The following is a 288,358-nucleotide window of genomic DNA, read 5'->3' on the forward strand; positions in this document are numbered from 1 at the left end:
ATGTGATCTCAGTGTTTTCATTGATTGTAAAGGAAAAAAGGCATGAAAGGGGACTTTTTTAGGCACAGAACGTTTATTAAGAGTTGTCACTGAGATAGCACTTAAACACTGGCATTGTTATTCAGAGTCTGCTTCTAAATAGTGTACATGGTTCACGGGCAAGGTTGCTTAGTGAGATAAATGATCATCTCTGACACCTGTTTGTATTGCAGATTATGTTAATCATTAGCAGCAAGATCAACTCATTGGTAAATGGTGCACCCTTAAATTGGTGAACAATAAAACTGGTAATCTCGGATGGCAAAACCTGTGCTATATAAAGACAGCAGGCCTTTAGTCATAAATAATAAGTAAGGCTTTCATAGATGTCTACTCCTTTTTAACATATTGATGATTCGTTCCATAGAAGTTGGGAGGAGTGTCAGACGCAACTTCATAAAAAACCAGTGCGCTCACACTCACTCCCTTTTACTTTGAGAATAATGTACCTCTGGTAGGGAGAATCGCAATAGACTCTTTTGACTCTGGCTCTAAACAACAGGAAAAGCTTTTGTATAAATTAGCATGAGGTTGAAGTAAAGTGAGAATTACTTTGGTGCTCATAACTACATAACACACAGCTCAGACATCATACACTTCACCCAAGCATTAAGGGTGGCAACAGTGTGAAATCTGACTCCACTATAAACATATGTGAAATATGCTAGAGCGACTAAGGAGTGAACCACCATTGTTGGAAATGACTATCTTTTGTGTGGTGTTCTCCAATATTTTGTGCTTTTTGTAGCTGAACCTCTTTTTGTTTTCCATAGGACTCTCATTCAGGACATAGCATCTTCCTCCTGCTAGCTAGTTTTAAAGTGCTTGTGCTCTCCCTTTTAAACATAATAAAATTGGTATATACCTACGGGCACACATAATTTACTTGTAAGTCACTAGTATATGGTACAGAACACACCAAAGGCATGTAAATGAAATGCTATTAGTGGAATGCAGCTCTCATTGTACCACCCACTGACGTAGTACAGTGAAGCATGTCTACAGGCCTGCTATTGCAGCCTGGGTGTCGGTTTTAAATTGACATTTCAACCTGGAAAAATAAACGTTTTGCCAGGGCTATCCCTTCACTTTAATACATATGTCACCTCTATAGTAGGTCCAAAATGACCATTGGGCGGGGTGCACGTCATTTAAAAAGTAGAACAAGTAAATTTAAAGTTTTTACTGTCCTGGCAGTGAAAACTCTCAAAGTTTCACTGTAGCAGTACTGGCTCTGCCACAGGGAAACACTGGCTTACACTATAACTACATATAATGCTAATTTCGGTTTGGGACAGTAAATGGAACAAAAGTTCCTTTAAATCAGCTGAACTTGAACATATAACTTATAATCAGATAATGGGTTCACCTGATTTTCATCCATCGGAGTATATCAGTTGAACAAAAACGATTTTAGAAACCAACTAATGCATAGAATAAAACCACACTATTGTCTGAATAAAGGTTTAATGAAGACCATAAACTAAGCTCAAAAAGTTATTGGCAAGGTATAGAACGCATGGCATATATAAATATATAGCGAACAGACAGGAAAACAATTGACTGCAGTGCTCCATTCTAAGATACAAAACAAAGAAGTGAAAGTATTGTGGTTATACACAAACATACAATTTCAAATATGTGTTCCAGAGTGCACATAAAGTTGGACTACATAAATGTAAGTTGTTTGTGCCAGCATCAAAAAGTATCCCAGAACTCCAGTTCTTTACACACTACCGAAAATCTATAAAGATATGAACACACCACACGGCAGAACAATCAGATAGGTGACTATGTAAACTATTTCATTATAGATGTTGTTCCACTTATACCCAGCCATGTCCGGGACAGCAGCCACATTATAAATCTCATAGAGGAAATGGACTTTGTAACCCTTAAAATCATGCGGATGACTCTCGAAATAGTCATTATATAGCAGCATATCCCAGAAAAAAAGCATAGAAATCTTGCAGAGAGTACTTGACATTAGACCTTTTCCAAATCAAGTCCTCACTACTTTCATTATATAACTGTTTAAGATTGCTGAAATCTGTGTTCACATACTGATATACTCAGATAAATGGAATCTAAGGGATCCATTGTTCTCATTATATGTTATACTTGTAGGTTCTGCTTTTATAAGAGTAGGTCTTTTCACATGTACTCACATATATTAATAGGAGTCACACATCGCGATTAAGTATTTATTTGTACTTCACTATACATAGTAAATCATCCACTTTTTTCTTACCTCAGAGAATGTTGGTTAAAAAGATCATGACATAAATCGAAGAGTATATTTATTTTTTTATTTGAAAATTTTTATATAAAGTGAACGTGACCCTCGTGGGTATCAGAGCACTTTACAAGCGAATGAAGGCACAAACATATATATCAGTCAAACATGATGTGTATAGATACATGACAAGAAAAAGTATACTCAAAAAGTTAAAATTATGAAATCTATTCTAGAAATATGTTCGTAAATATAAGTTTGACATCTTTTTTGAAAGATGTAGTTGAAGGGATCATTCTTATTTCAGGGAGGAGAGTTCCAAATATGAAGGGCAATACCAGAAAGGGCTCTAATGTAGGTTTGCTTCCTTGAGAATCTCTGCGGTTTTAGCAGTAAGGTGCTGGAGCTTCTAGAGGGTCTTGAACCACCTGAAAGGTCAAGCTTGGTTGAATCGGCCATTGTTTTTTAGGATAGGTGTGACCTGTCCAGATTTTAGGCAGTCAGGATTTTGCCCTGTAAAAGTGATGCATTCGCATTCTTAGTCCAGAGTCGAAGTATGGACATTATAATCTTGTTGGAGAGGATGGAGGAGAAAGTTGATCAATGAAGTGGTTTCAGGTTTGTTAGAATTTTGAGAATTATGTTTTGATCAATTTTCTTTGAAAGAGCTCCAGGAAGCATTGTTTTTGAGGATGTAATCCGGAAGGTATGTGGGCCCACCCATCAGTGTGGGGGATTCTAGTGTGTAGTGAGGGAGAACAATGCTCCTGAATTTCCTGCAGCTCATTTTTCAAGGAAGGAAGCAGCAAAATCTTCTCAGTTGGGTAGTGGACTGGATCAAACCCGTGAGCGGTTGGGTAGGCCATTTGACCAACTCAAATAATAAAGGTATTCAATGAGCTTTCACACCTACCAACAGGCATGTAATGACTCTAAACAGTTTCCCTTGAAAAATTATACAAATGTAAAAAGAAAGATGTTAGAACAGAGTTGCATGCCCGAATGCTCACTGAATATTTTTTTTAAATGTATTATTCCATTAGGGCTGCAAGTGCACAATGTACCAGGCATCATCAGAGAAGATAAGAAGTAGCTGAACTCGAAAAATTACTCATAGAGACAAACTCACTCTCTGCTGAACCATACAAGAAACCGGAAATGGTGCAAAAATGTATTAGGAATTATAGTAAAGAGAAAGCATTCTCATATCTTTTACACAATTTCTACATTCAGATTCAGACCCACTTGGAACAGCATAAATCAGTCCACTTCAGTGGAGTGGTGTGGCTCACTGGTTAGAGGCGGCAGACCTGGAAGCAGAGGTCGGCCTCGGACCAGGGTTCGATTCCCAATGTGGCAGGGTCTTGGGCCAGGGTCTTGGGCCTGGGTCAGCGGACTCGATAATTCTCGCCTCGGTGCCTACTCCAATCATGGGTCCCACTCAGCAACTCTGGGCAATAGCTTTCTTAATCTCTACTAACGGCCCCATCGGTGCTGGGGATGCTTGTCTTCACCTTGGAGATGCCCAGGAGGGACCATCTCACAGGGAAAGCCAGGATGGGTTCCCCAGCGCTCTACAGTGCCGGTACACCCCTTTGCTGGGGCAGCTGTGCGCTTTACAAGTATTTAACTTCTCAGAGTCTTCTGGTGGATCGGACTACTCTGGCCCACCAGAGGGTACCAGCTCATGAACTGACACGTTATGCCAATATGTTTTAGTCAGCAAGGCAAGGGGATGGCATGACCATGACTCCTCTGGATTTCGGTGTGGGTTTGCCCAGCCAAACATTTTAGTCGCTCCATTTTAACAGACTGCCTGGTCCTAGAACCTGCGTCCAGCATTCCATGGATTATATACCTTAAGGCTGGCTTTATTAGGCTGGGGCATCCTAATATGTTTAATCAACAATAGAAAATCTAATTATGGAGAACTACCTCTGGACCGAAAAAGCCTTTGCACAATGGAGGGCTAATTAGAGAGTTTTGTGGCCAAGGGCAAATCATCTGCAAGAGCATATTTATCATTGCAGGCCACACTATCAATCAGACTGTACCTCATGTTTAATATGCCTAATTTTCACCGGTTTCCTTTGACACACTTTCGCTTGAACTTAATACACCATCATTTAGCAATACCTCATGGTAGTACCTGCAGTCCTACCTGCAACCCTTGTAGTTGTAACAATCACTTAGCCCAGGATACAATGCACGTCATCATGTTTGCACTTTTTTATAAAAACCTACGAAGATCGTTTATCCTGCCACTGTTAACAGACAAGAATTTTGCACAACTCTGCCCCACACTTTGGGGCATATTTACTAGGACGGCGATAAATAAACGCAAAGCTCACTTAGCGCTTCTTTATTTATTGCCGTCCATCGCAGGGATTTATCGCCCGGGTAACGCGTTATTAACAACGTGTTACTCCAGGGCAATATTATTCCAGAAAAATGGGCCAACATCGCTGGAAAACCAGCGATGTTGCACCCAAAACGGAGTTAGCCTTGGTGGTGCGACCCTGTGGTCGTGCGACCCTGTGGTCATAACACCATAATCCACCTCCCATGTTAGCTATGTCTTAATCAGGAATTTAGCAGATGTTAAATTCCTGTGTTAAGGCATATTTAACAGGATTTAAAATATCGCTACCCCTCGTTGATGATATCACGAAGCTGGGGTAGCGATATTAGCGATATTTTGTACCACTGGTACTTATCCAAGTACATGACTGCACCCAAAAGTTAAATCCAATAGAGACTTTGAACTCCCCAAAAAAATGAGGTGGCTCTAGACATAGAATCATTATATACCAACATACCCCAGAAAAAAAGCATGGTAATCCTGCAGAGAGTACTTGATACTAGAACATGTCCTTCTACTTTCATTAACCAACTCCTTGAGTTTGCCCTAACAAACAAAAGAAAAAGACTTACTTTAAAAAGGGGAGTGCAACAGGCCTTTCAAAGGCACTTTGACGGGTGCAATTTTTGAAATATTTTGCTTGATAGTCCAATATTCGCATACAAAAGGGAAAAGAACCTCAACAATTATTTAGTGCACTTAGCAGGAAAAAGAGTTGATAAAACACACACTAGAAGATAATTGGGACGTGCCAGCTGTAGTTGAACCCCTGACTTGTTCTGATTGTATTGTATGTAAATTCACTGTAAAATCTAAAACTTTCAAAAATGAAATGAAGTAGCATTTATAAAGTGCATGGTGACCCGGAGGCATCCCAGCACTAGGGTTAACCGCAATAAACTGTTGCACATGACACGGTACAACAGGAACTGAAGATCTTTTTCAACTGTAACTCATCGAATGCGTTCTACTACATTTGATGCCTCTGTGTGTTAAATTATATGGGACAAATGACCCAGCAGGTACAGAAGCATATATTGCAACACAGCAGTAGAATTAAATGCAAAGTTGCCAATGCCCCCTCGTGTTACATTTTGTAGAGCTCAACCATGGTGCTGACAATATTAGATGGCAAGTAATTAACCCAGCCTCGCTTTCATAGTGAGGAGAGGACTTGTTGCAATGTCTGGAATGCCAATGGTTAGACCAAAGCAACTCTAACTCAAAAGGACTGAACTCCATGGAGGAACTGAATTTCATTTTGTGAACAGTGGCTGCTCACGGAGGGAGTGATTCAGGGTGGTGGGCGGGGCAGGGGAGTGGCAGGGGAGGGGCAGGGTGGCGGGTAGTGGAATAGGACATACGACTGACAGGAGTAAAGTAAGTTATTAAATAAATAAAACTATTTACCTTGTGCTCGCTGCATCGCAGAGTTTGTTATACAGCGAGCTCAAGGGAAATAGTTTTATTTATTTAATTACTTACTTTACTCCTGTCCGTCGTATGTCAGAGTCCACTACCCCTCCACCCTGACCCTTTCTCGCCCCTCCGTACCGCCCGCAGCACTCCCTCTGCGAGCAACCACTGTTTGTGAATAATGGACTATGCACTCCCCTCGTGGTGATACTGTTCCCAGTAGTTGAGGAGCATTTGAGAGACTGATCCTTTGCACGCATCATCCTCTGAGAACCGAGCATAAGATAATAGTTACTATTTTTACATGGAAACTGAATGGATGCTTATAAAAATACTGTAATGATAGCAGTTCAATTTGCTTATTTACATTAGAAGGATATTGCAGTATTCAGTTTGTTTATATTTGTATTATGCATATCCTGACGGTAGATTTTCATTTTGCAGCCCTAATTTCTTTATTATATTTAAACCTCCATTCCTTGCAAGGCTCAGTATATCTTTGCATTCAGAATACATTTTACCTGATCAACAATATACTGTGAACGGCATGGCCACTTGAATGGCAAGCCTTGTGTTTTGGTGGCCATCTTTACTAACCTTGGCTCATCCTCAGCCACACACTAGAGGGTTAGGATGTGCTGATATTAACAGTACACTGCTTTCCCTCCCTCACTGTTCTGAACTTTGCTGGGTGGCGAGAGCCTGGACTATCACTGGCTCACAAAACAAGTGCTATTTCCCATAAAATAGCTTTTCTCAGGGAAGCCTCTGCTCATATCGAGCAATCCACTCATTGGGTGCAAAAACAGCCCTGTAACAAAAAGACCCCCAGAGGCCCAAAACCGACCCCCACCCTTGCGGCCCACCGGGGGATTGCCCGGTGCCGCAACGGCCAGTCCGGGCCTGATCACAGCCTATCGCGGGAAAATAACCCTATGACAACGTTGAATTCACAATGCGACGGTAGCATGCAATAGCTTGCCGAAACAGTGGCCAATGTACGTCATACAACCACCTCGACAGCAATAAAAACACAAACCCCAACACGAAAAAACCTGCGATGTGCCAAAGCGCGATAAGAAAACAGAGACAACCAGCGCGAGGGCAGCAATACTGGTAAACTACCACCAGCACCTCGGCTCATACTCATGTGCAATGCGAGAAAAATCAGAAGAACAGCATACATGAAATGCCACAGGACAAAATCCTTCAACACTATAGTATCACGGATGCACCCTGGCCAACTGCAGAGGACAACATGTACATCACAACATCCAACCACCATGGAAGAACAGAACCGACAGACACACCGCATGAAAGAGACCAGTGGCAGACAAATCAAAGCCGCAGGAGCGACACACCCGCCGTGCAGCATAGGCACATAAACAGAAGTGCACCTCAACATTGACAACATCCCGGTACATATAGCAACCCCTCCACATTTGAGCACAGGACACAACTTTTTCCGCAATAGAGCACAACCTGGCAAATCACATCTGAAACCGCATGGAAATGTTACATGACAATGTACAAGTACAACCTGTAAACGCAAATATGTTTTAATCATACATGCAGTGCAGGAGGGCGTGGCTTAGACGCCGATGGGGATGGAGGCGTGAGCCTGCAGCTCCGCTCTCGATCCCGCAATTTCTCCTGATAAATCTTGCCTATGTGCCGATCACGGTGCAGGCACACTGCTAGGAACACCGGTGGTAGCTAAGAAGCACACTTTTGAAGAAGCGGAGAGCCAAACGGCGTGAGGAGAGCCAATTTCAGAGTTGGAGGTGTTGCAGTCTGAATACAAGATGGCGGCAGCCCCGAATCGGGGAGAATGAATGGAGAGGTGATGAGTGCTACGAGAGGAGAAAAGATGAGGAAAGAAGCTGGAAGGGCAAACGGAGTGGGGCCACACCACGGAGAAGCCGACAGAAGGGGCTGGAGACGGGTGGAACGAAGGCCTTGATCTCTGAGTGCAGTCCAAGACGGCTGCTGCTGAGGAGGGCCCAACCGCAGATTGCTGAAGAGTGGTTGTGAGGAGGAGCACCGTCCTCGGGAGTGCACGGGTGTGGGATCACCTGGAGCCGCCACTCCGTACTCATAGGCGGTCGGTAGCGCCACACCGAGGCCCCGATAAAACCTCGCACCCCTGTGAATTGCAGCGGATCACAGAAGCGAATATTAAGCTGATTGCAGATGAGACGCTGAGAGAGCCACCCCGATATACGCCGTAACATGGGCCGACGCCTGATAACGGGACTGGTGACCTGAGGCGGCTCTTTGGCGTGGTGTGATCGGACCGAGTGAGGCCGCAGATAGATCGGTCGAAGAAGAGAGGCGGCTCCCTGGAACCACACGGGGCAGATAGAGTGAAAGAAAATGAGCTACTGCTTCAGGAACTCAAGCTGGCGGTGGTGACAGCCGAGCATAAGTTAAATGATATACTCGATCGCTTGGCGACACTGGAAAAGAGGGGCAGAAGATTCCGAAAGCCGTAAACGGAGGAACAACGTACGGGTAGTAGGCATGCCCGAAAAATCTGAAGGGGGTGATGCAGTCACTTATATGGAGAACTGGTTCAAAATGGTTGTGGCCCCAGAGGGCCTATCCCCCTTCTTTTCTTTGGAACGGGCGCATAGGATTCCAGCCCGACCGCCTTTACCGGGCCGCCCGCCTCGGCCAGTGGTGTTCAAGGTATTGCATTTCAAGGACAGTGATCTGTTGATACAGAGAGCCCGTTCGACGGGTCCTTTCCAGGTGGACAACAGTTCGGTGATGATCTTTCCGGACTATACACAGGAAGTCCAAACGCGTAGGGCCTCTTATTTGGCTGTGAAAAAAGAACTGAGGGAAGAGGGTATACAATATTCCTTACTCTTCCCAGCTAAGTTGCGAGTGATTATGGACGGGTCGACGCATTTCTTTCAAACCCCCGAAGAAACATGGACCTGTCTTGAATCGTACAGGGCTGGAACGGACCGCAGAGGTAGAGAAGACAGAGAGAGGCAGAAACCTGTCCAGGTGCGCAAATCACAACGCATCCGCAGCGAAACAAACTCAAGAGAACGATGCAGGATGATCAAATGGCAGCGGACAAAAAGGGGGCTCTGGCGGTGACAGCAGTGATAAAGGGCTCACAACAAGAAGGGCAGTCGGTGGGCTCAGAGTCTGAAGATGGAGGAGGAAAATCTGGGGGAGACCTCTTGGACGTGGACAGCGCTGGAGGGCCATCGGTCACCCCCCAAACGGCAGATGGGATTTTTAATGAGTGACAATGTCGGGGATGGACCATGTTAACTAGCTCTGATGGGATTGTGGACCCTGGTGATCTGCAGAAAAGCAGGTACTGTGGCGGACCATAATATGGGATCTTGGGCTCTGGGTGAAGGCCTGGCCTGGCCCCGGTTGGCCCTGAACCACCCTCCTATTGCCCTTAAGGCCATCTGTAGTGGCGACTACAGAATAGAAGACTGTGTGTTGTGTTAAAAGTTTGGATGGGAGCTGATGATGTGTTATTAGGTCCTGTTCTGGGGAGGGGTGTTGTGGGAGTTTTCAGGGGAGTTTTGAATGTGGGGTTGTGCTGCAATGATGTGGGCAGTCGAGAGATACTATTGGGGCGGATGAGAGACGGCTACAATGGGGACGTTACCTAATTTGAAATGTCTTACATGGAACATTCGTGGACTTTGAACCATGACAAGGCGTTATAAGGTGCATGCATATTTGGTGAGGCGTGGCATTCAGATAGCGCTGCTGAAAGAGACTCATCTAACCAAGCAGGAATGTACTGCACTGCAGAGGAGGTGCATGGCCAGGTGTTTGGCACGACCTACTCGGCGTTTGCCAGGGGAGCGTTGGTGTGGGTGAGAGCGGGAGTCTCTTTTCAGGCCACGAACCATCTGGTAGACCCTGAAGGTAGATTTGTAACGGTGGAGTGGAGGCTATACGGCTGTGACGTGGTTTTATGTAGTGTGTATGCTCCCAATATGGATCAGGCTCACTTTTTCAATGGACTAACAGGGTTGTTGGCTCACTTTTTAGCAGGTCCTATAATACTGGGAGGAGATTTCAATTCCATTACAGATGTGTTGCTGGATAGATCACACCCACCACTGGCAAACTCCCCAGTGCGTAGACTAGCTACACATAGGAAGGACTGGCAAGAGAAGTGGGGCCTTATTGACGTATGGTGAGAGCAACATCCTGACTTAAGGGACTATCCTTTTTCTCAGCAATGCATGCTTTACATGTGCGAATAGATTCTATAATATGTAGCGGACCATTAGCTGCCATGATAACACACACAGAATATTTGGCTAGAACCATTTCAGATCATAATCCTTTGCTGATATCTGTTCAGTGGCAGCGAGTGAGATCAGCCGTTCCCACATGGAGGTTGCGGCCTGATACATTGGAGGACCAGGTGTTCAGCGATACAGTCCGTCAGGGTATTGAGCATTATTTTGGCGAAAATGAAGGTACGGCCACTACTAGATCAGTGGAATGGGATGCCATGAAGGTGGAAGTGAGGGGCCTCTTCATTGGTAGGTTTTCAAATGAGAGAACGACAGTCCTGGCTGATCTGGGGAAAGCGGAAAGTGCATTGAGGGCCCTAGAACAGCAAAGGCCTGAGCAACCGGACTTACAGGCCCGGCTGCAGGAAGCAAGGGAATTGGTTGCCACAGAAACGGAACGATTGCGGTGCTATGATTATAAGTTGTATACCACCAAGGTGCATGCAGAAGGGGACAAGGTGGGAACGCTGCTGGCGAAACTTGCAAATCCAGAACCTAGAGGGAGCCCAATCATGAGCCTACGGGTGGAGACGGGAGATGTGGTCTATTCGCAGGCCGCAGTCTTGTCGTGCTTCTTGAATTATTACTCGACTTTGTATGAAGGTCAATTGGAAACCGAAGCCTCTGACATTGAGAACTATCTGGCGGGTGTTCAACTCCCGGTGCTAGAGGAGGACACCGCGAAGGAATTAGGCGGTGACATCACGGTGTCGGAGATTAGGGTGGCCATCAAGCAGATGGCTAGGAACAAGACGCCGGGGTTGATGGCCTACCGATCGAATTCTATGCAAAATATATCAATGTTTTGGCACCCAGGTTGTTAGGGGTATACTCTGAAGCCTTGGAGCTGGGGCGTCTGCCTAAATCAATGAGGGAGGCGCTGGTGGTCCCGTTGCTGAAGCCTGGTAGGGAGCCTACCGACGTCACATCATATAGGCCGCTGTCCATGCTGACGGTGGACTACAAAATTTTAAGTCACATTTTGGCCACTAGACTGTTGCCGCACATGACCACACTAATTCACACAGACCAAGCCGGGTTCATTCCCACTAGGAATACCTCGATAAATATCCGTTGTCTAATCCGAATATTGGAGAGCCACCTGGAACCAGACCAAAAGCCAGCAGTGTTGTCTGTTGATATCGAGAAAGCTTTCGATAGCCTAGAATGGGTGTACCTTGATAAAGAACTGGAGAAGTTTGGCTTAGGTGAAAGATTCGGGTGCTGGACGAAGGTTCTCTACTCTTTCGCGACGGCTAGGGTAAGACTGGGTCCTGTGATATCCTCTGACTAGCCAGTGCGTAGGGGGACGAGGCAGGGATGCTCGCTATCTCCTCTGTTATTTGCGTTAGCGATGGAACCACTAGCGGCCCAGGGGCGTTTAGGGGCGATGTACAATGGGATCGGCAATGGTGGGGAGTTTCATCATATTTCATTGTATGCAGACGATTTGCTGCCGTACCTGGAAGATACAGGAATGGCGCTGGAGGGTGCAGTTGCAATGCTGTTGAGTTTTGGAAGACTATTGGGCCTTAAGGTAAATTGGAATAAGACATGTGTTTTTCCGCTGCGGACGAATATGCCCCATCCACCTCTAACAGTAGATGTCGTCTGGGAAGGAACTTGCTTTACTTATTTAGGGGTCCGCATATATCACAAGGCTATAGATATGCTAGAAGGAAATATAGGATGCTGTATTAGGGCTCTGAAGGGGTTCACGACCTTTTGGGCGTCCCTCCCTCTCTCGGTGCAGGGCCGGGTGGCACTGCTAAAGATGGTGGCTTTGCCCAGGTTGCTACACTACTTTCGCACATTGCCGGTGTGGGTCCCCAGCGGGTTTTTAGAGAATTGAGAACGATGATTACTGATTTCCTTTGGGGCCATTGGAGGCGTAGGGTGGCACTGAATAAATTTATGAGACCCAAGCTTGAGGGGGGGATGGCTGTCCCCGATTTTGAGTTATATTACCTGGCGGCACAGCTACAGATACTAACCCAAAATATTGCTAAAGAGTTTAGAGGTCCGGACCAAGATAGAGGGAAAGGCATTCAGAGACATTTCCAATCATATATAATCATGCAACAGAAGTTAGAGTTGAGGGGCTAGACCATGGAGGAGAGGACTCTGCGGTTGTGTTGGCATAGGAGCTTAAAGAGAGCGAAGGCAGTGCGCCCGTATGCACCGGAGATTCCTCTGGGGATGCTGACAGCGCTACCACATGGAGGAGACTGGTCTCCTTTACTGGAATGGGAGGATTTGGGCCTTCAGGTGGTGGGAGACCTGTATATTGATGGGGTGTTGGTGCCCTTTAGAGCACTTCAAGATCAGTTTGGCCTTCCGGATGAGAGTTTCCTATTACACACGGCGGTAATAGCGGCGATGCAGAAGCACTGGAGAGGGGGGTTAGTAGAACCCAGCACAACCATAGCCTGTGAATATGTAATAATGGCTGTGGGTACGATTAAGGCATTTACCTGCCTCCACTCTAGATTGTTGCACGAGGGGCTGGAACCGCTTACAGCGCTGAAAAAATAATGGGAAGAGAGCATAGGGAAACCCATACCGGACACGATCTGGGGACATATTTTGAAGAGAACGTGAAAGGGATGCAGAAATGCCCGCTTTCAGCAAGTGCATTTCTTTTTAATACACAGGGTCTATTTGACCCCGGGGAAGATAAGGAGGTACTTCCGGGTACAGGATGCAGCGTGCCCGAGATGCTTGGCGCCTGAGGTAGAGTTGGACCATTTACTATGGGGATGCCCGAAACTAGGGACGTACTGGATGGAGGTAGGGGACCTTCTTAACGCAGTCACCGATCGACAAGTGGATTATGACATGGCGACATGTCTGCTGCTCTGGTTCCCTCACACGGCCAAGACAAAAATCACAAGTAAATTCATTGACCTAGGACTTATACTGGCCCAGAGGGAGATCACCTGGCACTGGAAATCAAAGGAAGGCCCATCGGTCAGGAGATGGATGAATGAATTGCAGAAATGGGCAAGGTGTGAGGGTGTGGTTAAGCTGTGCAAACCGCTCATACAGCAAATGTGAAGGGCTTAGAGATGGCGAGGGCCTGGGAGGCAATAGTGCAGGCTCTGAAGGACTATTTGACAGAGGATGAAGGATAAGGGATGGTCTGGGAAGGGGGTTCCATGGGATATGAAGGTGTGTATGTATGGATCCCTCAGGTAGCGAAGTCTTGATTGAGAATTATGATTATTGCTCACATCAGCAGCAGTTGGGGGGGAGGGATAAGGGGAAGGTTAGTAGGGATCCGATACAGATAGAGGAGGGATACCAGCAGAAGCTATACTTGGTTATAGGTGAAGGAAAGAACGCCCTTGGAACGTAGCTCCGGCTAATGCATAGATTGGTTCACTGTGGAAGATTAGGAGAACTAGTACAGGGGAGTTCCGAAGTGCGACTGAATGGAGCGGGTTGTGCTGACGATGACATCATTCACCATTCGTGTAAAGCTGTATTCGGATGAGTGCATTGGGGAGGGGGTTAGGAGTTATTGAAAAGCAGATATTAAATTATGTTGTTGACCGGATACCTCTGTGAGGTGGCTTCCTTGACATCATTAACGGATTGGACACGTACGCCGCCCGGCCTCCGGGATGTGGGCTGAATGGCTGTGTGCAATTTTATTATTGAACTGTGCCTTATGGTGATCAGGGACGGGGAGGTCGACCTATTTCAATGTTTGTTTATGAATATGCTATAAAAATATATTTTAAAAAAAAATCACACATGCAGTGCAGTTGGACATCTTCTACTGTTGCATGATTGCCATGGCCGGTCACAATGTGACGTGCTCATGAAAAGTAAGTGTCAATGATGGCATTCCTACGGGCCATTCCTGCCGCTGCTGCAGTGGGATGTGCACCACCTGCCCCATCACTACCATCATCGGCCAGTACATCTGGAACTGGGATCCAGGGGGCCCTGGTGAGAACACAGATATTGTGCAACACACAACATGCAACGATCATCTTGCACATGATGTGAGGCTGTACAGGAGCTTCCCACCTGTGCCGTCCAGGCACTGGAAACGTGATTTCAACAAGCCAAATGTGCGTTCAACTATGCCCCTATATCGTATGTGGGCCGCATTGTACTGCCTCTGGGCGGGTCTTTTCGGGTCTTGGAGGGGTGTCATCATCCAAGGGCAGAGTGCATATCCTTGATCACCTGTGACAATGCAGGGAGTAAAAAGTCAATACTTGGTTCGGCAGGATATGATAGCATGCCCACTAATCTGGTGACGCCTGTGCTGGCTGTGTGTGGGGTGAGTGTAAGCCAGCCCTCAGGGAGTAGCTGGTGCTGGCAACTACACCAACAGTCATCAGGCACTCAGAAACGCAATGTTGGTACTGCAGTTGGGGATGACTCGAGTTGCACAGGGCTAGTGGCCCTGGACGCACAGCGGCCGACACGGGCCCACTGCCACGGGACGCTGACCCGCGGGAGACTGGGGTAGGGTCATTAGGGCAGAGCAGTGCCTCAAATGTGTTATGACTGTATTCCGCATCTCCACACGTTCAGCTGTTGTTTGGCTGTGGTGCCATAAAATGTCTGTTTTGGGTGCAGGGGTAAACCAGGATGACCATGGAGTGGTGTGGTCGTGTCTGGTAGGTGGTCATGTAGTCTGACATGTAGAATGTGGTTAGGTCATGTGTGCATCCCCACAGTTGTGCTTTGTGTGTTAGAGGCTTTGGGATGTGTGGTGTGTTGGTTAGGTACTTACCAACATGCAGTCCCGTCCCATATGTGCCATCCTGGAAGTGCTGGTTGATGATGGACTGTCGGAAGATGAAGGAACCATGCACACTGCCTGGGTAGTTGGCGACGACATTGGTGATTTGTCTGCTGTGGTCCACTATTGCCTGAACATTGATGGATGCGGGTGCTTTCCGTTGCGATAGTGGTGTGCAGTATCTGCCGGGGGCACACGTGGGACATGTGTGGAGTCAATTGCCCCCAAAACGGCTGGGAATTCCGGCTTTGCTTGGTCTCCAGCCGTTCCTGCCTAGTGTTGGGGAAGTGAAGGTACTCGGGTATAAAGCTGAGGATGGCATCCAGGACAGGTGTGATGAACTTTGATAGGGCTGGCTGTGAGACCTATCCGACTCTGGCAGTTGTTGGTTGGAAGGTACTAGAGGCCAACAGGTACAGCACAGCCAGCATATTTGTCTGCGGAGGGATGTTGGTTCTCCACTGTGTTGGGACCGTCAGCCTGTGGGCGATGTGGGTCATGATGCGGATGATGGTTCTCCTCTTGAGCCTGTAGTGGGCAATGAATTCCTCAGGTATTAGGTCTGTGAGAGTGGTGCGTTTTCGGTAGGTCCGCTGTCTTACTCTGAGCTGCCTCTGTGATGGTCCGGGTGGAGCGGGTCCAGGTCCTGGGGGTGGTCCAGGGGAGTGGTGGCGGTGGTTGTTGTGGCCCTGTTGGGGCTCCGAGCTGCATGCTGAGTAGCTCCATGGCATTGTTTGTTCTTCAGGTGTGGCTGTGTATGGGGCTCCGTTGTCTACTGCAGGTAGTCATCCATCTTTACACCTGCTTCAGGCAGGTGTTAAATATCTGCGGCTACTGCAGCTTATTGACTGTTTTTGGTTCGCATCGTGGATATGTCAGTTCATTGTGAAAGTGGTGTTGTTTTTGTGTGTTTGGCACGGGAACGCCTACTCTGCATCTCAATAGGGCTAGTTGCTGGTGTCTGCTGTGGTGTTAGGTTTTTGGACAGTTATTACGGGAAAACTGACGATGTCTGCTGTTTACACCAGCTTGTGAATGGTGAGTTACATTTATCATGACTTTGGCTGCGATAATGTCCAGGAAATTCAGCGATAGCTCCTTTTGAATATGCCCCATTGTTTTTACGAGCTACTCGGGTGGTAAGTGCCCTTGGAGGTCAGCTTTCTAAGCCTTCTCGCTGTCATATGGTCTCAAGATTGACCAAATGTTTTTCAGGCATTCACACCCTTCAGGTTAAATGCAATCATTGTCCAATTCACCATTTGGTGTTATTGGTCACTTACACGTTAGGTGAGTGCCCAATTATATCCTACCTTACATATTGTATGCCACTCTCAGCACTGTATCTGTACTTTTACTTATCATGCCAGTAAATGCCTTGAGTGTACAATGATCCTGTGGCTCTTCCGTTGCTTGAATAACCTTTGACTTTTTAAAGACTTCCACTCCATCAAGCAGATTGGATCTCTTTTTATCTTTCCTCAGGGTGTTTCTTCTATTTAATTGTGTGAAAGAGAACCCCATCTTTCAAACAAACTGGTTTGAAACATCACAACACCCTAGCACATAAAGTGATGTTGGAATGGACAACTTGCTTTTATATAGCACAGCGTTGCGTGTGCTCTGGAAGACATATTTGAAAGTATTTTAACTAATAAGCACAATACATTCACTTCTGTGTGTTTCTTTGCACTGGACCCTGTGCACATTTGTTTTCCAGTCTGTTCGCTGTATATTTATATAGGTCATGTTTTCTACGTCTTGTCAATAACATTTGCATGTGAAGTTCAACTTAGGGTACATATGAAATCCATATTGAAGCAATACTGTGGTTTCAGTAGCGGCTCATAGTGGGAGTGCTGTGGAGCGGTGAGGCGGGGCTGGGAGAGGCAGGGTAGGGCTTAGTAAACCATGGAATACCGCAGAACAGAGGTAAGTACATAAATAAATAAAATGAATTACATTGCGCACGCTGCAATGCCAAATGGCGATGCAGCGTGCGCAATGTAATTTGTTTTGTTTATTTATTTATGTACTTACCTCCGTTCGGCCGTATTCCATGGTTTACTACCCTCCACACTGCCCTGCCCCCGTCCCACCCCACTGCCCCGCAGCACTCCCACTACGAGCCGCTACTGTATGGTTTTCTTCTCTGCATTAGTTGGTTGACAACATCTATTTTGGCTTGCTGATGTATTCAGATAAATCCAGGTGAACCATTGTTCTGATGCTATAAATTTGGTTTGGAAGCAATTCAGAAATGGATTCAATGACTCCTTTTAATAGTATTTTAAAATCCAACTTAATGGTAAAGTTGGATTTTATATTACTATTCCTTCTATCCCCAGCTTTTTTGAGTCCAAGTCCTGACTTAGGTCGTAGTTCACATTCCATTATTTTAGTGTATGGTTTGGTCTCCCTATGGAGACCACTGTATATTGTGCTTACTTACCTATTTGCAATTGAATTATTGTATGTATTTGTGTGTATATCTCTAGGTAGGAGATATACCAATGTGTTAGTGAGTGTTGTGTAATAAATAGACAAATTCTTATATATACACTGTGTGGTTATTTTTTGTTTAACATACACTACATGATTAGATCTTATAAAACAAGCTGCTAAACACTCTGGATAAGCCTGAAGGCTGCTCTCCACTGCTACCATTTAGAGAGCTTTCAAAGGTTGTCTAAAACCAGTAAAGTCACCATAAGGGTTGTCTGGATTAGTGAATATTGCTTCACTTAAATAAGTATGAACCATATTCTAAGCCAGCCTCCCACATTACTAAACCAGCCTCCGACAGGGACAATGGGACAAACAATTTCAGATCATTCTGAAGATGGTGCAGTTCCATTGGGCAAAAGATTCAGGCTGCTCCCATTATGTTATTTTGCACAGCAGCAAATCTGATAAAGTAGGATTTCGCTCAGAAGTGTCAAGCTTCATGGAGCCCACTTTAGATTCATCCTGCAGTCTTTCCCCACTGAAAGAATGCAAACTCCAAATAAGTGACACCCCAAAGATCAAAATATACATAGAGCAGAGTAATCGTCAGTGAGGGATCTTTTTTGGGGCATGAATTCATAGTTCTTATACTCCAAAAGTAAATGGCTTTACAGAGACCTCATGTGGCAGCTATCTGAGGACGTGGAGCCTTTTTCGGCCATACCCTGCTGCTTGCCATGCTGAGGATTTTTTACTTCCATACCAGAGACTACGTAAGAAGTTATACCTTTTCACATAGCTGAACCTGGTTCCTGTATTCGATCAGTGCCCCATCACTGTTGACCTTACCTTTTGACTTTGACCTGGTATAACACAAACAGATAACCACAGTTGCCACTTAACGCCTTTTAGCTATATGATGAACCGTAAACTTTATAAATTCATAACGCTGGTTCTACTCCTTGCATTTTTGTCAGTTGGTGTCATTTTATTTATTGAAATGTATTTGATCTTTTAAAATTTGTTTAGGATTTTTCTTGTTTTATATTTTACTTTGTTACTGTTTGAGAGCTGCGTAAATACTTTACACATTTCCTCTAACTTAAGCCTGACTGCTTTGTGCCATGTTACCCGAGGTTAACCACAGGTTTATTTAGTGACTTTGGTGGTGCACTCTGGCTCGTAGTGAAATTTTGTTTTGTGTGAATTCTCACCCCTCAATTAAAACTCCAATTTCCTACAACCATGCTTTATAAGATCCTTCTACAGGCCTCATTCTCAGCACACCTTCCATTTAGAGAACAATGGAACTTGTTCCAAGGCCTAAGAAAGGGAGAATGATGAGATGGAGTGGATAGCCAATGAAGAGCTTTATCTGAAACATCACATAGATCACTAGGCAGGGAAGTACATTAGAGAGTGATAGATGATTGGGCATTTATATCTAGCAGAGCTACATGAATATTAGTCTCAGGAGAATATGCTGTTCTGTAGGGGTGTTAGGCAAAACAATCTATTGATGGGAAGAATGCAGAACAATGTCATACATTCACCCCAGTACAGAGGCTGGGCCTAAATCCATCGTTTTTTTTGCTCCCCATGCCATTCCAGTTTGAACCCAGCCATATGCAAATCAGTCTTGACACTGTTCCCAATGGGAACATCACAGCCAGAACTGCCAGGCCAGGTACTCCCTAAACTGGAAATAAGCCCTCATCAGCTAGGATAGCTTTGTCTCTAATATTCTGGAGGGGTATGGCATGATGGGAGATTTTAGACATATTTGAAGGATTAACCTGGGATCAAGCTCTAAAGTGTTGAAATCGTAGGTGCTATGAAAGCAATTACTACCTCATACCTGCTGCTATTTACTTTGTCATTTTGGATCTTCGCTATAATGCACTCAAATATCAAACAAACGTAGACTGGATTTTGATGTGGAACTTCTCGGGAGCTTCAAAAGCCACTTCAGCGGTATACTGGAAGAAAAAAGATATCTCAAGCTGATCTTGGCGATTATATCGGCTTTGGAGCACATTAACAATCCCAAGACTATGAAACTCCCTTCAGAACACCTGTAAGATCTTTGAAACCATATGGAGACACCTCCTAGAATTATTATCACAAGGGCTTCCGATGGTGCCATGCCCTGACCAATTTAGAGCCTTTAACTATTCACTTTCTCGCAAGCAGAACAAATTTACTATATTGATGAACAGTGGATAGGTTTCCTTCATCCAACTGTCATTACTGTAGTTTTCATATGACTAGCATTGAGTTGATGACAAAAAGTAAAGTATGAATGGACTGGCGGATTAAATTTGAAATGCTAAAGTAATCCGCATTACTTATATTGATGAATCAATTGCTACGAATAACTACGCATGTAATAAGACAAATATTGTGGATGATTTATATAACTTTAAAAAAATGACTTGTTTATTAAATTGAAAAAAGTTTCCAATAGATATATATTTCCCTCTTGCAGTAAATGGTGTGTGAGACAGAAACTTTTGTTTTGGGTCCTTAACGTAGAGGCCTTAACAACTTTGGGCCTCATTTATGATGTTCTGGCGTAGGGTAGTGCCCCAAAGGAACTTTGAGCCATAATATCAAGAAAGGGCGATGCAATATTGTTGCTTTTATCGGCAGGAAACTGCCGCTAAAGCTGCGATAATGGGCTTGATAATATGCCCCTGTGAATTCCAATTGAAGTCCAGGTTAACACCAGAACCTGGGCTTCAATGGAAATTCACATAGGCATATTATCAAGCTCATTATCGGCCCTTTATCGGCAGTTTCCTGCCGATAAAAGCGGCGATAATGTATCGCCCTTTCTTGATAATACGGCCCTTTGCGCGCTGCCATTCGTCAAAACAAAAGGTTAGGAATGTGCCATAAAAAAAAGGGGATGATGGACGGAGCGTTTGAGCAAATCAAACACTCACCCCCAGTCAACTGATCTGGGTTTAATCCATTACCATTCTTTAGCTCACTCAGCCACCCCCAGTTCAGACTTGACCATATGCAAATCAGTCTGACCCTATGCCTCATGGGAACAGTCCAGCCCGAACTGCCAAGCCACGTCTTCCCTGAACCGGAAACAAGCATCCTGGGACCGGTTTCGGATTCATAATCCTCATTAGCCAGGCTATCTTGAATCCAGTGGCCAAGTGAGCAAGGGACTCACGTCTGAGCATACCCTGCCAACTTAGGGCGAACAAAGCGATACAAAAGGGGATGATGGCTTGGCAGTTCGGGCTGGACTGTTCACATGAGGCACAGGGTCAAGGCTGATTTGCATATGGCCATGTCTGAACTGGGGTGGTGTGGAGTGCAAAACAATGATGGATTTATGCCCGGATCTCTGTACTGGGGTGAATGTATGACATTGTTCTGCATTCTGTCCATCAACTGTTGTTTTTGCATTTTTCACCCCGAGTGGGAAGAGTATGCTCAGACGTGAGTCCCATGCTCTCCACACCACTGGAGTCAAGCTATCCTGGCTGAAGATAGCTGATAGCCAGAAACCGGTCCTAGGATGCTTGATTCTGGTCCAGGAAAGACATGACTTGGCAGTTCGGGCTGGACTGTTCCCATGAGGCACAGGGTCAATGCTGATTTGCATATGGCCATGTCTGAACTGGGGTGGTGTGGAGTGCAAAAAAACAATTGATTTAGGCCCAGATCTCTGTACTGGGGTGAATGTATGACATTGTTCTGCATTCTGTTCATCAACTGTTGTTTTTGCAGATCTCTAAGATACAGCACATTCCTGTCCTTTTCTCCTGTGCTGGTGCAAGACGGTCTGCCATGCGCCAACGTAGGCACCCTTGCGCCAGGGACCAAGTGTGCCTGCGATGTGGGGCTGATTGATTTTGTGCAGGAAAGAACACCTTCTGGGGTTGGGTTCTCACTCATTCAAAGGTTTATGATGCCTCGTAAATCTGGGAATGCTTCTGGTTCCATGGGTTTTGCGCGAGAACACCCACAGCAACACCCATGGAACGCCCCTTTCACGCATTTGTCTGTGTGGAAGGGGCACATATTTATAAGGCCATGAAGAGCCACGTAAAGTGGCTTTACCTGGCCTTGTAAATATGCATTGTCCCTTTGCGCCACTGGAACAACATCAAAAAAGTGACGTTCCAGCAGCACAAAAGTGCAGTAGGGCCCAAATGAGGGACTTTGTGTCTACATTATCAAACAGCAAAAGGCTGTTAGATATCTACAGGCCGAAAAGAGTGGTTAATTTGTAAAACAATAAGTGCTGGGACTCTCGTCAGGAGGCAGCTTGCACCATCCTATTTCTCCTGTTAGTGCCGCCTAAAACAGAACTAACTACTAACCATAAAAGTGGGGAGATGATGTGGTGTAATGACCAGAGCTGCCGGCTTTGCAGAGGGGGAACCATGTTCGAGTTTCGGCATCGGCTCAACATTCTGTGATCATGGGGATATCACATAGTCTCCACACGCCTACCATAAATCAATGTGTCTTTAATTGGTGCTCATGAAAAGCGACAGTGTTGATGATTAAGTGCCGGTGCTGAGTACCGGAAACCACCGGCTCAAATTAAGCTTCTCAGCAGTTAACTCCCAAGCAGCACTGATTTATGTGCACTACCAAATATCTACACAGACAAAAAGTTCCCACACAGAACTTATGGGTGGTGTTATCAAGGCAATCATTACATTTAATTTTACTTTATATTTAGAATGTATTTATCTACTCCACAATGCCACCTTCTGTGATGCAGTTTCAGTGAAAGGTGAAACACGTCACTTCCTGCATTGTCAAAGCTGTCAAACTTTGTCATGTCACTTTCTGTGATATCATTAGTGTGAGAATAAAAAAACGGTGTCATGTTATTTCCGCTACCCCTAGTACTTTCGAAAAATGACCTGCAAGAAAACACAATGGCTAACAGTAAGCTGTGACAGCTTGTTTCCTTGCAGCTGAATGTCCAACTTGAAATGTCTATAAATGTGAAAATGAAACAGAGCAACAAAAAGGTAAGCAGTTGCAGGTCACAGTCTCCTGCAGAATAATGAAAGTTACAGCTGCATGCAGACCTTTTTTTGGCCCGTAATGTCTGTTTGTATACTGCACTAATTATCTGAGGGGGTATCCAGGTGCTTGAGCAGGTGCATGGATCTGCTTTTGCAGTTCACAAAACAAAAACATTACTCACCGTCAGACATTACACCCATATTTATATTCAGTTTCTTTGGAAGTGAATGAGAGATAGCTTTTTCCAGACTTGATTGGGCATGGAGGTCCAAATCTACAGTGTGTAGCTGAGAAAGACAGTTGTCTTCTGTTTCATATGCTTACTGATCCCAAGCTTTTCGATCATACTGATGTGGATTTTAGGAAGCCCAACAAGGATTCTGACTTTATTTGGCTGATAGATGCTTAAGCTTACCATATTAAATATGATGCAGCATGCTTTCAACTTTAAGAAACGTGGTTTATGATAACCAATGGAGTGATTCTGTTCAACTTTGGTTAGCTGAGTCTGAGCTTGGAGGACACTCTTGAAGGGAATGGGGATGGCGCATGGGATGCTAATTAGTAGTGTGATGCTTCTGTAAAAATAAGAAAGATGATTGAACTTCAGTTCAAATTTTTTTATTTGGGAGAAACGTGTTTATTTGGCAGTTCACAGAGAGTTGGAAAAAGTTAGGGGCAGATTTACGTCAACTGGCGCATCCCCATGGATGCGCCAGTTAATGTGCGCCACAGTGTGCCACAGCTCCGCCACCCATGGTGCGCCGCATTTACAATGCGGCGCACCATGGTGCAAGCAGGGAAGATGCGTGACGCATCTTTCGGCGTATGGTCGGCGCATTGTTGGAGTCATGTCGCAAGTGCGACATGACTCATGCAATGCACAGGGGCCACCCCTACATTGCATGGTGCATCACCCTTACGCCTGATTCAAGCAGGCGTAAGGAATTGACGTAGAAAGTGACTCAGTGAAATCTTGTAGATTTCACTGAGTCACTTTCCAGGGGCGTTCCTGCGACGGAACGCCCCCCCCTGCACCGGAACGCCTACATGAAACTTGACGCAGGTTTCATGTGGCATAGGGCCTTGCACCGTGACGCATCTCCATAGATGCGTCACGTTGTAAATGCCTCGTAGGGATGCGCCACGTTTACGCCGCCTTGCGTGACGCAACAGCAGCGTAAACGTGGCGCAAGGGCCTCATAAATTTGTCTTCTTTGTAATATGAGTTATGAAACTGATGTTGATATTGATGTGTGATCATAGCGGTTTGGCGCTGTCGACTATTTATGTGATTTAGCAATCAAGATTCTTAACAAAGTCACAATCCTGTTTTTGCTTGTTGTCACTTGTGAAGAAGATATACTCCATATTCAGAGTATTGCCTTGAAGTAGACAATATTATTCAAGGCTAGAATGGAAGTGATATAGACATTCAAATATTTAATGCTCTCAACGAGCCCTTCAAAAAGAGTTGGGTATTTGTCCACATACTGTATAATCTTGATGTGTTGTCATCCATGACAATTCCGAGTGCTCCATATAGAGAGTGAAGAGGACTGGCGGCAGGATAGATCTATGGTCAATGCTGCGGAAGATTTGTTCAACAGAGAGGATGAGAAGCCCTGTAGGATGATATTGTTGAATGCCATACATAAGGAAATTGTGCTGCAGAGAGCTTGGTGGTTATTGAACAATCAATACTTTAGACAAAGAAACAGTAAAGTTAAAACAACGCACATTAGCACTACACTGAGATTTCAAAGCTGGCCCCAACCGTGTTCCAAAGATATTCAAGCGGTCAAAATGACCCCTCACTTGGTAAACAGTTAAAATATCGACTACAAAATATCGAATGGACATTATATCGAGTTTTAAATATAGAATGGACAAAATATCGACTGACAGAATATAGACATCAAAAATATCGTTTTTAAGGTAAGTAATGTAATATCGAATGTTAAAAATATAGACAGCTAAAATATCGAAGCATATAATATAGGTTAATAAAATTATCGAATTTTTAATAATATCGAATATTTTATAGTGTTTTTTATTTTATTATATGTGTGAAAAGTGTGTATTTATGTTGTAATTTATTTTAATTAATTAAATTTGTTTTTTTAATTTTTGCGTAATTTAATTCTGTAGCGGGTTGTGGGTTTATAGGGAAATAGGGTGGGAAGTAATTTAATTATAATTAATTAAATATGTAAATGTATTTATTGGTATTCATTTTTAATTAATTGTTAATTAATTTATATGTGGTAATTAATTACATTTTATTTGGTAATTGATTTTAATTAATTGATTAATTGTTAATTATGTTAATTTTACTCATTTATTTTCTGTAGCGGGTTGTGGGTGCATAAGGGAATAGGGTGGGAAGTAATTTAATTAAAATTAATTTAATATGTAAATGTATTTATTGATATTCATTTTTAATTAATTGTTAAATAATTTATATTTGGTAATTAATTAAATTTGAATTGCCAATTAATTTTATTTAATTGATTAATTGCTAATCATGTTAATTTTAATAATTTATTTTCTGTAGTGGGTTGTGGGTTTATAGGGGAATAGGGTGGGAAGTAATTTATTTAAAATTAATTAAATACATCAATTTGTTTAATTGTATTTAATTTGAAATAATTGTTAATTCATTTTTAAATGTTAAAATATTAATAGTTAATTTGTAATTAATTTGTATTAATAGGTAAATAATTGTAATAATTAATTTTAATTTGTAATTTTAATTGATTAATTATTATATTATATTAAATTGGTAATTAATTTTAATTAATTTTTAAAGATAATAATTTATATTTATTGAAATAATATATGAAGTATTTAATTTCCCTACTATTGCACTCTCTGGAGTGGGAATAGTAATTTTTACCACTATGCTATCCAACGTTTTCCCTACTGTTGCACTCATTGGAGTGGGAATAGTAATTTCTACCCCTACGCTATCCAACGCTTTCCCTACTGTTGCACTCACTGGAGTAGAAATAGTAATTTTTACCCCTACTCTATCCAACGCTTTCCCTACTGTTGCACTATTTGGAGTGGGAATAGTAATTTTTACCCCTACGCTATCCAACGCTTTCCCTACTGTTGCACTCACTGGAGTGGGAATAGTAATTTTTATCCCCACGCTATCCAACGCTTTCCCTACTGTTGCACCCACTGGAGTGGGAATAGTAATTTTTACCCCTACGCTATCCAACGCTTTCCCTACTGTTGCACTCTTTGGAGTGGGAATAGTAATTTCAACCCCTACGCTATCCAACGCTTTCCCTACTGTTGCATTATTTGGAGTGGGAATAGTAATTTTTACCCCAACGCTATCCAATGCTTTCCCTACTGTTGCACTCTTTGGAGTTGGAATAGTAATTTTTACCCCTACGCTATCCAACGCTTTCCCTACTGTTGCACCCACTGGAGTGGGAATAGTAATTTTTACCCCTACCCTATCCAACGCTTTCCCTACTGTTGCACCCACTGGAGTGGGAATAGTAATTTTTACCCCTATGCTATCCAACGCTTTCTCTACTGTTGCTCCCACTGGAGTGGGAATAGTAATTTTTACCCCTACGCTATCCAACGCTTTCCCTACTGTTGTACCCAGTGGAGTGGGAATAGTAATTTTAACCCCTACGCTATACAACGCTTTCCCTACTGTTGCACTCTCTGGAGTGGGAATAGTATTTTTTACACTACTGCTATCGTACGGTAATAATATTGGATAATATTTAATTATATTATGTTACTATATATATATATATATGTTTTAACAAATATGATTGTAAATTTTTTTTTTACAACTTTCATTAATTATTTCATTATTATAAGTTTTTTAAAGTATTTTTAAGTATATTTTAGTAATTAATTTTTAATATTAATTTAATTTAACACTGCTTTTAATAAAGTTGATATTTTTATAAACTATATTTTTGTAATCGATATTTTGTACTCAATATTTTTGTACTTACCTGTTTGTAGATACAAACTCGATATTCTGCCTGTCTATATTTTGTCATCGATATTTTTGCAAGTTGATATTTTGTCCCTCGATATTATGTCAGTGATCCCCTCACTCAAAATGATTGTGACCCTCATTCCCCAATAGATGTCATGCTTCATTATTATCCTACTTCTCACCCATGTTGTGATGTTGTTACAACACAGGTGAGATCCTTGACAGATCGGAGCTTTTATAGTGAGTCAAGTAATACGTCCTGTGCTCAAACGCATGACGGATTGTAACAAAAGCACTGACGGCCTGAAATATGGGCAGTTCATTCTTAAACTTTGGAATGGAAGGAGGATTTTGTTTTCAGTTCTGGAGACCTTAGAAGGGCCAGTACCAACTATGCATATAAGCCTGCCCCCAAAGAATTGAGCCGCCCTGAAGATGAAACAAGGTCTCATTACTGGCTTAGCCATGATTGGTACCATAGTGGAATGGGACAACACACAAATGTCGAAATACTATAGAATCATGCATCCAGGTTTTGTTCAGCTCTTATTTGGAATTAGACCTCTAAGAAATCTAAGGGCCTGACTACGATCTTGGCAGGAGGGTTACTCTGTCACAACAGTGATGGATACCCATCCACTGAAATAAAAAAAACATTATATACTATGGGATTTATATTTGGGCAGATGGGATATCCCTCACCGTTGTGGAGTAACCCATCCACCAACATCTTAGTACATGGATATAGACTGAAAGCAAAAGCAGTACCAAAACAAGAAAGTCAACAAATATGTCTCTGCTGTCTTAAATTCCTTATTTATACCACACAGTGGAAAGATAGTTTGGTATTCTTCCTTTAAATAGTGGATGTAATTAATACAACAGTATAGTCTTATCTTTATAGCTGCTGGAAATGTGAAAGCTAGCTTGAGTCTAATCCTCTGGAATGGAATCCGTGATATATCAAACACACAGTTCTCTGATACTGGCACTCAATCAACCCTTTCTTATCAGTGTACGGAGTTATCAATATCAAGACAAATTGAATAAAGTTGTGTTGAATCGTAGGCAGAACGGAGGAGCAGTAGTATTAACATGGTAGAGAGGTTTTGCAGTTATGAGGTTGAAGTACGTTCAGAAGCTCTGCTCTTTAAACTGCAGACAGTCAAAATGGCCTATCTGATTTCTGTGTGTCACAGGTTAGACCGGATTAATTAAAGTGATACTGAACGTATGGCTGGGAGGGCTGCATGTAGCCCTCCTGACCTTTACATGTGGCCTCCTAAGCAGTAGCAGCACTGGGCTGTTTACTTGACTCAGCACTAACATTAAAAATAAGTATTATATATATATATATATATATATATATATATATATATATATATATATATATATATATATATATATATATATATATATATATATATATTTACAGCGAGCACTTATTTAAAGGTTAATTGCAGTTGAACAAAAGGAAGTAACTAGGCCCTTAACTTTCGGAACACCTTCATTTTTAAAGACCACAAACGTGTAAAAATACCATAGTCTTTTCTGGGTTAGGTAGAGCACAGGGATGCCCCCTTGGGAGTCAGTCATTGTGCTACACCAAGTCCCATTTACATAACATAACATAACATAACATAACATAACATAACATAACATGGGAGAGGAAAGGGTGGGGACAGAATCTGTATGTGTTAATTCTGTTCACACTGCAACTGGCCTGCAAAGGCTCAATACCACCAAAATGAAGGAGAGTAGCTAGAACTCCTCAGCCAATCCCAGGACGGGATGGCTTTGAATTTTTGGAAGGAAGGGACAAGGCAGTTGTTGCAGAGAGAGGTAAGGCTGAGGTGCTGAGAGTAGGCCTTTCACTAGACCACTTGACAATGATGTGTCACCTGACATTTTAATATGCACACGTTTCTTAAGTTGTCTTCTCTTTCTCACAATGACTTTTGACATAAATTTGCTTACAAGACAGTGCAGGGTTAGTTTCTCTGAATCGACTTTGCTTACAATACCTCTTCACAAGAACACTATCATGACACCTTGAACATTTTGTACACGGCCCGACAGACATTGTTCAAATGTTATTTGTTATTTCGTTCATGCGGTGACTTTGCTTTAACAGAGACAATAACCAATGTCAGCTTGGCTGGGGTATCAACAAGAAAGCATGGATGCCATTGTTACAAATACTCACGCATTTAAGTTCTCAGGAGAGGAGCACTCGGCTGTCACTTGCGAGGTCATCACTGTGTTGTCATTTCAGCTTAAGTGGTTCCTGTTGTTCACTCTGTGAGGCGGGATGTCCAACCTGTGACAAAGATGGAGACCTACATACCTTGCCTTTAGGTAATGGGGAGTTAGATCATCATATAAGGGATTCTTGCCAGAGCACACTAGGTTAGGGAACACATAGTAGGAGTACACCATACTCAGTACTTACATGGCAGCATATATACACTGTTTTAGCACGGTGGTGGAATTGTTTGTTCTCTTCAGTGTCCTCATACTTCTAATCACTTTTATCTGGTTCTGTCTATAAATCATTGTAAAGCATATATTTTATACATAAAATCACAATGGTTCAATAAATATTCAGAGGGAGTCTTGGGTAGACTTAAGTAACAAGTCTGTGGACTGTTTATGTAAACACTAAAGATTCCACCCCTCTGATATGAATGAGATACTCATGACCAGGTGAGTTGGATGGGTTGGTCATTCTTCTAAGAACATAAACAGTGACTGTATTGCCATTAATCTCTGTAGGCCCCACATGGTTAGTCACCTATTAATCATCCGTGAGCAACCACTTACACAAAATTCTAGTATTTCTGCGCCTTTGGTAACCAATAGGTTTCAGGCCCTTTCTAATTTGGATGCCCAGAATTGACAACCACCTTCATTGATATACCAACCACATCACACAGAAAATACCTTAGGCACAGCACCAGTAGCGCATATTGACATGCCTGTTGATCGGCAACCTATAAATAGACAATCATCTTCATTGGCAGATGAACCACATCACGTAGAAAATCTTTTAGGCATTGCACCTGCAGCTCACATTGATATACCCGTTGTCCAGCAACCTATAAACAAGGTCAAACCTGACACCGATTTGAGTGTCTTAAGTGGGAACGTAGTAGGTCTACAGTCAAGGCTTGGTGATCAGGATTGGCTGCGTTTAATATCGGACCAAGATGTAGTTCTGTTCCAAGGGATCTGGTCCACTTACGAATTACATGTTGAGGGGTTTCATTGTTTCAGCATTGTAGCCCCCACCCCCAAATTTGGCCGACCGTCGGGGGCCTATTCATTGGGATTAATGTCCTGCTGGAGGGAGTTTTAAGGTTTTATCAACCAACAGCCGCAACTTCCAAATCTTGATTTACAAAAGGAGAGTTTCTTTTTATTTGATACATTTAAGTAATAATGATTTTCATTCCATTCCCAATAGGAATTTTATTGAGCTTTTTTATTCTATTTCTAATTTAGACTGCCGGCAAGGCTTAGATGGGATCACCAGGATTCTCATAGGTTGTGATTTTAATGCAAAACTTATAGATATGCCACAGGGTGTAGGTATACACAACCCAAGCTCCGCTTCCCGCAGGGGCGTAGATCTGGCTACGCTCCTGAGTTTGTATAATCTTGTTAATGTTATGGATGTGGGTGTATCACAAACTATTAACCACCAAGCACCAACATTCAAAAGGAAGGGGTTGTTCTACAACCATAGATTTTATTTTCATTTCCCCTCCTCTTGTGGATTGCCTAATGGCTGCAGAAGTTATTGTCACGAGCCATAGGGACCACAATCCACTTAAAATAGTTTTGAGATTGGCGCCCTGGCCCGTGTTCTCTATTGAATGGGGGGACATGAATGTAATACCCTCAACTGATAAATTAAGATTAGCATGGAAGGGTGTTGAAAGCGGCAAATTGTTTCAGTCACTTGGGAAGGATAATATGCACCTTATTAATTCATGCCTATCATCTGACGAACCGCATCCAGGGGCATACTAGGATTTTACAAAACTCTGTTTGGCAACTAAAACAATCTTGTTGAAACCCATTACTTTGGCAAAACATGACCCGAGAAGGTTCGACCATGAGTGCTCTGAGGCTAGTAGGAATCTGCGTAGGGCTTTATCATCCAACCCAAGGTGCACTGCAGACGGCGGAGGTATAACACATCGATTGCCAATCGGAAAGAAGCACTCCTAAATGATCACTGGGAAGCCTTATCTAAGGCTGCCACTATAAAAAAGGGCAACATATTTTGGTCTGCTGTGAGGGATTTGCGATTTATGGGTCAGCCATTAACCCCTGTCAGCTTCACCATTTCGAGTGAGTAGTGGGAAAGCCACTTCTCAAAAATCTATGCTACTCCCCCACAGGAGTCAGACCAGTATGAACCTGGCTCAGTGTCTAGCATACAAATAACTTTGTCTGAGGTGGAAGAAGCAATCCATCATAGCCTTGGGAATAAAGTCCTGGACCCGGATGGTTTACCTATAAATTTAATCAAATAGTACCGGAAGTGTTTTCCCATTAATTTTAGATTTCTGGGCACCACTCCTTTTGAATGTTTTCAATAATTTAATGCATGCTCCGATACCAAGCACCTGGGCCATGAGTATTATCGTTTCAATTTTTAAAAAGAGGGACCCGTCTCAACCTATCATTTACAGGCCTATCTCTCTGATCGTTAACACTTTAAAAATATTGGGCAGAGTTTTATATAATAAGATTTTAGAGTGGTCAGAGGAAAGTGGCATCTTACAGCCTTGTCAGCTGGTCAGCTGAATTTCCGTCGCAAGTTTGACACCAATGAACAGTGCTTAAATCTTAATTTGAACTCCAAAAACAACACAACTGCCAGTACTGAATTGACTTATTTCTTATTTAACAAGGGCCGTTTCCTTATCTTGAGCGGGACGCTTTGCTGAAATGCCGCTACATGGAAGATACATTCTTTAATTCAGTGCCCATCTCCTGGCTGAGCCTTCATAGCTATTGACATACGGATGGAGGATGCCATCCAGGGATGCTGCTTTATGAGGCACTATTTTAAGGAGTTTCACGAGTGAAGATATCTCTCCTGATGCAGGGTTCTTTGACTTGACGGCCATTAATGGAGAAAGCATCTTTTACTGGATATCTGATTGGAACTAGAGAGACCGCAGCTCAATAGTTCTTTCCCGATAAGCTGTACTTACCTGAATTCGTGCAGCGGCCCTCGATTTACATGAGGAGATATCCTTTCACATGTGTTCCATCTTTATTATGATAGGCACTCCAAGCGAATTAAAAAGCTTGTGAGTGTTTAGATAACAACACCCACACCAGTCCCGAGAGACACCCTCCATAGGAGTTCCAAGAAATCTTGTTGATCCTGAGGAGAACCCCGCAATTAGGGAGTTCGAAACGCGTCGATCCTTTGCGGTCAATTGTCAACAATATAAAAAGATTAGAAAGACTGGATTAGGACATAAAATAATTCTAACTGTTCAGATTGTTTGAACGTAAAAAATGTAAATTTCATCAAACTTTTTTAACCTTTTGCAAAATAAGCACTTTTGTTGACATTGACCTATACCTCAGAGGTCTTGTTTTGTTTATGTGTGTGAATGCTACTCGAGTGTCTGTAGGCTACTCGAGTGTCTGTAGTGAGAAAGGTTTGGTATGGATGTGTTGTTTAGGAATTAAGAGATTGTTTTTGTAAATTTTTAATAAATCAGTATATTTTGTATATTTGTAAATGCACAAGAAATGTTTTCCAAAAAATGAAAAAGCGTACTGACTGAAAAAAATGACTATATTAAACTAGCGACAAAATTGATAATAGACTGCCATGTTTCATTCATAGCAGGTCCTTGTTAAATAAGAAATAAGTCAATTCATTACTGGCAGTTGTGTTGTTTTTGGAGTTCAAATAGGCTTAGCCTTGCTGTTGAGGAGCCAAGACCCTGTTTTGTTCCTACGATAAACCTTAATTTGGTCATTGGAAAATACACCATTGCACGGTCCTCCCCAATCTATTTGGCCTTTATGGATTTGTCCTCCCCAGTTGACCTTGTCAATAGGTCAAAGCTTTGGTCTATCCTCCTGGCCTGTGGACTAGTGAGCCTTTGGTACATTTTTAGCATATCTCCATAAAGATCTTCAGGCCCAGGTAAGGATTGGTTGTGGTGGTGAGTTCTCTGGAGCCATTAGGGTAGGAAGGGGGGTCAGACAGGGATGTGTTCCGGGCCCCTTCCTTTTTATTATCTACATTAATGGATGGAACAAATTGTTAAAATCCACGACCCAGGACGTTTCTAAAATGAACCCCTTCCATGCTGGTGACGAACCCCAGCCGTCATGCACTACGGTGCTCGTGTGCTGATGACGGCTGGGGTTCGTCATGGCCCGCCCGTGTTCTGCCGGCGGCCGCACACGGGATAAATCGCGGCCGCACGGAAGGGGTTAATGGGAAAACACTTCCGGTACTATTACATGCAGATGATGTGGTCCTCATAGGCCACACGTCGAATGCTCTGCGCATCTTAGCACAGACCTTTGTTAACTACATGGGTAGCCTAGACCTATGCGTCAATTTTAAAAAAAATCTTTTATAATGTATCTGGCCCTGGGAAGCATCAGCTCAGCTCTATTACCACGGGCAGTCAAAAACTGACAAGTACTAGTACCTTCCTCTATCAGGGGGTGGTCTTTTCTGCGGCCGTCTTTTGGACTGAGCATATCCTTCACTCCAGGAGCAAGTTCTAAAAAGGCCATCAATTCCATCCTTAGCCTTCCTCGCCCAAAGAACATAGGTGCTATTTTAGCTATCCTAAAAAAATTTAAATCACAATGTGTCCCAGTAGCCTCGTTTGGAGCTGAGATTTGAGGCAATGTCAACAGCTCCTGCATTCAGCAAGAAGAGAATATGTTTTTCAGGAATCTGTTGGGTGTCCCAATCTCCATCCCACAATACATTTGCAATAGGGAACTTAATTTAAATTATATTGATGATTTAATAAGCGCCCGTCCTGCTCTTTTTTGGTTATCAGTCTGACAGAATCAGGCTGCTTCTTTAACTAGAGAGATTATTAGTGACAGTGTTAAATGTGAGAAAGGAATGGATGTTCCTTGGCTGTCTGGAGTGTACCAAAGTTTATGTAGTGTTGATAAAGGTTGTATTTTTTTAAGCCCCAGGACAGCTGAAATATTGCATAAAAATTAGCTGAAAAGTGCACTTTATTTATTATATAATACAGAAAGGATTGGTATGGAATCTAAGAAATATCTTGCCTCAAGCTATCTGACTAAAGAACATCATAGGCACTCCCTATCTATCTATCTCACTTTACCTATGAGCCACTGGGTAAGGAGCCTTTTATTTTGCCTAAGAGCAGGTACTGTTAAATTTGTGTTATGTTTTCCTCTCGGCTACCACTCCCATCTTGACCATGTACCCTGCCCATGTGATGTGTGAGCGGACAATCAATTTTACATTTTTTGTTTCTTTGTAAATACTATTTAAAATATACCAAGTGGCTTTTAACTCCTTTTTAAAAAAAAGCAGAGGCCTATTAGCTTGGATAATGCTTATTTGTGGTTAATAACTCTGGCCGATGAAGATTTGGTCTTCCGTACTAGCAAGTTTTTGAAAATTGCCACCCGAGCACGTAAGATGATGTCTAACCCCTGAGCTGTTACATTTATGTATGATTATTTTGTTAAATTGATGTATGAACTGGTATTTTATATAATTATAAACTGTTTATTATTATTAATTTTGTGGTTAAATAATTTGTTATGCTGCTGTGCTTTCATGGATACTAAGTTATCCAAAAAAAGTATTTTGAACTTGAACTACAGGAATCACAATGGTTCAATAAATATTGAAAATGCCCCTTTGTGTTTTTCTTGTATATCTCTCAGAGCACACGAGTGAAGGAGTGAAAAGGTGTAGGATCTATTACCACAATTCCTGGGAGGGATAAGGATTGCCATGTTCTGAAGTTCCTCAAACTATTTGTTAACCGTCAAGGTTAGGGAGACTTATGGTGGCACTGTGAGCTAGGTGGTCTCTAGGACAACATAACCTAAGGGAGTACATAGAATCAATCTGGCACCAATCCCAACGTTTATGTTGCCCAACCAATGTGCAGTTCCTACTAGAAAAGTGGAAACTGTATGACCAACTAGGATTTGTTTCTACAGGGTAATGGCACTGGCCCTACTACACCCTTTGGGTGCCAGAAGGGAGATGGATCTGCTGAGGTGGCAGGCTGTGGAGAATTCCCCTGGATATTCAGTGGACTGGTCCTACACGAGTGCGCTGTCTCAAGAAGAAGGGGGCCCTGACTTTCAATGACCCAGGTGCTTTACATTTTGTCAAAGGAGATCAAGGAACCTGAAGGGTACAGGCAGGGAGTGTGTTGTGCCTTTGGACCCTGGATTTACGGCTGAGGAAGGTCCCGGGCACTTGGAAAAGTGTCTGGTGCCCTGACAGGGGACAGGTCCTGCACAAGAAAAGAGATCAGTAGGTATTAGACTCCCTAGGAATTGCCTGAAGAAACTACTCCTGGTGGCTGGAGCATAGCACCAGGAGCAAAAAGCAGACACACCCTCCCCTGAGTAGACCTTAGACTGCTCTGCCTCACTACCCTGACAGAGTTATGTGCCACCAAGAAGTTCTTAGTTCCCAGTAGACAAAAGGTTGTGCATTTATTTTTTATGGAGACTCACATCTTTCACAACTGATAACCATGTTTGTTACATTTGCTCATATATGTGTGACATGTATATAGAGGTTTTGTGCATGTTGGTGTATGTTTACGTGTGAAATCTGTGTGCATATCTGACTGTATGGAGGAGTCCATTTGGGCTGTGAATGTGTAGCAAGTTAAAATGGTGCAGGGCTTTCTGAGAGGTTTCCTAGGTTTTGGGTAAGCTGGGAGTACACATTCTGAAGTCCCTGAGCCCTTCATCTAGTAGAGCTTTTCCTGTTGATTGGATCACTAGGCTATTTGTGGTATCGGGTTCCCAAGGTCTACATGCTCCACTGAAATACCCACTTACACCCAAAGAACTGTTGGCACGGAAACTGAAAAGTACAAAAGATACGTTTATTAAGACCCCATGGGGTGGTGGTACATTCCTACAGCACCCTTCGGCAATGCAAGAAGTATCACACCGAACATTGGTGTGAATCCTTCTTTTATACATTTTTACAGGTAATAAAAGGTAGGCGGTACACGGTTAAAGAGCTTTATGTACATATATGGTCATTTTTGGAGCACAGCCAACTCGTGGGAGGGGTTACAACTCCACTGGTCAGTTTTGGCGGAACATTCCTGAGGGGTGACTGGTCAGTTGGGACTGCGCATGTACAGGCTTGACCGTTACTAAAAATAGCCTGTTGCTGGGCAAACTCGGATGGTCAGTGGCACGGACAAAGGACTAAAGGTCATGCTGACCACGAGGCAGCTCATTCCCTAAAATGGCCGCCGTAACATACAAAATGGAGTTTTCTAATATGGTCAAGTTAAGGGGAATAACGTGTAGCAAAGCTAAGCGTTAACCCGGCCATTGTCAAATTACGACAGACGACCCTTTTAGCGTTTAGCTGAAGCTACCTCATAGTGGACATAATCTGGATATTCATCTTCAATATCAATTAGCATTATTTGAGCAACTTCTTTATGAAGCATCATTTCATTTTGGGCAAGAGCTCGTCTGGATGGAATGCAAGCTGATAAACACACAGAACATAAGGCAGGGCCGCATTGTATACATAAACATACAAAGAACAGTATCCCAACAATGATGCATAAAATTGTCAACAGTTTCCAACCCCAAGTGGTAATCATCGACCAGAACCACCCCGAAAGGGTCCAAGTACCATTGTCCGGGTGTATTTCAGCAGCTATTTTGTGGAGCTTTGAGATGGCATCGTAAACAGAAGGCGAATTATCAGGCACGTAAACGCAGCAGCTACTTCCGATGATTCTACATGCCCCCTCACGGTCAGCTAGAACCACATCTAGAACCATATGATTCTGGAGCGTAACAATTCTAGAAATCTGGAGTTCTTCCGTTATGTTCCCCAATGCAATAGCAGTGTCATTGGCTACAGCCTCGACAACACGAGTCAGTCGCCGTATTTTTCGACTGTTCAAGGCAGCCCCCACAAAGGAAAACAGTCCCAAATTAAAGTCTACATATTGTTGTAAGGCAGTATCGGTCTGGTCTATGTCATCCAGAACCACAGTTCGTTTAACTCGATTTAACACAAAATCGTGATAAAGCACGTAGTCATTGTGATACATTGGTGGGGCAATGAATACAGGGGGCAATACAAAGGATACATAGCATGTGCCTAACCATCCTAAAGGGAGCTGATGATAACCTTTAGTTCCGCAAATAAAGTAGGTATTACGGGATGCCACAAACGAGATGCCATTCGGACTGTCAAATGTAAGTGTGGTGTTACATTCACTTTTCCCAACCGGGATTGTACCTTTATTACGTATGCACAAATCAGCCTTAGTGTTTATAACATTTATAACATGTGAGCTAGACATATTAATATTCCTTTGATTACTGTAAATTCGGGGTGCAGACATATTATCGGGGCGATACTCTTCCCATTCAAATCGTGTACCCTCAGCTCGTGGATAACCATCTTTATCATGGTGGCATATTTTATTCAGACGGAAAAGCACCCCCCCTTTCATTGGCCATCGTAAAGTGAATAGGAGAGTATACCAAGCATTACAGGACCCATTATGGGAAAATGGGAGTGGGATGAGAGGGGTGCCCCCTTTCTTCTGATGACCGGGCAACATCCCACACACCCAGCAATTAGAAGTGTTTGTCATGTTATGAGTATGATGCAAAATCTGAATAAAGCTATTGTTCAGGTAAGTCTGTCGGTGCCGTTCTTCATGGTAGGGCAAGGTAAAGTGAAAATGTTCAGATGGAGCCGGGGTAGTCGGCAGCAAATGTTCTCGTACAGGCACCACAAGTTCTACTACCCAGGCTATTACCGCTATCACCACGATTGTCAGTACGAACAAAATGGCACCAAGAATTCTTTTATCTCGCGATGCAGAATACGCCATAGTTCAAGAGTTCACAATGTCTCAAATGTTCAACTACAAAAATTAAAAACAATGGTGCTGAGCTCCGAGGTAGCCGTTGTTTTCTTCTCCGGGGTCAAGACGGGTGTCGCTACTCTTGGCAGAACTGATCCCCCCCCTTGAGATTCCCGGCTTCCGTTTCACAAACCCCAGAGCGGTAACCAACCAGTCTCGCACAAAAATCTTCTTCCTCTCTTGGCCGCAGATCGTAGCGCTGTCGTCCAGAAACAGTGTGGTCCGGGAAGGCTCCCTCAGATTCGGTCGATGTCACAGCTGGGCTCTTTTCTTTATCCAACATTTCTTTGTAGTCGGACAGCACAGTAGGATTCACCAGATCCGGAGAGACACGGCGGCAGTGAGTTGAGTGCACCCACCGCTTTCTGTTGGTCACTCGCACAGCTGTTCGAGTTGCCAGGAGGACTTGCTCGGGGCCACGCCACCTCGGTTCCAAGCTATTCGCCCTCTCAAACGACTTCACCATCACAAAATCGCCAGGACGAAGATTGTGAGCCTCTCCAGTAGAATTGTCAGGGAGCGCTTCTCGAACCTGTTGATGAATAGAAAGCAAATCATTTGTTAATCGTGCCAAATAATCGTTCATCATTATGCAAGGCACATCATGTATCAATCACGGCTTAGGCACTCCCCATATATTCATAGGCCTTCTGAACACCACTTCATATGGTGTGAGGCCTGTTCGAGAGTGGGGCACTGATCTAAGAGAGAGCAATGCTAGCGGCAAGGCATCCGGCCACTTCAATGACGTGGACGCCACAATCTTAGCTAGTTTCAACTTCAACGTAGCATTGTACCGCTCGACAAGACCTGCTGACTGAGGGTGGAACACAGCATGAAACTTCTGCTGGATCCCCAACCCCTTCAGTACATACTCCACAATTTTCCCAACAAAATGAGTCCCATTATCACTCCACAAAAATTTGCAAACTCCAAATCGAGGAAAGTATTCCTTGAGCAACACCTTAGCTGTTGTCAAAGCTGTATTATCTTTCGTGGGGAAGGCCTCAACCCATTTGCTAAAAGCACACACCACCACTAAGACATACTTAAGGTTATTGCAACGCTCAAGCTGGATATAATCCATTTGAAGTACCTCGAATGGTGCAGAAGGTGGAACGAACCCTCCTTTCGGAGTATGAGTCCCTTTTGCAGGATTGTGCTGTAAACATATCAAGCAGGTCTGCACTACTCTCTTGGCAGTATTGGCAATCTCAGGATGCTCCCAAACTCGTGTTGACAATCGAGTAATTGCAAGAGCTCCTACATGCGCTAATCCGTGCGTCATCTGGACCATCGCCTGCAAGTAAGCTGCAGGCAATTTCCATCTCTCCATGTCCTTGCTCCTCCAACAGCCCTCATCATCTAGTACCCCATCTGCTGCCCATGCTGCAAGTTCTGATTCAGTCGCTGATTTTTGGCCAGCACTCAGTTTGCAGGCTCTTGTCAAGGCTATCAGCTCTGCTGCTTGAGCCGATTTCTGTGGTATTCTAGCTGTTTCTACCACTGTCTTAAGTGTCGTGATCGCATATGCTGCAGAGGTCGTGCCATCTGGCAACCTCAAACACGATCCATCAACCCACAGTTCCCCATCCACATCTGGAAGTGGCATATCCTGTAAGTCGACACGACCCTGTGTCTGTTCCTCGGTCAGGAAAACACAATCGTGATGTTTTTCTTCCTGACCCTCCTCAACCGGATTTATAATGTGCGAAAATCCCATGATCCACTGTCTACAAAAGGACGTTATTCCTATAAAGGCACGTACATCTCTCTGAGTGCGGGGGACTGGTGTGTCTAAAATCGCCTGAATTCGATCTGATGTTAATGCACGCCACTCCTTAGACAAAAGTTGACCGAGGTAGGTCACCTTGGGTCTACAGTATTGAAGCTTTTTCTTAGAAACTTTGTGGTTATTCTCAGCCAAGAAGGAAAGCAAGGCAAGCGTACTCTCCTCACATTGTACATAGGTGTCTGCAGCTAACAGGAGGTCGTCAACATACTGTATAAGGGCTACTCCAGATTGCAATTCAAAAGAATCAAGCTGTCGTTTTAAAGCCTGGCTGTAGATGCTAGGACTCTCAGTGTAACCTTGAGGAACACAACAAAATCTTTACGATTTATTATTTAACGTAAAGCCAAATAGATAGCTGCTATCAGGATGGATGGGGATGGAAAAGAACACGTTTTTAAGATCAATGACACTAAATGTCGTCGCCGTTGGGGGAACCAATGTGAGCAATGTCGTGATGTCGGACACCACCGGATATTGGGGAATGACAATCTTGTTAATTTCTCTCAAATCAATAATAAATCGATAGACCTTGTCGTCAGTGTCTTTCTTAAGAATCGGAAGAATAGGGCTGTTACAAACATTGTAAGGAACCTCCTCCTCTACTCCTGCAATAATCAAATCTTGAACAATGTGTATCAGGGCAATTTCAACTTCCCTGGAAATCTTATACTGTGGTACACGTGGCAATAGTACTCCCTCCTTTACAGTAATTCGAATAGGTGGAACAAGCATCTGTCCCACATCCGTATCTGAGGTCGCCCATAACGTGTACGGGAGAGAGGCTAGTGCTTCACTTTCTTGTATAGTGCAAAATCTATCTGAATCTGGATAATTGTCGGTCAAAATAACTCGCACTCCCTCCGGAGCGCAACGTATCGTTGCTCGAAAATATTTGAGCAAATCGATGCCCAGGATGTTATCTGGGGTATGGGGTGACAACAAAAATTGACCAAAACTGAAAAATTTATCAAGACAAAGTGCCAGAGGTTTTGATAATGGGCTAGGAGAGGGTGTGCCATCAAACCCTATACATGTTATCATTTCGCCAGACAGGGGAGCCCTCGGAACCAAGTTTTTAGACAAAGCGCTACGAGTAGCTCCTGTGTCGACTAAAAACTGATCAGTAGAACCCAAAATGCCCGCTGATACATATGGACCTCTCTGATCTACTGGCACTTCAACTGATTCCGTACCCCATCCTACGCAGTCCTATGCATGCACATAATCCTGATGCTCCACATTCTCACCCTCCGATATCTGATATTGGTTCCGTCTATCAAAGGTATTACGTTCATCCTGGCCACGGCCCCTCTCTTCGACTCTACCACGATCACCTCCGCCACCTCTCGCCCCCGAATAACTGTTCCTTGACCTTCCACCTCCTCGGCCACGCTGACTACGTTGCTCACGAAGTACCGGACAATCTTCAGCCCAATGCCCAAACTCCTTACAATAGGCACATTGGTCCTCCGCTATATCCGTACACCCATACGACGCATTACTCCCACCTCTTCTACCTCTATCATTCCCTCTAGATTGCGTTCCACGAACCTGTGCCAACATCACCTTCGTTTTCAATTCCTTCGCTTTTTTATCAACACTTTCTTTAGCCTCCAATTCCTGCCGCTCATAATACTGAGCCATAGTTAACAAAGACGCAGGGGTCGCCGTGGCCCAGGAACTTTCACTCGTCTTTAAACATTTTGCAATCTCCGGTAGGAGATTAGCCACATACTTATCTACAAACAAATGCCTACCCGTATCATCGGTTAACGATTGACCACTGTAATCATGAAACTCTTCTTCGAAGCGTGTAAAGAAATCTGATACCGTTTCATCTAACTTTTGTTTGCACGAAGCTAGCATAGTCCAATCAATCTTTTTAGAAGGAACAAGCGTTTTTAGTTTAGTTAAGATAGCCGCTGGGAGGTCTAGAATCAAATCACATGGTTTACATGCAGGTTCCCTGTCTAAATAAGCCTGATTTATTTCTTTCCACGTACCCCCAAGCATTGTTTCATCATTATTCTTACGAATCAATCTCCACATATCAGGCGGAAGAATTAACCCAAAAAAGAGATCTATATCAACAAGAGTCATAACACAGGAGGAAATCGCCCCCTCCATCCCTTCATAGAATGCGGCTGGATTTTTACGAAGATCGGGTAAGGAGTTTTTTAACGCCATAACATCTGCTCTATTCCAAGGCGTATACACCCAATTATATATAAAATACCCCTTCGCATCCTTCGATGTTTTATCCTCATCTGTACCTTCCCCTTTCGGTGGAACATACAAAGGTGCAGCTTCACGCATAGGCATAACATGCACTTTAGAATTCTTATCTGAACCCCGGAGAGAACACTGTTTGGACTGCTCCGTCGATCCCGGCACGGACTCCGTAGCCTTTTTCCCTTCTTCCCGCAATCTGGACGCCTCATCCCGTAGCTGGAGCAGTTGTTTGAAAAGGTCATCAACATCTGAAAGGACAAATAAACCTTTATCCAAATTCTCACAATAAACCGACACAGCTTTAGGCTCTAGAGTGTCTGAATATTTACGAAATCGAGTAACAACTTCAGTTGCAAGAGTATTCATATAACACAGCAATTCTCGGTCTGTCCATTTACCCCTTTCAGTTACAACTTCTGTCACAGTAACTTGATGCAAATTCAACTTCCTAGCAAGACTACACAACTCGGCTCCTCTCTGAGCAGATAACCTGACACTCGACTTATCCGTTTTATCTTGGTCTTCATCACCAGAATCTTCGGTCGGGGCCGTAGGAGGAACGTAAGGAGGCGGCGATCGATCTAACAACAAAAAATCATCAATTTCATTATTAAGGACAGGATAAAGTGGTCGTCGAATAAGAAATTGACCGGTTGTTTGCAAATTACGTTCCCGTTCCTCCCTCTCTTTCTTTTCCTGTGCCTCCTTTTCCTCAAGCTGTAAAGCCTTATCTCGAGCAGCCTTGCGCTGCTCTTTGTCCGCCTATCTCACATAAACTCACTGTTTCCCTTCTTAATTTGTTTCAGAAAATATATTTAACCATAATATTTTTAACCAGCTGCGTTGCCAATCAATGGAGATGTGAAAGACTTTCATCCTAAATTATTGTCTTCCCTGACTGCTACTTCATCCATGAATTCTGCCTGGTTGAAGTGCTTCTAGACTGCCCCGCAATGAGAGACACCTTACAGCTGTGGAAGAGGATGCTGGTGTGCACCTTACAGAGGGGAGTCTGTCTGCCAGATAAGCTGATATGCCCAGCTGCTTGTACAGACTTGTGTCAAACTATGTTAAGGTTGCACCATTCTATAATATATGGCCACACGGCTGTTATTCAAGAGATTAACCCAAAATCATTGTCACCTGCACTCTTAGGGCCCAGGGAAAGAGTAATCACCCATCTTTTGATGACCCTGTTTATCTCGACCCCATCTGCCCTCAAGGAAACTTTGATTCAGAAAAGGGGGTGGTGATGAACTGAGTGTCTGAATTAAGCAGACCACTCTTACCCAGTCCAAAGATCAGGGCTTGATCCATCACCGTTTTTTAGCTCACTGCACCATCCCAGCTCAGAACTTGGCTATATGCAAATTAGTCTGACCCTGGCCCAGTGCATCATGGGAACAGGGCAGACCAAACTACCAAGCCAATTCTTATACTGGGAAGGAAACAAGCTACCGGGGACCGGTTTCTGGCATTTCAACCGTCTTCGGCCCGGCTTGCTTGAATCCTGATGGTGCAATGAGCTAGGGACTCACATCTGAGTATACCCTCCCACGCTTATGGTGGACAAAAATGATTCAGAAAAGGGGGTGGTGATGAACAGAGTGTCTGAATTAAGCAGACCACTCTTACCCAGTCCAAAGATCAGGGCTTGATCCATCACCGTTTTTTAGCTCACTGCACCATCCCAGCTCAGAATTTGGCTATATGCAAATTAGTCTGACCCTGGCCCAGTGCATCATGGGAACAGGGCAGACCAAACTACCAAGCCAATTCTTATACTGGGAAGGAAACAAGCTACCGGGGACCGGTTTCTGGCATTTCAGCCGTCTTCGGCCCGGCTTGCTTGAATCCTGATGGTGCAATGAGCTAGGGACTCACATCTGAGTATACCCTTCCACGCTTATGGTGGACAAAAATGATTCAGAAAAGGGGGTGGTGATGAACAGAGTGTCTGAATTAAGCAGACCACTCTTACCCAGTCCAAAGATCAGGGCTTAATCCATCACCGTTTTTTAGCTCACTGCACCATCCCAGCTCAGAACTTGGCTATATGCAAATTAGTCTGACCCTGGCCCAGTGCATCATGGGAACAGGGCAGACCAAACGACCAAGCCAATTCTTATACTGGGAAGGAAACAAGCTACCGGGGACCGGTTTCTGGCATTTCAGCCGTCTTCGGCCCGGCTTGCTTGAATCCTGATGGTGCAATGAGCTAGGGACTCACATCTGAGTATACCCTTCCACGCTTATGGTGGACAAAAATGATTCAGAAAAGGGGGTGGTGATGAACAGAGTGTCTGAATTAAGCAGACCACTCTTACCCAGTCCAAAGATCAGGGCTTGATCCATCACCGTTTTTTAGCTCACTGCACCATCCCAGCTCAGAACTTGGCTATATGCAAATTAGTCTGACCCTGGCCCAGTGCATCATGAGAACAGGGCAGACCAAACTAGCAAGCCAATTCTTATACTGGGAAGGAAACAAGCTACCGGGGACCGGTTTCTGGCATTTCAGCCGTCTTCGGCCCGGCTTGCTTGAATCCTGATGGTGCAATGAGCTAGGGACTCACATCTGAGTATACCCTTCCACGCTTATGGTGGACAAAAATGATTCAGAAAAGGGGGTGGTGATGAACAGAGTGTCTGAATTAAGTAGACCACTCTTACCCAGTCCAAAGATCAGGGCTTGATCCATCACCGTTTTTAGCTCACTGCACCATCCCAGCTCAGAACTTGGCTATATGCAAATTAGTCTGACCCTGGCCCAGTGCATCATGGGAACAGGGCAGACCAAACTACCAAGACAATTCTTATACTGAGAAGGAAACAAGCTACCGGGGACCGGTTTCTGGCATTTCAGCCGTCTTCGGCCCGGCTTGCTTGAATCCTGATGGTGCAATGAGCTAGGGACTCACATCTGAGTATACCCTTCCACGTTTATGGTGGACAAAAATGATTCAGAAAAGGGGGTGGTGATGAACAGAGTGTCTGAATTAAGCAGACCACTCTTACCCAGTCCAAAGATCAGGGCTTGATCCATCACCGTTTTTTAGCTCACTGCACCATCCCAGCTCAGAACTTGGCTATATGCAAATGAGTCTGACCTTGGCCCAGTGCATCATTGGAACAGGGCAGACCAAACTACCAAGCCAATTCTTATACTGGGAAGGAAACAAGCTACCGGGGACCGGTTTCTGGCATTTCAGCCGTCTTCGGCCCGGCTTGCTTGAATCCTGATGGTGCAATGAGCTAGGGACTCACATCTGAGTATACCCTTCCACGCTTATGGTGGACAAAAATGATTCAGAAAAGGGGGTGGTGATGAACAGAGTGTCTGAATTAAGCAGACCACTCTTACCCAGTCCAAAGATCAGGGCTTGATCCATCACCGTTTTTTAGCTCACTGCACCATCCCAGCTCAGAACTTGGCTATATGCAAATTAGTCTGACCCTGGCCCAGTGCATCATGGGAACAGGGCAGACCAAACTACCAAGCCAATTCTTATACTGGGAAGGAAACAAGCTACCGGGGACCGGTTTCTGGCATTTCAGCAGTCTTAGGCCCGGCTTGCTTGAATCTTGATGGTGCAATGAGCTAGGGACTCACATCTGAGTATACCCTTCCACGCTTATGGTGGACAAAAATGATTCAGAAAAGGGGGTGGTGATGAACAGAGTGTCTGAATAAAGCAGACCACTCTTACCCAGTCCAAAGATCAGGGCTTGATCCATCACCGTTTTTTAGCTCACTGCACCATCCCAGCTCAGAACTCGGCTATATGCAAATTAGTCTTACCCTGGCCCAGTGCATCATGGGAACAGGGCAGACCAAACTACCAAGCCAATTATTATACTGGGAAGGAAACAAGCTACCGGGGACCGGTTTCTGGCATTTCAGCCGTCTTCGGCCCGGCTTGCACCACCCCTTGTTGTAATATTTTTCTCCACCCTAAGCGTGGAAGGGTATACTCAGACATGAGTCCCTTGCTCATGGCACCATCAGGATTCAAGCAAACCGGGCCGAAGACGGCTGTAATGCCAGAAACCGGTTCCCCGGGAGCTTGTTTCCTTCCCCGTGTAAGAATTGGCTTTTGTAGTTTGGTTTGCCCTGTTCCCATCATGCACTGGGACAGGAACAGACTAATTTGCATACAGCCAGGTTCTGAAACTGGGATGGTGCAGTGAGCTAAAAAAAGGTGTTGGATCTAGCCCTGATCTCTTGACTGGGTGAGAGTTTTCTGCTTAATTCAGAGACTCTGTCCCTCACCACCCCTTGTTGTAATATTTTTGTCCACCCTAAGCGTGGAAGGGTATACTCAGACATGAGTCCCTTGCTCATTGCACCATCAGGATTCAAGCAAACCGGGCCGAAGACGGCTGTAATGCCAGAAACCGGTTCCCCGGGAGCTTGTTTCCTTCCCCGTGTAAGAATTGGCTTTTGTAGTTTGGTTTGCCCTGTTCCCATCATGCACTGGGACAGGAACAGACTAATTTGCATACAGCCAGGTTCTGAAACTGGGATGGTGCAGTGAGCTAAAAAACGGTGTTGGATCTAGCCCTGATCTCTTGACTGGGTGAGAGTTTTCTGCTTAATTCAGAGACTCTGTCCCTCACCACCCCTTGTTGTAATATTTTTGTCCACCCTAAGCGTGGAAGGGTATACTCAGACATGAGTCCCTTGCTCATTGCACCATCAGGATTCAAGCAAACCGGGCCGAAGACGGCTGTAATGCCAGAAACCGGTCCCCGGGAGCTTGTTTCCTTCCCAGTGTAAGAATTGGCTTTTGTAGTTTGGTTTGCCCTGTTCCCATCATGCACTGGGACAGGAACAGACTAATTTGCATACAGCCAGGTTCTGAAACTGGGATGGTGCAGTGAGCTAAAAAACGGTGTTGGATCTAGCCCTGATCTCTTGACTGGGTGAGAGTTTTCTGCTTAATTCAGAGACTCTGTCCCTCACCACCCCTTGTTGTAATATTTTTGTCCACCCTAAGCGTGGAAGGGTATACTCAGACATGAGTCCCTTGCTCATTGCACCATCAGGATTCAAGCAAACCGGGCCGAAGACGGCTGTAATGCCAGAAACCGGTCCCCGGGAGCTTGTTTCCTTCCCAGTGTAAGAATTGGCTTTTGTAGTTTGGTTTGCCCTGTTCCCATCATGCACTGGGACAGGAACAGACTAATTTGCATACAGCCAGGTTCTGAAACTGGGATGGTGCAGTGAGCTAAAAAAGAGTGTTGGATCTAGCCCTAATCTCTTGACTGGGTGAGAGTTTTCTGCTTCATTCAGAGACTCTGCCCCTCACCACCCCTTGTTGTAATACTCAAGGAAACTTTGTGCATGCCTTCCAGTTGCCTTGAGGAGATTCAAGGCTTGTCTCAGCAGGAGTTCGAGCAGTAGCTGGAGCAGGCCATAAACATTGACAAATTCGATATCTGGTATGCTGTTAGGTAGAGATTCACATTAAAATCCCAATGTGTTGACTTTAGCTGTATCTTCTAGAAAAGGCAGCCAGAGTGTGTCCTTCCTGACCAGTGATCACCACTAACACCAGAAAGTTCAAAACATGACGAGAGGTATTCAGGATACAAGTCTATTTAAATATCTTGTGTGAAATAATGGAGATTCGGGTATACTAGCACAAGAGTCAAACATAGTCTCCTAAAAACTGTCCTATAGGCAAGTTGACTTGGAAGGACTTTGCCCAAAACACTCCTATCAAACACTACCCCTGATCACCTTAAATGTGGCCAATATTTTTCCAAGGATTTTGCGGTGCACATTGTACTTTTTTCTGGGTCAGGAAAGGGTCTGTGGCAGGTACAGTACAGGTGGAAAATGGAGACCTGGTCTTGTTCAGTGGTGGGAGGGGGATACGAGGCCCTCTCTGAATTTTGATGAAGGTGAAGCAGGTGGCAGGAACATGAAGGGAGACCTTTCCTAGAGGAAAGGCTGGAGAGCGTCCAATGAAGGGAAAACAGTCTTTTGCCCCATCCTGGGGGCAGATGGGGCAATATCCCCGATCTTCCTCCGGGGCGCATAAAGCCCACTAAACACGGGCAGCAGGTAGCAAAGGGACAGCAGGCAGTGCACTGGCAGGGACAGCAGGCGATCCAGGGGCGGGGACAGCAGGTGATGCAGGCACGGGGACAACAGGCGATGCAGGGGCAGCAGGCAGGACAGGGACAGCCTGCAGGGCAGGGACAGCAGGCAGAGGAGGAACAGCATGTAGCACAGGGATAGCACGCAGCGCAGGGATAGCATGCAGCACAGGGACAGCAGGCAGTACAGAGACAACAGGCAGCACAGGGACAGTTGGCAATGCAGAAACAGGCACAGCAGGTAGCACAGGGACAGGATCAGCAGGCAGAACAGGGGTGGGGACAGCAGGCAGCGCTGGGAGGGGACAGCAATCAGCGCAGGGGCAGAAGGCAGCACAAGGGCAGGGACAGTAGGCAGCGCAGGGGCAAGGACAGCAGGCAGCGCAGGGACAGCAGACAGTGCAGGGACAGCAGGCAGCACTGGAGCAGCAGGCAGTGCAGCACAGGGGTAGAGACAGCAGGCAGTTTAGGGACAGGGACAGCAGGCAGCACAGGAAGAGGGACAGCAGGCAGCACACAGGCAGGGACAGCAGGCAGCACAGGGGCAGGGACAGCAGGCAGCGCTGGGACAGCAGACAGCGCAGTGACAGCAGGCAGCACAGGGACAGCAGCAGTGCAGCACAGGGATAGGGACAACCGGTAGCGCAGGAACAGCAGTCAGTGCAAGGACAGCAGGCATCGCAGGGATAGGAACATCAGGTGTCGCAGGGACACCAGGCAGCTCATGGACACCAGGCAACACAGGGACAGCAGCAGAAGGCAGTGCAGGGACACAGTACAGGTAGAAAATGGAGACATGGTCTTTTCCGGTAGTGGGAGGGGGGTACAAGGCACTCTGCATTCTCAAGAATGTGATGCAGGCGTCAGGAACAGGAGGGGAGATCTCTCCTGGAGGGAAGGGTGGAGAGCGTCAAATTAAGGGGTAACAGTCTTTTGCCCCCTCCTGGGGGCAGATGGGGCAATATCCCCGATCTTCCCCCCGGGGGCATAAAGCCCACTAAACACCAGGGAGTAATAATTTTAGAGAGTTTGCCTGAAATCACACATTTTCCTCAATTTCTGTAATGGAAAATTCGAAATCTGTAGGAATCCACAACATTTCTACAATCCAGCATTGCCACACTTGTGCTAATACAAAACGCTGTGCCACTTGTGTGGGTGGGCCTAGTGCCAGCGACAGGAATGGGTCAAATAGAGGTCAATGGAAGCCACACTCAAGGGCTCCCATTGACCTTGGTTTGAATAATTTCTGTCATGGGCACTAGGCTTTGCCACACAAGTGGAGCAGCGTTTTTATCAGCACAAGTATTGTAATTGGGACAGCCCCGCGCCGCACGGCCACCAGCTGCTGCGTGTGCCCCTCAGCCTTGTCCCTGCCGCGCTGCCTGCCTCGCCGCCGGCTGACTCCGTTGCCGTTTGTTTTGTTTTTGTTTTGTCCGACATTTGTGCTTGTCCAACTGTATTATTGCCCGTGTTAGCGTTTTTTCTTTGTTTTGTTTCCCATTAGTGCCTGTTTGTTTATTTCTCAGCTTGCGTCCTTCCTGTTTGCCCGCCTACCTCGCCGCCCTCCGTCTTCCCTCCCCGCTCCCCGCTTCCCGCCACCACCGCAGACCCCGCCCCTTTTTTCCTTCTGTTCCCTCCCCGCTCCCGCCTCCCAGCTGCTCCGCCCACCCGCGCACTTCGCCTTTATATGGCGACCGTGCGAACGCGCAGCGGTCACGCGCAGCGGGCGCGCCGATTGTGCGCCGAAGGCGCGCCAAAGGTAAGCCCGTCTGCGCCCGTCCGCGACCGGATCGCGACCAGCGCCAGGACCCCTGGCCCCCGAAGACCCCGACCGACCCGCCTGACGTACTCCGCCGCCACCCTCATCGCTCTCAACTCCGGCCGACTCCCAGAATGCCATCAAGCCACACCACGACGCACCCACGGACCTTTCAGCTGCCACGCCTGCAAATTCACCTGCATCCGGACCTGCCTCGCACCAGCACCCGCCAAGTCGAACACCAGAAGCACCCACCTCAAGTGTATCCTGCTCAACACCCGCTCCGTCCACAGACACGCCATCGAACTCTGGAACCTCCTAGACGCCACAGCCCCTGACGTTGCCTTCCTCACGGAGACCTGGATGAACGCCTCTTCAGCTCCCGACATCGCCATCGCTATCCCAGAGGGCTACAAGATCGTCCGGAGGGACCGCAACGCCAACCAGATGGGAGGAGGCATCGCCATCATCCACAAGAACACCATCCGTCTCACGACCAGCACCGACAACACCCTGACCACCGCCGAACACCTGCATTTCCAGATCCACACCACCCCGAACACCACCCTCAGAGGCACCCTGATCTACCGACCCCCTGGACCACGCACACAATTCAGCGAGGACATCGCCGACTTCGTCAGCCCGCATGCCCTCCCCTCCGCTGACTACATCCTCCTGGGGGACCTCAACTTCCACCTGGAGAACAACAACGACCGCAACACCACCACCCTGCTGGACAACCTCGCCAACCTGGGACTCAAGCAACTGGTGTCCACCCCCACCCACCTCGCCGGACACACACTCGACGCAGTCTTCTCTTCCAGCACAGACATCGACTTCAGCCACGCCACAGAGCTTCAATGGACGGACCACAGCTGCGTCCACTTCACCTTCAAGAGAACGACGTCCCACCACCACCAGCAACAGGCCGCCCGCAGAAGCTGGAACAAGATCACAGCAGACCAGCTCGCCACCTCCCTGAGCCAGCACCCTCCTGCCAGCTCAGCGAACCCCAGCCAGGCCGCCGACAACCTCACGAAGTGGATCAGCATCTGCGCGGACGAGCTCGCCCCGCTGAGGACCCCGCCCAGCAGACCCGGAAGCAAGAAAGCCCTGTGGTTCACCGACGAACTCAAGAGCTCCAAGAAGAACTGTCGAGCCCTCGAGAAAGTCTGGAGAAGGGAACCCACACCGGACAACAGGACCTCCTTCAAGCTTGCCACCCGGAAGCACCACCAGCTGATCCGCGCCGCCAAGAAAACAGCATTCAAGGAACGGTTGGACAACAACGCACACAACTGCAAGGAACTCTTCAACATCGTGAAAGAGCTTTCCAACCCCAGTGCAGGAAACAACAACATCACCCCATCGCAAGACCTCTGCAACTCCCTCGCTTCATACTTCCACAACAAGATCGCGGACATACACAACAGCTTCAACAACCAACCAACGCACACCATGACCGAACAACCACCCCCCACCAGCACCCTCCATGCCTGGACCCCGATCAGCACCGAAGACACCATCCGCACGATGAACTCCATTCACTCCGGATCACCGACCGACCCCTGCCCTCACCACGTCTTCAACAAGGCCAACGCTGTCATCGCACCCCACCTGCGAGACATCATCAACACATCATTCGACACCGCCACCTTCCCTGAGAGCTGGAAACACGCCGAACTCAGCGCCCTGCTCAAGAAACCAACAGCGGACCCCACCGAACTCAAGAACTACCGCCCCATCTCGCTCCTCCCGTTTCCAGCCAAAGTCATCGAGAAGACCGTCAACAAGCAGATGGCCGCCTTCCTCGAGACAAACGGATCCCTCGACCCCTCACAGTCCGGCTTCCGAGCCAACCACAGCACCGAGACCGCCCTCATCGCCGCCACCGATGACATCCGAGCCCTGATGGACAATGGAGAAACAGCGGCCCTCATCCTCCTAGATCTCTCCGCGGCATTCGACACGGTCTGCCACCGCACCCTAGTACAGCGCCTCAGCAACATCGGAATCCAGGACAAAGCGCTGGAATGGATCATCTCCTTCCTCGACGGAAGAACACAGAGAGTCCGCCTACCACCGTACAAGTCAGAGGCCTCCGAAGTCATCTGCGGCGTCCCTCAAGGATCATCTCTGAGCCCCACCCTCTTCAACGTCTACATGAGCCCCCTCGCGGCCATCGTACGCAAACACAACCTCAGCATAATCTCCTACGCCGACGACACCCAGCTGATCCTCTCCCTGACCAACGACCCCGCCTTCGCCAGAGCCAACCTGCACGAAGGGATGAAAGAGGTAGCCGAGTGGATGACGACCAGCCGCCTGAAACTGAACTCTGACAAGACGGAGGTCCTCATCCTGGGCTCTTCCCCTTCCGCCTGGGACGACTCCTGGTGGCCTCCCGCCCTGGGCACCGCACCCAAACCGACAGACCATGCACGCAACCTGGGCTTCATCCTGGACTCCTCCCTCTCCATGACCAGGCAAGTCAACAACGTCTCCTCGGCGTGCTTCAACATCCTACGCATGCTACGGAAGATCTTCCGGTGGATCCCCACCGAGACCAGGAAGACCGTCACCCAGGCCCTCGTCACCAGCCGACTGGACTACGGCAACGCCCTCTACGCCGGTACCACCACCAAGCTCCAGAAGAGACTCCAGCGGATCCAGAACGCCTCAGCCAGACTCATCCTCGACATCCCACGAACCAGCCACATCACCGGACATCTGAGAGACCTTCACTGGCTCCCCGTCAACAAAAGAATCACCTTCCGCCTCCTCACCCACACACACAAAGCCCTACACGACCAAGGCCCGAGCTACCTCAACAGCCGGATCAACTTCTACGCTCCCAAACGCCACCTCCGATCAGCCAACCACGCCCTCGCCGCCGTCCCCCGCATCCGAAGAGCGACTACAGGAGGAAGGTCCTTCTCCTACCTGGCCGCCAAGACCTGGAACTCCCTCCCGACCGACCTGCGCCTGACCCAAGACCACCTCTCCTTCAGGAAGAAGCTGAAGACCTGGCTGTTCGAGCAGTAGCGGCACCCCCCCTCCCCCCCCCCCCCCAGCGCCTTGAGACCCTACGGGTATGTAGCGCGCTCTATAAGTGTCACTGATTGATTGATTGATTGAATGCTGGGTGGTAGGATGTTGTGGATTGCTGTGGGTTCCAGAAGTTTCAATTACTGAAATGTAAAAACAATGCATGATTTGAGGCAAAGTTTGACATTTGCAGGGTATTCTGGGTAAAAACAACTTCATTTGATCCACACGAGTCACCCTATCCTGGATTCCCTTGTGTGTCTAGTTTCTAAAGATTTGCAGGTTTGCTAGGTTTCACTCAGAGCCGATTGCGCTAGGCCCCAAAAATCCACAGCTACCCTCTTCACAAAAAACAGGCATGTTTTGAGTGGAAAAATGTAATGTATTCTTATTGCGTTTTAGGCCATTTCCTGTACAATAGGTGTACCACACAAGTGAGGTACCATTTTTATCAGAAGATGTAGGGAAATGTTGGGTGAAATGAAGTTTGTGGATCCATGCAGATTCCAGAACTTTTCATCACAAAAATTAGCAAATGTGTTTTCTTCAGTAAAGGTGTGAGGTTTGCAAAGGATTCTTGGTAAAACAACCTGGTGAGAATCATGTAAGTCACCCCATCCTGAATTCCCCTAGGTGTCTAGTTTTCGCAAATGTACAGGTATGCTAGATTTCCCTTGGTGCCAGCTGAGCTACGGCCTAAAATCCACAGCTACCTACTTTGCAAAAAATGTGTCAATTTTTAGTGGAAAAATCTGATGTATTCATGTTTCGTTTTGGGCCATTTCCCTTCATGGGCACTAGGCCTACCCACACAAGTAAGGTACCATTTTTAGCGGAAGACTTTGGTGAATGCTGGGTGGAAGGAAGTTTCTGGCTCTTCAGATTCCAGACATTTCCATCACAGCAAAGTGACTGTTTGTTTTTTCAAAGTTTCATTGGATTCTGCGTAAAACAACCTGTGTAAGCCACACAAGTCACCCCATCCTGGATTCACCTAGGTATCTTGTTTTTAAAAATGCACAGGCTTGCTAGATTTCTTACGTGCCAGCTGCACTAGGGCCCAAAAACAAAAGCTACCCACTTTGGGAAAAAGGGTCAGTTTTGGGTGGAAAAATGTGATGTATCCATGTTGCCTTTTGGGCCATTTCCTTTTGCTGGCACTAGGCCTGTCTGCACAAGGGGAGTACCATTTATATCAGAAGACATGTTGAGGCACAGAAAATAGGATATTTTTTATTACCAATTGGATTTTGCTGCATTTGTGCCTTCCAAATGTAAGTCAGTGAGTAAGAAACAAAAAAAATGAAAAATACCCTCTAAATCAAATGCTTCTACTGGTACCTACAAATTCAGAGATGTACAAATAACCACTGCTCTTAAGTTCCAAATCTTGTGCCCATTTAAAAAATACATAGCTTACCTTGATTTCTATTTTTCTCTCTGCATATTTTACCATAACTGGTATATACTCAGCATGCAATGCAAAACCGTTGTACCGAGCAATTCAGTTGTTTGCTCTGGGTACCTCAGGTTCTTGGAGAACCCACAGACCCTATATATCCCCACAATCAAATGAGTCTAGAGAACGTAATGGTACATTGCTTTTGTACACCGCCCATCATGATAAAAAGTTACAGGTGAGGACACTGAAGGGTGGAAAAATCTAAATGTGTACATATCTAAAATTCACAAGTCACAGATATCAATGCTGTTGTTCAAGTACATAGAGTTTACATGATCGGACCGCTATTGCATTCTGTAGCTCAAGACAACACTAGTGATGACATCATAGAAAGCTTTATATTTTAGATGAAGGATTGTCTTCAAGAAAGTCATGAAACAATAGCAATAACAATAAGTGCCCTCTGGCAGCACTAGACAGAAATGATCAACTAACTTCCCAATTTCTAGCAGCAATAAACTTGTGTTAATTGTTGGTAGAATTGCTCAGAACTCACAAACCTTGAGAATTAACACAAGTACAGTTTTTCAACAAAAATGCAGGTATATTGTTCTAAAAATGCACTTTGGCTATAGGCTGAAAAGAGTTCACTGATATTAGGCTATTAAGCAGAACTCAAGAAGTCAGCAGGAGTCTGTGAATGGAAAAAGCAAGGGGGAGAGTTAACAAGAGGAAATAACCAGAGGGAAAGAGACCCTGTAAAGGAGTAAAGGGGTTCAAGTACCTTTTATTCTGTATAGTACTGAACAAACATTCAGGTAGGAAATCTAGGAGTGTCTAGTCCACATCACCTCCTTGAGTTAAGTAAGCCGTGGACTGCTTCGCTTCGTAACATTAGGACTTTTGTTAAAGAGGGGTCATATATTTCTATTTGGGATCATATATCTGTGGCCCCAGGACAACTGGGTAAGCAACTCCAATTGTCATAATGGCCAGGATTCCCTTGACTGCCGTGCGACTCAAAAAACTAAGTATACACGCACACACCCACCGACCCACACACACACTGACCCACATACAGGGCCTAATTTATGAGGCCTTGCGTCAGTTTTGCGCTTCCATTGCCTCACTTTTTGTGACGCATCAGCGGCGTAAAACATGCCTCCTGTTATGCACTATTTACAAAGTGACGCATCTAAGCAGATGTGTCACTTTGTAAACCCCTGCGCTACATTATACCTACGTCAGGTATAATGTATGCAGGGGGGGCGTTCCCTCACAAAAAGCCTCGTAGAAGTGATGCAGTGAAATCTATGAGATTTCACTGCGTCACTTCTAGGACGCCGTTGTGTCAAAATCTTGCGCCTGCCTCACAGCAGGTGTAAGACTGACAAAGGCCCTTTGAAAGGACGCATTGCTGGAATGGGTCACTTTTGTGACACAGCCCAGCAATGCGTCACTTTTGCACTTACAGATACGTCAGAAATACTAACGTATCTGTAACTCCTTGCAACATGATGAGTCATACATTAAATATGACACAACAGGTATGTCGCAAGGAGTGCACACTGAGAAGTGACGCATCACTGCTTTCATGCAGTGAAGCGTCATTTCTCATAAAATGAGGCCCACAGACTTTGCAATTTAATAAGTAGAGTAAATGCATTTTTTATTAAATAGATCTATTTATACTATAGCTTAGTGTCAGCCCCAGAATCGTCCTTAAACAATTCGTTTTGATTGTTTGACCTCACTATCCACTGAAATGCAGTACTTTGTAGGTGCTGCAAACTTCAGCCATCTCACAGTGGTGTCAGGTGAGGTATGTGGCCTTCACGTTTCATTTTTCCTCCCGACGAACATTTCGCCGACTGAAATGTACCGCATAAATAAACAAGGTGGTGGATGCAGGTATCGAAAAGCCTGTTGGCAGGCTGGGATGAGGGAGTGAGGGCACGCGCGGGGGGAGGGGGGGGATACTACCCGTAATTACATAATAACAGAGGCCAATCACTGTAGGGTTAACATCAGTGCCTGTGCTAAGTGTGGGTTGGTGCTTGCCCAGTGATGAAATGTCCCTAAATCATCTGATTCATGTGGTTCCAGAGACAACAGACAGTAATTGTCCCATCAAATGCCACTGAATTCCAAAGGATTCATAGGCCTAGGTCACTGACTTGACAGGAAGCCATAATCAATATCTAATTATGGCAGCAGTGTAGTCTGCATAATTTACCATTGGTAAACCACTACTCCTCTATTCGCTCATAAATCGTGTATATCAGCCTAAAACTTGTCAATTAATGTCAGATAAACTCATGCACTTAGGCAAAAAGTATTTTAATCAATGACAAATTTAGAAAACTACAGGAAGGAAAAAAATGTTAGGTGTCAAGAAGCATATCAGAATATAATGATTTTCACAATATGATATAACTGCAAAAACCACAGTATTGAATTTGTTTGCATGCAGCATGAATCATATTGAGATTGTGATGCATTGTTATCAGTCTAAGCCAATCAGTGTCCGTTTTACGGCGGCAAAGCTTAGTTGTGCGGAACTCGTACACCCAAAATCAATTGGTAGCGTATTGGCAATGCTTTCCTTCTTGTACTATTCTCACATCGATCACTGAGCTGCCAATGTGCATTGGGCTTCTGAATTTGCCCTGCTTCGACAATGGCCTCTGACCAAACCATCTGTAACTCGTTTCTTCCTGCAACAGGGAAAAGTTCTGTTTCCTGTAATACTCCACGGTGGTTGGTGCTCGAGCGCCCTGGGCACATTCTTCAGTGATCCGCATCCTTCGAGCAGGATGGTGCCCTGGATTAACCCCAGACATTTTAATTTCTTTTCCTCGACCAAAATATGAATTGAAACCCTGCCTGCTAAGCGCATAGTGTTACTTCAAAAGCTGGTGTTTTGATTGGCAGCTTACCATCTAACACCATGGAATGTAAATGTCGGTGCTGAGTTGAATTTTCCCCAAAGCCATAAAGCAGACTCCTTTTTGCTAATTACTCAGGTTGTACAAGAGGTGTCCTTAATTACTCTCTGCCCTCTAAAATCACACCACCTTCCATCAGGCTTTCCTCTAGAATCGTTCTCTAACCGCCTTTTCATTGTTTGATCAATAAAAGTGGCTCCCAAGAACGTATCATTTCAGTGTTTGATTGTTTTGGAAACAGAATTAATATTTTTGTGGGGATCGGTTGCTGTTTGTTAGATACACACATTCAAGTTTGTAACCACTCCATACATGACAACATTTCCAACCCGGGTGGTGGGAGATTTATGAAAAACACTAGAGGAAATGTATTTTCCCCATTCACTCATATTGAAGTAGAAGCAACTTTAGGCGGGAGACATTAAATAAAGCTATTTTTGTCTTCACAGATCGTGAGTCTCCCACCTCAGTGCGGTCTATTGGCATGTAAGCTACTCATATCCAATTCCAGTATCCTGTGTGTGTTACTCGATTTTGTCTTCTCATAAAGGCCCTGCCCAAAGTATACAGTATCCTGAGGTTACCCCTTCCCTTTTTTAGGTCTCAGCCTGCGAAAGACTGCGCACATGCGCAGTCGAGCTGGTGAGACTTAATGAGATAGAGGATTGTTCACTAGCGAGGTTAAGCCCCGCCCCTCCTCTCCATTGGCTGGCGTCCTAAACGGTGGCCAGCCATTGGATAAGAGGTCCTGTGGACATTCTTCTTTCTCTCTAAGCCGCCGTCCTTTTCAGACTGGGTTACTTGACTTCCTGCTGGCGTAAAAAGTTTCTTATCTTCTTTATGGGGCCATCTGTTTCGCCCTATAAAGAAGATGAGAAAGCTTTTACGCCACCAGAAAGTCAGGCCAAGCCAGTCTGAAAAGGATGGCTCTAAAAGCGGAAAGTTGATGTCATCCCGAGGTCTTGTTCCGAGCGCTTGTTCACTTTTACTTCAAGTTTCGATGTGAAAATCTCGCGGGCGTCCTTTGGTGTGGAAAGGCTGCAGTTTCCACCCCACCGTCCCAAACTGGCTCTGAAATTACAAACCCATTAAATGCCCTCCGCTGGCATTAATATACACAAATGCCTGGCGCTAATATCATAATCTGTTTTGTTTTATCAATTGCCTTTTCTGGCGCGGGCGAGGCAGAATAAACAGGGAAGACACTTAAGGCTTCCGAACCGAAACGAGGAAACAAAAGGTTGGTTTGTTTTCAGGTATACTCAAGGCTAAACACATCTCACCGCAATCCGATTATAATAAATGCAATAGTCTCCTTTGTAACAGTTTCACGTCGATATCAGAATAAACAAAAGTAGCACACATAAAAGCGCGAAAATTAAAAAAGCATGAAGTATTGGATTTATGGAATCCATGGGTGGGGTCCTGGATGGATGAATGGAAGGAAGAATGTAAAACGGGTCGGTGTGTCTTGAGGTGAAATGATACGATGAATGAAGTTTGGTGACGCAAGAGTAGACTGTTGAGGCCAAAGTCCGAGTTGTTTTTGAATGTCGACCGAACAATGCAGAAGCATTATTGTAGTAAAATAAACAGGCCAATTGCGTATTTTTATTTGTTCACAAAATAAATAGGTTCCCCATGTCGTCAGCTTCCTGCAGCATAGCTGGGTGGCAGCAATTCACCTATCGTTAGAGGGGGTCTCGATAACCACGTGCAGGGCAGGAGAAAGGAACCAACAGGGCAGGAGAGGCGGCTTAAGCCCAGAGCAGGACACCTTGGTTCAAGTCCCGGCGTCGGCTCAACAACCTGTTATTCTCGGCAAATCACGTAATCTTTCCAAGCCTATATTAAAATAAAAACATTTAGGGCCATGTAATCTGGCGTTCCTGAAGCACATTCTAAAGCCCTTGGGCCAAATTGGCGCTATATAAAAATTTTAAAGATCAAAACAACTATATATCTATAGAGTGAGGGAGAAATGAGCGAAAGGGCAACTATGCATCTATAATTCATGAGTGTACCACTACTATAAACAAAATGATTATTGTAACAGTAACTGTCCTGTACGGGTAAATGATGGGCAGAGACAAACAGATAGTCATATAAAGGTAAAAATATACAGATACAGTCGCACCTCGACAGATACACCAGTAGACGGGCAATAATGGGCAGAGATGGGCTGACGGCGAACCAGATAAACGCACTGAAACATGGACAGAGGGGCTACAGACTGATTTAAAGACAGAGACATTGATTGAACAATAGATAGGGGGCGATACAGATAGATTCCATTGTTATGGCAGTGCACAAACTAAATATCCCTGAGCAGTGGTCCACTAAAATGAAAAAGAAACCAAGACCTGTATTGCTGTGTCAAAAATTTCCTCCTTCGTGCTGGAGGCTTGTGATCCTAGCCCAAGGGTACAGCCGCCTCTGCCCTCTTCACTGCCCCCTAAGAGAAGAGGGGGGTTTATCCCTTCCAGTCACGCCCATCAGGGTGGCTGCCACAGCCCTCAGTGCAACGATCAAGACTTTGGCTGTTATGGGGCCTCAAACAATATTGCGCTTCTAGGGGCTTATTGAGACTAATGAAAAAAAATGATACAAGGTGGAGAGAGGTTTCACTTGCGCGGGCTGGGCGCCCGCATGCGCATCCCCTGTGCTGTGCCCATTATTTATGGAACTCATCTGTGCCGGCAGCGCACTGTCCCCAAACCAATTCGAGGCGCGGCTTCTGTTAAGTAATTGTTTCTCATTAGTCGCGATAATGTTTTGATGATGTTAGTTTATAGCGCCGTCTCCCGAGGATTAATAACAAGGGGAGTGCAGAGGTGAGAAGAACGTGACCGCCGGTGAGCGTTCCCATGGCCCAGGCAGGCACCCCCACCCCCAGCCCCCACCCGACTGCAGGCTGCGGGGTGTGCAGGGCACAACTTCCAAATATGACGTGGCCCGCTCGGCCTTTTATCATCCCAGGGCCATTAACTCAAACACTCTTTCATTTGGGAATAGAAAGACCTGTTTTCACAACGCTAGAAAGGTTAAAAAAAAGAAACCTTCCTTTTCCGCCAAAATGTGTATATAACTAATAATGTTTGGGAAACTGTTCGACTCCTACCTCTCAGCTTGCACAGGCACCGATGCCCCATATATGGGTTTGCGCACCTACTTATCCGATCCACGCATCTAAACGCATTTCCCAGTCCCTGGACAATTGTAACACGTTATATATAGAGAACTGCTCGGCGAGTTACACGCTCACTGCTAACAGCTGCTGCGATGCATCCACAACCTGTTCGACCCCAAAGGAACAACTCGGCCTAAAATGCTTTAGTGGTTGGTTAACTGGATTCAATCAAATTTGGAAATAGTGGTTCTTGTTACGTATAGTGCTTAGAAGTACACGTTATAGCAGGTTATTTGCACCATTCAGCAACATTCGGGACTTTCAAGAGGAGATTATGTAAAAAAAGTTTGGAGAGCATTTTCACTCTTTGGTTATTCTTGGGTCGGGGTTTGTTTGCAGAGAAACTAAAAACCGAGAACGGCGAGAACAGTTAAGTGGCAATAATGCCCCGGGTCTTAATGGGACAGGGGCAAATGGGTCACTCGGTTTGGTAGTGAAAGACAGACATACATAAGAGTGGTGAAGTGGGTTCCTCACACCTCCGGACACAATGCCACTGCACCCGCTACGTTATTGAGAGCTATGCCGCAGACGTGAACATGTTTGGATTGAAGGGGCAAGGTTGCTCCCATGAACAGGCCTCCTGCTGAGCGTGAACGGACACCGGACTGAACACAAAAGGCCTTCATTGTCCAGGCTGCTGGAGAGGTGAGGGCACACCTCGAAGCGCGCCAGCTGCTTGTTTCCCTTCTCTTCAAAAGCGGCCTGAGATTTCCGAAGCCAGGCTGACAGACACCTTCATGCTGAGGCACCAGGGAGCGCCTGATCAGATTCACGTGAGATCATCAAATAGCGGGGTCACCTCACACCTGGGAAAGAGGCTGCTTCAGACCCTTTCTCGATCTACCTGCCTTACATCCAACTGCTCTCTGCACCGATAGGACCGGAGCAGAGCTGCGGCGAGTGTCCTGGAGATCACTGAGCCGCACGGGCACTCCGATCCCAGAGCTGGGCTAGTCTTCTCAGTAGATCCCGGCACCTCCTTCCTGGGTCAGGCTTGACACCAACTGGAAACCAGAGAGATTGAGAAACGGAGGCTGGGATCTGCTCAGCTGCACTGGTGATACGGAAACAGCGGCTACTTCCTTGGCTTCAAGGCACCTCCAGGTCCAGGAGCAAGCCTAGTTCCCTTCATTCTCCAGGGGGTCCTGCGTGTGCGTCCAGTTCTCTTCTCATTTCTGCACCCTGAAGTAGAGAGATGAGGACGGGTTGCCTCAAAAGTGACACTCGGCCATGAGTGGGCATTTGATCAGTCTCTGCCACCCTCCCCTTCAATCAAAGGGTCTTCACCATCGTTTTGGGGCTTGGAAGGTGAATTGAAAAAGTATGCCATGGCTTTAGAACCACATCTGCTTCATTATGTGTATGCACCAAAAAAATAAAATATCTTGTTTTCAGTATCTGCTGTTGACCCAGAGCACATCATTTTTGCGCCCATCTTCTTGCAACTTACAAAATATCACACACATTTGCCACCACTGTACACTATAGTATAAATCCTACAAGCAGATGTGCTGCTTACGTCAGAGCCTCAGCTGTGCAGCGTCCCGGAGAGCCCCTGTATGTGTGTGGCTCTGTGTGTGTGTGTGGCTCTGTGTGTGTGTGTGTGGCTCTGTGTGTGTGGCTCTGTGTGTGTGTGTGTGGGGGGCTCTGTGTGTGTTGCTCTGTGTGTTGCTCTGTGTGTGTGTGTGTGTGTGTGTGTGTGGCTCTGTGTGTGTTTGGCTCTGTGTGTGTGTGTGTGGCTCTGTGTGTGTGTGTGTGTGTCTCTGTGTGTGTGCGTGGGTGCGAATGCAATAGGTATCGCATTTACGAGAGATTAAGCTATTGGCATTGTAAATGCCAATTCCACTTATGTATCTGTTTTCAAAACTAACATATAAATAAAAATGTTGACATTTACAATGCCAATAGCTCTAACTTTTGCAAAGGTGAGACCGTTGCATTGTAAATGCTTGCTTTTTTTTATACCAATGCAAAGGTGAGAGCCAGAGAGAAAGGTGCGTTCTTCCATTTTTAAAACAACAATATCAATTTTACGTTTTTGGAGGGTTGTATTTACTCGTACTCATCTTGGCGTTAGTAACCATTTTATCATTATCCAACTAACTCCATTAAATAACAGCAACTGGAGCATGTAGGCTCATATTGGAAACATTAAAATACAATACCCAAAAAGCAAAGAACTTTAGGACCAGATGTACGACGGTTTTTTGCATGCGCAAATGGGTTTTAGAACCATTTGCCCCCGCAAAAAACCTGTGGCCTATGTACAAAACCAATTTTGCGAATCACTAATTAAATAGCAACTCGCAAAATAGGGTTAGCTATTTGCTATTAGGAAGGGGCGTTCCAAGGGCCTCCCTTCCTAATAGCGAGTCTAACACCTATGTAAGAATGTTTTGCTACCGCAATTACAGTCGCAAAACACTTGCAGCTTACAACCTTATTCAAGTGGGTGGTAAACCATTCGCAATAAGCATTGGCATAGCCAGTAGTTCTCGCTTTTGGGACCTTATAAGTGTTTAGCCATGCAATAGTTGGTGTTGTTGCACCAAGGATACTCTGCTGCACAACTAAATACTTATAGGGTCCAAAAAGCGAGAACTATTGGCTGTGCCAATGCTTGTTTGTTTTTTGTAGCTGTTTTGTTTAAGTTGCCAGGTCTACAATAGCTGGATATGGTTTTTGTTAACAGTTCTTTGCATCAAATGAACTTGTCTTCATTGCTCTGAATGTTGTTTCCATTCTGGTTGTAGGAAGCAGTCATTCCCGGGGGTGTGGGGGCTGCCCATGCGCCAAACTTTGCAGATGAGAAAAAACCTGGTGCAGGCGCAATTTACAAGTGTGGTGTGAGTGAGCCCCAGGCAGAATGACTCACTCACACAGGAGAAGAGCCTGCCTGCTGCACTGACGGCTGGTGGTGTTTGTGCCTGGTGAAAGCTTGCACTGACGGCTTGTTGTGTGTGTGCCTGGTGGAAGTGTGCACTGATGGCTGGCGGTGTGTGTGTGCCTGGTGAAAGCGTACACTGACAACTGGGGCTGTGTGCCTGGTGGAAACGTGCACCGACGGCTGGTGGTGTGTGTGCATGGTGGAAGTGTGCACTGATGGCTGGTGGTGTGTGTGCCTGGTGAAAGCGTGCACTGACGGCTGGTGGTGTGTGCCTGGTGAAAGTGTGCACTGACGGCTGGTGGTGTGTGTGCCTGGTGGAAGCGTGCACTGACGGCTGGTGATGTGTGTGCCTGGTGGGGGAAGTGTGCACTGATGGCTGGTGGTGTGTGTGCCTGGTGGAAAAGCGTGCACTTATGGCTGGTGGTTTGTGTGCCTGTGGAATCGTGCACTGATGGCTGGTGGTGTGTGTGCCTGGTGAAAGCGTGCACTGATGACTGATGGTGTGTGTGCCTAGTGGAAGCAGGAGTATTCACAGTAATAGAAGACACAAATGAAACTGACGAAGAGGTAGGGGGGTAGTGCGAGCAGAGGAGCATTTACAGTGATAGAAGACACAAATTGAACTGACGAAGATGGAGGGAGAGAAGGGAAGGGCGAGTGCGAGCAGAGGATCCTGATTACAGCAATAAAAACACAGATGGCAGCTGTGCACGTGCACGCGCTCTTGAACGCAAGCTGGAGGCCAGCAAAAGCCTCTGGTGGCACTTTTAAATGCCACTTACTAAATGTCTAGAAGAGACAGCATGCGCTGTCTCAGGTGAGACCTAAAAAGGAAGGGATCCCCAGGGGACCCTTTCCCCTTTGTGAATGGGTGCGCAAACATTTTTTCAGAGCAGTCAGTGGCCCCAGCGACCACTACCTGCCCTTAAAAATTGAAACAGAAGCGTTTCATTTTTATAAAAAATGCATCCCATTTTCCTTTACGGAAAATGGGCTGCATTTAAAAAAAATGCTTGATTTAAAAGCAGTCCCAGACATGGAGGTCTGCTGACCCCAGCAGGCCACCATCCCTGGGAATGCCAGCCATTCCCAATGGGGTCGCAAATTGAGACAACCTCATTAACATGCATGAGGAATGCAATATGCGACCCCATTGGGAATCGCAAGCAGTGTCTCAGACACTGTTGTGCATTCCAATTAGAGAGTCGCGAATTGCGAGTTGCAAATGCGACACAATTTACGGCTCTCTAAATGGCGGGTCGTACATCTAGCCCTTAGTCTCAGAAAACAGGATAGGCTAAAGATGCATCTCATAACCTGTGAAGTTGGCAAATCATTAACTGAAATGAAATTAAGAAACATGCCCTCAGGTGTGTTGACTGAGACAGTCACAGTACATCAGTATGTCTGTGAAGTGCTTCAGACTGGCCCATTGTTTGCAAGGTGCTGGATGGACTAATGCCAAGATTTGTGTGCACAGTGAGGCATCTTTGTGTAGAATCACTGACAGAATTTCGACTTCAAAAATATCGACCTACAAGAATATCGAGTCAACAATATCGAGGGCAAAAATATCGACATCCTATCTACAACATGGTAAGTACAAAAATATCGAGAAAAAAAATATCAATGTTAAATATATCTGTTTTTTTTTAATATATAAATGTAAAATTAAGTCTATAAGACTAATAAATAAAAGAAACATATTTAAAAGTATCTAATAATATTTAAAAGTAATAAATAATACATATATTAAGAATACATTAATTAAATATATACAGTAAATATGTAATATATATACACTGAACAATAAGTATTAATAATTATTTAACGAATTTATAAATTAATGAAATATATTCTAATTTACTAACACATTTACAAACATAAAAAAGTAACATAAATAAAATGTAAGTAATATAAAAAATAAAATAAATATTTGATATATTAACAATTAATTAAATAAAACGTTGCATAGCGTAAGGGTAAACATTTCTATTCCTACTCCAGAGAGTACAACAGTAGGGAAAACTGACCCTGAACTCAAAAAACACCCCTTTACCCAAGAACTGAAACTGACCCTGAACCCTAAAAATACCCCTTTACCCAAAAACTGAAAACTGACCCTGAACCCAAAAAATACCCCTTTACCCAAGAACTGAAAACTGACCCTGAACCCAAAAAATACCCCCTTACCTAAAAACTGAAAACTGACCCTGAACCCTAAAAATACCCATTTACCCAAGAACTGAAAACTGACCCTGAACCCAAAAAATACCCCTTTACCCACGAACTGAAAACTGACACTGAACCAAAAAATACCCCCTTACCCAAAAACTGAAAACTGACCCTGAACCCTAAAAATACCCCTTTACCCAAGAACTGAAAACTGACCCTGAACCCAAAAAATACCCCTTTACCCACGAACTGAAAACTGACACTGAACCAAAAAAGACCCCCTTAACCATAAACTGAAAACTGACCCTGAACCCTAAAAATACCCCTTTACCCATAAACTGAAAACTGACCCTGAACCCTAAAAATACCCCTTTACCCATAAACTGAAAACTAACCCTGAAACCAAAAAATACCCCTTTACCCAAGAACTGAAAACTGACCCTGAACCAAAAAATACCCCCTTACCCAAAAACTGAAACCTGACCCTAAACACTAAAAATACTCCTTTATCCAAAATTAATTATTATTATTTAATTAGCAATTAATTAATAATAAACAATGACAAATAAAGTAAATATATTATCACATTAGCTGTAATTATTATAATGTAATAATTAATATTATTTTTTCCCAATTAATTAATTAACAGTAATAAAAAATTATATATCAATAAATAACTCTAATTAATGTAACTTATTAATATTATTTAATTACCAATTAATTAATAATGTAAAATATGTACAAAATAATAATAATTAATTAACTAATTAATATTAATTATTTTCCAATAAATTAAATATAAATTTATAAAAACATATATTAATTAATTAATTATTATTAATATACTCCCCACCCCATTCCCCTATAAACCCACATCCCGCTACAGAAAATATATATCAATTAATCAATTAATTTTTTTCGCAATTAATCAATATTAATTATGCAATTAATTATAATTAATTAATTAATCCTACTAATTATTAATTAACTTACCATAATTAAATTACTTCCCACCCTATTCCCCTATAAACCCACAACCCGCTACAGAACATATATATCAATTAATAAATTAATTAAAATTATTTTCCTATTATTTTCACATAATTACCAATTAATTATAATTTATTAATAAATCCTACTAATTAATAAACAATTTACCATAATTAAATTACTTCCCACCCTATTCCCCTATAAACCCACAACCCGCTCCGGTACAAAAACATAAAAGTTACTTATAAAATTATTTATTATTAAATAAAATTTATACACATATAATAGTAATTATTTTAAATAGTTAAATTAAACATATAACACATACATAATAAAAAACTATACAATAATACAAATATCGATATTAGTGTCATCGAAATTAGTAACATCGATATATATGCTATCGATATTACTTACTTCGATATTACTTACATCGATATTAAGTATTTCGATATTACTTACCTTGGGTCGATATTCTGTCCTACGATATTCTTGCCTTCGATATTATGCACCTTCGATATTTCAGACTCGATATTATGGTAGGTCGATATTTACAACTCGATATTTTGACTGTGTACCCTTTGTGTAAAGCAAGGAAGGGCGCACATAAGGGATAGAATGCCCGATGTCTGCCTCAGACTTTGTAGTGTGTTTGCAGTAAAACTGTTGTTACTAACAGCAGCGGTATATGTGAGGCTCTACCATCAGAATCCCAGTAGTTCCCCCAGCTCTCGGAGAGATGAGGAACCATTACGTTTGTCAGAATTAGCGCTGCACCATTCTATGGCTAAAAGTAGTAAGATTATGTTGATGCTATATATTTCTACCCCCAAAAGTCAGATTTCGCATTAAGGTTATCATAAGGTCAACAGAACAAGAAAGCATCTCATCATCCCAAGGTGGTCCTCTCAAGTTTTTGAAAAGAACTGGCACACATGAGAAAACTCAGGTTCAGGGCTGAACCACCTCCTGAAGTCTCTCCAAGTTTAGGAAGAATTATTAAACAGTGCTGTAGCCAAATATAACCGGTGATATTTGGAAGACCATTTAAAAGTATGCACACTTTAGTCACATAAAGGAAGAAGAGGGAGATTCAAAGGGTTTAAGAGAGATGCAAGGAGCATTCCATATGTAGAACAGGTAAGAACAAGAGAACAGTATCAGCACTGTTTACAATTGAACTGAGCCTAACCCAAAAAAACTTGTGCACAATGAGGCACAAGGTGAACGACGTAAGTGACAAGTGGCACAGCGGGCCAGGACAGACAATAACAATATTTCGAAGATACTTTTCGGTTCACTAGTAGTTATTAACAGAAATTAAATTACAATGGATAGACACTTTTGTTAACCGTAGATTTGCATCAAGAGGTGCGCTGGGAGGTCAACGGCGTTTCGACCTATAGTAAATTACGGTCATCTTGAGGACCCGGTTACTATTTGTTCATGCTGTACAGAGAAGGAAGTGACAAAGGTAAGAGTGAGGTAAGGATCAGGTAAGTATAAGGTGAGTAGCTAGAGGAAGATAGTAATGGGAGAGAGTGGGTACCTGATCTGGATGTAGAATCAGGAAAGGAAACAATGGATCCTGGAGGGGAATATAAATGCCAGGGGCCATGGTGCAGCTCTGGCTGGAGCACACCAGAGGGCTAATCTGTGGAGAAAGGGCAAATATTGTGGTTAGAGGGCGAAGAAGATGGGCCAAGGAGAAGCGAGGGCCAATCAAAGAAGAACCAATCAATCAATCAATCACAAAATTTATAGAGCGCACCACTCACCCGCGAGGGTCTCAAGGCGCTGGGTGGGGGGGCGCTACTGCTCGAAGGGCCAGGTCTTGAGGTGCTATCTGAAGGAGAGATGGTCCTGGGTCAGTCGTAGGTGGGTGGGGAGGGTGTTCCACGTCTTGGCTGCTAGGTAGGTGAAGGATCTTCCTCCAGTGGTGGTTCTGCGGATACGTGAAACAGCAGCGAGGGTGAGGCTGGCGGAGCGGAGCTGGTGGGTAGGTGTGTAGAACGTGAGGCGGTTGTTGAGGTATGCAGGACCCATGTTGTGGAGAGCTTTGTGTGCGTGGGTGAGGAGTCTGAACGTTATCCTCTTGCTGACGGGGAGCCAGTGCAGTTTCTCAGGTGGGCGGAGATGTGGCTGTGTCGGGGGATGGCCAGGACGAGTCGTGCGGATGCGTTCTGTATGCGCTGGAGTCTTTTCTGAAGTTTGGCAGTGGTCCCTGCATAGAGAGCGTTCCCATAGTCCAGTCGGCTGGTGATGAGGGCCTGAGTGACCGTCTTCCTGGTTCCAGTGGGGATCCAATTAAAGATCTTTCGGAGCATGCGGAGGGTGTTGAAGCAGGAAGTGGTGACGGCGTTGACTTGCCTGGTCATCGTGAGGGAGGAGTCGAGGATGAAACCCAGGTTGCCTCCGTGGGCTTAGGGGGGTGCCCAGAGCCGGGGGCCACCAGGAGTCGTCCCAGGCGGAGATGGATTGGCCGAGGATGAGGACTTCCGTCTTGTCTGAGTTCAGTTTCAGCCGGCTGAGCTCCATCCATTCTGCAACGTCTTACATACCTTCCTGGAAGCTGGCCTTGGCGTTGGCGGGGTCGTTGGTGAGGGACAGGATCAGTTGGGTATCATCGGTGTAGGAGATGATGTTGAGGTTGTGCTTGCGTGCAATGGCTGCAAGGGGGCTCATGTAGACATTGAAGAGGGTGGGGCTGAGCGAGGAGCCTTGGGGTACGCCGCAGATGATCTTGGTGGCTGCTGCGCGGAAGGGGGGAGACGGACTCTTTGGGTTCTGTCAGAAAGGAAGGAGGTGATCCATTCCATGGCCTTTCCTTGGATTCCGGCGTGGTGGAGGCGGGTTGTCAGGTTGCGGTGGCAGACCGTTTGGAAAGCAGCCGATAGGTCGAGGAGGATGAGGGCGGCAGTTTCCTCGTTGTCCAGCAGGGTCCTGATGTCGTAGGTGGCTGCGATGAGGGCGGTCTAGGTGCTGTGGTTTGCTCGGAATCCGGATTGCGATGGGTCGAGGGAGCCGTTCGTCTCGAGGAAGGCGGTCAGCTGCTTTTTGACGGTTTTCTCGATGACTTTTGCGGGGAAGCGGAGGAGCGAGATGGGGCGGAAGTTCTTGAGGTCAGTGGGATCTGCGGTGGGTTTCTTCAGGAGGGCGTTGATCTCCTAAGTGCTTCCAGCTCTCCGGGAAGGTGGCGTATGAGAAGGAGTTGTTAATGATGTCCCGGAGTTGCGTTGCGATGATGGAGTCCGCTTTGTTGAAGATGTGTGGGCAGGGGTCGGCTGGGGAGCCTGAGTGGATGGTGGTCATAGTGTGGGTGGTGTCTTCTGTGCTGACGGGGGTCCAGGTGCGGAGGGTGGTGGTGGGGTCACTGGTTCAGTGGTAGGGTCTGTGGTACGAGCACCGAAGCTGTCGTGTATATCGGCGATCTTGCAGTGGAAGAACGTGGCGAGGGAGTTGCAGGGGTCTCATGATGGCGTGATGGCGTTGTTGCTGGCGTTGTGGTTGGAGAGCTCTTTCACGATGCTGCAGAGTTCCTTGCTGTTGTGGGCGTTGTTGTCCAGTCATTCTTTGAAGGATGACCTTTTGGTGGTGTGGATCAGCTGGTGGTGTTCGCGGATGGCGTTCTTGAGGGATGTCATGTTTTCCGCTGATTGGTCGTGGCGCCAGGCTTTCTCAAGGGCACGGAAGGATTTCTTGGAGTCTTTGAGATCTTTGGTGAACCAAGAGGCTTTTTTGCTGTCAGGGTTGTTTGGGGGGTTCTTCAGTGGTGCAAGGGCATCGGCGCAGTCAGTTATCCACTGTGAGAGGTTGCGGGCTGCTTCGTTGGGGTCCGTAGTGTTGGTGGGTGGGTTTTTGCTCAGGGAGGTGGTGAGCTGGTCGATGGTGATCTTGCTCCAGCATCTTCGGGGGGCTTGTTAGGGGTGGTGGTGGGTCGTTGTTTTCCTGAAGGTGAAATGGACGCAGCTGTGATCGGTCCAGTGAAGTTTGGTGGCGTGGTTCAAGGAGACGTGGTTGCTGGAGGAGAAGACGGGGTCGAGCGTGTGGCCGGCTCGGTGGGTGGGGGTGTTGACCAGTTGCTTGAGTCCGAGGTTGGCGAGGTTGTCTAGCAGGGAGGTGGTGTTGTTGTCCTTGTTGTTCTCCAGGTGAAAGTTGAGGTCCCCTGGGAGGATGTAGTCGGTGGAGGCGAGAGCGAGCGGGCTGATGAAGTCTGCGATGGCTTCGCTGAAGTGGGAGCATGGTCCCGGGGGTCTGTAGATGAGGGCACCTCTGAGGGTGGTCTTGGGGTCGGTGTGTATCTTGAAGTGAAGGTGCTTGACTGTGGTGATGGCGTCGTTGTTGTTGGTCGTGATGAGGATGGTGTTTCTGTGGACAATGGCGATGCCCTCTCCGGCTTGGTTGACGCGGTCCCTCCGGATAATCTTGTAGCCGTCCGGGATGGCTACGGCAATGTCGGGGGCTGAGGAGGCGTTCATCCAGGTTTCTTTGAGGAAGGCGACGTCCGGCGCTGTGGTGTCAAGGAGGTCCCAGAGTTCGGCGGCGTGTTTGTGGAAGGAGCGGGTGTTGAGCAGGATGCATTCGAGGTGGTTGTGGTTGGCGCCGGTACTGGCGGGCGCGGTGCCGGACCGAGGGCAGGTGAAATTGCAGGCGCTGCAGGTGAATGCTCTGTGGGTGCGTTTGGCGTTGACTCAGTAGCAGGCAGGCTGTCGGCCGGTGTTGAGTGCGTAGAGGGTGGTGGCGTCGTATCTCCGTCGGGTGGGCTGGCTCCGGCGGGGTACAGGGGTTCTGGCGCTGGGCGTGGTCCAGGCGTGGACGGGTGTAGACAGGCAGCAGCGGGGACCAGGGCACACGGGGGCCGTGCGTTGAGTGGAGCGACCAGGCCTGCAAACAAGCATTTGCAATGCAACAGGTCTCGCATTAGTTAGAGTTAGAGAATTTGGCATTGTTGATATTTAGCTGGATATGTTTGCTGGTTTGTGCTCTGTGTGTGTTAGGGAATGGCAGGTTTGTATGTATCTGTGGAGTAAGTGTGTGTATTATAGCGTTCCCATTCCATGTTTACATTGCAAGTGAGGCTAACAGTAGACATATACACAGAGACAGACATACAGAGAGATACATGCACCGATACACACATAGAGACAAACACACAAACGCACACAGAGAGACAGACACACACATAGAAACATACACACAGAGACGCACAGACAGTCATGCACACATAGAGACTGACACACATATAGAGACGCACACGCAGACAGAGACAAATATAGAAACAAAGATGCACACACAGAGAAGAGACATACTTACAGAGACAAATGCACATATAGAGACACACACACAGAGATAGAGACGCACACACAGAAAAATACACGCAGATAGAGACACGCACACCGAGACAGAGATGTGCACCGAGAGACAGAAACACGCACATAGAGATGCATACACAAACCCAGATACATAAATGCGCACACAGTAAAAAACACATGCAGAGATATGCACACAAGACAGAGACATGCACACAGACACAGAAACGCACACACAGAGACAGAGGCTATAAATAAAGAGAGACGCACACAGAGAGACAGATAGGCACACATAGAGACTGAGACACAAACACACAGACTGAGACGCACAGCGATACACAGATGCACAGACAGATAGTTTGGTAGCTAAATGGGCTACGGCATCCGCTACAGGGGCTTGTGCTTAAACTTTCATTTACAGTTGTTTTTAACTGTATCCCCACCCCTTACTGACCTTGCTCCCACAGGTGCCGACTGCAAATTAAAACCAGCTGCTGGAGGGCCACAGAGACTGCCAGCTGCAGATGGCTTGCCTTTCTCCAGCTCACGGGCGGCGTGTGCCCTGCCTGTGACAGCTCTCTGCCACCACTCCCTAAACACTGCAAAACAGAAGCGGAAAGGACTCCCGTAGGAAGAAATGCACACGTGTGTCCATCACTGCTTACCCCTCTGTCTTCAGCATCAAAGGTGAAGTCACGTTAGCTGGTTTTAGAGCACTTGTGGTGGTTTCAGGCTACTTCAAAATAGTTGCCTTCCTCCCATATTGTCCATCTTTGTGGGAGATGCAATGCACAGAATTGATAGTTCCCATTTGAATAATGAGCGGCTGATGACTCCACGCGAACAAGACTACTGGAATTAGGGACCGATTTTTTAAATAAAAACTGACATAAGAGGCTGATGGTAGTGGTTTCTGCCTGTTCTTGCTTGTCTTTTGGATATGGTGCTGTAGCAAGTGGAGGCACTGTCCTAAAAATGCTATAAATCTCTGGTGCATTTGCTGGTTAGGAACTGTGCTGCAGTGGCACAGTCCAGCCTCCTTCAATCTACCAAGTGTTGGCTCTATAACTGAAAAGTACGCTGAGAAACAGACTACGGTTTGGCTTCAGCTCTAAAATCTAGTGACGTGCATGTGAGGCCTAGGCTGCGTTTGCATGCTGTTGTTGATGTGGATCCTGTGAAGTGTGACGGTGTATGGAATGTCGGGGTCTGGGTTGTGGGTGAAGTATGGCAGCTGATTACAGTCGAAGGAAGGATAGAGCCATAACAGGCACAAGGAGACATTGGCTATATTGGGTCAACATGAAATAAAGAACTTGCCTTCTATCTGAATGGCTCCAGACTTTTGTGTAAAGACCCTGCTCTCCAGCTACTGGAAAAAACCTGTGAGAAAAAGAGCAGCAGCACTACTACTATGCTCCTGCCTGGTCCTACCTGCCACTCCCCTTTTTAGTGCACCTCTCCTTCAACCTTCTCCCCCAGTTAACTTTCCTTATGCTCCCCTCATTCATCCCTCTCCCCCTCTTCTCTACCCCCTCATCCCCTCGCTTTTTACCCCGATTTCTCCACAAACCCATTCCATCTCTCTCCTTTCCCCCAGCAATGCTGTGCTCCCCCTTTCCCCCCTTGGTAACCCTTTCCATTCACCCTCCCTCGGGCCCAGCAGAACCATTTCCTTTCTTCAACTTCCCCTTCTCCCAACCCCCCTCACTCTGCCAGATGCCCGTTCCCTCACAGCCACCTCTCCTAGCTGACAGGACCTCTCCTACCACCTCTCCTCCTCTCCTCCCAAACCTCCTACATTCCTATGACTCCACACAGTCCTCCCCTCTCCTTCTACCCTACCGCCTTGATCCGCACTCATCTCCCCCTAAATATGTCCTTAATTCCTTTCCTTCTTGCAACGCCATCAAAGACAACTTTCCCTTCACCCCTGATACACCAACTCCCACTCTCAACCTCCACCATTCCCCACCTATGAACCCTATATGCCAACTGTCCTCCTTTCCCCCACCTCTCCCTGCCTTCCACCACCAACTTCACCCCTCCTGTTGCCATCGAGACACCCAATCTTCTGTGCTCTGCCCTACTCTCTCTTGAAAATAAGCTAGGCTCTCTTATCACCTCCATCTCCCAGCTTGTAGCTACCATTTCACTTTTAAGCTCCAAGATTTCCACTTTTCCATTCACCTCAACTTCTTTGGAAAACTCTCACCATCCCACGAGATGCACCTTGCCCCCTCACCCCATCATAGCCAAGCATAACCTGTTGTCTGCAAACATTGTTAACTCACACAAGCCCTTGAACGCCACCCTTCTTCAAATTGCATCTCCTAGTAACCCTACTACTATTTTCACTATTCCGACCATCTCCTCTGTCAGAACCAGGCATCCATCCAAACCCTCCCGAGCACCCCGGTATAAGTACAATATCCCTATCACCCTTTATAGCCCAAGTACCCCCGTCACCAAAACAGTCTTGTCTGCTCCACAACTGCAGATCTGCAATAAAACACAAACTTGAAATCTCCAATACCATCACCCTTCACAAGATTGATATGCTCTTCCTCACAGAGACCTGGTTCGATACCTCTCACTCTATGTTTGATCTCCTATTACCCACAGGCTATTCTATATTAAGGAAGGACAGAACTGACAAAGTTGTGGGAGGTGTTGCAGTCATCTTTAGAAACTCCCTTCAACTTAAGGCTTTTCCTATCAACTCCTTCCGCACTTTTGAATGCCTACCTCTTGATCTTCAATTACACCACCGCCCACCCCTCAGATTCCATGTCATCTACTGCCTGCCTTCATTCATGGATGAACTCACTGATTTCATCAGCAACCAATACTCGCAAAGTAACAATCAGACCTTCATGGGCGACTTCAATCTCCACTTGGGCTCACCGTAAGACTCTTCTGCAAATTTGCTGGCCACCTTCCTCTCTGCAAATGATCTTATCCAACACTGCACAGAATCAACACACTCTAAGGGCTCAATCCTGGACCTTGTTACTTCTAAAGCAGGCATGCTTTCTATAGCTACCCCTATTCATGTAGACTGGTCTGACCACCTCCTCATTCCATTCTCTCTTCACCTATCACACTCTATAACTCTTGGCCAACCTAAGAGGGCTACCTCCTGGTTTTGTGACACTAAAAATATTGACATTGGTTCCCTCTGTGAATCAGCTTTGCTATCACTTCCAAGGCTAGACCCGAACCTAGATGTTAACAAACTCACCTCCCAATGCCTCACAGTCCTTGTAGTCAAAATCAATAACGTCGCTCCTCTCCAAAGCAAAAAGAATAGGCCCACTCCCTCAGCACCTTGGTTCAACAAATCCCTCTATGAAGAAAGGAAGCACCTAAGATTCCTGGAGAAACAATGGAGGCAAGCATCCTCCACCAATAATTTGGCCATGCTTTGTTCAGCAAGATCCAAGTACCACAAGCACTGCAGTACTGAAACAACCCTGCTGCAAGTGATTGATGACGCGCTGTGGATACTCGATTCGGGGGGGTCTTGTCTTCTAATTCTCCTTGACCTTTCTGCAGCCTTTGACACTGTCAATCACAACACTCTCCTCAACACTCTTCAACAGAGAATGGGCATGGAGGGCACTGTGCTTAAATGGTTTGCTTCCTTCCTCTCTGATAAATCCCAAATGATCAAAATAGCGAACAGTCTTTCATCTCCTTTGGCGGTAGGTCAAGGTGTTCCTCAAGCCTCTCTACTTGCACCCACACTGTTCAATCTCTATTTAGAACCAATGGGAAATCTCCTAAGTAAATTCGGGATCCACTATCATCTCTATGCAGACGACACTCAAATCTACCTCAAGGTTGCCTCCACTCACGATCTCTCCATCCTTAGCACTACTCTCAACTCCATTCAAAACTGGATGTCAACTCATCAACTTATTCTGAATCCCTCCAAAACTGAATTCCTCCTCCTCTCCTCCTCACTTTCTCCTCCCCCGGTTCAATCATGGATCGACCAGATGAATCTACTGAACAATACACCCATCATTGTCGACAGCGCAAAATCCCTTGGTGTCATACTCAACACAAAACTCAATCTACTCTCCCACATTAATTCAATTGCAAAGTCTGCTCGATACCAACTGCGCCTTCTTTGGGGGATTCGTCACTTCTTCCCAGAGCATGACCTTAAAACCCTGGTCCAATCGCTGGTTCTCTCCAGACTGGACTACTGCAATTCTCTTCTCACTGGCCTCCCCAAATCCCACCTGTCCCCCTTAAATCTGTTCTCCATTCAGCAGCTACTTTCATGTATGGGGCCAAAAGAAGCGACCACATCACACCCATGTTATCCACCCTCTGCTGGCTTCCCATCGAGGCAAGAGCTATCTACAAGACTGCCTGCATCACCCACAAAGCCTTGTACTCCATCTCTCCTTGCTACCTGGCGAATAAACTTAAAATCTCTGGAGGTTCTAGACCATCACGTAATGCGGAAAATTGGGCTCCTCAATGGGAGGGGAACCATTGTTGTTGTGAGTCTGCGATAGTGGAATGGGAGGCAACAACAACACAGAAATAGCCAGGTGTCAACGAGGAGCTTGATTCATGACGCCAATTGTGTGCGTGAATACGTGCGGGGTGGGACCAAGATTTAAAGGGAGGACGAGACCTCCTGAGAGGAGCAGTGGTTGTCAAAAAACATACACTTAAGAAGGATATGGGAAAAAAAACATTTGGTTAGAGAGGGTTCAAGCTATAAATAATTATGCAGTATTGAGACTGTCATTGCTAATGATGTTCACAGTTAGGCATGAAAAATTACATTTGACATGCAACAATTGTGGAATGAAGGAACATTACTTGGTATACACTGTGACGTGACAAGACATATGCGAAAATACGGTGCACAATTTGGTTTTAGATAAATTACATTGTTCATTTGGATTATATTTTCCATATGGATCACACAATTGTGGAACTATAGAGAAGTAGTTTGTGTAAATGATTGACTATTTGCCAATCAGAGTAGAGAACACTGAAGGGGTTGAAATGAAGAGGGGAGTGATTCACAGATATATAACATAAAGCGGTCTGGTGTAGCATGTGATAAGTACATGATGTATACAGTTGAATACAGGGGGTGATAGTGGAAAGAAACCAGGGGTCATTAAAGATGAACAGTGTTGTGCCACTCATCTAGGGTGTTTAGCCCTTGATTCACAGAATTACAATGTGTGATCCGTGTATATTCACATTTGCTAAGGAGTTGTTGCAGATTGTCGCCTAGTATGGGTAGTGTGGGTTGGTCAATAACTTGCCAGACCATGTCAGTCTCACTGTGGTGTTTTTCCAAGTAGTGTGAGACAAGGGGGGCATTCTCAACTTTGCAGCGGATGCGGCTCTTATGTTGGATCATGCATTGTTTAACCATGTGTGTGGTTTGCCCAATGTATATAAGGTTGTAAGGGCATCATGTTGCATAGATGACGTTAGTTGAGTGGTAATTTGTGAAGTTCTTCAGTTCGTATGAGCAGCCATTTCCTTTAAGTTTTTGGTGTTGATCTTAAGGGGGCATGCCACACAGTTCTGACATTTGTAGTGTCCCACAATTAGTGGAAGGCCCCATGATGATGTAATGGATTATGCAACATTGGATTTTTTTGGCCATGTGATAGCATGTACTAGATGATTGGCCAGATTGCTTCCGCTTTTGTAGGAGAATAGTGGAGGTTGTTGAAATGCCTGGTTGGGGCATAGAATATGCCAATTTTTCTTGATGACTTTGCTCACCTTGTTTCTAGAGGGGCAAAAAGTGTAGACAAAAGAGATGCATTTGTTTAGGTGGAAGCAAAATGTCTCTGTGGCAGTACCATGTGCATTTGCGGGCCCTGGACAGGGGTAGCCATGTTGGATCAGTTTAGTGGTAAGGATGGCAGCTTCTCGCAATTTTGCAATTCTATATGTACACAACCTTGAGAAACCCCATATTCTGACACCAAAAACCCTTTTTTTTAAGACATATCTTTCTGGCGAAGAAACATTGATGATATTCTTCTGCGGTGGCAGGGCAACAAAGAAACCTTAGAATCTTTTACAGAATGGCTGAACTGTTCCCAGGCATACCTGAAGTTTACCTCAGAGCCCAAAACCAATGATCTCCCCTTCCTTGACCTCACCCTTCATGTAGAACATGGTAAAATAGGAATAACATTATTCGGGAAACCCACTGAACGGAATACCCTTCTGTTCTACTCAAGCAATCATCCCCACAGTCTCTGTGATGGCCTTCCATATGGACAATATGCAGCAGGAAAACATGCTCCTGTTGTGCAAACATGAAATACATTTGTCCACCCATTCCTGGTATTTTGTGTGTGTTATTCTATGTTATATTGTGCTGTGCTATGTTATAACATGCTATGGTGTGCTAACTATGTTATATGGTGCTATGATGCGCTATGCTATGTTATAAAGCATCCAGGTCTTGATTTCTATTGGCAGCAAAGATAATGCATAGTGCTTTCTAGAGCTAAGCGTGCAATACTGCTCCTGCAGCTTACTTAAAGCAATGTGAGAAGACAAAAGTGGGTGCCATATCAGAGCCTCTGTTGGTGATATATATAGGTATGAGTTAGGGAACGTTTTTAAGCAATGGCTCTTTGATGACAATTATATAGGGAAGCTTACCTCTTGCTTCATCTATACTTCATGACAATTCTACTTAAAATACCTTATGATGTTGTTCCTATAGAAATACATTTTTATATCTTGATCAAGTAAAACGGCTCATATGTACAAAGTTTCAAGGTTGGGCCTTGTCCGCACTATATAAAACTTCTAATAAATGAAATAAATAACAAAATTAATCAATTACAGCATAAATGGTCATGGAGGTGAGGTGGCAGGATAGGACATTTTGGAGCCTGGCATGTTGGAAGGGATTTCGGAAACTAGGACTGGAGGCAACTTTGGTACACCAGTGCAATGTGGGCTGTTCACTAGCTCAGTGCCCTTTTAATTTGTACTCTTTGCATGATATATGGTGCCTTTTGAATGGAAAACTATTCATAACTAAGTAGGTTGTGGCCAGGCGCACAACGCCCATAGGGCTGGCTCAAAGGGCTTCAGCCCCTACCCCGTTGTGTGTGTCAGCCCGAGATGAGACAGCTACCAAGGCACACACAGACAGTTTTTGTACTTTACAGGTCTTTAAAAGACAGCCAGAGCTGCCGGGATATTTCCCAAAAATAGAAGAAGGACTACACCTTTACTTAAACTCAGTGCACAGAATGACAGTGCTCCTTAGCAGAGAATTACAGAAGATGCATTAAGAACAGACATGAAATCAAATTTTTAAAGCCAGTTACATGCCTGTTAATGAAATTGCCTTTTTTTATATACCAGCTGCTAACTATCCCTGCTTAGCAAATCATAATAAGATACCTCCACCCGTTTTCAGCCAACCCTCTATAAAAACCGGGACATGAGCTTAATTTCCTGAAATCTGCCCGGACAGCTGGGGGAAAACCGGGACAGTGTACTCTGGGCAAATCCAGGACGCCTGGTCACCCTATGCCAGTGCCCTTTCGGACCCTCAAGCAAAGGCCAATGCAGCCTTATCGTTTGATTTGATTTCGTGCTGGTGTATGCTCTTCCCGTGGTTTTCTCTGGGAAGTGCAAGCCAATACATTGGGACCTGATTTAGGGGCCGATCAGGATGGAGGATTTTCCGCCTCCTCCGGGCCGGCGGAAGCCACCTCCGGCCCGGAGGAGGCGGAAAATCCTCTGCGGAGTCACCAAAGACCCACCGCCAAATTAGGATGGCTGGTGGGTCTGGAATTCCGTCCGCCGCTTTTCCGCCGCGGTCGGCTTCCGACCGCGGCGGAAAAGCCATAACATGGCAGGCGGTGTCTATGAGACACCGTCCGCCATATCATGATGTTTGTGTAAAACTGCTTTTCCACGGCGGCTTTTCCGCCATGGAAAAGCATACTGACATTCACTTTGGGGGCCCGTTGCGGGCCCCCTGGGTGAATGGGGGGTGGGGGGTGCACATGGGGGGTACCTATGGTACCCCCCTGCATTTGCGTGCACAAAGCGGCAGGCACCGTGCGGTCCCTGCCGCTTTGTGCATGTAAATGTAACACATGCTATTTTAACATTGCGGCGGGTGCAGCTTGAAGCTGCACCCGCCGCAATGTTAAATATTGAGGATGTGACCGCCACCCTGGCGGTCACATCCTAATCAGGACGGAGGGAACGCCGCAGCCCCTGCGGACGTTCCCTCCTCCTCAAGGGTGGCGGACGGACGCAAGTCCGTCCGCCATCCTGATCGGCCCCTTAATGTGTGTTTTTTCGCCTTCACTCAGGGTGTTGAGATGCCTCTGTGCATGTGAACGTCTGGGCTTAATTTCTTCTCCTCCCCATCCCGCTCCTGCCCCGCCTCATCTATGCGCCCCCAACCCTGTGCACCCGGAGGGGTGCTGGATTTCTCACCCCAAGTGCCAGCTTTGTAGCCTTTTCTGTTTTCTTTCCCACGCATTGCACTGTGCTGCCCTGTTTACCCTTGCGCCGCTCTACACAGAAGCGCGCCCTTTCACAGACTGCATGCTGCTTCGAGGCAGAGCCCAGGAGCAGTCACGAGGCCTATGTACCATAGAACATCTTAAACACGGCTCTCTTTAGTCAGAAGGAACATTGTAAAAGTTAATCAGATTTCTTTCGGCAGTAAATACTTTTTCCCTCGTATTCCAATCACAATATTGTTGAGCTTGATTTCCAGGAATGGTTCCATTTTTAGATATCGTTCACAGATCGTTTAGTATCAACTGTGTTTTTATGTGAAATGCCCTAAAAAATGTTACAAAACGGTGCACCGCAATATTATTTATCTGGCACAGTTGAGTGCAAATGCAGCTCGGAATAACAGAAGTCTTAAGTAGGGGATGCTTTTTAAATGCGATCACTCAGCCTTCTGTCCTTCAAGTGTAGGAACAGCGAGCAGCATTAAGAACGAATCATTAAGGGAGCACTGGAATTTACAGCACCTAAACACGGCAGACTGGTGAAATGAAGCTCTAAAATGTAAGTTATTATATACAAACTGGAAAATGGGCAGTTACCAAACTAATTGGTATATTATTAAAACAATCGAATTTCCTTTTTTTCCATGATATAAAATTTATATAATCCAATGCCTAAAAGTCCATGGAGATATTGGTTTTCACACAGTCTAGGCTGTCCGGGATTCCTTGTTTCTGCTTGAAGCATGGACCCTGCTTGCCTCCTTTGCCCTGTTTAGTCGCATGCCCTGTTTAGCTTTGCCTTCAGTAGAACAGTGGAAGGCAGTTCTGTGAATCTGACAATCTTTTTGTGAAAGGATGCATGTTTTCTGACCTCCTACCTCTCCAGCCTCCTAAAATGTCCACGTGTCTCTAATTTGCTGGCCTTTCTTACACATAGTTCTCCCTTGGAAAGTTCAAATCTATTGGCCTGTCACCAAGTCCCCATTAGCCGCCTCTAGGATTCCATGGATCAAGCCAGAGATCCTGACTAATAACTCCTTGCACAGGTCAGGCTCAGGCGCTGGTGAAAGTTTGTTTACACCAGCAAAATCTTTTGTAATTTCTGGAATTTCATGTTAGGCTTGTTACAAGAAACGGCTGACATGATGCATTGTGCTACATTGCATACTTGAAATTTCGTTCAGGTAAAAAATGCAGCGCTGGAGCAAAGGAACAATGCAAAGAAACAGAATGTGAGCAGCATTGTTCATGCCAGGAGTGATTTTGAGCAATACTTATTTAGCGTAAAATGTGTCCTGGCATCCAAAATGGATGCCAGGATGCATTTTGCACAAAAAAGTAACACAAAATGTCTGACTGGCCTTTTGTGTAGTCACACGTAATTTTGCATAATTTTGTAGAAATTTAGGGGAATTTCCACAAAAGGAAGTTAGGGAAATGTTGCCCAGGCACAGTCAAGCTGGGGAACTACCATGAAGTAAGCAACTACCTCACACTGAAGTGCCGTGATTTGGCTGCTTACCCTTTATGTACTCTTTCATTGTGTTAATGAACACTGGCCAGTCCGAACAATTGTAGGACTTGGCCCTTTTTGGCGAAAGTCCCTAAACTTTTTGCTTTCCCCCTAGACCTTTTTTTCTGACATGGTGTTGCCAACTTAGATGCTTTGGACACTTTTCCAATGCTAAAAAGTGTCAAAGTGCAAGTGCTCCCTGTGTAAAGTGTAATGGTAATTGGATTTCCATGATTGGTATGTTGGCCTTACTAGTAAAGTCCCAAGTAAAGTGCATTATGTGTGCCTGATAATGCACATGCTACCAGTCGGGGCGCAAGAGCCGAACCCCTGGTCATGGGTCCCAGGGCCTGATAAAGGCCCTAGAGAGGGAAGAGATGCGAAGTAGAACTATTAGGTCCCAGAGTAGTGGGGGGTGGCACATGGGCTAGCGCCCTGTCACAATGGAGAGGGAGGGAGTGTGAGCAGCCTCCCTAGAGGTTCACCACCCCACCCCAGAGACTGGAGGGTTCCTTACTGGAGCACCTAGTGGGAAGCCTAGTGCTTACTTGCCAGCGGTGCGAGGAAGAACACCTAGCGTCAGGAGAGCATGGGGCGTCTGTCATCAGAGCTCCAGCGTTCCTGAAGTTTGTGGGTGCCATTCCTAATTGGCAGGCATAGAAATCTAAATGGAAGGTTAAGGGAGGAAGGTGTCCCCCCGTGGGAAAACCCGTGGGACCGTGTCTAGCCAGTAGAGCTGGGTCCCCTAGGAGTTACCAGGGTACATCCACATCTAACCTGGAGGACAGGATAACTGGGAACAGTGTCCTGACCGATACCACTCTAGGTGGGGGTTCCACAAGGGACCACCACCCCTAGAGATGCCCCAACTGTCTGGAAGTACCCATGGAGCTGCATAATTGGCCCATGGAGTAGTGACCAAGAGAATCCCCTGGAGTCAGGAAGGCATAGAACCGGAGGATGTCCCTGTGGTAGTGGGCCTGCATCCGTGTTCTATCGCCCTAAGCAGGGAAGTCCATTAAGGTAATTGATTGGTCTACCCTGGCGTTTGGCTGGGAGGGGTTGTGTGGGACTTGGCCCTTTTTGGCTAAAGTCCCTAAACTTTTTCCTTTCCCCTAGACCATTTTTCTGACATGGTGATGCCAACATAGATGCTTTGGGCACTTTACCACTGCTAAACAGTGTCAAAGTGCAAGTGCTCCCTATGTAAAGTGTAATGGTAATTGGTGGTCCATGATTGGTATATTTACCTTACTAGTAAAGTCCCAAGTAAAGTGTACTATGTCTGCCAGGGCTGCTACTGCAATAGATACTAGTGGGCCTGCAGCACTATTTCTGCCACCCACACAAGTAGCCTTAAAAAGGGAACTCTGGCCTGCCATTGCAGTGTCTGCGCCCAGTTTGTTAAACTGCCATATTGTTCTGACAAGTGCACCCACTTGCCAGACCTTACCCTTCCCTTCCTATGCACATCAGAAAACCCTATTGCAGATCCAGGGTACACCCTGGGCAGGGTGCAATGCATGTGGACAGTAGGACATGTACTAAGGTGTGTGCTATTTCCTGACAGTGAAATAATCGCCATTTCGTTTTTTACTGTGGAAAGGCCATCTTGCCCATAGGATATAAAGGGAAGGCTGTATAATATGTTTTCCAGCTTATCTTCCCAAAGGCTTAGGATAGAAAGGTAAAGTTTAGTATGCCTGAACTCACAATGTAATAACACATCTTTTTATGAAGGTGGTGTTTGCTTTGTGTGTTTATAAGCCACTCTTTTAGAAGTGGCTGGGTTTTTGTGCTCTAACATTTCTGTGTGTCTCTGCCTGGCTGTGGATTGACTGGATTTGAAAGCACTAGGATCTGGGGAATGTCTTGACCAGTGGGAGGAGGTGAGACAGCTACAGGCTGACCTGCATCCGAAGTGTAGGGGGAGGAGAAGCCCCTATAGGTGAAGAGGCCTTAGTTGCTGCTATAAAACAATTGTCCCATCACCTGCTGAGGGATTGAGAATCCAGACCCCCACTAATCAAAGGAAGAAGGTGTCACTGGCAGGAAGGCACCCAGAACTGGTTTGAACAGGGATCAGTGGTGTCTGAAGAAATAGTCTTCAAAGCCATTGAGGGGTATAACTATGAGAGCTGAAGCTCCTGAACTTTGGAGAATGGCTTGATCAAGTGTGAACAAGACTGGAGCTACTTCGTGGTCAAGAGGACCTTTGCCAAGGTAGAAACAACTGAATAGACTGAAGGAGAGGACTGACCCTTGCTGTGTGTTCTGGGGCTGGCCTGCAGTTTACTGTTTTAACCAAGGAAAAGCTAAAGGGACTTTGCTGTGTGCTGTGTCCCCCTGCTTGAAAGGACTTTGCTGTGTGCTTTGTCCTCAAGTAATTTATCCCCAAAGGCCCAAGGTGAGCTGGCTCCTTGTTGCGGACACACAGGAACACAAAAGTTTTCAGCAGAGTCTCAGCGGTGCTATGTGCACATGCTTGTTGTAGCCTGAGACCCTCGTAAGGTGTGCCCTGTGATCGTGGGTACCTGGAGTCAAAGCAAGGATCAGCGATGCAGCATGCGTGTGCTTTGTGCAGCTTGAGCCCCTTTATGAGGATTGTCCAGTTATCGTGTGCACCGGAATCCAAGTGAGTCTCATTGACGCTGTGTGCGTGTGCGTTGTGCACGTGAGACCTTCGTGAGAATTTGCCTTATTATTGTGCATCCACAATCCAAGTGAGTCTCATCAACGCTGTGTGCATGTGCATTGTGCACCGTGAGACCTTTGTGAGGATTTGCATTGTTATTGTGTGCACTGGAATCCAAGTGAGTCTCATTAACGCTGTGTGCGTGTGCGTTGTGCACGTGAGACCTTCGTGAGAATTTGCCTTATTATTGTGCATCCACAATCCAAGTGAGTCTCATCGACGCTGTGTGCATGTGCGTTGTGCACCGGGAGTCCTTTGTGAGGATTTGCCTTGTTATTGTGCACCCAGAGTTAAAGTGAGTCTCAGTGACGCTGTGCGTGTCATCTGTGTGCAGCCTGAGACCTTCGTGTGGAGTGCCCGGTGATCGCTCACCCGAAGCTCAAGTAAGCCTCAGTGACGCTGTGTGTGTGCCCTGTGGCAGCTTGAGATCTTCGTAGCGGTAGCGGCCCAGACTGGCAGCCCCAGAGGAGCTGAGCCACTGGCCCGAGCCTGCCGTTGCCATGTCCCAAAGATTGCATCGGCAGCCCAAACCGCTGGACGAGAAGAGGAGAGTGCGTTTGCGCCCCCCAGGTAACGTGTATCGACTCCTGGGGCTGGGCGCTGGCTCAGAGGGAGACGCTCTCTGCCTCTCTCTCACTTCATCAGTGCAAGCCTCTGCGTCGGCTCGTATCGTGGCCCGTATTGACAAGGGAGTGGCAGTACCGGGGCCGGAGCGCGGACTTGCACTTTTTGTGTTATACAATACCTGTGTTGGGGGCAACTGTTGCCAGAGGCTACCAGTGAGTAAGTACGAGTGGTGGGGACACGGCCTTTGGCACAGTGATCGGTGCCAGAGTGTAGTACAGATTACTCCATTTCTGCATAACGGAGTACCTGATTGTTGTATTTCACATTGCATCATTTCTGCATAACGAAGTACCTGATTAGTGTTTTATGCATTGCATCTTTCCCGCATAACGAACTGATTAGTGTATGACACATGGCATTGTTTCTGCATAACGAACTTCCTGATTTTCGTACGACGCATTGCATTGTTTCTGCGGTACACAGACAAAATATTGAGTTTTAAATTTCGATATACAATTATATCGAAGTTTAAATATCGATGGGACAAAATATCGAAGGTAAGTAATATCGACAGTCTTAATATCGATATTAGTATGATATCAGTAATATCGAAGTTTTAAATATCGATGTCTATTATATTGTATTTATTATGTTTTATTATTTATTTTTAATGTAATTTAATTAAACATTGTCTTTTACTACTGTAGCGGGTTGTGGGTTTATAGGGGAATAGGGTGGGAAGTAATTTAATTATGTTAAATTAATTATTAATTACTAGGAATTATTTATTAATTAATTGAGAATTAATTTTTAATTAATTTTAATGAATTGATTAATTGATAAATATGTTCTGTAGCGGGTTATGGGTTTATAGGGGAATAGGGTGGGAATTAATTTAATAATAATTAATTAATTAATATATGTTTGTAAATATTTTACTTAATAATTAATTGGTAATTAATTTATATTAATTAGTTAATTAATTAATATAATTTTGTACATATTTTTAATTATTAATTAGTTGGTAATTAATTATTATTAATTAGTTAATTACATTAATTAGAGTAATTTTTTTATATATAATTTTTTGTTATTCTTAATTAATTAATTGGGAAAAAATAATATTAATTATTAAATTAAATTAATTACAGCTAATGTGCTAATATATTTACTTTATTGTTATTGTTAATTAATAATTAATTGGTAATTAAATAATATTATTTAGTTTTGGGTGAAGGAGTATTTTTAGGGTTCAGGGTCAGTTTTCAGTTTTTGGGTAAAGGGGTATTTTTAGGGTTCAGGGTCAGTTTTCAGTTCTTGGGTAAAGGGGTATTTTTAGGGTTCAGGGTCAGTTTTCAGTTTTTGGGTAAAGGGGTATTTTTAGGGTTCAGGGTCAGTTTTCAGTTCTTGGGTAAAGGGGTATTTTTAGGGTTCAGGGTCAGTTTTCAGTTTTTGGGTAAAGGGGTATTTTTAGGGTTCAGGGTCAGTTTTCAGTTTTTGGCTAAAGGGGTATTTTTAGGGTTCAGGGTCAGTTTTGGGTTTTTGGGGTACAGGGATATTTTTAGGGTTCAGGGTTAGTTTTGGGGTTTTGGGGTACAGGGATATTTTTAGGGTTCAGGGTCAGTTTTGGGTTTTTGGGGTACACGTGTACAGGGTAAAAATAAAAATAATTTACATTAAATCAATTAAAAAAAAGAAAATTACATTAAATTATTAAGTGTTTTATTTATTTTAAATGTATATGTATTAGTTTTAATTTTGTTTTAATATTTTTATTTAATATTTGTAAAATTATATGTATTTTAAAATTATTTTTACATTATTATTAATACTATTAAAAAAACGATATTTTTAATTTCGATATTTTTGTACTACGATATTATTTTTTCGATATTTTTGTACTTACCTTTATGAAGATATGACTCCGATATTTTTGATGTCGATATTTTTGTGCCGATATTTTTGTATTTCGATATTCGATATTCTCTCTGTCGATATTATGTCAGACATTCGTTTCTGCATTCGTTTCTGCATAACGAACTTCCTGAAAAGCGTATTACGCAGTGCATTATTCTTGCATAACGAACTAACTGATTAGTGTATTACGAATTGCCTTACATCTGTATGACAACGTACCTGGTGGTTGTACTACTCATTGCATTATTTTTACATTGCAAAGTATACCGGATTGTTGTGCTACACAGTGCATAATTTTTTTTATCACAATGTGCCTGATTGTTACATATGCATTGCATTATTTTTACATTGCAAAAGTGCTTGATTCTAGCATTACGATCTGCATAACATGGTGTTAGGATTACAGTAGAATGTTTAGAAGTGCTCATTAATATCGCCAGAATTTACAAGGGCTGGCTGGCCTAATAACCGGCCATGAGAAATATTACAAAAACGCATATGTTGGATTTATATTGTGTGGTCTTATCGTATATCTTTTTATATAAAGTTTATACTTGTTTTTATAAAAATTGTGTGGAGTCTATTTGTGTTGTCATCATTGGGTTGATGTGAGCGTGGTTGCAAATACTTTACACATTTGCCTTGAAGATAAGACTGGCTGCTCGTACCAAGCAACCAAGAAGGGGAACGGGGCTATCTCAGAAGGTGACCTTCCTTTCCCTGACATTGAAACGTGGGTCCCTATTTGGCCTAAGGTGCCTATCTCAGCCAACCAGGGATCCCAGGTGATGCATCATGTGGGTACCTTCAACTAGTCTTTTCTCAGATGTGCTCACAGGGGGCATCATTAGGATGGCGGGCGGACTTAATCCACCCGCCATCCTCACGGTAAAAGGGACCACCCGCCATAAGGGTGGGGGTCCCGTGGGGGCAATTAGGATGCGCCTGCCACAGTGGCGGGCGCAAACAAGTATTTTTAGCATTGCGGCGGGCGGTGCTTAAAGCACCATCCGCCGCAATGCTATAAATACATGTTGTGCTTTCCAAAGCACAACGTGACAGGCACCGCCCGGTGCCTGCCATGTTGTTCTTTGAAAGGCCATAGGTACCCCCCATGTGCACCCCCACTGCCCCGGAGTCCATGGGGGCCCGCAACAGGCCCCCAAGCAGACTCTACATGCCTTTCCATGGCAGCAATGCCACCACGGAAAGGCATTCACAAATGCACATACAACATGTCAACCGGGCGGAAAAGCAGCGGGCGGTCTTTCCGTCCGCTGCGGACCCCCCAGCCATTATAATATGGTGGCGGTCTTTTCTACTGGGATGGCGGGTGGATTGCCCCCACTGGGCCGGCGGAGACTACCGCCGGCCTGGCGGGGGCAATCCGCCCGCCATCCTAATGGGGCCCAAAGTGTGGAACTCCATGGTGCCTGTTTTCTGCACCTCTCAATCCATATTTAAAAGTTAACTTAAACACGCTGGTGTCTTTTCCCAAAGGTAATCTTAAGAATGCATATAATGAATCGGGTGTGGATCACTCTTATGCCTTGGGTAAGAGGAAGATTGCCTAGAATGTCCACAATATGTTAGAAATGGTCTGCTATTTTGTCAGGAAGAGCTAGACCATTGCTGGGGAAAACTCCTAGATGTCTAACATTAGCCACCTTTAAAATACCAAGCACAGCCAGTCAATAATGTCCACAGTGTCAGGTTTGCCACAAGGTCAGGAAGAGCACATCATTATCCAATGCTCACACCTATTGCTTCAGCACCCCTGCAAACTTACAAATACACAGTCCTGAATTCCCATTCACATGCTCAAATGTTCATGCATTCTTAAATGCATACAACAGGCATAGGAAATAGCACCCTAGGCCACTTTCTGAAATATTGAACAACCCCCTGGAACATGAGGTTTCCTAGCCTCTGTGAGTATCAGTGATCGATGCCCCAACTTCGTATATTGGGCACAGCTAAGACAAACGTTTGGAGGTGCCAAAAGACGCTTGTATGGCATGTTTGCATATTGATCAACAGATATCTATCACCGTGAAATATGACTTCCTATTATCAGCGACTAATACTAGGTTATATATTGATTGCAACATGGCATACAATTGAACCCATTCTGGGGGTATTTTATTGCCTTGCATAGATTCTATGATGTTCTATTACAGGTAGTGTAACAGTGATGGCCATTATAGCTTGACTCTGTACTTCAAATAGATGATGTTATTTTCCTTCAGCATTCATATTTTCAATGAAAAGTTATTTTCAGGCAGAAACACTGCATGATAGAAGCATTTATTATTCTGAGACACAGATATATTTCCTGCTGTACATCTATTGTTTTGTATTAGCACATATTTTAAAGAATAAATGTCTGTTGCTATAAAATATTGCTCCTGAGTCTTGTTGCAAATCATGAAATGCTGGAATATATCTTTGCTTCTCATTCACAACAGGCTCTAAAACCTTTCTAGGTAATATATTTTAAACTTGTGCTGTAGAATGCACGATTATGCCCCATTTTTGTAAAATGTGTTGTGCTAGATCTCCCAAGCCCTTCTAGAGAGGATTGAGTGCACTTATTATGCTTGCTAGGTGTAATTTGGGACTGGTCTTAAACAATTTGTTTGGGCTCCTTTTAGTACCCAGTCATTCCCTGTCCCAAACACCACCTTAACCGCAATCTGGGATCTACCTCAATTCCACATTAGCTCAACCTCAGGTAAACTCAACCTCTGCCTCACTTCACGGCCACCTCAGTTAAAAATCATTTCAACACAACTTAACCCTCAGTTCAATCTCACCCTAACCTCAACTTCACCCCAAGCTATAACTGTATCTTATCTTCATCTTATGCGCTCCTAAGTTTTTTGAGTTCAAAATGATTTTATTGAAATATTTTGCAAACAGAAGAAATAGACAAATACAATACAAAAATAATAATGCGCACCTAAGTTTTAACCTCATCCACCTACCTGAGTCCTGTTCATGTTTACAGACTGTGTATAATATAAATATTCAACAGAAGTCTACTGGCAAAATGTTCTTCACATGGTACCTTGGAGAATACTTTGTTTTGGTTCATGACGGTTTTGGTTGGTACACTTTGAGGATACAATCATGTTTCTAAACAGCAACCTCAGGGGTTTAGTCATTTCCCACACTCTCTACATCAAGATCAGAAATTTGTGTAAGCACTTCCCACAGTAGTAATCAGGCCCGTGGCATATTGAAAGGAGGTTTTCTGCATGTAGTATGAAAACAATGGTAAAAACGGGTGGTGTCCTGGCCGTTCAAATACAATGAGTCATTGAATTTTTAGACCTGTCATTGGCCTCAAGTGTAGTTATTCAGGCATATCAGTGCTCCAACAAGTTTCTTGGGGATTGCTGTAACCCTCCAAATGAGGTCCCAAGTACAAGACACAGATCTCCAGATGTGGCCTCCATAATGAGACAGGAGCTTTTTAGAACGGGTCACAATGCACCAATGAGGGTGCCCAAAACACACCAGATGTGACCTCTGGAAATGAAGACAATACCGAGAAGGTAGTATCTAGCACACTACACATTGCTTAAAAATGGTATTCAGCACTAAAGACAGAGTCGGAAATGACCTTGGGATGGGGACAAAACATGTGAGAGGCGAAGTCAAGATTGGGAAGAAATAAGCCAGAAGAGTCTGACTGTGCACATTATGCCAGAAGAGATTTCTAGAAATGGACAACAGACTCTGGATTCACTGGCCAACATCGGCACAATAAAGTAGAGATTGCATCCTGGGTTGTCCATTAAATAGAAACCCCCATTTATTTTGAAACACATAGGCTTCTTTTTGATGTTTAAAATGAGAACTGTGATATATTTTAATACATATTTTTGATCATGTTTATTGCATGTGCCGAAATATTTGTTTATTCACTGTTCAATGTGTTGTTTTGTTTGCTTGTATGTCACATAGGCTACACCTTGTACTCTTTGAAGTTAAAAATTGTTGTATGTTGGTTCCTACGTCTATGACAGATATTCAAAAAACTAATAATGAACTGGTGAAAAAAGATTGATGACATAAATGGTGACCACGCTAATTGAGTTCCATTGTCACGAACATAAAAGAATGTTTGCGTTAAGCAACGTCATATTGGTTCTCGTTTTGTAATTAATATTTAACCCCTCCCATGCTCGTGACGGAACCGTTCCGTCACGAGCCTCGGGTGGGCTGTGCTGGTGACGGAACGGTACCGCGCCTGCGCTAATGTTCTGAAGTGCGGGCGGGGCAGTGACGGAACCGTTCCGTCACAAGCACAGCTCACCCGCGTGCCGTGATGGAGCGGTTCCGTCACGAGCACGGGACCGCTGCGGGCCCCCCCAACCCCCTTAGCACTGCGGCGGAATAGCCGCCGCAGTGAAGGTGTTATAGTGGTCTAGCTGACATAAAATTGGCCCAATCCTGCTTTGTTTTGTAATTCAGTACATGTTCAGCACCTGTAAAGCACATGTACACTAGATGTACCCCCCGTATAGAAACATAAAGCGCATGTAGTGTTTAGGAACATACTCCCTTTCACCCCCTTCACCTCTGTCGTGTAAGATCATGCACTGGCTCCACTCCAGAACCTTTGAAATGTACTCAAAAGTACTGAACAGCACATCTTTGAGTTTGAGAACAGGCAGCAGCTGAATACGTTTCCCTCTTGCAGACAACAAATATACAGAAACTGGCATAAACAATTCAAGCTTATTACAACAGTCAGTATCCAGTCATCATTTGTCATGTGCATTCTCCAACATAGCACTCCGGTCCATAGTGCACAAGCATACAAATGGAAATTAATCAGATGTCTTCACCATGGGGAAGAAAGGCCATTTGAAATGGCCTTGAATTCTAAAGCAGGAGTGCACAATGGCAGGTGTTCCTCATTATTTAACCATGCATGCAAAAGCAACTCAAATGTAGAGATTGTCCAAACTTAAGTAGAGGGTAACATTAGGGAATGTTATCACATGTACTTAGGTGAAATAGATTTTCTGCATTCTTGAATCAAATAGAAAGTGGTTGAGATATTAGAATAGCAAACAGAAGACTTTATGAAATATTAAGCGATGGGCAAAATGCCAGATGGCCAGATAAATGTTATATAGCACACACATTGAACATGTACAGGTAAATCCAATAGATCAGGGTTTACTATGGCAGTGAAACCTAACACATGCTAGCAGACATGATATTTCTATATCATACATATTGAAGCCAGACCTTTGGGGTTGGTGTCTATTTGCTACTGGTTGTTGTGTTCCTGGTGTGGTATTGGAATTGATGCTAACAGTGGTGGGGGTACTACTGCTGCTGTTATTGGTTGTGGTGTGATATTTGTGATGTTAATGGTGGTGGTGATGCCATTGTAGTGGCTAAATTAGTGGTATTGATAATGGTGTGGAATTGGTGGTAATGATGTTGGCTGGTGGTAATGTTTGTTGATTTGGCATTGGTGGTTTTGGTGAAAGTGTATTGGCAGCAAAACTAGTGGGTTTGGTGGTGGTTGTATCGATGGAATGGATGGTGTTTGAGTGTGGTGCTGGTGGTAGTAGTATCGATAGTAGTGGTGGGTATATGGATGAATGACATTACAACGCATGCTTTTACCACGCATGCCTTTACAACGCGGTTTTTACAACGAAAACCTTTACAACGCATAGCGCTTTGGGGTGCTGGATAGTGAATAGTTTAATTTACTATTCCAACTCCAGTCCCCGTGGACACTAGGGAAGGTGTTGGATAGTAAATTAAACGTATTCCCTATCCTAGTGCGCCCCCCAGCGCAATGCGTTGTAATGGTTTGCGTTGTAAAAGGTGCGTGGTAAAGGCTCTGTGTGGTAAAAGTTGTGTTGTAAAGGATGTTTCCCGGGTATATTGGTATAAGTGGTATTGACTGTGCAGGTATTGTTAGACAGGTATTGAGAATAGTGGTGATAATGGTGAGGGTGGCAATGGTGGTGATGAGATAGTGCTGTTGTTGATGCTGCAAGCCAATAACTGAAAAGGGTTGATCAAAATAAGCCAGTGTTTAATGGTTTAAAGAGGAGGGTCTAAAGCCTTCTCTCTCCCCCTCTCTCTCTCTCTAATATATGTATATTACATTTGCCACCATCAAAACAAAAAGGAAAAAGTATTCGTAAGTGACTGCAAGGTTGGAATGGTACACGGAGGTATTGAATTATTTGTCACATGCTGCCAAAATTGGGGATAATGGAACATTTACACATATTATAGCAAATGGCAGTCCGATTGTCATTTCTAAGGTAGATTTTCACGTCCAGCCACATTTTTGGGTGGACAATTTCCAGGTTCTGTATGCTGATGCCAAAAATGTGACTCAAACTAAATCAAACCTGTAACAGCCACCTTTATAAAGCCACTGAGCCCATTAGTAATCACGCTCGATGAAACCTATTAAGCTATTTATAAGACTGTTTGTGGCCAGGCACCAGGAATGTTTCCAGGTGATTTGTTTGTTTCTGAATACCATATTTTGGGTCCTTACATTAAAAAATGAACTAATAGTATTTTGGAGGTCTCCAAAATACCTGAATCATTGTGCTGTGTCAAAATCGTGCCAATATACAAAAAAAGACACCTGTGATGTTCCCATCAACAAAAGGCCAATCAGCCTAATTGACAGTCTCCAAAAAATCTTCTGTCGCCAGCTATTAGTAAACTTGTTACCATGGATAGAAGATAATAGAATGTTATCTGACAGACAGGCTGGCTTCAGAAAAAAGACAAGCACAACAGATCCAGGTTGTTAGGTTTGGTACCATATACTGGAAGGCAGTTTTGATAGAGATGGGTCATCTCTACATTGCATTTGTTGACCTTGGGAAAACTTTTGACCGGATTCCCCGCTCCAAATTATGGAGAATGTTGGCCCATATAGGAGTCTCATAGAACATTTTTTCCACCCTAATAAGACTTCAAAATAACAATTATGCCCATGTGGGGCAAGACTGCAAGGGCAAACTGACAGGCCAAATAGCAGTCACAAAAGGAGTAAGGCAGGGGTGCACCCTTACCCCATTCCATTTTTGTCTGTATATCAATATGTGGTTCCCCATTTGAATATATTCTAGGCAGTGATGCCCCATGAATTGGATCATTGAAAGTTCCAGCATTGCTCGGTGCAGCTGACAGGCTTCTAATATCTAAAACTTCCGTGAGCCTTCAGGCCCTAATAATTGTTTTATGGATTTCTGTAAACAGCGTGGACTGCAATTGAATGGGGCCAAAACAAAGTATATGTCGCTTAACCCTTACAAGGTCCACATAAAGGCTGAGGATGAAAAGCTAGAGCAGGTCACTGATTTTGAATACCTGGGTGTAGGATTGACCAGTGATATGAAGTGGTGATCCCAGATTGATAAGAGAGCTTTAAAATTTGACATCAGTCATATGTTTTTGGGAGAATCTATAAAGGAACAGACATTCATACTATTTTCCCAGCCATGGAAATGTATAGGATCACATCTATGGTGCGAAGCTATTCGGCATGAGAAAGTTACCAAGCTAGTCACAACAGAAAATACATTCCTCTGGTCTTGTGTGAACTAGCACAAGAGCATCCCTCTTCTGCCAATGTACGATGTATATTGATTTTGGCCACCACCCTATTGAACAAATGGAAAAATTAAGACCTGTTTTATATTAGCAGAGGTTCCCTCTCACAGAGGAACTTGGCCCCCACAGGTTCGCACTGGTGGAAATTTTAAGCTGGAAAAACCATGCTATTGCCCCATCGCTAGTACATGATAAAAATACATTTTACAGTCTGAGACTAGCAGTTTTATGGGACAGAACAGCTGAGGTGAGACTGATTACAAAATCCGCTTACAACTTTTATTTGGAAGACAAGCCACACAAATGCAATAATGGGACCATCACAGGCAGATTTTCAGATTATAAGAGCATACCTTTCTTTGAGCCATTTTTAGACAACATCTCCTGCCACAGATCTAAGCAACTGTATGTAAAATGTCGGTACGAAATTTTGCCACACAAAAAAGAAATCCTAAAATGGGCTAAAGGTCATTTTGGCAATGGCCTCTGTCCAGCATGTAAAAAAAAAATGGAGGGGCAGTTGTTACTCTTTTGTTATGTGTATACTGACCCCAGAACAAGAGGATTCAACCTATATGTCACTCACTAGGAGTCATACAGAATCTAGAAGCCTTATCAATTTATTTTTTTTTTTCTTTTTTTTTTTTTCAAAACCTTTATTGCACTTTGCATATTACACAGCGGATCGCCTACAACCCTACGGGCCGGCCGCTATTTCGTGTAAGTTAGACATGATTTAAGTTTGCAATGTATCAAAGAAATCAACAGTGTTATTAAGTGTCCAGTAGAGCATACTCCACATTAAAAGTGCATTTGAGACAGCATTGTTGACGTTAGAAGTGGTTTTGATGGCATTTTGTCTTTTTTGAAAAACAACAAACTCCAAACCTAAAACAGTAGGAATGATAGTACGATCAGACATAGGTCAACGCATTTCCTCTCGGGAGAGGCTCATTCCCTCCCCTTGCTCCAGTGTGCTAGTGTCCCTGTCCACTCCCTACTCCTATCCACCCACATCCCCAATTCAGCAGGTCGAAAGAGGGGACGTATGTAATAGCCCCGGTCGCTCTCCTGCCCAACCACCTCCACCAGGCTCACCCCTCCTCTCCTTCTTCGTCAGAATCTTCCTGCTCTTCCTCCTCTAAGGGATCACAAATGTCCCCCCTGTACCCATTCCATTGCAGCCACACTTTGTTCCATTTCCTCGGGCATGCTCGGCTGGAGTACACCGCCCTCTCGGTCACCATCACCGTATCCATGTGTAGACACCATTGGGACTTGGACGGGAGGTCTGCCACCCCCCATCGCTGCGCTATGTCTCGCTTTGCCATCATTAACCCCACCGTGACCCAGAGTTGTTCATACCTAGACAGGTCAGTGGGTTCCCAAATGTTAAGTATGCACCTCCGCGGGTCGGGCAGTAGGGACTGATTCAGTGTTTGGGAGATCGTACGGAGTATTTGCTTCCAATATTCCTGTATCTTGGGACAGTCCCATATAGTGTGGAAAAACGTGCCCTCCTCCCCACACCCACGGAGGCAATATGGATGGGGCGCCCTATGTATGCGGTGTAGCATGGACCTTGTGTAATAAACCCTGTGTAGGATCTTGAACTGCACTAGGCGCATACGCGCTGAGATGCCCACCTCTTTGGGGGATCCAAGAGCTGCATTCCATTCATGTTCATCCATGTCTCCTACGTCCTCCTCCCATTTCCCTTTAAGTTGGAGTGTTGGATCCGGGGAGTTATTAAGCAATTTACGGTACGTGAGTGACGTCGCCCTTTCCAGCATGTAGTCAGTGAGGAGGCGATCTTCCAGAGGCGAGGATTCGGGCAAAGGTGTGTCGGGGGGCAGGGCCGCGAGCAATGCATGTTGTATTTGAATGTACCTATAAAGCTCCCTGTTACCCAAACCATATAATTCTTTTAAGCGGTCGAAGGGTATCACAGCATTCCTCTCCCATAAGTCACCCACCGTGGAAATACCTATCGTGTCCCAGTGCTCAAAGCCCTTAGTGTTCCTCATATTACCTAGTGCCCGCGAATCCCACAGCGGAGTCATCCTGGTGGTCTTCCCCTTCCAACCCAGCGCCGCTGTCGCCGTGTGCCATAATTTAACAGTTAATTTAGTGGGGCCCACTAAGGCCCGCACCCTACGGTGGTCATACAACGGACCCAGCAAGGTATCTGTGCCCAGTTGAGCCCTATCCGACTGGAAGGCTGGTTCGGTTTGTGGGGCGTGAATCCATTGGTTTATTGGCTTCAGGTGTGCAGCCCAGTAGTACAGTTTAAGATTTGGCAGTGCAATACCCCCATCGTACCAATCCCTATGCAGCTTTGATTGCGCCACGCGCGCAGGGAGGTTACCCCATAGAAGGTTCGAAACTAGAGCAGCTACTTTCTGGAAGAATCGCGGTGTCACGGGATAGGGTGTATTTTCGAGGACATACAAGAAACGTGGCAGTGCCATCATCTTGTAGAGCGCTGCCCTGCCCAAGAGTGTCAGCGGCAGGTCAGACCAAAATTTGACATCTCGTTTCAGCCTGTCCAGGTGGGGTTTCAAGTTTTTATCTACAAATTCAACCGGATCTCTGGTGATGTGGATACCTAGGTATTTAAAGGAAGAACCCACCTGTTTCGGTGGGCACGTGTCGGCCAGAATCGGGGCTGGGCCCCGCAAGACGTACAGCTCAGATTTGGTCCAATTCAACGCATAGCCAGAAACGCTGCCATACGTATCACAGATATTTAGCAACGCCGGCACCCCATCCACAGGTTCTGTCAGATAAAGCAGCATATCATCTGCGTATAATGACAGACGGTCTTCCCATCCCCCCCTCCATCTTATGCCCTTGAGGAGCGGTGAAGTCCTCAGAAGGGTCGCAAGAGGCTCCAAAGAGATTGCGAACAGTAGGGGCGACAGAGGGCACCCCTGTCGTGTGCCCCTCCCCAACGGAAATGTACGTGATATATGGCCGTTAGCCACCACCTGCGCCACCGGGTCGGTGTAGAGTAGCCTGACCCATGCAATAAAGCGAGGTCCGAATCCCAGATGGCTCAATGTCTCAAACAGGTATTCCCACTCCACCAGATCAAAAGCCATTTTGGCGTCAAGGGCCAAAATCACTGCTGGCGTGTCGATAGTGTCCGCCCTGGCCAATACCCCGTGTAGCCGCCGCAGATTCAATGATGTATTTCTATGTGGCATAAATCCGGACTGGTCCGGATGTATAATTGACGACAGATGGGGCAGGAGCCGTTGCGCCAGGAGTTTAGCCAATATCTTCGCTTCGGCATTAAGTAAGGAAACAGGCCGATAGGAGGAGCACTCATCCGGCGGTTTGCCGGGCTTGGGGATGGTCACGATGGTCGCTGCCCGTTGGTCTGGTGGGAGGAGACCCCTTGCCAGACATTCCTTATACATCCCTAACAGATGCACACTGAGGGTCTCAGGCATCGCTTGGTACCATTCAATGGGTACGCCGTTTGGGCCCATTGCTTTTCCCGGGTGTAGAGCCTTGATTGCCGTCTGGATTTCGTCGACAGTGATGTCTGCCTCCAGCTCATCGGAGGCCTCCCGCGACAACGTCTGGACCTCTATCGGAGCTAAGAGGGCCCTGGCCCTTTCAGCTGTGACCACACACTCCGGGGTGTACACTCGCTCATAATGGGTCGCCAGCAGCTCAGTGATTTGCCGCGGATCCGTATGTACCACCCCTCTCTCATCTTTCAGACTTTGGATCCCCCTAACGCTGCCCTCTCGCTTATCAAGCCACGCCAGCATTTTTCCAGCTTTGTCTCCCACCTCATAAATTCTATTGCGAGTGTCGGCTATGTGTCCCTTCACCAGCTGGCGCAAGTGATCAGCATATAATTGTTGCTGGAGGGTGAGGGCGTGAAGGCCGGCGGGAGAGGGGTTACTCTCATGAGTTTCGGTTTGTTCCAACAGTGCCACCTCCAGATCGTCCAGTTCACGTGACAGCTGCCTTCTGTGCCCCGTGATGGAGTTAATTGCTTGCCCTCGTAGAACCGTTTTGTAGGCTTCCCAGAGTACCGCCGGGGAGCGCACCGAATGTATGTTTTCAAGGAAGTACTGCTTCGTTGTGTTTTTAAGAGCCTTACAGACCCGTGGGACCTTGAGGTATGCAGCACTAATGGGGTAGATGCGTTTTCGTGCACTAGTCTGTGAGGAGAGTGACAATGTGAGTGGCGAGTGGTCGGAAATCCCTCTCGGGTGGATCACCATTGCATCAACATAGTGGAGGCCCTCCCCCAGCGTTAGGAAGTAGTCAATGCGCGACAGGCTTCCATGCACCGTAGAGTGGAAAGTGTATTGTTGCGCGCTGGGGTGTAAGTGTCTCCAGATGTCAGTCAAACCCATGGATGCTGCGAAGCGTTGGAAGTAGGAGTCCCCCCCCCGTGGAGCCGGCGCGGGGTGTTTGTCCAATTGCGCGTCCATGACAGCATTAAAGTCCCCCCCCAGAATGATCTCACCCTCGGGGAGAGTCAAAAGGAATTCTCCCAGGTTTGGGAGGTGGACCGACTGCAAAGCTGGTGGGATATATACAGACACCACGTTGAAGAGCTTCCCCTCCCATTGCCCATGCAAGGCTGCGAAGCATCCTTGATCATCAGTCTTAGTCGACAAGGGAAGGAATCGTGAGTTTTTTTGTACCAGTATACCAGACCCCCTGGATCCTGACGTAAACTCGGAGTGGACCCACATTCTATATCCGCGTCTGTCCAAGGCTTTCACTGCCCCCCCTACCAAATGGGTCTCTTGCAGCAGGGCCAAGGCAGGTCGCTGGCGCTTAATTGCAGTCAGTACCAACCCCCGTTTAACCTTGTCTCCCAAGCCTCTCACATTCCAGGACATTAAACGCAAGGGAGGGCAGTGTGAGTCAGTGGATTCTACGTCTACTACCGGGCCATTGTTAACAGCCATCAGTGTTTAGAGTGTTCGGGGTGTACCGATTGAAAAGCTGATTTGCACTCATTGCCGTGCCTTTGCACAGCCAAGAAGTAAGGAACATTACGGGGGCATAGTATCGCTGTCCTTCCCCAGCAACATGCACTGGCGCACACATGGGTTAAAGCAGTGACCCTGACCGCTTGCACACATTCCTAACATCAACAAAAACAGTTCAGAACAAACCCCCCTCCCTGCTCCCCTGCCAAACGGACTTCGAACTGCCCGCCACCCCAACCAAGCAGAGTGCTTTACCCTTCCCATAACCAGAGTACTTGCGTGTAGGGGGGAGAGCGTCTCCCCGGGCAGGCGGCCTCCCTGTAGGCTGTCGGGGCGGCCATGCCAGAGTCTACGTGCAGCAGGTCAAACAACAATTCACCTCGGGAGTCAGTGATCTTTAGCGATGCAGAGTTCGGGGTAGGAGTCATTCGTCCCCACCTCCTCCTTCAAATCCATGGGATGGAGACCGTTCCAGTCTTTCTCCTCGACCAGACGTTTGGGAGTCCGTTCTGCTGCCACCCCTACGGTCTTGATCCGGCCTATGCGTCTTGCGTTGTCTCCCAACAGTTTGCCATCCCTCCAGCCAGTCCCGGGCCGTTTCAGGGTTATCGAAAAACCACACCTTTTTGTCGGCGACCACTCGAAGTTTAGCCGGGAAGATCATGGAGTATGGTAGTTCCTTTTCTCTCAGGGTCTTTTTCACTTCTAGGAACGTTCTCCTCCTTCTGGCCACCTCCGCCGTGTAGTCCGGAAAGAAAGCAATCCTTGAGTTTTGGATTTGTATGGCCGGCGCCACTCTCGCGGCCTGTAGAATGGCGTCCCGGTCGCGGAAATTGAACAACCTGGCCAGAATCGGTCGTGGCGTGCCTCCCGTCTTGGGCTTTCCTCCCGGAACTCGATGGGCCCTTTCAACCGAAAAGAAGTTTGAGAGCCCCTTAGGTTGTAGCCGGGTCTTGACTAGGTCCTCCACATAGAGGTCTAGTGCCCCCGTATCCTCCGATTCCGGCACGCCTAAAATACGGACATTGTTGCGTCTGGAACGGCCTTCCTGATCATCCAACTTGTCTTTGAGCAGCTTGTTATCCGCCTGCAGCCGTTCCATCGCCGTCTGTAATTCGGACACATCCTCGACCAGCGACTTGGTGACCACTTCAACCTGTTTGACCCTTTCGTTCATCTTTTGAAGATCCGCCCGTATTAAGGTGACTTCAGTCGCCGTGGCACCCACCGTCGCCTGCACCTGGGCCAGCGCCGCCAGGACGTCATCAAGCGTGGCTTTCTTCGCCCCATCTGTCTCCGCCGCTTTGCCAGCAGGTTTGCGTTGCTCCTGGGGCGGTGACTGTCTGTCATACGCAAACTTGTCCAGTTTGGCTTGGGTTGAGGTGTTTTTAGGGCCCCTGTGCGACATGGCGTAGGCTGTTTCCGCCAAAAAAGGGGGGGGGGGGGCGCGTCTTCGGTCGCGCCGGCCCGCGCAGGTGGATACACAATGAAGTCGAGGACGTCCCCTCGCAAGTTCACACCAGGGGGGGGGGGGGGTTGTCACCCCTGCCAACGCCACTCCTTGGCTATCTGCCGGTTTTGCTCCGAATCTGCTCCCCAGCTGCGAGCCCGATGGGGAACCCCAGGTTATGTCCTCGTGGTGTGCCTCGTAGATCGCCCCACCTCAGTGCCTCTGTTGTGCAATGGTGTCCGATCCCCCGCCCTGTCGATGGGTCTGTTGGCAGGCGCCCTCCGGCGCCCTCGATGACGTGCCTGCACCCGTTATAATTTACCCCCTCACTGCGGGCACCGCGCTGATGAGCCGGCCGTTACCCGGCCCTGTCGCATCTAGGTGGGGCAGCGGGAAAGTGACGCCTCCGAGTCCGAGGCGTTGTCCGCACCTCCGGGTGAATTGCGCTGGTCTGGAAAGGACAAAAGCTGCAGTCGGGCGTCCCTAGGGTCCGACGGCACTGGACGGGGCTCCGTGGGCGCTTGGATCGACTCACCCGGCGCACCGGCACTTCCGGCCTCCCCTCCTCCGGCTCCAGGCCACTTCCGGCCGGCTGCTGGCGTTCTGTGGCACCGCGGCTGAAGTGCTGAAGGCAGGCCCAGCTCCTCCTCTACCTACAATCGGCGATTCCTCTCCCGGCGAGGCCTCCACCGCTCCCGAAATTTCGGCAATGGTTGCCGCACGGTCTCCGGGTCTGGTCCGCCCCACCCAGCTGGTGAGGAAAGGATATTTGATGCGGATCGGTGCGGGAAGCCGCTTCTTCCCGGGAGCCTCCCTAAGCAGCGGCCGCCATCATCGGCTGCTAGCCACGCCCCCGAAGCCTTATCAATTTTAAGATCCAGCACAGATGATGCTATTATCTACTTTGTAGCCAGATGCTTTAACAATGTATGGATTAAATTAATACACTTTTGCACTACAGTAACTTAATTACTAAGAATACTATTTACTTTTAGGCAGGCATCTATTTCATTTATGTGTTTTGCTTGCTTTTACCTCCTTTAAAGATTCATATTGACGAAATGCACTTTTAAATGTTTTTACTGCAGACTTTTTAGACGGATGTTGACATAAAAATTGTTGTGTTTTTAAGGATACTTATTAATCCGAAATAAACTTAAATTTAACAATAGTTCTCACCTTTGAGACCCATTGACTCTGCTAATGCCTTTTGTTCATGCATGAATACAAGAAAAAAAGGAGATGCTATGAATCAGCAGTGCCGGCTGCTTTATTTTGGAGGTATGCGCCCACATCATGAAGCACGAAGTGGCATGCATCATGAAACATGTTTGCGATGTTGGCACCGTTTTTTTTAATTTACGTATTTCAGAAGAATTGGTAAATACACATTTCTAAACATGAAAAAGCACAAAAGTGGAATTATTTCAAAAGTAGAAGGGCCAGAAGGAATTTGCCGCTGTCTGACCCTCCCAAAAGAAAGTAAATATTAAAAACAAATAGGAATGGCAAGAGGTGGGCAGGGGAGGAGAGGAGCAATGAACGAGTAGGTTAGCGTACTGGGTGGGGTGGGGTCAAAAAAGAGAAAAGAGGCACATGGAGGAGGGAGCATCAAGGACGCTGGCGGCGATGTATACGAGGGAGAGAACAACATCAGAGCAAAGGGAGAGATATGGGTGAGAGCAACAGGGAATATGGGGGAGAGAAGCGCACAGGTGAGGGACAGCCACACACTGCACAGAAAAGCACACGGAATGACAGAGAGCATCACAGGGCCTGGTGGGAGAAAACACCAGGAAGACATCTGGAAAAGACAAGCACTCTGAAGACCAGAAAAAAGTTATTACCTAAAAGTTAGCATTGGAAGGACACAGGTAAATAGGCTATGCTTATCCTGCAGGGGAGTAAACCAATACAACATGGATAATCCAAGCATTTGAAGAAGAAGCAAGCAAAGGAGAGTTGCCAATGGTAAGCAATAAGCAGGCTTTAAGCACAGTATAAGATCTTGGTAACCTTTCATTAAGTCATTAGCATCCAGACAGTCAAAAGCCCCAACACAATACCATCCTCTGATACCACTTGTTCATCACAATGTCCCTCCTATATTTCATATAAAATCAGAAAGAAGCTGAAGGTTTGTTGTCCCACCTTGTCCTAGTCTACATAAATAAACTCAGCTGTTTTCTACTCAAATGAATCTAAAATCGAATCTCAGTGGCATTAAACAGCGTTTCCCTGTTTATGTTGTAGTTCAGCAAAAATACGTTATTTTTATCAGTTGTTACATTAGAGTCAGAATTTAGAGGAGAACAATATTTACAAAAAATGACTTTAGGTCACAAGATCAGTACCAGAAAATAACAAAAGTTAAGTAACTTTAGAGTTAGGTGAAATTTCAGGGACAAACTAAAGTTTTAAACGCAAAAACTCACTTAAAATCAGTTACAGTAATCTCTAGAATCCATACCTCGCGCCACTGCCATCCACAGTGTTGTCATCATCGATGTAATTCAAGATGTTGCAGTTATGTCTAAAATATGTCACATAACTTGTCATGAGTGGTGTTATATGCTAGGAAACTAGCTATGCATAGCAAGGGCATGAATTATAGTTCCTAACTACACCATCACTTTAACCTTTATTTTTAGTGAATTACTGGTATTTTTATTGTAAATTAATATTTTATTACCCTATATAAGTCAACAACACTCTGTGCACGAACCTCAGCTGTGCGTGCAGTAGGGTTACCCACAGGTCCTGACCTGCTGCAAGGCCCTATGACCAACCCCTCCCAGGCTGGCCGCAAGGCCTGGCATCCAATACCTCATGAGAAGCCAATCCCCACCACACATAATTTTCTACATGTGCAGCGTGTGGTTGGTCTCAGAAGGTTGAACTCAGGCAGACCTACAGTCTTAGTCAAAGAGTAACAACAGCCAAATTAAAAAGGGGAGACTATTGAGTTTCTCAATGAGTGAGATTATCAATATATTTAAAGCAGATCTATCATCTTTCTTCAAAAATCACCAATATTTTCAATGTAATGTATATTTGAGAAATTTGCATAATGCAATGTTTAAAAATTGTGATTATTAAAAAATAAATGTAATAAAGTTTTAATTAAGAAAAACACTCTTGAGTATCAAATCAATCAATCAATAGTTCTTTATTCTGTATTTAAAAAATACCATAAAAGTACATGTTAAACAATTAAAATCAATAAAATACAATTCATATGCCAATAGTAAAAACAATTGACCAAAAAATGCATTCAGCACCGCCGTTCTGAGGTCCTTAACCTTACAGAGACCTTAATAAAATTCATAATACAAAACAGAGTATAAGGATCATTAGCCCTTTGCAAGAACAGTAAGGCGACCTTGGCGTGTTTGAACTTTGCCTGTTTTAAAATTCCTACTAAAAAACTACGCCTAGGTAAAGCATAAAATGGACTTAAAAGTACAAAATGAAGGGTATCCTGCGGAGACCTATTGTCGCAGCCTCAGGTTCCCGTCTGCTCAACAGTTAATGTAAAACCTGGTGGGCCAGTAAATGATGTAAAAGGTTGAGCCTAAAACAGGTGATTAAAAATGTTTCCTGTGCATTATACATGGGGGCGAGATAAGGTTCCAGTCCTTCCTCTGTTTTCAGCATTCTATAGGCACCAACTCTACTTCAGAGTATATCTGTCACAGGGAACTAAATTTGCACTTTATTTGTGATTTTATTGGGACAAGACCAGCGTCATTTTGGCTCTCCATTTGGAGGAATAATTCAGCCACTTTGACGCAAGAAATCATAAGTGACTGTCTCAGTTGTGACAAAGGTATGGAGATCCACTGGCTCTCAGGAGTTTACAAGAGCCTATGTAGCGTGGATAAAGGTCATCTTTTCCTGGACCACACTAGAATTGAGCCTAGGGATAAGAAGGACCTAAAATCTGCACTATAAGCACTTTACAATCTAGATAGGACAAAAAAGGTACTTACTAAATCATCTGCGGCAGCATATATGAATAATGAGATATATAGGTATCCTTTACCACTTTACATCATCCTGCCAATGACTAATTGGGAAAGATCCCTCTTGTTTCGCTTAAGGGCGGGAAATGTAAGAGTCTTTTTATGTTTTCCCTTGGGTTATTCTTCAAAATCACATTGTAAACCTTGTCCTTGCGATGGAGTGAGCACACAAAATGATCAGCATTTTTTCTTCTTTTGCAAATTTTATTTAAAATATGTCAAAAGGTTTTTAATTCCATATTTTAAGAAACACAGACCCCTTTTCCTGGGGAAATCGTATCTGATGCTGCTTTCTCTGGACCTGAAGAATTAGTTTTCCGCACTAGCACTTTTCTGACACTTGTTGTCCGTATTCGCAAAATGATGGAAAACCCATGAACTGTAGTTTGTTTTAATTGCCATTATAATCTATTGCCTAAACTTGAAAGTCTGTATAACGTTTTTAAACGGGATTTTATGATAATCTGTCATGTGGCTACTTTTATGAATTTTTCAAATTCGAATAAAGACTTTTTGAATTTGAATTTGAATGAGTGGCTGTATGGGTGATGGGGTGGATGTGTGTGTCGATCTTTGGATCAGAGAGTTGGTGTGTAAGTACTGGTATGGCTCTCTGAATGGGTTTGTGAATGGTTGTGTGGGAGTGGCAGTGAGTGTATAAAATATTCAATAGGGGTATAAATGGGTGCTTCAGAGATGCTGTGGATGATGTCATCAGTGATGTCACGGCCCATGTCATGAGTGATGTAATGTATGAGATCATAAGCATTGCATTGCAGGGGCGCAACTTATAGTTAACTCAGGTAACTATAATAGTTGAATTTCTCTGGTTTTGTATGAGTAAAATCTGACTCTAACTATAATGTCCCTGTAACCTCTGTGTTTTTGTAGTGAATTTCAAAGGTGTTTTCAATTCTATTTGCTAACTATAATACCCTTGTATCCTTCGGCTTTTTCAGTGATTTTCGATGGTTTTTTAAATGCTAATTCCTAACTATAATGTCCCCGTAACCTTTGTTTTTTTTAGTGAATATAGCTATAGATAGTACAGTAAACTAAATCATAAATATACTAAGAAGTGCTCTATAAAACAAGGAAGACTGTGTAGCTCATGATTATTGTAGGACTGGTAGCTGGCCAAGCAATACCGCCTTTTCGAACGCTTGCATTATGACAGGGAGAATGTCTTGGCAAGTTGCTCTAAAGGGTACCACCTAGGGAGAAGAAAAACACATTCATTATTTTCACAGATTTCAAATAGATTTTAATGTTGCATTTTTGGATGAAGTTGTTAAGACGTCTGGATGAGATGTCTTGCAGTCTTCTGTGTAGGAAATTGCAGTCCTCCCTGTGGAATAGTGCCAGAAGACATTGATCTTTATAACCAGCGAACATCCTGTTTATCGAACTTTCCTCCAGCAGTTCACATGGAATATCATGTTATTGTGGCTGCTGTTGGATATTCTTAAAACATTTATGTGCTGTTCTCTTTGTCTTACATGTCATTGGGAGGCACTTCATTTTTTTGGGATAATGGTGGAAATAGGCAGTGGACTTAGAGCCTAATTATGAGATTTAGTGGTGCAGAAGTGGGCGGTACGCGACCGCCCGCTCCTGCACTGACAAACCTCACTGTCAATTACCAGATTACGACTAAAATAGTGGTCTGGAGGGCAGCCTGGTGGTCCAGTGATGGAGCAGTTTAAAGGCTCATACGTGATCCTTAAACTGCACTGCCGCTGGACTGCCAGTGCATGTTCCTGCATGGCATGGACTAAGGTGCATGCACACAGGGGGGCGCAACATATGCCCTCTGCATGCACCCCAGTGCACAGGGGCAACAATGGACCTGGTAGGGCACCTTTCTTTCCCCACCACCAAAAGTTTCATGTAGTAAAAACCTCCATGAGGCCGCTGGTGATAGGGAAAGTCATAAGATACTGCTGCAGGGCACCACCAAGCACATTGTGACCCCCAGACAGCTGCGCCACCACCAGAGATCTCTGATCCCTGCCTGTTGCAGCGGTGCTATGGCGGTCCGACTGCCCAAGTTGCAATCCGGTAGTCGAACATCAGGTTCAGCAGGGGCTAAACCGCTACAGTTGTGCCACCATGAGTTTGGTGGACCTCGGAACACCAAGCTCATAATTAGGCCCTTAGTAGTTCTGGCCATCTGCTGCTCCAATATAGATGTATAAATGGGTTTGTACACAGTGATTAACTTGTAAAAGAAAAAGAGGTAGTGCACAGGACTATTCTTAGAAGCCCGCAGCTGGTGCAATTGAAAGTTGGTGTGCCCTATACAAAGGCAGCATAGTCCTAAATCCACCTCATGCTTCTTTAATCCACTGCTAAACACTCCCTGCCTGTTTGTCCTAGTCTTTCCGGTTTCTGTATTCACCTTCTGTAAATTGTTATTGTCTTTTTCTATCTCCGTCTTTCTGTTTGGTGTCTGTTCCCTCTCTTGGTCTCAGATGCATAAAAATAAGTACCAGTCCCCAAAAATGAGTGGCGGTGGCCCCCACCGGAAAACACTGTCTTAAATTAAAACAAGCTATACACATTGTACCAGTGCTATAAAGTTACTGCCTGTCACAACTGAGTGTTTAATACTGTAATGAAACAATATCTCTCAAATCTTGTTGTGTGTCTATTTCTGTTGCACTTTCTGGTGTGTTAAAACTCGTAAGGTAAGGCACTTTAGGCTTATAGGTTGCAATCTTTATTAAAAATTATGCAACAACTGATGCACCAACTTACTGCATTTGGCTTGACAGGGCAAGACAAAACCCTCTACAATCAATTTCTAAACTTACTGAATGTCTTTCTATAGTCATTACTGGAATATGCATGGTCACCTCAGTTCTATAGGTAAACAAGCAGTGGTAAAGCAAATAATCTTGTGATTGACCGCTAGCCTTTTGGCAATTCTTGTTTTGTTTTGTCGTGCTTTTACATTCTACGCAACTTTATTGTTCTGGAAGCTGCTGGGCCCTTGTCAAATCTAAAACAAGACACAAAATGTTTTAGCCTAAAAAATTACACATTGCCATATTATTGCCTGGCACTGATGGGAACTACTTTGTGTTTGGATGAGCTCTTTGTGAAACGTAGCATGTCATAACATCAGTGAAGTCAGTCAATGACTGAAATGAGCTGACACATTTCCCCTTGATACATGCTGGAGCGGGTGAAAAAAATGTAAATGTCCGAATCACAGACTAATAAATGAAGTCTGGCTGAAAATCCCTGTATCCAACCATGTTATACATACTTTTAGTAAAATCAAAAACTCTTGGATAACACAGACCAATTGGTCTGCAAGCCTCTGCGTCTTGCTTTGAGAAAGTAGGTAAGAAAGTAAAAGGCAAGAAAGAAGGAAAGAATGGAAAAAATGAAAGAAGGAAGGCAAAAAAAGGAGGCAAGATGGATGAAAAGCAAAAAAGCTTGCAAGGCAAAAAGGAAGGAACTAAATCAAAAAGGAATGAAGAAGGAAAGAAAAAAGGCAAGAAGGAAAAAAGAGGAACGAAAGGAGGAAAACACATAGAAAGATAGAAAAAAGAAGGAACAAAAGAAGGCAAAAAAGAAGAAAAGCTAAAGAAAGGCGAAGAAGGAAAGAAAAATAAAATAGAGAAAAAAGGAAAGAACGAAATAAATAACTAATATAAGAAAGAAGGAAAGATAGAAAAAAGGAAAGAAAGATGGGAGAAAACGGAAAAAAGACAAAAATGAAAGAAGGAAATAGAAAGAAGGAAAAAAGGAAGTAAGACATAAAGAAAGAAGGAAAGGAAACAAATGAAAGAAAGAATATGGAAGGAAAGTGGGTTGACAGTATAAAATATTTGCTACTAAAACCGAATTTACCTATGTTCATTTAAAAGTTGTACAAGTATGCTGTAAAATAAAAACAATAAAGTTTAGTTTTGTTTCTGAGCAAAGTTCATCAAATAACCATTGATAATGCAGAGTCATGGAACACAGTATGGTTCACTGTGAAATAGCAATAGTCATATGTACAAAGTCCATTCCAAAGGTTATTTACGGTAGCATTGTCAGGAAACATCAAAGGTGTCCTGCTATCACAGCAGGCAGCACTTAAGAAATAACAAAGTAAAACAATACTGGTAGTGAGGGAACTGCCTTGTAAACAGATGCAGTCCCACAAAGCGAAATTGACCAGTGACTCAAGTAGGCTGGCCCATTGCCATGTGCTGTATGCTGCAGTCGGTGGAAGCAAAATGTAAACGACACAACAACAGACCAATTGATGATGGGAGGTGTCTGAAAGACCTTTTAAGTAAGCATAATATTTTAGAAAAATCCAAAGGTCTCAGTTAATGCCCTACAAAGAAAAGCACGCAGGGCCTGATTCACAAATTGTATTTTGTGGTACATATTGGTGGTACTTACTAACTACAAAATGCTACTCAAAAAAAGTCCCCCTCCACCTTTCCCGTATTTTCTATGGGGAGTATTCCACACATTTCATTTACTACTCAAGAGTAAATGTGGACACAACCATTGCAAGTTGTGGGAAAATGAGGAATTTCTACTGCAACACTGAAGGGGCTTAGGAAGGAGTAAGAATGGATTTAGGGAGGGACATGCAAACACACTGAGACATCAAAAAGAGTATAGCAATTGCTATTTATAAACTACATTTCTAAATATACTACAGTCCAAAAGGCCACAAAACATACTGCAGACTAGCCTTGGAGTACATCCAGCACCACACATGGTCACACACAGTTACTGCAACACCCTCCCATGGAAAATAATGGAGACTGGGGCTTTAAAATAGAGCATTTTAACGTTTAAAAAAAATACACATTTAATTTAATGTTAAAAATATAATACATAAAAAGAAATATTCAAACTAAAACATTGTAGTATGCTTTTAAATTGAAAGTGAATAACTTTCTGTGTTTTTACTATATAAATAAATATAAATATTTTACTTGAGGTGGGATTTTTTAACATAAATCTTTAAAAATATTTCATCAATTTAATATAGTTAAATTAAATATGTAAGTAACAAAGACAATAGTGCTGTGTAGCTTTTATATTTTGTTCTTCTTTTAAAATAAATGTATATAATTAATTTACATTAATATTTAACATAAAACATGTGTACAATAAAAAAAAAAGTTTGATAAGCTTTTCAAAATTTGCCTTTGGGAGGGATCCACCACAATGACAGAGATCTTCACCAAGGGGGAGGTGGACATTTCTAAATTCAGATTGAGGTTCCCCCATCAGGGGAACAGAGTATTTTACACTGTCCCACTAATGGAGCAAAATCCATACTCCAATATCTAAATCAGCCCTAAAATCCAAGTAATGTATTATCGGAATGGGACTAGTTAGGAAAATAATGAAACTACTATTTTTAGTAGTTATTAAAAATTCATTTTCATGGTGAAGTTATTTATTTATTAAATATGCTCTTGGAATCTAATTTTCATTTGCTCTCAAACTTCTCAGAGCCACTAATTAGCATTTCAATAGCAGTGAAAAAGGTGTAAATGTCTCCCAGGAGCAAAGATTAGTCTGACCTAAATGGGCATCGATTAATCCTGGACCTCTGAATGGATGTATGTCGTTACAACGCATACTTTTACTCCGCATACCATTACAACGCGGTTTTTACAACGCATACCATTACAACGCATAGCGCTTTGAGGTGCTGGATAGTGGTAAGTATAATTTACTCCAGTCCCCGTGGACCCTAGGGAAGGTGTTGGATAGTAAATTAAACTTACCTCTTATCCTAGAGCGCCCCCCAGCGCATTGCGTTGTAATGTCATGCGGTGTAATGCCTGCGTTGTAATGGTAGTGCGGAGTAAAAGTTGCGTTGTAACGGGTGCACACCCCTCTGAATATATATAGGGTGGGAGCTGGGAGCATTACATGACCTGACCTTACAGTGTCAAATCCTGCTCAGGAGCCAAAGCCTGCTTGACAGGTCTTCCATGTTTACAGACAACACTTAGGGGCACACTTGAAAGGCACAGAATAGGATACCAAGATAATTCTGTTGTATGCACTGACTGGTTGCTGAAGAACCCTGGTTTCTGTCTCTGATGCTATTATGGGTACCATGGATTTATTTTCGTAGACTCCAAGCGCACCCACAGACCTCAGAGTCCAAGTTTAGTGTGGCTGAAAGTTTTCACCATGTTGAAAATGTCCAAAGTGTCTATGGTTGTCCCCTGGAACTTTTACCCCATTGGTTACAGTGTGCCTAGGAGTTCTTCCCAACCACTATCTTAAGCCAGACTTAAATGTGTCATCTCTAAGCTCCCAAATCAGAACACTCCTGCACCTGAGGAAAAACAGAAGAGGAATAGAACTGCTATCTATGAACTGCAATGACCTCGACCTTGTTTGACCTCGAAAAAGTGAAACCGAGTCCTCGCAGCTTGACTGCCAACTTCATAATTAGTACCTACAGCAGAAATGAACAGAGGCATCGCACCTGCAATTGACACATCACCTCCACTGAGCCTCACATCGTCCCACAGCAATAATGGTTCAGTGACCCTTCACTACCTCCAGCAATCAAGCCTCACTTACTACAGTGATGCCTCACCTCCTTTGCGCAATACACCATCCCGGAGCACCAACTTACCAATGACCTTGCATAGCAGTAAGGCGCTGATGCATCACCTACTTTCACTACACCTAACCTCTCCTGCGTCTTGCATTATCATTGAGTTTTGACATCTCCAAAGTACTATGCTGGGGTCTGCCCAACTCCTCTATTCGGCCGCATTCCCTTGCAGTCGGAATGAACTTCTGGATTTGTCCTGGTCAAGCATGACACGATATCCCCAGTCAGAGCTATTGTTTCCTAAGAACGAGAACTTTATTTAAAATCGAACACTTCATGACTTGATTTGTGTATGTTGGATTCTTGTTGTTTCGGTCTTGTTTACTCAGGTAAATATTGACTGTTTTTCTAAACTGGTGTGGAGTACTTTTGTGGTGTTTGCACTTTGTTACTGTGTATGCACTACAAGCAATGTGTAAAGAACTACTTTACACATTGCCTCTTGGGATAAGCCTAACTGCACTTTCCTAGCTATCAAGGGGGTGAGTATTGTTTATCCTTAGTGTGCACTTTACTTGCCCTGACTAGAGTACGGGTCACTACTTGTACAAGATGCGAACCACTGCTATCTGGAGACACAGTTTTTCACATGATGTGATTTATTTATTAATTTTTCCTCTATATTTCTAGTTTTGCATTTTGACTTTATTATTGTTTTGGTACTGCATAAATACTTTAGACATCACCTCTTAGTTAAGCTTGTCTGCTCTGTGCCATTGTTACCAGAGGGTTGAGCTCAGGATTATTTTGTAATTTAAGTTGTTCGCCCTGACAAGGGTTGTGATTATTCTCTGAGGTGGATAGTCACCCATCCCAAATAATAATCACATTTCTTGACTCTATCTGCTCATTGTTGCGGGGTGCTATCAGTATATTGGCGAGGTCAGCATGGTCCTGTATATAACACTAGCAGCCCGTCCCGACGTTGTCCGGGTATGAATTGTTGCCAGCCAGTAGTATATTGTTTTGTAGGATTTCGTTTTTATATCATTTCTTATCTGTGACAGGCTTGTGAAACGCTCTGATTCACAGTGCACTGCTGAAGTACTCAGTAGTGTGTGAACTCTAGTTTCCCCACTTTATTTTTCCTTGCAATATTATATAGCGCGAATTCGACAACATGGCATGAGCACAATTTACATTACAGAAGAACACATTAATTTGTGGTAGGCATGGGGAGACAAAGCGATTTGCCTTGAATCACAGGATGTTGAGCTGATGCAGAGATTCGAACGTAGCTCCTCAGCTCTAAAGTTCGCAATTCTAGAACCTGTGGTGGGAGGTGTGTCTAAAAGTGTATGCCGGTGCTGGCCATCAATGAGAGAGACCTGTGCATTTTTCAAATGGGTGGTGAAAAAATATGAGTATGTTGCTGGAGATGTGGGCTGCCGTGCCACCAATGTACTTACCGGGGGAGGGTAAACACCCATTATTCCGCAAATTTATTTCCGCATACCATCACTCTGCATACTTTCATTACGAAAGTACCATGACTCCGCAATGCTATTATAACGCATGGCATTACATTCTATATGCTTTTACCATGCATACATTTACAACGGAATTCGTTGTAAATGTATTAATGGTAAAAGCATGTTTTTTTTTAATGTTTGGATAAGGTAAGTATGGGTATAGGGGTATATGTTTTGGGGTACTGAGGTATATGTTTTGGGGTGTTTGGGTATTTTAAGGGTTCAGATATAGTTTTGGGTTATGGGCTACAGGGGTAGTTTTAGGGTTTAGGGATAGGTGTGGGGTTTGGGGTACAGGGGTATTTTTAGGGTTCAGGGCTAGGTTTGGGTTTTGGGATATAGGGGTATTTTTAGGGTTCAGGGCTAGGTTTGGGTTTTGGGGTACAGGGGTATTTTAGGGTTCAGAGGTAGGTTTGGGTTTTGAGGTACAGGGTTATTTTTAGGGTTCAGGGCTAGGTTTGGGTTTTGGGGTACAGGAGTATTTTTAGGTTTATGGGGTAGGTTTGGGTTTTGGGGTACTGGGGTATTTTAAGGGCTCAGGGCTAGGTTTGGGTTTTGGGGTACAGGGGTATTTTTAGGGTTCAGGGGTAGATTTGGGTTTTGAGGTACAGGGGTATTTATAGGGTTAAGGGCTAGGTTTGGGTTTTGGGGTACAGTGGTATTTTTAGGTTTCAGGGCTAGGTTTGGGTTTTGGGGTACAGGGGTATTTTTAGGGTTCAGGGGTAGGTTTCAGTTTTGAGGTACAGGGGTATTTATGGGGTTAAGGGCTAGGTTTGGATTTTGGGGTACAAGAGTATTTTTAGGGTTTAGGGATAGGTTTCAGTTTTGGGGTACAGGGTATATTTATAGGGTTAAGATGGGTTAGTGTTTAAGGGTGTTGGGGTATTTTAAGGAGTAAAGGTGGGTTATGATTATGGGGTGCAGGGGCATTGAAAGGGAGCAGGGTGAGATTAGCACACAATATGAGACATGGCATGAAGGGCGGAACGTACCACACGCCCCCAGCGTTTGTCACGCCCCCAGCACACGCCCACAGCACAACGCAGACACGCCCACAAGGGACTACTTTGCTGGCACCGTTCTTTTACCTTTTAAATGTATATGGTGGGCGTCTGCATAGCCTATGTCCTTCTGCTGCAACTGCCCTTTCGAACGTTGTATTGGGTGTTGTGATTGGTGCTGTGGTTCCTGAGATTACCCGCCTCAAATGTTTGGGCTCTCTCTTTATTATATTAGTATGGATTAGTCACTCTTTTCACTTCTTACATGTTAGCTGGGGTATATATGCTGGTATGACTTGCTTTGATGTGGCCCTTTGTCCATTATCATTGGTGAAGAGTGTCACCTGTCGCATCATTGTTGGAGTCCAGTCCAGGACATCACAATATATCGTGAACACCAGAAGTCTGAGAGCAAACTTCCGTGTGTCATAATAACTCTACTTCTAGTAGAGATATTGTACATTGTCACATCTGAGCATGAGCATTAGACATGTTAATTACCTAACATTAAAGTGAAACTTTTTGAGCTCCCGTTTCTGCCCAGGTGTGAGCACAGAACATTAAACATTCTAATCCACGATTCAAAACTGTCAGTTAGCCATACTTCTCGCGCTGTGGAACATTTGCTAAGTAAATGTATTTAAAAAACTATGAGACTTACTGAGTTTATTTTCTCTTCTTGAGCTTGTATTCTTCCGCTGAAAGAGCAATAAATAATACGAACATGATGCCATATTTTTATTGCAGAGTGTCAACATGTTTTTCACATGAAGGATGCTGGATTCCCTAAGTAACGAATACTCCATGAATCATGAACACGTCATTGCGGCACTTAACAATAATGTCGCTGTCAATACCAAACTGTGTTGATGGAGGGCATATTTTTTGAGCGTGTAGAAATGCTCAACTCAGTTTTCCAGATCACATTTCAAAAAAATATCTAAAGGTTGGCAAAATATACAATGTCGAGGGTCTACTGGTGGCTATGGGGCACAAACTTGTTGTTAGAGCCATGCCAATACATAGTAAAACATTGGGACGTCCTCTCTGAAAATGCAAGAAAAGATGCACAATTTCTTCTACAGACACAAACAAAAAATATTTCAATTTCGTCTGATTGACACTAACGGTGTTTGCTTTCTATCTGTTAAAATCATGATAGTTCAGTAAACCACTATGTTAATAAAGCAAGAGATGAAATTACCTCAATCTATTGTTACTGATGTTCAGGGGCGTAGGAGACACTAAAATTCTGGGGGGGACAGGGACAACGTTGTGGACTTTCCGGTGACCCTATACAAATCACTGCCCGTTAAACGAATACAATTGCATACTTTTAAAATGAAATATTGAGACAAGCAGGCATATAGTCACAGTTTGCATCTACGCTTTATTGTTATTTACATTTACATAGTAATCAGACCAAATGTTAAAAAAGCATGTATATGAAGCTTGCATCTTCATGCACCAAGCAAACAAAGGTCGCTGACTTAGGGCGGGGGCATTGTGATTGCAAGTGCATTATGGATTGAAAAGTACCTGCTGATGTATTCCTGGTCTCCAGCAATTTTCAGGCAACAATAAAAATGTGAAGATAACTTTGATGATTAATGTTCTTTATTGAGAGAGATCAGAGGTTTGTCTAGTGGAAGTTTTGACTCATGGTAAGGTAGCCACAGTGGGTAATATGCCTACTGCAAAGAATGTGTACCACACAGATCACAAAATGCATATCATGCAAATAGAGCAAACAGAAGGAGATGATGGATGGAGTGCTGAAACTTTTTAGACACTCACCCCCAGTCATAGATCTGGGTTGAATGCATCATCGTTTTTGGCTCACTTTGCCACCCCAGTTCAGACACAGCTATATGCAAATCAGTCCCAGGATGCTTGTTTCCGGTCCAGGGAAGACATGGCTTGGCAGTTCGGGCTGGACTGTTCTCATGAGGCACAGGGTCAAGACTGATTTGCATATAGCTGTGTCTGAACTAGGGTGGCCAAGTGAGCTAAAGAATGATGATGGATTCCACCCAGATCTGTGACTGGGGTGAGTGACTGCAAAGTGTCAGCACTCCATCCATCATCTCCTTGTGTTTGCTTTGTTCACCCTAAGTTGGCAGGGTATGCCCAAATGTGGGACCCTTGCTCACTTTGCCACTGGATTCAAGCAAGCCTGGCTGATGAGGGCTGTTAGCCCGAAACCAGACCCAGGATGCTTGTTTTTGGTCCAGGGAATGTCAATGTCAATGTCAGAGTTTCTTATATAGCGCAGCTTATCACCGTGAGGTCTCAAGGCGCTTGCAGCATAAGGAACCGGAAAAAAAAAAGTGACAGACAAAAGAAAAAAAAAGGGAATTAGACAGCACAGGGGGTCCTACTTGGGAAAAGCCAGGTTTTCAGTGCTTTACAAAATTTCTTGGACTCCACGATGGAAAGTAGGTGGGTAGGCAGTTTGTTCCAGAGTGTGGGGGCAAGGAAGGAGAACGAGCGTTGGCCGTACCTAGAAGAATGCAGACATGGCTAGGCAGTACGGGCTGGACCGTTCTCATGAGGCACAGGGTCAAGACTGATTTGTACATAGCTGTGTCTGAACTGGGCTGGCAAAGTGAGTTAAAGAACAGTGATTCAACACAGATCTGTGACTGGGGGTGAGTGTCTGAAAAGTTTCAGCACTCTGTCCATCATCTCCTTCTGTTTGCTTTGTTCACCCTAAGTTGGCAGGGTATGCCCAGGCGTGGGTCCCTTGCTCACTTTTCCACTGGATTCAAACCTGGCTGATGAGGGCTGATAGGCCAACACTGGTCCCAGGATACTTGTCTCTGGTCCAGGGAAGACATGACTTGGCAGTTTGATGGATTCAACCCAGATCTGTGACTGGTGGTCAGTGGTCCCACCATCATCTCCTTGTGCTTGCTTTGTTCGCCCTAAGTTGGCAGGGTATGCCCATACATCCGTCCTTTGCTCACTTTTCCACTTGATTCAAGCTAGCCTAGCTGATGAGGGCTGTTAGCCTGAAGCCAGTCCCAGTATGAAAGTTTCTGGTCCAGGTAAGACATGGCTTGGCAGTTCGGGCTGGACTGTTCCCATGAGGCACAGGGCCAAGAGTGATTTGCCTATAGCTGTGTCTGAACTGGGGTGGCAAAATGATCTAAAGAACGATAATGGATTCAACCCGGATCTGTGACTGGGGGTGCGTGTCTGAAAAGTTTCAGCTCTCCGTCCATCAGCTCTTTTTGCTTTATCATGTAAATAGGTCAGTGAGTTACTGCTTTTGTCTGAGAGATTCTTTTGGTATTTGCAGTTTATAAGTTAAAATCTTAACAGTGATCAGTAAGCTATTAACCTTCATCAAAGAACTGCATGAAAACCTCAAGGTATAGATTAAAATGTTATGACTTTACCCCAGTCTTTCCTTATCCTAATATTTGAAAATGGGTTCATAAGGATACAAATCAATTCTGATTATTAAAGAGAACCCCCCAAATATGGTGTTATGTTTTTAATTCTGAGTTTGTACTTCTCTTGTTTTGCAATGCCATCCTGTGCCCTGGGCACTCCCCAACGTTTTGCTGACTGGTACTGGTGGTACCTGACTCTGACTTACCCTGGCCTCTGCCTAACAAGGCCCAGGACCAGTGCTATTCTGAAAGAGACACTTAAAGATACTGTGAAACACCTACATGCAATAGGGTGCACTATGGGTTAGGGTACCCCTATGATTGGCATGACCTATAAGGCCCTAGTACATAATAGGGCAGGGGGATGAGAACTACCTTTAAGCCCCTAGTATATAATAGGACATGGCAGTTTAGAGGCCAGCAGCCTTTCTGCGCCTGCATGTGTGCACTGCTGAAGCCTGAGGACAGTTTTAAAGTAGCCCTGTGTTGTAGGACTGCTTTTAAAATGCAAATTGTGCCCAAAATCGACTTTTGCATTTGGGGAACTTACAAAATGATGAACTACAATGTTGGGGCAACATTAAGTTAAGTGGAAAAATGTTTCCACTTAACTATGGCTGTATCATATATGCCACATAATACATCATTTGCTGCATAATCTAACAATTTCACCCAAAACAATTTTTTTGCTCAAACTGATCAAAAATGACTAAAAGAAATGTGACTTATGTTGCTGTGGAGTGTAGGGCCCTTTGCAAAGGTTGACTGGTCATCTTTCCCACTGCTGCATTTGTATGTTACACAGGTACTAATGAAGCAAAAGCTCTGCAGAGGCTCTTAGTATGTATAAATATGTCAAAATAATAAAGTATAAAATGTACCGCATTATGCTGCAGCCTTTTTATTGTTGCATAATTTAGTCAACACTGCAACATCATTTTGCCCTCCATTGCTGCATAACTCCAGTGGCCCAAAAATAGGTTGCACATGTTAAAAGTGTTTGTGCATGAAGCAGAGACCATGACGTTTGAAAACTTAGGGGCTGATTACGATGGCAGGTGGACTTCAGTCCATCTCCCATCGAATCGGGGAATGGGACCGGTGGCCTGCAAGGTGGCGGCCCCACGATAGGCATTACAATGCGACCGCCACTATGGCGTTCGCAGTGCCTATCTTTTACATTGCAGCAGGTGCTGCTGGCTGCATCATCCACTGCAATGTGAAAAAGAGACAGGTTACATATATCAATGCACTACGTGGCAGGCACAGCGCGGTGCCTACCTCATGATGCGTGGATATGTAGGTGGGGCATCATAGGTGACCCCCAGGTCCGATGTCTGGGGGCTGGGGGAAAGGGGTAGGAACCCCCAATTTCCCTTTCCGTCATCTTTTCCATGGTGTGTGAACCGCCATGAATAGGCTGGCGGGTAAGAGACATTGTAATCCCTACTGCGGTGCACCACAACCAGGACTGTAGGAACCACAAGCTCCTCCGCTGCACTGGCGGGCTCAAGGTGCCCATCGGGTTTGTGGTGGTTGGTCTTTCCGACCGCCAGGGAACAGCCTACCATTATAATATGGCGGGCGGTGATGCAGTCACCGATGGCGGCGCCACCGATGGGGTGACGTGGTGGTCCCACTGCCATTATATTCACCCCCTAAGTTTGGTGTGCGTGCAAATCCTACATTGCCAACCCCTGGTAAGTTGCACTACTACTGCTGAAAAAGGCCAATAGAGGTACCAATGGGTGAGGTGGACTGGCCTCGAGGGACTTGTGACCTCAGTGACAGAGTCACTGCCGCACTAGGGTGTGCTGCTTGGTAGGTCTGCCCGCAAGACTGGAGGTAAACTGCAGTATGGATTGTGGTGCACAGGCCTTCAAGGTTAACTCACATTTGCCACTGTTAGGGTCCACCTGCAGATGCTAAGACACCAGGGCTTCTAAGGTCTATCGGGCCTTCTAAGGTGTAGCATCGGAATAAGCTCTGTCAGGAGTGTGGTCTGATGTACTGGTCATGAAGGCTGAACATGGTTCTCCAGGTCCAAATTCAGCAGCTCTGGACAGAGTGCCACATCCTCTCCCACACTGAACACCATACTGCCCCACAGAGAGAATCTCGCACTGCCTACGGCTACATCTCAATTGTGCTGCGACTAAATTCAAATTATGCACTAGACAACAGTATAATTCTGCCTGAAAAAAAAATTAATAACACCCTGGAAAAAGCAAACACTCATAAGGAATGCAAGAATAAGCAAAGCATGTGAACTGTAATCAGTAACAACATGGTTACCTTAACGGTTTTAAACTCCTATATGACTACAGGACCAGGAAGGAACCAGTTTCAATGTCCATTGCTTATAACCTTACAAAATGTAAGAAGTTTGGATTAAAAAAAAAAAAAAGACTACCTCCCCAAATACAGAGCCGCTGTACACATTTTATAAGCTAAAATAATTAAAACAGATGAAAACGATCCTATTAAACGTTTCTACTCCACCCATCGACCAGGTATTGCATTACCTTTAGGAATGGTGACTTCCCCACCCTGGGAAAATAATGTTGTTCAAAGAAAGAAGATAAAAAGAAAGTAGCGCTTTTACTGGCAAACTCTGCAAATTGGTACTAATGTGTGTGGGTGTAAATAACAATCTGGCCTGTCTGCTGCCCACTCTGTAGTGTTTTATATAGGTATTTAATAATATTTTCTCTCCGAGGTTGTTCTTTGGAGTAGAAAACAGTCAGAAAATGAGGACATTTCCAGCCAAAGTGTTCCGCTCTTTTTTGGATCCATTTCACAGGGGAACAAATAAAGAAAAGGAGAGGCAAGAGAGAGAAGTAAGAGCGGTCTCTTCAAATCACACAAGTGAGGAAGAGCGAGACAGAGAGAGAGCATGAATAGAGAGAGAGGGCAGGGGCGCGATGGCAGAGGCAGATCAGGAGAAGTGGACACTGTCCTTGCCTTCTCTGGGCATGAAGGCAAAGAGTTTTTTTACCTTCTCTGCCCTTCCCAGAACCGGAGCCTTACTACAGCATAACAAAAGGGCTAAGGGCGGGTGGCCTCTTTGACTGCAGCAGGGCAAGTGCAGGGCCATTAGGTAGCGCTTTCACACACTAATGGCCCTGCGATTAACAGGAGGGTGAGGGGTAATTATTTTGTCCCCTCGTCCCGTCCCCCGTGTCCCCCTCACTCCAAAATCTGGGGGGGACATATCCCCCGCGTCCCTCACACTTCCTACGCCCATGCTGATGTTTATGATTGTATTGAAATGTTGCAGACAACTAGCTTAACATGACGGCTCAAGTCAACGCAGTGTGCACCTCCTGATTCCACATCCTATACATGCTGCGAAAAATCCTCAAATGGTTGCCTCAGAACACCAGAGGAAGACCAGACAGACCATCTAGCAAGCACTCCTCACCAGCAGGCTGGACTGCAGCAACACTCGCTATGCCAGAATCTCCAAACGACTCCAAACCATTGAAAACACTGCTGCAAGACACATACTGGGCCCCCCACACACACCCACATAACATTGCATCTCAGGAAGCTTTACTGGCTCCCAATTCACAAGCACAGTAAATTAAATCTTCTCACACACACATACAAAGTCCTGCACAAAACAGGACCAGAATACCTGAACGCCAGCATACACTTTCATCAACCCACCAGACACCCATGGTCTTTCTCACTCATTAACACACATTCCCGGCATCTGCCAAAGCAAAACTGGAGATCGCATATTCTCCTACATCACACAAGACATGGAACAAACTATCAACACATCAGAGCCTCCGCCGCACTTCTTGAGTTCTGCAAGAAGCCGAAGACCTCGCTCTTCATATAAGCACCTTGGGACCCACAAATCTACGCACCTGTCCGAGCACCTGGATATCCTCTAAGATGATTAGGGCATTATACACATCCATGTAACATAACATAAGATTTATATAAAATGTACTATCCCTATTTAAGGTGCTGAGCTCTAAACCGCTTTGCGGTGTGAAGCTGTGAGTGTGATGCCTTTGTTTTGATCCTAGGCTGAGTGCACAAACGGGTGGTATTAGTAGTGGACAGGTGGTCACCTTAACTGCTAATGACTCCAAACTGCAGCAGATTGTCACCCTTTTCAGTATGGCATCCTTTCCACAGCAGCAGCTGCATCTGGCACCCTGACAGTCTATCATCCTGAGTATCTGAGAGGTTTTGCTGTTGTTCATGATGACTGATGCGGTGCGGTTATCTTGTTGGATGAGGTGGTGTCCGAGACAGAGGCACATTTTTTAGTTTGTGCTCTGCGAGCTGCCATGCTTAAGAGTTCATTCCCCTTTCTTTGGTTGCTAAGTTTTATGTTTGCAATACTATCTCCCATTCTGGCAGTGGCAGATTGTACTTTGTGTGATCGTTTTGGGAGGTAAAAGCTGGGAAGGAAGAGAGAAGAATCAGATCTCTACTTGAATAGACTGCTTAACGTCTCCCCATTGATGATTGCCATTACAAGATATTAATTAAGGAAATGTGCCAAGATATTCTGCATTATATTAATCCTTTTATCAATGGCATTGTAGGTTGTCAGTGCAGCAATATTGATGGACTATGTTGCAGTCCTCCTGTGACTAGTAATGTGTAGCAAACGCCTCTTGTCTTCACAGGCCTCTCTCGTTTGAGATTGTGGGAGTAGAACCACAATATTTTACTGCAATACAAATTTTGAACACCCCAACATTTACATCTGGTGACTCGATTCTTGCAATACAAGTCTCCACTCTCCTCGAAATCAGGCTCAACAAATTAGCAGAGTAATAAAACAGTGACTGGGACCACTCAATAAATGGGTCCTAGATCAATTAAATATTGAAGGGGTTGATAACAAAATCTCAAAAATAGGTAATACAGGGAAATGCTAAATGTATTCCATGAAGGCTCAGACACAGAGTACATAGTCAGAAGTCAGAATTATTCTAAATCCCAAAAGGCAGCAAAAATCATAAGTGGAACCTACAGCCTCCCTAGCTAAGAGATGTTCAGGAAAATACATCAAAATTACCAAAGTCCTGTCTGGAAAATGAAAAGTCCCTGGCTTCCTACCAAAACCAGGCGTTTTTATACACAATCTTTGCAAAGGTAATAAGCAAAAACTGCAAATTCAGCATGGCATGCCTAGCGAAACACATATTGAACAAACCAAAATAAAGATAGTCATAACAAAAATGTAACACTGACATATCTAAGCAAAAATGAAAACACCATCAGCTTCTTCAGCAACAGCACAGTCCAGAGATGTACAACACAATCTGAAACATTTTCAAAGACTCCTACACTAGTTTATACTAGCAAGCCAGAGGAGGTGTCCTTCAGAATGAAACATTCAGTACACAACGGAAGTTTAATTCACAATACATGCTCTCTAAGGAAAATAACCAACTAAGTCACGAAGAATGTTTTGAGAGAAGACGCACATGGGGACATTGATTGGCAGGGTTGAGCAGGAGCAAGATGACCAGAACACCAAAAAAGCTACATATTAAAAAAGGGTACATCTGCAAAAAATGTGGCACAACTAAACTGCATTAATAAACATAATTCTAAACAACTACAATTTATTTTCATATGTGCCATTATTAATTCATTAGTCACAGCTACATTCCTCAGAAAAATCATTAATTTTCAAAAATAATTTGTCACCCAAAATAGAACCTTTAGAAAAGTCATGAGTGGGCGAAACTATGCAAAGACTGATAAACGCATATAAAGGAATCATCAGCTCTCTCATGTGCACAATAGCACAGGTGCATGTGGAACTGCTTATTAAAACAGATTAAAAACCTTAAAAAAACGTGTCACAATCTAAAAAAATATATTTAAAGAATTCTGTGCAATCTAATTGTAACCAACACTGGCAAACGTGTTATCTAAAAACTCTCCCGTCCATCAGAGCAGAACTAATTTTAATCGCTAAATTGATAGCAAATAATTAGCATTAGGCATCCTTTTGAGTAATGAATGATACTTTCCTCATTTGGCTAATGTGTGACTCTGTCCCTTTCGTGTGAAGGCAATTGTTACTATCATCTGACACATCATTAAGCTTATTATAAATCAAGACCTAGGGTGGCACTATCGCTCGTCTCTACTTTGATACAATGGAGGTGCGATTGACTACCAGTATAAGCCCTTGCCTTAGATATTAACGTTACATGATTTATTACGAATCTGCCATCTCAGGGGTATTAGCATTCACTAATACTATATACTAATACTATATATGAATATTCTGACTGTGTATCCTTGTTTTTAACTAGAGCACTGCTACATTTACCTGACCTGAGCTGCAGCCAGTTGGGGTGATGCATTATCCTCCTACCAAGTAGGTAAGCAGATCTTATTCTTGAGTAATGGGGTCATTGCCCATACTTTCTAAATGACAATCAGAACAAAATGTACGATGTGTTCCTGACATTATTTGTGATGTTTGTCCACCTTTTCTTCTTTTCTTCTCAGTGTATCCTGTCCTTAACACAACAATTCTTCAGCTCTTTGGAGGATATTTACTATGACCTGGAACCAACAGGTGATATTGTGTATAGTTTTATTAATTTTGCAGTAGCAAACACACTGGTCCTGAAGAAAGCATTGGCTAAAGAATCACCATAAATGCTGAAACATGTCGACCTTCCATGCAAACAGATATTTTGTTAAATCTGTTCGTATTTCACATTGTTTTTAAGTTTTGGAAGAATTGAGGGATACTATTAAAATTCCCCTTCTACTCATTTCTCTCCAATTCTATATACCTCACTTTCTCACTTTTTCACTACTGTACTGCAAATCAGTGACCCCTTTTTACACTGATTTCGTTATGTTCCCACCCACACACATAGCTATCAATGGTTGAGCACCAGTCACAATAACATCTGGTGGCTGACAGCTTATTCTCCTGGGTATAAGGAGAACCCATATGATGATAAAGGGCGGTACCGAGCGGGAACTGATGGGAATTTTTTTCCACACCCTAGAGATATTTTGTTATGCCTCTAGGACACATTGATACACCTTGTTTCCCTATCACCAACTGGCCATTTATTAGTTGTGTCTCGGATGATTTACGCAGTTGAGTTTTTTCTGATCCTTAGACACTTTTTGTTATTATAATAAATTGTTACGATGCCATTTTAGGTCTCAGTTACATAGAACATCATCTGTTAGAGATATACTTTTTCCAATATATTATATTGGCACTGTCCCATGCAAACCCATTGTCATTTTCCCTATGTTAGCATGGGCACATTGCAGTCTGCCCTCTGCTTTGCTCATGTTGCTATACAAAATGTTTTTTCATTATGCCACACTGTACTTTCACACAGACCCTGCCATTGTTTTCACATTCTGTTCTTTCCTGGGATTAAGTCTGCACACCGTGGACAAGATCAAACAACAGTGCCCCTTGTTATTTTGTTTTGATCAGGCCCTAGCACTTAGACAAAACACACAAAGGCAGCTGTTTGGGAACATATAATTTTGTCATGTAGCTCTGCACAAAATAAGTAACAACACACTTGGAGTGGGATCTTTTCAGAGAAGCGATAGGGACAGTACCTGATAAGTAGAACTTTTATCTGTGCATGCTAAGGTACGGGGTCTGCTGCTGACACCCAGCGATCTTCATATATATAATCCTTGTGCTTCTGTAGAAGGGGAGGAGATTAGTTTACCCTGTCTTATACAGTGGCAGCTCCTTTTATGATTTATGGACAATTTACTATGCTGACATTATTTGTGTTAGGCATCTTGTTACTTATTGTGGCACATATACTGCATATTAGAGCCTGATAGTATAAATAAACATTTTAAACTTTTCTCGTGTATCTGTCAGATATTATTGTGGACTAGAACGAGTGTGAGAGTGAAGGGTGTATCCTGCAACCACGATTTCTGAGTGGGTCAGGAGTGTTGTGTTTTGGGGTATCTAATCACTTGTTCCTCTCTGAGGGAGTTGGAGGGCAAGTGAGACACTATAGTTAGTCCGTCCTGGGCTCATGTGTACTCAGCTGGCAGGATGACTCAGTCCCTGCCTACCAAGGTTCTATGATCCCAAGCATAGTTCTGTGACACCTCAGAATCCCTGCTATAATATATATTTAGAGTGTGGCTTTAGGTCAGCCTTTGCTCAGGATTTAATGGCTGACTCTGTTGTTCATCTTACTTCCCCACTCCTGATGGGATAGTTTGCCTCTCTATTCTTGTGCTTGTCCCACCAAAGATCATTTCACCCTAACAATGTTTTGGTTGGATGATGTATTCTTTCACTGCTGAAGTCAGAACTTGTTTTGTAGTGCATGGAGGTATTATTTTATCTTTCTCTCACTACACCCCTTTCCCCATCCTCTCTCTTTACCCTTCCTTCACATGATCAATCCAGCATCTTTTTACCTCTCCCAGGCCCATGCTTAATTTTTAGTGCCCACCATTCCATTGGTCAACATCCATCCTAAAACATTTTATGGCATTCCAAGATGGCCATACCAAGATTGCCACCAATGCAAATGTAAGCATGTGGATGCACTCTGGACATCTTCAAATAACTTTCTATTTTATGCTAAATCCCATTCAAAGTTGACCGAGGATGAATGCTTATCCACGGAAGTCATCTTTATAGGGAATGCAACATGATCAAAACCATTGCATTTGAAGGTGGCTGTGGTGGATGGACATGCATCCAGGGTAGTAATCTTCGAATTTATTTTGTTATAATTTAGCAAAACTTGTTCAAAGATGGATGCAATGGATGCACTTACATCTGAAGCAGCCGTCTTTAAATCCATAATGTTTTTATGTTAACCAATCCTGTTACAAGAAGGCCACTGCTGATGTGCATACATTTTAAACAGCTTTCTGGGATGAAGAAAAAGCATTAGCAAAGACGATAGGCGCTATAGAAGAGACCTAATGGAATTGCCAATGCTTGTTCTCACTGGCAGTCGTAGCTCGTTGATATCCGTCATGTTTAAAGTCTGCAACCCATGCACTCTTCTGCTTCTTGCTGGCCTCACTTATTTCTCTATTGATATCGCTTCACTTCTGCACTTTGTAAGTTTCAAAAAAGCTTTTATTTTCTCCATGGGCGTGCCATCTGGTCTTATATAGGACACTCCGTGCTCCATAGTAAAATGTTTTGAAATGTGAGTGCCACATAATCTGTAAGACTCATCTGCAGCAGTTTCTCAAAATGAATGTGCAATACACGTTTTTGTAAAACGGAACTCGTTTTCTGCTGTCACTCAAAATCCTTCCCTGTAAATTAATTTGCAGTTCAGAGATGAAAATTAGCTACTATTCAGTGCATTTCCCAAAACATTTCTCAGGCAAATGAATCCCAACTCACAATTATAGGTGGCCAACTATATCTTCGTTAGCCCAATGACCTCCCAACTAAGTACTTTATTGTCCAAAACATACCTACTTTAAAAAATGTTGGCTCAACTCTTAGGGCCTTATTATGAGTGTGGCAGTTCAAGAGGAGGAACGCTCAGCTACTGCACTGCCAAACCCATGTTTTAACTACCTGCCACATTAGAAGTTTTTTCCTGTCCAGCTGGATTTTTTTGCGCATTCCCATGGCAGTGCCTATGAAAAAGGCAACACAGTGAGAATGTCAAAATCAGTACCTGCATGGCATGGACTGTGGCAGTCCATACCGTGGAGGTACTGGTGTGCATGTACAGGGGGGCACATGTTGTGTCCCCCCTGTGTGCATCCACATGGAGTGAGGCACCAGGGGACCCTGTAGGGCCCCCTTTGTTTCCTCACTGCCAACATTTTCATGGAGGTCGCACTGACATGAAAAGTGTGGCAGTGAATAAACTAGTAATATACTTGGCAGGCCGCTCCATATTGCAATCTCAGGACCACTGCGCAACTGCCAGAGAACGACACCCCCCGATCCACCGAAACAAAGCAGAGGATGCTTCTTCACACACCTGGCAGTTAAAGCTTGGAACAACCTTCCTCTGCACCTCAGGACCGCCTCATTGCTGAGGAAATTCAGGAAAGGACTCAAGATCCTGGCTTTTGAAATGAACAGATCTCCAAGTAGCAGGTAGCAACTCCAGCACCTTGAGACCCTCTGCTGTGATTTATCGCTATTTTAAAATCCCTGATTGATTGATCGATTGATTGAATGCAAAGATATCCTACTGTTGCAAAAAAGTCATCCATAAAGAAGTGAACTAGCAGAGAGCATAGAAAATGTCAGCATAGAGTCAAAGTTTTGTAGAAGTTCAGGGAAATAAAAGAAGTGTTCAGCATGTAGCTTCATACTCAGGGAAATCTCAGCAAAGAGATCTGTTTCCTCTTGGAGTCAAGGGAAAATCTACCTAACTGGTAATGGAAATACCAATTAAATATGACAGTAGTTTCAAAAACCTCCATACGTCTCTCCCACCACCAAGAGCCAACCAAGTTTCTGAGCATGAAGGGAGTCAACATACTCCCTAAATTCTCATCTCCTCTGGATTAGACTTGCAGCTAGCAGCCTTGGATATCACATCCTCCTTGTACGCCATAAACAGAATGCCTCTTTTCACCAACAATTGTCTGAGTTCATTGGATCACTGATTCGCCCCCCTAGCACTGCGCAGAAGGTCTCCTACACTCTGCCTTCATATTCTGCTGTATGTTTCACCACCAGTGTTAGCTCTTGTGCTTTTTAAGTTCTTTTGTTGACTATAATCCAGTTATTTTCCTGCCAGTAACTTTTCATTGTGCTGCTTGTAAGTTTGTTTTTGGCATTACTCTGCCAGTAATCAGTTTAATCTTAGCCTTATTTGTACACCTATTCTTGGTTTTTCTTTTCCTGTAACACTGTTTTGGGAACAGGCTCGTCCGTTGATCACTCCTTTCACACCAACTCTCATTTTCACCCACCCAGTGCCCCACATCATTTTATGGAGGCTTCCCTCGCCCTCACCCTCCACATCTGCCAAAGCTACAGTAGAGTTGTTCCTTCTTCCTCGCCACCAAGTCCTGGAATGACCTTCCCCTTCACCTCTGAACATCATCCTCTCTCCCAGAATTCAGCAAGGGACCCAAGACCTGGCTTTTCCAATGATCACAGGAAGAATCTTTGGCCTGGATACCCTTATGGGCGATTAGCTGCGCTCTACAAATAGGAGTTGATTGATTGATTGCCAATTTTCTCTGCAGCGCTCACTAAACGTCATCCAATGAGAAGCATGATAAGACACCTCAAGAAGAAAGAATCAACACATTAGCAAATTAAAGTGAGGTTTTTCAACCAAGGCCCTATGTCAAGCTAAGCTATCTCAAGAATAAAAATGGATGACTGATATAGCATTGTGGGTGTATGTGTGTGTATGCATATATGTGTGTGTGTGTGCATGTATATATAAATATATATATATATATATATATATATATATATATATATATATATATATATATATATATATATATATATATATATATATATATATATATATATATATATATATATATATATATATATATATATATATATGTATATATTACATCCACGATTTGTCTCCAAAATGACGAGGCTGCACACAGCGTGTAAAGTCCATTTAATGCCAAGGATTGCCTCATCCACAGCGCAACACACAAATATGGCCAAACGCGTTTCGGGTGTAAGACGCCCTTGTTCACTGGCAACAGAGACCCCTACGCCCGAAACGCGTTTGGCCATATTTGTGTGTTGCGCTGTGGATGAGGCAATCCTTGGCATTAAATGGACTTTACACGCTGTGTGCAGCCTCGTCATTTTGGAGACAATTCGTGGATGTATCATAAAACGGCTGGCTCGGCCGGGATGGGGCTCCACTGCAGAAACAGCGGGTCCGGAGTGCAGTGTACCTTGGAGGCACTTCTGGAGCAGCGTGTCCGTGCCATGGAGGGTGCTACTATCCTATTCCTCACAGCAACGCATACCCACTGGGGTAAGACTATGTACTTTGAGATCCCTTGGAGCCCACTGGGGTGTTATTTTGAACGGACCATCAAGACCAGAATTCCCTGCAGCACACGCCCACATGGGCGGGACATTTATTGTGCTAGGTGGTTTGCTCATTCCTAGGGGTCTCTGTTGCCAGTGAACAAGGGCGTCTTACGCCCGAAACGCGTTTGGCCATATTTGTGTGTTGCGCTGTGGATGAGGCAATCCTTGGCATTAAATGGACTTTACACGCTGTGTGCAGCCTCGTCATTTTGGAGACAATTCGTGGATGTATCATAAAACGGCTGGCTCGGCCGGGATGGGGCTCCACTGCAGAAACAGCGGGTCCGGAGTGCAGTGTACCTTGGAGGCACTTCTGGAGCAGCGTGTCCGTGCCATGGAGGGTGCTACTATCCTATTCCTCACAGCAACGCATACCCACTGGGGTAAGACTATGTACTTTGAGATCCCTTGGAGCCCACTGGGGTGTTATTTTGAACGGACCATCAAGACCAGACTTCCATGCGGCACACGCCCACATGGGCGGGACATTTATTGTGCTAGGTGGTTTGCTCATTCCTAGGGGTCTCTGTTGCCAGTGAACAAGGGCGTCTTACGCCCGAAACGCGTTTGGCCATATTTGTGTGTTGCGCTGTGGATGAGGCAATCCTTGGCATTAAATGGACTTTACACGCTCTGTGCAGCCTCGTCATTTTGGAGACAAATCGTGGATGTAACATAAAACGGCTGGCTCGGCCGGGATGGGGCTCCACTGCCGAAACAGCGGGTCCGGAGTGCAGTGTACTTTGGAGGCACTTCTGGAGCAGCGTGTCCGTGCCATGGAGGGTGCTACTATCCTATTCCTCGCAGCAACACATACCCACTGGGGTAAGATATGTACTTTGAGATCCCTTGGAGCCCACTGGGGTGTTATTTTGAACGGACCATCAAGACCAGAATTCCATGCGGCACACGCCCACATGGGCGGGACATTTATTGTGCTAGGTGGTTTGCTCATTCCTAGGGGTCTCTGTTGCCAGTGAACAAGGGCGTCTTACGCCCGAAACGCGTTTGGCCATATTTGTGTGTTGCGCTGTGGATGAGGCAATCCTTGGCATTAAATGGACTTTACACGCTGTGTGCAGCCTCGTCATTTTGGAGACAAATCGTGGATGTAATATATGTATATATATACATATATACATATATATATATATATACATACACACACACACACACACACACATATATATATTACCTACTGGTTGTCGCCAGTAGGTATATATAGTTAGGATTTTTTCTCTATGGGACTTTTGAAAATTCTACGTCTAATAACTTTGGCGTTTGTGGACGGAATCGGCTGAAATTTTCAGAAAAATGGCACATTCTGTTTCTGAGCAGCCCCTGAAAATTTGGGGGTGTTTCGTCAAGGGGGGCCCGAGAAAAAAGGGGGGTCCCAAAACGCGTTTTTCCCATGTTAATTTCCATAGGGCGTTTGGCTTCACTTTTAGCTCGAACGGCTGAATGGATTTCCACGAAACTTGGCAAAATTGTAGGGACTGTTAGCCCGATGTGCCTTTGCTGGGTCTCAATATATGTGCTCCAGTGGATTTTGAGAAATTAACATTTTAAAAAACAGATATATCTGTGACAGCGTCCTGGATAGCGCTCCAGATCGCGTACTTTTCGCGTAACGGAGCTTTGCGAAGCGAAGCTGATTGGCTCTCCGGTGTCTGTCAACATTCTAAACAGTCCGGAGCGGCCGCCATCTTGTCTCTCGGTAGGATCGAGAGACAAGAGGAGGAGAAAAACGACGGGAGAATTTAATGAAAGGGGGCAAGGTAGACCCCTCTTGACCCCCTAGGAATGATGTTGGGGTTATTAAAGGGTCCCGTGGGGAAAATAAAAAAATTTGATTTTTCACGGTAGAAGCGCTTCCCGGTTCGCGAACCGGGCCGCAAACTGGTAGTGAAACGGGAATTCGCTATTTTGTGTTTCGGTTTAATTAAATTACAGGGTATAAGGGGGTACGGGAGACGTATCCTGACCCCTTATGTTTTCTGAGGGTGGCTGAGGAGGCTCATATATGTTGATACATGTCTTCCAGCGGCTGTGCGTGAGCGTTTTTTTTTTTTTGCTGCGTGACGTTCGATTCAATGGAAATCAGGAACTATTGACCGCCAATTTGTCACTGCGAGTAAATATTTTGTTAAAAATAATTGTTATAAATTAATCCTTATTGATAAACATTGTCTGCGCCATCTTGCCTTTTTTGCAATGCCACACTTTTGTTGAGCACGGCAGCCATTTTAGATGCCTTGACCAGACCCACTCTCTGCACGCCGCCGATCCTCAGCATGGCTCCCCACCCTCGCAAGCATCTCCCCCACGCACTGGTCACCCCCGCTCTCTCTCTCATGCATGGGCCAGAAACCTCCTCCCATCTGCGCTGTTCTTCTCTGAGAATCACACCCTGTGCCCGCCCGACACCTCCCTTTCACCCTATTCACTACCGCACCCTCTGACACTCCTCTTCCTCTGTGTCCGATTGTCCAGGCCGGTCCCAGGCTATCACCTAGCCCTGCAGATGTAGTTTATGGCCCCAGCTGTAAAGAATCACCCCTCTTCAAAGGAGTTACAGTAGATCAAGGCCCCCACCCGATGAGATCCGTCACACCACACGCGTTCCTACTATCTGATAACCATCCTGTATTGTGCTTGGGGAGGGGATTCTCACTGTGAGGGTGTGTGGGTCCGAGCCTGAAGCGGAAGATTCCAGGGATGCCTCTTTGTACATCAAAGTTTTTACAATTATGTGTCACATTAAAAATATATAGCACTCCAACAAAGTAGTAGGATTATAAAACTTTAATAACTTATAAATATATACAACGCAACAAAAACAGTAAATACATTTAAACATTTTTTTGAAAAAAAGAAGCAACAATGGTCAGTAGCTGTGCTTTGTGCGAATAGTCCCACGGCAGCACAACGTGCTGAGTTCTGGACGGCACCCAGGTGATGTTACCTGGGTGCCGCACTGGTTTTTGGTATCCTACAATGCAGCTCCGAAAAACGGCGTGGGGCGTCCCGGGGGTGCGGGGGGAGGCCTCGTCAGTAGCGGTCTGTTGTGCGAATAGTCCCAAGGCAGCAGAATGCGCTGAGATGTGGATGGCACCCAGGTGATGTCCAGTAAGTTGCCGCACTGGTTTTGGTATCCTACAATGCTGCTCCGAAAAACGGCGTGGGGCGCCCCGGGGGGGGCGGGAGGCGGCGTGAACGGGCCTCCCCAGGTGGAGGCTCGTCTACTGTAGTGGGGCGCCCCTTCACCGTTTCAGTTGCCATTCCGCCCGCTTTTGGTACACTGTGCCAAAATCCGCCATTCAGCTGAGTTGCGCCCACTCTTGCGGTTCAGCGATAGGCGGCTGCTACAGGCCTCTCAAAATGGCGGCAGGCTCTTTCCTTTTTGGGCCTGGTCCACTAAAATGGCCCTGGGACACCTTGGAACTCAGACGCTTGTCTGCTAGGTCTTGGACCCCATTCTCGAAAGCGTCCCCTGAGCCTTGAAGATTCTACAAAAGTCTTGGGGGCCCCGACTCCTGCAGGCTTCCGTGGGGAGCGGCTGCCATGATTGCTCGCGGAATGACCACGACGGAGCCACGAGATGGTGGTGCTTTCATGCTGACGCCAGCTTCAGTCTGAAACATCCAGAAACAAGGTGGGGCTTTCATTGTTTGGGAAAAAAAAATGTTTTAGTCCAATGAAAAGTGTTATTTTTAGGTCATATGATCAAGCCTTCCATCATTAGGAAACCAAAAGTAAAATGAACCAATGAAAAGTTTTATAAACAAGTCACATGACCTGTTATGCGGCATAGGGCTATAAAAAGCGTAGAAAATCCGTTGGCACGTGAGGCGGCGTCAGTAGCGGACCGATGTGCGAATAGGTCAAAGGAAGCACAACGCGCCAAGATCCGGATGGCACCGAGGTGGTGTCCAGCAAGTTGCCACACTGGTGTGGCCATCCTACAATGCTGCGCCGAAAGTCGGCGTGGGGCGCCCCGTTGGCCTGTGAGGTCCCGTCAGTCAGTGGGGGCTGTTTGAGGATCTGACTGCATTGGAAAGCAATGTGATGCTGTGCGTCGCCCCCAAGATGGAGGCTCCTCGGCTGCAGTGGGGCGCCCCTTGGTGTTTCACTCGCTATCCAGCTGAGTTGCGTCCGCACTTGCGGCTACAGTAGGCCGAAGGCAGCACAACGCGCCGAGATCTGGATGGCACCGAGGTGGTGTCCAGCAAGTTGCCGCACTGGTGTGGCCATCCTACAATGCTGCGCCGAAAGTCGGCGTGGGGTGCCCCGTTAGCCTGTGAGGTGGTGTCAGTAGCGGACTGATGTGTAAATAGGCCGGAACCAGCACAAGGCGCCAAGATCCGGATGGCACCGAGGTGGTGTCATAGTTGAGAGTTATGAGCAGCGCTTGTAACACTGTCTGAAGCTTATTTGCACCTGCTGCAGCTTCATTATTGCCCTGGTGTGGCCAAAGATCGCCCATGACATAGGCGGCCGGCTCCCGGGGTCTGGCGGAACTTTTTTCCTTTTCCTTTCTGCATCTTGTCCCATAATTCGTTTGACCTGAAGACACGACCAGGTCCCTGAATGTGTGCAGGGGGACGCTATTGATTGAATCAAAATGGCGGCTTCACACAAAGCTGACTCAAGCGTTGCTGCTGATGCTATACAGACAAAAACTAGTTTTCAGTTTGTACATTCTTCAGGATTTTTCCATCCAAGGCTGGTTGAGAGTTTGTAGAAGAATGGCTTCAGATTTTCAACATACTACTCTTTAACATTCTTCCTTAATGTAACAATGTGAGACTCACTAGGAGAACGGCTGTTTATCTTTCCTTTCAAAATGCTGCCAACAATATTTTCTGAATGGAAGACACCACAAGGCGCTGAGATCCGGTTGGCACCGAGGTGGTGTCCAGCAAGTTGCCGCACTGGTGTGGCCATCCTACAATGCTGCGCCGAAAGTCGGCGTGGGATGCCCGAAGAGGGGGGGGAGGCGGCACAAACGAGCCGAAATATAGTTATGGTAATTATACCATGCATTGTCATATGGAGAGGTGCCACCGATTAATTATAGTGCTGCACAAATGAGAGATTTGGTGGACAACCCCGACCTGCCAGTACATCCACCAATGAAGTGGCACTGACAGCATCAGAGGCAAGGGAAACGGTCCCAAATATTCAGAAGAACTTTGGAAAGATTAAAATGACATGTTTAGATTGTGGCAAATTAATTTCATGTGGACAGATGAGTGTTACTCTAATAAATAGAGCTTATGAACATCATCATAGTCGATGGTTGGTGGAGACATTTTGACTATATCCTGGACTTGCCCGGCCTCGCCCAAAATGGCGCCGGTATAAATGGGACTCGTAACTCCTTGTTGTGTACTGGTTGCACAACCTTGATATCACGAGATACGTATGCAGTTTTGAAGCACATGGCGGGCGGGGACGAGAATTGATTGAATATTTCGACATCCCTATTGATATTAAGTTCTGATGTGTTATTGATTACTGTACTATTGAAAGTTCGAATTAACGTCACCCATGGTACTTGCCCGCAAATGTATATCTAGATAATTTTATTGTAAGTGGCCCTGTCGTATTTTAATTACAAAATGTACGTCCACCGATTCCGCAACTGTTAGACACCTTAGTTCTTGCAACCTAATGGCCCGCTCGTTACGTTCCTCTACAGTGTAAATGTCTCCTCATCATTTACGATTCCAGTTTGCTCCGTGGCCGGCCCACGTGGTTATAGGCCCGTATTTGTATACTGACATTTTCACAATAAAGGTTTTTAAAACAAAACATGGTAGTAGTATTTACATTGGTAAAGTTTTTAATTTTAGTCACTGTTTTCGAATCAGTAAAAGGCAAGTGAATTAACCCCTTGCACACTCATGACGAGCTGGGCTCGTCATGGTGTAGCCTCCTCGCACACTGATGACAAGCCCAGCTCGTCATGAAATCATGTAAATCTGAAAAGTTCAGCACCGGGGGGGAATTGCTGCAGCGGCGATGGTGTTAAAGCAGTCCAATTATATGACGGATAAAAGGTATAATACGCAGGAACGCAGTAAAGATAAATGGTCAAGGGCTGTTGTGTTTTCTACTCCTGCAACATAAAGTGATTGATAAGAATCTGATATTCAGGCGTATCGGCGACTAAGACAGCAGGCCGAGCCTCTTTTGCTCAACGGCTCCGTCATGGGATGAAGAAACACCCTTTTTCTCGAAAAAGGAATATATTTTACTTGCAGGACAGTTGTAAATTTTCTGTGAAAGTACATTAGCCTGGACCATTATAACATATATGTTTAAGAAAAAATAATGTTCGAAAGCAATAAAAAGCGTACTTTTTAGGTCATATGATCAAGCCTTTCATCATTAGAATAACAAAAGTAAAATGAACCAATGAAAAGTTTTATTAACAAGTCACATGACCTGGTATGCTTACGTTACGCGCTGCGCGCCTCGCCCCGGATCGCTTCCGGGAAGCTGCGCTTCGCACACCGGAGCACTTCCGGGTGCGCTAACGCGGCGTGTCATATAACGCATTACGCGACAACGTAGGTCCAGAATATAGTCAAAATGTCTCCACCAACCAGCGGTCGGAACACAACCCCTTTCAGCAGTCTAAAAAGTCCTGTTAAATGACAACAGAAGGGACAGGCAACAAGAACCATCAGTCAAAGAGGGGAGGGCAAGTTCTTCTCTAACGGGTCACGTTGGGGCGCTACCGGAACTGATCGAATTGGTAGTCTACAGTGTTTCTGGATGTTTCAGACTGAAGCTGGCATCAGCATGAGAGCACCACCATCTCGTAGCTCAGTCGTGGCCATTCCACGAGTAATCTTGGCAGCCGCTCCCCACCAGAAGCCTGCGGGAGTCGGGGGCCCCCAAGACTTTTGTAGAATCTTCAAGGCTGAGGGGACGCTTTCGAGAATGGGGCCCAAGCCCTAGCAGACAAGCGTCCAAGTTCCAAGGTGTCCCAGGGCCATTTTAGTGGACCACGCCCAAATCTGAAGAGCCGGCCGCCATTTTGAGAGTCCTGTGGCAGCCGGCTATCGCTGCATCGCAAGAGCGGGAGCAACTCAACTACATGGTGAGCGAGACGCTGTAGTCGCAAGAGCGGGCGGTAAACAGCTGAATGGCGGAAGAGGCACAGTGTAGCAAAAGCGGGCGGAATGGCAACTGAAACGGTAAAGGGGCGCCCCACTACAGCGTGTCTTCAGGTCAAACGGATTGTGGGACAAGGTCCAGAATGGAAGAGTCATCAAAAGGCAAAAAGTTCCGCCGGACCCCGGGAGCCGGCCGCCTATGTCGGGGGCGATCTTAGGCCACACCAGGGCAACACGACTTGGGGAGGGGGCAGGAGCCAAGCGCCCCCTCCCAGTCCGCGCCACCACACCGTATGTTGAAAATCTGAAGCCATCGTTCTACAAACTCTCAACCAGCCTTGAATGGAAAAATCTTGAAGAATGTACAAACTGAAAACCAGTTTTTGTCTGCATAGCATCAGCAGCAACGCTTGCTATCAGAGTGCATGAGTTTCATGCTCGATCGATTGAGCTAGCCGGATCAGGCAACAAAAAGTATAAAATAGTTATGTAAATAGTTATTTAATAAAATGTTTTACCCTGTTACTTTGCTGGTGTGTTGTATATATTTATAATATTTGCATAGAGTTTATCGTTATTTTGGGCGGGGTGGGTGGCGGAGCCGAGCTGTCTTGCAGCCATCATGGTGTGGAGCTCAGTTCATCTCACTAGTTTCGTATTTCTCATGAAGGGTTGTTCCTAATGTTTCTATTTTAGCGAGGTCAAAAAGAGATCCCATTAGTGGCCTACTGATGTTGCTCGATTACTTTTGTTTTTTTACATGATTTTTCACTATCTGCAAAGACTAAACAGAGTATTGCGACTCTGTGCTTGTTTGTAAATAGAGAATGAACCAAAGAGAATCAATTCTAAAACAGTAAATGCTTGGATAACAATCAATCAAATGGAGAGACAAGCAGGCACGACGGATTACAACGGGGGCAAAATCCTGCGTTAACTACCCTTCACTATCTGCAAAGAGAGAGTACTACTAAGAGAAAAGAGGGGGGCAGCGTTCAAAGCACATCAGCGTGCATAAACACGAAAATGTTTTTACCTATCACGTACTTGACATTTGACAGCTTTTGATATTTGCTATTAAAAAACCATTGAAATTCACTGAAAAAACCATAGGTTATAGACCATATATAGTTAGGAATTGGCATTTACAAAACCTTGAAAATTCAATGAAAAAACCATAGGTTATGGACCATATATAGTTAGGAATTAGCATTTACAAAACCTTATTTTACTCGCACAAAACCATAGAAATTCACATATATAGTGAGTTGCAATAACTATATATCGCGCACCCGCAATCCACTGATGATGATGTCACATATTACATCATTCATGACATGGTCAGTGACATCACTGATGACATCACTGATGACATCTCAAATGACATCACTGATGACATCACTGATGACATCTCAAATGACATCACTGATGACATCACTGATGATATCTTAAATGACATTACTGATGACATCACTGATGACATCACTGATCACATCACTGATGACATCTCATTTGACATCAATAATCACGTCACTGATGATATAATTGGTGTGATAATACAATGCACCTCCTCACACTCTAAAATAACCTCTGTTACACCCAGTGTTAAATACAGAGTTTCATTTTAAGAACCATTGACACACCAATACCAGTTACTACATACGCACTCACTGATTCCTACGTCTACACACACATTCACTCATTCACCCATACAATCACTCATACATACAGTCACTCATTATTACAACACTATCATATGCACTCATACACCTATGCAGACACTCAAACACTGCCACTCATCCATAGAGTTACTCACACACCTAGTCAGTCCTGTAAATAATCAATCACACTTCGATTTCCTCATCTATACAGTTAAACACAGAACACCTTATTTATTCAAACATATACTAACACATACTTACTCTCTTATACAATTACTGATACAAGTACACATTGATGTGCACAGAGTCACACACCTCCCAGCCAGCCACACACACACTCAGTCTTCCCTACAAATACTTGGGCAACCAATCAATAACGCATATAGCCACTCATATAGCTACAGATCAAACCATGCAGCAGTTTGCACAACAACAGACATATTGATGCACACTTTCAGACAGTTTAGTCACTAATCCATGCATTCAGTAAGACACATTTATTCACTCAGTCAGTCACGCACCTACTTAATCCTTCATCCAGACACTTATACATCCACTCATTCTTCAATATGTAAGACATATTTTAATTTTACAGAAACATATAGTCACTGGATGTTGTCATCAGTGATGTCATTTGAGATGTCATCAGTGATGTCATCAGTGATGTCACTGACCATGTCATGAATGATGTAATATGTGACATCATCAGCAGTGGATTGCGGGTGCACGATATATAGTTATTGCAACTAACTATATATGCAAATTTCTATGGTTTTGTGCGAGTAAAATAAGGTTTTGTAAATGCTAATTCCTAACTATATATGGTCTATAACCTATGGTTTTTTTCATTGAATTTTATATATATATATATATATATATATATATATATATATATATATATATATATATATATATATATATATATATATATATATATATATATATATATATATATATATATATATAAACGCTCCAAAGTCCAAGGTTCCCCCCACCGGAACAAAGACGCACTCAGACATTTGCTAGGACCAGGCTTTTAAAGGGTAAGAACGGAACCGGCATGCCGATGCAAATAACAGCTTTCATGTCGAGTTATGCATGCCTGACGCGTTTCTGTGCTGCCACACTTCATCAGAGGCTTCGACAGTCTTTCGTGCTGTTCTGACCCATACACACACAAGGAGCTTTGGAGGTTTCATACATATACATATATACATATATTCACTGAAAAAAACATAGGTTTCACACCAGTTATAGTTAGCTGGAAATTTTACTGACATAAAACCATTGAAATTCCCACGTTATAGTTAGTTGGACTCACTATAACTTGCGCGCCTGCAATGCACTGCTGAAGATGTCACATATTACATCACTCATGACATGGTCAGTGACATCACACATGACATCACTTGACACCATCCTTGTGACAGAGTGACAGACCTCCTTTCAGTGTAATGTAACCCTTGAAACACATATTCAAAAATAGAAACTAACATTTTCAAAAAAATTGAGATACCCATACCAGTTACAACAACCAATTCAGTAATTCCACCATCTATATACACATCCACTCATTCATCAACAGTTCTATATAGTCACTCATACATATACAGACTCATCATATGTAGTGATACACCTATACATCCTGTTACACACCGACAGTCATCCAAAAGTTACTGACACACATACCCACACATGCAAATAAACTATTGAACATCCATTTATTTGCATATACAGCTATACACACACTACCACCTTACTTCTAAGGAAACTTACACATACTTACTCTCTTAAACAATCACTTATAGAAACACATACTTATTTAAACAGGAACTCTTACAATCTCTCACTCTCACATATACTCACTTATATACATCAATACTCACATATACTAGATTAAAACATATGTAGTTACTGATAAAGACACTAGTGAGGAAGTCATTCACTCACTAACACACACATATACACACTCATCCACCCATACAATCCTGCACATATGCTGTCTTCAAAACACATACAAACAGTGAGTCAGTCATTGATGCATCTACGTGCTAACTAATACCTCCACCAAACCATACAGACACTCATACTGATACTAAAAAAATTCTAATAACCCATATACACACACATGTAGCTACTCACCAACCCATGCAGCAACTTATACACAATAAGCCAGTTAACCGAGCAATGTTTTTTTAATAAAACATCCATTAACACCCTTATTTAAACATTTATTCTTCCATCGTCCTTTTTTATATACATATATAAAACATATTTATTTTTTAAAAAGACACACATTCACTGGATGGTGTCATCAGTGATGTCATGAGTGATGTCACTGACCATGTCATGAGTGATGTAATATGTGACGTCATCAGCAGTGCATTGCAGGCGCGCAGGTTATAGTGAGTCCAACTAACTATAACGTGGGAATTTCAATGGTTTTATGTCAGTAAAATTTCCAGCTAACTATAACTGGTGTGAAACCTATGGTTTTTTCAGTGAATTTAATAGGTTTTTAAAATGCTAATTCCTAACTATAACGGATGTGAAACCTATGGTTTTTTCAGTGAATTTTATAGGTTTTTTAAATGCTAATTCCTAATTATAACTGGTGTGAAACCTATGGTTTTTTCAGTGAATTTCATAGGTTTTTTAAATGCTAATTCCTAACTATATGTAAGGCCCCAAACCTATGTTTTTTTCTTCGAATTTCAAAATTTTGTTAATAGCAAATGTCTATAGCTATGAAATGTAATATTTATGAAAATGAATGAATCCTATATTTTATTTGTATTTAAAACAATTTTTTAATGTATATATATATATATATTTTTATTTTTTTTTACCCGGGAGCGCTCCCGGGGTGTGCCCCGGTGAGCGCCCCGGAAAGCGTAGTCTTTTGAAGCGCCCCAGTGCGCGAACCGGGGAGCGTCCCGTTAGCGCCAATTTCGCGAACAAAAACATAATCGTGATGTATCGCGTAGCCGCGTTCGCGTGATACGCACAGCGTAAGCGCACCCGGAAGCACTCGAGCGAATACGATCGCGCAACGTAAACATCCGACGCGCTTACGCGACGCAACCCGGGGCGCGCCCGGGGGCGCATCGCGTAAGCGCGTCGGTCATGTGATCTGAAAATAACACTTTTTATTGGTGCAGAACAGTTTTGGTTTCATAATGATGAAATCCCTGGTCTTGTGACCTGAAAATAACACTTCTTAATGGTTCAGGCCTTTTTTTTCCAAATGATGAAAGACCCCACCTTTTTTCCTTATTCTGACTTTGTCCTTTGACTTAGGAAGACCTGTTTTGCAATCTTTGAGGTATATTTTGTACTTTGAAATGGCTACAGTAGCAGCAGCAGCTGGAGCATCTGCACCACCACCACCACAACCACCAAGAGGACCACCACAAGATTACATTGGTGGTCAACAAGAGAAGGAAGAGGAGGAGGAGGAGGAGGAGGAGGAGGAGGAGGGGACGAGAAGATGGCTGGAAGAACACAATACCCCATACCAGCCAAGACCACACATTGTATGGGAGTTTTTTTCGATCCCAGAGGGCAAGAAAAAAGTCATTGCGGCCAAGGTGACTTGCCTAATCTGTGGCATAGAACTTTCAAGGGGGAACCCTAATAAAAAATATTCATTCGGAAACAACACCATGATTAGACCCTTGCAGCGCAGGCATCCAATCAACTATTCTGCTGCAGAGATGAGGGAACTGGCCAGTAACCCTCCCCAATCTACAAGGACCACCTCCAAAAGAAAGCAACCCACTCCGCCGGGACCAGGGGCAAGGGAGACGATCCCTTACATTCAGCCACGGTTTGCGGATTTACGAATAACATATATTCATTGTGGTAAGACCATCTCCTATGGTGAACTGAGCATAAAGCTCATCTTCCTTGCTGGGGACAACCACAAATGCCCCAAAAAACCCTAATTTTTTCTTATTTTATTTTTTGCTCCAGTTGAGCCATTTTCAATTCCCTGTTTTTTCGTTTCTCCCCATAAAAATAACAAAAAAATATAAAATAGTTCATAAAAGCCAAAAAAAGTACAAAATGTTCCAAAAACACAAAAAAATATAAAACAACAAAAAGAAGAAAATAAACAGTTATTTTTAGAACTACCTCCAATTTATAAAAAAAGGCTACATTTTCTAAAAACTGTCATTCTTCTTTCCCCATGGGCCGCTCTCCGGTCCGCTCCCCGTTGCGCGTACCGGGCGCTCCCCCCGTGCAAATAAAAAAAAAATATATATATATTTTGCACAGTGGGGCCCTTTTATAGCCCCCACATCAAACCTAGGGGATCAAGGGGGTCTACCCTGCCCCCTTATGGTCATTTCCCCCTTTTTTTTCCACCTCTTGTGTCTCTATCCTACCGAGACACAAGATGGCGGCAGGTCCGGACTGTTTCGAATGTTTACAGACACCCGAGAGCCAATCAGCTTTCCGTGCGCACCTCGCGTGGCGCGCCCGCTGCGCTCCCCGGTGCGCGTATATATATTTTTTTGAACCTAAATTACTCAAAATCCACTGGAGCACATATCTTGAGACATAGCAAAAGCACATTGGGCTACCAGTCCCTACAATTTTGCCAAGTTTGGTGCAAAGCCATTCAGCCGTTCGGGCTAAAAGTGAGTTTGACCGCCCTATGGAAATTAACATGGAGAAAACACGTTTTGGGACCCCCTTTTATCTCGGCCCCCGCTTGACGAATCCCCCCCTAACTTTCAAGGAAGGAGCGGAGCGGGCCACCTACTTTTAGAGATTCGCGAGGATTCGTCCACCGGCGCCAAAGTTATTCCCAATAGAATGTTGCGGATTTCCTATGGAAAGTAGATCCTAACTATAACTACCTACTGGCGACCGCCAGTAGGTAATATATATATATATATATATATATATATATATATATATATATATATATATATATATATATATATATATATATATATATATATATATATATATATATATATATATATATATATATATATTACCTACTGGCTATCGCCAGTAGGTATATATAGTTAGGATTTTTTCCCTATGGCATTTTTAAAAATTCTATGTCTAATAACTTTGGCGTTTGTGGACGGAATCGGCTGAAATTTTCAGCACATTTTGTTTCTGAGCAGCCCTTGAAAATTTGGGGGGGTTTTGTCGAGGGGGGGCCGAGAAAAAAGGGGGGTCCCAAAACACGTTTTTCCCATGTTAATTTCCATAGGGCGGTTGGACTCACTTTTAGCTCGAACGGCTGAATGGATTTTCACGAAACTTGGCAAAATTGTAGGGACTGTTAGCCCGATGTGCCTTTGCTAGGTCTCAATATATGTGCTTCAGTGGATTTTGAGAAATTAACGTTTAAATCAAGATATATATCTGTAACAGCGTTCTGGGCAGCGATCCGGTCCGCTTACTTTTCGCGAAACGGAACTTTACGCGCAGAAAGCTGATTGGCTCTTCGGTGTCTGTCAACATTCTAAACAGTCCGGAGCGGCCGCCATCTTATCTCTCGGTAGGATCGAGAGAGAAGAAGAGGTGAAAAACGAAGGGGGAATTTAATGAAAGGGGGCAAGGTATCCCCCTCTTGACCCCCTAGGAATGTTGTTGGGGTTATTAAAGGGTCCTATGGGGAAAATAAAAAAAAAAAGATTTTTCACGGTAGAAGCGCTTCACGGGCCGCGAACTGGGCCGCAAACTGGTAGCGAAACGGGAATTCGCCATTTTGTGCTTCGTTAATTAAATTACTAGGTATAAGGGGGTGCGGGAGACGTATCCTAATCCCCTATGTTTCCTGAGGGTGGCTGAGGAGGCTCATATATGTTGATACATCTCTTCCAGCGGCTGTGCGTGAGCTTTTTTTTTTTTTGCTGCGTGACAGTCCGGAGCGGCCGCCATCTTATCTCTCGGTAGGATCGAGAGAGAAGAAGAGGTGAAAAACGAAGGGGGAATTTAATGAAAGGGGGCAAGGTATCCCCCTCTTGACCCCCTAGGAATGTTGTTGGGGTTATTAAAGGGTCCTATGGGGAAAATAAAAAAAAAAATGATTTTTCACGGTAGAAGCGCTTCACGGGCCGCGAACTGGGCCGCAAACTGGTAGCGAAACGGGAATTCGCCATTTTGTGCTTCGTTAATTAAATTACTAGGTATAAGGGGGTGCGGGAGACGTATTCTAATCCCCTATGTTTCCTGAGGGTGGCTGAGGAGGCTCATATATGTTGATACATCTCTTCCAGCGGCTGCGCCATCTTGCCTTTTTTCCAATGCCACAATTTTGTCGTGCACGGCAGCCATTTTAGATGCCAGGCTGGTCCCAGGCTATCACCTACCCCTGCGGATGTAGTTTATGGCCTCAGCTGTAGAGAATTCAGACATGCCAACCCTCCCGATTCAGGCGTGAGACTACTGATTTCAGTGCTAGTCTCCCGCCTCCCGATTTCTGCAAGCAAAAACCCGGGGGCATATTACGAACAACTAGCGATAATTTTTGTCTCTAACTTGTTTAGAGACAAAAATTATCGCCGCACATCGGCGATTTTTATCGCAGATAAACTTTGCTATTATCGCAGAAAAGTCAGCGATATTCATGTATTATCGAGCAAATGCTCTTAGCCATGTTATCCACCTCCCATTGGATAACATGGCTAAGAACTGCTCAGGGCAGGTGTTAGATTTTGGAGATATTCGCGCTTAGCGCGAATATCTCCAAAAGTTGGTAATAGGAGATAGCGATGTTAGGGACTGTTTCCAGTCGCTAACATCTTGGCAAGCCACTTTGCATGTCATTAGTGATAAGTATCACTGACATGCAAAGCGGGGCCCAAGATGGTCGCTATCTCCTTTTAGCTGTCACTAACTGGTGTTAGCGACAGCTTGGTAATAGGGAGATAATTTTATCTCCGCTTTCATGGCTTTTAAAGCCAAAAAAGCGGAGATAAACCCCCTTGATAATATGCCCCACGATTCCTTGGGGGTTTCAGCTGACAGGGCTTGGTATTGTGTTACATGGTAATTTTTCCAGGAAACGTCAGAGGGTCGATGCAGGGGTTCTAGAAGAGGTGATAAACCATTTAAGCCTCATGAACAAGCGCATGGTCTTTTAAAGATTTGTGAAGTACTCGGGGCGGCGGTGTGTGTGTGCCCTCTTTCAGGAGCGGGCGGGGGGGCACTGCCAGCAACTTGCCAGGTCAGGTAGTGTTCAACACGTGCATCACCCTTTCTCTGCCTGCTATTGCGCTCCATGCTTCGGAAAGGTAAGAAAAAGAACGTGCATTTGAGTTTGAAATGTCCGATCCTGCAGCAGCACACTTCCAAAGCCCACACATGACAGTAACCCGATTCAAGGCCCCATTCACCCGTTTTTAAAAAAATAGATAACACTCCAACAAAGTAAGATTATAAAACTTTATTAACTTTTAACTATAATGAACGGAACAAAAACTGTAAAAACATTTAAACATTTTTCACCCCAAAAAGCAACAATGGTCAGAAGCTGTCTTTTGTGCGAATAGTCCCAAGGCAGCACAACGTGCAGAGTTCTGGACGGCACCCAGGTGATGTCGCCTGGGTGCCGCACTGGTTTTGGGATCCTACAATGCTGCTCCGAAAATTGGCGTGGGGCGTCCCGGGTGGTGCGGGGGGAGGCCTCGTCAGTAGCGGTCTGTTGTGCGAATAGTCCCAAGGCAGCAGAACGCGCTGAGATGTTGATGGCACCCAGGTGATGTCCAGTAAACTGCCGCACTGGTTTTGGTATCCTACAATGCTGCTCCGAAAATTGGCGTGCGGCGGCCCGGGGGGGGGGTGTGGGGGAGGCGGCGTGAACGGGCCTCCCCAGGTGGCGGCCATCCAGCTGAGTTGCGCCCGCTCTTGCGGCTACAGCGTCTCGCTCACCATGTTGTTGAGTTGCTCCCACTCTTGCAGTGCAGCGATAGGCGGCTGCAACATGACTCTTAAAATGGCGGACGGCTCTTCGGTTTTGGGCCTGGTCCACTGAAATGGCCCTGGGACACCTTGGAACTCGGACGCTTGCCTGCTAGGGCTTGGGCTCCATTCTCGAAAAGCGTCCCCTCAGCCGTGAAGATTCTACAAAAGTCTTGGGGGCCCCCGACTCCCGCAGGCTTCCGGTGGGGAGCGGCTGCCATGATTGCTCGTGGAATGACCACGACGGAGCCACGAGATGGTGGTGCTCTCATGCTGACACCAGCTTCAGTCTGAATGATCCAGAAACAAGGTGGGGCTTTCATCGTTTGGGAAAAAAAAATGTTCTAAACCAATGAAAAGTGTTATTTTTAGGTCATATGACCAAACCTTCCATCTTTAGGAAACCAAAAGTAAAATGAACCAATGAAAAGTTTTATAAACAAGTCACATGACCTGTTCTGCGGCATAGGGCTACAAAAAGCGTAGAAAATCCGTTGGCACGTGAGGCGGCGTCAGTAGCGGACCGATGTGCGAATAGGCCGAAGGCAGCACAACGCGTCGAGATCCGGATGGCACCGAGGTGGTGTCCAGCAAATTGCCGCACTGGTGTGGCCATCCTACAATGCTGCGCCGAAAGACGGCGTGTCCAGCTGAGTTGCGGTCACTCTTGCGGTACAGTGACTCGAACGCGCCGACATCCGGATGGCACCGAGGTGGTGTCCAGCAAATTGCCGCACTGGTGTGGCCATCCTACAATGCTGCGCCGAAAGACGGCGTGTCCAGCTGAGTTGCGGTCACTCTTGCGGTACAGTGACTCGAACGCGCCGAGATCCGGATGGCACCGGGGTGGTGTCCAGCAAATTGCCGCACTGGTGTGGCCATCCTACAATGCTGCGCCGAAAGACGGCGTGTCCAGCTGAGTTGCGGTCACTCTTGCGGTACAGTGAGTCGAACGCGCCGAGATCCGGATGGCACCGAGGTGGTGTCCAGCAATTTGCCGCACTGGTGTGGCCATCCTACAATGCTGCGCCGAAAGTCGGCGTGGGGTGCCCCGTTGGCTTATGAGGTGATGTCAGTAGTGGACCGATGTGTGAATAGGTCGGAACCAGCACAAGGCGCCAAGATCCGAATGGCAAGTCCTGGATGTTGAGTGCCTCAGTTGAGATTTCTGAGCAGTGCTTGTAAGATTGTCTGAAGCTTATTTGCACCTGCTGCAGCTTCACTATTGCCCTGGTGTGGCCAAAGGTCGCACATGACATAGGCGGCCGGCTCCCGAGGTCCGGCGGAACTTTTTTCCTTTTCCTTTCTGCTTCTTTTCCTACAATCCGTTTCATCTGAAGACACGACCAGGTCCCTGAATGTGTGCAGGGGGACGCTATTGATTGAATGAAAATGGCGGCTTGACACAAAGCTGACTCAAGCGTTGCTGTTGATGCTATACAGACAAAAATTGGTTTTCAGTTTGTACATTCTTCAGGATTTTTTTTTCTATCCAAGTCTGATTGAGAGTTTGTAGAAAAATGGCTTCAGATTTTCCACATACTACTCTTCAACATTCTTCCTAAATGTAACAATGTGAAACTCACTAGGAGAACGGCTGTTTCTGTTTCCTTTCAAAATGCTGCCAACAATATTTTCTGAATGGAAGACACCATCTTGTAGCATAAAGGGCCGAAAGGGGTTCTGGTCTGGCCGATGGTTGGTGGAGACATTTTGACTATATCTTGGACTTGCCCGGCCTCGCACAAAATGGCGCCGGTATAAATGGGACTCGTAACTCCTTGCCCGCAAATGTATATCTAGAAAATGTTATTGTAAGTGGCCCTGTCTTATTTTAATTACAAAATGTACGTCCACCGATTCCGCAACTGTTAGACACCTTAGTTCTTGCAACCTAATGGCCCGCTCGTTACGTTCCTCTACAGTGTAAATGTCTCCTCATCATATACGATTTCAGTTTGCTCCGTGGCCGGCCCACGTGGTTATAGGCCCGTATTTGTATACTGACATTTTCACAATAAAGGTTTTTAAAACAAAACACGGTAGTAGTATTTACATTGGTAAAGTTTTTACTTTTAGTCACTGTTTTCGAATCAGTAAAAGGCAAGTGAAATAAAGCAGTCCAATTACATGACGGATAAAAGGTATAATATGTAGGAACGCAGTAAAGATCAATGGTCAAGGTCAGTTGTGTTTTCCACTCCTGCAACATAAAGTGATCGATAAGAATCTGATAATCAGGCGTTTCGGCGACTAAGACAGCAGGCCGAGTATCTTTTACTCAACGGCTCCGTCATGGAACGAAGAAACGCCCTTTTTCTCGAAAAAGGAATATATTTTACTTGCAGGACAGTTGTACATTTTCCGGGAAAGTACATTAGCCTGGAATATTATAACATATGTTTTAAAAAAATAATGTTCGAAAACAATAAAAAGCGTAATTTTTAGGTCATATGACCAAGCTTTCCATCATTAAAATAACAAAAGTAAAATGAACCAATGAAAAGTTTTATTAACAAGTCACATGACCTGTTATGCTTACGTTACGCGCTGCGCGCCGCGCCTCGGATCACTTCCGGGTGCGCTAACGCGGCGTGTCATATAACGCATTACGCGACAACGTAGGTCAAGAATATAGTCAAAATGTCTCCACCAACCAGCGTTCGGAACACAACCCCTTTCAGTAGTCCAAAAAGTTCTGTTAAATGACAACAGAGGGGACAGGCAACAAGAACCATCAGTCAAAGAGGGGAGGGCAAGTTCTTCTCTTCCGGGTCATGTTGGGGCGCTACCGGAACTGATCGAATTGGTAGTCTACAGTGTTTCTGGATGTTTCAGACTAAAGCTGGCGTCAGCATGAGAGCACTTCCATCTCGTAGCTCCGTCGTGGCCATTCCACGAGCAGACATGGCAGCCGCTCCCCACCAGAAGCCTGCGGGAGTCGGAGGCCCCCAAGAGTTTTGTAGAATCTTCACGGCTGAGGGGACGCTTTCGAGAATGGGACCCAAGCCCTAGCAGACAAGCGTCCGAGTTCAAAGGTGTCCCAGGTCCATTTTAGTGGACCAGGCCCAAAACCGAAGAGCCGGCCGCCATTTTGAGAGTCCTGTGGCAGCCGCCTATCGCTGCACCGCAAGAGCGGGAGCAACTCAACTACATGATGAGCGAGACGCTGTAGTCGCAAGAGCGGGCGGTAAACAGCTGAATGGCGGAAGAGGCACAGTGTAGCAAAAGCGGGCGGAATGGCAACTGAAACGGTAAAGGGGGGCCCCACTACAGCTTGTCTTCAGGTCAAACGGATTGTGGGACTAGGTCCAGAATTGAAGAGTCATCAAAAGGCAAAAAGTTCCGCCGGACCCCGGGAGCCGGCCGCCTATGTCGGGGGCGATCTCAGGCTATACCAGTGCTATAAGACTTGGGGAGGGTGTCGGAGCCAAGCGTCTTCTCCAAGTCCGTGCCATCACACCGTCCCTCGGGGGCCTCCGTCAAGCAATTTAGGGAGGTACCATATAACATTGTTTTCAAATGCAGTCAGGTCCACAAAGGACCCTCACTTACTTTGAGAATAGTGAAGCTGCAGTAGGTGGAAATAAGCTTCAGACAGTCTTACAAGCACTGCTTTTGTAAACATTTTTTGTTTTTTTTGTATTTTTGCACAGTTTTATATATTTTTTTTGTTTTTGATGGAGGGGAAACAACAAAGCACAGGCATTGAAAAAGGCTCAAACTCAGAACTCTGAACTATGGCACCCAACATCCAGGAGCTTGCCATCCGGATCTTGGAGCCTTGTGCTGTTTTCGACCTATTCACACATCGGTCCACTACTGACATCATCTTATAAACCAACGTTATGTAAATAGTTTTTTAATAAAATGTTTTACCCTGTTTCTTTGCTGGTGTGTTGTCTATATTTTTAATATTTGCATAGGGTTTGTCGTTATTTTGTGCGGGATGGGTGATGGAGCCGAGCTGTCTTGCAGCCCTCATGGTGTGGAGCTCAGTTCATCTCACTATTTTCGTATTTCTCATGAAGGGTTGTTTATAATATTTCTATTTTAGCGAGGTCAAAAAAAGATCCAATTAGTGGCCTACTGATTTTGCTCGATTACTTTTATTTTTTTACACGATTTTTCCCGATCTGCAAAGACTAAACAGAGTATTGCGACTTTGTGCTTGTTTGTAAATAGAGAATGATCCAAAGAGAACCAATTCTAAAACAGTAAATGCTTGGATAACAATCAATCAAATGGAGAGACAAGCAGGCACGACGGATTACAACGGGGGCAAAGGCCTGCGTTAACTACCGTTCACTATCTGCAAAGAGAGAGTACTACTAAGAGAAAAGAGGGGAGGGGGGGGGGGCAGCGTTCAAAGCACATCAGCGTGCATAAATACGAAAATGTTTTTATCTATCACGTACTTGACATTTTAAAGCTTTTCATATTTGCTATTAAAAAAACCAATGAAATTCACAGAAAAAACCATATGTTATAGTGGATATATAGTTAGGAATTTGCATTTACAAAACCTTGAAAATTCAATGAAAAAACCATTGGTTTTAGGCCATATATAGTTAGGGATTTGCATTTACAAAACCTTATTTTACTCGCATAAAACCATTGAAATTCCATATATAGTTATAAGCGCTAACTATATATCGCGCACCCGCAATCCACTGCTGATGATGTCACATATTACCTCATTCATGACATGGTTAGTGACATCACTGATGACATCACTGATGACATCTCAAATGACATCACTGATGACATCACTGAAAACATCTCATTTGACATGACTGATAACATCACTGATGATATCATTCATGTGATAATACGATGAACCTCTTCAGACTCTAATATAACCTTAGATACAATCAGTGTAAACAAACACTCACAGACTGTCTCTCATCCATGGAGTTACTCACACACCTAGTCAGTCATGCAAAGAATCAATCACACCTCCATTTCCTCAACTATACAGTTATACAAACTTTACTTATTCAAACATATACTAACACATATTTACTCTATTATACAATCACTGATACAAGTTGTCAATGATCCATGCAACCACTGACACATTCACTAGCTCTTATACAGTTATTTATATATGTCAACTCTCACATGTACTGTGTTTTACATATGTACTTACTTTGACATGTAGCACTGAGATATCCATTCACTCACCAATACACTCATGCACACAGTCAACAACCCATACAGCTGTTTCCACATGCAATTTTGAACCCATACATCTAGTGAATCAGCTGTTCACACATCTATGCACAGAGTCACACACCTCCCAGCCACTCACACACATACTCAGTCTCCCATACAAATACTTGGGCAACCAATCAATAACCCATATAGTTACTCATATAGCTACTGATCAACACATGCAGCAGTTTACAGAACAACAGATATAATGATGCACAAATTAAGACAGTTTAGTCACTAACCCATGCACTCAGTGAGACACATTTAATCACTCACTCATACAGTCAGTCATGCACCTACTAAATCCTTCATCCAGACACTTATACATCCACTCATTCTTCAATATGTAAGACATACTTTAACTTTACAGAAACATACAGTCACTGGATGTTGTCATCAGTGATGTCATCAGTGATGTCATTTGAGATGTCATCAGTGATGTCATCAGTGATGTCACTAACCATGTCATGAATGATGTAATATGTGACATCATCAGCAGTGGATTGCGGGTGCGCGATATATAGTTAGCGCTTATAACTATATATGGAATTTCAATGGTTTTATGCGAGTAAAATAAGGTTTTGTAAATGCAAATCCCTAACTATATATGGCCTAAAACCAATGGTTTTTTCATTGAATATATATATATATATATATATATATATATATATATATATATATATATATATATATATATATATATATATATATATATATATATATATACATATATATATTCACTGAAAAAACCATAGGTTATAGGCCATATATAGTTAGGAATTTGCATTTACAAAACCTTGAAAATTCAATGAAAAAAACATTGGTTATAGAACATATATAGTTAGGAATTTGCATTTACAAAACCTTATTTTACTCGCATAAAACCATTGAAATTCCATATATAGTTAGATGGGCTAACTATATATCGCGCACCCGCAATCCACTGCTGATGATGTCACATATTACATCATTCATGACATGGTCAGTGACATCACTGATGACATCACTGATGACATCTCAAATGACATCACTGATGACATCACTGATGACATATCAAATGACATCACTGATGATATCATTCATGTGATAATACGATGAAACTCTTCAGACTTTAATATAACCTTAGATACAATCAGTGTAAACAGACACTCACAGACTGTCACTCATTTATGCAGTTACTCACACAACTAGTCAGTCATGCGAACAATCAATCACACCTCCATTTCCTCAACTATACAGTTATACAAACTTTACTTATTCAAACATATACTAACACATATTTTCTCTCTTATACAATCACTGATACAAGTTGTCAATGATCCATGCAACCACTGACACATTCACTAGCTCTTATACAGTTATTTATATATGTCAACTCTCACATGTACTGTGTTTTACATATGTACTTACTTTGACATGTAGCACTGAGATATCCATTCACTCACCAATACACTCATGCACACAGTCAACAACCCATACAGCTGTTTCCACATGCAATTTTGAACCCATACATCTAGTGAATCAGCTGTTCACACATCTATGCACAGAGTCACACACCTCCCAGCCACTCACACACATACTCAGTCTCCCATACAAATACTTGGGCAACCAATCAATAACCCATATAGTTACTCATATAGCTACTGATCAACACATGCAGCAGTTTACAGAACAACAGATATAATGATGCACAAATTAATACAGTTTAATCACTAACCCATGCACTCAGTGAGACACATTTAATCACTCCCTCATACAATCAGTCATGCACCTACTAAATCCTTCATTCAGACATTTAAACATCCACTCATTCATCAATATGTAAGACATATTTTAACTTTACAGAAACATACAGTCAGTGGATGTTGTCATCAGTGATGTCATTTGAGATGTCATCAGTGATGTCACTGACCATGTCATGAATGATGTAATATGTGACATCATCAGCAGTGGATTGCGGGTGCGCGATATATAGTTAGCGCATCTAACTATATATGGAATTTCAATGGTTTTATGCGAGTAAAATAAGGTTTTGTAAATGCAAATTCCTAACTATATATGTTCTATAACCAATGGTTTTTTCATTGAATTTTCAAGGTTTTGTAAATGCAAATTCCTAACTATATATGGCCTATAACCTATGGTTTTTTCAGTGAATTTCATTGGTTTTTTAAAAGCTAACATCTGTAGCTGTAAAATGTATTCTTCTTTAAAACCCAAAATATATTTTAGATGTTTATTGATAATTTTTTTTAAAATATTTTTTTTCTTCGCTTCCGGTAAGCGAACCGGGAAGCTTTCCGTTAGCTCATCTTGATGCCGTGATGTAGTACGCGAACCGGTAAACGTTTCGTTAGCGGAACTGTGACGCGTCGCGGAAGCGCGACGTATCACGTTGTCGCGTAATGCGTCTTATGACGCGCCACGTTAGCGCTCCCGAAAGTGCTCCGGACCACGAACCGGAAGCGATGCGGGACGCGGCGTGCACCGCGTAACGTAAGCGGAACAGGTCATGTGACTTGTTTATCAAACTTTTCATTGGTTCATTTCACTTTTGGTTTCCAAATGATGTATGACTAGGGCAAGTGACCTAAAAATAACACTTTTCATTGGTTCAGAACTTTTGCTTTTCCCAAATCATGTAAACCCCTCCTTCTTTCCTCACTCTGACTTTCATCTTGGTGAGAGAAAGACCATTTTCCAATTTGATTGCAATGGCTTCTATCCTTGCTTCAGCTGGTGGACCCCCACCACCACCTCAACCTCCTCATGACAAGAGAGGACCACCATCACAATTCATTTCCAACAGAGAGGAGGAAGAGGAGGACTTAGAAGAAGAGGACACTGATGAACCTGAATTTATTCAGGAGTTGCCCCGTGTTTCCCGAAGGAAAACAAGTTTTATATGGCAGTTTTTCTCAATTCCTCGAGGGGAGAAGAAGGTTAATGCCAAATATGCCACCTGCCTAATTTGCAAAAAAAGATTATCTCGAGGCACAGACAAAAAGTATAGTATGGGCAACTATACTATGCATCGCCATATGGTCAGGTGGCATCCATTAAATTACAGCCGGGCAGAGTTAAGGGACCTACAAGATAATCCCCCGACAACTCCTGTGGCCAGATCAACATCAAATATATCTTTGACTGCAAGAGAGGCACAGGAAACTGTGCCAAACATACAGCCAAACTTCAAGCACATGAAGTTTACGTGCATACATTGTGGTGCTATGCTCTCATGTGGCAACATGAGCGTGAACTTAATCAACTTGGTGTTTGAAAACCATAACTGCCCTAACCCACCCAAGCAGTAATTTTTTTTTGCTCCTGTTGAGCCCTTTTCAATGCCTGTTTTTTTGTTGTTTCCCCTCCATGAAAAACACAAAAAAAACATAAAACTGTTCTAAAAATACAAAAAAAACAAAAAATGTTCAGAAAAAAAAATAAATAAATAAAACAACAAAAACATTAAAAAAAAGTTCTTTTCAGAACTACCTCCCCTTTCAAATAAAATTGCTAGAATGTTTAGCACTCTGGCAAGCTCTATTTCTTTTGGTTCGCTTTCCAGTTCGCTGCCCGGTTCGCGAACTTGAAGCGAACCAAAAAAATATTTTTTTAAAAAAAAGAAGAGTTAGTATAAGGGAAGTAAACAGAGAGTAATGTAAAAAGAAAGACAGCTATAGGGAGTAAACCAGAGATACTGTTTAATAGATCTATTTATTAATTCAGGATGACGATAAGGTGTGATGTCTCCTGAGGTTTGTTTAAGGTGAGACCTACTCAGGGTTACAGATCAATTTTACACTTGTTGAAGAATACAGAGCAGATAAAGCATGTGAAGGCCTACCAATGAAGTAAATCATGTCCTCTTATTACATCATTCATGACATGGTCAGTGACATCATCAGCAGTGCATTGCGGGTAAAAAGAGTAGAAAACATTTACCTTATAATTCTTGTTACCTTTTTTAAATATTTTTTCATACTTTCAATCTGTAAAAGAGAGAACAAACATTTCCAAAAATATTACAACATGTATTTAAAAATTAGAAAAGAAAAGGGAAAAGGTTCAAGAAGAAACAGTTTTTCAACAACTTTGACATTTACAGAAGCCTCTGCTTCTCTACGTCCCCTACACAATCCTAAAGATATATATTTTAAACAAACAGTATCTTCATGCTGATGAACTGAGACCTATTTTGGAACATGGTACTTCTTTTGCACTGCTGATGTCTCACAATAGTGATGCAATAGCAGCGCAAAAAAGATGTAAAGCCATCATAAAATTGTGTCTAATATTTTAAATGATTGTTTCAGGATGCAAATAAGATGTGTGCTTTCAAGAGCTTTCTTTGAGGTGAGGCCTATTCCTTTTTTTAAAAAAAACAGTACCCAGAAGTACAGCACTGTAAGCATTAAAATTGACACTTAAAGAAGACTCAGTTTCTCCATATCTACCTCACATTTCTAAATGTATATCATAAGTTCAAAAAGCAGAACATTAATTATACATGTTAAATGGTTTATTTTTGCTGTTCTCAGAATGTATCAAATTTCACTTAAATCAGTGACTTGAAGGTATTCATCATGTAACAGCAGGGAAAAAAAACCACAATCAAAATGATTGTGTTTAAAAAACCCATACAACCTAAGAAATCTGAATTCAAAACTCCTTAAAATTAACTTACTTTCAATGACGTCGAAGGATCTCCTATGAACAGCGTCCACTCTGTTGTGCTATAAATATTTTCAGCCCGCCACTTTCTGAAAGAAAACCTCCATCGATTCGAAAAATATGTTACATACAAGAAAAGACTTCTCTCATTCTATCACATGTTTCCACTAGGCCAAATCATGTTGCCGCGATTCGCAAGTCTTGTAATTCTTCCAATCAAATCCCGACATTTTCTATTTTCGCAACTTTCAAAAAGAATACATTTAAGATTATTTTCACAATCCTGGACTACTAATATCTTACCCTTCTTTGTCACTCATGTTCTCCTTTTCCTATGACACTGATACTGCTTACTATGAAGCAGACTTACTTGCATCAGGTTTATATAGTTGGATTTTTAAATTGACATTATAATTAAAAGTTTTGGACCAATAATCTAGACAGCATTGCAGACTTACATTCCCTCTACTTGATGAACCTTTTGCAATTCTTCACAGGAAATCCAGAGATTCTTTCTTTAAAATGTTGGTTTTAAAAACACCAGGTAAGAATTTTTAAGGTCAAAAATTTTTTGGGGAAAGTTACAACGGAATCATTGCAGAATGACCAGCCGTTTCGAGACTTTAAATAAGCTGTATAATGTCCTGATGTTGTTGAAGGACCATCGTGATAGATAATTGCTACAGTTACAAAAGTCCTTCCTGATATTGATAGCTGAGAAGCCACAAAATTTTTTATTAAAGTTGACAATTTTGATCCATCAGGCCTACATCGTTGGATCATTAAAATGACATACTGGCCATATCTACGTATAAATAATGTTGACATCATATCAGATTTACATTGGCTACACTCCATGTTGTGATCCGCTGCATTTACTAGCTTATTAAAGGACACTGATTTACTATCTGGCAAAGTTAAATATATAAATCTTTCTGAGTCTACACTAGTAGTACTTGATACCCTACAATTCTCGCAGTCATGCTGCCATTGATAAGAAAGCCCAAACAGGTGATCTACATCTACACCCTCATCTTGCAATACATCAAGCATATACATTAAAAACTCCTGACAATCTTGCTGATTATTTTCAGAGAAGTCTGTTTGACCTGAACATTCATCTAACAGATAACGAACTTCAGACACACTTTCTACTTTTGTTCGATCAGTGCTACATTTCTCGAAAACAGAATTCAATAAACAGCATAAAATTTGTTCTGAATTCAACAGAATCTGTTCTTTTAAACTCTCTAGTGAAAAGAGAACATTAACCACTACATTTGCATAGCAGTTGACACCAGAACTGTTTTCAAATTGAAAACCGACAACATCTTCAACAGAATCCACTTTCTTTCTGCTAACAATTTTCGGTTCATCGACTTTTGGTCTTTTTGCTACAACCTCCCTACTATTACTGATATTTCTACGTTTCCGGCCTACCACACGTTTCTCAAACAAAGGATATTGAGGCAAATGTGGCGCATACTCTCTTCTTAACCTATTGTATTCCTTAACACAATCTAGATCCGCACAAATGTTTGTGACATCACAGTCAATCAAGTACAATCCCGATAAAGTTCTAACTCGTGACAATGCCACATATGCCATACCCTCCTTGAACACAGAACTGCCAATATTCATCAATGCACTGTCTACACTTAAACCTTGCGATTTATGGATTGTCACCGCATATGCCAAGCAAACAGGAAACTGTTTACGGCGAACATATAAGTCTTTAACAAGCAAAAACCTAGCAGAACAACGACCAATTAGCTGTACTTCCTCAATGCCATCAAATTTAATTTTTAAAAATTCTATTCCATCTCTATTTCTGTATTTCTCAAAATCAACAACATTACCCATTGATCCATTTACCAGACCTCTTTCAACATGTAAATTCCTTCTCAAAATAATTCGGCAATTTAAACACACATTCAAAGTCTTTTCAAAACCCGCTGTTTTAGATATAGTCTTCTCTAATGAATCCAATTTTGATTTCAAATTCTCTGACAAAATAATTGTTGATCCCATATGCTCTATTTTGTCAATAGCTTCAAGTTTCACAATCTCTTGCTTTTCTAAATTCAACATTTTGTTGTTGAAGATGGCACATTCTGCAAGAGTTGGCATCAAACATATTCCGGATTTCTTCTCAGTAATTTTCTGAAAAATATTCTCAGCCACAATCTCTTGTTCGGGATATAAATTTGAAAGTAATCGTGCATTTAAAGCTTCTTTTCCATGCTCGGTCACTTTTCCAATTCTAATATCTTGTAGAATATTCTTGTAATCTTCATCTTTTGCCTGACGCATATTTTCATGCAGTTCAGCATAATTGAAGTTTAACCATATATTGACGTTGCCAATGCTCCCTAGGCACTTCCTGGTATCTTCATGCGTCAGTATTTTGAACACAGGTTGTCCTTTTACTGGTGTCAGCTGCAGAAGATCTCCGAAAACAATGATGTGTTTGCCACCAAATAACACATCATATTCAGTTTTAAGTACTTCTTGCATTCTCAAATGCACAAAGGCAAGCATGACATTGGAAACCATGCTTACTTCGTCAATGATAAGTAGTTTCATTTTCCTCAAGACTCTTGAAACTTCACAGCAAGCATCCCCAGATAACTTGTGGTATTGTAATTTGTTGTCATGCTCCACTGGCAGCATCAGTAGACGATGCAAAGTAATACCTTTAATGTTATGTGCTGCAAGTCCAGTAGGAGCGGTGACAACACAAGACAGCGATGACTCAGTCCTTTCCTGCAGATAGCATGAAATTGCTTTAATGAGGAAACTTTTTCCAGTTCCCGCTTCTCCACTCACATACAGTCGGACAGGCTTCAACGATGTACATGAGCACTCTTTCTTCTCATGACTTAATCCATGCTCAATTTGCTTGGTAACTTCATCATATATTTTCCTCTGCTCAACGTTGAGTTGTTTTTCCAAGTCTTCTAAGTTAACTGAATCCTCCTGAGCATGTGCCATGGCTCTTTCCACTTCATTCATAGCAGTGGCAGCTTCATTTTCGATAATAGGTCCTCCAAGTGGATCTTGACTCAATGAAACAGAACTCTGACTGTCCTGAGAACTGTCTCTGGCAATCTCGGCTGCAATCGTTGCTTCCTGCTCAATTTCCAAAGTTAGCATTTCTTGATATTTGGGAAAAGCAGGACATTCTATGGTCTCCTTAGCAGCAGTGAAAGAGTCTTCGTAACAGAGGAAATCTCCAAGCAGTTCCTCTTCTGCACGCCAAGGCTTGAAGAGTTGCAAAAGTGCTAAATAGAAAAACTCCTTTTTTTCTGGAGATTCGCCACTCAATTTTCGATGGTTTACTAATTGGCATTTTCTTTGCTTGACCAGGCATCCCTCACTTCCAATTACAGCATACACTCCTTTCTCAATATCTTCTTTGATGTTCCTCTTGAATATATAATTTTGTAGAACCTCATATAGACAAACATTCTCAAGGTGACTGCTTCGATTTGGATAATATGTATCCAACATGTTGGTCTTCAAAATGTCGGTACTGTTTGGTTCCTTTTCTGCCAAATATTCAATTTCCCGGACAGGTTTTAGAACTCGATTTCGCGTTGCAGCAAGACCAAGACTCGCCCAAACAATACTCCTGGATTTGGCATAGAGACTTGCTAAAGACAATCGATCTGAACATTCGTAAGCTCCGATTTCTCGATGCGACAACATCTTCAGACTGAAACTGTACAACTTCTTGCTGAGGCTCTTTTCATGGGAAATGTCCTCCCACATATCCTTCAGTTCTGTCTTTTCTTTTTTGGTGATGTAAGATGTCACATACTGAGCCACAGCCATACAGTTGTCACCCACAAACTGTATATCCATGTTAGCATTCCACATGGGCAAAATCACTGGGTTGTAGTCGTTGATGTACTTGGACTCTTCGTTCCTTTTCAAATTGTATGTATTTTTGGGTGATTTCCTCGTCACATTATGTCGCAGTGAAGACATCAAACTGTTCACTCTTCCTTTAGAAATCACCGGTCGTGGAAAGTTAAAACGACATTTGGTGTAGAACTTGTCCTTGTTTCTGAATTTACGATGACAGTACTTTCCACAACGATGGCTTTGGAAACGTAGAACTTATTCTCTTAGGCTTTTCTTCTCCGTTGCGTTTGGAACAGCACACGTAGAATACTGTTCTATGAAATTCATCACTAAGTCACCCGGATCTGTTCCAAATTTAGGTGCATCCTTGATCCACAACAACATATGTATATGAGGAGCACCTCTTGCTTGGTACTCCTTTCTCCAGAAGAAATCCAACACCTCTCCAAGAGGTGGATTCTTCTTATTTGTGATGAAAGACATCATAGCTTCAAATCTATGATTGAAGTACCTGCATACATTCACAGGATCCAAAGAACACAGTTCTCCAGGTGTCTTGAATTCAATGTTTTCAATATTTCCATTTGCCTCTCGTAGAAATTCAAGTAAGTCTTCCCAGCCATACTCGGCACAGCTCAGAGTAAGGAACCATGTCGGAGTTCCTAAATTCCTCAGCATACATTTTAAATCACCATGACGACGGTACCAGTACTCATTAGTACCACGCTGACACGCCATGAGATTAATTAAGTGAGAATCCAAAATACTGTCTTGGACATTGACTTTATGCATAAAGTCCCTTGCCGAGATATTTCGCATCTGTATACCACTTTTTAAGATGTGGTTCACTGCATATGACAGTCCAGACAGATCGCTTTCAAACAGGAGATGAAACAAATAGGGAATGCATTGACGAAACCTAGGATCTTCTGCATACAATCGTAAAGTCCGGTATTCAGACGCAGGAATTTGATGAGATCGCTCATCATATCTTCCTCCTCGACCTGTGGGAAATAGCTGTGGGAAACACCGAGCTTCCAAACTTTCCTCCCAAACACTAATGGGACTCCCTTTGGCTTGTTTCATTTGAAACAACTCAATAGCATTCCCCATGACTTCCTTGGAATGCAAAGGATGAACACTATAATGTTCATATATTTCTTCACTTTTAGAGGCCTCTACTTTCTCAATTTGGCCAGCACACAAATCGCTATCCTCTTCATCACTTACTTCCGCTTCTGCAACATATACATATGGCTGAGATACCCGCCACCCCCTCTCAACACAATCCCCAAGAATTGGGAAACCGGAAACAGTTCTTGAACTTTTGGAAGGCGGGAAGGGAGTTACCCTTCCCGGCCGTATTTATTAAAATATGAAACAAAATAAAAACATTAAAATAACAGTTTCATATTATGTACAATTTCATTTCCACATTACGATGTTTGGCTAACCTTAACAGATCTCTAATACAAAGGTTCTCCTAGCCGAACTAACATCCTACAAAACATTTGACTTGAAATTGTACATCCTAACGTTAAGGGCCAACGGCAAGGTCGTAACCGGTGTCAGATCCCTAAACCAGAAATACCCCCCTCACTTGTGAGAGGAGCGACCGCACAGAGGCGTACCTCAAGTGCATCTACCAATTTCCCTTTGTACTTGACGGGGGCCCCAATGAACTCGACGCCATTTAACGGTCGTTCGAGGACTCGTGTGAGGTGTCTAAAAGGTAGCGTAAACCCCCTCCCGCACCCCACAGAACTTACCCATCTGCCGTCGCAGATGTCCTGGCCCCGGGAAATTCCCCAGGAGGGGCCGTAGCCCCTCCTATCCAGGAAGAGGCCTTGACCACCTTTCCTTTCCTTCCGGCGGCCTCTCCTTAGACAGGACCGCCTCCCCGTTGAGGGGCCAATTGGCCACCTCCCCCGAGCGCTCCCATCCGTAATGGGTGACGCCCCCTCATAGGGATCTTCCAATTACTGCTCACCGATCATGACCTTACCGCCACAGGCCGGATAGTTGACCGGCTATCCGGACCCCCCACAAAACTCCTACCTAAAGGTCATGCTGTAAACTTCTTAACCAGGCTACGAAGTCTCCTATGAGTAACTCATTCCCCACCCGGGACAAATGAACCCCGTCCCCCAAATACATACTGTCCCCTTTGATACAACCATGCGAAACAGAATGTAGTGTACTTGAACGAAACAATCTACTCACTTTGTTATTTATTTTCTTTACTGAATGATTCAGAGCAGTAACCGAAATAGCCCCCCGCCACACTTTCCGTGGGATCATATGGGACCATGCAATTGTGCACCCTGGAACTCTTCTTGCCAACCAACTTACTGTGGAAAGCATTGCCTCAAGAAGAAGTCGTCTACCAGTGGCCACCAGATCGTTACCCCCAAGATGGACTATGATTATAGACGGCGGTGACCTTGTCCGCTCTAACAAACCCTCAAAAAAGAATTGAAACCGGTCAATACAGAGCCCGCCCTTTCCGTAGAAGGACACCCTGTACCCGTAGTCCCCAGCCACGTGAATCATATCACCTGCTTTGAATACGTCCGCGGCACGCCTCACATATGAGTGGCCCACGACCCACACCTCCTTATTCGCAGACGGTGATTTCTGACCGCTGGTCCCCAGTAGTCGGGTCGACTGTACAGTCCGCCCCGCTTCGTAAGCTTGCGTAACTGAAAATCAAACAGAAACAAGAAGCGTGAGTATATCATTACAGCTTCACAACATGTGCAACCGCACATACCTTTTATAACAGTTCGAGGACCAACGCCCCACACGTTTTACTTGTTCCACACTCAGACCCCTGGCTGTAGCCTCAGTAGCAGCCCCTATCCGAAAGTAATGGGTCCCGAACTCGCCGGGGTTCAAGCCCGCAGCCGAAATCGACATCGCAAGCACCCTCTGGAACTGAAACCTCGTCCGTGGGGTGGCGTCAGCGTGTCTCAAGAAGGTCCCCCCCCATGCTGCAACCCTCTGTGCCAAATATTCCTCTACGCATACCACAGGGCACATGGAAGACCCGGGGATCCTCTGAATGATTACGAAGTCCCCGATTGCTCCTTGATCGGATTTGGACCTAACAAATGAGACCGTCATCGTCTCCCCTCTGACCTGAATGTGCTCCCGGCACAATCACCCCATCGTATCCCGCTTGTTCTTTGCCACTAATTCGCTTACCCGCATAGCCCCATGGAATGCTAGTGCAAATGCGGCTCGGAACAACACTGCTTCATACTGGGATGAACACGTTGCCGGGAGCACAGACAATAACCGGGTCAGCCTGTCCAAACCTATCGGGTGCCTCTCATCTACTCTGCGACCCTCAAGGCGTTGCCACCCACGTAGCGCTTTCTGCACAACGAAAGACGCTGTCGGGTCCTGGATCCCATGAGCCTTTGCCATAAAGGAAATGGCGGCCCGATGCCTCTGGGCCGTAGCTACTGATTTGCCTGCCTGATGTAAAGAGAGCAGAAATTTCACTACAAACTCTTCCTGACCCCAAAGCTCCCCCCTAGCAGTACCCAAAAAGGCCCAATAGGAACGGAACGCCCCTTCATATGCCTTCCTCGTCCTGGGTGCTAAACTCTCTCCCACGAGGTTTTGTAGTTCGGAGCACCGAGAGACCAGAGAGCTTCGGGAAAGGGTGCCGCCACCGGGTCCGCTGTGGGCAGAAAACCCCAGAAGGCCTGCATACGGAAACGAGAAAGCGCATCAGCCGCTTGGTTCATCACCCCCGGCACATGTCTTGCCCTAAACAGTACATTCAGTTGCATGCATAACAACACAATTTCCTTGAGCAGTCTCAGAATCAATATGCATCGTGCTGCCTGACTATTGATACACTCAACCACGGTCATGTTATCAGACAAGAACACCACAGAGTGATCACGGAAACCCCCGGGCCACGTTTTCAGGGCCACCAAAATAGGAAAAAGTTCGAGAAAAGCAATGTTACTCGTCAACCCGCACTCATGCCACCATGACGGCCATTTTTGAGCCGACCATTGTGTACCAAATATGGCACCAAAACCTATACTCCCCGCCGAATCTGTCCAAAGCCCCAGCTCCTCGGAGGACACCGCTGGTTTGTTCCAGACAATTCGACCATTGAAATCCGCCAGAAATGCCAACCAAATGCGCATGTCCTGGCGAACCTCTGCCGAGAGTCTCGTGCGGTGATGTCCTTCCTTCAGGCCGACCATGGCTTGTGCAATCGAGCGGGAAAAGGGGCGCGCCATTGGTATCACTCTTAGGGCAAAATTCAACTGACCCACCACCTGTTGCAATTGATGCAGGTTTACTTTTGTTGCACGAATACATGTCTCAAGGGATAACCTGAATTTCAACACTTTTTCCTTGGGTAATCGAAAACAACCTTCTACCGAGTCGAGCTCGATCCCCAGAAACTCGATCAAGGTCGAGGGACCCACAGTCTTACCTGGCGCCAATGGCACACCAAATCGATTCATTAAGACACAAAATTCATGTAAAGCCTGTCCACACTCAGGATCCCTGGCTGCCCCCAAAAACAGAAAGTCATCAAGATAGTGCATAACATGTTGAAAACCTGTCTTCCTTGTGAATACCCACTGCAGAAAACAACTGAACTTCTCGAAATAGGCACATGAAATCGAGCACCCCATTGGCGCACATCTATCCATGTAATAGCGACCCTGAAACATGAAACCAAGAAGACGCTGATCGTCTGGGTGTACCGGGAGCAACCGGAACGCTGACTCAATGTCTGATTTCGCCATCAGCGCCCCGGGCCCCAGGCGATTCAACATGGCTACGGCCTCATCGAAAGATGCGTACCACACTGAACACACTTCCGGGTCTATCGCGTCATTCACGGAAAGACCACGTGGGGCTGACAAGTTATGTATCAGCCGAAACTCACCCGGGTCCTTCTTGGGGACCACCCCTAGAGGGGAACAAACAAAGTTAGCAACCGGTGGCAAATCGAATGGACCGGCGACACGACCTCGAGTCACCTCCTTCCCAATCTTTACCTGTACCACCGCCGCGTGCTGCAAGACCGACAGTTGATTCTTACAGTTTGCTACACCCTGAAAATCCCCCACTGGGATGCGGAAACCATATAAGAACCCGTTTCGCAACACCCCAGCGGAAGCATGATCCGGGTATTCGTTGAGCCAAGGAATCATTGCCATGGTATCAATCGGGGTAGGTAAAGGCGCCCCTCGGACTATATCAGACCTGTTTGGTGCCTCCCTTACCACCGTTATCACCCGTCTTGGCTCTGCACAAGGACTCAGGATGGGATGGCTGCCCACACCCCCCACACTCATGTCTGAATTTGCATGACCCCTGGGGCCTCGTACATTTCCCTCTGTTAAAATTCCAACAGATCCCCCTTTTCCCTGTGTTGCCACTCGGCTTCGAGTGGTACTCGTTACCTGCACCCGTCCGAAAGAGTGTCCCAGAGTTTTGGCGGGAAGATTCCCCTCCGTTACTCCCTACCAATGGTACCTTCAACATTCCTGTACTCTCCATTTTTTGCCATGACACGGAGTCGTAACAATCCCAAGTCAACAATGGGTCGTGTTCCTTAGCTTTTCTAAAAAGATTGTCATAGCAGAACCACTGATTGCCCCCATATGCTACAGAATACTCCATAATACGTGACTGATAAATAGGTAACTCGGTCAGCAACTCGGGCCTGCGCTCGCCCATGATGGAGGTAAATATGCCCCACGCTCTGCCCCAAGTACCAATGTTCTCGTCAACCTTAAAGGCGGCCATTTTCGCGCGCCAAACACTCGGATGCATGAGCTCCTTTTGGCTGTTCACATGCTCTATCTCGTAATGGTCGGTAAGCAATGAAAACATGTTTACATACTTATCCGCCCAAATCAATTCCTTAATTTCTACTGGAACATGCTGGGCAATCTTCTCCCTTCGAGAAGGTACAGACCCCTCCCCCGCAATCGGCAATGGCCGCTTACCTGAAGTAGACCCTGCACTTGCCGCCGAACTTGGGCCTGCTGCACCTTCAGCCGCCGGAACCTGTGGGGGAACAGAAGATGGCGCCTTCGCAGCCTCCGTAGATTCCCGCAGTTGCCTCATTACTGCCCGGGCGTCGTCAGCCGTGGCGCCCTCGCTATCTTTTCCCAACCACGCTGCCAATTGTGCCGCTAACTCGGGGGGCATATCCTCCCTGTTCACGGGGGTGACCACCACAGGGATTGGATTCCCCTCTTTCGGCACCGGGATTGGCTCCTCATGTGGGGTATCGGGAACCGGGGTGTCCCCCCCAAGTGCCCCCCTTCTGGGCCTCTTGCTTCTTCCACCGGGGACTGCTCCCTGCAAAGGCCGTTTCGGTCCTCCCTCCCCGTCCTTAGCCTCCACCTTTTTCTTCAAATCGGCTATCTCCTTCATGAGCATGCGGAGCATCTGCTCGGTACCGACCCGCTTTCCGACTTTCTTGGGCATTCTCAGACGGGATATCTGTAAGACAAAAGAAAGGTTACAACGCTCAAAATTGGCTCTTCGTTCCGTCTCGAGCTCACGTGCAGCGGGGAGGTGCAGCTTCAGAGCACAGGAACAAGAGGATGCTTACTTGGCTTCCGCTCCTTTTATCCGTCTTCAGGGCGGGCATAAACCCGCCCCCGCCTGTCTCCGAGGGCGTGGCCGGCCGCGTCAGTGTCTAGGACAGCCCATTCTAGGGTAGGAAAAAGGCGCGCCCCGGCTACGCCGCTTCGGGCATACCAGCCGAGACTCGCCTCCCGCCCAAGATGGCTTCCCGGGGGGATCGTGGTACTCCACCATACGTTCGGGGGGACCGAATGGTCGCCCCTTTCCATTCTTATAGTACTTATTATTTTTCTTCAAATACACTGTTGCCTTTTTGACTTTCCTAACATCCACTAAATCTTGCCATATTTTCTTATTCTTTGTCGGAACCCCATTAACCAAGATAACCAGAGGTTCCTCTTCCACTTTTTCTATTCCAATTGTGTTAATGTTTTTGTTCAAATCTAGAGGCAAATAAACAACTCTTCCCTTTAATCCTCTCTGTAAATCTGCTGGAGGCAACTTCCCTGTCTTTGGCTCCATTCTTACAATAGCCTGAAAGTGATGGATACTTTGAATCAAAATAGATTCATAAGTATTTAAATCCTTCAATTCAGAAGGAATCTCAACCAATTCCAGATTATTATGAACTGCCCTAGCAGGCATCTGGTTTTGGTTTAATTTATTACAACAATAAGTACACACACGTTGATCCGATCCCAAATCAAAATAATTTTCTACCATCAAGTATGTGGCAAAATCCTTCCATTCACTATTATTTTCCCTTTCACTTTTTGCATATAAATCCACTACCTTAGTCTGATTCTTATAATAAGTGCGTCGACAACATACACAAGTGAAATTAGGCCTCTCACTTGATTTCATCTGAAACGTGGCAATTTCCTTCTGAAAATTATCTGTACCGGAAACCTGTACATTATCTTCAACATTACCCTCTACTTCAGGGTCAATTTGAACATTCTCATCTTTACTACTAAAGTAACAAAACTCAATTTCTTCACAAATATTCTTCACATCTATTTCAGAACCATGCAAAAGAGCAGCACATAATTGTTTAAGCATAATTGCTGGACTCTTAGCATAATACAACATTCTCAATAATTTTCTCACTTTATTATGATGCACTGCTAGCATCCTGAAATGATGAAAAACACTCTGGCATACTCTCCTGGAAAGACAAGCCAGTGAATGACCACGCAAACCTGTTATTTGTCTCACTCTGCAAGGATCTAAATCTTGCAACAACTTCATTTTCTGCTTCAAACTTTTCTTATTAAATGTCCGTATAAAATCACAAAGCAAATTGATGGAAACCTGTCGCACACTGCAAATAGAACTACACTTCCAAATGTACACAGGACCCTTAGGACGTCTTCCTAAAACCTCATCACTTAGCGCCTCTTCTGTCTCTGTTGTCACAAGTTTTTCTTTTTCAACTGGACAACCATCCTTCACTTCATAAGCTCGACCACTGGTGTCAACTGCAAACACCAAATCATTATCCTGAAAATAACTCTCCTCATTAAAAAATGCCTCAGAACTTGAACTATGCATCCATTCTCCGGAAAAAACTTCACAAAAGTTACTACGATTTACTACTCTCTTCCATCTACTGTTTGTTTTGAAATCAGAAATTACCTTGCTTAGTTTCCTAATTCTATTGATTACCAAAATAAACAACTTTCGCTTAATTTCAAAAGCATGATCAATAATTTTCTCTACATTTTTCTTCTTCTTATAAAATGCCACTTTCTGTTGGCCTTTCTTGATATTTTTTAATAAATTAACTATTATCCTGTTACGGAACATTCGTTTTCGAATGTCCCTAAACTGTTCTTTCCTTCTACTATCATGCACAGAGTTATCTCTTCCTCTACCAGTAACATTTTTGATGGGTCTTTCCTTTCCATTTAAATTACTCTTCTTTTTCTGAACTGAAACATTTTTGCGATAAATACTTTTTTTACTAAAAATATTTTTTAAGAATGATTTTGTGCTCTTACCCGGAGCTTTCTTGGTGTTTTGATAAGTATTTGGGGAAGAGGACTGCTGCAATAAAAGATCATCCTGCTGTCTTTGACGTTTTGTAGCCTTTCTAATTCTATTTTTCGTAGGCATTTTTCAAAATATGAAAAAATCTGCAGTTGAATCTGTGGAAAAATATAATAAAAAATGTTAATAACCACTATTACCAAACAGTAAATGAATAACAGTCATCAAAAACTTAATGCCCTACTTAATATTTAACATAGCAAATCTTTTGCACCAGCACTGCATCACAAAAATGACACACAGTGCTACAAAACAGGCATACAACAATCATAAATCTCTCCCTAATATTTTAAATGATTAATTCAGGATGACGATAAAGTGTGGCCTATCTAAAGGTTTGTTTAGGCCCAGATCTTTGGACTGGGGTGAATGTGTGTCATTGATCCTCATTCAGTCCATCGCCTGTTTTGTTTATTTGAGGTGAGGCCAACACATGGTTGCAGATAAGATTTTCACTTAAGAAAACAAAGGAGATAATACATGTGAAGGCCTACCAATGAAGTAAATCATTATTTGAAATCAATTACATTTCTGGATATGTACTGCTAAAGCTTCATAGGTTGTTTTGGGTCATATTTATAAGGCATATGAGTGTGTATGATGTTATTTTTCCTTTTTAAATGGAAAGCGTTCTTCATGGTGCAAGTTTCTTGTAAATACGCTCCCACCTGCGAAACGGAACTTTGCGATGCGAAGCTGATTGGCTCCCCGGTGTCTGTCAACATTCTAAACAGTCCGGAGCGGCCGCCATCTTATCTCTCGGTAGGATCGAGAGAGAAGAAGAGGTGAAAAACGAAGGGGGAATTTAATGAAAGGGGGCAAGGTATACCCCTCTTGACCCCCTAGGAATGTTGTTGGGGTTTTTAAAGGGTCCCGTGGGGAAAATAAAAAAAATATATTTTTCACGGTAGAAGCGCTTCCCGAACACCAAACTGGGCCGCAAACTGCTGGCGAAACGGGAATTCGCCATTTTGTGCTTCGTTTTAATGAAATTACTAGGTATAAGGGGGTGCGGGAGACCATTTTGTGCTTCGTTTTAATTAAATTACTAGGTATAAGGGGGTGCGGGAGACGTATCCTAATCCCTTATATTTTCTGAGGATGGCTGAGGAGGCTCATATATGTTGATACATGTGTTCCAGCGGCTGTGCGTGAGCTTTTTTTTTTTTGCTGCGTGACGTCTGTTAACGTTCGATTCGAAGGAAATCAGGAAGTGTTGACCACCAATTTGTCAGTGCGATAAAATATTTTGTTATAAATGAATCCTTATTGATAAACATTGTCTGCACCATCTTGCCTTTTTTACAATGCCACAATTTTGTCGTGCACGGCAGCCATTTTACATGCCAGGCCGGTCCCAGGCTATCACCTAGCCCTGCGGATGTAGTTTATGGCCCTAGCTGTAGAGAATCCAGACATGCCAACCCTCCCGATTCAAGCGTCAGACTACTGATTTCAGTGCTACTCTCCCGCCTCCCGATTCCTGCAAGCAAAAACCCGGGGGCATATTACCAACAACTAGCGATAACTTGTTTAGAGACAAAAATTATCGCCGCACATCGGCGATTTTTATCGCAGATAAACCTTGCTATTAGCAAGGTTTATCGCAAATGCGATAAAAAACGGCCGCAATGCATGAATATCGCTGAAAAGTCAGCGATATTCATGCATTATCCAGCAAATGCTCTTAGCCATGTTATCCACCTCCCATTGGATAACATGGCTAAGAACTGCTCGCAAATGCGATAAAAAACGGCCGCAATGCATCAATATCGCTGAAAAGTCAGCGATATTCATGCATTATCCAGCAAATGCTCTTAGCCATGTTATCCACCTCCCATTGGATAACATGGCTAAGAACTGCTCGCAAATGCGATAAAAAACGGCCGCAATGCATGAATATCGCTGAAAAGTCAGCGATATTCATGCATTATCCAGCAAATGCTCTTAGCCATGTTATCCACCTCCCATTGGATAACATGGCTAAGAACTGCTCGCAAATGCGAAAAAAAACGGCCGCAATGCATGAATATCGCTGAAAAGTCAGCGATATTCATGCATTATCCAGCAAATGCTCTTAGCCATGTTATCCACCTCCCATTGGATAACATGGCTAAGAACTGCTCAGGGCCCCATGAGGAACGCTTTCCATTTAAAAAGGAAAAAATAACAACATAGAAAAGAATCGTTTTTAAACACAACATATAAATCAATTGTATACCTGCATTCAAGAGGAAATGACTGAAAATGTCCTTGAGACACATGAAAGCGTTTTCTGGAATGCCCTAGCACCATTTTTTGGACATTATTAACATGGCTATGTAACTCCCATAATCAAAATCTAAATTTGCCAAGCGCAGGTGGGAGCGTATTTACAAGACACTTGCCCCATGAGGAATGCTTTCCATTTAAAAAGGAAAAAATAACATCAAAGACACTCAAATGCCTTATAAATATGACCCAAAACAACCTATGAAGCTCTAGCAGTACATATCCAGAAATGTAATTGATTTCAAAAATGGTTTTTAAAAACAACATATCTGTTTCAGCTTACATAAGAGACCATGGAATGGGCTTCATATACAACAATAACTTGTGTTACTGCATGCCAGAATGCTACACCGAATATGCAATTACAATTTCTCAAAGTAACAAAATCTATTTCTATATCACTACAGACAAAGCCACAGTTTAAAAACACAGCTTTCTTCATCATTTTCTCCTTAGCAAGGTTTATCGCAAATGCGATAAAAAACGGCCGCAATGCATGAATATCGCTGAAAAGTCAGCGATATTCATGCATTATCCAGCAAATGCTCTTAGCCATGTTATCCACCTCCCATTGGATAACATGGCTAAGAACTGCTCGCAAATGCAAAAAAAAATGGCCGCAATGCATGAATATCGCTGAAAACTCAGCGATATTCATGCATTATCCAGCAAATGCTCTTAGCCATGTTATCCACCTCCCATTGGATAACATGGCTGAGAACTGCTCAGGGCCCCATGAGGAACGCTTTCCATTTAAAAAGGAAAAAATAACAACATAGAAAAGAATCGTTTTTAAACACAGCATATAAATCAATTGTATACCTGCATTCAAGAGGAAATGACTGAAAATGTCCTTGAGACACATGAAAGCGTTTTCTGGAATGCCCTAGCACCATTTTTTCGACATTATTAACATGGCTATGTAACTCCCATAATCAAAATCTAAATTTGCCAAGCGCAGGTGGGAGCGTATTTACAAGACACTTGCCCCATGAGGAATGCTTTCCATTTAAAAAGGAAAAAATAACATCAAAGACACTCAAATGCCTTATAAATATGACCCAAAACAACCTATGAAGCTCTAGCAGTACATATCCAGAAATGTAATTGATTTCAAAAATGGTTTTTAAAAACAACATATCTGTTTCAGCTTACATAAGAGACCATGGAATGGGCTTCATATACAACAATAACTTGTGTTACTGCATTCCAGAATGCTACACCGAATATGCAATTACAATTTCTCAAAGTAACAAAATCTATTTCTATATCACTACAGACAAAGCCACAGTTTAAAAACACAGCTTTCTTCATCATTTTCTCCTTAGCAAGGTTTATCGCAAATGCGATAAAAAACGGCCGCAATGCATGAATATCGCTGAAAAGTCAGCGATATTCATGCATTATCCAGCAAATGCTCTTAGCCATGTTATCCACCTCCCATTGGATAACATGGCTAAGAACTGCTCGCAAATGCAAAAAAAAATGGCCGCAATGCATGAATATCGCTGAAAACTCAGCGATATTCATGCATTATCCAGCAAATGTTCTTAGCCATGTTATCCACCTCCCATTTGATAACATGGCTAAGAACTGCTCAGGGCCCCATGAGGAACGCTTTCCATTTAAAAAGGAAAAAATAACAACATAGAAAAGAATCGTTTTTAAACACAGCATATAAATCAATTGTATACCTGCATTCAAGAGGAAATGACTGAAAATGTCCTTGAGACACATGAAAGCGTTTTCTGGAATGCCCTAGCACCATTTTTTCGACATTATTAACATGGCTATGTAACTCCCATAATCAAAATCTAAATTTGCCAAGCGCAGGTGGGAGCGTATTTACAAGACACTTGCCCCATGAGGAATGCTTTCCATTTAAAAAGGAAAAAATAACATCAAAGACACTCAAATGTCTTATAAATATGACCCAAAACAACCTATGAAGCTCTAGCAGTACATATCCAGAAATGTAATTGATTTCAAAAATGGTTTTTAAAAACAACATATCTGTTTCAGCTTACATAAGAGACCATGGAATGGGCTTCATATACAACAATAACTTGTGTTACTGCATTCCAGAATGCTACACCGAATATGCAATTACAATTTCTCAAAGTAACAAAATCTATTTCTATATCACTACAGACAAAGCCACAGTTTAAAAACACAGCTTTCTTCATCATTTTCTCCTTAATTCATACTATTCTCTATCTAAAATAAATAAATCTTTTCTCACCTTAGCAAATACTTTTTGAGTTTTGAAAACAGTCTCAGAAATACACCAAATTGTCTTCAGCAGAAAAAAAAGGATGCACTCCAGAGGCTGCAGCTATTGAAAGCACAGAAATACAGATATTCATTTCACATATCTCTCATATTAGCCAATCATAACTCTTCCCTCACTTTTTTCAAATCAAAACCCTTCCCCCCTCTGCCCTCTCTGCCTTTTTTCCATAGCAACGACCTCCTGGAAGACCTCTCATGTTTGCAAATTCACACAACAATGTTTCAATTGAACTCTGAACTCTCAGTGCACCTGCGTATCCAGTGCAATCTTTCATTAAAAGTTTCTTCCTTGACCATTCAAATTACATCTTTCAAAGAACACATCCATGCACCCTAACTTTCTGTTTTCAGAAATGGAAATGCACCAATCACTGCTAATGAATCATTAGCATTGGAAATCCACCGTTTTTTTTCTTTACAAACTCCTACTGTTGCAACTGCCCTTTCATTACCACACTTCATCTGACTGCAGCCCAACCTTCTCCCACCATGTTTAAGGTCTGGATTGTTGGACATAGTTACATCCACTGGGCTCAAAGGTATGCTGAGAACAGAAATTTACACAACCTCAATTTACAAGATGTGGAAATTAAGTGGTTGGGCCAAAGAGGATTAAAATGTCACCAATTGATACCATTGGTGAAAACCTTTATGCATTTGCCAAAACCTGACCTGTTAATAGTGCACTGTGGAGGTAATGATTTGGGCACTTTGACAGGGGTAGGTCTGGAAATGCTTTTAAAGGACACCTTTGAGCAATTAATGGCACTTTTTCCGCAAACTGCCTTGGTATATTCCAATATATGCCAAAAACAGAAATGGAGGTGGTCCAACCAATTTTCTCCACAAATTGAGAAAGCGAGGAAGCATGTAAACAAATCTGTTTCAGCTTTCATGAGAGACCATGGAATGGGCTCCCTGTACAACAATAACTTGCGTTACTACATGCAAGATATCTACAGAGGAGATGGAGTTCACTTCTCAGATGAGGGCAACAGAATTTTCATTCTGAATTTAAGATTGTGCATTGGTACCTACTTATAAGTACCTAAATGTACCATGAACCCAAAAGCTCTTCTCAGAGCTACCCTTCATCTGATCACTCACAATTATTATTTTTTTCTAACTTTTTTCACTAATTTTCCACAAAATACGCTCCCTGGGGCGCTACCCGGTTCGCTAACCGAAAGCTAACCTCGCGGAATTTTTAAAAAAAATGTTTTTTTTTCCGCACATATAAGCCTCCTCAGCCACCCTCAGAAAACCTAGGGGGTCAAGATAAGTCTACCATGACCCCTTCTACCCATTCTAAACATTATTTGCCCTCCATCTTGTATCTTAAAGCGACCGAAACACAAAATGGTGGACTCCCGTGACGCCTAAGGTTCGCTAACCGGGCCGCTTTCCAGAAAGCGGTCCTAAAAAAAGGTGGGAAAGTAATTTACAGAAAAACGACTAGAGACACTCTCACCAAATATAGATTAGCTCATACTACATAACAATCCCTTTCATTCTCACAAATTTGATTGAAATTTCATTTAGCCATTTAGCCTGTCGACCTATCTAAATACCCTGAGGTAAATTACTTCACAAAACACATCTAAAGTATTGGAATTGACAACCAATGAAAATTTTACTTTCATTTTCAATTTTTATTACCTGACATTTGATTGGTTATATACCTGAATATATATAAAGGAAGAGAAGGAAACACAGCCATTTTCACTGCTACTTCCTGAACTACATTTCAAGAGCCTTTTCACCTCCCTGTAAAGTAAATTGATAATTTGTAAGTGGCACTTTAAATTAATTTGTAAAAACGTTTTTTGATAATTATTTACTGTCCCCCTGCTATAGTTATAGATACAGATAAGCTCCTCTGTTATATTTATTGATTGACTTACACTTCTCTGCTATAATTATGAATTTACTTACTTTAACTTCACTGTTAAAAAAACAGAACTACATGTCTGAACTTAAACCCAACAGTGCCCTAACTCTTCTAATATAATTATTTTTTTATGCAATTTACAGCAAAAAAATGGAAGGGGAGCACGAAAAAATCAATGTTTCCTTCGACATTACAACAGAAGAGATTTTAACTGAAGAAAATTTGCATGAAGATTTTATGGATGAATCTTTTGATGAACAATTTATTGAAAGCTTACAAGACATAGAAACATGCATGTTTGAGGAGATTCCAGATGATGTAATGCTGGAAGTTTTAATGAACTATGAAAATTCTGACCCATAATTTTTTTTTTAATCAAAATAAATAAATAAATTTAAAAAAAACGAACAAAAACAACAAATAATTAACATACAGTATTAGAAAAGTCTATCATTCTTTTATCCTTATAGTACGCTGCCCAGAACGCTTTCCGGTTCGCGAACTTGGCGCTTACCACGCAAAAAAAAAAAAAAATTTTTTGACCCTCCTGGGCCCTTTTAAAACCTCCACATAAAACCTAGGGGGTCAACGAGGATCTACTATGCCCCCTTATGGTAATTTCCCTCTTTGTTTTGGCCTCCTCTTGTCTCTCGATCCTACCGAGAGACAAGATGGCGGCCGCTCCGGACTGTTTAGAATGTTGACAGACACCGGAGGGCCAATCAGCTTCGCATCGCAAAGTTCCGATACGCAAAAAGTTCGCTAACCGGATCGCTGCCCGGAGCGCTGTTACAGATATATATCTTGATTTAAACGTTAATTTCTCAAAATCCACTGAAGCACATATATTGAGACCTAGCAAAGGCACATCGGGCTAACAGTCCCTACAATTTTGCCAAGTTTCGTGGAAATCCATTCAGCCGTTCGGGCTAAAAGTGAGTCCAACCGCCCTATGGAAATTAACATGGGAAAAACGCGTTTTGGGACCCCCCTTTTTTCTCGGCCCCCCCTTGACGAACCCCCCCCAAATTTCCAGGAGCTGCTCAGAAACAAAATGTGCCATTTTCCTGAAAATTTCAGCCGATTCCGTCCACAAACGCCAAAGTTATTAGACATAGAATTTTCAGAAATCCCATAGGGAAAAAATCCTAACTATATATACCTACTGGCGACCGCCAGTAGGTAATATATATATATATATATATATATATATATATATATATATATATATATATATATATATATATATATATATATATATATATATATATATATATATATATATATATATTTACAATCAATTGTCAATGTAACGTCGAGCCCTCAAGCTACCATCCCCTTTCAGGCTTTCAGGGAAGTCAAGGCAGCCAGCAGGAGTTTCCGTTTTTAAATACACAAGATATTGACAATATCGGTAAAAGGAAACCTGACACTCCGTTTAAGAAAAAATCTAAGTTCGTGCCTATAATGACAAAAGATGCCATCGATGTGTTTAATGACATTGTAGTTTCACAAATAAAAAACTAAATATCAAAATAACAAGTTCCAAAAGGAAATTAACTACTCAAGAAAGGAGCTATGGGGCACTAATGGAGAAATTAAAAAAGCAAAACAACATCGTAATAAGAAACTCGGACAAGGGGGGGAACATTGCGTTGTGGCCCCTCAATGACTAGCTAACCGAGGCAGAAAGACAGCTGAACGATATACAGTGCTACCACCACAGCACGCCCCTCAAATACAAACAGATGCAAGATGAACTATTGAGTAAACTACTGGCCTGGAAGAGTAAAGGACTCCTAAGCTTGGAAGAATTACAATTTTTGAAAAAAGATTTTCCCAAAACACCGGTAATCTATTTCATACCCAAAATTCACAAGAACAGGGAACAACCACCCGGACGACCGATCATCGCGGCCTGTGATGGGCCTCTTGAAAATATGTCTAGGTACATAGATTTCTTTCTTCAAGAACATGTACAAAATTTTTAATCATATGTAAAAGTTACCGGGGACTTTCTGTGTAAAATTGGAAAAGTTGAATGGCAGGAGGGGTATAAGTTAATTACTCTAGATGTAACTCCTGTATACACATGCATAAGAAACATTGATGGCATCAAAGCAGTAGATTATTTTCTGGCAAGGGGACCGATAGAGTACACATCACATAATAGGATGCTTATGGACATGTTGGTCTTCTGTCTTGAACATAATTTCTTTCTTTTCAGAAAACAAATGTTCCGACAAGTACAGGGTGTTGCAATGGGGGCCAGCTTCTCCCCCAGCTACGCCTGCCTTTTCATGGGCTGGTGGGAGGAGCTGGTCCTCCGGAGACAACATGGTGATACATACAAGGACAAGGTTATATCGTGGCTACGATATATAGACGATCTGATGATTGTATGGAATAGGACTGAGGGCGAAGCGGAGGAGTTCATTGCCAAATTAAATGATAATGACGTAAATTTGAATTTCACATCGCATATCAGTAGGGAGCAAATCCCTTTCCTAGATGTCCTAATTAAAATAGAAGATCTCAAGATCAGTACCACACTATATAGGAAGGAAACCTCTGGGAACACATTACTGCATGCAACAAGCGCCCACCCAGCCCACCTCATACACAGTATCCCTTATGGGGAAATGCTTAGATTGTGCAGAATATGCAGCAGTGAGGCTGAATTGGTTAAAAACCAACAAGAAAGCAAATTGAGATTCATTGAACGAGGTTACAGTGCCAAAACCATCAAATGCGCAATTCACAAATCTAGGGCGAGGGCGAGGGAGGATTTGTTGGTACAAATCAGTACATTGTCAAAATCCCAAGAAAAGGAAACATCAATAGTAGATGGGAGCCCTAGACTCATATTAACCTATAACCGCCAGCACAAATCATTGCGCCAATTTATTTCCCGAATATCCGGCAATAACATTTAGAAAGTCAACATCTATGGCAGATATTCTAGTTACTAGTAGCCCAGAATGTAAAAACAATACGGACTGGCTGAGTGCAAGGAAGGGGTTCTACAAATGTATCAGTTGCAAAGCTTGTACATTTGGAACAAACAGAACAACCTACATGACAGCCTTCAGCTCAAACCCCAAATGATTAAACGACATCTAACGTGCAGAAGTGAATATGCAGTATATATCTTAGAGTGTAGCTGTAATCTTAGATATGTTGGAAGCACAAAGTTGCCTGGGTACCAAAGAATACTACAACACATTAGGGCAATAACTAACAGTGACCCTAGCTACCCGGTAGCCCGTCACTTCAAAGAACATCATGGGGGAAAAACCAAAGATCTTAAATACTATCTGATAGATAGTGTCCCCATCCAAAGAAGGGGAGGTGACAGGGAAGGGGTGTTGCGTCGTCAGGAGACCCACTATATCTTACTATTGGACAGTAAACAACCCAATGGGTTAAATATGAGGGAAGATTTGTACACATATCTAGACTAGCGGGTAACATGTAAATAAATAAATAAACAAGTGCCCTTACTAACTCGCTACACAATCAATATATTAGCCTGCACATAAAAACATGTCCATATGTATGAGAAAGGAATGTAAAATATACACAAATGACACCTCTGTAAATGGTTTATCTGTGAATTTGGAAATTTTATGAAATTGTGCAATATTTTGTATTTTAGATGATAAGAATATTAATTGTTGAATTTTAAGCAGGATTTCAATTAGTTATTTATATTATCTATTGTATAGCATACAGTTTTTAGGTATAATGGACTCCATTTAATTGTAGTTCAGACATGAATTAGTTCTTTTAAACGTTTTTTAATCTAGGAAATGTTTTTTAACTAATTGTGGGAAGCGTGTTTTTGAACTAGGAAAAAGTAAATGTTTTGTCCATTTGACCTGTGTACCTAGTGCTGTGAAAAATACCGGCACATATTGAAAAGAAAGGAAAAAATAACAATATTTAATTAAAACAATACAAACCGTACGATGTTGATAGAAACATGAGATTTAGCCACACATGCACTTTATTATTCACGCACTTTTAGCACTTTAAGTTCAAATACACCAATAGGGTGATTCATGGGGTGTTCCTGGGAAGAAGCACAACACACTAAGGTTTTGAAGAGAATAAAACACATGTATTTGGGGAATTAGTTAGTGGTTGTAATTGTGGATGAAAATGGAAACGGGGAGATGTGTATATATATACAAACAATATAAGAATCAGTGCATTTAAGCAAAGTATTGCAAAATAGAAAAACTGTATTTTACAGGTATTTTAAAATATTTTACTAAAATATTTTTCTATTTTAGCCACAAAACGTATTTATTGTATTATACAATTTTCTACGTGTCCCCTTATTTTATAAAGATTATTGTGATGTTTCCCACTCAAATTGCATAGTGTATTTAACGTGTAATTTTTACTAACAAAAACTTGAAGTAACCCAAGAAAAAAAGAGAAAAAAAGAAAAAAAGAAAAACAGACTGTAACAACATGTGACTATCTCTTCTATGTTTATCAATGCACTTGCACTTTAAAAGGATATGTGCTTCACGACTATGTTGTCATGTGATCAAGGCAGGGATCTGCCGAAACGCGTAGTGAGGGCTGTTGGCGGCGTTTTAACAAGAAAATAGACTAAATTGTACCAAGTTGGGTCTGCCTCGTCTTCTTTACTAACCCGGCTGGAGTTGGTGGCTGGAGCGAGTAATATTGGAATATATATATATATATATATATATATATATATCAAATCCAAACAGAGTTTGCCCTTGAGAAAAAAGTCTCCCAGCATGTTTGTACAGCACTTCATTTAATGGAAAACAGCAGCGTTGCACCAAGAATCCTGCTTTAGTAAATCAATCAGCAGCTTCTGCCAGACGCGTTTCAGTTTACTTTCTTCAGTGGCTGATGGTGCTCGAAATTTCATGCCCCAGGTGCTTCTACTTTACTTAAGGTGAACCTCCCCCAGTGGGCGTTGCCATAGCACACAGCATGCTGGTTCATGTAGTTTGCACAAAAATATAAAACTCCAGTGAATAGTTGCATGAAGTTTGTTTTTATAATATTTCATTCCCAAGTGGGTAAAGCAAAAGAGTCTTGTTACTGCGCTGCAACTTGAAGCATTCCATTAGGCTCGTGCTTCCCATTTCAGTGACCTCAGCTTTGAAATCACTGTGGGTCCGCTCCAGCAGAGGGGCTTCTTCCGCGACTGGGCCAGCCGCAAATATCAAATCCAAACAGAGTTTGCCCTTGAGAAAAAAGCCTCCCAGCACGTTTGTACAGCACTTCATTAATGGAAAACAGCAGCGTTGCACCAAGAATCCTGCTTTAGTAAATCAATCAGCAGCTTCTGCCAGACGCGTTTCAGTTTACTTTCTTCAGTGGCTGATGGTGCTCGAAATTTCATGCCCCAGGTGCTTCTACTTTACTTAAGGTGAACCTCTCCCAGTGGGCTTTGCTGTAGCACACAGCATGCTGGTTCATGTAGTTTGCACAAAAATATAAAACTCCTTCTTTCCATGGGACAAATCTGAAATTCAAACCAAAGACATGGAACAGCCAGTGAGATACTTTTCACAGTCAGGTCACTTGAAGCTTTGGAGCAAAAGGTTTTTAAAATATACCAAACTTATTTTAGTACCCAAACAACCACAGGAGTACATTTTTAAGGCCTTGGGTGGAGCACTTTTGGGGTGTTCAGGCAAAGGGCAACAGCAAAGTCTAGTCTAGGTCCAATTGTCTCTGGTCAGCTGGGATTCTTAATAGAAATGTTCTTTACAGCTTCTTTATATTCCTGGTCCCACCCAATGGTTCATAGATATTAAGTGGAAGGGGTCCTGCTCACATGCTACAAAAGCCAAGTGCAGCAGGTTCAGTCTTCCTGGTATCCTTTTGCAAGCCCAACAGTGTTCTGATAAAGGTGCTGCTTTGTAGGGCCACATTTATGCTGCCACCAGTTAGAGGATGGGATGATTTCTGGGCACATCCTAACCACTGGGGTGAACTCTCCCCACTTGTCAGTAAGTCCTATTTGCCTTACTGCAAACAGGCCCAAAATGCCATGTGCCAGGGTGTTTTCAAGATGGAAATGTCTTGGGCCATACTAGACTTGGGTTGGAGATCTGGTGGGTATGTGGGAGTGTCATAGGGAAATCACTGGTCTCCTCCCAGATCTAGAACTAAAATCCTGTTTGAAGTTTTGAAAATAGTGGCTTCATTATTTTTCTAACTTGTGCCATTCCAGAGATAAAAGACTGGTATTTTAATCTGTACTACCGATTTTCTACATATGACAGCGTGTTTTGCAATGATGGAATAACAGTTTTTATAGTCTTGTCTCTGTAAGAACAAAGTAACATTAATTTTCTAGATGCCCCCCCCCCACCTTATGGGCTACTACAAGGCCTAGATGGGGTTGATTTTCTAATATTAAAAAAGAAGGATTTAACATGTCAACAATGGTCATTTTAACAGGTCGCACTGCAGGTTTTTCACTACAGTTGTGAGCTACAATGGCAGTTTTCCTTTGTCACACTTGTGGAAGGGACAATAAGTGCTGCAGTCCACGAGTTACATTTAATTTTTCATTTCATGGGTGTATTCCTACACCATATAATATGACCTTAAAGAAATGTAAAATATGTCAATATGAGATAATCCTTTTTCTACATGTTTTAGAGGTCAGAGCACATACACTGAACAGTAGTGCTCCAGTATGCAGAGTCTAAACATTAGCAATAAAATATAACTCATCTGCATTCTGCAGGCATATAAAGGTGCCTGCAGATGAGTGTTGACAATACCCAAAAACATCCTCATCCCACAAGACCTCATAACTCCTCTCCCTTTAGGCCCTGCCTCCCACTGGAGACTCCAACACTCCCGCAGTTGGACCCCCGTAGACCCACCTGCGTACCTTTGGCTCTTCCTTCACTAAATGTGCCTCTAGTTCCCATCCCTCTGAACTCACCTGGCGCTCCTTATCAAGTGCTTACCTGCAGAATATTAACCAAGTTCCTCCGATTTACATAACCTTCTTCCCTTGGCTGTCCACTATCTTTAGTCTCCCTTGAAGCACACCACCTAGTGCTACTTCCAACACAGCATGATGTATGACTGTGTGACTGTTGATCTTTGTACTTTGATGTCTGTGTTTTCATGTGCATGCATGGGTGTTTGCATGTCGTTTGCAGTTTGAGAAATGTTTACAGGGATGTGCGTCCATATAATATGGGCCTTGATATTCGTGCTGACACAACGTAGGCTGTTCTTCACATCCTACCAATAGCGCCAATCACTGTAAAACTAGCTGAATACTCGGATGGGGAGCTTCTTTTGAAAAGCAAAAATGGATTATTGCCTTTAGACCGCCCTCTGCAAAATTAAAATTACATCAACCACGTTTAAGAACTTCGCAAATTTTACTCATAGCAAAAATTTGCAAAAGTTCTTAAACGTTTTGCAGTATGCAATTTACTTATACTTTATTCTGATGTCTCACTAAGAGAATTTTGGGCCCGATGTAGGTAAATGCCATTTACCGATTTTAAAATACCGAATCCTACCGATTCGGTATTTCAAAATCGGTAAATGTATGTAGGTCCCAACATCTGGATTCGTTACCGAATCCTTAACAATTCTTTAATTACCGATTCGGTAAATACCGAATCGGTAATGCCCATTTATTCCTATGGGCTTTGAAGCCCATAGGAATGATTAGGCATTACCGATTCGGTATTTACCGAATCGGTAATTAAAGAATTCACAAGGGTGCAGGGGGTGTCACTTTGACACCCTCTGGCACCCCCAAAACAGGCACAGGTGCCATGTGGCAGGCATACCTGCCCTAAGGGCAGGTCTGCCTGTCACATGACATAGGTGTGCATGCACACATGTGCATGCACACCGGAATCGGTATTTTACCATGGATTTGTATTCCATGGTAAAATACCGATTCTGTAAGCCATGTGCAGAAGGTACATTGCCTACCTACATTGCATTTTCGGTAATTTTACCGAATCGGTAAATATTACTGAATCGGTAATTATTTTACCGATTCGGTACATATTACCGAATCGGTATATTTACCGATTCGGTAATGATACCGATTCGGTAAAATTACCGAAAATGTGCCCCTACATCTCGGTAGCCCTTTACCGATCGGAAACGGCCGAAAATCGGTATTTTCGGCCGATTCGGATCGGTAAAGGGCTACCTACATTGGGCCCTTTGTCTCTCTTTCTCAACATGCATTTTGCTTAACTTATTTTCTTTGCTTTTTATATAAGATATAAAAAGCAAAGAAGTAAAAAGTCATGCAAGTTATTGGCAAACCCCGTTTCAGTCTATTGGAAAGGGGCGACCGAATCGGTCCCCCCGAACTTATGGCCGAGTGCCTCGATCCCCCCGGGAAGCCATTTTGGGCGGGAGGCGCGTCTCAGCTGGTATGCCCGAAGCGGCGTGGCCGGGGCGCGCTCGTTCCCGCCCTAGAGTGGGCTGGCCTAGACACCGACGCAGCCAGCCACGCCCCCAGGGGCAGGCAGGGGCGGGTATACGCCCGCCCTGAAGACGGATAAAAAGGGACGCAAGACCAGAAGACATCCTCTTGTTCTTGTGCTCTGAAGCTGCACCTCCTCGCTGCACGTGAGCTCGGGACAGAACGAAGAGCCAATTTTGAGCGTTTTAATCTCTCTCTTTGTCTTTTAGATACTTCGTCGAAAGGATGCCCAAGAAAGGAGCAAAAGGAATGTCGACTGACCAGTTGGTTCGGGCACTCATGAAGGACATGTCCGAAATTAAGAAGCGGTTGGCGGAGCGAGACGGCGAGGAGGGATTGGGGCGTCCACCGGCCGGAGGGAAGCCAAAGAGGCCGAGAAGGGGGCCGGTCGGGGGAGACGTCCCGGTTCCCTGTTCTCCGCTCGAGGCGCCAGCCCCGGTACCGGCCCCGGTACCGGTTGAGGGGAATCCGATTCCCGTGATAGTCACCCCGACGTCTGCCGAAGATATGCCTCCCGAATTGGCGGCACAGTTAGCAGCATGGTTGGGGGACAGTAATGGGGGCGCCATGGCTACCGAAGCGCAAGCACTCATAAAGCAGTTGCGCGAGAAACGTGATGCAGCCAAGGTGCCCGCGCCGGATGCGGCGACAGACAAGCCACGAGGGACGGAAGCAGCGTCCGGTGCAGGTAAGCGGCCGTTGCCGATTGCAAGGGATGAGTCAACACCCTCTCGTAGAGAAAGATTGGGGCAACATGTTCCTTTGCCAATAAAGGAAAAGATTTGGGCGGGGGAATACGTTAACATTTTCTCCCTGCTCGTTGATCACTATGAGGTCGAAACTGTTAAGGGTGAAAAGGATCTGATGCATCCGAGTGTTTGGCGCGCAAAAATGGCCGCCTTTAAAGTGAATGAAAATATTGGTAACTGGGGGAATGCTTGGGGAATTTTCACGGCAATTTTGGGGGAACGTAGGCCTGATTTGCTCCCTGAATTTCCAGTATATCAGTCACGAATTATGGGGTACTCGACATCACACCAAGGTAACCAATGGTTCTGTTATGATAACCTTTTCAGGAAAGCGATGGAGCATAACAAAAGTTTAACCTGGGACTGTTACGATTCTTTAACATGGAATAAGATGAAAGAGTCGGGAATGTTGAAGGTGCCATTGGTGGGGAGTGCAGTTAGTGAGTCCTCCCGCCAAAATGGGGGGACACCCTTTCGGTCGGGTACGGGTACAGACGATTACCCGAGACCCGCCGGCAATACAGGGAAGAGGGGGTTCTGTTTCAATTTCAACAGAAGCAAATGTACTAGGCCCCCGGGATCTTGTAAGTTCAAACACGAATGTAGTGGTTGTGGGGCACCCCATCCTGAGTCCTCGTGCAGAGCCAAATCGGGTGAAAATGCGGGTAGAGGAGGCGCTAAACAGGTCTAATATAGTCCGAGGGGCGCCTTTACCAACCCCGATTGATACCCTGGCGATGATTCCCTGGCTCAGCGAATACCCAGATCGTGCTTCTGCTGGGGTGCTACGAAACGGTTTTTCATATGGTTTCCGCATCCCGGTGGGTGACTTTCAGGGTGTCGGGACGTGCAAAAATCAACTTTCCGTCTTGCAGCATACGACTGTAGTACAGGATAAGATCCGGAAAGAGGTTACCCGAGGTCGGGTTGCCGGCCCGTTTCCTGTCCCCCCGGTACCGAACTTTGTTTGTTCCCCTTTAGGGGTGGTCCCCAAGAAGGACCCGGGTGAGTTTCGATTGATTCACAATTTATCAGCCCCTCATGGCCTTTCTGTAAACGATGCAATTAATCCAGAAATGTGTTCGGTGCGGTACGCATCATTCGATGAGGCCGTAGCCATTTTGAATCGCCTGGGGCCCGGGACGCTGATGGCGAAATCAGATATCGAGTCAGCGTTCCGTTTGCTCCCGGTATACCCGGATGACCAACGTTTGTTGGGATTCATGTTTCAAGGTTTGTATTACATGGACAGGTGTATGCCAATGGGGTGCTCGATATCTTGTGCTTATTTCGAGAAATTCAGTAGTTTTCTGCAATGGGTTTACACGAAGAAAACAGGTTTTCGGAATGTGATGCATTACCTCGACGACTTTCTGTTCCTTGGGGCCGCTGGGGATGATGAATGTGCCCGGGCCTTGACTGAATTTTGTGTTTTAATGAATCAATTTGGCGTGCCGTTGGCACCAGGTAAAACTGTGGGTCCCACGACTTGCCTCGAGTTCCTCGGGATCGAGTTGGACTCTAGGGAGGGTTGTTTTCGTTTGCCAGCTTCCAAAGTATCGAAATTCAAGACAGCCCTGCAAATGTGTATCACTGCATCTAAAGTTACGCTGCATCAATTGCAGCAATTGGTGGGGAAGTTGAATTTTGCCTTAAGGGTGATCCCGATGGCCCGCCCCTTCTCCCGTTCGATTGCACAGGCGATGGTCGGCCTAAAGGAGGGTCACCATCGCACGAGGTTATCGGCCGAGGTCCGCCAAGACATGCGTATTTGGTTAGCATTTTTGGCGGATTTCAATGGTCGAGTCGTCTGGAACAAACCGGCCTTGTCCTCTGAAGAGCTTGGTCTATGGACGGATTCAGCGGGAAGCATGGGTTTCGGCGCCATCTTCGGCACGAAATGGTCGGCACAAAAGTGGCCAACATGGTGGCACGATGAGGGGCTGACGAGTAATATAGCTTTCCTTGAGCTGTTTCCTATTTTGGTGGCCCTCAGATCCTGGCCCGATGGATTCAAAAATCATTCTGTCATATTTTGGTCTGACAATATGACCGTTGTAGAATGCATTAATAGTCAGGCAGCACGTTGTAAAATGATTTTGAGGCTGCTTAAAGAAATTGTCTTACTGTGTATGCAACTGAACGTGGTATTCAGAGCAAAACATGTCCCGGGGGTGATGAATCAGGCTGCTGATGCACTGTCTCGTTTTCAAATGCAGGCTTTCTCGGGTTTCCTTCCCTCAGCGGATCCCGAGCCAGCACCCTTTCCCGAAGCTCTCTGGTCTCTCGGTGCCCCGAACTTCGTTACCTCGTGGGAGAGAGTCTAGCACCAAGGACGAGGAAGGCATACGAAGGGGCGTTTCGGGCTTATTTGGCCTTTTTGGGGTCTGAGAGAGGGGGACTTTGGGGGCATGAGGATTGGGTAGTACATTTTCTGATGTCCTTGCGTAAGGCTGGGAAGTCGGTGGCTACAGCCCAGAGGCATCGTGCTGCCATCTCCTTTGTTGCCAGGGCTCATAATATCCAGGACCCGACAGCGTCTTTTGCTGTACAGAAAGCGCTGCGTGGGTGGCAACGCCTTGAGGGTCGCAGAGTAGACGAGAGGCGCCCGATAGGTCTGGATAGGTTGTCCCAGTTGCTGGCCACACTCCCCGACATATGCTCGTCTCAGTTCGAGGCCTGTTTGTTCCGAGCCGCTTTTACGCTTGCATTTCACGGGGCTATGAGGATAAGTGAGCTGGTGGCAAGGAGCAAGCGGGAAGTGGCGGGGGGTTTGTGCCGGGAACACGTCCAGATCAGGGGTGAGACTATGACGGTATCCTTTGTCAAGTCCAAAACCGATCAAAGTGGGGTGGGAGACTGCATAGTCATTCGCAGGATTCCAGGGTCCTCCATGTGTCCGGTGAGGTGTTTAGAGGATTACCTAGCACAAAGGGTGGCATCATGGGGGGGGACAATGTTGAGACACGCGGACGCCACCCCACTGACAAAGTTTCAGTTTCAGCGGGTGCTCGCGATGTCAATTACCGCAGCAGGCTTGGAGCCGGGTGAGTTTGGGACCCATTCCTTTCGGATAGGGGCTGCCACTGAAGCTGCAGCCAGGGGTCTTAATGTGGAACAAGTAAAACGAGTGGGGCGTTGGTCCTCCAATTGTTATAAGAGGTATGTGCGGTTGCACATGTTGTGAAGCTGTAACAATGTACTCACGCTTCTTGTCTTTTGTTTGGTTTTCAGTTACGCAAGCCTTCGAGGCGGGGCGGACTATGCAGTCGACCCAACACCGGGCCAGCGGTCAGACATCACCGGCTGTGAGAAAGGAGGTGTGGGTCGTGGGCCACTCATACGTGAGGCGTGCCGCAGACGTATTCAAAGCAGGTGACATGATTCACGTAGCTGGGGAATACGGGTACAGGATGTCCTTCTACGGAAGGGGCGGTCTCTGTATTGACCAGTTTCATGCTTACTTTGAGGGTTTGTTAGGGCGGATGAGGTCACCGCCGTCTATAGTCATAGTGCATTTAGGGGGCAATGATTTGGTCACCACCGGTAGACGACTTCTCCTGGAGGCAATGCTTTCCACCGTAAGTTGGTTGGCGAGGAAAGTTCCGGGGTGCATAATTGCGTGGTCTCATATGATCCCACGAAAAGTGTGGCGGGGGGCTATTTCGATCCCTGCTTTGAACCATTCTGTTAGGAAACTTAATAACAAAATGAGTAGGTTGTTCCGTTCCAGGACATTGCATTCTATCTCGCACGGTTGTATTAATGATGACAGTATGTATATGGGGGATGGTGTGCATTTGTCTCGGGTGGGAAACGAGTTACTCATAGGAGACTTCTTAGCATGGTTAAAAACGTTGGAACATGACCTTTAGCTAGGAGTTTTGGTGGGGGGCCCGGATATCCGGTCAACTATCCGGGCCTGTGGCGGTAAGGTCATGATCGGTGAGCACTAATTAGTAGATCCCTATGAGTGGGCGTCACCCAACACGGATGGGAGCGCTCGGGAGAGGTGGCCATTGGCCCCTCAATGGGGAGGCGGTCCCTTCTAAGGATGGGTCGCCGGAAGTAAAGGAAAGGCGGTCAAGGCCCCTTCCTGTGTAGGAGGGGTTACAGCCCCCTCCTGGGGAATTTCCCGGGGCCAGTGACATCTGCGACGGCAGATGCGGTAAGTTGTGTGGGGTTGGGATAAGGGCCACGATACCTTCTAGATACCTCACACGAGTATTCGAACGACCTTTAACTGGCGTCGAGTTTTAGGTGCCCCCGTCAAGTCAAGGGAAATTGGTAGTAGTTGCACTTGAGGTACGCCTCCGTGCTGTCGCCCATCCCAAGTGGGAGGGGTAAGTCCGGTTAGGGATCTTGACACCGGTTATGACCTTGCCGTTGGCCCTTAAACGTTAGGTTGTACAATTTCAATATGTCAAGAAATGTTTTGTAGGTTGCTAGTTCGGCTAGGAGAACCTCTGTATTAGAGAAGCTGTTAAGGTTAGCCAAACATCGCAATATGGTAATGAAATTGTACATAACATGAAACGTTTAATGTTTTAATTTTGTTTTAATAAATACGGCCGGGATGGTCACTCCATCCCACTTCCAAAAAACTCAAGAACTGTTTCCGGTTTCACTCCTTTTGGGGATTGTGTTGAGAGGGGGTGGCGGGTATCTCGGCTATATGGAAAGGGGCGACCGAATCGGTCCCCCCGAACTTATGGCCGAGTGCCTCGATCCCCCCGGGAAGCCATTTTGGGCGGGAGGCGCGTCTCAGCTGGTATGCCCGAAGCGGGTTGGCCGGGGCGCGCTCGTTCCCGCCCTAGAGTGGGCTGGCCTAGACACCGACGCAGCCAGCCACGCCCCCAGGGGCAGGCAGGGGCGGGTATACGCCCGCCCTGAAGACGGATAAAAAGGGACGCAAGACCAGAAGACATCCTCTTGTTCTTGTGCTCTGAAGCTGCACCTCCTCGCTGCACGTGAGCTCGGGACAGAACGAAGAGCCAATTTTGACCCACCCACCAGCCCCTGAAGACAGCCAGTTGTGTATAATAAAGTTGATTAATTTGGTTTTGTTTCCGTTTACAGGTTGTAGTGCCATGTTGATTTTGAGTTAATAAAGGATGTTCGTTTTGAGTATGTTTGCCATTAAAGATATTCAGTTTAGTGTTGAATTTTGATGTATGCTCTTTCGGTCATAGTGGCCAATGTATTCTCAGGTTAATTTGCACTGTCGTATTTATTTTGGTAGGCGGTAAGGTCATGATCGGTGAGCACTAATTAGTAGATCCCTATGAGTGGGCGTCACCCAACACGGATGGGAGCGCTCGGGAGAGGTGGCCATTGGCCCCTCAATGGGGAGGCGGTCCCTTCTAAGGATGGGTCGCCGGAAGTAAAGGAAAGGCGGTCAAGGCCCCTTCCTGTGTAGGAGGGGTTACAGCCCCCTCCTGGGGAATTTCCCGGGGCCAGTGACATCTGCGACGGCAGATGCGGTAAGTTGTGTGGGGTTGGGATAAGGGCCACGATACCTTCTAGATACCTCACACGAGTATTCGAACGACCTTTAACTGGCGTCGAGTTTTAGGTGCCCCCGTCAAGTCAAGGGAAATTGGTAGTAGTTGCACTTGAGGTACGCCTCCGTGCTGTCGCCCATCCCAAGTGGGAGGGGTAAGTCCGGTTAGGGATCTTGACACCGGTTATGACCTTGCCGTTGGCCCTTAAACGTTAGGTTGTACAATTTCAATATGTCAAGAAATGTTTTGTAGGTTGCTAGTTCGGCTAGGAGAACCTCTGTATTAGAGAAGCTGTTAAGGTTAGCCAAACATCGCAATATGGTAATGAAATTGTACATAACATGAAACGTTTAATGTTTTAATTTTGTTTTAATAAATACGGCCGGGATGGTCACTCCATCCCACTTCCAAAAAACTCAAGAACTGTTTCCGGTTTCACTCCTTTTGGGGATTGTGTTGAGAGGGGGTGGCGGGTATCTCGGCTATAATGCCTTATGTCAATACATTTTCAGAGAAGTTTTTATAATTCAGCAGAAAAAAAATCCCACAATTCTATTTTCAATATTCAGACGCCTTATAGACATGCATCGTCCCAATACTTTTGAAGATAATTGTAAGTGCTTCTTGATGTAGAACTAAACTTCTCGCCACCAGGACATTTTGAAAATACCATATTTTATGTATAAAAATTCGACAAGGTTTCACTCTCTGTTTGTTGAATATATTTAAATGTGGATGTATTCTGGTGTCTGTGTGATGTGAAGGACCACCAATGTGAAGGGCAATGGTTGTCAGAGCCAGTTTGGGAATACACTGCACTTGGCAGTGTTATGCAGAGAGAAATAAAGCTCTGAATAATAAAAGGAGAACTTCTAAGTGATGTCTATCTCTCAGAACAAGATAACCAACTTTTGAACTTTACAGGACAGAAAGTATGCAAGCGTGTATTGAGATTGGCTCAATGAGCAGGAACACATTAGGATGTTCTGGAGGGACCTTCATTCTTGGCCAGGTTACTGCTAATGCATAGTACTGTAGATTAATAGGGAAGTGTACATCATTCAACTGTGTAATCTTGCCGGCTTCATTAGACCCGGGGCAATGGACCTCTTCCAGGGCTGATTCAATTAAGCTTCAAGCCACACACTTTGAAATGGCTCCAAAGAACATGTGTTCAAGCACAATTCAAGCACAAGGACTTCAGTTCGTGCAGGTACGGTTAAGAGGCCTTGGTTTCTACATTCATCTCACATTAAAAGCACAGAACAGTTTTGTCTGAAATTACGAAAACAGGTTATAATAACTAAATAGTGGGCAGATTTTGATCACTGTATTGAAAAGTAATATTTTCAGTGCATTGGCTTCACAACTGCTTAAGTTTCACCTGTATTTGAAAGCACTGTCACAGGTTCCCTACAACTATTAAATGTATACAACATAGACATATAGATGTGCAAACCTTTTATTTAGGGAGCAAAGCGTTGCATATTTCCGCATTAATAGCATTCATAGGTGCTGATATCCAGTCTTTAACATCAGCCTGCACTTTGGGTAATAAAGTATCAAACGATTTTGGCAGAACAAAGGTTAGAGTAAAACATCTTTTGGAAAGGTATTTGCGCACGAACGACTTTCTCTCATGTAAAATGTATCAAAATTGCGTAATTTAAAGTCATTTCAGGAATGTTGATTAATTTGTAAAATTCCTGAATGTTCACATTTCGACAGAATAATTAAACCTTCCTTCAAACCTATCCAGGGTACACTCTGGAAGGAGAACACGGGGCAGGGTGAAACAAAAACCAATTGCCATTCAGATTTATAAATCTTGCTGTAATCTAACGTGTTGTTAAATATTACTGTATGTGCAGAATTCTGTAGCAGTTCAGGCACGGATATTCCATACAATGGCACTTTAAAATATATACTTCATAAATCTAGGATACCACGCAGTATCCGTGAGAAATGATTGGTTTAGATGGAAGCCTTGGTAAACAGATTACAACAAGAATGAATCCGAACTTTGAATATGTAAGAGATACTTGTTCATTCATTCACGCATAAAAGCTTTATTCGATCTTAAATACAAAGATCACAAAAGCACAGACAATAATAACAAGGATAAAATTCATCAAAAACTCCAGTAAATCCATTAAAATTACAGATATAGCTCAATATTCTTTTAATTAGTTAAAAAGTCTCTTTTCTTTGCGCAGATCCAGAGGAAGTTTGCCATTACGTAGCTAATAAAAGGATAGCCAAGTTTTTGAGGTAGGTAAGGGCCTCTCTAAATTGCCCAAAGTTATTCTGTCTCAGAACCAGTAATAAGTATCTTGCGTGTTCCTCTTTGTACAGTTCACAGAATAAAATAATATGCAAGTCGGATTGTTCTGACGTACCGTCACATGGACAAGCAGAAAGGTCGCTAAGCCTATATTTTCCCGCTGGATACCCTACCAACAGTGGGAACAAATTCAAACGGAACCTTACTAGTATGAATCTGTGTTTTAGGTTTAAAATGTCCTCTATATAATGATAGTCAGACTCTAGTAGGAGTGTGAGACTCATATAGGTCCTGACTGAGGATTTATCTTTGTGTATCTGTGTGCACTCCTGGGCCATGTTATCCAAACATTTTTCTTTTAAAAGTGCCTTTGAGGGGGCGTGGCCAAGATAGCGGCGAGGTAGGGAGCAACTTGCGGAGCTCCCGCCCGTCGTCCACCACACATAGCGTCAATCAGCGTCCTGGCGAGCCTCTGACCGTCCAGACTTGGTGCGGAGTGTGCCCTCGAGCCCCCTTGGTCCTGACAGCTCCGGGGGCTCCGCCACTCGACTCATGCGGGTGCCGGGAGCGGCGGACTGCTGAGTCCTGGGGCAGGCCCCACAGACAGGGCCAGATCGTGGGAGGGTTTGCCGAGGCAGGTGGCCTGAGCGCGGGCCTAATATCAACGCGAACATCGGGGCGCTGCGGGCATGCGGGAACGCCGCGATCAGTGACCCAAGATTGGCTCTCGTTGCTGCCGGTACCGGCGAGAGTGCCTCCACGCCTCCTGTGGCTGGCGGGGTGTCTGTGGCGGAGTGGAAACAACGACCTCTGCCCCGAGGAGGAGCCTGCTGCGACTGTGGCTGAGAAGTGGCCCAGCAGCGTCAGCATCCGGACAGAGGTGGCGAAAGGGGCACCGGACATATGGGGGTGGCTGGACCCCTGAAGCAGCACCCAGAACCCCGTGGTGGGCCCGGGGAGGAGCCGACCATTGTCCCGAACTCAGGCACCGGGAGGAGAAACCACGCTGTGGGGGCCCAGTGGAGACCCAGAGGCAGAGACTGGGAACCAGCCAGTGCACCCAAGGTGGGACTAACTTAAATACACAGTGCGGCCAAGAAGGACAACCCCGAGGATTGTGGGGCCCACCGGCGGCCTGCGGGGCTTTACTCTGGGGGTACAGTGCGCGAGGGTGGCGCCGGAGGTCTGCCTCGTGTGAGGCCCGGAGGTGGCAGTGATCCAGGGAATTAAACTACGTTTTTGGTGGCTGAACGAGCCGGTAGCCCCGGGTTGGTGACGCTCCCATTAGCAGTTCACGGGGAGTTTTCCGGAGGGCCTGGTGAATAAGCACACTGAGGACCCCTGGTCTAGCGTCAACGAGAGGGTCTCCGGACTGCATGGAGAGAGCCCGGCCCGATTGCTCTTTGGCCATCGCTTTCGCTAAGGAAGACCCCAGGAGAGACAGAGGGCCCGCATAGTGGATGGTGGCGTGTGTGGACACCCCTGGGCCTACCCCGGACCTGAGACTGGCTGCACGCTTTGAGGCAGTGAGGTTCGGGTGGTCGTCGCCATACCACTGAAACAGCGCTGGTGCCCAGAGGACTATGTCCACAGCCAGGACGCGGAAACAGAATTCGCTAAAGGAACTTTTCGCACAGAGTTCCTCCGTCCCCGGAACCTCGAACCCCTCAGCATCAATGGCGACTGTGCAGCCCAGTGCGGAGGTGAAAGACGCCCCATCACAAAATCATTCATGGAGTTGCTATTCAATACCCTCCGGTCAGACGTACAATCTGTCAAAACAGAACTATCTGCTGAAATGCGGGACATTGGCAAATATATGGATAGCGTGGGCGAGCGTGTGGCCACTCTGGAGGGAAGAAGCGATGCGGCATCAACGGAGCTGAATACCCTGCAGCAGGAAATACTACGTCTGCAAGATCAACATCTCGATATGCAGGTCCACCTGGAAGACCTGGAAAACGGGTCTCGGAGACAGAACATCAGGATCCGTGGGGTGAAAGCGGCGGAGGAGACCAGGGATCGCTCCGCCTTCGCGGAGGGCCTGTACAGACACATCCTAGGCGCTGCAGCAGACGTTCCCATTATCCTGGACAGAGCATATAGAGTTGGCCCAATGCTCCGCCGGTGGACATTCTGGTCTGTCTGCAGGACTTCAAGACGAAGGAAGCAATCTTGGCTAAAGCCCGCACCATGCATCCTATCTCCTATCAAGGTTGCTCCCCGGTGCTATATCAAGACCATGCTTTCATCACGCTGCAACACAGAAGGCAGTTCCGCCCGGTCACCTGGGGCTCTTTGACATGTGGTGCCATTTTCACCCACACACTCGCAGCTACACTTTCTTTTCTTGGGCCCACAAGACATACGCACAACTTGACTATTTTCTCTGCTCCACATCCCTTCAGGCCGCCGCCACTGACGCGGAAATCCTGACGGCGTCGCTTTCGGACCATTCCCCGGCCCTGGCTACCTTCTGTCTTCCACATTACTCCCGCCCTTCGAGACAATGGCGCCTGCGCGACACTCTTTTACACCAGCAAGCGGTGGTCGACCAGATCCAGAAAGTGATCTCTCACTTCTTATCCCACAACGCTAACCCGGATACCTCCCTAGTGACCCAGTAGTCGGCGCTGAAGGCAGTCCTGCGGGGCAATTTTATTGCAGGTCCTCTACCCAGAATCGGGAGAGGAGCCAGAAAAGGGAAGAACTCACGCAAAATGTGCGAGAGCTTGAGCAGCTGCACCAGCGTACCGGGGCACACCGTACATGGCGACAGCTCTTCGCCGAGTGGAAGCAACTTGCAGCGCTGGACCAAGACAGGGCTTAGTTTGCAGCCCTCAGGCTCCTTCATTCTCACTATACAGGGGGGATAAATGTGGCCACATCCTGGCCAACAAACTGAGGGAGAAGAGACAATGTCAGAGAGTGCAGGGCATCCGCGCGTCTGGAGGCAAAACCATGGAGGACGATGCTGCCGTTGCTGAAAAGTTTAGGGACATCTATGCAGAACTGTACTCGGGGGACAGCCTGGACGCTCGCCATGCCGCTGACTATCTCGCTGGGGCCGGGATGCCAGCCCTTACTGAAACGCAAGCCGCCCTCCTGGACAGGCCAATACAAACGGAAGAGGTAGTTTCGGCGATTTCCTGCCTCAAGCTGGGTAAGTCGCCTGGCCCCGATGGTTACACAGCCACTTTCTACAAAACATTCTGTTCTCAGCTGGCTCCTAAATTAACAGGCCTCTACAAAACATTTGAGCACACAGGTAACATCCCTGGAGAAATGCTGGAAGCAGTGATTGTGGTTATCCCCAAGCCAGGGAAAGACGCGGCGACATGCGGAGCGTACCGGCCTATCTCACTTTTAAATATTGACCTTAAATTATACACCAGTATCCTGACGATACGGCTGGCACCATGTATGGCTCTACTTGTTGAGCCTGACCAGGCCGGATTCATTTCACAGAGGCAAACTAGCGATAACACCAAGCGCGTCCTCCACTTGATAGAGAAGGCAGCCCGCACTCAGGCCGAATTTATGCTTTTGGCCATTGACGCCGAAAAGGCTTTTGACAGGGTGCACTGGCCCTACCTAGAAATGTATGTAACAAGAGGGGGAGAGAGAGAGTACAGTGGATTCAGTCTCCCTGGGCAACGTCAGTAAATAAAGTGGAATCCACTGAGGGGTTAATGTGGTCCCCACTATGGTGGGGAGCACACAGTGTTGTTTTTGTACCCCTCACACACCAAAAGGACCCTTGGTGTCATTCTACCATCATTGGGGTCTTCGCACCCCTCTTTGGAGTGCGGCGTGCTGCGACCTACGGATACGCGGGAGCACTTAAAGTGTGGACTATGTGTGGTAGTGTGTGGGGTATAGAACGTGAGTGGCGGAGTGGTGAGAGTGATAATTAAAAAATACCTGGCACGTGGGGAAAAAAAGACTTTCGCTGGGTAGGATCGCGACCACTAAAATGACGATCCTCCCTCAGATTTTGTACCTTTTTCAAACTCTCTCTCTCCGTCCCCCGGCGGGTTGGATACAACAGACACAGGCAGACCTATCGCGCTTCATTTGGAATGGTCGCAAACCTCGGTTCCGTCAGCAGATTGCGGTTTTGCCAATGGAGCGGGGTGGAGTGGGCATGCCGGACCTCCAAACCTATTTTTATGCTGCCCAAATACAATACCTGGTGGAGTGGCAAAGGGTAGAATCAGAAAAGCACTGGCTCTTCTAAGATCAAGCGATAGCGGGCAGACCATTGCAGGAATTCCTTTCCTCCGTAAAGCGCAGCTGACCTCCTTCCCATCTACGATGACCCCACTATGTGACAACCCCAATTTTTAACCAGGCATGGATGCTCGTGCATTTCAGGTATGGTGTGTCTCCCCTTGCAGAGCATTAGGGCACCTCTTTGATTTAAATGGCATCATCCATTTCCCGCAGGTCAGGGAGCATTATGGCATTCCCGAAAACAGCTGTTTGGAATATCTCCAGTTACGCCATTGGGCTATGCAGCCCTCGGTCAGACCGAACGCACAACGCCTACTGACCCCCTATGAAAAATGGTTGGTGACCTGTACCTCCGACAAGAAAATTATCTCAGACTTGTATAAAATACTGCTTGCTCACACCACATATACATATAACACAGGTCAAGCACGTTGGGAGCGGGATTTAGGGAGGACTTTCACACAAAAGGAATGGTAGGGCATATGTTAAAGGGCATGACACTCCGCTTACCACGCTGGTCTCACGGAGACATTCACAAAACTCGTCACGTATTGGTACTACACACATGGTGCATGTTCTGTGGGATTGCAGTCAGCTGCGACCCTACTGGGATCAGATATTAGACAAAGTGGACTCACACCTCGACACACAGCTTCCACGCTTTTCCCCCTACTTCCTCCTTGGGTTACCGAATCCCTAGACATTTCCCCTTAAATCCCGGAGAGATAGGCTGATTGCCATTGCGCTTGGGGCAGCTCCACAAAACATTTTGGTTCATTGGAGGTCCACCCAGCTCCCCTCACATATAGGCTGGCTCCAGCGACTCTGGATGGTGTTGGGCATGGAGAAACTCACACTGACACCAGCCGGTAGAGTGTCGGAATTCCCCGAACTATGGCGACCATTCCTGACATTATTGACACCTGAATTCAGGGAACTGACCTGCCCCATATACCTGTGGTTGCTCCGCCTCACTGACACTCCGATTCCCAATGTCGCTCCCAGAGGGACCCGGGGTCCTCACCGTGGTCCTCTGCATTGATCTCCCTTATGTTCCCTTTTTACTTTTTGTTTCCCAGTGGACGAGGGGTGGGTGGGTTGGTAGGGTATGGGTGGTGGGGGAGGGGTTGTTGTTGTGCCTTTTCCTCTTCTTTTTCTCATTTTTCTCTCATTTTTAGTATTAGCACCTCACTGGCAGACCCGCTCCATGCCCTTTGCAGATGGCAACCCTGACTTAGATGTATACTGTTTCTTTCTCTTTATGTATGGGAGCTGAGGGTCTTGAATTTATGTCTGTTATATATTCAATAAAAAGATTTAAATCATAAAAGTGCCTTTGAAATTTGGAGACAGTTCCTTAGATTTTTATACAAGTCCACCATGCCCAGTCTATTCAGGGTCGATCTTACATAGCCCAACCATCTTACATTGTGCACATTATCCAGCTCCAGACAGTTCTTTATAATGTGTTGTGTTAGGGGGAGTGTGTTCTTCCTCCAGATTGAGTGCCATAGCACTAAAGCGGCCAGTCTTAACGGATTGCTGATATGCGGAAAATCTAATTCCGCATGGCAATTAAAATTGGAGCATGATGCCAGTAAGGCAATTAGCCATTTCAGGAATTTAACCTCAATATTCTGCACATGAGCAATATTAGATACCCCACACCCCCCTCAATAGGTGGTCAGGGATACTGTCTTTGCCTTGTAAATAGTTTGTATTATTCTTAGAGGCTTAGATCCCAATCTTTTAGAAAATCCAATAATACTTGCCAGACTTTTTTCCACTGCCAGCCCCATATTTTCAATCATAGGTGCCCAAGTATGGTGTTTATCAAATATGACACCCAAGTAGGGGAAGGAATCAACTATCTCCAGTTTGCGAGCCACTAAATAAAAGGATGGGGTTTTACCGACCCTGCTTGCCTTGCTATTAAGATAAATGATTTTGATTAATTTACCCTTAGGTCACGGGAGCTCATAAACAAGGTATAAGGTGTTAGCATATGTTGCAGTGCCCTCCCCGTTCTGGCCACTAAGACTGTATCATCTGCATATGCAAGCAGAGGCAATGATAGTGACCTGAACTTTGGAATGTCCTGGGCTGTACCCGGCAGGGCTGCCCCTCCCCCATTTGTATATAAGGAGAAAAGGAAAGGGGCTAGAACTCACCCTTGCCTAACTCCTCGAAGAATCTTAAAAGAACGGTTACAAGCCCCGTCCTTACCATACCGCACCATAGTCTGTGAGTACAGCTGTTTGATGAACACGAGTATGATCAAACCCAATGGTCTCCATTATCTCCCACAACCTACTATGATTTACACAATTGAATGTGGCTGAGAAATCCATGAAGGCCATGTAGATTGATGCGCCTTTGACCCTGGTATTTTTCAATTATGAGGCTTAAGTCAGGCACTGGTCAATGGTGCCTCTACCCCGTTGGAATCCGTATTGGGCTGGGATCAGTATATTTTTGTCATTCGCCCATTCTTCCAGCCGATGTAGTAATAGCCGCTCCATTAATTTGAGGTGCTATCCAGGAGGGATATTGGCCTATAGTTACCTGGTTCACTTTTGGCTCACTTTTTAAAAATAGGAACAAAGACACGTGTGCCCGCTGAAGCCAAGGGGCCATCTTTGGCAATGGCATTAAATACATTATGCAATAGGGGTGCCCATAAGGCATGATCTTCAAGAAATAGGTCTTTGGGGACCCCGTCGGGCCTGGGACCTTCGACCTGCTGCACCTATCAATCAATCAATCAATCAATCAATCAATGACATTTATAGAGCGCGCTACATACCCGTAGGGTCTCAAGGCGCTGGGGGTGGGGGGGTGCCGCTACTGCTCGAACAGCCAGGTCTTCAGCTTCTTCCTGAAGGAGAGGTGGTCTTGGGTCAGGCGCAGGTCGGTCGGGAGGGAGTTCCAGGTCTTGGCGGCCAGGTAGGAGAAGGACCTGCCTCCTGTAGTCGCTCTTCGGATGCGGGGGACGGCGGCGAGGGCGTGGTTGGCTGATCGGAGGTGGCGTTTGGGAGCGTAGAAGTTGATTCGGCTGTTGAGGTAGCTCGGGCCTTGGTCGTGTAGGGCTTTGTGTGCGTGGGTGAGGAGGCGGAAGGTTATTCTTTTGTTGACGGGGAGCCAGTGAAGGTCTCTCAGATGTCCGGAGATGTGGCTGGTTCGTGGGATGTCGAGGATGAGTCTGGCTGAGGCGTTCTGGATCCGCTGGAGTCTCTTCTGGAGCTTGGCGGTGGTACCGGCGTAGAGGGCGTTGCCGTAGTCCAGTCGGCTAGTGACGAGGGCCTGGGTGACGGTCTTCCTGGTCTCGGTGGGGATCCACCAGAAGATCTTCCGTAGCATGCGTAGGATGTTGAAGCATGCCGAGGAGACGTTGTTGACTTGCCTGGTCATGGAGAGGGAGGAGTCCAGGATGAAGCCCAGGTTGCGTGCATGGTCTGTCGGTTTGGGTGCGGTGCCCAGGGCGGGAGGCCACCAGGAGTCGTCCCAGGCGGAGGGTGAGGAGCCCAGGATGAGGACCTCCGTCTTGTCCGAGTTCAGTTTCAGGCGGCTGGTCGCCATCCACTCGGCTACCTCTTTCATCCCTTCGTGCAGGTTGGCTCTGGCGGCGGCGGGGTCGTTGGTCAGGGAGAGGATCAGCTGGGTGTCGTCGGCGTAGGAGATTATGTTGAGGTTGTGTTGGCGTGCGATGGCCACGAGGGGGCTCATGTAGACGTTGAAGAGGGTGGGGCTCAGAGAGGATCCTTGAGGGACGCCGCAGATGACTTCGGTGGCCTCTGACTTGTACGGTGGTAGGCGGACTCTCTGTGTTCTTCCGTCGAGGAAGGAGATGATCCATTCCAGCGCCTTGTCCTGGATTCCGACGTTGCTGAGGCGCTGTACTAGGGTGCGGTGGCAGACAGTGTCGAATGCCGCGGAGAGGTCTAGGAGGATGAGGGCCGCTGTTTCTCCGTTGTCCATCAGGGCTCGGATGTCATCGGTGGCGGCGATGAGGGCGGTCTCGGTGCTGTGATTGGCTCGGAAGCCGGACTGTGAGGGGTCGAGGGATCCATTCGTCTCGAGGAAGGCGGCCATCTGCTTGTTGACGGTCTTCTCGATGACTTTGGCTGGAAACGGGAGGAGCGAGATGGGGCGGTAATTCTTGAGTTCGGTGGGGTCCGTTGTGGGTTTCTTGAGTAGAGCGCTGAGTTCGGCGTGCTTCCAGCTCTCAGGGAAGGTGGCGGTGTCGAAGGATGTGTTGATGATGTCTCGCAGGTGGGGTGCGATGACAGCGTCAGCCTTGTTGAAGACGTGGTGAGGGCAGGGGTCGGTCGGTGATCCGGAGTGGATGGAGTTCATCGTGCGGATGGTGTCTTCGGTGCTGATCGGGGTCCAGGCGTGGAGGGTGGTGGTGGGGGGTGTTTGATCGGTCTTGGTGTGCGTTGGTTGGTTGTTGAAGCTGTTGTGTATGTCCGCGATCTTGTTGTGGAAGTATGAAGCGAGGGAGTTGCAGAGGTCTTGCGATGGGGTGATGTCGTTGTTTCCTGCGCTGGGGTTGGATAGCTCTTTCACGATGTTGAAGAGTTCCTTGCAGTTGTGTGCGTTGTTGTCCAGCCGGTCCTTGAAAGCAGTTTTCTTGGCGGCGCGGATCAGCTGGTGGTGCTTCCGGGTGGCCAGCTTGAAGGTGGTCCTGTTGTCTGGTGTAGGTTCCCTTCTCCAGACTTTCTCGAGGGCTCGGCAGTTCTTCTTGGAGCTCTTGAGTTCGTCAGTGAACCACAGGGCTTTCTTGCTGCCGGATCTGCTGGGCGGGGTCCTCAGCGGGGCGAGTTCGTCCGCGCAGTTGCTGATCCACTTCGTGAGGTTGTCGGCGGCCTGGCTGGGGTTCGCTGAGCTGGCAGGAGGGTGCTGGCTCAGGGAGGTGGCGAGCTGGTCTGCTGTGATCTTGTTCCAGCTTCTGCGGGCGGCCTGTTGCTGGTGGTGGTGGGTCGTCGTTCTCTTGAAGGTGAAGTGGACGCAGCTGTGGTCCGTCCATTGAAGCTCTGTGGCGTGGCTGAAGTCGATGTCTGTGCTGGAAGAGAAGACTGCGTCGAGTGTGTGTCCGGCGAGGTGGGTGGGGGTGGACACCAGCTGCTTGAGTCCAAGATTGGCGAGGTTGTCGAGCAGGGTGCTGGTGTTGCGGTCGTTGTTGTTCTCCAGGTGGAAGTTGAGGTCCCCCAGGAGGATGTAGTCGGCGGAGGGGAGGGCATGCGGGCTGACGAAGTCGGCGATGTCCTCGCTGAATTGTGTGCGTGGTCCCGGGGGTCGGTAGATCAGGGTGCCTCTGAGGGTGGTGTTCGGGTCGGTGTGGATCTGGAAATGCAGGTGTTCGGCGGTGGTCAGGGTGTTGTCGGTGCTGGTCGTGAGACGGATGGTGTTCCTGTGGATGATGGCGATGCCTCCTCCCATCTGGTTGGCGTCGCGGTCCCTCCGGACGATCTTGTAGCCCTCTGGGATAGCGATGGCGATGTCAGGAGCTGAAGAGGCGTTCATCCAGGTCTCTGTGAGGAAGGCAACGTCAGGGGCTGTGGTGTCGAGGAGGTTCCAGAGTTCGATGGCGTGTCTGTGGACGGAGCGGGTGTTGAGCAGGATGCACTTGAGGTGGGTGCTACTGGTGTTCGACTTGGCGGGTGTTGGTGCGGGGCAGGTCCGGATGCAGGTGAATTTGCAGGCGTGGCAGCTGAAAGGTCCGTGGGTGCACCGTGGTGTGGCTTGGTGGCACTCTGGGAGGCGGCCGGTGTTGAGTGCGCTGAGGGTGGCGGCTGAGTACGTCCGGCGGGTCGGTCGGGGTCTTCGAGGGCCAGGGGTCCTGGCACTGGGCGCAGTCCAGGCACGGATGGGCGTAGACGGGCTTACCTTTGGCGCGCCTTCGGCGCACAATCGGCGCGCCCGCAGCGCGTGACCGCTGCGCGTTCGCACGGTCGCCATATAAGGCGAAGTGCGCGGGTGGGCGGAGCAGCTGGGAGGCGGGAGCGGGTAGGGAACAGAAGGAAAAAAGGGGCGGGGTCAGCGGTGGTGGCGGGAAGCGGGGAGCGGGGAGGGAAGGCGGAGGGCGGCGAGGTAGGCGGGCAAACAGACCTTTAGATATTTTGTCAAGTGTAAATACAAGAAAGTCAGTGTGAGGAGGGAGGACTGGAGGATGCTCCACCATCTGGCTTACCCCGACCCAAAGATTTTCTATAAATGAGCCACCCAAGCATCCTCACCAACATGGGATTCTAAGGCTGGATTAGTGGCATCTTTAAAATAAGGTTTGTTTACCACCCTCCAAAAGTGCCTGCAATTTTTAGTTATGGCAGCCCTTTCTAGTTCTTACCAGGCCTCTTCTCTCAAGACGATTTCGCTCTGCTTCCTAGAAGCTTTATATGCCTTTAGTTAGGATTTTATTCTTTCTTGTATTCTTTCTTGCTTTATGGGGACGTCTTTCAAGGATTCATGGAGAGTTTTTAGGGCTTTGGAGCATGCGCGATCAAAGCAATCCCCCACCAATGCCTTACTTGGAGTTCTTGTGCAGATAAAGCCTTATTTACTGCCTCTAATACTTTTGTAAATCCTGGGTGATACGCTCAGCAGATAGATTTGTATCCAAGCAATTTTGTATACATTCCAGATTTTTTGTTATTATATCCTGGGTTGTGTTTACGTATCTATGCTAGCCCATTTTAATTGATAACCGTTCTTTCTTCCTAGGGCAGGTGTCTCCATTATCTTAGTTGGCATCTCGCGAGAGGAGCCTAATGTTACAGAAAAAGAAAGGATGGCGTGATCACTAAAAGTGGTAAAGACTGATTCCACTTGAGTCAGTTTCCCATTAAAATATCAGAAGTCTTGATGTAATCAATAGTTGACTCATATTCATTGCGTATGAAGGTTGTTACAAACTCCTCAGGACGTTTGGTCTGTCTGTTTCTTATCTACAGGTTTGTAATGGTCAAGAGCCTATTCAGTGTCTGTCCATATTCATTATGAGTGAAATGAATTACTGGTGGTCGTGCCATAACCTCAGTGCCGCAAACTGGGGTGGTGGAATATTTACTTAAATGTGTGTGAAAATCACCCACCCACACAATAGCCAAGTTCTTTTTGCATCCCATTCCCACATTATCAAGCTCAGGCTCCACTTGGGTCACCAACGAGTGCATAATCGGTACAAAATTATTATTATAGAAGTTTATATCAATAGCCAGTCCTGACCTCCTGAAACTTTCAACAGCAAAAATTGAAAGGATGGGGTCACCTTCAAAAATACCTTTAGAGTTAGTGACAGGGTATTAGATATTAGTGTTGATAAACTACCCCAGGCTCGGCCTGTTTGAAAGGTGCGATACCCATCTATGGAAATCTGGTTGATGCCCCAGGTCTCCTACATACATACTATGTCATATTTTTCCAAGCATCATACCACTGCATATTGCCCACCTTCCCCTTAATACCCGCGATGTTCCATGAGGTGAGTTTTAATCATTTTCCAGCCTCAACCTCTCCCGTAACTGGTATGTATGGTAGTTATATTCACAGGGAGTTTTAATGTTTGGGTAAATGGATTCGTTATAGGCAGTCAATTGCAGCTATGAAGCTCCTCTAGGGGAGAAAATCTATTCCCTGTTTCCCAATTGGAAGTTTCCCATCTGATTGGGGGGGTCTTTGATCAAATCTATAATTCCCATATGCAGATGTACGTAGGTCAGGTCCCCCGGTGCAAGTTGTGCGTATAAGAAATCTAGTGGTAGGGCTAAAATCTGGGTGCCAGAACTTGGGGTATCGCATAATTGGTGTTTCAGAAGGCTCACCATTTGGCAAATGTTGAAGACATGTTAAGACCAATAGTATCCACACGTGGAAGCCTTCATGAGCCTGTGGGCCAATTCTTAGACAGATACTTACAACCCAGTGTAAAGGACATGAACACGTACATAAAAGATACGACCGATTTTCTACTAAAATTGCAGGCCATTGAGATCAACCATGATGAAAAAATAATACTGTGCATAGCAGACATCAAATCCCTTTACACTTCAATTCCACATCTCCAAGGTATTGAAGCTGTGGAACAAGCCTTATTGAAAACTTAACGAGATACACAAATGCAAATATTTCTGATGGAGCTAATGTATTTTACCTTGTATCAGAGCTACTTTAAATACAAAGACGATTAGTATCTCCAACTAGCAGGTACCTCTATGGGCAATTCCACTGCGCCGGTATATACAAATCTGTTCATGCAACAATATGAGGAAGAGCATACATTACCAAAACCAGAACGGCAAAACAGCATTAACACCTTAGGCGCGGCCCCGATTCTGCACCTGTGTGGCGTTTTTTTTAGTGGGCGGGTTTATGACCGCCCCCAGCCATCATCAGCACACGCCCACCGTAGTGCATGACGGATGGGGGGCCGTCATCAGAATCGAAGGGGTTAAATTATTTGTAAGGTACATCGATAATGTACTCATCATATGGAAGAACACACAGGAGAATTTGGAAAAAGCATTGCAGAATTTAAATGACATAGACAACCGTATACAATTCACTTGGGAAATGTTGAAAGAAAAGATAACATTCTTAGATGTGGAGGTCATGTTAACCCAGGAGGGTTTGGAGACCGATATATTTCATAAATCTTCTGACAAAAATAACATGTTACATTATACAAGCTTTCACCAAACATCACTAAAAGATCATTTACCAGCCTCTCAAATGCTACGAGTAAAAAGGATTACATCGGATCCAAACAAATCGAACCACAGAAATCATGAAATGGGCCTAGAATTCAAGGAAAGAGAATACCCAAATTGTATCATAGAGAAAGCTAAACAGCAAACATATCGAACTAACAGAATGGATCTGTTAAGAAAATCTCCCAAAAGTATGAACACCAGAATGGTTGTAGTTTCTAAATTTTCCAACATAGGCATTGGTCAATCTTAGGAATAGAACCAGATTTTAAATCACTTTTCGTGCAACCACTGCTGTTCGCATACACTAGGAACAAGAACATGGGAGAAATGCTCAAACAACAACAGAAGAAGACCTTAACGGCGGGAGGAACTAAACCATGCATGAATTGTAATAACTGTAACACCGTAATAAAGGGTACCAATTTAGCACACCCAATGAAGGGGCATAATATCAAATTGAGAGCAACAACAACTAGCGACACAGCCAACGTAACTTATGTACTAAAATGCCCACGTGGCAAAGTCTATGTGGGAAAAGTTGAAAGGAAGATTAAAACTTGCATAAATGAACATAAATCAAACATTAGAACAAAGATTATGAAGTCTGCAATTGCCGCACATTTTCTTGAGGAACATCACAACATACCACAATTGCGATTCCTGGTTTTGGAAACAGTGCAGAAAATGGAAGGGAGAGACAACACTAAACATCTTCTGCGTCTCGAGAACTTTTGGATTATGAAATTTAACTCGAGTAAACCAAATGGTCTGAACGATCGGTTGTAATACGCATGTTACTTGTAAACACATTTGACAGAAGACATTAGACCTGTATATTTTTTGTAATCTTAGTACTTTATTTTTGTAAATTTTGGTGATGTATTTACAAACAGCATATGGACACACATTTAAACATTAGAAAACTGGTTACATCTTCATATCAATAGTGATGGCAACATTGAATGTCATATCTTTATTGCACCATCATTTTTTACCACGGGTTCAATGAAACACCAGTCTCGCACAAAACACACACTTCATCCAAGCGTCGTTATAAAATAATAGAATCCACATTTGATAGTACTTTGCATGTAGAATACTGGTCTAATTTAAATTATGCACTAATACGCTGCTCAACAGCGGATCAACAAAACGTATAGTCTCTCCAAAGTGTTCATTGACAACACGGAACAGTTGCGGTCACGTGCACGTCTTTTTAATCAATGACAGGCTTAGACGCTACGTAACACTGAAGTGCCCACATCCTCAGGACACATGAAGCCGGTACGTCGGGGACAAGATTGACATGAACTCGGACACGAACAGTAAGGTATAGTGGCTCTACAAATGTTAGAAAATGAACAAACAAACTATCGAGCGATCGTGGTAACGTTGCCATACAATATCTTTGTTTTCCTCATGTAAGAAACATGAGGAGACAGTCATACGAACACCGTAAGTAATAGCCTTTAAACCACATGCGAGATATAAAGCGGACTGGTATAGGGTTACCGTCACACATTTGAGCACATGGATGCACAGGGTGACAATTCAATGCACGAAAATGCACTAAAATCCCTATATCATGATCGCTAAATTGGCACATGACAAAATATAGCATATACACCGCTATGTATTTACAATGGAATATGAAAAGTTGTAATGTGTGAAATACAAAACCATATGTGTACTATGATCTCTTCACAGTAATGCTCCCTGATGAAGGGCTGCCTAGCCCAAAATGCATAGGAGCCTAAAGGGCCATGACTAAAAGGAGTATAACCAAAGAACCATTTGTAATTAAATGAAAAAAATTTCAACAAAAAGGAGATTTGAAAACAAATAAATCATTTTTTGAAATAAATTGGGAGTAGGAAATTTTTATGAGTCCTATTCATAAGGAAGGTAGGTGTGCCTATGGGGATGCAACTAATTTAGGTTGGAAGCACAGCATGATAATATAGTAGACGTCTTCAGGACGAAAGATGCCAGCCAAGGAGCACCAAAAGATTGAACAAAAAGTTTGTTGAAAGCCTTGAGCTACGAGAAACCTAAGGTTGCGCGCCAGCTACAGTTTTTGTGAAATGTTGAAGTTCACCACAACACAGTCTCTTTTTAAACTTTTGCATGTGGGACCGACCCAATTCACTCTCTGTGCCATTATAAGAATATTGGCTAGTCCCCCATACCTTTGTAAGCCCAAACCGCCATATTTGTTCAACCAATGAAGTGAATTGTCTATTAATTCTCTTTAGTGTAATTACTCACAATTACTTCAAAACTACTTGTAATTATATGCAAATGTGTGAGAAGCTCAATCCAGCATTTAATGCTCCCATCCAAAATGGACCAGAGGATGCATTTTATCCTACGAAAATAGCACTAAGTGCTACAGGACATGAACAGCAGTAGCAAGCAGCCGCTTGCTTTCTTTAAGTTTGTTTTTCCTGTGCACCTGTTTCAGTATTTTTGCCCCAAAGTAATCAAGCAGGCATAATCGTGGAATTTCTGTCATTTCGCATTACAAGAGTATGCGTTCCTGAAAACAATAACTGTATTGTTATGGTGTGCAGATGTTTGCATGAAGATGCTTAAGATCTTATAGTGTGAACACCAAATCAGTGGCGTAGCAAGGGCGGGTGCTGGGTGGCAAGAGTTTGGGGGCAGCAGCCTCCCCTCCTCCGCTCTTGCATGAGTTTTCTGTTGGGGCGCAAAATGCAGAAATCATCGACAACACCCCCCCGCTCTTCAGCGTGGCCGTTGCAGGGCGGCAAAGGCACGGACCGCCACAGGCATCAAAATGTCTAGCTATGCCACTTCACCAAATATATCCTTTATCAGTGAGCATTATGCTGGAATGAGAAATAAACTGATGGAGGGATTCTGCTTTGGAGCCTGTGGGCATTAGAGATATAAGCAACCCGAACTCACAACCTGTTTTCAAGATATACCTTGATGATGGAGTCTTTTGGAAGTAGTGTGTTCATCACTGATTGGGAGTCATTCTTAAACTAAGTTTCAGTCAGTAGTAGTATGTCATGTTTGTGAATGAATTCTTACAGAGGAAATTCACTGGACAGGGATTTTGGGAAGGGAAGGAGACCTTGAATGATCAGGGGAATGATCAGGGGGAGCATAAGTAATACCTGTCTGGATGTACGAGTCCCCTTCACCAACAGATCTGCAATTTGCACACCAACTCATTTTGAATAGGAATGTAGTTGAGCTTGTGACCAATGTACTGATATGTTGCATCAAACATTGTACATTCGCAGAGGGTTGCAAAATGACATACCTAATTAGTATAAGGCAAACAGTAGGCCTCCGACCAGGTATCTGTCTTCGAAAATGGGAAAAACATTTTTAAAGGACCTCATGTCCTTTAAAGGAACAGGTGCTGCTTTAAAAAAATGTTTTTCAGTTGGAAAGACATTGGGGATAGTAGGCCTCTTCCTTCTCCCTTGATGCTGTCTTCACGGTTCCTAAAGTGGAAGCTGTCCCACTGCAATAGCTCACTTTTCAATTAAGATACCACCCCCTTTTAGTGTCTGTATTTGATCAATGGCTTGCAACTACAATTAGAGTCACAAACATGTGAGTGGAGAGGAGTTTTTTGCTCAGACCTACACACTACACTGTTTGCAAATGGTGAAACTCTCATGAGAAATACACAACAGAGTATGAAAAAGTATTTTCTAAGAAAAGTATACACTCTATGTTGTCAAATAAGTCACTTCTCACTTATAATAAACAAGTTGTGAAGATTATTCTACCTGCAGTCTCCATAAAGTGGTGAAGGCTTTACAGCTCACCCATCTTCTGAAGCAAAATAAGCTCATGTACATAGGTTAGTAACTGGTGCACAGAGTCTTTTACGTAATGTGAAAAAGTCATTGTATGATTATTCTGTCTAATATTTCAAGGTTGCTTACAATACTTAGGGCCTGATTACAAGTTTGTCTACCTTACGACCATCCTCCTGCAGTCCCAAATACTCCTTCAAGTCAATGGCCTCTCGCCAGCCATATTTAAATGTCACCACTGGCCCTGTGGTGGTGTTTCTGATGGCGCGCGATCGGTATGGGACATGGTCAGCTTTTCTAAACAAATAGTCAAATGTGTCAATGCCGGTGTGTACATTTGGATTAAATGAGTGCAAAATGTACCCATATGCAAGACACATGAAAAAATACCTTGTATGAGTATTTTTCCATTGCTGGAGTCCGGACCATGTGTGTCCCGTCCAGTCACTGGGAGAAAAGTGTGAAATGGTCTTACCTTGATTTCCTCATCAATGGAGTCGCATTCGTCAGGGTCAAGTTGCTGCTGTGAAGGATACCCTGGACAAAGGGGTCCACGTTGGAGGCTGAAGGGAAAAGAAGGAAATAGGTGAGGTTGCACCCCATTTCCTGAGATTCCGCTGACTCAAAGCAGATGGTCTCCCCGCCACAGTCAGCTCGATGGAAAGGCACTTCATAATCTGGATGGCGGGAACCTTGTCTGTACTGCCCTCTGACAGCTGCTTTTCCCCATGCTGCTGTTTAGGCGGTCTGCAAATGGCTGGCAGAGTAGGCAGGATTCTGGTGGTCTTTCATTCAGCAACCAGCCAACATCGTAATATAGTGAGCGGACTGCCAACTAGGCTGGCCGGAATCCAATGCCATTTTGATGGCAGTACTTTTTCTGCCAAACTCATAATCAGACCTTTAGTTTCTACTACACAGAATTGTTGCCCTGTTGCAAACTTTTACTTTTTCTGCAGAGGTAAAGAACTTGTGTGTAACATGCAGGTCACAAGTCATCAACTGTTATCGGCACACAGTTACTCTTCAATACAAAGATGTATAACTTTTTCAATACCTCAACACAACTTTGTTGCATTAAAAGCACATGCATTTTGTAAATGTCTACACCCATTAGCTGGACACAGGCTGTACAATATAAGGTAGTACTAATATGGTTGCTACCTTCAACTACGTGAATTATAAAACAAACTAGCACATTCATTGGATGAAGTCATCAGCGATGTCATCAATGATGCCATTTGAGATGCCATGAGTGATGTCGTAAATTATGTCATAGAACATGTCATGAGTGATGCAATGAGTGAGTTCATAAGCTGTTAATGGGGAGTGTGTATGCTATAGTTAGCAGGTGAAATGTGAAATGCTGCTTTTTTTTGTTCAAAATGTTAATGCTTTCACTAACAGTAACGTTACTTTAACTTTCGGTTTTCTATAACGTCACTTTAACTTTTGTTTTTTTCAGTGAATATATATATATACATATAACTGTGAAATCCAAGTAGTTTTTCAGCGAAGGAAAGCAGCTGAGCCCCCTGCAGCTATCCACCCTGTTTGTTCAGGGCTGGAATTCGTGGTGTCGGAGGATGCACGACCACTGTTCCAGGTATGAATAGCAAATACGGGAGAGGGACACTAGGAGAAAGTCATAATTACAAGATATTGTCTAGTGCAAAGTTTAATTCAATAATAAAAGTGCAATAGTAAAATGTCGGCCAAAGAAATGCAGGAAAGAGAAGAGAGAGAGAAAAAAGCCTTTGAAGATGGCACAAGTGGTGGAGACCCAGGTTTGAACCATAGTATTAGTACTGGAAGGCAGACCACCGATGAATACATCATGTTACAATGTATGCTATGACATCGCATACTATTACAACGCGGTCGTTACAACAACCGAATTGCTATTACGGGATGCATTTACATCGCAAGTTATTACAACGACTTTCACTAGGGGGCGCGCTGGACTTAGGAATATATTAATTACTATTCCTACTCCAGTTTGCGCAACAGTAGGGAATTTTTTCCAATTCCTGAGCATCCCCTAGTGCAAGTCGTTGTAATGACTTGCGGTGTAATTGCATTGCGTACTAACAATTCGCTCGTTGTAACAACCGCGTTGTAATGGTAGCGTGATGCAATGACATTGTTGTAAATGCTGTTTCCCAACACTGATGTATTGGCTAAATTGAGAGAGCTGGAAAAGCTAACCTGGTCAGAACTGACTAAGTGGTGGGAGAGTAAGTCCCTTCAGAGATACTTATAAGTGGTTAGAATACCGAGAGGACTGAAAATTCTGCTGCTACCTAGCTTTGAGAATCCGCATATCGGGAAGTTTTGAGAGTAGGTGCATAGTATTACTGATGCATCAATTCAGCTTGTACAGTTCCTAGTAAACTATGCAGAGATTTGCAGACAAACCATACTTGAGGAATTAGAAAAACTCCATATTGAATTGGCCAAAGAACAAAAACAAGAAAAATTAACACCTCCGGGGTTGATATGAAAGTGAGAATTGATAAGCACGAAGGAATTATCGTTAACCGAAAGGCACACAAATTCAAGTGTGACAAAAATGATTATGAGCGTGGTCAGATCTGTACCTTTACTCACAGGTTTGACACCATCATATGGCAGAGATTATCAGAAAGTAATCAGCAGAGACAAGAAGAAAGCCACAGCGATACTGCACCTGCTTTGAGTTCTGCCTTAAGCTCTGAAGTGGAAACAGACTATGACGAACATTCAACAAATCAGGATGTGCCATCTATGGTAGATGAACTTCTTTTTTTTCTGCACAGACAGGCTTCAAAACTTAAGACTGAGACAACAAAATCAGCAAAGAAAAGGAGGAACCAGAAAAGTGATGCAACAAATATGGCTCAGCATCCCAAAGACAAAGGCAAATTCAACCGCAAGTAGGATCAGATAGCGCAGCAACATTTAACATGTCAGATATAACGCTGAGTGATGAGGACATTTTAATTTGGAAATTAGGCTCATCATTCTGTCCTGAGAATTTTAACTATGCTACAACAAGGGTTGATCTATAAAGGTTTTTGAGAAAGTTGAAGCTGCATAAGTATTATGTCAAGCAAATGAAATGGAGACTTCTAAAACAGTAACACCATCAGATAGAAACCCAAGCCTCACAATATCGGATATGAAGTTATTGCTTGAGCACAAACAACTGGAACCAGAAACAGAAGGGATTAATTGAATACCTATTGAAGAAGATATAATGTCTCTATTGAGCTGCAAGTGGACAATAAGGAAGGAAGTCCATTTTAAGCAACTTCTACATTCATGCCCAACCTTCAAAGAAACAGTTTTGAGATTTTTTCTGATTTAGTCATGGAAGAGCTAAAAAAATCTACAAAAAACTACACATCCAATTATGGACAGTCACTAGTCCAACAGAATGTCCTATGGAAGTTTGATCAATTTAGTCAAGAAACATAAGAAGAATTCAGACTTGGTGGTGCATATTGCTGATAAAGGGGGCAGTGTAGTGCTGTGGCTCAAGGAACAATATGTGCAGGAAGCAATACTCCAGTTGAATGACAGTAACCGGTATAAGAAAGTGAATATGCCAGAGATCAAACATGCAAACATCCAATTACATTACACACTAAAGCAATGGTGTGACTGTTCACATAAGATGAGCAAAGTTTCCTAAAGAATGAAAATCCGACAACACCTATAATGTACTTGACTTTCAAAGTGCATAAGAAATCAACGCAACCACCTGGATGCCCTATTATTTTGTCTATAGGTAGTTTGATGGAATGTACCTCAAAGTATGTTGATTATGTCTTACAAGAAAATGTAAACATTTGCCATCTTATATACAGGACACAGGAGACTTTCTCAAATTTATTTTAGATATACCTTGGGAGAGTAATTTCTGATTAATTTCAATGTACATACCATCGCTTTATACAAGCATTAGAAATAATGATGGCCTTCATCCCACAGAACATTTTCTGAAAGTGAGACCACTGGAATTAATGAAACACCCAATTGTCGTTTGATATGGCAAGACTATGCCTTGAAAATAATTATTTTTTACTTGATAGCTAACTGTACAAATAAATGAGGGACATGGTCATGGGCACCTGCTTTGCACCCAGCTATGCTAATATGCATAAGGACTGGTGGGAGGAGCAGGAACTTAGGCAAGAATTCAGTCACAACTGGAATGAAAGTGTGGTTTTGTGGTCTAGATTCATTAATGACCTATTTGATATGTGGAGGAGTTCTGTAGAAAGTGCTCAGCAATCAATAATAATCATTTGACTATACACTTTATTAGCTCATCAGTAAGGAGTAAGTTGTCTTTTTATACATCAACATTTTTGTGAAAGATGATAAATTGCATTCTAAAATACATAAACAGTCCACTGGAGGCAATGTGGTGTTGCATGTGGATAGTTCCATCCCACAAGCTTAATTGCCAGCATACTCTGTGGGGAAGCATTAAGACTGTGAAGAAAATGCACTGACAATGCAGATTTCTAAGTAGCTATAGTCATTTATGTGCTAGAATGTCCTTGTGGACTTTTGTGTATAGGGAGTACTAAACTACCAGTCCACAAGCAAATATTACAACACATTTGAGCTATCAATAATTGTGACAGTGCATATATAATCTGTTGATAAACATGGTACGAAAACTCACAACAATGACAAGTAATTGAAATACTATGTAATCGATCAGTGCCACCATCAATGAGAGGAGGTGATCGTGAAAATATTCTGAGGAAAGTGGAATCTAGTTACATACTTAGATTTAATAGTAAAAACCCTGGGAGCCTTAACATTGAGCTGCACTCACATTTATAAAAAGGAACTTTAATAGTCCTCCCTGCTTATTCATGCCTGATATCCAGTTTTTACATAAGTCTGAATCATGTCTACTCTCTTTCCACCTGCTTGCTTTTGCTGGGTAGCCATTCTTAAACTAATTCGTGAAAAATGTTGTAACTACATACATAATTTGATAGTGCTGCTATTAGTAGGAGATCGTGTAATGTAAGATAGAAACATGCTTGTTAGTGATATAGTCCTCAGCTGTTAAGGTTCTGACATGCAGCAATATGTGTATAAAAAATAACATAAGTTGTTGGAGAGCTTGATGTGTATGTGTAAGCGTTATCACTTTAAGGTAACAATACAGGGCTTATTACCATGTTGGGGGAACTTGCGTTCACCCAACACCATTATGGTAAGGGACCCGCCCGATCATAGGTCAGGAGTTCTGACATACCATTTTGGATGCAATCGCCCATAGGGCGTCCGGAAACATCCATTCTACAATTGAAGCTTGTGCGGTTGGTGGAATAGGCATGCAACACAAGCTTCCATTGTAGAATGAAGGTGTGCAAACAGCCCTGCAACATGTGGCAGGCACCATGCACCATAGGTACCCCCTAAGCCCCATTGTGGAGGGGCAGGAAGTAGGTCCCCTTGGCTCTTGAGAGTCCTTGGGGCCAACTACCCCTCAGAAGTAAAGGTGACTTCATCCCCCTACCACTATTACGCCATGAGCCACATTTACCATTGAAGACCCCTTAGCAATCCCGCTGTCTGTTATTTACTGATGGTAACAGGATGGGTAGTTGACCCCCATCCATTGGGCCTGGCTTTTTCCATTTTTCTACCTTTTTATCAAATATATAATAATGTTGGCCCTTGTGAGCCCAGCCCCTGCTGCCTGGCCTTTATTTTATTCTTTTTTACATGGGAGGGGGGCCGATTTAGGCCCCGGGCCAAACATCCCCCGGGGCCAGGCCTTTAGAAACGTATTTAAAAAAGGGGAGGTGGCCTGTACAGCCCCCCTCCCCAGGCCTATTTTCAGATACAATCTCAATGCAAAATGTTTGTAAATCCATGCCATCTTGATGAAAGGGCTGTTGATGGCATTCTTCCATTTCTCCAATGAGACTATTGATCACGGTTCCAAAGGGCATGCCAGACCAAAGTCTCTAGACCCTAGAATTAAAGGTCTCCTAAAAGCTTTTAAGCTTTTTCCAGCCCCAGATCCAGGAACAGATAAACATGTGTCATCATGTATTGATGTCTTGTGCTATTTTTTAACTGATTAGTAACAGTCAGTCATGATCAATCATGCAGTTTCACGGTCTAATGTATTTTGTTAGTAAGTGTCTACGACTCCGCATTCCATTTAATCAGATTGATGGATCTTCAACAGAGATATAGACAGCACACTGCAAAGCACATTTTTGCATGTGGCTCTGTGTTCTGGTCATTGCACTTATAACGTCACATCCTGTTCTCAATAGATTTTACACTCACAGCATTTACTATTCTTTCTTCTTTAGTACACTGCATCTACTATGGTCAGGAAGATTTTGGGACATTATCATGGGTGGCAGTGTATCAGCCGAGCCTAGCAATAACACCACCAGTCATGAGGGCATTGAAAACCTCTCCATAGGTCTCTGCTGCACAAATTCTGCAAAACTCGACTACCGTGCGAGTGTCAATATAGAATTAATGGAGTATAAGTCTGACAATATTTAATGTACTGGTGTGTCTGATAAAACAATCCAGTCACCATGTAAATAACCCACCAGCTTTTAAATATTTATTTCAATTTTATTGTGATGCTTCAAGGCACACTACAAAATATTCATAAAAAGAGTAGCTTGCATCAAGAATTGGACTCTAATGCCTCATTGCTTTCATATTCAACCAGATTTCCATTTCCAGCCACCCCTCTTTAGGATCCATTTTCACTGAAAAAAATGCTACTTTTGTTTCCATTTGTTTCTTCATAGTGTTGCTTGGAGGGTGTAAAGGTTTTGTCTAAAGCAGACTTTTTTAATGTTGAGGTTGACTTAAATGTTTTTTGGTTGCTGTAGGTGCAGTACTTGCCTGGACACATCCCTGAATGCTTCTAATAGGCTATCTCATGCTGGGATTTTTCACAATTGCTCAAGTCCTAAGGCTTCCAAGGTAGACTCATGGTTAGAAATGTGTGAGTCACAGCATAAACATAGCACTGAATGAGCTCCAAAGGTTGTTCAGTCGCTCAGTATGCATTTCTATGTAAATCCTTGCAAGTAGCCAAGCTAGAAAATGTAAAGGAAAGAAAACATTGCTTCCGGTTTGTGGTTTGGCATAGCTTGAAGGAGACGAAAACCCACTCAAGCTTCTACAATGTCTTTTTTTCGAATATATAGTCTAACCAGTAACCAGTACCCGCTTTCTGTATTGTCGCATGTACAGACCACAGAAGATTATTTACTTTCTCTAATGCTCCCTCCAGTTCATTATATAGCATGGGATCATATTGTCCTCCACTTAGATTCTCTCAGTGTGCTATCTGGGTTAGGAGCTATTGGGGCTGGGAGGCCCATTGGGTAGACATGGGCTTTACAAATCCAATATAACAGCATATAACCTAATAGAGCTGCTTGGATTCATTTGATAGCTTCACCTTATTCTATTTCATCCTCACAGGTCGTGCTATATTCATCATTTGATAATAACTTATTTGCTTACAGAACTTCATGGCACTATTGTAGGCATCTTTAAGCCTATATATACAAATTAAAACTGTTAAACTAATGTAATGTTGCTCAATTTCCTGACCTCGGAAGAATGAGCTGGCTTTGTGAAAATTCAAACTGATTCCCCACAAGCCACAGTAGACTTCAGAAGTGAGAATGTATCATAATGAGGCCATTATTAAAAGTTTAGGGTTGAATTGGGATCCATGTCAAAACAGTTGTAAAATAATTATCACATCGTTTTTTCCCTGATAAATTCTGGCAGCTCAAACCTGATTAAAATATAGCGGGCAGAGGGAGGAAGGCATGTAAAAAAAACAAAAAATACAGAATCCAGTGCGTTAAATACCATATGCACATGCTATGTCCCATTCACAAGTAGAAAACTTGGAGTAGGAGGTATTTTCCACATGTGGGAACTACCTCACCCCACATTTTATCATTTTGGCAATATTAATTATCATGTGTAGCAAATTCCTTACACTATTCGGCCTAACTTGAAATGAAGGCCCTAGTTATTGTATCGACTCTCATAATAATAATAACAATTATAATCGAAGCATTAAACGTGATATTGCATGTGGCATCGGTAATGATCCAGTCATTGAATTGCTCAGTTTATAGTATAGAGCTTCCACGGTCAGGTTATGGCTCTGGTACTGAAATACTAATTGGACGGAGAGCAACTTTTATGATTTTTTTTCTTCTGGCATAGATTTGTGGCCTGATATTGAATTCCCAGTCGCAAACCAGATGATGTGGTATTTGCCCACAAACCGATTTGTGAACAAGAATACACTTAGCGATCTGACCTGTGCACTTATATGTTGCTTCACAAATTCTGCAGTCTCAGGTTGATGCAGATGTTCTACCTACTGACTACTTACCTACTGCGAAGGCAGGGATGGGGGTGGCAAGGGACAGCAGACATCTATGCATTAACATTTGCAAAAGGCAAACATGTTTCATTTTAAAAGCTACTGTGACCATTAAATGGACAGGAGCTGCTTTAAAAAAAAAACAATAGTTTCCCTTTTAGGAACACAACGGTTGATGGGGGGATGGGGTTACTGGCTGTAGACTTTTTTCCATTTGCAAATCAATTGCCATCCAAAGTCGGGCTCGGTAACTGATCAATGGTTTCAGATTGTTATTGCATTTGCAAACCATTGATCCATTCCATTCTGAATCCCAAAGAGGAGTGGGGTGTTTCGTTCACGCCTCTTACAATTTGCGGGTTGTAGTGCATTGCAAATGTCCCTTGATGTGCACTTTGATATATCATAAAGAGGTTTTTTTTGTGGCCCCAAATAATTGTGAATGAAATTTATGCAATTTGCTTTTTCTTAATTATGCAAACGTTTGGAAAAATTAGTTAAAATTACATTTTACCTGAAATGCAAAACCAGCGTTTGGCCCTACATTTTAGGGCGAGGTCTGTCGTAAGATCCATTTTGGACACCAGGAGGAATTTCACTCTAAACAAACAGCACAAAAACTACGAGCACTGCAAACTGCAACTGAATGTATTTTGGTCGTTTTTCACATGTTCTCACGCTCAATTTTTGCTGCGAAATGCATGTAATTACTCACCTTGACATACTAGTGCAATCTCATAAAATGTTGGAAACAATTACCGAAATTGCGAGAGATTATGACAGCGTAATGGAAATGTAACCCAAACCTAGACCTAAACCCTGTGATTTTTGCATTTAATCGCAGGCTTTGTGACCATAAAAAACCTTTATACATGATTGCCCTGATCATATTGTCAAAGTGCTGATATCAGAATGTGGCGTGTAAAAGGCAGAATCTCAGGGACCAGACAACATGTGTGCGACATTTTTACAGCACTTGCTACATTGGAAATGCTTTACAAAAATAGAAACTAGCTTACTGTACTTCATTTGTGTGTGTACAGAAAGAGGATAAGTTCTAATCAGGAGTGCCACTAGACCCAAGGAATGCCTTGGTGTGACTCGTGACGCCCTGCACATAGACCAATGAGAAGAATGATGTATGATTTACATCGGGCAGACATTTTGGAACCATAAATCACAGTTACCTGTTTAGGTTCATGGTGGATAACTGTTAAGCCGAGAAATCATAACAAAACATTCCTATATGGAGCTAACGGTAAATCTAACCCAGATACACAGAGATAAGGTCAGTTTACATAGTGTTTGTGTAGCAGGGAATTGTTGAATGCGCGTATTTAGCTATACACAGAAGAGCTGCTGAAATGGAGGTAGTCAGATATTTTTTTAAATAGTGGGCACTTTCCCAACCCTGTGGTCTGTCCAGAACGAGAACCAATCCAAAGACAACGGCAGAGATAAACAACTAAGAAAGATAGGGCCAGAGAGAAAGAGAAAGAAAGAGAAAGAAAGAAAAAACCGAAAGAGAGAGTAAGGAAAAACAGACTGTGAAAAAAGAGAAAGACAGAGTGAAAGTGAGAGATAGGGGAAGACATAGAGCGAAAGGTGGAGCGTGACAAGAGAGATACTTTAGCACATGAAATCTATTATGCATCAAGGTTAATTTGGGAATTTAATGTGCTGTTCAGTTGCCAGATACAATTGTTCCCTACTGATTAACTCAAATACATTCTTTTGTAAAATCCTTTTTAATGTGCCTCATGGGCAGCATACCACCTTTAGGAACATTGTACTTTTAGGCTTTTAGGCTTCGTCTGTTAGTGCTAGAAGGGCCTAGAGAGAAGTCTATTTTACCTCTGCTGCAGTTTGCACTTCGTGTTTGCGTGCAACATGGCTGTGGGACCCTGCATCTGATTGTCCATACAGGCTCTACTTGGTGCAGTTGTTTGGTTTGCATGTTTCTCTGCTTCATTCTTATTATGGTAGTGCAATTGCCAATGGATTGGCCTTTGATACTGTGAGTGCCAAACTCTGATGGACCTCATTTTAATGCCACTTCGAATTGCTTCTTGATACCTAGTTTTACAGTACTGACCTATTCTAGCTTGAATTTGCTCAACCTGCCAATGAAATCCTTTATGTACTTTTATGCTCGAATCCTCATCTGGGCATTTCTTACTATAAAATCTGCCTAAAAACACAGATATTCGATCTTTTGTTTTGACTTTCAATTCTTGGAAATTGGACTTCTGGATTAGAGGGTATTATTATCTGATGCTTAAAGAGTTTCCTGAAGCATTCTAGCCTGGGGAGTGCTGGCACTTATTGATTGAGCTAAGACAGTGTACAATCATCTATCAATTTTTCTTTAAGTCAGACAAGAATTAAGGTTTTGAAATACCACACGAAACAGGGCATGTTATAAATGGTGGATGGGCCGTTGATTCTACTTTTTTTCCAAGTCTGCTGATGTAAATCAGCACAGAGTGCCCAACCGTCAGGTTCCCAGCCATTCACTTTGGTTGGTAGCTCAGATTGCCCACCCTGCATGTTCCCAGCCATTCCTGTTGGTAGGTGTTAGATGCGAGCTGCTGGGCCACCCACCAGCTGTGTCCAGTAAGTAGGGTGCAGAGTCAGCCTCTTAAGGTTAATCATCTAGTGCTAAGGCCTGCCCAGGGCTTCATCATCTCTCTTTAACAGGGCACAGCCGCCTCTACTATAAGTCGAAACAACAGTCACAATTCGGTTGCATCAAACTGGAGTAGTCAATGCCACCATCTTCCTTAAAATCTGCCAATGCTCTTTCTGATCATATGCCTCACATACACAAGCTGATTGAGATTTGACAAATAACTTACTAATGGTAACCCTCTTTTCTCGAACATGATCATCCTGTATTCGTGGACCTTTGGTGCAAACACTAAACGGGCAAGAACGAGGTTCTGATCCCGGACCAATATAATTATCTATTCTTCAACACTACTCTCACCTGTATCACCATTCTTTCTGACTTCCCTGCTTTGTTTCACATATCTTCTTCTGAGGGAAAACTATTGCTTTATACTTCAGTGGCAAACTGTTCTTAACACCAGGTTAACCAAATGACCCACTTTTGACAATATTTGAGGTAGCAGCTCTTGTTCCTGGCTCATCCTGTAAATGAATAAGTGACTTAGGGGCATATTACCAACAACTAGCGATAATTTTTGTCTCTAACTTGTTTAGAGTCAAAAATTATCGCCGCACATCGGCGATTTGTATCGCAGATAAACCTTGCTATTAGCAAGGTTTATCGCAAATGCGATAAAAAACGGCCGCAATGCATGAATATCGCTGAAAAGTCAGCGATATTCATGCATTATCAAGCAAATGCTCTTAGCCATGTTATCCACCTCCCATTGGATAACATGGCTAAGAACTGCTCAGGGCAGGTGTTAGCTTTTGGAGATATTCGCGCTTAGCGCGAATATCTCCAAAAGTTGGTAATAGGAGATAGCGATGTTAGGGACTGTTTCCAGTCGCTAACATCTTGGCACGCCCACTTTGCATGTCATTAGTGATAAATATCACTGACATGCAAAGTGGGGCCCAAGATGGTCGCTATCTCCTATTAGCTGTCACTAACTGGTGTTAGCGACAGCTTGGTAATAGGGAGATAATTTTATCTCTGCTTTCTTGGCTTTTAAAGCCAAAAAAGCGGAGATAAACCCACTTGATAATATGCCCCTTAGTATGCTAACGTGGCTACTAACGTACATACTGGTGTGGGTATAAAATTAATTGGAAAATGTGAAAGTTTTGTGCTTTCTTAAAAGTGCAAAATGTGGCAGGTGCTTGATTTTAGAAGGCAAGAAATTTCAGAAGAGGGGGCCAGTGAAAGAAAGAGCTCATACATCTCTGAACGTGAACGTATATCACCAAGAGCCAAATTACAAGTCTAACGGTTCAAGGATTGCCAGAATCGTAGGAGCATGGCAGTGGCAGTCTGGTCCCTGCTGCACCGGTGATCCGACCGCTCAATTATGACTTTGGCTATTGAGGTACCATTGCATCACCGCAAATGCCAGGGAACCGGCGATCCCTGGTGGTGGCCCGGGGGTTAGGGTCTAAGTAATATGCTGGTGGTGCTGCTTCTGCATCACCGTGGCTATTACAAGTTTCAGGACCACCAGTAGTGTAATGGAGGTCTTTCCTCCATGAAAAGGCTGATGGTCCTGAAACAAAATGTGCCCTACTGGGCCCCCTGTTGTCCATGTGCATGGGGATGCATGCACTGGGGCACAAATTGTGCCCGCCTGTCTGCTTGCATTCCAGTTCCTGCATGGCATGGATTTCACAGTCCGTGCAGTGCTGTAACTGTTTTTGGCTTTCCCATTGCAGTTCCCATTTTCAGAGGCACAGCCCATCTGACATGAGGAAACTCGTAATCTGGCAGGTGGTACGACCACAGGTTAGGCGGTGCAGGAGCGGGCGGCCTGCATGGTGATACCAAACTCTTAATCAGGCCCTAAAAAAAGAGAAGATGCTTTCCCTGGTTCCTCAAGTTATTGCTGAATGAATGTAGAGAGACTCTATTGACCAATGAACGGGGTACCACATCATGAATGCACTTGACCAAAAGCATCCCTTGCGTTGAGGAGGATACGGTCCTTCATTCACAGCTGACACGTGCAGGTATCTCCTGGCATAGAAGATGTAGCTGGTTCTTTGCAAACCAGCAATCTAGCCTACGACAATCTGCACTGTTTGAAGGCAATGGTAGCAACAGAGATTACGAAGCGCTATCTGGGCTCCGTTTTCTTTCTGCAATGTGAAGTCATTGTACTTCCCCTAGCATATATTAGGTTTCTTATGGGTTAAGGGTGGGACAATGTGTCAGTCTTATGATTAAACCGTAGTGACATTTCTGTCACGCTGTCAGAATGTCTAGTTTTAGGAATTTTGCATTACGGTTGTGGCACAAAATTTCTAAAATTAGGCCAATTTGCAATTTTATTGCACAGGAGCACTGGTGCGATGCACCTGATCAGAAAGCGACAATTGTGTCATTTATGTTATTTGCACTAATTTTAAAATTTAAACTGCGAGAATGCATTTTGAATTAAAATATAATCCTAAATGTTACATTTTCATGTTGCGCATTTATGCATTATTTTTATGATTTTTTGCATAATTACGCACAAGCAAACTCTGCAAACTTCTCACACCTCTATGTGATGTGACCTGAAGTGAAATGGTGCTTAATCTCACTTCGGCTACTACTGTTATTTTAAAGAACCAAGCTCCTCCCAGACCATCCCTCACTAATGCACCAGAGTCAATGTCTCAATTGCCTGCAGTCCTGACTATGATTTTCAGAATCATGTACGTGAATTAAAATGCATCAAATACAACTACTAATAAGTAAATCTGAAGCATGGTACTACTCTAACATCTCTAGGCATAACATGGTGGCACAACATGAAAGTAGCGCATGGACAGAGCGAGTCCTGATTACATGTATTTGGTGGAGTTTCTTATCTCGTTGAAAATCGCTTCCTCCTACCGTAAGTAGAAGGCCTCTGCAAGTGAGTGGCTATGGCAGGCCCGCCATTTTGTAGACTATCCTGCTAATTGGCGTTAGTTTCAGGCTGTGGTTTAAAATCTTCCTGTTTACACCCTGCACTTCACCAAAGACTTCTTGTGGCGTTGGTTATATACTGAGAGTGCATTAGTTAATACACTTATTCCGATAATGAAACCTTTTGTTTGATGGAGTGGACAGGGTGCACTCACATGGACATAAAATATGACCCTTCATCAAGGTCTGCACTATGTGGAAATGCCCGGACTGGCAGCGAGTCCGATTCCACTAAATTATGACCCCGCTGATGCTAGGGGTAAGAAATAAGCTCCCTTTTAAAAGAAAAGTGAAGTGAATTGTAGTCCTGCACACCAGCAGAGCAGTGCTTGATCAGAAGGATTTAAAAGGACTGTTGCTGACAAAGCAGATTTACACATTTAGGTACCACTAACCTAAATGCTGCAGATCAAATGCATCGATTTACCATGTTTCTTTGTTCGCTCGACAGCAGCAGAGAGCAGTTGTCCATTGAAACAGTTGTATGTCTGTGCCATCATGTGTGAAGCCTCCGCTGACACTTTGTTATGCCTATGGCATTTATTTAGGGTTCTGTTTTTCATTAATGTGGTTATCTAATTATTTTGGCAGTCTGAGGGGTTCTTCCGCACGAGGTTCTGGGGTCTCATCCGGTACAGGAGTCTGATTCCTCCTTCGGTGATATTTTATGGGTATTGTGTTCTAGTCTGTCTTTGACTGGATGGCACTGCTGTGCTTAGTGGGCAGTCGATTTGTGATATTAGGGTCTGAGAGGTGGGCGGGAGAGCTTTCTCGATATCATTATTTTGTAGGATGATAATATGGCATTAGGAATAGTCCCTTGCTTGTTCAGTGGCATCCTTGAGCTGGGTTGATATGTGTGATATGTTGTTTCTAATGTGGTCTGTTGAATGTTTGTTGTGTGGTATATCATGGTGTTTAGTACAGTTGTGAGCAGCGCAATAGCTAACTATACGGTGTATTCATTCTCAGAGGGATGTACCTTGGATGCTGTGTCTAAACTGTATAGTTGTAGTGCCTAGGTGAAATTCACAATTAATGGTGTCCTCTGGTCCCTCACAGTATCCACTTGCTTGCTTGGACCCTGTACTGAATGCCCACCCCCACACTTAGCAGAAATCAGAAGGATGGGCAGTGGGAGGCAGCTTAGTCTGAAAGAGCATCATCTCGAGAGGTGAACTCAGGGGTATATTCACAAGCCCCTATCGCCACAGGAACGTCACTTTTTTTTACTATCCCGTGGTGATAGAGCCAGAGCCCTATTCTCAAGGCAGCGTTAACCCACTTAACATGGAGTGGCTTAACGCTGCCTTGAGAATAGGGCCCCTTTCATGCTAAACATAGCCTGAAAGGGGCCGTGGGGTGGGTGTTGCGGGGGGCGTACCACCCCAACACCCATTGAGTTTGACGCTACCGCCTATTATCAAGGGCTACGATAATAGGTGGCAGCGCCACACTTAAGACATAGAAAAATCAGGTCTTGAGGTGGCTAAATGAGAAGAACAGCTTTATTTCTCCTCGTTTTTGTTTTTTCCATGTGTGCTGCATGTAGGAGCACACATGGAAAAAGCAAACGGGCATTTTCCTTTTGTTAATGTACAGGAAGGGACACCTTCCTGTGCATTAACAAACCTCCTTGGCCGCAGACACCCTTGCACTCTGGTGCATAGGTGCCTGTTTTGGCGTTAAGTCATGAGACTTAGCTCCGTCGCAGGGGGAAACACCAGGCTGCACCACATTCTTGTGAATAGGGTGCAGCCTGACGTCTCCGTCTCACCGCCACTTCTTTGTAAATATATCCCTCGGTTTCCACTGCTCTATGCATGTCCTGTGAACGAAATCGTCCTTACCTATGTATCAGGATCATCAGCAGTACCAGCTGATCAGTGCTTTACCCTGACGGAGAAGAGTGGAGTGCTGCAGCACCTTATTGACACCTATCTGATGTAAAAACATCGAATTTTCACATGCTGTCACATTATTGAATCATTTAAGAAGTAATTGTCAAAATATCTGAAGTAGGGGTGCAGAAAGTGTCGATGCTGAAGTTTTCACAAAACAAGGCAAGCTTCCTCAAGATTGTAAAGACTGCAAAGTGTACATTTCTAGGGAAAAATATCTACATCTGCAAATTTGGACTTTGTGAAAATAATCTCTCAGCAAAAAATGAATTCTGTTTTGAGATTTGTTTCACAAACATTTTAACAATTCGGTGTAAAACTTTTTTTTCCATTAACTTTGGCAAACATGTAAAGTTTTGCAAAGTTGATAAACCGTACAATCTTTGTGAAGTGTGAAATTTGAAAACTTCTCAAAACTGTGTAAGCAAAATTTAAATGTCCCCCCCAAACAAATCTGACGATGACATACCGAAGTGCCACATTTGCATATTTGTCTGCTGGCTGCATGGCTGCATACATCAGTGCAACCAATAGTCAAAGCCTCAACGTGGTTAGCAAGCCCTATATAAATGCAATTAAAATACAATGCATCTGATGGACAACTCTTTCTAAAGCAGTGCACATGCATTGGACAGTCATGCGCAAATAATGTATGCATGTATTGAAATTGTTGAAATAAAGGCATATATTTTTATTTATTTATTTTCAAAGTTTATATAGCGCGAACAAGATCTTCGCAGATATCAGAGCGCTTTACATAGAGGGGTACATGAGGGAACATAGTCAAACAAGTAAATCAATAGATCACACAGTACAAATAGGTGGCTGCAAAGCCAATCATGTGAGTAATAAGACAACTCATACAAATAAGTAAAGGGGTCAAACATGTAGTACAGATCGGTGCAGGGTGTTAACAGAGTTCGAGATAGTAGTTCAAGTGTATTTAGCCATGAGCATAGCTTTTACTTCTTTTTAAAGAGTGTAGTGGAAGAGATAAGCCTGGTTTCGGGAGGGAGTGAGTTCCAAATCCTAGGCGCCATTCCTGAGAAGGAGCGCTTGTATGTTTTTTCCTTCCGGAATCTTCGAGGTTTCAGCAGAAGATTGTTTGTGCCTCTCGTGTTTCTAATTCCCCCAGAGATTGTCAATTTCTGAGCGAGGTAGCCGGGTGAGTTTAGGTGTACCGCCTTGTGTGTCATGCAGGCGATTTTCAGATGTATTCTGGCTTCAAAAGGCAGCCAATTCAGGGATTTCAAGTCAGGGGTAATGTGGGTGTGCTTTTTTGACCCAGTGATGAGTCTCGCTGCAGCATTTAGAGAAGCTTTTAGTGGTGCGGTTGTAGTTAGGGGGAGTCAGCAGAGGGCGGTGCTGCCGTATTCAATTCGTGGGATGACTAGTGCTTGTACTGCGGTTTGGAAGTCTTTGGCTGGGAGGTAGGGTTTAGGTTTCCTCAGAGTATTGATCTGGAAGTTCGCTCCCTTTGTTGCCTTGCTGATATGTTGCTGCATGTTGAGATTGGTGTCGAGTGTTATGCCTAAAGATTTTGCTGAGTCCACGATGGTGGGTTGGACATTGAGTGCGGTTAGGAGTTTAAGCCAAATTTGAGTGGTGGATATCTTCGCTGGAGGTGAGATCAGAAGGAACTCTGTTTTCAGGGCATTGAGTTTGAGGTGATTATCGTCAAGCCAGGATTGGGTGCATCTGATCGTTGAGTTCAGGAGCAGGATGTCATTGGGGGATTGTAATTTGAGGTAAAGTTGGGTGTCATCGGCGTACATGTGAAAGTGTACATTGGATGCTTGTAGCAAGGTGGTGAGAGGTTCCATGACTAGGTTGAACAAAGTTGGGGATTGAGAGGATCCTTGGGGGACGCCTAGCGTTACAGGTATTGGGAAGGACATCAGGTTGTTGCTCTTGAATTTCTGCGACCTGTTGTGAAGAAAGGAAGTGAACCACTTGAGAACAGTTCCAGATAAACCCATTCTTGTATTTAGTAGTTCTAGTAGATTCTCATGTTTAACGGTGTCGAATGCTGAAGAGAGATCAAGAAGGATGAGGAGGCAGGTGTCGTTTTGGTCTCGCATTTGAAGTGCGTCGTCAATTATGTGAGTCATAGCAGTTTCTGTGCTGTGTCCTGCTCGGAAGCCTGACTGGTGAGGGTTGAGGAGATCAAATTGCTCAATGTGTTTAGTCAATTGTAGTTGTGCGCATTTTTCCAGCAGTTTGGCGAGAGTGGGGATATTGGTGATGGGACGGTAATTGTTGAGATCAGAGGGGTCGGCTGTAGGTTTCTTTAGTAGAGGTGTGACCTGACCAACTTTGAGGGAGTCAGGTATGCTTCCTTGTTGGAGAGAGCTGTTGATAATTTTAGTCCAGAGAGGGAGAAGCAAAGGGGTAAAGTCTTTTACTGCGGAGGCAGGGAGGGGGTCCGTGAGGTGATTGGATGGTTTCAGGGTGCTGAGCAGTTTGCCAATTTCTTCTTCCGAGTATGTGCCGAAGGTTGACCATGTAGCATTGTTTTTTGGTTCAGTGGGTGCTAGGCATTGGGGTTTGGAGTAGTGGCTTGCGTCAATGAGGAGATCGCTTTTTATTTTGTCAGTTTTTTGGATAAAGAAAGCAGCAAAGTCTTCACAGGAGGGTGCCTCACGCCCAGTGTTGAGTGGTTGGGGTTGCTCCTTGGATTGTGAATTGATTAGCTCAAACAGTTTTCTCGGGCGGTTTTTTGCTTGGTCGAGTTGGAGGCTGAAGAAGTCCGATTTTGAGCGTTTTATTTTCCTGAAGTAGGCGTTTCTCTTTTTCTTCAGATCTTTTAGTTGCATTGCAGAGGGAGCTGATCTCCAGGTTCGCTCTGCCATTCGCATGTCTTGTCTATCCTCATTGAGACTCCCGTCGTACCATGGTTTGGAGATTTTAGTAGAGACTCTTTTTAGCTGCATAGGTGCAGCCTCATTAATTATAGAGGTCATAGCGTTGAGATAGTGGTCAGTCAGTGTTTGGACGTCCGTAGCGCCTGTCGGTGGGAGTAGGAGATTGCAACTGTTAGGGGGCAAAGAGCCTGGGTTGAGCTTTTTCAAGTCTCTTTTCCAGACTTTGGGCTTGGAGAGTTGAGTCGGGTTGACTTTGACTTTTTCATTGATAAAGAATGTGACAATATGATGATCTGACCAGTCACAGGGTTGGATGGACTCGAGTTGGATAGAGTCCTCTTTGGAGATGATCAGGTCGAGGGTAGAACCTTTCTCGTGGGTCGGGCTGTTGCATATTTGGGTGAGGTTAAGGGCATCGAGGACATTTTTAAGACTATTTACCACAGCGTTGTTGCGGTCATTCCAGTGGAGGTTGAAGTCACCAAGTTATATTTGGGTGAGCTGCCTTCCGGAATTGGTTGAGATCATAGCCATGATTTGTTGGGAAAAGGTGAAGTTGTCCCTGGGTGGGTGGTAAAAGCTGTGAAGCGAGCATATCGGTTTGCCCTCACTAATAATGTCGAGACAGATGTATTCCCAGGATGTTGGGGATGGTAGGGAGGTGGAATTGACTTTCTGAACAGAGAGGTTGTTCCTGTAGATGCATGCGATTCCGCCACCTATTTTGCCTGTTCTGTCGAGCCTGATAATGTGGTAGTTGGGAGGAACCAGAATGTCCATTATAGGTGTCGAAGATTCAGTTAGCCACGTTTCAGTCAGGATGATTAGGTCAAGGTCCCGCGAAAAGAGGAGGTCAGCAATGGCGGCGGAATGTTTCGTGGCAGATCTGCAGTTGAGAAGAGTGCATTTGAGACGGGGTGTGTTGAGTGTGGTAGTTGGTTCTAGAGAGAGAGGGACTTTTCTAAGGTTATTGGGGATGGAGAATCTGCTGTTTAGTGTGGGTGGTCTAAGGGGATTTGAGTGTATCGTGGGAATGTTGCGTTGTGGGGTGGTTGTGTGAATTTGGGGGGCTGGGTCATAGGAGCGGAGAAGGGTGAGTGTGTCGAGGTCAGAAGAAGAGTTGTGGGTGAGACGAGGGCGGTTGTTGCGATTACGAGCTGGGATTGAGGTCAGATTGGGGGATAGCTGAGTGAGAGAGTTAGTCGGAGGGGTGGGGGACAAGTTGGGCGGGGAGGTGTAGTTGTGGGAGGGGTTGCAGGGGCGATGCGGGTGACGCGGGCAGTTGCTGCGCCTATGAGCAGGGATTGACGACCGGTGTGGGGCGTGATGAGTGAGGGAGTCAGCCGGCGGAGTAGGGGAAAAGTTGGGAGGGGAGGTGGAGGTGGGTGGGGGGTGTATGGGGTGTGGGGAGAGTAGTTCTTTGATGGCGTGTATGTCTTCTTTGATCTGAGTGAGGGTGGCCATGATGTATTCCATCGTGGGGTAGGTGGTGGAGGTGGGGGTGGCAGTCAGGGGTGAATGGCTGACCAGGGAATTCGTGTGAAGGTGGGAGAGAGGGCTGGTGTTCGAGCAGGTCTGCGTTGTGTTGGTGTGCGGGATGGAGTTAGGGAGGCGAGAGGTTTTGGGCTGGAGGGGTGTGGATGAGGTAGGGAGGAGGTAGGTGGTATGAGTGAGGGCATTGGTGGTAGGCGGGGGGGTCAAGGTGTAGGCTGGGAGACTGATAGCCGTGGTGGGGGTGCAGGGAGGATAATGGGGGCTGAGAGTAGGAGGGGAAGTGGGATTGGAGATGGTCCTGTTGAGAGGAGGGGGAGTTAAATTAAGAGAGGAGGTATGTTCTGCGTAGTTGGTTAGAGGGTAATGGGGACAGAGAATGGGGGATAAATGGGGGGATTTGTCGGAGTGCGTGTTATTCTGGTGCTGGACTAAGTTAGGTGTTTTAATGGGTGGGAGCTGTGCTGTCAGAGGCGAGCGGGGTGTTAATACCCGCTGTAGGTGTGATAGGAGTGTTGAAGGTATGTGTGGAGGTCCGCGAGTTGGTAGAAGGGGCGGGGGTGTGAGTGGTGTATGAGGGGGAGCGATCTGTGTCTGTGATTGAGTGCTGAATTGGGATAGTGGGGTGGTGGGTGGGGGATGGGGGATGGGAGGTCAGGGGTGGTAGGTGTGTCCCTGATTGAGGAGTATGTAGCTGTGAGGTCATGGTTGATGGGATTGGAGGAGATATGAGTGTTGGTCCGTGAGTTGGAGAGGTGTTCTTTGAAAGTGGGGAACAAGTTGTCTAGCAGTTCCAGGTTCCTGTCTGTGGATTGTGATAGGACAATCCTGTTATTGTAAATAGTGATGGTGGCTCTGCCTGGAAAGACTTGGGATGGTGTGATGGAGAGAGTTAGGCTGTGAGCGGATTTCCTGGTGGAGGAGACTGTGAGTAGGGTGAGGAACGCTTTTCTCCATTGAGCTCTGCGTGTGGTGTGGAAGATGATATCAGTGTTCAGGGATCCATTGACCGGTGAGAAGTAGGTGTCAGCAAAGGGGGTTTCAGGGTGTGACCTAAGGAAGTTGTGTTTAAAGCGTTTGGCGGCTTTTTTGGTGAGTGATGGTGGGTAGTTGATTTTGTATGTGTGTTTGCCGATAGGATCCATGTTGCGTTGATGGATTAGGTGGGTATGGGAGAATGCACTAATGCACTATAGTGGTACAAATGTGCAGAAAAACAAATGCATACAGTAGGTTACACAGTAATAAGTTATAAATTACCAAAGTGGCACTAGTGATCAACCAGCATAACCAGGATATAAGAGTGTGCAGTAGAGCAAATACATACGGTAAATTACAAAGTACAAGGTGTAAGAGTAGGTATAATACTGATAGCATATAAGGGTAGGATACAATGGGAGAATGCACTAATGCACTATAGTGGTTCAAATGTGCAGAAAAACAAATGCATACAGTAGGTTACACAGTAATAAGTTATAAATTACCAAAGTGGCACTAGTGATCAACCAGCATAACCAGGATATAAGAGTGTGCAGTAGAGCAAATGCATGCGGTAAATTACAAAGTATAAGGTGTAAGTGTAGGTATAATACTGATAGTATATAAGGGCAGGATACAAAAAATATGAGGTAGCACACGATACAGTTTACACAATGTACAAAAATAAACGTAAATATATGAGGTATCAATCGGTGCATTCCAGGATAAAAGTGAGATAGGTGCAGCTTACAAAAATGTACAATAAACAAATACAAGAATGGTACTAACGATGTACTGAGACAGGATACTGGTGCAACCAAAAAGCTGCATGATGGTATATGTGAGGTATCAATCGTTGCATTCAGACAGCTATATTTTCGCAAGCCACATATGGACACAGTATACCAATAATCAGGTGTATTAAATGACAAAACCTATCAACAGCCACAAGTAGCTGATGAGCATGTTCATGAGAGATTGTCATATCTACCTCATGGGTGCAAATCAGATGAACATGAAGTATAATGTACACACGCTTCTGAGAGGTGCCTGCATCTGAAAGGCACTCATATTTAATGGTCTAATGTGTATGATGAACTCAATAAGTAAATAGTATTATGTTTCTGAAATACATATATGTATGATAACCACATTTATTGTTAACCACATGTATTTAAAGGGCAACTTTATCTGATCTCCACATGCATTAGTTCCCCACATACATGAAAGTAACATGAAGCCAATGGGTCAGCGAGAAAATCTTCCAATGTGCGCATAAACCTAGTAGGCCTAGTGAGAACAACATAAACTGGGCCTCTGGCTTTTAAACCATATACCGAGCCGGTATTATATGTTTAACTGCAATGTTTTTATTTTGCAGAAAATGTGCTCCGTTTTTTGTGCCAAATTAACATGCAGGCTATTTACGACCATGCAACTTGCATGGTTGGCAATCCTTTGTCAAACAGTAAAAATGTATTCAAGAACATTAAATATGAAAAATAAAGAAATATGTTTACTACCCTTTTATTTGTCGATGGTGAATAATGTTGCAGAGACAGTAGCGCCTAACAGTGGGAACAAAAATAAATAAATTAATGACTAATGGTTCAGTTCCGTTTTACAGATGAGATGACACGGTTGAGCCAGATGGATCAAATGTATTTATCAAAATAGAGTAAAAATAAAGAAAGTGTTAGTGTGCGTGCAGAATATAGGTCAGATAACAGTAGTCTATCTCATCTCTCTGGAACAAATCTTCATAAATACGGTCAGGAGATGGGATTGTTTCAAATGCACTGGATGCTCTGTAGGAAGTCATACGATACGAACCTCAGTCGGTAAACACACTGTTCTTCCTGGATACTATCTTAACAAGAGGAATAAAAGCATCACAGCCCTCCATCGATTATTTCAATTTACAAAACTCATTCATGCCAAAACATTAACCTGGCTTAGTTCGAAGGAGAGATTTAGAGGCGGGTTGTATTTTCTCCACCTCAGTGCCCCCAGACATACCTAGCTTTAAAGACGTCATTGGCTCTGCCCTTGTGTTTTTGACTCACCCTGCTAGGAATATTTATATGAACATACTCGGCTATCTACGTTTTCTATCATGTATGTCATATATTCTTGTGTATATATATTGTCTAGTTGTAAATATTGCTGGCTCTATGGAAACGATTGTAATGGTGTTCAAGTGTGCAATTTGCTCTTGGGGTGATATTCGACAGGATTGCCCTTTGTCATCCCTGTTGTTCTCGGTGGTGGTAGAGCCTGTAGTGTCCTGCTGGACAGGTTCGAGTGTCCCAGCATGGACTAGTTGCCAGTCACTGCTTTGGGGCTGGCCTTCACTCACACCTCACACCCATTCAACACAGGCATCACGAGTGATATGGGTCTGCTAATAAAAGGGTCTGAGCACGCGTGTTCAGGGTCAGTTTAGTAGCCTCACTAACTTGTGTCTGTTTCTTCCTTGACTAAGTATGTGGGCCTAGAGCCACAACTTTACAATAACGAATAGGGGTCTGACCCCACCTGCTCTGCCGCCTAAACTGACCCAAAGAACGAGTGTGTATGGCTCCAGAGCCACTGCCATCATAGCCTGCCGGGGGAAGTGAGCCCATTGCCCCACGATGAGAGTGAACTCTTTCACTGCCAGAAGAAGTGGAGAAAGCCCACAGTGCTGTCACACACTGCCCACAGTGGTAGGATCAGTGGGGCAGAAGGACTTTGGTATGTGCTGCAAGTAGGATATAAGTCAAGAAGATTGTCTTCTCCTAAGCCCCGCCCCAAGCTCCGCCCACTTGCCACGTTTAAATGAGTACCTGCACTTTTTCCCCCCATTTAAAGCACCGACCTTGCCTCAACAGCCGCTAGAAAGTGCAACGCCTCACCTCCTGGTGGAGGGTAGAGATACACAGCCAACACCTACTCCAGCTCATTTCTGCACATAGCCTGCATGTGTCCTAAGCCTGCAGCCTCAGAGAAGCTGTTTCGGCCTCCTGAAGTGGCTGCAGCACCACCTGGTAGCAGCCCAGTGAACTGCACCAACACAACTCCAAAACGGCGTCTCCAGCTCAGCGCAGCCCACAGTACTTGAGGCAGCTCACCTGGCACTGAATGCCACACATCATTCCCCACTGCCGGATAGCCCTACTGTTGCCTCAAAGAGTAACAGTACAAGTTAAAAGGGCGCAGTAACAATCCGTGACTGCAATGAGAAGGCCAGGTCAGCCATCAGGCAGCCCCAGCACCGAATGGCCACCGATTGCCCGGTATTGAGCGTGTCACACAGAGTGACTGAGCCTGCCAAGCATGCCCAAACCCTGGCAGGACCCAGTGCCACGGAGGTACAGTCTTGCAGGGCAAGCACTATACCCTCAAGTCGAAGAAAAGAACATACAAGCGTACAATGAGCCAGCCGAGGGCACCCTCACAGAAACAATGTCACTCATAGAGACAGCCTGGATGCCTGCCAGCTGCCAGAGAAGGTGAACGCTGTTGATGCCATGAGGAGGAAGACAACACACTCACAGTACCACCAGCACTTCCCTCAAGACAAGAAGGAAGGAAAGGCTTAATATGGTCTGAATGCAAGAAAGGGATCACCTACATCTCAACTGTAGTAGCATCACCTGCAGCAGGCCAGAGACTATTCAGGGAGTGCCGGCAACACTGCCTTAAGACGGTGTTGCACATTAACCCATTACAGGCATGAGAAGAGTCGCACATCCCAAAGTGGCAACCTGCCACAACACAAATGGAAGTGGATCCCAGAGGAGGGGCCTAGTTTTGCCTGAACACAGAATGGAGATTTTGTTCACCCTAACTAAACCAGCACCAGCCCACAGTGGGCCAAAGAATGCATCAAGAGTGTCCTTCCCCACAGTGCCTTAAGACAGAGTTGCCAGTGGCCCAATACAGGCATGGGGAGAGTTGCACACACTGAGTGGCAAGCTGTCACCACCACAACTCCGTACTGCCTGCAAACACAATTCCCTGAAGAGCGAAGACCCGTGATAGGAGCTTCAAGAAGGTCCCTGAAGAGGTAGCCCAAGACATGTGGCCGGACGCCACCCTCCACTCAAGAGGAAGAGGAAAATCAACTCACCAACTGCGGTGACCCCACTAATGTCACATAGGGGGGTTGGGCCCTTAACTGCAACCACCATGGACCTCGGAACATATAAACACAAAACTACAATAGGTGGCTGTGTGATTCAAACTTGTTTTTACTTTTTCGTGAGGATCATTTTACTCAATAAACTTGACCTCTAATTCTTTTTGACCTTTTATTCACATTTCAAGCTTCCATATCTTTACAAAGACGAGAGCGGATGCCAGCATTCAATCCTCAGATGTGCACGTAAAAAAATCATCCTGCTTAATGTGAAGAAAAAGAACATATATTTAAGCAGAACAAAAATACAAGAATTAATACAAGATTAAACGTAAGTCATTCGATGTTCACCAGTCCGACAATTGAAGAGCCAGAGCAATACATTTAAGACTGATGCTCTTGGTATACAGTATGAGGGTCCAAGCTAATCTAATATGGGCTTGAAGAAATTGTTTTTGACTGAAACTTAGTTTGAGTCCTCCATATTGATGAACATTGTACAAAGAACTCCCAAACATAATGGTCTGCGCGTTTCAAACCCCAATTGCTTTACGGGTTCTCCTCAGGAGATGGGCTGGGTAAATTCTTGAAGCACAGAAAAGGAATGTCTACTTTTTGGCGATGGCATGACATTGTCTGTGTTAAAAAGAAGAACAAAAGAAAGAAGGAACCATTATACCTCCCAGTGGAAACCAGATTTTCTGTTGATGAAGCTTAGTTCAATTAAGGTTTATTTTATGGTGACAGTAATATGATCATCTCTGTTGGTTTTGTTTTCAATCTTTATTAAAAAGGGGTTCTTTTCAGCTGCAGATACAGGGTGGAAAGTTCCTACTTAATAGCTTTATCCAATTTCTTTCAGATTCTAATGCTCTGTGTCTTAAAAAAGATTGATATTCCCATATTCCCCCTATAATGCCACTATAAAACAACCTTTCATTGAACTAAGGCCAATTTGCGATTTTTATATAATTTTCCAGACCAGGAACTTCATTCTGCAGTATTGTATTGTATTGTATTGTAATTGCATTTATAAAGTGCTTCCATCCCTGACGAGGCGTCAAAGCGCTTTTTCGGCGAGTAGCATGCTACTCCGGGACCCATAGAGGATTAGTGTTGAATTAGTATAGTGAAACATGCAAGTACATTTTAAGTGGTGGATAGGTTAGTCAGTTATTTGGATTTGGAATGATAGCAGAAGGATAGAGGAGGACAAAGGTTTGTATTTATATTGCACTTGTTGAAGCACGCTATTCAGGAAGCCTACAAAGGATTAGTGGTGAATTAATATGGTGAAATATGAATTCGTTTCAGTGGTGGATATTAGTCAGTTACTTGGAGTGAGAAGGATAGCGGGGGGATAAAAGGGGAAGAAAGATTTGCATTCATATAGCACTTGTTACCCCTGATGGGTGTTGAATCGCTTTTCTGGCGAGTAGCACGCCACTGCGGAACCCATAAAGGATTATTGTTGAAAAGTAGTATAGTAAAAAAATATGAAGTAATTTGAGCAGTGGATATGTTATTCAGTTATTTGGTTAGTATATTAGTATAGTTCAATATGGAGTTGGAGAAGTGAACATGTTAGTCTGTTAATTTCGATTGAAAAGGATAGTGGAGGGATAAAAGAGTGAAAGATTTCTTTTTTTTTTTAGGTCTTAGCAACAGGAGGAGGCTTTTGGATGAGTAAAAAGGAGTTTTGGAGGGGAGGACTTAGAGGAAAGAGTTTAGAAAGGTTTTTTTTAGGGGATCGGTATAGTGAAAGAGGTGTCACATGATGCAAGAAGGGGTAGAGTAGGAGAGACTCTAGAAAGGGTTATTTTGGCTATCATAGTAGTGGTATGGGGTTTGGGATAAATGAGAGAGTATTTGTAGAGGATATATGGATAGATGTATAGGATGAGAGATAGGGTAGTACATTGGAAGGAGTAGTAGAAGTTTGAGTTGAGTCAGAAGGATGGGCTAGAAGATATATTGAGTGAAGTATAGGCTGAAAACTAGGATAGTGCATCGAAATGCTAAATTAGAAGAAAGTGATAAATATATAGATCCATAATTACATTTAAAGTATATAGATACATAAAGGAGGCAAGTATATGTAGATTAAAAATATTGAGAGAGGAACAGGATGAGAAATAGAGTAGTGCATTGGATATGCTTTTTCAGGAGAAAAGTAACAGACACACAGATCCAAGTACATGGAAGGTACGTAGATGCACAATGGAAGTATGTACATGTAGACCAAAGAGGATTTTGATTTATTTATTATTATTATTTTTTCTCTCAACAACATAATTATTTGACATGTTTATACAAAGAAATACACAAAGATAGGTACATAGCTTTAGTGAAAAAAAATGCTTGTATACAGATGGATATGCTGTATATTTCTGTTTGCGTATGGTGGTTATGTGGAAAAGAGCCAAATCTTGAGTTGTTTTCTGAAGATAAGGTGGTTGTCGGTGGACCTTATGTTGGGGGATAAAGAGTTCCATAGTTTGGCTGCTTGAACAGAGAAGGATGTGCCACCCATGGTTTTTTCTTGGATGGTGGGATTTTGAGGCAAGATGCTTTAGAACGGAGATTCCTTTGTTAAATGTGTTTGGTGATTTTATTCTTGATGAAAAGCGGTCCCATTCCATATATTGCTTTGTGGGTGATACAAAGCAGCTTGAACATGGATCTTCTGGAAACCGGTAACCAATGCAGGGCTTTCAAGGCAGGGGAGATGTGGTCTCGCGGTTTGATATGCAAGAGTAGTCTGGCAGCCGAGTTCTGAATCCGTTGTAGTCTTTTCATGGTCGTTAAAGGTGGTCCCTGGTAGAGGCGATTGGCGTAATCGAGTTTGGACAGAACAAGGGAGATGGTAGCTTGGACCTTGTGTTGAAATCCCAAATGAGGGAGAATTCATCGCAGCGTCTTTATAGTAACAAAGCTTGATCTTGCTAGTTTATCCACTTGGGCATTCATCGACAGCTTGGAGTCCATGGGCATTCCGAGGTTTCTTACTTCCTTTGTTACTTTAGGCAGTGATCCCAGTTCATCAGGCCATGTGGCAAGCGGGTTGTAATGTGTCCAATCGACACAAATGAGTATTTTAGTTTTTAAATTCATTCAATTTGAGATGGCTCCAGGTCATCCACTGATTCACGGCTCTGAAACAGCAGAAAATTGGTGATTTTCCAATGTCTTTGGGGTATTCCAGTTGAAGGAGTATTTGCGTGTCATCTGCATAGTTATAGCATGTGAGGTGAAATTTATTGATTAGTACTGGTAATGACTTCATGTAGATATTGAAAAGCATGGGCGAGATGATAGAACCTTAATGAACCCCTTATTTTGTGGAGTATGGTTTGGACGAGAAAGGTGGGGTATGGATGATATTAGTTCTGTTTCGATGGTAGGACGCTATTCAGTCTAAAGCAGTTTCCTCATGCCGGCTTCATGTTTCAGAGTGTCATGGTCAAAGGCAGCTGAGAGGTCCAAGAGGAGTAGCGCAGCAACCCCGTTGCGGTCAACTGCATTCTTTAGGTCATCCCAGATGGAAAGGAGGGCAGATTCAGTGCCTCTTCACGGACGGAATCCTGTTTGGAAGTCTGAAAGTATGTAATTCTCTTCAATGAATTGTGACATCTGGGCCAACGCTGCTCCTTCTATCAGTTTGCCCAGGAACGGTCCATTTGTAATGGGTGTGTAGTTGTCAGGGTTCAGCGGATCCAAGTTTGTTTTCTTCAGTAAAGGGCGTATGTAAGACTTTTTGAGTTCTTCTGGAAATATTCCAGTACTTAAGGAAGCATTGATGATTCTTCTTACTTGAGTGGCAGCAAAGGTTGTTAAAAGAATTGTCTTGAAAGTTTTTGGCGGACAGGGGTCAGAAGGGTTGCCAGCAGGCCTGCTTGCTTTGACCAGGTCCATAAATTCATTGTGTGAGATGTGTTGGAAGCAATAGAGAGGCTTGATTAGAGCATTCTTGGATTTTTATTTTGTACAAGGGTTAGTGCTGGTGCTTTGTTTCTGTTTTAAGTTTGATTCCAATGTGTCTCCTTTGTACGTGTAATGATTTGCCAGTTTGTCTGTGAAATATTGAGTAACAGGATGAGTTCCTTCTAGGCAATTTGGTTTGCGAAATTCATTGAGTATTTTATAGAATTCTTTAATTGCACATTTGGCGTTTTGAATTCTGTCTGAATAGTACCTTTTCTTAGCTTTTTTGATAGCAGACTTGTATAATCTGTTAATTTTCTGTAGTTGAAGTTTATCTTGTTTGGCGTTTGTTTTGAGCCAGGTACGTTAAAGCTTTCTAATTTGTTGTTTTATGTCTTTTATTTCTATGTTTCTCCAAGGCGCTTTTTTTCTTTTGTTCTGTTGTGTGGCTTTGAGTGGTATCAGGATGTCAAAAGCTTTCTGTAGCCACTCATATATATTTTGAACAGAATTTATGCTTTCCAGATTTGTACTGGATTTTAGTTGTGTTTCAAAGTGTTCCAAATTGAGTTTGTTACACGGCCGATAGGTGGATGGATGTAAGGTAGTTTTAGGTGAGTCGCTTAGCGTTGTTTTATGTTGGAAGGCAAGCAAGTGGTGGTCTGACCATGTGTCTGGAGTTATAGTTTGAAAGGTAACTAATTCAGTATTAGCAAAAATGACATCTAGGATATGTCCAGCGATGTGTGTCGGATTGTGGACAATCTTATGCAGGTTCAAGGCGTCTAGGCCGGTGATTATAGTTTTTGGCTGGGTAATATTGGGTTTATCAAACCAAATGTTAAGGTCACCCAGAACGTATAAGTTGGAGTGTATTTTTATCAGGTTTGAAACTGCGTCTAGAAGTGCATCTGGGAATGTTGCCTTGCTAGGTGGAGGTCTGTAAAGGAGCAGGAAGTTACAGGAAGAAAACGGTATAGGATTGCATCTTGTTAGAAGAGCCTCACAATTCTTTATGGAGATGTTGTCAATTTTAGTGATACTTATTGTTTGCCAGAATACAACAGCTAGACCACCGCCTAGAGGAATGGCTTCATGCAGGACTGGAGCCATATCTTCTCCCAACCATGATTCGGTTATGAATAGTATGTCTGGTTTTGCATCGGTGAAAAGGTCGTAGATATGATGCTTGTTTTTAGAGAGGGATCGAGCATTTATTAGTGGACAGTTTAGTGAGTGTCCTTTGGTGATAGTGGGACTTTGTTTGGTAAAAGAGTGATCACTATTATGTGGGTTTGTAGCAGGTGTGTTTTTAGTACTGGTATTAGCTGTATTAGGATAGCAATTGTGTAGCTGTTCTGTATCGTGCTCCTCATCCAGCATGCTAAGAAGGCATTTTGATGGGTCTTCATGTTTATTGTTGGAGATGGTGTTTGAGAGTGAGTTGGAGTGCTGTGTTGCTTTTGTGGTGTATCATTGTTGTGAAGTAGAGATGGGCAAGCGAAGTTGTGACGTGTGATATGTTGCTTATATTTTTTGCGTGTGTTTAAGGCGGAAGGTGTATGAGTCAGGGGAGGTGGTGCAGCATGTCTGTAATGTAGTAATGTTCTAAATTGTCAAATGGATGAGAGGCGGTTAGAAGAGAGGTGCTGTATTGCTGTATCTGTGTTAGGTGTGGTGGAAGAGTGAAAGCTTGGCATTGGAGTTTTTCCTTTGTGTTGTTTGAAAGGTGGGTATATGTTTGTATTTTGTGATGGTAAGTATTAGGAGGTGTTGCGCTTTGAAGATTTTGTTGTGCTGGTGTGTGTGATATGTTTTTATTTTGAGGAGTAGTGCAAAAGGGTGCTGATATATATGTTTCATGCAATGGATTTGGTTGTGTAGTATTGCTTGTGAGAGTAGGATGTGATGTAGAGGGGGTGGTGATGTGTTTATGAGTAGAGTGTATGTTGTTTGTAGGAGGAAATGAAGTAGAGGTGAGAGTGTTTATCTTAGACTGGTTTGTTGTAAGAGTTACAAAGTATGGTGGTGTGCAGTGTGTGTGTTGTGCGTTAGTATTATTATGGTAGAAGGGAGAGGAGGGTGTTTGTTGGACAACTGATGGAAGGATGAATATACGTTTGTTAGTGATAAAAGGTGGTCTGTTAGGTGTATTTACAGCAGGGAGAGTGTGTTTGAATGGGATGTAGATATGTATGGTGTTGATTGGCATTGTGGTAGTGATGAGTGTATTGGTTAGTGGTATAAGATAGAGTTGTGTACTGTTTGTAGGTGATGGTGGATATGTGTGGTAGTTGGAATAGTAGGGTGTGTAGATGTGGTTTGGTTGGGTTTGTAGTGCAGGCTGGTACATTAATCTGTGCATAGTGTTGTGCGTGGTGTACATTTGGTGTGAGTGTGTTGCTCTGTTTGTGGATGTGGATGATGTGGGCTGGGTATTGCTAAATGAGAAAAGGGCAGCATTTCTGGCCCTAGTCCCGACCAGTCTCGAACAGGCTGAAACAGGCAGCAGCCCTTGTCCTCTCTGCCCTTGACAGGCTCAAACAGGCAGCAGCCCTTGTCCTCTCTGCCCTTGACTGGCTCAAACAGGCAGCAGCCCATGTCCTCGCTGCACTTAGCCTCGACGCCCGGGTTGAGACGCCCTAACCTTGGCCTTTTTTATAGCCCTAGTAATCAGGTGACCTCTTCAGCCAATGAGAACCCTAGCCCTACCACTATCCAATCACAACACTAGCCCTACAATCTAGAAGCAATAGGAGACCAGGACCTTACATCCAATCTTAGCCCTAGTCCAAGCACCCAATCAGTTAAAAAAACCCTGATCTCTATGTCCAATAAAGACCCTTGCCCTACCAGTAGTCCCAAAACAAGTCCATGCAACCAATGGCACAGGCAGCCCTAGTCCCTACTTCCAATAGAAAGCCTAACCCTACTCTAAGTCGCACACCTACTCCAGCAACCAATCACACCAGAAGCCCTAATCACTACTTCCAAATAAAGGTCTAACAATAGCCCTAGTCCCACCCTACTCCCAACAACCAATAACATAGGAAGCCTTAGTCCCTACTTCCAATAGAAATCTTAACCCTAGCCCAAGTCCCAACCCTACAATGATTGAATCACAGGCCCAGAAACCAATCAGAACCCTCAAATACCCAATCAATGAGGACAGTAACCCTAATCCAATAAAAACACCAGATACAACCAGCAATCAGTGTAGACATGTGCCAACCACTAGCAGACCATATAAGGTCCCAGCAACCTCAGACAAGGTTTGCTGGCCAGGCAGTTTGAAGCTGCTTCTCCTGTTCAGAATCTCCTAGGAGACAGACAGGCTCAATCCACACTTTGGACTTCAGCAGGTAAGGGCCTCACTAACTTGAAATCGAACAATATTGTTTGAATAAATCTTTACTCCCCCTGCTGGCCAAAAAACGAAGTGCACAGGCACTAGTAAAACACAGTTTAAACAGCTCACAGAAGCACCCTCTGATTTAGAAAAATCCCTGTTGCTTGGGTGGCGGGGGGGTGGGGGGGGGGGGGGTTGGCAGGGGGGCTGGTTTCACTGGCTTGTGAACATAAACATGGTGGCTGGGAGTGCACTGTTTTAACATACAGGTCTTAGCACAGAGCAAAGGAGAAATTTGGAGAGAAAACAGAATTGTCACCAAGGAATGAGAGGGACAAACTACAGAGGTTGGACTGCAAATCCCACAATTCAACCACAGGCATAGACAGTAAACACAGAAAGTGAAAATCATTTTTTTAACCAACTTTTTGTCTTGGGAAGAGACAGCACTAGTCTGTCTCCTTACCACTTCCTGGACTCTGCTCACCGCAATCTGGGACACAGGTAGGCTGCAACTCACAATTTCATATCAGAACCATGTTCCAAACACAGTTTTAACAGAATCCATCAAGGACTTGAAGGAAATATAATCATTCCCAATGCATTTCGGTCCATTACAGATCTTTGCAAAATCAATCACATTTGTGTGCAATTATGCACTATTGAAGCCAATGGGGATAAAGACAAAAATGCATGTAAATTCAGAGCTGAGCAGTGGACTAATGAATAACAGTGGAGGAACGTGCAGTTAGATGACCTCGGTAAACAACCATGTTTTCAGTTTTCTCCTGAATGTTACCTCTGAGGAGGTAAATCTAATCTCTCATCGGAGTGCGTTCCACAGCTTAGGTGCCAGGTGTGAAAAAGCCCCCCCCCCCCCCCAATCTTGCCCTTTTTTATTCTGGTGTTTTTAATTTTTATTCTGGTGGTTATTCTGGCGCTTGAGGTCAGGCGCTCACAACCTGACCTCAAGCATCTTCTAGGAAGATGTAAGCACACCAGCTTCCTAATATTCTAGGGCCCTTTGTTATTTATCGCTCTGCAAAGCGCTTTAATCCGAATTCTAACTTCGAACAGCAGCCAATGTTAGTTTTTGCAGTGACTGACTCTTTCATGGGGACGTGACATAGCAGTCTGACTATCTGTAACCTCCTAACAACATATTTTGTTGAGCCTACAAAGAGCAAATTCCCATAGTCCAGACGTGAGGTGACCAAGGAATGTATAACTATTTTCCTTAACTGTGCAGGGATAAGCCCGAGATCTTACGCAGCATATTAATTGCCCGGAGCACATGCCAGCCATCTTCCGTGCTTGGGTCTCCACCTGACTCCCCATTGGTCCTAGAGTCCAATAACACCACCAACTGGGTGTTGTCGTCATAGGAAGTAACTGAGATCCATTGTTCCTGTACTATATCAGCTCATGGCTGTATGTAAACATTAAACAATGTGGGGCTTAATGAGGAGCCCTGTGGTACGCATCATGTCAAACACTTTCTAGCAGATAAGAAGTTAGCCTCGTTGACTTGAAAGGACCTATCCTCCAGGAAGGATTTTAGCCATTCCATTGCTTTGCCCTGGATACCTGTTTCACTTAGTCTATGTGCCAGCAATGCCTAATCCACCGTATCAAATGGTGTACTTAAATCTAACAGAAGTCTTGCAGCGGATCCCCCCTGATCAAGAGTCATCTTTAATTCTTCAGTTACCGCTAGTATAGCCGATTCCATGCTATGATGTGGGTGGAATCCAATCTGTGTGAAATGCAACCAGAGATGATCTTCCAGGAGCTGTGACAAAGTTTTATTAACATGCTTCTCCAAAATGTCACTGTTAAATGGGAGCAATGATATTGGAAAGAAATTCTCTGGTAATGCTACATCCACATTCAATTTCTTTAGCAGTGGTTTAACTATTGCTTGCTTCCATGCAGCAGGAACTTTACCTGCCTGAAGGGAAAGATTTAGAATATCAACTATTGAAGGCAGAAGGATCTCCATGGCAGTTAGCATGGACAGGTCTAATATTCTGCTAGTGGTTTCTCGTTAGTGTCCCAGATGCGGTGGGAGCATGGTGCTGAAGGCGTTGGTAGCTGGGTGCTACTGGAGAGGGGGTCCATTGAAAATATACTGCACAAGATGACTTACAGGTAACTCTGAGGGGGGCCACTTGAGGGAGCAGGTTGTAAGGGATACAGGAGCATGTGAGCACACCTGGATTATCCTTACCAGGACCAATCGGGCCAGCTGCAGAGCACATAGGTCAGCAGGGCAGCATTCGTCAAGATGTCTTGGCGGTCAGGTACAGGCAACATGGAGATTCAATTTCATGACAGCTGGGCCACTAATGATGTGGGTCTCAGTGGTCTTAACATCTCTCAATGGGTGCCTGCTTCCTGGGCAGTTGGAGTCCAGAGATCTTGGTGCAGTTTGCAGGAAGTGGGGTCCCCTGGGTATTGGTGCAGCATGGATACAGTAGATCCTAGTGTTTCCAAATTTGGTGGGTGAACAGATCTGACCCTCCAGAGTGGGAGTACCACTTTTGGTCTGGGTACTGCATCAAAGTCACCAGGGAGCAGCAAGTCAGTAAGTGCGTAGTCTGTGGTTTTGTGCCTGCTGTATCAGGGGAGCAGAACCTCTGCTCCACTGGAACTTCTTTGGCAATTTGTAAAAGACTAGAGGTGCTCCCGAGTTCCTGGAGCCCTCAAAGTGGCAAGTTGAAAAAACGCACCACGATTGTCGAGTCCTTCAGTCAGCATACAGTGTTTGGTGCCAATTTCTCTGCAGCATCTCTTCAATCCAGGGGCAGCAGCTCTTCTTGGTCCATTTCTTCTATGTGTCCGTCCATCAAATCTAAGGTTCAAGGTCCAGGGATACCACCAAAATAAAATAATTTAGGGGTGTTAAAGGGGAAAACAGGTAGTATCCCACAGGCTACTTACCTTTACGATGTCTACACCCTCTAAGTGACCACCTCCAGTGGGAAGGTCATTACCCTAGCCCCTGATAGGTTGTTTTCCCACAATCTCAAGATGGTGGATTTTCAAAAGTGGGTCTACATTGCATGCCACACATTAGGAATGAGTGGTGCTGGCTGAATGTGGACCCTCCTCCTCATCTAACAAACAATATTTGGGCCAATAACATTGGTAAAAGTTAGAAAGAAGTGAAATGCTGGTTTATAAGGGGGACCTCTGATGTCTCTCTTGTGAAAAAAGGGATGCGTTTTGATTCACAAACTCTGGTCAAACAAGCACATAATTTAAATACAACTTCATAGTGATTTTGGGTTTTTTTCCACAGGAAGGCATATACCGAATTGTGTATTGTTAGGCTCATTAAAATTCTACCAATGCTGGAAATGAAAACTAGTTAACTGAAATTAACCAACTCATCATTGTGGAGGGAAAGGGTTATAATGTATTGATTTTGGGAAGCTGACAGCATAGATGAAATGTAGGTAAAAGAGCCCATTTTGTCACTACACTTTTAGTAAGATCAGCTTTCACTAATGCTGCCAATTCTTTGATGGGAGAGGACCAAGCCTTTTTAGTAATTCTGCTGTATGTTTGATAAGTAATACCATAAAAACGAGAGCTATAGCCAATCAGTAGGGCTGTCATACAAATTTGGACAGTAAACCATTCCTCAGATGGGTTGCCATGCATTTATTGGGCAGAACCAACACTACTCAGTGCAACTACTATTCCTTCTTCGGACATTGGTGCTGAAATAAGATGTTGGATAGAAATAATACTTCTTAGTGGGGCTGCTATAATATTCCTGGAATATTTGGGAAACTTCCAAGCATTGCCAATACTTCCCACTGTAGCTCTCATGCTATTGTTGGATAGCTCAAACACTTCCTTGCATGTTGGCATATGCTTATAAGACAGATCCAGCATTTACCAACAATGATGCCATATTATGTGTCACTGACCATGTTATGAGTGATGTAAAATGTTAGGTAATAAGCAGTGAATTGCAGGGGGGCGAATTATAGTTAGCTCAGCTAACTATAAATGCTGAATTTATCTGGTTTTGTTCGAGCGAAATGTCAGCCTAACTAGAACATCCATGTAACCTTTGTGATTTTTTAGTGATATCTAAGGTTTTTTTTTTAAATCCTATTTCATGACTATAACAGCCCTCTAACCTATGTTTTTTTCAGGGAATTGCTAAAAAAAATTAACTGCTAATTTCCATGTTTTTTAAGTAGCAATGGTCTCCGCAGGTTGCTTTGGAAAGGGGGCAGGACCTCTGACCAGCTCTCAGAAATCCTGCTGAGTAGGACATATAGAAAGTACCAGGAGGGCTTCTTGGTCCCCAAGGTCCTTTAGCATCCAAGACAACTTTATTCCCCAACCAGTAGTATGCCAGGAGATGTGTTTGCAGAGTGGTGTAGAAAGGGGGTTTGGACTTAGAACACCTCTTATCAAACTGACTGTGTGGAACTTGCTGGAGGTAACAAGAGGAATACTTGGCCCCACAATACCCTCAATGGTCAAGGGGACATCTTCCCAAACTAGTACTATGCCAGGAGGCACATTCGCAGAGTCATGCAGAAAGGACGTCCTTGATGATTGCACTAGTAGTGCCTGTATGATTCTAGATTCTATGAGTGCCATTGCCAAGGACAGACTGTGAATATCGGGTGTTTTTGACAAAGCGTAAAACTAATATAAAGAGATAGTTGACTTAAAGTTTTAGGGTTGCTATTTAGTAAGATACTAATGTAACTTCCCCTTTGTATTCATATGTCGAAATAACTATATAAAAAATGCATTTTCCTTCTTCACAGCAACACCGGATATCGCAATGACATCAGTAGACACGAATACAAATGAAAAAGTGTAAAACAGATATATAGACATATTTTACGCAACGTTTGAGTCTAGCTGTTTAGTGACATAATGAGTTAACTTTACTTTAACAACATATTTGTAAAGAAAGAACATTAAAAAAATAACATAACAGAAACACAACATAATTTTCAAACAAACTTCAAACTATCCATTGTTACCAAAACATATGGGAAATAAAAAACTGCTGCAAAACTAGTGCAATGCACAGTGTCTGACAAGAACCTCCCTAGAGGAACGAACAAAAAATATTCATGTGGGACGACGTCCATCTCATATTATCTTAAAACCTTTCATAGAAAATGTCTCCAACTGGTGTTCTACAAGAGGGAAGCTGGAGGACCATCTACATCAGTGGCAGCAGAAACAAAACCCATCTAGAAAGTCCTTTTAGAGGTACAGACTACTACAACAGATATGGCTTCACAGTTTTTAAGCATGGCCACGTATTGTGTGAACTGTAGTGTTGTTATCACAGCTGGTGATCAGTGTGTTACAGCTATTCACAATGCAGCCAAAAATCATACATGGTATTTGTGTTAACTATTTTATATTTCTTGCAATTTTCATAAGAAAAATTAATAGTGAGCAGCAAGAAGGCCACCAAAGCTGAAGGAACCTCGACTTCAATAGCAGCACAACAACATTGAAGCAGAGAGTACATTCAAATGTCCAGTCTCACCTTCAAGATTTTGCTCAACAGTTTTCCCCAATGGCGTCATACAGCATGGATTTTGAGTTATATATAGTTAGTGCTGGAGAGCAGTCCATATTGGCCCTTCGCAATGCTGGAAAGAATAATAAATGTTGTTTTTTTTTTTTTACCTTTATAGTTTTTCTACGTTAGTAGGCATTTTAAAATCCTACGAAATGGGTATCTAATATCTATGTGTTGTTAATTTTATATCTTCCAATTTATTGTAACACTACTTGCATATAACTTGCTGTATAGACAAGTCAAACCATCCCTCTACAAATAAATCGACAGGTAACTTTTGCCAGTTATCATAATTACAAATTCACTTTTTATATATAAGTCAACAGTCTGTGTTTAAATCTTCTAGTAAGTGCAGCAAGAACTTATACAAACATACCCTAGTTTTCTACAGAATACTGTGTTACATTTTGTAATCTCTTTTTTAAAATTATCAACTGTACTATATGTGTCTTTTTTGCAATTCCTCCTCTTAACAGCTCTTCATTTTCCCTAGAATCCTGCTCAGGGCCAAAGAAACGAAACATCATCACAAACATTTTTGATGTCTGCCACACTACCATGCAAAAGTACTCTACTTATTTCTTCTAAACAGAAAGCAGTTGTATTCACATAATACAGCCTCTTACCTAGAGTTTGCATTATCGAGTGGTATAACTTATTTTGTGTTTTAAACTTTGCCTCGGAAAGATGGGTAGGAATTTTTCCTAATATGTAAATGGATTGCTGCTAATACTAGAAACACTACTACAATTCCATTTGTACAGTTACTACTATTCACTAATGTTTTCTTCTGGTTTTGTCTTCTCATGCAAAACAAAATCTTGTCAAAAGTCTGCATTCTGCTTAGAACCAAAATGAAAAACTTCCTCTTCAAAGCAAAAGCTTTACCAATTACTCTCTCAACTCATTCTTTCTGTTTCACTGCACCTCTCCTTCTTCTACAATTTCTAAATTAACACTAAATTTACACGGCTGTAACTATGCAATCAATATAACATTTGTGCAGAATCTATGCAGCCATCTAAACACCCACTTATAACCCATACACTGAGGCATAGAGATGCAGTAATTAAACACTGAGGTTCAACTCATGCACATCAAATGAGTGCATGAGTAGTTACAGCCTTGCATAGGTTTTAGACAAATGTTATAATGATTGCAGTTTTGTTAATGGCATAAATCAATAGATAGTAGCTAGGTGATTAAATGAATGTTTAAATAGTGTCTGCACATTTCAATATCTACATAATTTCCGCCTGTCTAATTGCAAGAGTACATGTATCGTTTCTAGATAATTGAATAACTCCATAGATAGTGAATCCCTGATTTGATGACTGCCTGAGTAGTGGCTAGATGATTCCACAAGTGCCTGAATACTGCCTGAGGGACTGAGAAAGTACATTCTTTCCTGTTAGATACATAACAAATGTCCTTATATCTCTGAATCATTGCTTATCTCCTTCTGTCAGTGTCACACTACTTGTTTTACTGTGTACATGCTTTTCATCTGAGCTATATATGATTGAAATCTGTGTATCAAACTTGAAAAATAATAGCATTCATGGCCCTCTAGAAACATAGAGTGCTTTGCTACTGAGCATGCACATGCAACACTAAAGAGTTCTAAAATGGAAAACAACATTTTTAAATTTTTCAAAGCACCTTTAGTGAATGGCATACCTACATACTTTCTCAAATACTTCTTCTGCTTCTAAAACATATATTCAGCATATCTCAAACAAAAGTTACACTTGACATGGCCTAGCACAAGAACTCGAGGCATTCTGCACTATTAATCCTTCTCAATTTTAAACAAAGCATGTTCAAAGAAAGACACAACCCTCATCATATACCTACAATTTTAATCAGCCTTACTGAACATAGATCACCATGTAAACATATATGCGATTTCTTAATAGATGTACAACTTCAAGCCATCTCTCCCAAAATATATACCTCTCTGTATCTTTGAGCAAACTCAAAAGTACAATCGTATATATAGCTATATGCAAGCACAAAAATGATATCTCACCATCTAAACATATGCAAAGTGATCATATAAGATAAAATCCACATTAACAGACACTTCCCAATATATACCTAACAAGTATTACTTCTTTTTAATTCATATACATGCAGACAACTTGTTCTCATATTTTATTTCTGACTACACTATTCCTGTTTAATAATGTTACTGAAATTACTACAACTCCCAGAATGCAAACGACATATGTATCTATTCTGCACATGATGTTTAGACATTTAAACCGTTCTTAGTTCCTCATTGCAACTTTACAAAAAATGATAGTTATTTTTCAATAAAATACACAATGTAACAAACAGGCCGTAATTCATTTTTCTCTTACTTCCCAAAACATTCACCGCTAACTCCTTAAAAACACATACCCTCTAATAGATATAATTCATATATTTTTTCTCATCACTGTGATACTCTTTTAATCAAGCTCCCATACACATCTTAATTTCTAATGTACATTTTTAAAATAATTATAGAGTTATATATATACCACTGAATTCAGTTTAGAGATTATAGTGTTGTTTTAACTTGTTGCGCATAGTTTGGACACTGTTAAGATTTGTAAAAACGAAGTACAACAATGGTACACCACTCTCATACAAAGCAAGTCTAAAATGGCAACCTCTTCAACTTTCCACTCTATCATCATGAGAAAGGCAGCAAAGGAAATCATGCCTTTCATTTTAGATTACTACATCTTACCTTGTGAATGGTTAGCATCTTAACTCTTTCCCTCTCTTTCAAAACAAGGTTCCTGTCGGCTCGTTTTACAATATTTTCACAATTATCGAGAAATAATCACAAGAAAAGGAGATTTTAAGCAAATATCTAGCTTCAGTGTTCTAAAATTTAAATACTACACAACAGTTTATTACATAGTCCTGGTTTGGAAATTAAAATGTGTCATTGCTTACATTGTGTCATCATTCCACAACTTTTCAAAAAATGTTCTGTCTCATTAAAACCCTCCTCCCCCAATACAGTCTTAGCTCAGTGCACCTAGCAACCCAGTGGAACCAGTAGGTCACAAGTTCACAGCATATTCTAGAAGGAACATACTTCCAAATAAGATACTGCAAGTGTGGTTTACCCAACAGATTCAAAAGCATTTCAATGTCTGTATAACATTTCTTTTTTTAACTAACAGCCAATAATAGGATTTCTGCCTGAGCTATCCAACACAATACCTAATTGTATTCACTTTCATTCTCACAGCATCCAATGAAAAATATATATGTTAAAAAAGAATGACTCCATTTTACCTTCTTTTCCTTTTGAAAACTACCTCATTCAGCTCCAACCTTCTCCTGAATACTATTGCTCCTACACATGAAAATGCTTAGAGTATAGATTGTGGGCCACAACTATATCTATTGGGCTAAAAAGGCTACAAAAAGAGAGGTATTGACAGGGACTTGGGTTTGCCAGATGTGCAGATTACTTGGTTTGGCCAGAGAGTGTTAATGTTTCATCAGTTGCTGGTTTTGGTTAAATCCATTAAGGATTACCAAACTCCTCACCTCATGATTGTACATTGTTGTAGCAAAGACCTAGGTCCATTGACTGAGGTGAAGGATATAAAGCAATGGGGTAGTGCAGAATCTGAGGGTTAATGCTATAAGTAAAACAGTGGTTCTGCCACTCTTCGAAGTCAAAAACATATTTTTAAACAATTATGTCATTCCAAATGGATGAGAACAGTCAACAAATGAAAAAGAGCACAATGTACCTTATATCCAAACCGAAAATCACAAAACTATCAAATTCCTTTCACAATATATTTCTTGATCAGTATTTTGAAAAAAAAGTGTAAACTTATTTAAGTACATATATTTACATACACACAGAGCAGTTTTTTTAAACCAACATTTAGGACTTAAAGTGCACAAACATTAAAATATTTACATGTCACAATACATTCCACAAGATACGTGGACATATACTACATAGAAAAATTACATCTAATTACAGGTTGAAGTTTTGAAGAAAAAAGCAGAAATATCAGCCCAGTGAGTGAATTATCATTAGTTTGTTATCCTGGGTGATCACCAACACTTGAAAATAAAGAGTCGATGTTTTAACCCCTGAACAATGTGTGATAATATAACCGTCTTGGTGGGGTCTTCCTCTGGACTAACTGGAAGGTCTGTGTGTAGCCTTTATGGGGCTCCTATTCCTGGCACTGTGGTCCTAGTCAGGTGCTGACAGTGATCTGGTCACTTCAAAGAATAATCATGTAAGCCATTCCTCTTGCGTCAGGCGCACGGGGCTCCATGTAGGTTTCCTGTGAATTAGAAGGGGAATTCCAAGGGGTCTTGCACCTCCTCACCAGGCCCTTCTGTTGACTAGAAAGGCTCGTTAGTTGCCTTTTCAAACTTCCTTCCTCTCAGAGCGACGGGCAGCCCTCGACGAAACCCACACGGAGCCCCATGCGCCTGATCATACAAATCTCTCCTTTCCTGCTTTTAAATCTGAAATAAAGCTCATGTTATTAAACAGATTCCGCCATCCACTCAAATCCTAATTTTCGTTTCTTGCAGCTCCTGTACTTTGCCACCCTTTCCCCTTCATCCTCACTTAAGATAAAAATCATAATTTTAGCTCTATCTCCTAAAATATTTTCATATAGACTAATCCGATCCTTTCTCATAAAATTCGTATTTTTATATTTACCTTTCTAAGGATTAGGGACAACAAAGGACATTCAGATGTTATGTTTGTTTGCAGCATAGGCCCATATGTACAAAATGTAGGCCTGGGTGAAGCACTACGCTACGCTCGCGGAGTTTGCGAAGTTTGCACAACTTCGCACTACGCGAGCTGCATGTAGCACAGTGCGAACACGCGTAGTGCAGCGTAGCGTAGTGCAGAGCTCATTTTTTGCTTGTTCGCGGTCCTGAACAACATGTTCACGACCGCGAGCAAGCAAAATGACATCCCGGTGAGATTCTCAACGCGGGGAGGTAAGGTTTCTCATTGTGAGTGGTTGCGCATGCTCACGACCGCTCTCAATGAGAAACTACCAGTTCGCGTTGAGAAAGCTGCAGCTCGAGTAATAATCTACTCGAGCAGCAGAAAAATACAGCTCGCACTGTGCAAGATGCCGTTTTCAATGATTGCACAGTGCCGGATGCTTGTCCGCACTGTGCAATCATTGAAAACACTTCTTGCACAGTGCGAACATGCTACTACGCAGCTTGCGTAGTGCTACGTGAAGTTCGCGTAGTGCGAAGTGCACTCCGCGTAGCTTCGCGTAGCGCTACTTCGCGAACTACGCCCACCCTTAACAAAATGTCCATTTGCAGAATATGATTACACATTTCTCACTGACTTTTTAGAGAGGGAAATGAATTGACAAGCCGGCCTATGATAATAGGTGGCTTCACAAAATTCTAACTTGTAGTGGGTCTCAATCTGACCAACTCATCAATATTCATGATGTAGTTTGCAAATTGTGACTCACTATTATTGGATGCAATCACATGAATGGCAGTGTGCCGACAACCTTTCTATGATTACATTTAAATGTAGTATTTTTTAATGAAGTCCGCTTTCTTTAAAGGAAAGAGGGGTGCCCTTAAAAAGAAGAGTGTTTTTGAGGTTGTAAACCCTGTAATTTTGTGAATGTTGGCAGGCTTTGCAACTATAAAATAGCTTTGAACCTTTGAACAGCTATCCCAAAGTGAAGGGAAATTAAACATTTTGTGCATCAGGCAGGCTATTTTGTCACAAGCTTTAAGCAAAACATTTCTGTTTGACTTGGTCCTTTTTGTAGGATCATCCCAGAACTTTTTGCCTTTGTCCTGTATTTTGTCTGACTTGTTGTTGGTGGTTTTATGACTCTGGGCACTTTATCAATGCTGATCAGTGCTAAAGTGCATGTGCTCTCTAAGTAAACTTGGTAAGATTAGTCTACACCTGTTTGGCATATTAAATTTACCTATCAGTCCTTTGTACAGCGGCATCCCATATACCCAGGGCCTGTAAATTAAATGCCCTGGTGGGCTTGCAGCGCTGCTTGCGCCACCCACCAAAGTAGCCTTTCTAACCTGTCTCAGTCCTCTGCCACTGCAGTGCCTCTGCGTGTACTTTACTGCTGCTGTGACGTGACACACAAAGTGGTGGTTACACCTACAACTCCCCTTTTACTACATTTCAGCCATCCCTAAGGTAGGCCCTAGCTACTCCTATGGGCAGGTTTCGGTGTAGGTAAAAAGTTAGACATATGTCTTATCTGTGTGGCATGTCCTGGTAGTGACAAACTGCCTATGTGGTTTCTCATTGCTGTGAGGCTGCCCCCTCATAAGAATGCATTGGGGATTCCCTGATATGTGCTTCAGTGGTAGTGTGATCAAGTTTGGTATGTTTTGGTATGCATTTCTCACGAGAAATGCGCATGAGCGGGCGGCCGCGCATGCGCATTTCGATAGGAGAAGTTGGCGCAAAATAAAAAGGGAGCCCCGGGATGCCGTGGACCAGGTAAGTGCTTTTATTTACTTTTACTGCACTTATAACTTAAATTTATGTATGCAAAGGAGGGCGGGAGGGAGGCGGGAGGGAAGCGGGAGGCGTGTAGTGGGGCTACGCGAAGCGCATGAGTGGGTGTAGCATCATGCCCACTTCACGTAGCTTCGCGTCACCCCAATACGCCTACTACTCCCACCCTTAGTTAAATCCATCATTTTTTTTCTCACCATGCCATCCCAGTTTAGACCTGGCCATATGCAAATTAGTCTTGACTTGACTATGTGCCTCATGGGAACAGTCCAACCCGAACTGCCAAGCCAGATCCTCCATGGACTGGAAAAAAGCATCTTAGGACCTGTTTCCGGGTTTCACCCCTCTCCAGCCAGGATAGCTTGATTCAAGTGGCACAGTGAACCCAGGACCCACGTCTGGGAATACTTGGAGCACTTAGGGCTAGAAAGCAAAAGACACACAATTGATGGACGGAATGCAGAACAAATCCAAACATTCTCCCCCATTCAAGAGATCTTAGTTGAATCCATCATTCTTGTGCTCACCATGCCACCCCAGTTTAGACCTGACCATATGCAAATCAGTCTTGACCCTGTGCCTCGTGGGAACAGTTCAGCCCAAACTGCCAAGCCAGGTCCTCCCTGGACCGGAAACAAGCATCCCAGGACCGGTTTCAGGATTTCTCCCCTCTTTAGCCAGGATAGCTTGATTCCAGTGGCACAGTGAGCCCAGGACGCACATCTGGGCATTCTTGGTACACTTAGGTCGATAAAGCAAAAGACACACAAGTCATGTATGGAATGCAGAACAAATTAAAACATTCACCCCCAGTCAAGAGATCTGTGTAAAAATCCATAATTATTTTTCTCACCATTCCACCCCAGTTTAGACCTGACCATATGCAAATCAGTCTTGACCCTGTGCCTTTGGGAACAGTCCAGCCCGAACTGCCAAGCCAGGTCCTCCCTGGACTGGAAACACGCATCCTAGGACCGGTTTCGAGGTTTCATCTCTCTTCAGCCAGGATAGCTTGATTCTAATGGCACAGTGAGCCCTGGACCCACATACTTGGCACACTTAGAGTGAGAAAGCAAAAGACACACAATTGATGGACGGAATGCAGAACAAATCAAAACATTCACCCCCAGTCAAGAGATCTGGGTAAAATCCATCATTCTTTTGCTCACCATGCCACCCCAGCTTAGACCTGACCATATGCAAATCAGTCTTGACCCTGTGGCTCAAGGGAACAGTCCAGCCCGAACTGCCAAGCAAGGTCCACCCTGGACCGGAAACAAGCATCCTAGGACCAGTTTCAGGGTTTCAATTTTGTATCTTTTACTTTTAGAAGTAGACATTTATGCGTGCTATGTGTCTTTGTGCCTGACTGTTGTGCATTGACAGTCTAGTTATTACTGACAGGGGAGAGGTGATGTGTATTCACTCCAGCTAGTCCCTGGGGGGTCTGAGGTGTGTCCTGCCCTGCCTGGGTGACTCAGTGCTAGGCTGAAAAGACCTTGGCTAAATTTAGAGTAGCAGGAGGGCTTCCCCTGGCACCTGAATAGGCCTGGTCTGCAATTGGAGTGGTGTGAGGAGTCGCACCTGCACCTGAATAGGGCTGTGCATGCCTTCCACAGTGATGGCGCTGCCCCCTGTGGTGTGTCAGGGGCCAAGGGTTACACTAACAATGGGGGTGGTTGTGCACTTGAAAAAGTATTTAAAAGTGCCCCTGAGGACTGGTTAGGACTGGGCTCAGAGCCCTGAGCCAGGGGGAGAACAAAGACTGTGGGTACTTTAAGTACTGGGTCCGTGACCCCATGTCGGATGCACTTGTTGAACTGAAACTCTGTGTGGACTACAGTGCACCAGGAGGAATAGCCATTGGACTTTATTTTTGAGGGAAGGACTGCAACTTCAACTAAAAAACCTTTGTGCTGGCTTGCCTGTACCCTGGGGTGGTTTTGCCAGTGTTCTCCCAGTAGGCCCAGTGCAAGATGATTACTGGTGGCTACCCCTGTTGCCTGAAACTGGAGCTCATGGTAAGCCTTTGATCATTACGCACCAAGCGCGTGGTGAGTGCTGTGTTTTGAAGCCGGTTCCAATACTGGACCACATGTGCAGCTGGTGCTTGTTCTTTGGTGTAGGGAAGGCTCCCTAATGGCTGCAGGTGGAGTGCTTCCTCTCGACATGACTGTTGGTTGGCACAGTGTGGGCCCTGAGTGTTCCTGAGTCCAAGGACGGCACTGAGTCAGAGCACGGCGGCTCGCAGGAGCATTGGGCGTTACCTGGCAACCAGGTCACAAGGACAAGAAAAGCAGCTGGAAGCCAGGCAGAGGATGAACCTGGCTGTCGGCAGGGCCCACCGCAGCAGAGAGGCTGCATGCAAAGCAAACTCGATGGAGACTTCGCTCCGTATCCTGCCACAGCACCCCTTTACCAGTCAGAGGAGGAGTGGGAGAATAGAGCTGAGGGGCCACAGCAACCTCCCTCAACTGGGCCTGTGCGGGTCAGCACATACAGGTATTTCCTTAATCCAACCTGCTGTGGTTAAATGCTCTGCATTGTTGCAGCTGCACCGCATGGTCACGTGCAGATGCACCCTTGCTGAACGTTGGGGGCATTTGTTCTTGCCTTTCCAGGGTGAGCCCTGTAGGGTCCCTGGATTTGGAATTTGCTGCCGATAAAGACCACACTGGTTCTTGTAATTGGGATTGGGAGAGACCTCGATGGAAGCCCCCGGATCCCATAGGAGAAAGGATCTCCTCAGAATGGCTGCATTCCCCAGGGTAGGCGGTTTAGTGCCAAGGAGCCTATGAGCATAGCCTCATTCCTGGATGAAGGCCGGCAGAAGGCCCAGGAAGCCTATTAGGAAGGGATCAGGGTAGCGAGCAGTAGCTCAGAAGATTGAACAGTGAGGGTGTCATTGTTTTGTGGGCAGCTACCTCTCAGTAGTGGGGACAATTTGGTGCAATGGAATGCACTTATGTGCCCTGTGAGAAGTGTTTACTATGGTGCACTGGGGATAATGTGCTATATGAAGTGCCATTACTGTATTTATGCCTAAGGCTTTGTGCTAAATGCAAACTTACCAGTAGTTACTGGACATCCCAACTAACTGTGATATATGTAATGTTTATGACAGTGGCCCGGTTGGCCAAGTGATTTGTGTAATCCATGTAAAGTCATGACAAGTGCCTAGTGGCACGGTAAAATATAAAATGGTGTTCTAATATGTTTTTATAGATAATACAAAGGCTATTTTTATATAACCTTGTGTGGAGTTTCTTTTGTGGTGTGTCTAGTGTGTAGTTGCTCTGTGAGTGTGTTGCGCAAATGCTTTACACATTGCCTCTGGGATAAACCTGACTGCTCTACCAAGCTACCAAGGTCATGAGCAAGGGTCAGGGCTCCAGTCGGGGTACCACGTGGGTGGACGGCGTCCCCCCACTTATTTTACCGGGGGGATCCCATCCCCCCTGACAAACAGCTGGACCTCACTTTTTGGCCTCTCTGGGACGAGGAGCTCGGAGCTCTCAGCACGCTGCTCATGTGCTGACTTCTCAGATGCAAACACATCTAAGGGGTGAGCGGGGGGAGGCAATGAGCCCAATAGTGCAAGCCACCTTTTGTGATGTCACTTCCTGTTGTGACGTCACTTCCGGTGACAGCGTCCACCCACTTCTTTTTTTAGGACTTGTGCCCTGGCAAGGGTTATCTACAGCATGTAACTCCCGTGCCCTGACTAGAGTGGTGGGTCCTGCCTGGCTTAGGTGCATACCCAAGCAAATCAGGAACTCCATTTCCAACAATTTCCAATGATATTGAATAAAAGACGTTTTATGTTACCATTGCTGCCTTCATACTGTTTGGTGCTCGTAATCAGAACTAAAATTAATCAAGAATTCCTCCTATGTTACATCCCTCCCAAGATTCTAAAAGAGCATTCTCGGACAAAATTTTCAAAATGTTAGCTGTACAATATGTTAATAATTATAAGGAGAATGTGGTTTTGTTAGGCAAGCGCAAAACTATGTTTCCTTCAATCATGCTGTAATGGCTTGACAGTGTGTGAGCTAGATTGAGAGTTCCATCCAAAGCATGGCCTATTGAGATTATCAGCTGAACTATACAATAAAAATAATGGATGGAAGGCTTGATTTAATCTCAGCTACTGGTACTCAGATCGCATTCCAGTCCATTGTGTTTTTACACACCATGCCTCGTCACTTTTGATACAGGCATATGCAAATCAATCTTGGCTCTTCTCCAACTGGAAAAGTCCAGCCTGAACTGCCATGTCCTCTCTGAAGCAGGACATAAGCAACCCATGACCAGTTTCGCCATTATTAGGGCTCTTCACTCAGATATAGCTTAGCAGTGCAAGGCATACCATAGTCACCCTTATGTTTCAAAGTGAGCCTCATGCTACCAATCAATCAATCAGGATTTGTGAAGCGCACTACTCACCCGTATGGGTCTCTGGGCACTGGGGGGGGGGGCGGGATCGTTCATGCAGCTCCCTCTCAACCGAAGAGCCAGATTTTTATGCTCTTCCTGAATGCTTGCAGAGTGGGGGCCCATCTGATGCTTAGGGGCAGTTTGTTCACAGTTTTGGCCGCTATGTAGGAGAAGGCTATTCCTCCTGTTGTGGCTCTGAGAATGTGTGGGATTTTGGCCAGGGGAAGGTCGGCGTAGCAGAGGTTTCTCTTGGGTGCGTAGAAGGAGATTCTTTCATTGAGGTATTGGGGTCCGGTGTCATGAAGAGAATTGTAGGTGTGAGTGAGCAAATTGAAGGTCACTCTCTTGCCAACGGGGAGACTTTGGAGGTATTGAAGGTACTGGGTGTTGTGTTCTTGTCGTGGGATGCCGAGGACGAGTCTGGCTACTGTGTTCTGGATGGTCTAAAGTTTGAGTAGTAAGGATTTGTTGATCCTGGCATAGAGGGCCTTCCCGTAGTCCGGTCTGCTGGTTATGAGTGCATGGGTAACAGCCATTCTGGATTTGGGGGATCCATTTAAAGGTCTTGCGGAGGGTATTGAAGCATGTGAAAGAAAAGCATTGATCTGTCGGTTCATGGTGACGGAGGAGTCGAGTATGATGCTGAGGTTGTGGTCATGGTCCTTGGGTGTGGGAGGGTTTCCGAGAGCACTGGGCCACCAGGTGTTGTCCCATGCGGAGGGCGCGGATCCACCTTTTGAGTCATACATAATGCATACATAACTTGAGGTCTCTCTCTCACTGATACCGTCTAAGGTGGAAAAGGTGCAACATTTTATTTTTGCTTCCTGCAACCTAAATTATCACACAGTTACAAATTATATAAATTAAAATTTGGTGACTCGTTTATGGCTATGCCATTTTTACTAACACCTCTGGAAATGTAAATGTGTGCGTTGAACAATTAGCTGTCTTTTAAGAATATTCTTACATCAGCACCTACCTGCCAGTTTGTTTAGTCTTAACTGCTATTAGAAAGTATCTACCTTACTATAGTGTCACAGTTCCTGAAACCTAAGAGTTTATTCAAACAAGTGCTGTATTGAGCACTTGCCATCAAAAGGCAGAAAACAGGCAGCTGCTCAGAGTCACATTTGCATTTCAGAAGGTTTTCTGCATCTCATTTGACTTTGGTGATCTACTGTAAAGGAGAAATCCATTCGCGCCGCCACAAAGGTTTAGGGTCTGTCACACCCAAACTGGCCTCCAGTTAGACGTCATGGAGTTTGGAATTGCCTAACCTGTGTGGACCGCAACCGAGCTTGAGAAGGGCAAATTAAGAGTAATTGCCTTTGCAAACCAGTAAAATGATAATCGCACCTATGAGGATCTTCATTAAATATTAAGAAATGCTCTGTCAGAATCTATTAATTATACATATGTTCTGGGATCATAATGTTAATATCTAACATATTGCAAGTGCCACTCTTCACATAAAAGGCTTAGACAGCACAGAGATTTTGAGTTTGGGCCCAGTGAGCCCTGCTCCCAAATGAATTAATTTTCCAGGAACTTACTCTCATTTAAAAGCAATTTTTAAGAAAAGTACATTTCTCAGAAAGCTTTGAAATTCTGTTTGAACTTATATTCGGCACTTAAAAAGCCTCTGCGAAATAAATGACAATCATCTAGAAGCTATATACAGCACCATTGTTAAAGCAATAAAAAATAAATGAAGTTCAGTTGTTTTCTGGATTGTGCTGAAGTAGGATGCTTCAAGCATGAAGTCAGTGGTAAGTGTTCATGTGAAACCAAAAGATGCCCACGATTTTGAAATGATCTCGACATCAATCTGAATTTTATTTCTATGATGTATACTTTGGATGCCGTTCGAGCTCGGGCCTAAATAACTATGTAGACAACAGCACATTGCCAAAGCACGGCACAATATAATGCAACCTCCCTCCATTGGGTCTGTTATAATTCAGGAAAAAAAGCATGGATGTAATATTTGTATTTAAAGTGTTCTGTCTACCTGTAAAGACTACCTTTTCCTAAAAACATTTAGACACATCTGTACAAGGGCTCTTTGGCAGTGCAAAGCCAATGCTAGACCTGTGACCAGGTTCACATTGCCGCAAAAACCACAACACATGAAATAATGTTGCATGAGCAGTGGCGGCCAGTGCAGACAGTAGGGTTGATATAATGTGCACCAATGACTAAGGCGAGGTCTTGGGAGAAGCCATGCACACAATAGAGTATGGGGGAGTGTGGATGGTGTTTCAAGGCCTAGCTCTGCACAATTTGTACCAATTGTATATGATTGAATGCACAATCGCACGTCATTGACTGGATATGCTAGGCTATGAGCAGGCTTCAACCAACTGCAGAAGGGGAGTGGTCTCGATTAATTTGCTTACTAATTACTTTTGGTTTGGTGAAGACCGACATTTAGGTAAAGAGCAAACTTACTTGGTGTGCATGGGTATGCTTTTTTATGAGAAGGTCTGAAATCTGAACTACTGTGTGAGCTTAACATTATACAGGGAGAATTTCGTGTCACACGTGTTTTCAAATGAGGGGTCATTAGAATGTATATACGACTACATCACAGCTTACCATAGCTTGTGAATTTCATTAGTTTTGCTGTTTAGGATTGCATCCATCATCAACCAGCAAGAGATTTCCTGTAGCTCTTGGGATCCAACCATGCGTCCCATGCACAGGGCCTGTTACTGTTTTTCTTTTTTTTGTTGTGAAGATATAAGCCATACAGCCCAGTACCTCTTCCTTCAGTAACCATTGAGCACAGCATTCGTCCATGCAACAGGTATTCAGTAGAGTGTGAGGCATTTAGCCACAATTTCACCTTTATACTACAACCTAGCTCTTAAAAGGTAGCGCCTTTGCTATGTTCAGGGGTTACAGGTCCGACATTGCGCCACATCCTTTTCAAACCTGCTATTCATTTTTACCTAACCATGCAGTATCCATGCAGTTATTGGGCTGTGACAATGATGGTGGAGGTGGTGTCAGTGGTGCATTTGGTTTGCATCAGAGATGAGAGAAGCCCGTGGACCCCCCCCCCCCCAAGGAAAATTTGGTGAACAGCACCTAAAAATTAAGCATTGTGTGTCACACTATTCTTGTGGCGAAGACAATTTCCTCAGTGGATTCTTGTCCAAAGTGTCCTGTACCTCCGGAAATTAAAGCGTTTCGATCATTACCTGAGACCTTTTGCCACTAGCAGGTTTGAAGCAAGAACCAGGCTGCTTGCTCTCTAGAAGGATAAGAATTTGAAGTTATGTAGATGCACTTTAGCTATATACTGTTGGTTGGATTCCCTAAAGAACAGTTCTACATTTTTACTTTACTTCCAAAGCAGGGGGCCTCATTTATGAAAAGTGACGCATCGCTGCGTGAAAACAGCGATGCGTCACTTTTCACTGCGCACTCCTTGCGACATTCCTGATGCGTCATATTTAATGTATGACACATCATGTCGCAAGGAGTTACAGATACGTCAGTATTTCTGACGTATCTGAAGCGCAAAAGTGACGCATTGCTGGAGTGTGTCACAAAAGTGACGCAACTCTAGCAATGCGTCCTTTCACATGGGGAAAGCCCCATGTGAAAGGGCTTGCGTCAGTCTTACGCATGCTGTGAGGCAGGTGCAAGATTTTGACGCAACAGCGTCCTAAAAGTGACGCAGTGAAATCTCATAGATTTCACTGCGTCACTATTACGAGGCTTTTTGCGGGGGAACGCCCCCTCTGCATACATTATACCTGACGCAGGTATAATGTGGGGCAGGGGTTTACAAAGTGACGCATCTACGTTGATGCGTCACTTTTTAAATTTGGCACAACGGGGCGCATTTTTTACACCGCTGGTACGTCACAAAAAGTGACGCACCGGCGGCGCAAAACTGACGCAAGGCTTTCATAAATAAGGCCCCAGAATTTTTGTGTGCTAGAGACAAATTCAACCTTTATTTGTCCTTCTTTGGCCTTTCTCCCAATCTAGACACATACAAGCAAGTGATTAATTAAATGTTTGATTTAATATCAACCACAGATAATTGCTCAGGGCTGCATCCCAGTCCATTGTTCTTCTGCCCCCCACGCCACCTCAGTTCGGCCCCAGTCAAATGCAAATTGGTCTTGATGTTGCTACAATGGGCGCATTCCAGCCTCAACTGCTGGGCCAGATCCTCTCCGAACCGGAGCAAAAGCAACCCAGGATCGGTTTCGCACGGGCTGGAGCTCATCAGCCAGGTTTAGGTTTCTTTCAGTGACACAGGGGGGATATGTACAAGGAAGTGGTGGAGAGAGGCGTAAGCCTTCGTGGCTTAACGCCTCTCTCCGCCACTTCTGAAACACAAGGCTGCACCATATTTACAAGAATCTGGTGCAGTCGTGTGTCCCCCACCCCCTTCCCCCTTTTCCCCGTCCTGAACCGGAACACAAGCAACTCGTCCATCATGTTTTTTGCATATTTTAGTGTGCCTCTCTAACTAGAATGAAACCTGTCGAGGTTTCGCTTGTGTACCTGCTCAGGGACGACCTGGCTTGACCGTTCAGGATGGGCTGTTCCCATTGAAGCAGGGTGAAGACTGATTTGCATATGGCTGGGGTCACACCGAGGTTCCCAATCGAGAACGTGACAACACTATGATTTCACTAACTTAATGCAGCGCTTTTCAGTCAAGTAAAATGATGACTATTTCCAGCCTCTCGTTGTAATATGAAGATCATATATCTAAGAAGCCATTGCACTTCAAAAACCGTCTAGCGCGCGGGAACATTCTTAATTAGATATAAGACTGTACCTGATACGGTTTCATGGCAGGCAGGACTAAGACTGTTCCTGATACGGTTTCATGGCAGGCAGGACTAAGACTGTACCTGATACGGTTTCATGGCAGGCAGGACTTTTGTCAGTAAGTGCATCCCGGCACAGCGCGTGCAACTTCGTGCTTTATCATTTCTCTGCCAAGTGGCACAAGGCGCTCTTGTCGATTTGATGGCCTGTAACCAAACCATGACAGAGATGCACGTAGGGACTAGCGAACTATTCTCAAAAGAGTGGCACCAGAAAAATGCCCTTGCAGATGAAAACCTCCTGCCTTAAATGAAAGGAGCGATTGGAAAATACCTTGAAAGCCTCATGGAAAAGCGCCTCTGGCTTTCATCATTTCAGCAGCGTTCAATAAGGATGCGCGCCCCACAGACACTGTTGTGTATTAACAGCTGGAAATACAAATATGTCTGGGCGCATTTCACCTTTGCAGCTCGGCTCCGCTGAAGGCTCTTGGCATTTCGCGATAACTTTCAGCTCTGCGTCTCCGTGTCTCCTTGGGCTTTTGTGAGTGACAGGAAGATTCTTCTGCACTCATTTGTCTCTCAGCACCAGAAATGAGCATGACTTTCGGCAGAAGAATGTGTAGACGGTACCTGCTGAGCTATGCCAGTGAGAATGCAGAACTACCTAGAGCCACCACTGAAAGAGCAATGGCGGCAATGACCCAGGCTGCCTGCAGGTCTGTGTTTATATGGATGTCAGATGAGGTATTCCACTCATTTCTCACTATGGGGCAAGCTCCTTGCGCCGCCGGTGCGTCACTTTTCCCATTTTAAAAATGACGCAAAAGTGGCGCAAAGGGCTTGTAAATCTGCCCCTTTGTATTTGGGGGGAAAGTGGAGCACCGGCGCCGCAAGGGACTTGTAAATAAGGCCCTTTGTGAGCACTAAACCAGGCTTTAACGAATCAAAGAACTATAGGCCCTCGTTATGAGCGACTTGAGAAATTGTGAAATGTGCAGTGACTCATGTTACACAATATAAGCATGCCAAATGATGGGTTTTGAGGTGTTTAGAGCATCGGGTGAATACCAGGGGCCTCATTTATGAGAATTGACGCATCGCTGCGTGAAAGCAGCGATGCGTCACTTCTCAGTGCGCACTCCTTGCGACATACCTGATGAGTCATATTTGATGTAAGATGCATCATGTTGCAAGGAGTTACAGATACGTCAGTATTTCTGAAGTATCTGTAACCGCAAAAGTGACGCATTGCTGGAGTGTGTCACAAAAGTGACACAACTCCAGCAATGCGTCCTTTCAAATGAGGCAAGCACCATATGAAAGGGCCTGCGTCAGTCTTACGCCTGCTGTGAGGCAGGCGCAAGATTTTGACGCAACAGCGTCCAGAAGTGACGCAGTGAAATCTCATAGATTTTACTGCGTCACTTGTACGAGGCTTTTTATGGAGGAATGCCCCCCTGCATACATTATACCTGATGCAGGTATAATGTAGCGCAGGGGTCTTCAAAGTGACGCATCTGCTTACATGCGTCACTTTGTAAATAGTGCGCAACAGGAGGCATGTTTTACACCGCCGATGCATCACAAAAAGTGATGCATCAGAAGCGCAAAACTGACGCAAGGCCTCATAAATGAGGCCCCAGATGTAATAGAAAGTGCACCATCCTGATATATTTTGGAAGGTTACACCTGGTGATATTTATAAGGGGAAAAACGGATGATACCTACGATAAAATGTGGCTAATCTTTGCGTTATTCACGACTTGATAACATAAATCATAATAGATGCTATTTATTGCACCCAATAAATAACAAACCCTGGTGTATTATTTCTATGGTTCAATAAATATCGAGGCCACTCACACCGAGGACCATAGATGTTTGTTCTGCTGAAAGATGGCCCAGTGCTCACCTAAGTGGCTGACCAGTTGATATCAATCAATCAATCAATGGCTTGCTTTGAAGATAATATTAGTGTTTATAAGGTGAGAAAAGTTTTACATAAACAGAATCTTGGTGCAAGTCAGGATTCAGATGTCGGTTGACTACACCAACCACTCGAAACCTGAGCCCTGACCTGCACCAATGTTCCGTAATGTAGTGAGTCTGACTGAATATGTCAAGCAAAATGTACCAGATAAATAAGATGGATCTCAATCAAACATCTAAATATATCATGCTTAGTTTTAAATTTGTGCATAATTCACCTCCAATCCAGTAAAATGTTGCATTAAAGCTCCTGGCGCCATTTTAGATTAATCACTACACTGCTCTTAGTTGTAAACTCCTATATTGGTCCCACAAACAGATTCCGACTTTCTAGGGTGTGATGTAGATAGCTGGTGAACTGGGGCAGGCAACTGGGACACCACTATAGGCCAGTGGTTAATTTGTAAACAAATAAATACCGGGTCTGTCGTCAGGAGGCCGCTTGCACCAGCCCATTTCTCGTGTTAGTGGCACCTAAAACAGAACCTGCTACTAACTATGAAAGTGGGAAGAGGATATGACGTAATAGCCAGAGCTGCCGACTTCAGAGTTGGGGAAGAAGTTTCGAGCCTTGTCGTTGGTGCGCCTACCATAAATGAATGTGTCCTTAACTGGGCTCATGAAAATCGCCAGTGTTTTAAGTGCTGGTGCTGAGCACTGGATACCACCGGCTCAAGTTAAGCACTGCTATAGGCCCAGAAAGAAGTAGGAGCCAAATTCTGGAACACTGTTTTTCCCTGCCCTTTAACTCATATGTGACTAAAGCACACCTTGGATGAGAATCATGATAATGATGATACTATTATTATTATCATGATGAATATTATTATTGTGACACAGATGATGATAAAGAGTGACACAGATGATGATAAAGTGGTGTTGGGACAGAAATAATGTGTTTATCCCTTTTACCACTGGCGTTCCCGAGTCTATTTTCACGCCAATTGTATAAAGGCTACTGGCTTAATACAGGCAAGCACCACACAATGAGTCCTATCAGCCACATTGATCCTTACTAGCTTTAGCTTGAGGAGAAATAAACAGAAATTCTGTTTTGCCATTGATTCGAACAGTATATCATTATTTACACCTGGTAGATCGGAAGTATTTGTTTCATAAAAGGAAAAATTTTAGCAGGACATATCATTGATAGAAACAATATCTGTGTGTCATCATCAACGATAGGGACTGCAAAATAGTTTATGGTCAGCATTTACATTGATGGGGGCAAACATCAGAGAATCAGAGGGGAGAAGGTTGAATGGGGTAGATTACCTCATCTTCCCCAGAAAACTATATATATTTCTATATTCACACACACACACACACACACATATATATATATATATATATATATATATATATATATATATATATATATATATATATATATATATATATATATATATATATAGCGAAAGAGGCGGCCTACCTGTCTTAACAGTTGTTAGGACACTTAGAGTAGATGTGGTCAATTTAGTAATTTCAGGTTAACAAAATGTATGCAAAATTACCTATAATATGTCATTACCCCACATTGCATAATTTTGCACAGAACGTTTTACTCAAGATGTATGGATCGGGTACTTTTTTTCTGCGAACGGCATTTCAGGTAGATTTTTTTACTCCAGCAAACAGCTCAAAATTATTAATCAGAATGCGAGAGGCAGAGTTTTGAATGTGAGTTTTATCCTAGTATATCATTGTGGTACTTTCTGAGTGCAAAACTATAAATCCAAATTTGGGCAACTGGAAATCAACTCAAAACTAAAGTTTCTGGTTGAATTGTACCCAAACAGACCGTTCAATTAACTTTTTGATTTTGAGATGCATGCTGCAATTTATGCATAATTTCATATAATTCTGTGGTAATTCTGTGTCATTACGCTGCACAATATTGCAAAAGTTACGTCCACCCCAACAAATTACAGATTACCAGACATCAGCCAGATAAAATAACCCACATTACGTCACTAATTCCAGACCAAAAAAATGGTCATGGGGTGTTGAATACAATTTACAGGGCGATCATCAACAAAAATACTGGATTAGGTTTTTTTAGAATAGCATGGATGGGTGATTAGATGTTGGATAGGTCTGTTTCCATGGTAAAAAATTTGACTGACACTGTCGTTATGATTCTCTTAAGAAATCATGTAGCTATGCAGGAGCTGTCTTCTCCAGGAGCTTCAGAGTTAGGAGTTACTTAACAAAAAACATTGGGGCATATTATCAAGAATGGTGTTAAAATTATCGCCGGTTTAGCGGCAGAAAACTACAGCTAAAGCAGTGATAATGGGCTTGATACTATGCCCTGAAGAATTCCAATAGAAGCCCATGTTCACACCAGAACATGGACTTCTATTGGAATTCTCCAGGGCATATTATCAAGCCCATTATCGCTGCTTTAGCTGCAGTTTTCTGCCGCTAAACCAGCGATAATTTGTAACGCGTTCTTGATAATATGCCACATTTATTTTACAAACTGAGTGGTCCATGGACAGCTTCTCCATTGAGGAAATGACTGCAGATTGTTTCAGCGAGTCATGAAAGGAACTAGTTGACAAAGATCTGTTAAGAAAGGTAATAATAGTTGGCAGTGATTGATAGTTTTTATTTACTTATATAATTTGCACCACATCACACTGGTGGCTATTTCCCACTGAGACATAATGAAATTCACTAAGATGACATAAATCTTCATGAAAAGTAACTCTAACCACTACCAACCGAACAGCAAGGTTTTACTCCTTTCTTATACATTTAAACTCTTAAAATTGAACTTACCTAAAACTAGGTAACTGGTTGAAAATCAAACAAGAGGGGCATACTTCACATCTCCTTACTGTTAAACCAGCTAGTTTGGGGGAGGCCTTGGGAGGGGTGGATCAAAAGGGAAAACATGTGAAGAATATGATTTTACCAATATTTTCCCTAACCCGTCCAGAGAAATGAGCTCCAGTATCATATTTGGCCAAATTAACTCCAACCATGGCAAAAAAACGCCTTACTTCTTTGACCCATTCAAATCTCAGAGGGTTCTTCTCAGTTCCTCTGGGGTCTAGTAGCCCCCTTCTTTCTTAACCTGTCACATCTTTCAGGACTGTCTGAAGATATTGGGCAATTTCAGGTCTATACATAGGGCTCCAACAATATGTCTTGGCAACCTTCCAGTGAAATACATGTGCTATGCACATACCAATAGAATAATATAACATAACATTAAGACAAATACATGCTGCAAATAAATAAATAATTTCTGGTGAACATGGACCTTTCTGCATTGTCATCCCTAAACATTCTACCTTCATCCGCCAGTTTTCTGAGCCTATTTTTCTTAGCTTTCTTTTTTGTAAAACAGATTTTATTAGTCTAATAGCACATATCAAGCAGCACCCTGCAGTCCAGAGGCAATTGCAAACACGTTGCATCAATTTACATTTGCCATTGACAGTTCAATTTATAGTCTTATCAACCCCCAGGAGCCTCTGTCCCAAGTTCAAGAAACTATAGAACCTCCCCACTTATACCCCCAAACTCCTCCCTCACCCAACTCCACCTAAAGGCCCCACCCCCCGGTCACACAGGTCCACAGTTCCATATGCAAAGTTATACATAACAAATCTATATACAGTACAATACTCACGGACCACCCCGCCGCCCCCCTGGGCCCATTCCAGTATATCTATATGCATGCTCCCCCTAACCCGCCAGTAAATGTTCGTCCGCCACAGAGGATTCCAGCCACAGTCCCCGATATTCTGCCCACCTGTTCCAGATTTTATAATGCTTGCGTGGACACTCCCTGGCCACAAATATAGGTTGCTCAAGACCCATGCAGAAATCAAGCCCATTTTTCCAGACCACCACCGAGGGAGCCCTCGTCGCCTTCCATGCCTATGCAATATCTTGCTTTGCTAAGGTGAGCCCCAACAATAAGAGGTGTTGTTTGTATCTATTGCCTCCCACCCCTTCTATTACGTGTAATAGGGCAAGCTGTGGTGTGCGGGCTAGTTCCCAACCCAGGACCTCCGAAAGGCAGGCAAAGACTCCCCCAAAAGCGCTCTAGTGATGTAAAGTGCCATATTGTGTGGATAAATTTGCCTGCCGCCTGATCGCAGCGCAAGCATGTCGGTGAGGAAATCATCCCCGCCCGCCAGAGGTGCGTCCTAGTAAAATACACCCTATGAAGGTATTTAAATTGAACTAGTCGGAGTTGCATTGCGATGGCGGCCCCACACGCGGACGCCAGCGCAAAATCTTCCTATCTCCCAAATCTCCCATGAAAAGTTTGGCCTCTATAGGACTGAACTCAGAAATGTCCTCCAGACCCCGCAAGCTTGGGCATAACGCTTGTCACAGCTGCAGGTACTGATAAAACTGTGTCGGCTGCAACTAGTACCCTTCCTGCAGGTCCCGAAAGGACTTAATCGTGGAATCTGCCACCAATTCGCCCAATGTGAATATGCCGATAGCATTCCACCCCCTGAAACCTGGCAGAGCCGCCAACTGCGGCACCCTCCCGTTATACCACCAGGGGGTTTCCCATGTCAGGACACCCCACCAACCCATGCGCCGAAGCTCCTGCTTCCAGACCATGAACACCACCTTCGTAGCCATCGGAAGTGCAACTCTCAACCGGGCCGAGTACAGTATGGTGTGCAGCGTGTGCTGACCCATCAGATGGCACCCCAGCACGTACACTGGTTCCCCCCTGTCCCAGTACCACCAGTCGTTAAGGACCATCAGGTGCGAGGCCTGATAGTATGAGAGGAGGTCAGGTGAGGCCAATCCCCCGCTGTGGGTAGAGAGAAAACATGTTCACACTGCCACCCGCACCCGCCCCCCCTTCCATAGGAACTGCCCCAGCAGTGCACAGAGTTCACCATGCGGAACCATCGAGCTGGAATCGGGAATGGGTGATTCTGCAGTTGGTAGAGGAGGCGGGGAAGCGCCACCATTTTAAGGATCGCCTATCTGCCAAACAGCGTCAAGGGCATACGAGACCAGGACCTGATGTCCGCCCGGGTCCTCTCCCATACAGGCACCACATTGCGCTCCCATGCCACTGCTGGGACCTCCGACAGCACTACCCCCAAGTATTTCAATCCTCCGACCGCTAACTGTACCACGGGCGCCCACGATCCCACCCCCGTCCGCCCTTCCAGAATCCACAGTGTGGACCTGCGTGGGTTCATGTACAAGCCGGATGTCTCACCGAAAATCTGAATGATCTCTAGCAACCGTGGACCTGTCCTATCTAAGGCGGTCAAGAAGAAGAGAACATCATCTGCTTATAGGGCTATTCTATCGGACAGACCCGTGTCCCACTCAAACCCATGGACCTGCGCATCTATGCGTACCCACGCCGCCAAGGGCTCCATGTCCAACGCAAACAGGTAGAGGGACGGGGGGCACCTCTGCCACATGCCTCGCTGAATATCAAAAGCAGAAGAGACCTCCCCCACCACCCTGACCGCATCATGATACCTGTGTAGAGCAATTTTATGTATGATAGGAAGCGCGGACCCAGCTCAGAGAGTCAAACGCCCTGTCCATATCTGCTAGAAGCAGTGCCGCCGATACCCCCAACCGTCTGATCGCCGCAACTGCTACCTGTGCCCTTCTGATGTTATATCGCGTAGCCCTCTGGCATAAAGCCCGCCTGGTCCGGGTGTATCAGGGAGTTTATGTGCGGCAATAGTCGATTGGCTAGCGCCTTTGCCAAAACCTTGGCTTCAACGTTTAAGAGAGAGATGGGGCGATATGACGCATTACTCTCCGGAAGACGTCCCGGTTTCTGAAATAACACCACCTCTGCGTGCCTCCAATCCGGAGGAAGTGCCCCCTTCTCCCGGGCCTCCTCCACCATTGCTCTGTAATGTCTGGCCAGCTGCTCCCCCAGAGCCACCCCCAACTCTTCCTCCAAGAAGGGAGCCTCCAACTGGTCACGCTGGTCGTCCAACAGCGCACTAGGCGGTAAGTCAAATACATTTCTCTATCATGGCAGCCTCCAGGTGATCCCGAGGGGCATATAGGCCGGCGAAGTATTCGGGAAAGCTCTCCGCAATAGCCGAGGGGTCTGTAATCTGACAACCTGCAAAGTCCTGTATTGCAGGCAAGGGCTGCCGTGTAGGGTACCCTGGCACAATCGATGCAGCATTTTCCCCGACTTGTCTCCCTATTGGTACACCCTACTGTGGGTAGCCAACCAAGCCTGACGCGACTCCTCCATCAGCAGGGCCGCACATTCTTGTCGAGCCAAAAGTAACTGTCTCACTCCCAACTCGCTGCCCGTCTCTCGGGTCTGTTGTTCAAGCCGCTCTATGCGAGCCTCCACTCTGATCAGGGACTCCCTTCGCTGCCTGCGAGCTGCTGCGCACCATGAGATGTCCACCCCCCGCAACGTGGGCTTCAGTGCCTCCCATAGCACGGCCGCACCAGACACAGTTCCCTCATTCTCTAACATGTAATGAGCGATGGATTCCCGCATGTGGGTCGTATATTCCTCATTTTGCAGATTCCACACAGCTAAGCGCCATGTATATTGGGGATTGGTCTGAGAGGCCTCGAGGTAGTATCTCAGCTGCCAGCACCCTACCCTCACCAACCCTAGGAACTAACAGGTAGTCCAATCAAGAAAATGACTTATGAACTGCCGACAGATAAGTGTATTCCCTGGCCACACCATGTGCCCGGCGCCACACATCAACCCAGTCCATTCCCATCATCAATGCATGCAATTTCGTAGGTAGGCTCCCTAGCACCCGCACCAGTCCCACCCTGACCAATCCTGCGCCGGTTGCATAACGTCATTCCAGTCCCCACCCAGTACTGACATATCATCCGGCAGCTCTGCCCAGAGCAACCTCAGCTTTTCAATAAGAGACCATTGCAATGGGGGAGGAGCCTACACACTGCCCAGTATTGAAGGGAACTCACCAATCTTGCCCCGAATGAGTACATAGCGTCCCTGTAGATCATACCACTGGTCTTCATGGGTGTACTGAACCCTCCGCTGCATCAGTATAGCCACTCCCCTCGACCCCCTACTAAAACCTGAGTGAAAAACCTGTTGGAAGCCAAAGCGCTGCAAGTATGGGGCCCTTGTACCCATAAGGTGTGTCTACTCTAGCAGAAGGATATCCGCTTGCAGGCGCTTTGCATGCTGGAGTACTGCCCCCGCTTGACCTTGTCTAACATCCCTCATAAATTCCAGCTCATAATACGAAGGTCCCGTTGCCAACCCTGCCCCCGTCATTCATGCTAGCCATTCGAGATGATGTGTTTTATCTAGGAAACCCGATTCAAAATTGTGACTTTATGCCCCTATACGGCTATAATCAATTATATCCCTATAATGGCATAATAATAAGAATCATATTTCAGTAAATCGCCCTTGCAGTCCAAGGCACGGCAAAAGCTACTTCCTTGGATTCCTAGAGAGCACACCGAGTTCTTTCGACACACCAAACCTCCAGCAACCTGGGAAAGCCCCGCTAGCTTTGTTTTGATTTGTAATAGATCTCCTGTGAGCACTGTAAGAACGGCCAGTTCTTAGTGACATCTTTATTGACGTCTTATGTCCAAACCTTATGTCAAACTCGGCACCTTTCAGGTCTAAATATACCAACGTTGCCTTAAGCAAACACACAGTGGTGATTCTGGAGCAGAGCAGCTAATCTACTTTCCGAGAGCCCAGCAGAAGCAAGAGCCCACGGACGCTGCCCCTCCTCTTTGATGCGCTGAGAAAGACGCTGTCTTTTCTCCTGCCGAGAAAATCCAGCTCCGGCGTTTCCAGCCTACCCTTGCGGGTGACTGGGATATCGGGTCCTGAGAGGGAGATACCAGACCTCCTACATTCTATTCCCAAGGTACAGTGCTGACTAAACCCTTAGAGAGAATTCTTGAACAGATCCTTGGCAACAAACCTACTTAACTTAAACTGCTACTTATTTACTCCTTCCCACGTATTAGGCTTAGGTCAGGTACACAGGGGTAGGCTTAGTTTAGAAGCACCAGTTGAGCACGTTAGCCTATGTATATATGTATATATATTTTATCCATTTTAAAGTGTCTTATGGCTAAGAAACCATATCAATGCTTTTACAGCATTATTTCATAATACTCCATTTACTGTACGTACTTTACTTAATAACAAGTATTGCAATTGTGGCAATTAATTTCTCTTGCATGAGAAGAAAGACTGCTCAATAAATAATACCTTTTATTGAAAACGCCCTATTCTCTGCACCCTGGTGAAATTAAATATGCACAACTGAATGATTGAAATAGCTGTCTATTGTTTCACACGACTCTAGAGATTGACTCTTATTCTAAGGGAGCAAAGTTGTCATGTTTATGCGGTTGTCGGAAGCTGAATCCCTTCTTGTCTGAGCCAGGGAAGCTGATCACTTCCTATTCATTCAAGAAAGTTTCCAGTGACCTCTGAGCTAGCTGGCACAAACCTAAATTAAGTCTAACATAGTCAGTAGAGACCTAGAAGACTTTAGTCCTACGTCTAGACTACTGTTTATGTTATTCCAATGCGCAGGGCCTATAGGGAAAATAGGAACTACACTACAGAGAGACTGTTGTCGTGTAACGTGGACATTAAGGCGCGGCGGCGTGAGTGTAAACCCCATTGTACCTGCAGTGAACCAATGACCTGGTGACCAAAACAACCCCAATCCCGCCACCCCCCCACCCCATACCTCAAACCCAACTCTGATGTATCTGTCGCAGCGGAGCTAAGCCCAAGACCCCAAAAGTGGGACCGGGTCCGCCCCAACCAATGGATCCCCAAGTTACAGCACGAAAACATGTAGTACAGCTTCCGCCATTCCACTACCAGTGGGAGCACAAGCCCAGTTCATGGCAATCCTAGCAGTGTCACAAGTGTATCGCCGTGCATCTGCTGATGCCCCGTCATGTCCCCAAAGTCTTTTCATCCAGGGCCAGCCCCTCACGGGAGGCAGCCTCCCCGGACCGGGAGCGCCTCCTGGACCGAGACTGCCGCTCTCCACCTCCGTGCCGCTGTCTGGGATCCCCCGGGGGCCTCTCCATCGCTGAGGGGTCCAAGTCTCTACCCGGCGGGGTGTGGGGCCGTATCCGGACCGTCTCGTCCGTCCAGCGGAAGACCTCCTCGGGGCTGTCGAAAAAGTCAGTGCGCGACTGAAAGACCACCCAGAGCCGCGCAGGAAACAGAAGGGTGTATGGGAGTTTGAGCACCCTCAGCCGCGCCTTCACAGCCATGAAGGATGATTCTGTTGTTGTACCTGTCGCGTATAGTCAGGAAAGATCTGAATACGAGCATGGTTATACAGTAGTGGTTCTTTGGCCAGGGACTGTTTCAGGATGGTGTCTCTGTCCATATAGTTTAGGAGCTTGGCAATGACTGGCCGCGGGCAGGCCCCCACCGGGGGTTTTTGCATCAGCGATCGATGTGCACGCTCCACCACAAAGCACCTGGACATCGACTCCGAGGGCAGCCAGACCTCCAGCCACTTCGTGAGGAAACGCTCCATATTTCCCTCCTTGCAGCCCTCCGGAAAACCAACAAAGCGGAGATTGTTGCAGCAAGCGCGGCCTTCCGCATCTTCTGCCCTCAATACCAAGCCCTTCTGGACCTTCTCCATTGCCGCCACCTTCTTCTTGAGTTCCGAAGCATAATCCTCCACCCCCGAAATGCGCGTCTCGGCCTCTGAGATGCAGGATACTGCGTTCCGCAGATCTTGGCGCAATAGCATGACATCCGCCCCAACTGCGCCAATCTTAGCATCTAGCATGTCCCTGGCCTGGGTAATGGCGGCCATGAGGGATGCGTTATCCGGCATCGTGCCCTTTTGGTCCCCCGTCGCTCCAGGCCCTCCACTCGGACCAGCGAACTTGTCAATGGGCCCTTGCTTAGTCGTTCCACGGCCCCCCTTTTCCCTGGTCATATCTCCTGGCCCAGCCGCACAGTCTTTCACCTGACCCCAACTCCAACCAGGTACTCCAGCCAGGCAACCCCACTCTGCAGGATCTGCACAGCACGACTTCTGGACTACCAGCCTGGCCAGCCGCTCGTCTTGCAGCAATGTTTGTTCACGAGGAAGGGGCCAACCACGCACCACAAGACACAAAAGTCAGAGCGGGCCAGCAATTCAAACCCCCCCGGAGGCCCCGACTCCGCTGCTCTGCAGTATCGTCCGTATCTCGCCTCCGCCACCGCACCTCCAGCTTCAGGCCCAGAGCTGCGCAGCCAGCCCACAACAGCACAGTCACGTGGGGGAGGGGGAAAAGCCCTCCTCTAGGCACAACACAGCAGCTCCACAGGAACGACTCGAGGCCACGGGTGGGGGGTACCCCCACACTTCCCCCAAGACACCTTGGATAGGTTGTGGGGCTCCCTCTTCTCAAGGTTTGCTTCCAACAGCCCCTGAAGAAGCCACCACAGTTCCTCTCAGGCTAGGGGGGGAAGCGCCAAGGCCCAGATCCTCACACAGGTCTCCCGAGGGCCCCCCGCGGCTCGACCACACCACCGATCCCAGCAGATGCAGCCCCCACCAGCAAAGGGACTCTAAAGGAGCCAGGCCCGCCGCCTCTCTCACAGGCCGCCTAGTCCCGCTCACCTCGTCCGCCCCGCCGGCCTCCGTAGGTCTCCAGGCATCACTCCGATGAAGCTGCCGGGTGTTAGTCCGCCGCGCGGCAAGCCTTCACTCGGCACCAATCGCTCCCTGGGTCCGCGACCCGCGATCAGCCAGCCAGTCCGAGACGCACACTGCTCATGGGGGCCTCTCAGCTCAGACCAACGATGTACTGCGGGTCAGAGCAACCGCGACCAGGCTGCCGCATTCCTCCCGGCCCCCATGCGTCCACAGGCCGCGCGGCCGCCTTCGCCGGATCTCCGCCCAGCAACAGTCTCAGCTGCACGGAGGGGCACCGCTGAACAGAAGGACTCACACTGCACTCAGCACGGCAGGTTAGCAGCTTTTACTATGCAGGATTGCCAGGATCAATTCAGGATTTTGTGCGGGCTGGACGGAGCCGGCTGAGCACACGTCCCCCATGTTCGGCTACCAAGTCACACCCTTTTTCTTAGCTTTTAAGACTCTATACACTTTACCAATGCTAACCAATGCTAATGTGCTTGTGTTCATCCATGCTACTTGGTCAAATTGGCTTACACCCAATTGGTACATTTAATTAACTTGTAAGTCCCAAAATAAAGTAGTACTACATGTGCTTAAGGCCTGTACATTAAATGCTTATTGTGGGCCTGCGGCACATATTGTGTCACCCACTTAAGTAGCCTTTCAAACAAGACTTCGGTGGCCATTGCAGCATGTGTGTGTAGTTAAACGCAATTTTGACCTTGCAAATCGAAATCTTTTGCTAGACCTGAACCTTCTTTTTTCATACATAAACGTCACCCAAAAGGTAGGCCCTACCAAGCATCAATGGGCAGGGTGAAGTGTAGGTTGGATATGTATTTTAACTTTTACATGTCCTGGTAGTGAAAAACTCTTAAATTCATTTTTTTACCACTGCAAGGCTTACCTTTTCATAGGGCAACGTTTAGTTACCTTATTATATAGAATACTTGATATTTCACTCTTCTAGTATGATTTCATCTACCATGATGATAAAAGCCCCCCTACATGCATTTGAAATAAGATATGTAAATGGATTTTATTGACTTTTGCCTATTGATATTTTATATGTTTTACTAGCTTACCCATAGCGTGTTGCTGCGATCACAGAAGAAAGGAAATTTAAGGAAACTTGTTATGATAACATTCAATTTACATTGTGTCATTTTTATTGAAACATATTCATTTTAATATGGAAAACATCTTAAAGTGTTGTTTTAATTCTGTTTATTTATTCAAGTGCTTGTGGATACACAATATTTTTTGTTTTTCCATCTGGTGCGTAGACGAATAAATCAGAAGGTTTTCCGATGCGTGAGCTGGCCAAATACAGTTGTCCATGTGAGAAGCACAGATTCTCCAAATCTAGTCCACACACTTGTAGCGATTGTCCTTGTGCTTTGTTGATGGTCATTGCAAAAGCGAGTCGCACCGGAAAATGTAAACGTTCATTATTGGAAAGATTATGAGGGCCCTGGTTAGCCGGGGGCCGATATTTAACAAATGTTTTTTGTTTTTGTTTTGTTTTTGCCAGAAACCTTCGCAGCAGTGTACTCAACAAATTTTAACATTTTTTTTTCTTTTTGCCAGAAACCTTCGCAGGAGTGTACTCAACTTCCCAAACTTTCATGCCGATCGGATGAATTGTGTAGTAATGCATAAAGGACAAACAGACATACTTTCTTTTTTATATATATATAGATTATGACAAACATGGTTTTAATGTTGTTTGTATATGTGTCTTTTATGATTGTTTATTATCGAATAAAGACTAATTGATTGATTGTTAGAATGTTTGATAACTTTCATTTAGGAGACGATTGGAGTCTCAAGTTTGGTGTCTAAAGAGCTCCAATCTAAAACCCTCCTAATTTTAAGTCAACATTCTAAAAATGGCACTTTAGAAAGTTTACATTTTTCCCGCCTAACCATTTGGTGTCTGCAATCTGTATCCTTGGTCACATGACTAGATGTAGCTGGTAGTTGGCAGCGGGTCTTTGTGTATTGCTCCCAAAGAGTGAGACAACAGGCTATAAATGTTGATAGGATGGGCCATCTCTGACTTATTTCTTGTGTCCCCAGAGAGAATGAGGCCAGGGCAGGGAGCCAGGAAATTCCAAACACCTCTGAGGTGGAAATCTCCTACTTCAACATTTCTACCAGACATGAATAGTGGCCCCTCAGACCCAAATCTTCAGTACACCTATGGACCTGTGGAAGACTCAGAAGGACTGCTGTGCTGCTCTGAAAGAAGGACTGCTTCTCTGCTGTCCTGCTGCCTGAGTGAAATGGACTGGACCTGCATTTTGAGCCTAGGTCCATCAGCGTGGCTTCAAGGGCTAAATGGCTGGCCTCCTGATCAGAAGCCTCAGACAGAAAAGTCTCCACCCACCTAGAACACAGTATCTTGACTAAATCTGCTGTGAGTCATGCTCTCCAAGTGGTGTCTGCCCGGTCCTGTACCCTTGGAAGTGAGCCAGAAGGTGCCCTGCCGGCCCTGCTGTGGTCATGTGTGCAGAAGCGACATAGCGCCATGCATCTCCTCACACAAAATTGAGCCGCCGCTGCTCGATACATCCCTGATGCAGAACCTCACATCGCAGGCCACAACTTCCCTGGACCTGTCACTGTGTGAAGCATCCTCTGTACAGGTCTTTGCTTTGCAAGCCCCTTGTAAATGGCATCCTCGATGATGACTCAGGACTTCACATCGCATCCCTGCAGCTTCCTCAGAACAGCTGCCGTTTGGTGCATCCTCGATGTGGACTCTTGAAGCACTCTGCAAACGAGGATTTAAGGTACTTTGTTCAGCAGTCCTAACTTGGTCTCTGTATCTGGCCCATGCTCCATAGCAGTTGGCCTGACTTTGTGACTTTCTCCCAGTCCAATATGACCAGAAAACCACAGTTGGTGCTTCGTGCTTCTAGGCACTTTTTTGTACTTTTGTTCCAAGCAACCAGAGGGTTAGGCCCAGGTTAATAAAGGGTTTGCCTGTGTTTCACCCTGGCAAGAATTGTGGTTGATGCTGGAGTAAAGATTCATCCCCTCAACAAGTAACCCAATTTCCTACAATTTCTAACACAGGGTGAGCAACTAGAGGGAATAAAAACCATTATATAAAAGCTTGCTTCCTGCCGTTAGCTGACGCAGCAGGCTCCTATCTCTTTTCATCATGGGGAAGGGCCACTCAAGGGGTCTGGGCCTCCACTCTGTTGAAATGGATGAAATGTGCTGAAGCTACAACTACCTTCTAGTTCTGATTATGGGCCCTCTGTCCCTATTGTCCATTATCCCTTTTCTTCCATCTAACACTTGCAGCATATTGAGAAATGGTTGTCCTTATATTGCTATCCTTGTCTTCCTTGCCATTGTTGGGGTCATCTGAGCTACTGCAGCTCAGTCTAGTCTCCTCTTCTACATCATTTACTCATCCAAGATCCCCTTTTGTTTGAGCAATTGTTTCTACTCCTGTTACTCTTGCAGCTGCACAGTCTTTTCCATCTCCTCGCATTAACTTTATCTCCTCCGCTTTACCTTCACCATCTCGCTACTATTGTACTTACATCCATCTGCTCCCTCTCATTACTTCTGGCACTGGAACTCTTAATATCCTGAACCTCTCCACCCTTGCCTGTTTGGAGAATCTCCTAACTTACCTCTCTTGTTCCTTTATGCCCCTTTTCTTGCCCCAAAGATTTACACATTTTTCTGGGGGTCACTATGTTCTGATATCCTTATATTATTGCAAACTGTACATGCACTCATCCCAATGCTCCTTTCTAACTATTCTAGCCTAATAGTGAGTCTTGCTAAACCTCTTCATTACTTGCCTCTCATGTCAGTCAGTAGGTGCTAGAACTAGGTTTCCATCCTCTGACAATCCTGTCACCCCCCTATTTCATACCACTCCCCACTATCCTCCCTGGTGCAGTATTAGCAATCCTATTTCTCAATAAAGTGAGTAATTGATGTTCCACGGTCTATCTAACTGGGACTAGAGGTTGGTCGCTGGCTGCTGTGCTATTGGTATATACTTCAGAGTACTTAGGCAGCATTAGTCCAATCAGGCCGTGCAAGAGCACATGGCGATCAAGTGGGAAGAAGGAGGAAGCCTGACAAGTAGGTGGTGGTCTGTCCCCCCAATTGCGATGCCGACACCGGGCTGGGGATCACAAAGTGGTCATTTTCACTGCAGCTTTTGCTGCGGCCCAGGAAAAGGTCTGCAGCATAAGCCGCGGTGAACAGGAGCACTCATTGCAATTCATGGACCATGTACCATGCATCATGTGGTGCATGGCAACTGGTGCATGGATGTGAGTGGGGGTACCACATGTGCCTCCATGGCCACTTTGCAATGGCCAACGCGGGATGGGCCCTGGTTGGTCCCACAAAGTATTTATCCAACAGCCTGTACATGGTGGTGTTCCCACCAGGAACAGGCTACCTAAAAGGGATATCATAATTCTTGCAGTGGCAGCTGGCTCGGCACCACTTCAATTAGGGAATACGATTCCGACCACCACTCCGTTGGGATCTGAGATCATGTTGGAGGCAGAGGTCTGTCCCTAGACAGAATAGGGTCATTGTAATGTCGCAGTCGGATCACAGGGCTGTCAGCAGTGGGACCACCGCCATCGTGATCACGCCCTCTGTCCCCTCCTGGACTAGGCAATTGAAAGGTGTTTGACAGCCCGCTTATACTGACCTTCAGCTTCCATTTCCCAGGCCTCCCTAGGCACCTAGTTGTCCTGTCCTGAGTAGTTATTAAGGGGCAGATTTACAAGCCCTTTGCGCCTCATTTGCGCCGCCGTTGCGTCACTTTTGTGACGCAGCGGCGGCGCAAATCCTGATCCATGGTGCGGGGGTACTTACAACGTCACGCATCCGTGAAATGCGTCACGGTGTAGGCGTTCCTGTGCAGGGGGGGGGGCATTCCGGCGCAGGAACGCCTCCTAAAAGTGGCTGAGTGAAATCTACAAGATTTCACTCAGTCACTTTTAGGCCCCATGCTGCGTCAAAACCCTACTCCTGCCTGAAGCAGGCATAAGGATTGACTCAGCATTAACTAGATAGGGCCCCCAGAGCATTGCTGGAGCTGCGTCGCAACTCCAGCAATGCGTCACTTTTACGGCACAGATGCGTCACGCATCTGTGCCATTTTTGCCGCATGGTGCGGCGCATTGTAAATGCGGCGCATCCATGATGGCGGAGCTGTGGCGCACAATAACTGGTGCATCCCTGCTGATTTGCAGGATGCGCCAGTTATTTTAAATATGCCCCCCAGGGCCTCCCAGAATGCTTGTTTGGGGTCGCGGACATTTTCTTGGAATAGTTGCTCCCTAATGCCATCACCTAAAGCATCTTTCAGCAGCCCACACATGTACAAAGGACTTCACAATGGCTTATATGAGCGAATAGTTACTGTCAGTTGCCAGCAAGTAGGGCATGCTGAAACGTTTACGAATGATGCTTGCATCTGCATGAACGACATGATCTTGTGACACTCGTGCTCAACAATGAACAGAGATATAAAAGGCACCTTACTGTGAACAGCCATTGGTGTCACGCTCATCCATGGGTACTTCTGCCTTCTGCCAGTTGTGGAGCTGATACTCCAGCAGGCACATGGGGGGGTGGCTGAGGTGCTGTAGGGCCCTCCCCTCACAGGCTCTGTCACCCTTGCACACAAAGGCAGCATCCTCCCCGGTGCACACTTTGATGCCTGCTATGCTTGGTAACCTAAAACATAATGGGGCATATTATCAAGAAACGGCGTTCACATTATCGCAGCTTTAGCGGCAGAAAACTGCCACTAAAGCGGCGATAAGGGGCTTGATGATACGCCCTTGTGAATTTCCATAGATTCCTGTGTTCTAATGTGAACATGGGCTTCTATTGGAATTCTCTTTGGTGTATTATCAAGCCCATTATCGCCGCTTTAGCAGCAGTTTTCTGCCGCTAATACGGCGATAATTTGAACGCTGTTTCTTGATAATATGCCAAACATAAGATGGTTTCCGACGTCTGCTTTGTTATGCAGGTCCCGATGACTTTGAATACTGGCTAGAACAACCCTGTCTCCCACCCTTTAGAGGGCTGTAATTGAGTACCATTAAAAACGGGCAGTAGTAAGACCGCGTAATCACAAGCCTTAAAAGCGCCAGAAGCGCTATATAAAACCCTTCATGTGATTGATGTTGTTGTTCTTCTTTCTATTATTTTTATCATATTATTATTAGTGTTATTATAATGATTAATGTTGACAATAAGATTAAGAATAAGAATGTTATTGTCATTATATGAGTTTCAGTTCCAAGTCATCTTTGCTGCCACACTAAAGTTATTATAGGCCTTACAAAAGTTGTCCAAGTGAGGCATCCTATACTGTAACTTGTGAAGGACACATACTCCTCAGGATTGGAGTTTAAAACCATTGTCACACAGCCATGAAAAAGGCCGCATTTGTCAAGGGCATTTCCATTTGAAACTGACTTCCTTTCTACTGTTTTGTTTTTGTCCCATTCTGAGGTCCTAAAAGTGCAAGTGTCGCCTGTTAATATTGGAGGCAGCATTGTTCCTTTTTTAAATCTGATCTTTCTGAAAGTTCTCAAGGGAATCAGATATGCTTATGTCGCTGTAAGCAAGTTACGCTCAGTGCAGCCCCGCTGTCCAGACACAGCCGCATCTGGCCAGCTCTGACAGGGAGGGGGTCATATCACTCAGGGACCCCAGGGGCTGAAACGCTGTCAGACGGCCCTGCGACGGCGACACGTACTGGTGTATAATTAAATTGTGCTAATGGGCCAGTCATGCGTCAGGATGTGTGCAGAGCGACCCCGGCCTCTGCGGTCAGAAAGCCTTCCTCCCTTTCTTTCCGACTGCCAAAGATTTCACAAATTAATCTAAAACCAAAGAACGCACATTACAATTAAAGTAGCCGTCCTTCCCACGACACATGGAAAGATAATTTCCTTAGCTCTCTGTTTCCTTCAATTTGTTTCGAACATTGGGCTTGCAGCAGCATTCATTTCTGACTTCTCTAATATTTGGAATTTTCTTGAATTAATTTCCAATGACATTTTTTGGGAACAGTGACATTTTTGAATGCCATTTTGCATTTGCTTGTTTAAATCCACCTCCCCTAATAATTTGACATTTTGACTGTTAAAGCCGGGGAGCTTGTAGTGTAAATTAAATTAGAATTTAAATGAACAGCAAACTTAGGATGCCTACCAAATGCATTGGAGCGTAGAAAGCTTGCCATGGGCCCAGGTGCAAGTAAGGAAAATTGCCTCTTTGACTGCTGTTGGAGCACTAAAATTCAGGAGCTATCAGGGTTCTAGGGGCCACTTAGCGACCGAGCCCTGATGCCACTGCACCTGCTGCACCAATGATAGCAACGCCCCTGGAAGTGCATGCTGGTAGCTGAAGCATGGTGAGAAATGGGAGATGCCTCCCCTCTCTGAGCTATCCCTGATCTCAACGTATATGGTGCAATGATATAACACTGGGGGGGATATTCACAAGAACGGCCGATAATCATCATCAACCTAGATTTAACGCACCTTTACATAACGCAGTCTATCGAAGGGAAATCAAAACCGTGTTAACGGCGTATTCTCAACATGCTGGCAACATGCGATAGTCTCCTGATAACGAGTCAAAAGTCTGTGTAAAAATTACCGGAACGCCGATAAAAAAAGGAAACCCGAACGTGAGAAAAGTTGCCATGGGCCCAACAGCGATAAAACCATCAGCGATAAGCAGCGCCAGGCTTGCAATTCCCATGTCAGGCGTGAAAAATCACCATAAAAGCAGCAAAAAAAACAAAACTACTGAGAAGCACCACAGAGGAAGCAGGAGTAACTACAGAGGCCAACCAGAACCCCATAAAAACCCCCAGAGGACCAGTCAGGGACAGCGGGGAAGGAGAAGAAGAGAAACCCGTGATTCAGCCTGCAGAAAAACAAGATCCTGATTACGGAGGTGATAGGACACCACCAACAACTGTCCATCACCTCCTCTGTGTCATTGGCAACTAAAAATGCAATATGCCAGTCCACCTTGACCAAGGTGAATGCAGTCGGAGTGTAGTGCCAAGAAGCACTGGAATGATGTGAAGCGCGAAACCAAGCTGAAACTCGCTAACAACCGGAAAGCAGCAATGCAGACTGGAGGTTGGAGTCCAGCGCCACAGCAGGAGCTGGATGAGATGGAGGAAATGGAGTCCACAGTCATCAGTGGGGAGACGGTGGCAGGAGTTGGAGCCCGGACACTGCTTAACATGACCTGACCCAACAGCAACAGGGTGAGTAACAACCAGAGACTGGGGGTACGGGGGAAGATGGGCACAATGGCACACATGCACAATTAAGTATAGCACAGTGCACTACCACAATGACCCTGGATCATGTCCCTGATCTCCTTGGTATACTGAAGCACACATAGAAACAGCAAGAAGGCCCCAGTCGACAAAGTGCCCAGAGGGGGCCCTCCCCACACATCAATAATCTCACAACAAACACATGCACATGAGCTGAACGCAGCAAAGCAACGGGTCCATGAGCCACACTGACAAAGCAAGTGACACTGCATGATGATTAGCATGGCTGCAGTCCAAATATCATGACATGGTGCATGCCACAACACTGAGGTGACTGAGTGTGGACCACATCCGTAAAGGAGCAGGTCACACTCTGACACATCCATGTGCACAAACAACCCTTGACATCATCTCCCTTACGTCCATGGTGCTGATGTTGTGGGACTTGAGTCACAGGGTGCTTCTCTGCATCAGGGTAGTTCATATCTGACCCCAAATAACACCCGAAATGTCATATTTGACCCAAAATGAAACACTGCTGTCTTTTCTTTTTACACCAATGACAGCCTTCATGTAATGTTTTTGTATACATGTGATACGCTGATGAGTGGGATTACATACTACATTTGACACCCTGAAATGGCATTCCGAATACTTGACAACCTAAACAGCCTCTCTGCACAGAGGTGACATACCCACCATATATTTGCAATTCGTGAGACTATTAGCACTTAATGTTGCACTTACACTTGTCAGAGTGATGTGTTAATGCGGAGGACTGACATGCACAAAGAGAATGTGTGTTGCATTGAATTTATTTGCACATGCTGTTCATTTTGTACTATTCCTTGATTACTAAGGACAGTCACGATGTGACGTGTTCATGCGAAGAAATTGTTAGTGATTGTGTTCCTTCAGGCAATTCCTCCTGCAGCTGCAGTGGAGTGTGGTCCACCTGCCTCATCTTCCTCATCATCGTCCGGTGCATCTGGCACCTGGATCCATGGGGCATTGGTGCGTACACATATGTTGTGCACTACACAACATGCACTTATCATCTTGCACTCTATTTCTGGGCTGTACAGGAGTCTTCCACCTGTGTTGTCCAGGCACCTGAAACGTGACTTTAACACGCCAAATGGGTGCTCAACAATGCCCCTGGTGTGTTTGTGGGCCACATTGTACTGCCTCTGGGCTAAGGTGTTCGGGGCTCAGAGGGGTGTCATCATCCACGGGCAGAGTGCATATCCTTGATCACCTGTGAGAGGTGAGTGAGATTAGTGTAAATTGGTGGTTTGGTATGCTGTGTTGGCAGACTTACAGGTTTTGTGATGTGTGACTTGTGCTACTTTGGGATTCATGTTTGCCATGTATTGCTTCCGGCAAATGTGCGGGATCAATGTGTATTATGTAGCCCCACAGCTGCTCCTCCCTCCCCTTGAGCCTATTTACTTGTGCGCTCTGTGCGGTTGCATCACTTGCACTCCTACGGAACACCATTGTCATGCCTGTCTGTGCATGTCCGCAAGCCTAACAACAACACTGTAATGTGGCCGTTGAAGGTGGGCGGCCGCGTGTGTCTAGGCCTGTGGTAAGGATAGGACGGACACAGATGTAGAGTTCAGGCTTGGTTGAATTTGTGTTTCGATTGAGGCTAGGTCTTTGGCTTATGCTGCGGAAATGAAGGTACACACACAACAGTTGGCATGTATGAGCTAAGACCCCGAGCTGTCTTGCGCTCTTTTATGTATCCATTCAGACAAGCCTGCCCTCCGAGTGCATGCTACATTGCAACATTGTCGATTAAGGGCCGGGTGGCGCCAACACTACAACAGAGACACATGCCATAGTTACTGTGGTGGAACTGAACCACGTCCTGAGCCCAGAATTGAACCACCCCTTGAGCCCAGCACTGAACAACGTCCAGACTCCCGGGCCATTTTTTCACACTCCTCACACACCTACGCGTGGGCCGCCACCACAGTGCTGGGATATTGTGCGCTTTGGAGTACATATGCAGACGTTTCACCCAGACTTTCCAGCGACCTGCCTGGGATGGGGGTGGCCCTGTGACTGCTAAGGACTCCTGTGGAGTTTCAGAGGACATGTTGTTGGCTGCTGGAGGCGGACTTGTAGGGTAGCCCCATGGGAAGATGACTTTCAGTGCACTGAGGTAGTCCCACCTGAAGAGCAGAGCAGGTGTGCAGCATGCGATGATGCAGTGGCCTGGAGGCTGTAAAATGACTTGTGATGTACTAAGGTAGTCCCACCGGAAGAGCTGGGCGAGTGTGCAGCCTGCGATGATGCAGTGGCCTGGAGGCTTGTGGTGCACAGATGTAGTGGCACCTGAGGCATTGTGTCCGGCACGGGCCTACCGCCACATGGTGATGACTTGCGGTGCACTGATGTAGGCCCACCTGAGGAACTGAGCGTGTGTGCAGCCTGCGATTATGCAGTAGACCTGTTGGGCTGGACTGGAATGGATTTGTCTGAGACCTTCTGGACTGCAGTGTACGCTGAAATCCGCGGAGTGGTGCCGCTGGGTGCGCTGGGGGCCTGTTGCATGGAAGCCAGCGATTGGATGAGGAGGCTGCCAAGCTCGCGGGCCTCGGGCTTGAAGATTACACTGTCACATGGTGGGCCCTCTTGGAGACACACCGGTGGCGGCAGTTGAGCAGTGAGGCCTGGGTGCGCAGGGGTGGGCAATCACCGCTGGGCACCAGACGGGTCTGGGGTCCAGCGGGCTGGGGTGCAGCAGGTGCACAGAATTGTGCAGGCACCACCAGTCATGGTGGTGCCCTCATGGCAGGGAGAGGGGTGCCACTCTGGCAGACACGCACCTACAGGCGATGACGAGATGTGTGCCGGGTGGCTTGTGTTGTAGCCACCTCGTCCCTGGTGTTAATTTGGCGGTTGATGGTGGTCGGCCACATGAGTGTAGGCCTATGGTCAGGATATGGTGGACACAGAGACACATGCAGTAGTTACTTTAGTTGCCACCCCGGAAGTGAACCACGCCCAGAGCCCCGGGCTATTTTTTCACACTGCTACGCTGGACTGGCGTACGCCCGCCCAGCCCACTACCCTTATGCTTACAGGGGGGTGACATAGCTACATGTTCAAGGTCTTCCCCACTGCCTCAGGTGACATGGTTGCGTCCACTGTCCACAACACTACAAACACCAACAGTATGTATCCACATGGACACGTCTGTGCTCTGCATACTCAAGATTGTCCAGCACATCACTGCCACACTTGGCATTGTGCACATTCTTATTCATGGGTCCATTAACTCCTTCGCACATTCTTGGTTCCCACCTCATCCCACATTCTGCAATTGTGTGGATGAGGGGCTATGCCTTGATGGATGGTTTGTCTACATGTCTGGCCCCTGTTACCACAGTTACTTGTGTTGTCGTGTCTGGTAGGTGGCCATATTGGTTGGCATGTTGTATGTGATTTTTTTTATATGTCCATTCCCACAGTTGTGAGTTGTATGATTGTGGAGTTGAGGTGTGTGTTGTGTTCCGTTGGTTCTTATCAACGAGTAGTGCATTTCCATAGGTGCCATCCTGAATGCGCTGGTTGACGATGGACTGTCCGAAGATGTAGGAATCATATCATGCACACTGCCTGGGAAGTTGGCGACTACATTGGTGAACAGTCCTCATTGCTCCACTATTTTCTGCACATTGATGGAATGCGTGTGCTTTCTGTTGCAGTAATTGTGTGCAGTGTCAGCACGGGGCACAAGTAGGACATGTGTGCAGTCAATTGCCCCAACATGTGCGGAAAGCCAGCTATGGCGCAGAAGTTTTGCTTGGTCTCCAGCTGTTCCTGCGCAGTGTGGGGGAAGTAAAGGTGCTGGGGTATCAAGCTGATGATGGCATCCAAGAGAGGTGTGAGGAACTTTGATAGGGCTGGCTATGTGACTCCTCCGACTCTGGCAGTTGTTGCTTCGAAGGTACCAGAGGCCAACAAGTGAAGCATTGCCAGCAGCTTTTTTCTACAGAAGGGATGTTGGTTGTCTGCTGTGTTGATACTGTCAGCCTGTGGGCAATGTGGGTCAGGATGTGGAAGATGGTTGTCCTTTTGAGCCTGTAGTGGGCAATGACATCCTCTGGCGTTAAGTCTCTGAGGTTGGTGTATTTTCAGAAGGTCCGCTGTCTTGTTCTGCGCTGCCTCGGTGGTAGTCCCGGGATAGGGGTGGTCCTGGGGATGATGACAGTGGGTGTTGTGGCCTTCTTGGGTCTCCGCGCTGCATGATTAGTAGCTCCAAGGCATCTGTTGGTCTTCAGATGTGGCTCTGGGCTGGGCTCCCTTTATACTGCAGGTTTTCATCCTACTTAAGACCAGAAACAAGCAGGTCTTAAGTCCCTGCTGCTAACATGCCTTATCGCCTGTTTTTGGACCACATCTCTGATCTTGCTGGTCGTTGAGAAAATCACGAAGTGGTGTTATCGTGAGTTTTGGGACGGGAATGCCAACTCTGCATTTCATTAACGTTAGTTGGCGCTATCAGCCTTGGTGATGTTTTTAGCGTCAGCCATCGCAGGTAAACTGATGGTGTTGGCTCTTAGCGCAGGCTTATGAATAGGATGATGAATCTATCACCACTTTCCTGGCGGAAAAGTGCAGCTAAATTGGTGATGAATCCTTGAGAATATGCCCCTC

This window comes from Lissotriton vulgaris, chromosome 9, assembly GCF_964263255.1.
Source record: "Lissotriton vulgaris chromosome 9, aLisVul1.2, whole genome shotgun sequence".
In the NCBI taxonomy this organism is placed as follows: domain Eukaryota; kingdom Metazoa; phylum Chordata; class Amphibia; order Caudata; family Salamandridae; genus Lissotriton; species Lissotriton vulgaris.